The sequence below is a fragment of the Falco peregrinus genome, chromosome 7 (genome assembly GCF_023634155.1).
Source record: "Falco peregrinus isolate bFalPer1 chromosome 7, bFalPer1.pri, whole genome shotgun sequence".
NCBI classification, from domain to species: Eukaryota; Metazoa; Chordata; class Aves; order Falconiformes; family Falconidae; genus Falco; species Falco peregrinus.
Genome location: NC_073727.1, coordinates 66,302,089 through 66,590,446, shown reverse-complemented (window position 1 = coordinate 66,590,446; position 288,358 = coordinate 66,302,089). Strand labels below are relative to the sequence as shown.

Genomic DNA, 288,358 nt, shown 5'->3' with positions numbered 1-288,358 from the left:
CTGCAGACCCCAAGGACAAAAAGGCTTACCTCTACATCAAGGATGAATAGCTTACAGCTCTTGAACTTCACACAGGTTGTAAATGTTTCAGTCTTCATCATATGCACCATGTTCATGTGCTACATCACATGCAGGGCTGGTATCGGGACTGCTGCAGAATATCAGTCCATAGCTGCAGGAGGAAATAGGTCAGCTGCAGCTATTAAGACAACCATCACCAAACCATCTCCAACTCATTTTCACATGACCAGGCCAACAACACACTACAGGAGTCATTCCTTGTGTAGGCAATGAACCAGCCCAGAGGTCATTTGCTCTCCTTGTTCTCTGAGGCAGACTTGGCACCAACCACCTGACCAAATACTGACATGGCCTGAAATTTTGGCCACTACTTGTTACAAAAAAGACACAAACTTTGGTGTGGTCCTGGACTAGGCATGCAACTTAGTTTAGGAAGTCACTGCCAAAGAATCGTTCTATAATACCAGGGTGAACTTCAACATCCTTGTAAAAGTGAAAAAGAAAAAAGAACCACTCTCAGTCTAACAGCACTGAGATTAGAAAAAGGAAATTGCATAGAAATAAAGTCATCCACTGGAGGCCAAAAAAAAAGCAGCTAAAGCATAAAATGCTCGTACACAGTGAGAGTGACTGTTTTAAGACATCACAGGAAAGCACACTACAGGGCAAAAAGATTTCTAAAGTCTTTTTCTCTCAACCCCACAGATGTACACATCAGAGAAGGGTGCTGAGAAGACAGTACAGTGAAAATAGAAGCTTTGTTCAAATAAGAAAAATAGGAAATAAAATAAATTAGAAATGTAAATGTAGAATAGCCATAAAAAAAAAAAAAGCCAAAAAGATTAAGGATGCAACCTGTTAAAGGCACAAAGAGTATGAAAAAACACCTCTTCCCAACACAGAAGTAGAAAGCTTGCCAATGGTCACCAAGTGGTCATCAAAATGTCAAGGTAAGGTAAAGGAAAACAAGACCATAATAGACTAGTGTAGAGGAATGAAGGCAGTGGGTTGATTAGCATTGATAACATGCAGCTGTGGCCTTGCCTGGAAGGCAGTGGGTTGGTTGACATGGACAATGTGCAGGTGTAGCTCGTTCCTGCTAAGTAAATAGCACTGAGGATTGTGGGGTAGATGGTTTGGATGGAGGAGCAGCAGTGTGGTCTGATCTCTGGAGGAAGGAGAAACAGTATGGACAGGGGAATCTGGCTGACCATAAAAGCCTTGTTGCAGCTGACTGGATTGTTTGTGCTGCAACAATTGGTGCCCTGTGTGAGGCTGACTGAGTTGGACTCTGACTACAACAACTGGTGCTCAACATAGCTGAGACAAGCGGGAGAACCTGCAACCCATAACAGACACTATGAGAGGTGAGCTGTTGACAACTAATTGACATGGGTTTATTGCAATACTTGTTGTTTGTTTTAACTCAAACTGCAACTTTTGGTGCTCAGTGTAGATGAGGACTAATTGATATGGGTGCAGAAGAAGAAAATTCTATGTTAACAATGCTTATAGATATATTTGAAGAAAGAAGCATAAAGTATAACAAGAAGGCAATAAGAACCTTGCTAGGATGGTGCAAAGTAAATGATGTGCTAGTTACACCAAAAAATGTCTCCAGCATTCAGACATGGTAAAATGCTGGAAAACTAATTTTTGAGGCTGCCTCAAGGGGGGATAAAATTGCAACAACATCACTAACAACATGGAGATTAGTCTTAGACTTACTAAAACAATTAAAAGTGGACAGAGAGACAAATTCTATATTTGTGATGCCTATGGATATATTTGAAAAAAGAAGTGTAAGATATGGTAAAACAATAAGACTTCTTCTAGTGTGGTGTGAAAAGTATGATTTGCCAGTTATAGTGAAAAAGGTTTTCAGTGTTCCAACATGGCAAAGCATTGGAAAGGTACTTCTTGAGGCTGCCTCAAGGGGAGACAAAACTGCTACGGCCCCGTTAATAACATGGAGATTGATCACAGATTGCCTAGAACAATCAGAAGCAGACAGAGACAAAGCCTATATTAACAATGCTAATAGACATATTTGAAAATAGAGGTATAAAATATGATGAGATGGCAATAAGAACTCTGCTGGGGTGGTGTAAAAGGAATGATTTGCCAGTTACGGTGAAAAATGTCTCCAGCATTCAGATATGGCAAAGCGCTGGAATGTTACTTTTTGGGGCTGCCACGAGAGGGGAAAAAATTGCTACACCATCATTGACAACATGGAGATTGGTCCTAGATTTACTAGAACAATCAGAAGTGGACAGGGAGACAAAGGCTGTAACTGAAATAGCCACATCCCTGGTTGCAGAGATGATGCCCAACAAGGTACCTTTGGCACCATCAGATTCTCCACCATCACCTGATTCATGCAGTCAGAGCTGGCACGAGGAGCAGAGCGGTGCTGGGTCAAGCAGGCAGAATTGGTCATTGATCCAGTCATTGTCCCGTTGCCTGACTGTGATCCCGAGCCATCTGTGGTAGTTATCGGAGGACACCTTGGGTCATGTTCAACAACCAGTCCAAATTACAGCATCGGGACCAGATCCTGCCAAATTCTGGAAAAAGGTGCAGAAAGAAGCACTCGCGGAAGGGGATATTGATGCTGCAACTGCCATGGAGGGCAGGGTGTTAGCCTGCCCAGTGTTTTGAAGTGACGATAATGCTCCCCTCAAATGGGAACCTTTCAACTGGGTTGAAAGATAAGAGTTGAGATCAACCTGTATACAGTACGGAATAGGCTCACCCTATGCTCAGTCGTTGTTACATAGTCTTTTCACAGCAGAGCTGTGATACTGCTCATGATTGCTGTACGATTGTGCAAATTATATTGACTCCTATGCAAATGTTAATGTTTAAGTCAAATTGGAGGTGCTTGCCAAATGAGTAATCGTTGATGAATTTAGAATACCCTCGGGATGACCCACGTTTTGGGGCAGGGATTCCACAGTTGATGGGGGAGGTTTCAGTTAACTCTCAGTTACAAGATCGCTTACATCCTTTAGTCCTGCAGCAAGGAAAAGAGTGAGCTCTCCAAGCTTTATTGCACGTCCCAGATCATGGTGCTTCACAACAATCATGGACCACAATAAAAGAAGGTTTAAATGAGGGCTACGTGTCATTCCTGGATGGGTCGAGAGATGCCTTGGATAAGCAAATACAGAATGGGGCGGCTAAGGAAGAATTGTTACTTCGATTAGCTAAGGACAATGTGAATGAGGATTGTAGAAAGGTGATTGCAGGCATGGCGAATCGTAATCCCACTTTAATAGAATTAATGGATGTATGTGGGAAGGTAGGAACTTCTGCCTTCCAAATGGAGCATCTGGCAAAGACCTTTGCTGATGCAGTCAGGGTCATCCGCCGTTGTTACACATGCGGGCAAAAAGGTCACTTAAAGAAGGACTATCCAAAGAGATTGAGGCCAGGAAGGGCTGATGGCTCTGGTTTGGTATGCCGTCGATGTTGCAAAATGCACTGGCTTGTTACATACTGTAGATCTAACACTTAAGGACAGTTACTTGCAGGTGGCAACAGAAAGCAGGGAAATGGGGGGGAGGAACCGTGTGATGATACAAATGAATCCTCCACAATTCCAGGCTTATGCAGCCAACTCGCTGCCCAAACTTCAGGGAGCACCACTGGATTGGGTGTTACCACAGCAACTGCCATCACAATAGAGGATGATAAAGTACATAGGGTCCCACTGAATGCTGTGGGACCCATCGGCAACAAATTGAGTGCGCTGTTGCTTGGATGTTCTAGTGTAACATTACAAGGTTTGTTTGTCTTGCCTGGAGTCATTGATGCAGATTATATGGGTCAGATTCAAGCAATGGTCTGGACCCTCCCCCCCCATGTCAATTCCTGAAAGTAGCTGGATTGCACAATTAATTTTTTTCTGGGCACAATTTAATTATGCCCATGACAAAGTCCAGGGCAAAGAAGGGTTTGGTTTGACAGGAATACCACAAGTTCTCTGGACTCAGAGCGTACAAAATGCTCGACCAACTCTAACCTGTAAAATCACCTTTGTAAAAGGGACCTCTTCATCAATACAGGTGACCACAATGATTGGCACAGGAGCAGATGTAACTTATATCTGCACACATCTGGCCTCGCTCTTGGCCTGTCTGTTCAGCAGGTTCCGTATTGGTGGGAGTGGGTGGTGTGACACAGTGTCCAAAGTCAGTATATGGTGCAAGTTTGAAACCCTGAGGGCCAGACAGCAACAATCCATCCCTACATGCTTGATGTCCCTCAGACTTCGTGGGGACAGGATGTTTTGGGACAATGGGGAGTTTGGTACTCAGAAGGATTTTTAATAGGGGCCACTGATGGATGGTGTACAAAGACCTAGTCTACCTTTGGCTTGGAAGACAGATACCCCTGTTTGGGTGGAACAGTGGCCCCTTCCTGAGGAAAAATGTGTAGCCCTCCAACAATTAGTTGAACAGTTAGCACAAGGACACATAGAACCTTCCCATAGTCCTTGTAATACCCCTTTGTGGTAAAAAAGAAATCAGGCAAATTACATTTGTTACAAGATGTAAGGAAAGTAAATGATATAATGGAGGGAATGGGAGCCCTGCAATTGGGCGTGCCTTCCCCAGCGATGATCCCGTGAAACTGGGACATCTTAGTAATAAATTTAAAAAGATGTTTTTTTCAGTATTCCTTTACATGAAGCTGATAAATGTAAATTTGCTTTTTCAATACCTAGCAGAAACAATATGACTCCTTGTAAGTGATACCAATGGACGGTGTTGCCCCAGGGTATGAAAAACATTCCTACTATATGTCAATGGTATGTAGCAAAGGCATTGTCACCTGTATGGGAACAATTTCCACAAGTGTATTGCTATCATATGGATGATATTCTTGTATCGGCTGCAAATAAGGCTGAATTTCAACAAGTGTATCCAGTTTTGCAGCAGTCGTTGGCCACCTTTGGGCTACGTACAGCACCAGAGAAGATTCAACAAACCCTGTGGAAATACTTGGGAGTTAAAGTGCTAGATCAGACACTTGAGCCACAGGCTATCCAACTCCGAGTAAATGTCAGAACCCTAAATGATTTGCAGAAATTATTAGCGACCACAAATTGGGTAAGGCCATACTTGGGCCTTACAACAGAACAATTGAAACCACCCTTTGATCTATTGAAGGGTGACACTGATTTAGTCTCCCCGATCACTAGCTAAAGAAGCCACCTTAGCCCTAGAGAGGGTGGCCAATGGTCTGCAACAAAAAAGGGTACACAGTGTAGACTTAGAAACTCCGGTAAGTTTATATGTTGTCATTGCTAACTACCATCCCATGAGATTGTTGGGCCAATGGAATGAGTGCTGGCAGGATCCGCTACGTGTCTTAGAATGGTTACTTTTATCTGTTCAACCACGGAAGACAGTAAGCACTCAGACTGAACTAGTATCAAAAACCTTCAGCAAAGGACGTACATGGTGTGTTCAGCTCAGAGGCCAAGATCCCAGTTACCTGATAATTCCTGTTGAATGCAATTACGTAAGCTGGTGTTTGGCAAACAGTTTACCATTTCAGTTAGCTCTGGGAGGATTTAAGGGACAAATATCCTATCATCTTCCCAGTCATAAATTGTTACAAACTTATACATACAAATACTTCAAAAGCCGCTGGCAGCAGGTAGCCCGGTGCAAGGCCCTGAGGTCATACAGATGGTTCTGGGAAACCTGGAAAGGCAGTGGTCACTTGGTATGATGAGAAGCAATGGCAAGGGCTTATACACTTACCACAGGGATCACCTCAATTGATCAAACTTAGTGCTGCTGTTGCCTTTAAAACATTTTCTCGATGTGCTGTAAACATTGTTACAGACTTATGTTGTGGATGTTGCGCAATGCATTGACTGCGCGCTGCTTAAGGAGGTAAATTCAGAGCGACTATAATTTTTTTATTAAAAACATGATGGGTAATACTGAGACAACATACACATAGATATCACATTCTGCATGTCCTCAGTCACACTGGATTGACGGGAGTTGTCTGTGAAGGAAATGCCCCGTGCTGATGCTCTTGCAGCTCCCGCTTGGACTTCTCCAGTGCCCAATCTGATATGATAGGCCATCATGTCTCATCAATTTTTTAATCAGGGGGCTTGGGCACTGGTCCATCAGTTTAAAATATCTTTTGCAGATGCAAAATTCATCATTGCCACTTGTCCAGAGTGTCAGCGATTGGGTCCTGGACTGACATTTCCACAAGGGGTCAATCCATGCAGGTATCAGTCCTTGGATCTGTGGCAAACTGACGTCACACATGTGCCTTCTTTTGGTAGTTTACAGTATGTTCTTGTCTCCATCGATACCTTCTCAAAAGTTGTGTGGGCATTCTCCCAGGGGAGAAGGCTCTGGATGCCATTTCATATTTTCAACAGGCTTGGGCTGCTCTGGGGTTCCAAAGCATCTCAAGACAGACAATGGACCAGCATATTCATCTGCATGCACAGCCAAGTTCCTTGCCTCTTGGAGGGTGGAACATGTTACTGGCATCCTGCATTCCCTGACTGGCCAAGCCATTGTGGAACTTGTTCATCATACTTTAAAGCTACTTCTTGAAAAACAAAAAGAGGGAATGGATTCTGAGACTGCATGCTCATCTATGGAAAGCTGTGTATACATTGAATTATCTGACTGTGCTAGCCGGGAAAGAATGTCCTGTGATTATCTCACATTTCTTGACTTTGCACAGAGGAGATCCTCCTATCCAAACAAAAGTCTTAATACGAGACCTACAAACAGGAAAATGGACAGGCCCGTGAGATTTAATTACCTGGGGACAAGGGTATGCTTGTGTCTCCACAAATGCAGGGCCACGGTGGCTTTCAGTTAGGTGTGTTAAGCCTGTTTTAGATCCTAGAATTGACAAGAGGACATCAGATACCAGCTGTTCCACAGAACCCTTGAGAGGGGAGTCAGAACATCTGGGTGATCCTGATGCAGAGCCTGAATCGGATGCAGCATTGTGCCTTCTTAACTCGACCTGAGCAGCCTTTCCACATATCCTTCCAAGGGCCCTACAATGGATGATAGACACAGCCTTTCTGGTTAAAAACAAAAAGGGGGAATTGTAGAGGAATGAAGGCAGTGGGGTGATCAGCATTGATATGCAGCTGTGGTCTTGCCTGGAAGGCAGTGGTCGATTGACATGGACAATGTGCAGCTGTAGCTCGTTCCTGCTAAGTAGTTAAATAGCCCTGAGGATGGTGGGGTGGGTGGTTTGGATGAAGGAGGAGCAGTGTGGTCTGATCTCTGGGGGAAGGAGAAACAGCATGGACAGTAGAATCTGACCGACAGTAAATGCCTTGTTGCCGCCTACTAGTTAGCTTGTGCTGCAACAGACTATTTAAATGAATGATTTGTATTACTGTTCATTATCCAAAAGGTTTCCATTTTGGAGCCCTTCCCTGCAGGTGAAATATATGCTAAAGAACTTTTTCAAGGCTTAGGGTCAGAGAGGGAGTGCAGAACAGACTAGCCCAGGCTGTACTCATCCATGCCTTCTTAAAATTCTGGGTATTGTGAGTTGTAAATTAATGTTTACATTAGCTTTTCCACTAAATCATGATAGGTTTTTTTAGAGATCTCAGAGGGACTGGAAACCACAGGTACCAATTTTCATGCTAGGAAAGTGGTTATACTGCAAAGAAAGCACAGAATTAGAACACATACAATACAAGTTCAAATACAATAAAATGTGTAAATGTCCAATTGACTTTTGTACTAGGAGTCATGTCTCACAAATTGATTGAAGTTCTTTGAAGTAGCAAAGATCAGGTGGAGCAAGTTGATACAAAAGGATCTGAAGACATCCATTTGCAGAGACTCTTAAAGAAACTAAACTGTCACACATTACAAGGGAAAGTCCTTGCATACAGAAATTATGTTTCAAATGGCAGGGGAAAACTATCAGGAATGAAAGGCCAGTTACACATTGGAGGAATTTTACTACGGTAGTCTCCCGGGGAGCTACAATAGAGGCTGCACTGCTCAATGCACGTGTAAACAGCCTGTAAAAGACCTTGATAGTGGCAAAGTTTCAGGATGGTGATATATCCACTAACCCTACTGCTAAAGACTGGAGAACTTTTGAAAGCCTCTGCAAGTGGGCTGCCAGCTCAACTACAACACTGACAAATGCAAAATCATCATCATGGGGAAAAAACATTTTTTTTCAGTAATATATTGATGGTCTACATATGCACTACTGCTAAGAATGCCTTTCTGAATCAGGTCCACCTAGCCTAATAGTTTGCCTAACTGAGGCCAATAGCAAGAGTGGAGAGAGAAGTGTGGAAAGGCAGTTTAATGGTCCTTTCCCAGCACACCCTCACATCTTCTGACAATCTGTGATGCATGAATCTCCTGAACCGGCAGCATTGCCTCTGCACTACTTAATAGCCATTGATTTTTTCTTTCATGAAATTCTTTATTTTTTTAATCCATGTAAATTTCTGATACCTGCACTATGCTATGGTAACAATTTCCTCAGTGAAATACTACATTTCATGAGGAAAAAATGAGGACAGGTCTCTGAAAAGGACAGCTTAGTGGCCAGCAGTCATCAAATGAAGTTGCTATTAAAAAAGGGAAATAACTGGAAAGGTGTAGAAAGCGAAACAGGAAACATCATAAAACCACTGTGCTGATGCGTAGTGTGGCCTCATTTTTATCACTGGACCCAGCACTGGTCATACCAAGAAAGATAAGGTGGAGCTTGTAAAAGAAGAGTTAGGGCAACAGGAGAATTGCCATATTTAAAAGACCTTCACCTGAGTCCATTTGAACATTGGCACACAAATTTTACTGGGCAATGTCACTTTTGAGAGTCTGCTGCCTGTCTTTACTTTTGATTGCAGTTTTCCATACTGCCCAGACATGGAACAGCTTCCTTCCCTCACACCCTTACTGCCCCTTGCCCTCTTAGTAAGCTGATTTCTGCTGCAACGAATGTAAGCAGCAACTTTAGGACTACATGGAAGTATTACTAAAATCTAGATTTTTCTCTATGTTCATCCAAAAAGTAGTTCAAGCATAAGCTCTTCAGGGCAGAGCTTAACTTTGTAGGTACTGGACAGATAAAGCACTACTTAGAACAATGACTGCTAGCAGCAGCAGTAGTAGTAAATAATAATAATAACAGTAACAACAACAATAATTAGAATTCCATTAATGTATACCTCTACAGTTCTTATGACAGGAAGCTTTTGAAAATGTTTCACTAGTTTTATCTGGTCTCAGCTTCATACAGTATGTATTTTAAACAACCTAGTTTGCATTTCTCATTTTTGTAAACTAAACCAAGTTCTTCTGAATGTGTTATGCAGTCATGGATCCTGCATTTTCTATGTGACAGATTCTTTCAAAGACTTTGTGCAGGGCTCAATGTTCCAACTGTGTATTTGTCGCCCTGGTTTTCTAGAGGGCACCCTCTTGATCCTTTGGGAAGAGAAAAGAAATTGAGATACTGAAAAAAGAAACACCCATACACAACTGTGCTATGAAATAAGGACTTTCTAAAAGTTCTGTAATCCAGCTGTCCTCTACACAAACAAATATTCAGAGAAGAATTAGCTAAACTGTAGTATAACCATGATGTAGTAAGAGGAAATGTTTATGTATTTAAATAATTTTTTTCAATGTATATTTAGTATTAAAGAGGTTTGTTTCTGATTCATTGCCATACCAAAAGCACAAAGCACTGGGGAAGAGTGCATAACCAAAAACGTTTTTTGCTGTCCTTGCTAATTCAAATTGCAAATGTATTTAGAATCACTCTTTTAAAAAGGTGCAATATGGTCAGGAAAATATTTAAGGAAAAATTTGATTCACGTCAGATCAGGATGTGACTCTGAGAAGATGTGTATGATGTGAATGTGGTGTACCATGTGTGATGTGTATCATGTGAGTGATGGATGATTGTGACTAACAATCCAGTGTATCCTATTTCTCTTCCCCAAAAGCTACTGATAACATACAATGGTGCTCCTTACTCCAGTCTTATGATGCTTTTCAAAATGATAAAAATTTGTATTCCCCAAAGAGTTTTACTCTTCATTAACCAACTACCAATTGGTTGAAGGTCCTTTCTATGTTTGTAAAGGTTAGATTATCCCCATGTGTTTGTTGCAAGCTGCAACCTATTTTTTTGTTGTTGTTTCACTTTTACATTTCCTTTAGCTGTAGTTACTTGGGAACAGAAAGCAAAAAACAAAAACCTACTGCAAATGAGCCACAAATAGCAGCTTTGAACACCAGCTGTCATTGAGCAAGTTATTCATGTGCTAACATTATAGCAAAACAAGTAAGAAGACTACAAAGAGAATTTGTAATGCCCAAATTCCATTAACTAAGTCTTTATACTTTTCTATATGTATGACTAAAGCATGTCCTAAGCCGTAGGGACTCATCATGCCTCCTAACCCTTCGGTGTAGTACTTCATCCTGACTGTGTGTCAGGATGGGGACGGTCACCATCCCCCTGCATGCCTCAACAGTTGTCTAAGTTGGAAGCAATCTGTGGTCTACTGAAGAAAGTTCTACCAATCTAGTAGGATTGCAGGATACACAGGAAAGTGTATCCAATGAGCATGTTAGAGAGGGTCAGAGGTAACCAGCTCCCCAAGTTATTTCTAAGTAACAATAATTATGAAAAAAATACCAGAGTCAAGACTTTGGAAACCAGGAAGTCTGAAGTTCCATCAGATAGTAGTGTATGTCTATGGTGCTTAGCATCAGAACAGATATTGCTGTAAATCTTACTAAATTCTATCAAGTGTTTTAAAAACTAATAAAAAGAGATTAACATTGCCTTCTGAAACTTTTGTGAGTGATGTCTCATGATATAGCAATCTCTGTCTCTCTCTCCCCCCGCTCTAGCCAGCCTATTTCTTTTTAAAGAAATCACTAGTTGTATTTATTGTACTTGTCATATAAAAACACCAGTCAAATTACAATGGTCAAACTGGGTATCAAGATGATATTCCATTAAGTCACCAACAAAGAAACAGATAGAAAAGTAATGATAACCAGAATGGAGTCTACTATTTTTCAAAATAATTACAATGTTCTTCTTTTCAAGCAAAGAAGAGGCAGTCATCTAACATATATGGATTTTTAGTATCATGTGGGAAATTGTTCTTCAAATGGAAATATGTAAGATTGCTGTGAAGTCTGTAAAGTTGGTCAACACAGTGATTTCATTTCATCTGCATTTTCTTCCAGGTTTATTTGAAAGGGATGTTACCAAACCAAAGAGAGAGAAACAGCAGAATTCACTAAGTGTAAATTAATAAGACAGATCCTATTTGATATCACCATTAATGACTTTCAGAGGTGATAAAAAAAAAAGGGGGATAGTGGTCATTAAATTTACTGATTATACAAAAATAACAGTCACCATTGAAGCAAAGAGGACAAGGAGTGATGGATGACCCTGGAGTAATAAAAAAGCAAAACAAATGGTAAAAGACTAATGATGATATTTTTTGCTGTTAGCCCACCGGCTGGATGCAGCGAAGAAAGAGCAGGGTAGAAGATCACAGAAGTGTGAACTATCGGACAATGTGTTTCCATAATTTGCAGTCTACAGGCAGATGTTGTCTAAGGGCTGATGTGCAAGCAGACTGCAGCAGCCCAGTGGAAGTGCATGGAGAGACCACACAGGTACTGCACCGTGCTACATGGCACCCTTCAGAGGCATAAAGAAAGACAGGATATGAATTCTCCCATCCAAATTAAAACTGAAACCAAGACTTCACTCCCCTGACAAGTGCCACAGCTGTAAGGCTACTGCTCATAGAGAGTGAGGAGGACAAAGTATCTGAAAAGCATCTCTGCAGGTATCTGTTCTCAAGCAAGGGCTGTGACCTGTCCATAGCAGCATGACCTGGAGATGTGACCAGGCCTGTCCATCCTATGTTTTGTTGCATTCTACCTTTCACATTATCTTGGATGTTGCATGGGATGAATGTACACAAGCAGTCTCTGTGCTCACCGGTGCCTGAGGCAGCACACCCTCCTAGCACCTACCTCACTGGGACTGTGATACAGGCTTCCAATTAACCATCATGAATCATTGAGTCCAGGAAGAATTATCACCTCAAGCTCAATTCTATCAATGGCAGACCTAAGCTGACAGGATACAGACTTATTTAGAGGTCTCTCTCTGCTATATGCTCCACAGTACCTGCAATATCCAATTTATACCATTTTCCAGGATAACCTCCTCATTACCAGAGATAACGGAGATTGATGGTACTGTTCCAAGGATGTCAAACAGGTTTTGAACTTATTAAAAAGTTGAAAAGAATGAGGACGGCAGAATTTGAGACACTTGATGTTGGGATATTGCATGTTTCTTCAGTATTGCACAGAAGCTTTCCTACCAAATGTAGGAGAGCTTATTTATTCCTGGTTCACAATGTATCAGAAGACAAAATACATCCTTTAGCGTATTTGATGATATTTATTTGACTGATGAACTGATAGCTGGGTCATACTTTTTAATACCAAAATCATTTAAAAAAATCTATAATTTCTAGTTTATCTGAAATGGGAAACATAGAGCTCATTTGTCATTTCCTAATCTAACTTTCTGTTGCTGTCACTGCACAGAAACGGCCTATGTTCCAAAAAAGAACAATGAGCATCCATTTAAAGTCTCTGCAAAGGAAATGCAAAAGGTGTAATTCAAATTGATGTAAACCACTGAGACTGCTTTTCAAGAGGAAACCTCTTGTTGTTCAAGGCTTTGCTTTCAAGCCTAGTTTTTGCAAAGGGGTGGGATTCTTCAGAAGCTAAAGAGAATCCTGGCCTTTCTATCCAAAAATATGTCTTCAGAGGTGACATTCTTCAGAGGCAAAGATGTATAAAACCCCAATGATTATACTTCAAGCTGTCTTAGAATACGTGGATGCCAGATCAAAGGACACACCAACTACTATTCACAAGGTTTCACACCTTACACTGTGGTTTGGTAATAAAAAGAGTGGGTCTCTATGACAGTCTGCCAGATCATTTTACATGCGGATTAAGTGAGGAGGGTAAAGAGAGCCCTCACCTAAGTAACTGGTTTTGAAAATCCCCTGTAGGTTTCCTAACCAGTAACAATACTCCAGCACATTTAACACTTAAATTAACTAATGCTCATGGAAATAATTTCCAATTATTATTTTTTTTTAATGTATAGGGGCCAGGGGAACCAGGTTTGTCAAACCTTGAACATTTTGCATAAACCTTTCATTCTAATAAAAGAGTTCTTGTCCTTGGGATAGACATTCAGTCCTTGTGGCCCAGGACATTCCCTCCTGAATGGCCAGTGGGAGCTCAAACACCACAGCCTCCATGGAGTCCTACATCCAAGTCCCTGTGCTATCAGACCATCTCTGACTGAACTTTTTGAACAACAAATATGTAGTTATTAATTGAAAATGAAACAGCACTGACTGAGAGATTTGGATGTTCTGCCTCAAAAACCCAGAGATGCTTCAGAGGCATGTTCCTCTGTGGAAATATTGTTCTAATTTTATCTCATAGTGAGGTAGCATTATCCAAAACAATTTTTAAATGTGCATTTTATTTCCTTCCAGCACTAGTGATAGAGCAGGTGATTAGATTAGGCCAGATTGTAAACCAGATACATAGTAACTATCTCACTGATAAGATGTCAGTCTAAAGTAAGGGGATTTTTACCCAGTTTTGAAATATACTATTTACTTTGACAGTCAGTCTCAGATGTCACTCAAAATCCTAGACTGGGAGTGGCAGTGGAATTTTAATTTATTTTTGAGGTATGCCACAGCTACCCTTATCAGAGCAAATGAAATCAGAATGACTACAATCACAAGAGAAATGAGATACTGTAATGCACTAATCTGTAATAGAGCGAGAAGAGTTCAGAAGAATGTTAGTTAATGTAAACTGTTTTGTGAAGATGATATTTCATTTTGATTTCCTTAATTAAAGATCATCCTAGAAACTCAGTAACCATTATTTTCCTCCTAGATAACTCCAGCAGAAACGGTAGTAGACTGTTCACAAGAGATCATGATTTCTCCCCTTCTGATCAACTGCAAGTCATACATCTAATTTGTCCTTGTTTTGGTTTAGAGGCAGAGGTCTGTTTAATTCCTTCAGGTTTTAGAAGGAGGAATCACTTCCACTGACACCATTTAGTCTGTTTTTAAACTACAATAGGCTTTCATTGAAACTATTTTACCATCATAACCTTACATTGTAATGGCTTCATAATGGTACCGTTGAAAAGGTCCTTATAGACTTGCTGTGAAATAGTTTTCCTGTAATAACTTCATATCTCTGACTGCATTGAAATGATTTCATCATGAGGTCATGGACTAGCAATGAATCGCTTTTGCCATTGAAATCTTACAGTTCCTCATTATAGCCTCAGTCACCACGGCATTGTTATGGGGGCTCCACTGGATAACAATGAAACCATTTCCTTGTGATATATTAGGCTTAAATAATATTATCACCCTAATGATATAGTCAGGGGTTAGGAGAGAGTAAGCCATCCCCTGGCTCATTTCAGTGTTTCACTTCAGCGTTTGATGCAGAGGGCTGAAGGTGTGCAGTATGGCTACTGAACTACCATCCCCTTCCCTTGTAACGAAAGTGAATGGTGGCTACACACCCTGCAGGAATAGGGAGTTTTGAATGAACAACAAAAAAAGTAAAAGAGCTTCTTTAGTGCTTCTGGGTCCCAATTTAGCAAACACTTAAGTTCATTCCCCTTCAGTCTAAGTATGTGTTTAATTTTAAACCTGAATTCAAATCACCTTAACTCCAGTGAGATCTAAACACATGGGCAGGTGCTTTCTTGTATCAACACAGACTTGGGAACGTTGCAGCACTGAGCTCACGTTCTCACATGTCAGACATCTTGACCTAGCAGGTGCAAAACAAATCCTGAAAAGTGCTGCAGGTTCTAAACTCCTACCAGGTTCAATGGAACTATCAGCCCCTACAGATACAGATTTTCAGGGAGTGCTGTGCAGCAGCCTCAGCTTTCCCATCAAATTCACAGCCCTGCGATCCCACAGCTCTCCACTTCTACAGGAAATTGTATCTACTCTGTTTATTCAGCTTTTCTATGGCAGCATGAATACTCCTGATACAACTCATTTAATCAAGCTGATCTAATGAAGCAGATATTCCCTGAAGCCTCTCACCACAGGCTATGTTCTGCCAAACTCCTAAAATCCTTGCTGTCCCATTTTATATTCCTTGTGGACTTGGAATACTATGGTCTCAAGAGACTTGCACTTTAGGCTACTGAAATCTTGAATTACAACGGTTCTGCATTGTCCCATCACAAGTTCCACACAGACTGATGTTCCTCATGTTGCCACTGCTGTGCACTAAAAACCTTCTACTTTCACATCACTTGCTGACGCTGATTACTCTTAAAGAGGAGGGAAACAAATTCCCAAGTCAAAGCACAAGTTATTTATGCTATGTTATCTGCTGCCTCAGAGAATAAGAAAGTACCCTAGGTGTGCTGCTGCATGTGAAAGCTCCTTGCACATAAGAAGGAAAATTGGAGTGATATTCTTGTCTTAACATAGAATCATAGAACGGTTTGGGTTGGAAGGGACCTTAAAGATCATCCAGTTCCAGAACCTGTTGCCATGGGCAGGGACACCTTCCACTAGACCAGGTTGCTCAAAGCCCGTTCCAGCCTGGCCTTGAACACTTCCAGGGATGGGGCAGCCACAGCTTCTCTAGGCAATCTGTTCCAGTGTCTCACCACCCTCACAGTAAAGAATTTCTTCTAATACCTAATCTAAATCTACCCTCTTTCAGTTTAAAGCCATTCCACCTTGCCCTATCACTTACAAAAAGTCCCTCTCCAGCTTTCTTGCACACCCCTTTAGGCACCAAAGGGCTGCTACAAGGTCTCCACGGAGCCTTCTCGTCTCCAGGCTGAACAGCCCCAACTCCCCTAGCCTGTCTTCACAGGAGAGGTGCTCCAGCCCTCTGATCATCTTGGTGGCCCTCCTCTGGACCCACTCCAACAGGTCCATGTCCTTTTTGTGCTGGGGGCCCCATTGCTGAACCAGTGCTCCAGCTGGGGTCTCAAGTGAGCAGAATAGAGGGGGAGAATCACCTCCCTCGACCTGATGGCCACACTTCTTTTGATGCCACCCAGGATACAGTTGGCTTTCTGGGCTGCAAGCACACATTGTCTTTGACCAGCAGCCCCAAGTTTTTTTCCTCAGGGCGGCTCTCAATCCATTCTCCACCCAGCCTGTACTGATACTAGGGGCTGCCCCAACCCAGGTGCAGGACTCTGCACTTGGCCTTGTTGAACTCCATGAGGTTTGCACAGGCCCACCTCTCAAGCCTGTCATTGGCCCTCTGGATGGCATCCTTTTCCTCCAGCATGCCAACCACAGCACTCAGCTTGGTGTCATCAGCAAACTTGCTATGGGTGCACTCAATCCTATCGCATTCTCACCCCCCATCTATTTGCCGATTGGCTCAGCAGCTTCTGGATGAGAAAAGATTGGTTTGATACTTTCCACCACCTTAAAAGAAAATTTCTACCCAGTTTTACTAACTCCAGTCGGGTTTTCCCTACTTCAATGCCATTTTTTTCCCTTTTTTTCTTCTAAATCTTTCCCAGCACATTTCTAAAAAAAAAGATAAAGTGGATAATTTACCAAACACCCTCATTGCCCCTTCTGCAAGCTGCAAACTTCCTGAAAAAACCATAAATCCATTTACCAAGGACAGTGAGTCACACTTAACAATCTTCCAGAAAAAAAGAAGCAGCAAGAAAACTAATACTTCTTTTGTGGTCTAATATGATCTACTGGCCCACTTACAAAAATATTATTTTTAAGAAATTAGATGTAAATCCATAAAATAAACAAAGCCTCTTTTCATGAGCTCCAGTCAAATAATCTGAAAATAATCCCATGAAGATTTTATTTAGAGAGCTGAGCACTTTCCTGAAAAAACACACATACTGACACAGAAAAATGACATTAGATTCAAAAGTGTATCTACACAGTTTTAATCTTTATATTGACTTCATAGCCAACAAACTTAACTTTGCCCTAATTTTCAATAACAATAGTCAATACTCGTTATCACCGTGAAAATGGTCTTCCTGGGCCAGCCACCTACTTAATACAAGCTCTTACCAAACTCTGTTACATTTGGCTTCATAGCTTAAATACATGTAGTTTAATTGTTTTCCAGTATAATTTATAGTGCACGGCATGCATATCTAAGTCAGAATGGCTATTAGAGAAAATGGTATCAGCAATCAAAATCTCTAAAAAAATGGATAAATGAAGTCTAAAGTCCAAAATCCTTCTGATCTAAGTGCAAAACACTTTCTCTTTTTAACTGTATGCACTTGTATTGACTCAGGTGTTAGCATTCTCCACCCCTGCCATTTTTTGGGGTTCAATATATTTTTAAACAACAAAAATAATATAGCCCCAGCTGAAAAAAACCCCAGAAAACTAAGAGGTAAATAATGCAAGACACCCAAAACCTGGAAGAGGTAAAATGCACTAAAAAAGGGGAGTGGAAATTTTTTAATGCTTCCAAGCATACAGAGCATATAAAGTGCTGCTAGACAACAGCATCAGCCAAAGAATATTACACAAATGACCTTATGGCTAAAGCACCTGTAGTGAGACTTAACACCAGCCTTTTCTGCACACTCCATGGTATTAGGCAAACTGGGGGAAAAAAAAAAAAGAAAAAAGAAAAAAGAAAAACAAACCACAAACCTGTAGGCCAGAGTATGGGAATAATTAGATAAAGAATAGGTAGATAAGCAAGACGTGTTGAAGTAAGCTGCATATTTGCTGCAGGGTTAGGAAATCCCAGTGCCTTCCTCAGAGTGTCTGCAGGGAGTATTACTTGCATGTAATTTTGCTTGAGTGTTTACTATCTCTGAGCAAAGCAGGCAAGACTTATGAGCATCTCCAGGTTACTAATTTCTCAACCAGCGGAAGGTGCCACTGGGAAGCGCCCTTTGATACCACCAACCAATGTTCTGAAAAAGCACAGTCAAGAAACAGGAAATATTTGAGACTGTGTCAGTAGCTGACATTTTAGTCCTGGAGGAATGATATACCAAAGCTCTGCTTCAATTTGAGCTAAGCTACCAGTGAATCCAATAAGAAGAATCCAATAAAAACAGGCATATTAAATATGCTTTAGCAGCCTAGAAGCACAAACTTCTTCGGTTTTCAGGGAGACCGTATATCTTAAATCACATACTGCTTTTAAAAATCTCAACTAAATAGACTTACTAGGGGCTTATTTTGCAGGTAAAATTTATTGTTCTTTTTAAAATTATTTATTCATTTTTAAGCATAGACCAAATAAAGAAGTGTTATCTTAAGTATAAAAACAAATATATCTTATGCCCTTCCACCTTTCTGTCCATGTATGTGTACTTCAAACAGGCTGGGTTTGGTCCCAGACTGCAAAGTCAAATGAACTGAGTCTGAAGTCATACTATAATGAATTAGAAGTGACTTTACTGACATCAGAGCCATGTAAAAGTAGCTTGGGGAAAAAGCTGACACCATTGCAGAGATTTTGAGCTCCATATTGCATAGATGCACAGCCCTTAATTCTGCACCTTTTACCAAGTACCAAAATGAGGATCAGGCATTGAAAACCAATCCCTCTATGTCTTCCTTAAAGCTAAAACAAAGACATTACTTTTCTTGACAAAATTCACATCAAAGCAGCTCCAGTTCTGGCAGATTCTTCCACTCCATGATGCTCAGCTATTCTCTGTTTCCTCACCTCTCATTCCAGCACCCGTTGGGGTGAGATGTAGCAGACGTGAGCAGAGGTTGCAAAGGCAAAGTATGGCATGTATGAGATAGGAAAATATTTTATTTCTTGTCTTTTCCACCTCAACCGACAGCCACTCAGTAACAGCCTCTGCTCTGCTCCAAAAGGTGGCTCAATACATCCCTGCCAGGTGACCTATCTATCTCACACATCTGAGAAGAAGTAATCTGAAGCATCCATACCTTTCCCCCATTTTAGGAAGCAAAAAAGCTGGAGGGGAAAAAAGAAGGGAAAAATCTCCCCAAGGCTCGAAGTGCGGAGCAGATCCCTTACCTTTACTATGTCTACCGCTCCGAATGCAAGTGGTTGCTAGTAAAACAGTGATCACCAAAAACACCCTACTGCAATATCTTGAGGGTGAATATAAATATTAGAGAAAGAAGTCAAATCTGAAGTAGCATGGTGGCCTTTGCAATTTCTGTCAAGTCATGATGCTTACCTCCTGGAAGGTTAAGTGTTAATTACAGTATGTGGACAAAAGCTAATGACTTGTTTTGGAGTTAATGTCCCATTCAAAAAGGATTATTGTTGTTACCAACCACATCAAGCAATTAATGGCACCCATAATGCTGAAAAAATTAACGGTGGCAGCATAGTTGAGTGACTATTTTGAAAAACTGGTCCTTCCTTGGAGATTAATGAGCAATTTTCTGTCAGAGTGCAGGATGCGCTCTGGTAGAAAACTGACGAAAGAAGCACCATCCTCAGGCGATTATTTTTAACAATCCATTTTGTTGTGTATATTTAAAAGGAAATTTAGTAGATATCATTGCCATTGCAGAAGTATATTCTCATTTATTTTTCCCTTTAAACATTATAAGCCAATATATGACAAGTTACACTGGACTGGATATATAGAATCTGAAATGACTAATTACAGAGGAATAACCAACATGGTGTAAAACACTGCATAAGGATTTTTTCCAATTGTTTTCATTTAGGTTTGTTAGACAAATAAGTATCAGCAATGTAGGCAATTAGGTTTCACTTAAATCAGTCACAATTGATTAATGTGAACTGTTTCACTATTTTTGCCTAAGTTTCTCTAAGCAGGTATTCTGTTTTAAAGTAGGAAGTTTCAGAAGAGACCTGTCTGATAAAAGAAATGCAAAAGGGACTGTAATGAATGTGATTCTTACTGGAAACTTGAAGTGTGGTTTTAATAACACCCATATATTCTTCCTATAAAGAATTGCCTTAATTTATAAATTTAATTTTTTTAAAACCAGAACTTAGCCAAGATTCTTTTTATTTCCCCACTTCTCAAACTGATCGTTGACTCACTGCACAGAGTAAGACCAATCAGCTGTGTAACACCTCGTATAGACTTAGCACGGAGTATAGAATGGGCCAGCAGCTCCCAACCATCCCAGCTTACAGTGATATTTCATATAAAAAAATTGGCTCTGTCCCACAGATCGTGGGGTTACAGCTTGGGTCCAGGCCTGAGTGTCTTTTTTTTTTTGCCTGAAGGCTGCTGTTGGTCCTGGTTATTTCTCTCCTGGAGCTCACCATGTTCATTAGCTTCAGCTCTCAAGTCCACCTCTAATAAAATTATACATCACCACCAAGGGCATCCTCTGTGGGCCTGGAACAGACTGGCATATATAATTAGTTTCCAAGAATGAGGGAAAAAAGTTTCAGATTAACATATTGCAGATCGATTTCTGTTGCATAACAGCCTTCATAAACTAAGTTCCTCCTCCAGAGGCTGCAAAATTGTTACAGGTGTTCACAATGCTTGCCTGAGCAGAGCCCCCTCCTGCCATTGAGCCTAGGTCACAGCAGAAACAGTAACAAATCGGCTTCTGCAGAAAGATGAGTAAGGGTGGAAAAGATAACATAAAGAAATTAGTAGCCACTGACCCCCTCAGATAAAATTCTGCAGTGGGCTAGGCTTTCCTGAGAATGGCCAGGCAGGGGAAAAAAGGAAAGCATAAGGGAACTACACAAGTTTTAACAAGGCTGTTCACTTGGGTAAATGACTTTCTTCTGCAAGGACCTTTCTGAAAACAAATAATTTCTTTCTTCTTTTGTTTGGAATTCATACATTGCAGTCCCTAAAAGCAGACCAGTGCAGGGTCCCCTTCCGAGCAGTCGTCCCCCCCCCACTCGCCTTGGCTGCTGTGGCTTTAGCTGCGAGGCTTGGCAGTGGTCCACAGCTTTGTCCCAATATTCTGGCGGCTGCTCCCCAGCATATGGTCTATTCATTTTTCCCCAGCTGTTACTCAGCCAGGGAGACCATGCTCTCTCCTAGCTACAGACCTTTGTTCAGAAACAGGGAATCAATTTTCTCCTTGTTAAAGGGGCACGAGGGGCAGAGGGGAAGTGAGCAGGTATTCACATCGACCTTACGCATCTAAACTGAGTGATGTTAAGGAAGCTTGCTTTCACTGAATAGTCGGTCAAGCCTTCAGAGGGAGATTGAGACTCTTTGGTGTGGAGCACTATTTAGGATTATGCAGCAACCAACCTCCTCCCCACCCCCCACCCCCATCCTGTTTTTCCAACTCATTTATCCTTCACTTCTCCTTCCTCCAAATCTTTGGTTGTTCTGGAAACTCCAACGACTCTTTGGAAATTTAGGGACTGAATTGCATGATGCCTATGCCAAAATGTTTGCTTATATGAACCTAAAGCAGAGGGATCTTCTGCATTTTTCAGCAGTGGGCAAGGTCAAATTACCAGAAATAAAAAATTGGCTCACCTAACCCTGAATTGTAGGGGTGTGATTTCACTAACCAGTTAAGGTAAACTATGCAGCAACAGTGCAGGAATCTTATCCAATCTTACTTAAGAATTGCCTTAAATGCTCTGTGAATAAGGACCAGCTCGTTACAACGTGTAAGACCATTTGACAGGTGGAAAAGGTACATTGAAAGACTCCATACTGGCCCACATCTCACAAAACAAGGGAATAAAACTGCAAGGAAGAGAAGGTTGAGGGTGAGTTGAAGAAGCAGAAAAAGTTGGCACAGCAGGGAAGTCAGATCAGGTCTGCAGTAAGGGTAATTTTTATGAACTCCCATTAGAAAACTGGTTATCTGATTATCCCGAAAATAGGAAAGAGATATTTCATGACTCACGCAGCAGCTTGCCATGAAATGAGCAAGACTAGTAGCTACTGGAGTTGTTGGAAACATCTTTCAACCAAGAACTTTGTTGTTTTCAGTTCCTTCTAAATAAAATAAAACAAAATATTATCAAGCAAATAAAAAGGGAAAATTTGCAAATAGATGAATAAGGTGGTGAATTAAGGAAGAGAGCCACAGAATAAATCTCCTCCTTCTCTCAGCCGTATAGCCAGAAAACAGAAGAATCTGAAGTATAACAAGCATCAAGAGGCATTTTCATTTAGTACAGTATCTGGGATTTTTGCGTTGTCTGGGACATTGCTGTAAGCATAACAGCATAAAAGTTTGCCCAAATAATAGATTTAGGAACAGAAAAATGCAAGGGAAATGGATCACAAGCTTCACATATGAACATACATATGAACAATTAGTTCATGTGTAGCTGGAGTAAACTTTTACTTCCACTCAAATTTTTCACACGTGTAAGTCTGTCTTGGATCATACATGGCAAAGGATATCTGGGAGCTAAAGGAAAAGCCTCTAGTATCAACTTGCAACTCCATGTGCGGTGACCCAGAACATAACTACAATAGTTTTTCTAGCACTTATTATATTGATTGCTATTTGGGGAACGTTCCCACTCTTGCTGCTGTTTCTTCAGTAAGAGTCAAAATGATAGTGGCTGCCATTTACTGGTCTGTGACTTTGACTCTGCTGCTTCTTTTTCCCATAGATTCATCTCCAGTAGGTCTCCAGTATCATGCCCAGCATAACTTCCAGGTCATCCAGTCATGTCAAGTCTGTTTCTTCTTCCTTCCTCCTCCTGCTATGAGATTTGCCAGTGTTGACCCTAGACCTTCGTCTGAGAGAGACCAGCCCCAAAGTTTGTGGATGAGGTTACATGGAACAGTAAGGATAGATTGTACAAACTCTTGGTGGATGGTCAGTCGCCAGACTTGCCCGTTGCTGTGCTTTTCAGAATTTACACCAACCCCTATTTCTTTTGTTCCAAAATAAATTTAAGTCTCTTCACCATCCACCTACATTTGTGTGCTCTTACTATAGCATGCATTAGCATGACACTAGGCTTTGCATTGGGAGTACACAGAGATAAAACAAAAATACCAGGATAAAAGAGCAGGCCAAGTCTACGTGAAGTTACAGTGAATGATGTTGCAGTGAATAAAGGAATAACTCCAGAGTGGAGTGAATGTACTCAAAGGACACTTGCTTTAGTTTTCATTACTACAAAATAGCAATGCCACAAGAGTCAGTGACCAGCAAAAGGTCAGTGGGGAGGAAAGAAATCTTCTCATTGGAGTGGCAGATTAATTTGTGCTGCAAAAAACACATCAGGGTCATGAATCAACAGATAAGGGTTTGCTACTAAAAAGTGTGCTGGCCTTTTCATAGGTGTCTTGAAGCCCTTGGCCTGATGCACAGTGACAAATTTTTTGAGGTCTCTACATCCTTGAGTTAGGAATCTTGGCCTTCTGTACAAGAATCCGTGTAGGATCCAGAGGACAACTCAAAACATTTTGTTATGAAATATTGTGTGGGAGTGAATGGCAACAATTACCTTCAATCATCAAGTCTATTTTTCCCATTCTTCTTTTCACTCCTTGGGTTTTTTTGTTGTTTGGTTTTGGGTTTTTTTTCCCGTCCTCTCCACTGGCTCATTTTCTGCCCATTGCCTTCTGGATGATCCACTTAGGAACTCAGGCTTTCAACTCAGCTTTCTGAATTAGATGGCACAGATAAGATACTTCAAGATGTGCTTATGTGTGCCTAGTGCACTGACCAATTTTGGTCTTTCCTTCAGAGGTGGGCAGAGTCATTCACACGCTCTACCTGTGAGAATCACCGTGACTGACTTAACACTGTTCTGGCCAGCAACCACCAGTCTCAAACAGGGGTGGGATTTTTTGTTTGTTTGGGCTTGGGGTTTTTTTGGCATTTCTGGACTGAGACAGATTCTGCTGGTCAGATGTGAGGCAAAGCATCTGAAATGAGGATTTGAACAGTAACCATACACAAACATATATGCATGAGTTTCTGGTGCAGGAGGAAGGAAAAAGGTCAAAAATTCTCAGATATGGAATAGAACTGGGGAAAAAAAAGTGAGTTTCAGTTGCATACTCATTGCAAAGTAGATGGGCTAGAACTGTTCTTAAAGCACAGTACAGACTTTATTCTATACCTCTGTCTGAGCAAATATGTCAATATTCAATGGACAAGCTGTCAAGGATTTAGAGATGTGAATAGCAGGGGCAGGGAGGGATCTGGGGTAAACCTCAGATAAGAATGTGGATTTCACTTACTATGAAGGCATATCCATAGGAACCACTGAGATTTCTTCCCCCCTGTACTTTGTTTTGGCTCTATTCCTTTTCAAACACAATTAAATCTAACTACCCAAAGTGGATCAGGACTGTAGGAGTCTCACTGAAATTATTCAGCGCTCTTTCAAGTAATTACACTAGTCTCAGGGAATCTGCCTGCAGAAGCAGGTGTTTGTTAGCAAGAGAAGGGATTTCATAATCTGAACTCTATTTATTGAAAATAATAATAATAAATAAAGTAATCTGCTGCCAGGATTATTGGAACCCTGCGCTGAGGACACAGCACAACACTGGACACTAGAAAATCTGTTTCAGTTACAGAAACAACAAATACACAAGTTCACAGGACATATGTGAATCAACACAGACGTTCTTTTCACCTCTTTCAGACCAAACCATTCTATCTTAGATAACAGCCCAAAACATTCAGACTTGTGTATCTACAATTTTGGGGCATATTTTCTAATTTCTTCCTTGTAAGCTAATCAATGAAATCTATTCTTACATCTCTCTAACCTTCTCCCTTTACTATCCAGAAATCCCAATAGTAAATACACAGAAATCACGTGGAATTCAGCTTCATGTCCAGAAGAGTCCATTACTTCTGTGAATCCCATAGTTCTACTGGAGTATTGAAGCACACATTCAGCAATATTGCTTGCTTTCATTATCTACTTACAAGTGGAGTTTGCCATGGCCAGTCTATTTTCTAAGGTTCACTGTTAGAGATATTCTAGATTTGGCATCTCTGACATATACCCTTGTTTTACTGTGCACCATAATAATACGCTACTAAATCAGTTCCCTTCACCAGTTCCACCACCCAAACTCAGTCCCTTGGGCTTTAACACTACTCATTGAAGGCCACCTTGCTCAAGCTGCACTGGAGACACTTCAATTACCAAATTGCTTCTCAGATTTATCAGAATGAGCATAAATACAGACTATCTCAACCTAGCAGCCTATAGCTGTTCCTTAAAGTACTGAATTATCTCCGTTGTTCACTGTGTCAGCAGACTGAGAGATAGCAGCCCTGAGAAAATGAGTCCATCTCAGTATAAGTCTAGTTTTCATGAACTCTTGGTTCCTTGTATTTTGAATTAAATTAAAATACACTGATACTGGCATACTGGAAAAAAAAAAATCAATGTTTGACCCAAATCCCTTCAACAGTGTCATGTTCAAGCGTTACAGTGATTTCCTCTGGAGAGCACAGATTAGATTTCATATTTATTCAGTCCAGAAACTACAATGTTAATGGAATATAAATGTTAAGAGTTGAACCCACAAATCACAGGTAGATCAGAAATAAAGTTGCTTCAGTCTGTGTCCTTGCTTTCTGTCAGATGTTAGGGTCTGAGAGCATGTAACCACAAACCAAAAAGCATGGAGTTCAGTAAACTGAACAAGCACTAATTGGTTTATCAAGTTAACCAGGAGAAGATATAGGAGTACTTCTTGTCCTAAACATGCAAAACAAGTAAACCAGTATAGAAAGGTCCTTCTCTAGTTGCCACATCATGATGAAAATGGAAGAGGAAATAAACACATCACGAGAGGGAGGCACAGGGGACCAGTGTGAAGAAGAGGCAGGGAAAAATCCATCCTTCAGTAAAGCTCTACAAAATTCCTCCACCATCTTTGCCTCACTGTTCATGCTGTTTTGCTTTGCCATTAACAGTTGTCTTCCTTTTCCTGGTGCTATTCTTATTTCTTCTCTCCCTTTCCTTTTCACTGTCACAGTGCACAGCCTGAAAAATTCCACTCCCTAAGGTTTCAAGCATAAGTTTTTCTTCTTTTGTTTTTGAGTATTCAAAAAAGGGGCTCGAGTGTGGGGCTTTGGGTTTTAAGTATTCAGCCCAAGTGGAAGGCATTCACTTAGCACGTGACATATCTACAGCTCACATCCTTTCTCTGCCCGATTCAGTCTTTTTCTGAAGCCTAATATATATTTCTTTACGCAGAACAGAACAGCTTTGATAGAAGATAGTGAGGGAAGCATAGTCTGCAACAGCAGCAGGTGCACTTGTTTTACCTGATGTGCATCACTAACTCAACCTAGACACCAAGTCAGTCCCACTCACCACTGCTCACTCACAAGCTGAAATATTTTTAATTTTGATTTAGATAAAAAGCAACATTTCCATATTTTAAAATAAATTTTAAAATTAATGGCCAGCTCTATTCACAGGAGGAACAGAAAGGTAAATAACATCTCCTATTTAGATTCTTGTCTGTTACAGAAACGACTAGTATAGATACTGCAACTCCAACATTATTTTTTTTTTTGCCCTAAAAATCCTCTAGGATTGGCCTGTGTGCTGGAGAATTAAGAACATCTGCCAATTACAAAGTGCTAAAGTAGTCTTCAAGCAATATTCTGTCACACTGCTTTTGATATCAGAATTACTTAGCTAAATTTAAGTGATTGCTTTACAAGCGGTTAGTAAACTTTTCTAACATAATTAACTAAACCCAAATTTCTCAAAAAAATTTAAGTTCTTCAAATCAGAGGTAGGCATAGACATCTTGTGAACTCCTACCCAGGCTGCCTTACTGAAGTTTTCCACAGAATGGAATCACTATACACACATGATTGTATACAAATAGTAACATATCTGTTACTATATATTGTATACATTACCATATATATATATATATATAGCATGGTAATATATAAGTATGTATATTTATAACCTATAGGTCTTCTAAAACATTAAATTTGGCCAAGTACCTCTGCTTTGCTCAGTAGCATCCTAACTGCAGTACCACTCAACAAACACTCATTAGTTTGGGTCCCCTATAAAATGCATCACTGAAGACTCCTTTCTTTCATAGCATGTTTGTCACACAAGAACTATTATTCACTTACCTTTCTTTAGGATTCAAAGCCCGGCTCTGCTGTGATCTCTTAAGTAAACTGGGTCAAGTCACCTCAGCTCTCTGTGCTGGTGTAAAAGGAGAATGACACCTTCCCATACAAGTCACTTGATTCAACTCAGTAAAGCAGTCTACAACAACAGAAAACTGATAGCCATTAACACTGAAAAATAAATAAGCAAATATCACTTAAATATTCATTGCCTTTCACAAAAGCTATTCCTTACCCTTTCAGATTTCAGACCGCATTGTAGTGCAACCTTCAAAACTACTCTCAGATTGTTTTAAAGAAAACCCTGAAGGTTTCTCTTCCCTGTTGCTGGGGTGATCCTGGGTTCTAACTGCTTCTTCACATTGCTCTGTCACCCTGTCAATCGCATAATTATAGAATATAATTGCATAATGATAGAAAGCTTAGTGCATTGGCATATAAATAACATTAGTGAATAGATTCCACCAATACGTTTAAGTGCGCTGTTAGATCAACACCAAAGTAGTGGCATCCTGTAGGACCTCATTCGGTAGGCTTTGATAATGCAGGAATCCTGGAAGCCCAGGATGCAACTGATAACAGGAATACCTTTGCTGACTTTCCAAAAGGCACTTCTGCACTTGCATAGCAGCTTAAATATGTTCCAACCTGCAAACAAAAGTTTAGCATATATATAAAAAAAAGAAAGGTGAGGCGAGTGCTTCTAGGGTTTTTTGTTTATATTTTTCCTTACACAAAGCAGTAATTGCCTTGGCGCAAAGGACTTTAAGAATAATAATAATAATAAGAGTCCTTTGTTTCAGCTGTTGTAAAGAAGCATGATTTGGGAAAGAGAAATTCCCACTACAGTGTCAGAAAGGCATTCAGATATCATTTGGATGGGCACAAGGTTAGACCTTCCACACAGGCATGCATACACGTTTAGTGAAACAGCGTGAGAACTCAGTTCTGAGAGTAGGCAGAGTGAGTATCAAAAGAAAGTTGAACTAAACAGAGCTGAAACTTGCAGACAGTTGTACAGGGTTGTGGTATTTTTTGGTTTTTGCTTTAACTTAGATGTATTTTTTTGGGGGGGATTTTTTTTTCTTTTCAATATGACATATCCAAATTAGTTGAGGATCACTGCCTTATAGTGCCAATGACCACTTCAGATATTACATAGTTTTCCTATTTGATCAGAGAATGATTCCTTCTACTATGGACTCCTGATCCTGTCAGGAACAGATACAGAAAGGGAGACAGTTCTAAATTATTAATTTGTAGAATAAAACCTCATGTGAGTTTACATCTCTTACAGTCTGGTCCTTAACAAAATTCACACCCATTATATTAAAACCTTTCTGATAATATAGGATTTAGTGGGTGATGTTTTTTTCCTGTGGAAGCAAGTAGCAATAAAACTCCAGCTCCAGGTTTGTTGTGCCTAAAACTCCCCTCTAAGAAGTACATTACCCAGCTCCCTTGTTTTTCTGCAAACCTTCATTCTTTAAGTCACTGCTGTTTCTGATGCATGACAAGCAATGAGTCATCAGGAACTTACCATTAATGTATCTGGGTGAGAAATTACATCCTCTGCCCCTTAACAACTTCAGGATTCCCAGAACTGTTCCACATTTCAGGGATGAAATTGAGATCTTTAATTTTTCTTTATTTTCCTATGTATTTCTCCACAGCTTATAAACCAGTGATTTGAGGGGACCACAAACTGAAAAAAGGAGGGACAACAATACTTTGTGTCTTCGAGGAGACCTGGAACACCTGCTATGAGTGTTGCTCACCATTCACACATGTGCTGCTATTTTGAATTAAAGAGAATACAAAAAAACTACTTGCATGTTTGAAACCTTATGGTATCAATAAAGTGTCAAAATCGCTGCAGTTCTGATGCAGTGATATTGCAAGTACCACTTGCATTATTTTTTTGCAATGCCTGTTTTTATATTCCTATAGTGCTGTTGCACTTGCAGCAACAGACAATATAACTGCCTCTTTAGGAGCTTCTCAGCAAAATCACATACTAATAGCACCAATCTGGCTCAAAAGTACAAGGTCATTCTGATCCTTTGCAAATATATTCTTCACCAAGGGCAACTGCTACTAGAAGCAACCCCCTAGGTTGTTAAAATAGCAGATCATCTCTTATGGTATGTTAGAAGCACAGGCATTTGGGGAAGTAAAAAAAAAGATATCCTTATTACATTTATTTGCACAAAAATCAAAAGTCTTTCATTTGTGCTTCTAACATAAATGCTTAAATTCCTTTAAAGGAATTGCATTAAATATCTCCATATTTATCAGCTCCTATCAGTCCTCCTAGCATATAAAGGCAGAAGATGCAATATGTTTTTATATCAATATCAAATAACATGAGATCTGCAACACCTGTTATGAGCATATCTCAGCATTAACTTCTCAAAAGGAGTTAAACTACGCACAAATCACTTTGAACACCTTGAATAAATGCTTGCCCAAATGAGAAAGGTGCAGTATTTTCACTGACAAGAAAGGGGGTTTACCAAAAATGGTTCAATTTTATAACCTACATAATTAGAGTAAACAAAGAAAAAGGCAAGATATTGGAATTCTTTTCCATTGATGGACTTTTTTATTTAGAGATTTGTATTGAACGTACTTAATGCAACAATCCAGGTATGATCTTTTTAGTCTATTGTATTTCATATCATGAAAATGTGAGCACATGAAAGGCCGTTACATGATATTTTAGGCTGAGCTGATGTGGGATGACACCTGGGGTTTGATTTTAGTGTCGGGGACAGAGCGGCTAAAGAAAGACGAGGGCAGCCTGAAATAACCCATATAGAAGAGTTACAAGCATTATCCTACTTTGCATAAAACAATTCCATGTGAACTATGCTTTTTTACAGACATTTTTTACACAAAAATGTTACAAAACACATATTACATTGGTATACTACAAAGAATTATAAAGAATTTCATGTAAAGAAAGTTTTAATACTTTTTGCCCACCAGTGACACCTCCACTTCATCCAGTGCCAGCCCTCTATCAGTTCAGAGGGCTGTGGGACGAATCAGATCCCCATTCACATCACTCACTGCAGAAGCCAAGATCCGTGTAATGAGCATGACAAGGGACTGCAAAGAAAGAAACATAATTTTGCATGCATTACCTCGAAGAGTTAAATTTTACCTTTACTTCTGCTATGGTGTTTATGTGTCAGAATGTCAGCGCACCATTACAGAGGCCCTTAAATCAGAAATCTCCTAGGTGATTGCGTGCTCCTCGTTTTATGGCCCCCACGTGGTCTGTGGAATCTGTTTTATAGATAAGGTAAGAACTCAGTGTTACTCCTCATAGTCCATGCAGCCTTTGCTACCAGATCACACAAATTATGAAAACAAATTGTGAATATAAATTATGAAAAAACCCTGCCTCTTACCTTGTTTTAAGTGCGTTTGAGAATCTTGTTCTTCCATCTCTAAAACAGGGAAAATGGCATCTTTTAACACAAGAACACATTGAAGTTAAATTAATAAATAGCTAAGGAGCACTATGACACTAGGCAAGAGTACGATAGGAAGTATTTCTATGCTGACAAGGTCAGTATTTCTACATTCAGGATTAAGTTTTAATCTTGCAAGGGAAACATAAGGGAGTCCCACATCTCAAACAAAGAAAACTAAAGTAAATACCTAATTACTACTCATTTTGGGGGTATCACCCATTCAGGGTGTTAAATTAGTCAGGGACTGTGACAAAAATTATATGAGAACGTGTAATTAAAGACACTTTCACATGACATACATTGAAAGGGGTCATAGTAAGATTGCAAAGACTTCTGGCATTTTCCAATATTTGTGTTCTTGATTTTTCATCCTTATTCTCCAAATGAAATCTTTCATAATGCTCTAAGATTGTTTTATTCTATCTTTATAATTTACGTTGGAGTTCAACACATTCAACTTCCTTCCATTGATGGGGATTTCAGCTCTTCACAGGAGGTCTCTGTAATTGAGAGTACTTTGATATTCATTGCCCCATGCTTACTGTGTTTTGGTCGTGGAACAGAAACAGCATTAAATCAATAGGTATAAATATATTCCACCATAACATGAATAACGCCAGCTTAGAGGAAAATTGATAAATTGGACTTTGTAGTCCGTTAAATAGGTAAAATATACTAATGCAAATAGAAGTACAATAGCATAATTCAGTAGAAAATGAAACTCTATAGCCTCAATCCTCAAAAGCACTTTAGTTCCTACTTCTCATTGAAATAATTTTGCAGACATTTTGCACCTGAACAACTTAAAAGATTTATGCCTTTAAATTTTTGTTGCTATTTTGCATTTTATTTTTGAATGAGTAACTCAGGCTGTTAGGCAGTTAGACCACAATTGAGAGGAAGCATACTATTTTTCATATACTGTGAGATCAACACATGTGGCCAAATACCTTGTCATATCAGTCACTGATTTCCTTTTTGTTTACCGTAACCTTTCTGGAAGAGCAGAGGGAAGAGGACAGCAAATGGAACATCCAGGAAAACGACCACCTAGAACACACAACAGTCTAGTAAATAAATGCAAAATACCTTAAGAAGACAGTGGGAAAGGATTAATTCAACCTATGGCAATCAGGTTATATCCTGTATAATGGTATTTCATAGATTGCTAAGAAATAAAAACAGTACCTGTTGTAAAATTACCTATCCCTGTTAGTTTTACTGGTTCTTTTCTTGGCTAGCCATTTCAACAAAATGGGTATAATACATTCAAGTTACTTCTTCACCTTTTTTCTATCTGTCAATGTTTGGTTATTTTAACCATGGCTGTAGTGGGTTTGCACGGCAAGGTTTTGGTAAGGGGAGGGGGCTACAGGGGTGGCTTTTGTGAGAAGATGCCAGAAGCTTCCCCCACATCCAAGAGAGCCAATGCCAGCCGGCTCTGAGACAGACCTGCTGCTGGCCAAGGAAGCACCCATCAGTGATGATGGTAGTGCCTCTGGGATAGCATATTGGGGGGTGGGGGGTGGGGTGGGGGTATGTGTAGGAAATCTGCACCCCTGAGACAGGGGAGTGAGACTGTGTGAGAGCAGCAACTCTGCAGACACCCAGGTCAGTGAAGAAGGAGGGGCAGGGGGACTTCAGGTGCCAGAGCAGAGATTCCCCTGCAGCCTGTGGTGAAAACCATGGTGAGGCAGGCTGTGTCCCTGTAGCCATGGAGGCCCACAGTGGAGCAGATATCCACCTGCAGCCCATGGAGAACCCCACACCGGAGCAGGTGGATGCCCAAAGGAGGCTGTGACCTGAGGGATACCTGGGCTGGAGCAGGTTTGCTGGCAGGGCTTGTGATCCCACGGAGGACCCACGGTGGAGCAATCTGTTCCTCAAGGTCTGCGCCCTGTGGAGGGGACACAGGCTAGAGCACTGTATGAAGAACTGCAGCCTGTGGGAAGGACTCATGTTGGAGAAGTTCATAGAGGACTGTCTACCATGGGAGGGACCCCACACTGGGGCAGAGGAAGAGCGTGAGGAGGAAGGAGCTGCAGAGACATGTGATGAACTGACCATAACCTCCATTCCTCATCCTCCGTGCTGCTCAGGGGGAGGAGGTAGAGAAATAGGGAATTAAGTTAAGACCAGGAAGAAGGGAAAGGTGAGGGGAAGGTGTTTTTTCTGATTTAAATGGTAATAAGTTAAACTAATTTTCCACAAGTCAAGTCTGTTTTGCCTGTGACTGTAACTGCTGAGTGATCTCCCTGTCCTTATCTCAGCCCATGAGCCTTTGTTATATTTTCTCTCCCCTGTCTGGTTGAGGAGCGGAGTGACAGAGCGGCTTTGGTGGGCACCTCGCATCAAGCCAGGGTCAAACCACCACCATAGATCACCTCAATAGTTGAGTGTCTTGCAATCTTCTATTCCCAGCATCCCGAGAGATAAAATTATTTCCATTTTATAGATCGGGCGACAAAATACACTGAGAAGACTAGAGGGGCAAAGGCGTTAGATGCCCTACCACTCATGGAAAGTCATAGACCAACGTTTGGCATTAGGCTCCTAAAAAATGCATTGAAAGAGCCTGCGACCTCCCGCTGGCATTTTTTGTGTTAATGTCCTAGTCAGGAGTCACTTCAAGCTAGCTGATGCAGAGGTGTGCTAAGACCCACTGCTCTCTATGGTGAAGGAATGCTATTCTTTCTCTACATGTCACAGTCCCTTTACCTTCTCCTGCAGTAAAATCAGCCTTTTCTCCAAAATAGTTGAAAGACAGTTGTACTGCAGCTTCTGCCTCCCTTCACCCAATGTCAGTGGTTAAAGCACTCAGCCAGCCTGTAGGAACATAATTCCAGTTCTTTTCTCTAAATGTGAGAAACTTGCAGTTGCCACGGTGAATTCTGCTATGGGGTTGCATAATGTTGTGATATATGATGTTTGTAGCATTATCTGTTGAAGCTGCATAATTTTGATTGGCAAAATATAGAAGGAAATAGTAAGTGTGAGCAGGGCTGGTTAAGTGCACTCATAAGAGGAAAACCTATGAACCAGGTTCTGCTCCTCTGAATACTTAATACAAGAGACTTAAACATTCATTGAATTCAGATAATATTTACTTAAGTCATTAGTCAATATTTTCCTCATTAAGGATAGCAGGATTTGACCCATTCTACAATCAATCCAATGGCACCATGTAAATAATGTAGTTTTTTAAATCACATCTTTCATACAGAAGGATTCCTTAAGCAAATGGAATGAAATTTACAGATGCAGCACACATAATATTTAGATGTAATATTAGCTCCATCAGGAAGAAAACATACTGAAAGTTAACAAAAATTGATTGATGCTCCCCGACTGGAAGTGTCTGTAATATTTTGCACAATAGCAATATGGAATATGTTAACTCCATCAACACCAGTGTCTCCTTTACAACTGCTGTTGCTATTCTAACCACATTATCAACCTCACACATGTTTACCTCAGGGATATTTAGCCAGCCATAATTGACTTTTGCTCAAAAACAAAGCTGCAGGCAAGGTTTAATCCTTTTGGGCTTGCCTTCTCACTAAAATAAATAAGTATCTAAGAGAATTCTAACTAGATCAAATATAAAATCAGAGAATGGAGGGAAACTGCTCAGTCTTTTTCAATTTTATATTTCTTAAAATTTTAATAATTAGAATGTCTAGAAGCTAACAAACTCTTCGCATGTAAGATGTTACAAATAAACAGAGGACTCAGCGTTTCCACTTCCAGTAACAGTATTTATCTGATCATTATTTAACCATCTCAAATCCCTTCATGGAGGCAGAGTTGAAAAAGGCCTCATTGTACTGATATCACACTAAACTTCAGCAGATAAGGTTAATGCCAGTTAGCACTGATTGCCCATAAACTCTAGGTGAGACTAACCTTGCCTGATATGCTGGGTGGTGTCGTGGTTTAACCCTGGCCGGCAGCTCAGCCCCACGTGGCTGCTCACTCGCTCCCCTTTGGTGGGAGAGAAGCAGAAGAGTAAAAGTGAGAAAACTCCTGGGTTGAGATAAAGGCAGTTTAATAAGTAAAGCAAAAGCCACACACACAAGCAAAGCAAAACAAGGAATTCATTCACCACTTTCCATCTGCAGGCAGGTGTTCAGCCATCCCCAGGGAAGCAGGGCTCTGGCACATGTAACAACAGTTACTTGGGAAGACAAACGCCATCACTCCAAATGACGCTACCTCCCCCTTTCATTCTTCTTCCCCCAGATCTATATGCTGAGCATGACGTCATATGGTATTGGGATATCCCTTGGGTCAGTTGGGGTCAGCTGTCCCAGCTGTGTCGCCCAATTTGTTGTGGCTACCTCAGCCCGCTGGCAGTGGGGTGATGTAAGAAGCAGCAAAGTCCTTGGCTCTGTGCAAGCCTGCTCAGCAGTAACAAACGCATCCCTGGGTTATCAACACTGTTTCCAGCACAAATCCAAAACACAGCCCCATACTGCAAAGAAAAATAACTCTGTCCCAGCCAAAACCAGCACAGGTGGATAAGACTAGAGTTTGGTAGATCCTGTAACCTGGTGCTACCCAGCAAAGAAAGCAGTCTTGCACTGCTTTTACTCACAGCCCCTTCTTCCCAGCCCTGCATAGGTTTGTCTCTTGTGCTGATACCAACATCTGTACAACTGTGTGATAAATCATTCCAGAGACCTGAACTGGCTGAAAACTAGCCACTTTTCTCCCCGGTTAGTTTCAACTCAGATGCACTCACCACACGCTGCATCTCACGCTTTGCAATGAATACATGAAGAAGGGGGAAAACTCCAGAACAGCTTCTTCTGACAGCAGGACCAGCTTACACTGATAATTCATCTTTGTCTTCAGATAGGTGGAATGAAGCATATTCTGGAGTTGCAGATCTTTTCTTCACTAGCAACAAAAGAGGCTCAGAGAACTAGTTTATATTTAAATTTCTAATTGCAGGTAGTTGAAGTGAAAGGGACCTCATGCACGAGCACAGCAGTCCATACAAAGACAAAAATTAAAATAAAAATACTATATTAAGAGTGAACACCCTCTGTTGGGCTTAGTGGCTGGCTGGGGTCAATTATCTCAAGTGCAGGTAAATGCAATGAGTGCTAGGCTACGCTGTCCTATAGATAAGAAGGTAGGGCACTTGGGATAAAATCATTGCTCCATAGAAATGAACAGCAAACTTCTTGTTGAAATAAAGCACATAAGAATTTTATCCTAGTGTTCTATATTTGATCCTGCTTTTATCCTTTGCTTAGCTCTTAACAAATCGATTAATATCTCTCTTCTCTCTCTAGCTGTAAAGTGGTCATTACTGTATGGTCTTATTTGTAAAATGCTTTCTAATAGTACATATGCAAGAATTAATTAAGTGTAAAGTATATTATTATCTACTGACAAGTCATCTGCTGTGCTAGGAGAGCAATTACAGAAAATGTTCTGTATATTTATATGCAGATAAATCTAGATTTAAGTTAGAAGATTGGAGGGGGAAAAATAATGCCGAGTGCTTTCCTTCATTCAGTCTTTCATATATGAAACTTTGTATAAAACTTTTGTAAAGTTTTCTGTGACCTATGTTAAGAATTCTATTCCCTGCAGGAAAAAGAAAAAAGAAACACTTAACTCAGGCCATAAACTTACTCAGGTATACAGATAACTTTCATTGCTACAGTCAAGTAACCATGGTTCATATGAATACATATGTAGAAACAAGCTGCAGGTTAACCAAAGAATGATGTTCTGCACTCAAATAAATAGGAAGAAGTTTTATTTTCAAAATATAGCAATATTTCAGGTGCTCCTAGCAGACATATTTTTAAGCAAATATGTGTGTGTAAAGGAGGTGTGTGATGAGTCATGACATTACATTGACATCTTTATAGATTTTCAGGGATAAACGAGCAAAAACAAAATAGAAAAAGTCCACAGCAATAATCATGGTATGAAAGCCTGTGAAGAGTTCATACATACCGTGATCTATGAAACTTAAAGCATTAAAGATAAAGAAATCATGATTCATCACCAATGTTTAATGTCAAGATTTTTCTTATATATTTATGGAGTTGCAGACAACTGAAAATAATTTCTGCTCAGATTCTTAAAAGATGGGTTACTCCTATTTTGCAATATTATATGTCATCACCCGTCTAAAATAATTAATAGGTGGTCACCTCTTCTCTTATAGCGTTTCTATGGCAGGCCCAAAGTACTTGCAAAGCTGAAATTTGTTTTCATGTATATGAAAACACAACTATATTTTCACTGTATTTTAAGTCATATGTGAAGTGGTGTTACATTTTAGGAATATTAAATCAAGTCACTTACACATTGGTTGTACGAGTTGTCATTCGCTGGACTGCTGTTATTTAGGAATGAAAAAGCAGAAGCAGCAATTTAGCTAAGTAGCATGTAGGATGTTCCTGGTGTGTGAACAATACCGCATGTTAGTAGGTTAGCAAATTAGGGCCATTTTCTGTGTAAATTTCTGAACAACATCAGAAGTGCATGCTGGTTGTAGCATGCAGTGTTAACGAGTGTAACGGAGTGGAGTAGATATTCTACTCGGTATCCTTCAGCAGAGTAAGCTAGGACACAACAGCATCTAGAACATTCTCTAGAGCAATCCACTCCTTCCATACTCCTTGCTGAACTCAGTCTGCTATCATGCCTATCAGAAACTGAGAATATGGCATTGTTGGTATTTCATGTGTTATGGACTAGACTTTCTAATGAGCAAATATATGAGAAAGTTACACTTTCTCCACTCTCCAAACCTTTCTACATGAGTTATAACATTTACATTTTGATCTCACTGAGCCTATTTTACATGTAGGTTGTAAAACGTCTAGTCCATTGGGAACTATTCTATGTATGAATAAATAATCGGTTCTCTGTATGCTATAATGCATGTCTGTTAATGACACCACAAATCTATTGATCTCAGCCATCTACTTATCAAAATGGTTTTTTATGTCAACATGGGTGTAAAATATTGCAGTGGACAATGGCTGGCCAACCACTTTAGACAGAGTGAGGAGAAACTTGTGATGAAACACTGTCTTGGAATTTGTGTAGCTACAAATTTCATAAACCGGTAAGTCTCCCATCTCTGATTCTCTTTTAAATATCTGCCACATAACTTGATCAAGAGCTGATGTGTCTGGATCCCAGTTTTCCCATACACCCATATACCAGCCAGAGTTCATCTACTTGTTTCTGGGGTGGCTGCTGGCCTTCCCCTCCCTATATCTTTTATTCCACTTCCAGCTGCCCTGAACAGTGATCAATAAGTTACCAGCCTATTCTGCAATCAGTTTCCTAGCTCATTCCTGCTCCTACAAAAAAAAAAAAAAAAGACCTTTTTCTTATTCTTTTTAAATTTTTTATTACCTAGATCAATACAATCAGAGTTTTGTGTCTGTCTAGCCTCCACTCACCAGAGCCAGCCAGTGCAGGGACCTGCCGGTCTCTCAGTGATGTTCGTGTCAACAGGGTGATTTTTTTCCCCGCACATGGAGTTCATTCTAATTGCTTCCTCTGAGATGCTGGGGGTGGCCTCGCTTCCCCTCTCCACGACTCCCTGTCTCTGTCCTGCCATGTCTGCTCTATAAAATGACGCCTTCCAATTTTAGGCCCATTTTTTTTCCCCACAAGTAGTGAATGCTCTGTTAATCTTTAGGAATGATCCTCCCAAGAAGGCTGTAACTTCTATTTTAAGGAAGATTTCAGTCTGGGTGGATGATTTTTATGACCGCAGCTAGTACTATTTCTAGTCTGCCTTTGTTATCTAAGGTTTGGTAGAAGGTCACAGAAGTTTAAATTCTGGACCGCCTTGTCAGAAATACCTGCCTGCAGAGTTTTGAACTGCCCATCCTGTTACAGAGCTGACTCTGCGTTGCTCTGGGTTTACAGAAGCCCTCCTATCAATAGCAGAATTTTCTGTTAATATTCCGTGTACTTGTCAGACCCTCTATATTTTCCTCCTCTCCACATGTTTGGAAAAGCTGTCTTTCATAATTCCAGTAGAAGATTCTGCCTAATAGACAACAACAATGGAGAAATATAATTCTAGGCATTTAACCAGATGTGTACAGTGCTTTTATCAGAGAAACTGCATAACTGTAAGACCAGCTGAAAAGAAATTATGGTTTTACTATTCAAAATATTCTGGAACAAAATCTCCTCTTCCTCTTTCAAAGTTCTTCAAGTGTTAAAGGCATGGCCTTTATTTACAAGTATTTAGGGAAAGAAAAAGAGAGTGCACTTAGAACATTTAAGGAGGAAGAAAAAAGTGCTTTCATTGCTGTCCCGACAAAGAGTAAACAAATCACCGCAGCTATAATGACTTTCAGTTGTGTTAAAGCACTGTCAAGATTACTTCTAGTAATATGAAAGCCAAACTCTGAAATTAGAGTTGAAATTTAATTGGGAATGGAATATATTTTTCCCTGAAAAAAACCCACAAAAAAACCATTTTCAGTCTACACTAAGGAAGTGAGGAAGTAAAGTTAAAATATCTACAAATTTAAAAGAAACCTATTTGAAGCAACAATCCTGGATTTGTAGAAACACCACAGTTTCTTAAACATGGGGTCTGATTTTTCTAGGCATCAGCTTATTCAGTGAATTATAACTCTTTTCTTATATAGTACATTTAAAAGAGATCCAGTTAATCTAACAAATTCATAAATACATTATTTTTTAAGATTTTGACGTTAATATGCCAATAACACCCCAAATGTATTCTATAAGTTTTTGCCTGTTGTATTCCCAGATTAAATATACAGCTATAAAAAGTAAATAGTTCATTTAATGCTCAGCTTTTCTTGTATAAACTTGGTGAGATTTGAATTATATTTTAAGGAAACTCATTGGAAACCCTATAACTTCCTAAGAAATTTCAGTTCAATGCAATATCTAATAAAAGGCACAGCACTATTTCAAATTTAGGAGATTAAATCTACTGGAAATCTGAATGTAATCCAGTATTTACGTGATTAAAATGGATACGCAGGAAAAAAAAAGGTAATAATTTATGTACATAACTTTAGGCACCAAAGTTTGAAAAATGACCTGAAAATCTATGTAAAAGGATGAAAAAAAACCCCCACCACCCTATCAGCATGCATAAACCTTGGCTACCTCTGATAGATGACTGTGATAAAATAAAGGCACTAGGTCAGGAAAATATTTTTGCCCTGAGCTGTCCGCTACGAAACCAAAAGCCCAGGTGGTAGTTTGAGGACCAGGAAGACAATTTTTTTCCATGTCAAATGCAATTATGCAGTACAGGTATTCTCATATGCATTGATCTTGGATTAACAAGGAATTGATTTAGAGATGAAAAAAGGGAAGTAACTTCCAGACCAGCACCAGACCCACAGTGAGCACAAGTAAACACAATTAAAAAAATTATTCTTCCAAAATCAACTAGAATCAATCTTTAAAATGATGTCATAGGAAAATATTTCTCAGAAGCAACTAGACAGGATTCCCTCTGAGCTTTATGTAATGAAAAGCAGCAACTGTACATAGCTTCACAGAAGTGCATGTCACCATACAAGAGAAACCCATATCTAATTATTCACCAGAAAATGGCCTCTCTGACATAAACAGGGAAAATTGTTTCATAAATCAATTTTGTGCTAACCTTCTGAACAAAAATGCACCACGCATTTGAGATGCAATTACCTTGCCTTGTACATCACAGGATAAGGTGACTTGATATTCAAGGGAAGGCGAGGTGAGAGTTGCTCTTTGTTCTCTGCACTCTACATGACAATCTATTATCAGAGAAATTATAAACATTCGCAATAAATATATCGTCCTCGACCCTCATGCACAGGCTCGCCTGCACCACCCCCACCACCCCCCACCCCCCATGTAGTATTTCTTCACACCAGGGCTAGTGACAAGCTTACCGCTATCCTACAGCAGCAACTGTTGTGTGTACTGTGCTTATCCCCCTCCCACTGATCACACCACATAAATAATTTAGGTCCAGCCTTTTCTGTTGTGTATATGGTTAATGGGCATTTGCATCTGCTTTCCAGAAGCTTCTGGAGTGAGGGCCGCTTAAATCAGAAGTCCTGATTTTTTACTATTTTATTATCTTTATTATGATCTTCTTCAAATAAGCAAACAATCATAAGAATAAATCAGTGCTTGCTTCTATAGAAAGAAGAATGATGCAAGCACTACTATTTATACTGTCTTAACACTACTGTATGATTTTTCCCACTTCCTGAAATTGCATTAGGGAATTTACAGAGAGGTACTTAAATGAAAAGCTCTTGCCTGGACTTCACAGAGCAGTACGGATAGGCAACCAAGGATGAGAGGTGGGAAGTCAAGGTTTTGGCTGGGGTAGAGTTAATTTTCTTCATAGTAGCTGGTCTGGGGCTATGTTTGCATTTATGCTGGAAATGGTGTTGACAATTCAGAGATGTTTTCATTACCGCTGAGCAGCACTTACACAGAGCCAAGGCCTTTGCTGCTTCTTACACCATCCCACCAGTGAGCAGGCTGGGGGTGTGCAAGGAGCTGTGAGGGGACACAGCTGGGACAGCCGACCCCAGCTGACCCAAGGGATATCCCAGACCATATGACATCACACTCAGCATATAAAGCTGGGGGAAGAAGAAGGGGGGGAGGGGGGACAGGGACAGGACACACACATTTGGAGTGATGGCGTTTGTCTTCCCAAGTCACCATTCTGCATGATGCAGCCCTGCTTCCCTGGGGATGGCTGAACACCTGCCGGTGGGAAGTGGAGAATGAATTCCTTGTTTTGCTTTGCTTGTGTGTGTGGCTTTTGCTTTACCTATTAAACTGCCTTTATCTTTGAGATAAAGTTTTCTCCCTTTTACTCTTCTGCTTCTCTCCTCCATCCCTCTGAAAGACAGTGAGTGAGCAGCTGCGTGGGGCTTAGTGGCTGACCAGGGTTAAACCATGACAGTCCTTTTTGGTGCCCAGCTTGAGGCTAGAAGGGTCCAAGACAATGACAGGTTTGATTGGAATGGGCTAGATCAAATTTATGGCTGTTATTGCTGCTTGGCTATTAATTGGCAGGCTCCTGTGCTCGCCATGGGGCTTGCTTGCCTTTCTGTGCGTTAGAGTCTAGTGCTCATTAGTGGCTGCTTCTTGCTTTCGCTGCTTGCTGTACCGCTGCACTGCTTATCATCTTACTCTGATGTGCCTGGCAGCGTTTTGATAACAGTAATGGGGATGCACTGGGCTGGCACACGGACAGGGCATCGCTGCTGTTTCTGTGCTGCTGTACTGGACAGGCTGGAACTCCAGTGTGAACTCAAGTCAAAGGGATTGTGTGACCTGTGGATGAGTCCATGCAGGAGCAGGACACCCTGAAGCATCTGTAGCCATCAATAAGTCCATGCCAGAACAGGTACATCTCAAAGCATCTGTGGCCATGGTTACGTCTGTGCCACAGCAGGTATGCCTCTGAAGGGAATGTGGCCCAAGAGTAAGTCCATGCTGCAGCAGGTACACCTTGAAGCATCAATGGCTGTGCGTGAAGTAATGCTGGAGCACCTCAAAGCATGTGGCCATGGATAAGCCCACAACAGAGCAGGTACACACACCCCTGGAGGGACTGCAGCCATGGCTAAGGCCTTGATGGAGCAGGTACATCTCTAAAGGCATTATGGCCCATGGAGAAGGCCATGCTGGAACAGGTGAACCTCAAAGCTACTGTGGCTGTGGGTAAGTCTATGCCACAGCAGGTATACCCCTGAAGAGACTATGGCTCATAGCTAAGGCTCCAGTTGGAGCAGGCACACCCCTAAGGGACTGCAGTCTGTGGATAAGTCCAAGCTGGAGCAGGAGCAAGCAGAGGAGTTCACCGCAATGTTAAACCCTACGGGCTGGTCCAAAGGGACCATGGGTGGACATTGCAATGGAAGTATCTTTAAATTGTTGTAAGCTGTGATTTGAGTTGAATGTTATAGAAATAACTAGCAGGAACCACCTGAACCAATGGAGGACAAGACTTACAAGAACCAGTGCAAGTGCAGCAGAGACCTGACCTGAGCTGGCTTTGGTGCCCAGGAACTCCAAGAAACATACCACTTGTTTTGTACTGAGTGACCACCATAACAAATGGAGACCAAAGTCATGGACTAAATAAACTCAGTGGACATTGTGGGGACAATTTGGAGACATTTATGGACATTTTAACAGACATTTCACTGGGGTGGTCCATAGACTAAGGGAATGATACCTGTGTATGATATCAAAGGATGGGAAGGGTGGTGGTGGTGGGTAATGAGGATGTATTGGATAGTATGGGACCCGAGCATGATATAAATGGTATGGAATAAAGGGTAGAGACCATGCTGGTTTTGCCTGGGGTAGTTAATTTTCTTCATATCAGCTGGTACTGGGCTATGTTTTGGGGTTGTGCTGGAAACACTGTTGATAACACAGGGATGTGTTCATTACTGCTGAGCAGCGCTTGAACAGCGCCAAGGCCTTTGCTGCTCCTCACCCCACCCCACCAGCGAGTAGGCTGGGGGGTGCGCAAGAAGTTGAGGGGACCCCAACTAACCAAAGGGACATTCCACACCATATGACATCATGCTAAACTCTATAAAACTGAGGGAAGAAGAAGGAAGGGAGGGGATGTTCAGAGTTACAGCATTTTGTCTTCCTAAGTTACCGTTACACGTGCTGGAGCCCTGCTTCCCTGGGGATGGCTGAACACCTGCCTGCCGGTGGGAAGTGGTGAATGAATCCCTCATTTTGCTTTGCTTGCATGTGTGCCACGGCACAGGTTAATAGCTTAGAGCAATCACACTCTGCATCTTCAAAGGAGTCTGGCATGCTTTTGCTTCTTCACATTCAGTTTAAATATTTTTTTTTCTGGGAGTGCGCTCTAGTCATCACTACTACTTTTGCCCCTTTAACGCACCTGTTTCTTTACATTATATGGACATTTTCTTGGCTTGGTCACTGCACATAACAGGGACAGTTTGGCTCAGATTCTTATGAAAGTGAGGTTATTTAAAACCTGTTTTTCTCTCACAGCACTGAGCGCATGCAAGAGCAAGTCTTTTACTCATGCCAAGAGCCAGCCATGAACCCAAGTACAGCAAGTCAAAAGCTGCCTCAGGAAGAGGTTGCTTTTTACCAACACCTTACAGCCAACAGAAAAGAAATGAGCTGTAAGGAAGTATTTTCTTGATGAGACTGCTATAAATCAATAGATAAAGGATTAGAGGGATATTCAAAATGAAGGTGTCAAAATGGGAATGCAGAGACAAGGCAGCACGGATGAAGGAAGCTGGTGGGCTTACCGAAGATGATACTATTTGCATAATACATCAGCTTATACTTTCCTGAGGATAAACATAAACAGGGAAATAAATGACTGTGGCAAGCCTTGTATTTGCTTAAATCTGAGATCATTAAAGAGCAAATATCAAATTACTAAGCATTAGCTTAGGTAATGTTTTTGGGGGAGGGTTTTTAATTCACAACATTGCTTGGCTTTGTCCTGACATATCTGACACCAGCACAGTAACTAACAATTTCTTATTTCACTACTAATTTTGGTTTTAAACCTTCAGGCCATGGCTTCCTTAGTGCAGTGTTGTGATAAACCCACCACTGATTGTGAACACATAATTCTGCATCTGGCTATATTATTTGCAAGTTATAATATTAATCTTTTTAATGCTGAGGATAAATTAATAAATACCATTGCTGGCATGAAATAGGTGAATGACAAGGGTTGAAATATATGGATTGTGGCCACTTCATCATCCAATGTCAAAGCAAAGAGCATTCTGCCTTTCTCCATAACGTCATCCTATTCCACTTTTGTCCTTATATATATTATGTCTTCTTTTTTTGGCACGTGATATGCATTCAGTTAAGTAATAGCACTCCACATGTGGCAAGTGCTCTGCTCTAGTTTTACCTCACAGTACCATGTGCCATGTATTAGCAAACTAGACAATGATCTGATTCACTATGTGTATTACTTTAAATGTGAAAACACTTCTCACAAATTGTATTTTTTGTATCTATCACTTAGTCTTCCACTGCTATTACCTGACTTTAAAAACTGTAGCAATTACACAGTGAAAACAACTTGGAAGTTCACGGCATCCTGCAGGAGACAACGCATTGTAATGCATATCCTCAATTCTCTGCAGGATTCAGCAGACTGCAAATCTGTCAGGGCCGAGTCTGCAGGGAAACTGTACTTTTCAGCTGTCTCTGCTGTATATAATCCACATTATATGATGCAGTAAGATATAAAATTGTCAGAAGAGCCCAGAGTTCTTCCCTCTTTACTTAAAATTATATGTGCAAAGACAAGGAGACTAAAGTAGAGTTTGTATGTTTTTGGAGCCGAAATCATATTGGCAACATGATGCATCATAAATTTGAAACCATCACCTGTCATGGCTGATCTTATGCAGGTGCTGTAGGCATTTGTGCTATAATAGCACCACGTTATATATCAGCCCTGGTAAGTGTTGGTCCACGCTTTTATCTAGTCATAGTAAACAAAAATAAAGAAATAAATAAGCATACAGCACTGTGAATACTCACAAGTAGATACATCTTTAAATAAATACTTGACAATAAAACCTTAATCATACTGACTTTAGTAAATCAGTAAAGAACTTTACAGATCCTGGACAGATGGTATTGTCCTACACTATTTCTTCAGAAGGTACACTGACACAGCAACATCTCCAAATTTTGGCAAGTGCTCATTGTGACAGAATCATCAGCTCTGGCTATAATTCAGATTTTGCTCCTTTCTCAACTTCAGTCCACAGTCTTTAGCTCAAGGTTTTTTTAAGTAGGATCATCTCTCACTCTCCTTGGAAACCTCTTAGGCAAACAGTAAAGCCCACAGAACTGTGACAGCTACCCTTTGGCACCAGAAGAAATGAGCAGCAAAGGGTGGGCTGGATAGGAACTGCTTGGTCCAGCCTTGCTGCAGCTCGAATAGCTGTGTCTGGACATGTCTTCATGCAAAACTTTAAATGTAAACTACTTGGACCAGGTAGGGTGGGGTTGCTGGACCTGTACCAAATAACACTTTGAGAGGTCAACAGTTTCAGTTAAAAAAAACATCAGTAAACCTGTCACTCCCTGTTGTGCACAAATCGCTCCAACTGCCCAATAAAATGCTGTGCAGAAATACCCTAGTTCACTTTTTCAGACCTGCATGGGGTAGCTGAGACAGCAAAAGCACATCACTGTTCATAGGACTCAGTAGCTTAACCAGCATTTTTTGGGTCTGATGCTCCTTCCAGAAGTGCAGGCAGGGCCATGGTGCAACCCCAGGGGGCCACCCTCACCGCGGCATCTCCCAGGCTGGGCCAGCTGCAGCCCAGCGCCATCACAGAGAAGGGGCACCCGGTAGGAAACATTTCATGCTCACGCTGCCAGTTGTCAGAGGAAGAAATCAGAACTTGAAATAATGGGAACCAGATAACTAAACAGATCATTAGAGGTAACCAGCTTGTCAACAGGTGATCAGACTGGGGGAAATGTGTGTAAGTCACACGTGCACGTGCAGACACACATGCAGAGTAATGTAACAGTGTGTTCATTTTAGTGAGGTTAACATATGCTGCTCTTCAAACAGTAAAAGAGGAAAAAATTAAGGTTAAACTGAGGATTTTATTAAAATAAGATTACGCTCTTTAAAAATGTATTCTCATATAATGGCGACCATGCTCCAGTTCAGAGACTTTTCAACTTCTTTTTAACATGACTGAATAACAGACCTTCTCTTCTATGTATTTATAGCTTGACAGATGTAAAACTTTTAATTTGAATGACTTCACATTTTTGGCCATTATTTGAGGGTTAGAGGTGCAGAGGCCAAAAGGTGACAACTTCCATTACATGGTTATTATCTGCAGCTTGTGCTGAAAAAGTGGCTCCAGAAATTAAAACCTCAGGGCCACACCTCATACCTGTCCCTTGGTTTGCTGCTGCTTCCTTGCACAAAAATTTAAGCTCATCCCGTTAGTACAGAAAACAATCTATAATACAACAGCAGTGCAAAACTACAACCCAAGAAATACTGACACCAGAAGAAAATCTTTTTTGTTCAAATATTTAACAGTGAATTCGGTGCTTGTCAAAACTACTGGAACCGCAGCCCTTTCACAGCCAGGTCAGGCATCCTGGCTGCAGGGCTGGCAGAAACCATGAGTGCCCACACCCCATCCCACTCGCTTTATGAGGTGTAAGGAACGTCGACAGGAGCGGCTGTTTATCGGGCTGGTCCAGGACAAGTATTTATATTGGCTGCACTGAGCACTTTCACATTGTTGTAGACCAAAGAATTACAAACTCTCTTGTACGTTAAGAGTCAACCTCTGTTTTCACAGAACACAATGATTATTTGGTTGTTCTTGTAATGAGACTAAGGTTTAGTCTTATTAGGTTAAGCCACAATCATTAACTGACTGGTACCCATAAGAGGTAAATCAAAGGACAATGAGTAAGGCCAAGCGGGTGATTTCTTACTCTGATTCAGTCTCTGGGAATGGGTTTGGAGCTGTCACAAGAGTGAAGAAAGCAGCTTAGTATTTGTAGATCCCCTTCAATCCCCTTTCAGGCGCAGCTGTGCTGGCTGTACAGGTTACTGATCCCAGCCCCATCCTCCTGTCCTGCTGCTGCAGGTCACTGGATCTTCCAGCCTGCTGGCAGGTGGGCTCATATAGCACCTCCCAGGTTCGCCGAGACTAATTATTTCAACTTCTTAAGGTTATTTGGCTCATTTTGACTGAGGTGGTTTTGGAAGCAATTACACCAGCAACTGGGCAGCAGGCTGGTGAGAGGTAGCCCTCACTTCAGCAAAGGGATGGCTACAAGGAGCTTGGGGCTGCCTGGAGGCACCAACCTCTCCAAACAGTTCTGGTGCGCCTGGAATGGGTGTACAAACACCAGATGAGTCTCGCTGGGGGAGCAGGGTTTGAACTACTTACTTCACGGGCAATCAAACAATCATCAGCTGATAACCACTTTTGGATATTGTGGATCTGACTGGTTCAGACAAGAGACCAGAGCTGAAATTCTCTGTGTTTGATAATCAAAGCTCTGAGCCAGCCAATTCCCTTCTGTTAAAACTGCCTACACGTGCTCACACACACACACGTTTTCTCTCTCTCCTTTGTCTCGCACCCTGAGCTGTAGTTGCAGATCTGAGACAGGGCTGGCTCTGTGCTATATTCTCTGCAATTACCCTGACATGTAGAGAAATCTACCTCTAGCTATTAGGACCTGCAACATCAGTGATGGTAGCAAAATAAAAAGGTTGATGCCATATTTGTCTAACTAAGGCAAGGCAAAAGCACTTCTCCAGTAAAAACCTTACAATATATAGCATCGACGAATGTAACATATATTATATTGGTGCGCTTATTCTTTTAAGATGCAAGCATAGGGGCTCTTGTCTGGGTCTGCAAAGCAGAGTACTTAGCATAAAAATATTATGTCCTGTTTGTATAAAAGGAAATGGGCTATTCTTTACTTTCCTGTGGCATTACAATTGCCAGCCCAAATTGTCTATCACTTTCTGGGTAGTAAATTACTGCTTCTGTAGCAAAGATTCAGACCCACTGGCCTTAGCAGTTCCCTTTTAATCTTTCAACAGCACAATGAGCCTAAATCATGTAATAAAATTTACATAGCATGGTAGCACACAAGTATCAATGGCATTACTTCTATACGGTCAGTTTTAGAAAAATTCATTTTTTCAGAAGGATCCAAAATCCAGTCACAAACGTGAGCAGCAGCAAACAGTTGCCATAAGAAAAGAGGGGGCCTGGGTGATGAACTCTGGAACGTCTCAGCTGTGAAACCCTAGGCAACATGTATGAAGCTTTAGCAGCTAGGAAAAATGCAGGCACCTCCCCAAAGAATTTAACAGGGTAATCTGCTCCCCAGTGAAATTAAATTTAAATTTCCACGTGTGAGGAATCCAGGTTCAATACCTCAACAGTGGCAAAATCATTGTTTATTTTTTCCACCTTCAGCTGAAGTTAACCAGAAAACGCTCAGAGCCTGATCCCATGTCTCTTTTGCAGACACAAGCTGGAATGCCAGAAAAGGTTTCAACCAGGAAGTCAGGAAAATAGAGAGCATCTTTTCAGCAATATTAACAGGGCAAGACCTATCACTGGTTTAAACCCAAGGAAAATCAGCTTGTAAGATGGTTGTGGTTGTCTGTGCTAGAAGGGAACACAGAGATCCATGAGGTCACTCCCAGCCCAATGTCGTTGTGTCTGTGCAAGCTTGCATTTACTTTGAGCGACTCACATAAGCATGTGCCTATAGCTTTGCAGGATGAAGGGCAACAGGTCCGATTCTACTCCATTAAAAGCAACCAGCAGATTTACATAGACTTGAACAGGAATAAGATAACCCTAAATTACTAAATCACAGTCATTAAAATACTTACATAAAAGAAAAAAATGCTCACTTTTCAAGGAAGCAACTGAAATAGCCATAAAAATAGATAAAAACTTATCAGCAGCTTTTAAACATTCCTTTGTTTAAATACGGATGCATCAAAGTCTATCAACATTTTCAAAAGCATTTAAGTGACTCGAGAATCTAAGATCATTACATGATTTTGAAAAACTTTTTATTCTAAATCAGATTGCACAAAAATCTGTGAATGTTGCATGGGATGGATGGACAGATGGCCAAATGGGTTTCTTCTCTGCATTACTTGCTTGCGGCTTCTCCCTCTGTTAGCTGCCTTTTTTACTACCACTTTTTTGGGAATTAAAAAAAAAAAAAAAGAAAAGCAGCAGTACTCAGACATGCAGCTTGTTTCAAAGCTCTGGTGGGTAGCAGGGAAATACTTTTGAGATCAGGTGAAATGAATTCAAGACGAGTGAAAATGGTCTTTGGTTCTGCTCTGCTACCTTTTACTGAAGATTCACTGCAGAGACGTGAATCATCTTCATCCACACTGTGCTTCGCTTCTTGCAGGCATTTTTCACAGATCCCTCCTGCTTCTTTTGTCTCCTAGTGTCAGACACAGTGATTTACCATTGGTCACTGTGGCATTAAGGGTTTACTACCAGTTAGAACAAGTGTAAAAGAAAAGGAGCCTGCTGCAAAATAAATAAATAAAATAATGGCGAACACCTTGTAATAAGGAATAACAATTAGGTAATAAAGTCAGGGGGAAAATGGGAAAGCACAGCTTCTGTTCACTTGGCTTACAGCATAAAAACAACATTTTTCACTTTAGATCAACTAAAATCTCTGCTTAAAGTAAACCGAGAATACAATTACATTCAGGCAACTGGGCTCTTTGTCTTTTTAGAAAGAAATCTCCTTCCCAGACAGAACGAACAATGAAACAGAAAATGGGTAAAAAAATGTATTTTTATGAAACCATTAATAATCAAACAGACATAATTGTACATGACACTAATAGAAAACATTCTTCAAGGGATATGACAAACATCAACATGACAAAATGCTGGTTTTATAAAGTGTATGAAACTTCAGCTCACTTCTCCTAGTTACCCCTTAAAAATAAAAATCTTGTTGTTAATACAAATGTGTTTCCATTTAGAAAACCCAAATCACTGTTTGTCATAGAATTTGGAAGTGGTATCTGTATTCTTACATTTGATTCCTTCCTTTGGGGACTGTAGCTAGTTTCTGTGTTTAAGATCAAATAGATCGTAGGGAAACTGAAGAAAATATAGGAGAAACATGCATATTTTGAAGTTACATAGTTTACCTGAAAAGAAGTCTTGTCTTCTTCATTTATGTATAATGGCGCAGAGATCTCCTACATGACACTAAATTTCAATGCTAATAGTATGCTAAGAAGAGCACGAACCACTAACTGTTTAAGCCAGTTTCCAATCATAGACATTACAGTACAGAAGAGAATCAAAATCACATCTAAAGGTCTCCCTTTTCTCCCCCCTACAGTCTGTAGTTGTGTACACACTTTCAAAGTGTCTCTGAAGTCTTTCAGACTCTCCAGAAAGGGTTCAGCCAAACACAGACTGCACAAGGGTCTGAACGGAGCATTGGGTAAAATCTAACAAGACCGAACAAAAACAAGGTAGGTAATTATTTCTGAGACTTTTTTTTATTCTGTTGGACAATAAAACTAGAATTACAGATAATACTGGGTTCTGCTCAAACAAATATCATCACATTATGGGACTTTCTGGTAGTGTTTAAAACATTCTCTGATGTTTCAAGGAAGCAACAGATAAAAAGGGCCAGTGCTGATGTGTCATTAGTAAGATGGTCATTATTTTCAGGGCAATTCATTGTGCTTGTTGATGGTTTTAAAATGTGTTTCCTGAAAGATAGTCTCCATACTGTCATCCAAGAAACTATTCGAAGCAAAGAAATTTTCTGTGCATGAAAGAAGCACTGTTTCCCTAGAGCTTGTATCACTCATGGTTTGGGCTCTTTTAATAAGCATGAATGAAATAAGGATTTAGTTTATTCTGTCCCTAAATCAGACGGGAAAAAACAAGCCTCTTTTTATTATACAGTTCCAAGGGATCTCTGAAAAGAGAGGCTGCACTGGGAGTCAGTAACTTGTGTTGTTGTCAAACCAATCCTTGACATACTTTGGGCACAGACATGACCCAAGATGGCATTGGCCAGAAATAATTTCCAAAGACACTTTTGAGCACCCTCTCTGTTTCAGAGCACAAGAGAGCAGAGAGCTGTTCTTTTTTTTTTTTTTTTTTTTTAATCAAATCAGTATGGACATCAGCTGCTACGTGCCAGATACTCTCATGACCAAAGAACGGTCCTAGGCATGTCCCTTTTGCTAGTGCAGCCATGGCCACAGCCAAGCCCTCCCTTGGGTCTGTGATATCCCCCCTGGGAGGAAGCTGTGCTGTTCCTCCCAATAACCCCTTGTTTGTTGTTTTTTTTTTCCTGTGGACTACAGGAACTACTGCTGAAGGCTACCACTCCCGGCTCTGCTGTGGAGACAGATTTGTGCCTTTTGTTCAGCCATTGAGTATATTGTTCCTATTTTAGGTAATTTTCAAATTATTTCCTAACAGCAGGAAAAGCAGAAGATGGAGGCTGCAACACATGGCACGTGTATATCCACTTTCAGTCCCCAGGACCCCCTTTGCAAATGAGATCTTGTACTTTATAGAGCTTTGTTTTCCCAGTAGTAAACTATTTAAATGAATAACCACATTTAAGCTACTCCTGGGGAAGAGCCAATTTAAGAGAAGCCATCCAGGAATTCACTGCAAATGAGATGCTGCCTCTCCAAAGACTCTGCTCCTTACCATCACGATGACAGGCTTGGGATTGGCTTCTAACAGAGAATACCAGAAAGTTGGGAATTTGCCCGTTATAACTTAAAATTAAGATGGTTGGAATGACATAGACAAAAAGGGGGTTCTCCCCGCCCCCCCCCCCCCCAAATAACTCTGTATGTTTCACATCAAATAAAAACCAGTAACTATGCTATAAACACTGAGTTGTGTCTTACAGAGCCTTTCCTTAGAAAACGGAACCATGTGATGAAGGTGCAATACTTTGGTGCAGTTAGCTGTAAGAGATTCTTATGGATTCTGAATTGCATATTGATCACAGAGAGGTGGTCGATGCCCCAAGCCTGTCGGTGTTTAAAGAGGCATTTGGACAATGCCTTAATGACATGATTTAACTTTTGGTCAGCCCTGAAGTGGTTGGACAGTTGAATTCGATGATGGTTGTAGGTCCCTTCCAACTGAAATATTCTATTCTCTATCTAGCTTTCTTTCAGATTTTTATAATTTTCATTAAAACAGTTGATTTAATACTGCTATTATCATTATGTATTTATACTGCAGTTGATGTCAGCAGCAAAACTGCTATTGATTCAGTATTTGGAGTTCTAGGATATTAGCTTTAAGATGTGGTTTGCATCTATTCACAGGGATTCTACAGGCATTGAAACCTATTAGTCTACCGCATAACAAAAATTAAGCCTAGTGCTCACACAAAATCTTTAAAGGGCACCAAGTAGTCTTGTCAGGATCTGCCCATTCAGCTGTTTGAATTGCTACAATGCAGAGGGAACTGCTGTTTCACAGAATCAAAAAAGTAGTTCCAAGGAGTAACTTGGCCTTTTATCTTGCAGTAACAAATGTAATGCTCATGGTGCACTATCTAGAAACTATCAATCTGTATTCATGTACAGGAAAGTTTATCTCAGTGGTCACACACACTCACAGTTGCAAAAAGTGTTTAGCCTGAAAACTGAACTGATGCATAAATATCTCTTAGGAACTTAAGAAAACCTCTCCGTTAAGCAATGGTTTTCACCACCCCTGTAGGTCATGCCCATTCACTCCAGCTCCCTCTCGCTAAGTGTGTAAAGGCATACATTACGCAAAAAAATGAAAATACTATCTACTGCAGTGATGATGTGCCTCGAATTAGCCCAATAGCTTAACTTTCTGTCCTGGTTGTTCTAAATTCAAAAGTCAGCCACAATGAATATGTTTATTTTTGATGGATTCAGTAGTCATTACCATTGCATTCATCAAGTGGAGGCATATCAAGGGCACTGAAGTGTATTAATTGCAACAGGTTAAATCAGCAGTCATCTCTGGAATTACTCATTTTCATTTTCTTTCTTGAACTAGCTGGCCTTGAAGCCTTCGATTAAATCACTTGAATAGTATTTTATTGGTATTTTTAATTTATGCCACTATTCTGCTAACATCCATCCATAAATGATCAGGGCTAATTTCCATCTGTGGACATTTGAGAAAGACTCATTTATTCTTTACTGTTTGCTCTTCAAAGAGTGAAGGTGCTTCTGCAACGGTTTGCTAACTCTGGAAACTTGCCAGCCTTACTACAATTTTCAACACCGCTCATGTGAAGAAGAGTTGGGTATAGCGAATAAATGCATGCCAAACTGGCTACGAGTCTATGCAGGAGGTCTACTGAGATAAAAAAACCCAAACTCGTAAGTCAAATGTAAGTAATTCCAAAAGTCCTTCATTACTGCACTTTCAAGGTTTTGATCACCACTCCATATCTATCAAACCGAAACCCCACTTGGTATAAGCAGAACTTCAAAAAGTAGAGCTCCTACTTGACATAGGTATAACATCTTTCCTTTCCTGAGCAACTATTGACCTGCTGGCCCTAGTCCCAGGAAGAAATATTAATTATATTCCTACTTAAAATAGCATCAAGGTAGAGGTCAAATCTTAAACAGCACCATAAACAGCTTTACACAAATCAAAGGCTCTGCCTTTTAGAATCTGTTAAAATTTTTAAGTAACATATTTACAAAATCTGTTTTCTGTTTGATTGTGGTGGGAATTCAGGAATGTTGCTATGCCACTGCATATTATTTGAAAATCAAAAGAACATTGTTTTATAACTAAGGTAAAGTGCTTGCCTACTGGTATACCGTGATGATTAGCTAAAGATTCCCCAGCCTGGCCAAAGTCAAGAGCCATCCCTGGAATTTAAGAACCTTTTTGATGTTGCCATTTGACTGACCTTTCTTGTCTTCTTAATGTCACGCGAGCCAGTGAACTGAATAGTAAAGTTCAGCTAAATCCAGAACTCTGCTAAAAGCACTATACACGCACTTCCTTCAGTTTGGTTTTCTTCCTGTCGAGCATGACGAATTACTAGAGCACTCCAAAGTTTACTGATGCACAGCAGTCACTTGGACTCTCTTCCAAATGCAAACGAACAGTATTCTCTAGATCTTGATAACACTACTATGAAATAATGAAATGATTACCCTTCTGGTTTGTCTGAAATAAAGGTGAACCCAATTCAGAAAGACACTTCAGTTCTCTATGCTAGAGCCACTCAGCCTCTGCTGCCAATCATCAAAAGCTTATTTCAAGACCTCCCATGCCACATACATTACAATCACAGCTTATTCTTTGTCAGATACGGCAACCTGCAGATAGCAGACTGGTAGAAGCAACCCTTCTACATGTACCTACCTGGCTGGACGCAAACCAGTGTAACTACAGAAACTGTCAGGCTAACTGCCAGCATCACATTATACCCAGACCAGTAAACCCTGTAGAGTAAACCTTACTTTTTTTCAGGAGCTATGTCTTCTGAAGTATCCTTTCAAAGAATAAAGCCAATACGATTGCGTGAGGCTAGAGAAATTAAATACTCCACTACTATTTATCAGGACATGATAACCAGATACTGGATTAAACTACACAAAACCCTAGAAATTAATTCTTACTTTGAAATATTTTGCTGATATTCTTCTGATTCACGCATTTTAAGAGTTCGGCAGTCTGAAAACTAGTTTGTTTGGCTTTTTCTCCTTTAACAGGGAGGCTCACAGATGTGATATATAGAAAAATGTGATCAAATTTATTGACTATCCCATGGGAATCTGTTCTTTTGACAATTCAGCCCAGGCTTAAGTTTACAGTCACAAAAGCTGCAGAAGGCTTTACTCAAAGCTTCTAGGCCATGTTTTAAAAACATGGTCATCAGCTAGGACTTTCTTTGCATGTTTCTTTTACTGCTGCTGTATATACAAGTGTGCTAAACTTTCAATGGTCCAGCAACACCAAGGGAATCAGTCTTGCAACTATGCTTTCATCCAAGCTTGTTCAGCTTGAGATCCTCCAAGACCCTCACGTCTCTTCACCAGAGCAAATCCCCAGCCTGTGTTGTTACAAGGGGTTCTTGCTTTCCAGGTACAGGGTGTTGCATTTGTCCTGATTGAACTTCAAAAGGTTTACATCTATAATGTCAATGGAAGTTCCACAGAAACTGTAACTGACAAATACCAGTACAAATTTTTTTTCCTTCCTTCTGATTAAGTACTTGCTTAACTTAGTTTTTCTTCTCTTCTACCCTCTAATCCAGTTTAAAAATAAAATAATAATCAAAACCACTTATCCATGAAACATAACCATTTTAACAGGAGTCAGTTAAGATGTTTTATCTTCAACAGAATCTGCTGATAGGGTAGGGATAATCCCTGAGATATCAGACAGGTTTGCAAACCCTCAGGAAGAAGAAAAATAGGAGCTCATGTCTCAGTTGAGGTGGGAGTTGTAAGCGACAGCATACTAGATAGAAAAGGAGACGCAACTATTCTCCCCCTGTTTGAAAGAGGGTATCTGTCACCTTCAAAAAGTGTATACACTACCTACATTTTCAGGAGAGAATTCAAGGCTCAGAATATCAAGAACCCATTTTGGATTTAGGTTTCTGCAGTAACTGTGGTTCTGGGCCAGTATCAGACATTTCAAGTCCAGGTCAGGCAGCGACGAACCTTGCCTCTCCATGTCCTCATTGCTGACCCCAGACACACAGAGAAGCTGTCCAAAGGAAGAGCTGCTCAGAAGTCAGTGGGCTTTAGCAGTATTGTAGTTGACTCAAATACCAAGTTGTAGATACCTCAGATTGGATGTTCAAAATTAGCAAACTATAGTGACAACAGTTTATCTCTGTTCCCCTTTATAGGGAGATAACAGTACCAACCACTCACATGTGAAATACATTCATTCTTATTTGAAAGACACATGAAATACAGCAGTGACAAACACCACTGAAGAGACCCAATGAAATTAATAATTCTCTCTCCATAACAAGATTTGGCTAGTCAGCAATGAGTGAGGCCCGAACATATAATAGGGAGGAAGAGCAGTTTTGAATAGCTGCTTTACACACGTGCTGGACTGGTTGGTGCTCACTAACTGGGAAAGTGCCCTCTGAAAAAAAATGGCCATAACTATGCAATGAAACACTCTTATCAGGATGCATGTACACCCAGAAACTGAGGTAAAAGTGCACAAACAGACTTAATTACAATTTATGCTGACTTTCCAATCTTAAATATGTCCTTTTAATTTAGTTCTGTATTTGTAATTTCAATGACGTTTGGCAGTGGCACTATGAAAAAACAGGCACCACGCTACAAAATGAGTTTGACCTCAGCAGAAAAGAGAAACATAAGACAACACATTTAGGTCATTATTTTTTATTTTTCACAACTATTCATCTAGATAAAGCAACATAAATACAAAAAATAAATAAAAATTGTTAATTTACAATAAAGCTGTTTTTCAACACCTATACACCTGCTTTTTCAGTTAATAGTTTATTTTCAAAATCCATTTTCATTGTTTATCTATTCCACTTAGATATAGTGTCTTCTGGTCTTCTAATTCATCAATCCTTGGCTCCCGTATTAAGTACCTAGGTTTTTGGTGAAGACCACAGCCAACATACACGTTTTTAAAAAACCCTAGTGAAATAAAAATACATTGTTTGATTCATCAAATTATTTACTTCCCAAACCTGACTTAAATTATTTGCAAGCATAACTGTTCTTTCAGTACAATGTAGTCTTAATACTGCTTGAAAGACCCATATACGTGTTAGAGAACATAGATCCTCCCACTCCATACTTGTCCTGGAATAGCTAATGATGGATGGACACTTCTGAAACACCCCTAACCACCCTGAATTCAGTCGGCAGGAGCACCAGCAAAGTAACTACACTCCCTCATATTTAATGATATCTGAAACAACGGAAAGAACAAATCTTCCCATTTGGTTTTGTGAGAATCTGGAGAGGAACGTGGATCTGAACTGACGGCTTCAGGTACCAACAGGCATGGCAAAGTCTGAGCAGAAGCTATGCTACGTGACCATGCAAACAGTCTGCAAATGGAGAGCCAGAAGCATTCCTTACACTACCGCGGTTTGAGCACAGAAGAAGAAATCATGGAGATTAACAAGGCAGTGCTTGAAAAGCAGAGAAGCAAGCACATGAACAGAGGACTGGCAGAAAAGCAGACACAGATGGCAAACCACTACCTGTTTTTTCCTGCTCTGCTCAGGAAGCTGCTATGTATTCTTTGTAGAGAGGACTGAAAAGGCACAGATACCCGTACAGGAGGTAACCCTTAATGGGAACAGGCCAAGGCAATAGTATTGTGGCACGATTTCAAACCTATGTAAGAAAACATCGGAATTTGCAAGCAGTAATTTCCCTGTTTCAGTACGAACTATATACATCTATGAACTTTATGAAGGACTGGGAAATCTGTGATTGGCTTCTAGATGGACAAGAGCTTCTCTAAGAACACGTATAAAACTGAAGGGCACTTTTCTTATCTGTTACAGTTATCTGCTACTGCTGGACCTAGCAACAGCTCTAGAGATTAATTTACTTAGGCTAAAAACTAGTTTTTCTAAAAAAAAATAAATAAAATAAATAAATATTTTTTGGGCAAGAATCCATTCTGAGGCACCATCTGAAACATACTGAAATCGTAAGAAAGGTTTCCAAAGGCCAGTTTTACAACAGGCGAGTTCCTTAGGTTTTTTGCTACTAGCAGTGTCCGGAGAGCAAGTGCAGGACATGCTCAGTGCAGCCCTCAGGCGGGATCCAGTCAAACTAGAATTTCTCTCAAGTCTATTTCTAGATATGTTGTGATCGTGTGCAAAATGTGTGTCCCCCTCTGGCTACTCCTTAATTTGGGCTGTAGCCTCTGGGGAGTAGGATGGAAATTTGAAGCCGAATGGCTGACTTTATAGAGGAATAAATTATTCAAATTAATTAAGCTTTTTATTTTGTTGCTTCCCCATCCCTCCCCCCCCCCCCCCCCCCCCCCCCCAGTTAACCAGGAGCACCTAAAAATTTTTATGTTCTCATATAAAGCACAAACATATTCATCATTCACTGAGAAATTTCTGTAAATCAGATCTGGGCACCTTACAGACCCATCCTAAGCAAATTGAAAAAACTTGTTTACATTTAAAATCTGCACTTCTATTACTTTTCATAGGCTGCAAATATCGGGGTGGGTGGGTGGTTGTTGGGTTTTTTTGGTGGTTTTTTTTGGTGGGGTTTTTTTTTTTTTTTTGTTTGCTTCTGTTGCCTGGATGATTAAACATAATAGGATAATTCTACATTTGAAAGAGATTAAAACCTGATTTCTACAAATACTTACATGTATTTAACATTACTGATTCTATGAAAAATTCTGCCAGCAAAGCTTTTCACAAAAGGGCGGTGAAAGTAGGTGTGGGGGACGGGGGATGACACACATACAAACTTTGAATGCAAGTAAATATCTGAAAGCATTTTTATGCTGTTCACCCACATTCCCTTGTCTGCAAGGGAAGAAGCCATTGTGTCAGCCACCGATCGCAATCAAGCACGATTTGTCACAGATGTCCTGGGAAGTTTTGGTACAATATGAAATCAGTACTAGTTCAATTATTAAACTAATGACTTAGCAAGGCCATGTTTCTTAAAATGCGGATTCACATTTTTAAATGTTTCATTTTAATCAAAGTAAAGTTTGAAAGAAACAAAGAACGAGTAAAGAGCAGTTCAGTGCGCCTGAAACAGCAGCCTAGGGGCTACATCCAGCTTGCAGGCTGCTTCCATTCAAAGAATATGTAGAAAAGATGTTTAGCAGAATGACAGGATGCTGCTGTTGAAAAAATAGCTCTTCATGCATATACAACCTATATACTAAAGCCTATACACTTACCAGCTCAAAGCACCAATACCAAGGGGAGCTGGGGGAGTGGAGTCAGAGGCACAAGCCTTCTGTACCTGCCTGGAGTCCAGCTGACAGTGGTCAGCATAGCTTTTAAGGAGTCCCTATAGGTTGAAAAATGGGGAAAACTAGACCAGCGTGCAGAACATGTACCCAATCTAAGCTTGGTGTGAGCTTTATGATGTACCTTGTTTGGAGTCCAACTACACAGGCCCCTCTGCCACGCTTTCATAACCACACATTAGCAACGTGGATCATGCTTTCCAGATCAAATTCTTTCAACCCATATATTCAGATACTTATTTCAGAATTTCTCTACTTAAAGCATCTAGTGGATATCAGTCATGAAATTGTTTCTACAAAGAATCTGCTATTTTGATATTTTTTTTTAGCTGGGATCCTCCCAAAGCTTTCCTAGCACCTCCTAGAACACAGTACTGCATTACTCCTGGTGACACAGATCCTCCTTGCCTCTCCAAACTCCTGATGCTTTTAGAAACTTTGCTTCTAGATAGTTTATTTTATTACATGGCATTATGAACCTGTGACATTCTTTCCCATGCCAAACTTGATTCTGTATCAGCAAGATTAAACAGCTGTATAAGCACTTCATTTTTTAAAGCTGTTTTATTATATTTTTTTATTCTTACTTGATGTATGAACTGGGATTGCTTCATCCAAGTACTCTGGAGCAGGGTGTCTACCTGCTTCTAGCCAAGCTTCAAATTTGTTCTTGTGGCACACTACACTAAGCTACACTTTAAAGACCTGCACTTTTTACTGGCTTCCCATCTCACAAATTAAGCATTTCACCCAATTTTTTACATCACATAGCCATCCTTGCTCATTATCTAACTAGATGCATTAACCAGAATTTCTTACAGGAAATAAAAAAGATGTTATCCTGACACTGTGGTTACAGTCTCCTAGCAACAGAACTTCTTCTTAATAAGGCACTTGATATTTTCAGGACTCTGTTATGAATACTCCAAATAGCCTTAATTTTCAGGACAGGCTTCCTAATTTAATCAATCCTTTTCTTTATAAGTTTGATAACCTATGAAAATGTTTTATCATTACCATAATACCACAATAACTTGATCTCTACAACACAATACCCTCAAACCTCTATGTACTAATGTTTCATTTCAACATTGCACTTAAATCAAACAGAAGAAAGTTCTTCTCTCACGTGACCAGGGATTCCTGGTCAGCCAGTTTTATGTCCATGAGTACAGGTTCTCATTAGCACCTCTGTAAATTATTACAGTAGATCACAAATAAGCATGTCACGAGAAGAGAGATTCATGTTGCACTTGTTCTTTTCAAATAAAAACAATCACCTTTCTGCCTTTCATCAAAATATAAAAAGTGGATTTTTAAAGGTGACAGTAGAAAAGAAAGGAAAGCACAAATCTGAGAAAATAATGGGAAACCCCGTACTGAAATTACTTTGCAGTTTGTTTTAAACTCACCAGCCATCTAGATAGCAAGTCTAAGGTAACAGAACACAATATAAGTGATATCTGATGGACTATTTATTTCTTATAAAGTTTTTATCTTCTTGTTAACGTTATAAAATTATATGTTCTCAGAGTAATTCTGGAAACCATGCAGAAATAAGTGCAATTTTACTTCTAAGGACAACTTATTCCTTTGTGAGAAATGAGTTTGGAAAAAATAATGAAGGTATTTATTACTTCCATCATTTTTAAAATTGGTCAAGCTGTTCTAAGATTTACATTGTCAGTGACAATGTAAACAGGTAGACAGCATTGCAATTGTAGTCTGCCAAAGACTAGAGATCTGGGCGGAGAGGGACCTCATGGAGTTCAGCAAAGCCAAGTGGAGGGTCCTGCCCCTGGGCAGGAATAACCCCCCGCACCAGTACAGGCTGGGGCTGGCCTGCTGGGAGGCAGCTCTGCGGGGAAGGACTTGGGAGTGCTGGTGGGCAGCAAGGTGCCCATGGGCCAGCAGTGTGCCCTGGTGGCCAAGGCCAGTGGGACCCTGGGGTGCATCAGGAGGATCATGGCCAGCAGGTGGAGGGAGGTGATCCTGCCCCTCTGCTCTGCCCTGGTGAGGCCGCATCTGGGGTGCTGTGTCCAGTGCTGGGCTCCCCAGTTCAAGAGACTGGGAACTACTGAAGACGGCCCAGCAGAGGGCTACAAAGATGATGGAGGGGACTGGAGCATCTCCCTTGTGAAGGAAGGCTGAGAAAGCTGACACTGTTTAGCCTGAAGAGAAGACTGAGAGGAGATCTTATCAATGCCTACAGATACCTTAAGGATGAGTGTCAAGAGGATGGGGCTGGGCTCTTTTCAGTGGTGCCCAGCGACAGGACAAGGGGCAATGGGCACAAACTGCAACACAGGGAGTTCCATCTGAACGTGAGGAAGCACCTCTTTCCTTTGAGGATGGCAGAGCCCTGGCACAGGCTGCCCAAAGAGGCTGTGGGGTCTCCTTCTCTGGAGGCATTCAAAACCTGCCTGGGCACAACTATGCAACCTGCTCTAGGTGACCCTGCTTTAGCAGGGAGTTGGACTAGATGATCTCCAGAGGTGCCTTGCAACCCCGACCATTCTGTCATTCTGTGACCAGGCATCTTGAAGTTATGTATTTCACTAATGTACCCAGTTGCAATGTCAATTTGCAAGCTGACTGAAAGTGTATTCTGTATCTTCACAGATGCACCTAAGGTACATCAATATGCTGAATGAGCCATCTGAAGAGAAGGAAAAAGGAGCTGGAGGAAAGAATTGAACTATCACCCAACTCAAAACACACAGACTTACCACAAGGTTATGAAAACCTGCTCACCAAAAGGGTTGTCAAGCATTGCAACAGGCTGCCCAGGGAAGTGGTTGAGTCACCATCCCTGGAGATATTTAAAAAAATACATGTAGATGCGGCACCTGTAGGGACAGGGTTTAGTGGTCGAATTGGCATTGTTAGGCTTGTGGCTGGACTCGATCTTAAAGGTCTTTTCCAACCTAAATGATTCTGTGATTCTATTCTATGACTGTGGAAAAAGTGTGCACAGAGCATCTGAATGATCAGGACATTTTACAAGCAGGACTATTTTCTTCCTTCCAGAAGCGAAAGAGTAAAGATGATACAGAGCGATTCCTCTGGCAGTAACCTCTGGTTACCTTTGACACCTTACCAACCTGCATTCCACTGATCCTGGAAGACCTTAGGCTGTTGAAGGATGGGAATATCTGGAAAGTTACGTCACAAATGTCCCTTTTGCCTCAAGAACAAGGAATGTGCTAAATCTGTAAGGCTAGCTGTGAGTGAGCTAAAATGTTGGCAGACGACTGAGGGGTAGGTTTTCATTGTGAAGCACTGAAAAGTCTATCATCATAGAGGGAATTGTACACTTCAGTTGGCCCCATCTTTATAAAAATCCGATTCTCCAAAGTAATGAACATGACCAGGTAGCCAGGAAGGTTTTTTCATTCAATAGAATAATTACAACACAAATGGTCTGTTATGTAAGCTGGTCTCATAACAACATAAATAACATAAATCAAATCACACTGAACCTTTCAAAGAACATACTTTACCAAAAAAAGCCCATCAAGGTATACCATCTGCCTAAGTAATAGGCAAGAGGAACTGAAGATATTCATACGTAGGGAAAAACACCCCAAAGTAAAGGAAATTGAACTGAAACCCAGTGGAATAGGATCATAATACTAATATGGAAAAAACACTGATATGGAAGTTTACTAGTGACATGGTACATCACTGTGTCTACATCATCTTTCCAGCAGATAATGTAGAATTTGAAAACTGACTCACAAAACCATAGACGGGATCCTGGAGGTCATCCACCCCACTCTTTCCAAAGAGCAAGTATTACTAGAAAACAGGCAATTTTTTCCTTTAATAGCTGTCCATTATGAGCAAGGAGGGTGAAGAATGTTCTTATATTGAATGTCAGTCCGGTAAACATTTTATATTTATAAATTTTTCAAATAGTATGCAATAATTTGTTGAGTGAGCATACTTAGCACCCAACAGAGGTAATGCAATACTGAGTTTCACTGACAAGAGTTAAAAACTGAGTTAATGGATGAATGGAAAAAAGAGTTGTTATGTTGCATTTACCTCCTTCAAGCAGCATGCAGTACAGCAAACGCTAAAGAATACAACGGGACAGTTTCCAAAAACTTTAAGCAACTATCACCATAACTGTATTTTGGGAGCACAGAAATATCACAGAAGTATTAGTGAAAACTGGGGACAAATTACATATGCATCACTAGTTCCTTCAGAGGGGGCAATGTTTCAGACATGACTAAGAACATGATAGTTAAATAATAATTTTTAAAATTGCTTTGAAAGGACTGATGAAAGCCACAAATATACAAATAATGAGAAAGGAAAACTTACAACCGTAAAATTTATTATTTTTTAAAGGATACAGGACTTTCCCAAATTTTGTTAATTCATAAATCTCTTGAAAAAACAGATGATTTCTACATGATTACAAAAATGTAATTTTGGTTCCACAGTTAGGAGTTCTTTAAAAAGTAATAAAATAAAAGGGGGGTGGGGCTGGGGAAGGTGGTGTTAATAAGGATTTAAAGTCTAAGTAACCTGATACGGCTCCTAAGATTTCTAAATGGATCAGTCAAACAGAGAGTCTATCAACAAAGTAGAAGATAAAAAAAAAACCGAAACAATTTCAGTCAACAAGTCCCATGGTAGCTAGGTCTTGTCAAATGAATTGCTAACCTTTTTTGTCAGGAGATGAGTTTGGATGTTAAAAACATTTCTGTTGATAAAGTACTTGGATTTTTTAAAAAAATAATTACTTAGTATTACGTGACAACCTGATTTTGAAATCTTCCTGTTTTAAAAATGACAATATACAGAAGTAGCAACATCTACTAAAGGTATTAAGAATTACTTTAATGGCACGTCTCAAAATAAAGCATCTTGGAAAATATTAATGAATTGGGCAACTACATAGTGAGGTTCCTCAAAGATAATTTTGGGGCTAATTCTCATCGATATTTTTAATTGATGATCTGAGGATATTTTTGATGAATGAGAACAGAAAATCTTTGGCAGGTAAGGGCTTTAGTTGACAAAGATTCATGGAGCAGTGAGTAATGAGGGAGCTGGTTACTGCTACAAGCAATCTGAATCACTCAGCTAAATGGACACAATGCATGAAAATGCTTTGAATAGATACTAGCACACACCAAAAAACCCCAAGCCTCTGTGAAGGAACAACACAGGTTGCACAAACCAGGTGGGATTTTCTTCATTTACTACTTTTACTGAGCAGAAGACAGAGAGGATCTGGTTTTACAGTTTTTTGCCTCGTTTTAAAAAAACAAGCTGCCTTGAAGGAGATTACATTTAGACAGACAAGGTCAAAACAACCTTCAATGACTTAAATCTGCAGGGAGAGGAAGATAACTTAATAGTCCCTGTTTTACAATGCAGTTGCATCAGCTTCCCATTTCCCTGAGTCTGGTGATATTCTGAGTACTGTGCCTTTTTGTTTTTTTGAGGGGGTAGAGGGGTATTCTCCCACTTGGAGCCTTCCACTAGAACACAGGTTACCTATTCCTGTATTTTTGGCAATTGCAGAAGAGCCAGGAGCTCTTCAACTGAGAACACAGTTCTGCACAGACTTCCCGTTCAATGATTCAGCCCGAGGTAGGGGCTCAAAGCAGTTTGAGCACAAGCACAAAAGAGTGGAGCACCTCTAAAAGCACATGACAGTGATGGCAGGATGGACAATATACAGAGGCCAAACACAAAAGCTCAGTGTCAAAGGCAAAAAAGCCCCCAGTGCACCAGGCCCAGAGGCCTGAAGTACCAAGTGGTTAGGAAATGGCATGCTTAAAATTACTTCGCTGCATTGTCTAGTTAATTGCAAAGACACAAAACAATCATCTTGTGCATGCCAGCATCAGTACTGTTTTTACGATTACACTGGAAAACCAAAGAAGAAATTTAACCATGTTGAAAGATATGAGAAACTGGCTTCCTACATATCTGAGCGAGAAATTTGACTCCTAAGTCAGTTTGCAAGGTCCAATCACGTCCCCAAACTTTTCTGGAAAAACAAAGAATTAGTTTCAACTACAGTAACATCTACCAACTTCTGCAAGCTGTCAACAGCTTAGAGACCTTCAAAATGAGAAAGAAATAGATAGAAACCATATGGCACAACCAAGAAGTTCACCAATAAAACTACTGGAAGGCACGTCTACAAATGTGGGTGGATAGTGCTTAAACATCCAAGCAAGTGCCTGAGAGCACTCATTTACTTACTTTGTTCAGCACAGCATCACACAGGTGAAGTAACCCTGGTCCAAATGTGTTAGTAGCAGCGCTTCACTGGTTCCAATAAACCTCCTCCAGCAGAGCTCAGTAGCTCAGGTGCAGAGCCACACTGGCATGCCTATTCCACTTCCATTCCTGGTACTAACTCAGATGTTGTTACCTTGTGTCTCTCTGCACTGCAAGAGATTTATTGACTTGGCCAAGAGGTGCCAAGACTTACAGTATTAAGCACCAGCTGTGAAGGAGAAGGATGTGCTTCTAGTCCTCAGCCTAAAACCTAAATCTGCTTTCTGGCCCTTTTGTGAGCATTGCAAGAGGAAGCAGAGCTGTGTTACACCCCTGTAACTAACATAACTCACTGGAGAACACAACGTATGCACTGATGGAAGCAGCCACCATTAGCTGAGCCTGAAACATTCTTTTGATTTAACAGTAATATCCAATTTAATTCCTGTATTTAAGTATTTCTTCATCTGCCTCAAAAACAAAACAAAAAACCACTTTGGATGAGAGAAGATGGAGGAAACATGGAAAGTTCTAGTAAAAGTTCATTAAAAAGAACAGAATTTTCCTAATAGGTATGTTATACTACAACTTCTCTATTCTGGATGACAATCAGCAGGGAAATAGTCGCATCATTGAGCCAGTGGAAGCTTTCCTCACCAACAACAGCGGAACCAAGGTTTAACTCAAAATGTCTGTTAATCATATGGACAGAGTAAGATTTATCATGTCTTTAAATTCTCCCTTTTTAAGACTTTGGGATTAGTTGTTGAGGAAGACACTCAACTTAGGGAAGACTGTTACTTAGCAACCATAATCTGTTTTAAAACAAAGCTTTAGCCCGTGCTTTTTTTCAGTAAGGAAATAATAGATCTCTGTCCTTAAGTGTTTCTAACCAAATTAATAGCTAGAGCAAACATCTAGACCGAACATCAATAGAAGGCCATAAGCAAGGCTTGTCAAAGCAGCATCCTTACATAGTTTCACCCTTTCCTCATTTCTGCTTTCATGGCAAAGAAAGTCTCAAATACTTAAAAAAAAAAATCAAAAAAAGCATTTCCTACAGACACTAGCTGCCGGCTGACACAGAGCAGTCATGTCCATGGATATGGGAAAAATGCTGCTTTTGCAAACAAATGGGAAAAATAAATACCTGCTGGGGTTTATTCTCTGCAATAAAGTGCAGAAGATAGCAAGAAAAATCAGGGAATATGAAGTAGTTGACCCTCAAAATGAAATATCAGATCAGAATAGCTTTCTTACTATGCCCATCTAAGACCAAAACACAGAGTCCACAAAGCCGCCAATTATCCCGAAGCTAAGCTGGCCCCAATCGTATACTTTGAGAGATTTTGGTGCTCCTAATCATTGCACATAACATGCTGAGCTACCCAAAGGTTTCAAGAAAAGGACAAGGCAACAACATATGGCCTAAACAGACTGTTCATGTCTTTCCCTAAACAAGGCACAGCTTCACCTTAGACTGACCTTGCAATTACAGGCTACTGGGAGCAGTTACGCACTTGAAAACAGTCAGCACAACAAATGGCAGGGACAGGGAAAGACTCAGAAATACTGAACACAGAGAGCCCTCAATAGGCAAGCTATGTAACCTGGCCACATTACCTGAAACAATCCTGGTCTGCTGTGCTGGTTTTGGCTGGGATGAAGTTAATTTTCTTCATAGTAGCTGGTATGGGGCTGTGTTTTGGATTTGCGCTGAAAACAGTGTGGGTAACCCAGGGATGCGTAAGTTACTGCTGAGCAGGCTTGCACAGAGCCAAGGACTTTGCTGCTTCTTACATCACCCCACTGCCAGCGGGCTGAGGTAGCCACAACAAATTGGGCGACACAGCTGGGACACCTGACCCCAACTGACCCAAGGGATATCCCACACCATATGACATCACACTCAGCATATAAAGCTGGGGGAAGAAGCGGGGGGGAGCACATTTGCAGTGATGGTGTTTGTCTTCCCAAGTCACCATTCTGCATGATGCAGCCCTGCTTCCCTGGGGATGGCTGAACACCTGCCTGCCGGTGGGAAGTGGAGAATTAATTCCTTGCTTTGCTTTGCTTGTGTGTGTGGCTTTTGCTTTACCTATTAAACTGCCTTTATCTCAACCCAAGAGTTTTCTCCCTTTTACTGCTGCAATTCTCTCCCCCAATCCCACTGCGGGGGAGCGAGTGAGTGGCAGCGTGGGGCTGAGCTGCAGCTGGGGTTAAACCACGACACCTGCTCAGGCCATTTGCTCTCTGAATCTTAACATACAACATGGAAGCAGAAGCCGCCTTTATACTACCACTTCCAATACAGATGAAACAATGATAAAAGCTCCCACAGAGATGCGCTTTTAGCAGTTTGAGACCATGGTGCTGAAAAATCCTTCCCAACATAATAAATTTAAAGAACAGCAAAGTAAGCAAAGTGGATTAACATGCCAGCTTCCTCCAGCAGTGAGAGCAGAATCTGAACGGTTTTTCCAGAGCAGGTATTAAGTAGCTAGGGAAAAATTGCAATGCCACCTCAAATAACTCATACCTATTATGACTCAGTTCAGGAATATTAATAAAATCCACAGATCCAGAGCCTGTATTCATTAGTGTTTAAGAGATACGGGATTCTGAGCAATACCCTACCAGATTTACTCTAACTATTCTGTACCTAGCGTCATTTGTGTGGGGCAAAAATAACCCGTCAATTCTTGACAAACCCCTAAATCTTAGAAATTTGCTATTTTTAACTGTGAAGTTGTTTTGGCTTTCTTAACTACCCTTGAGTACAAAAGTTCAAGGATAAGAATGCCTTTATATCACTCTTAAGCCACAAACTGCAGTTGATGTATGGTTTCTTTTAAAAACACGTACATTATTATACATGTATTTGATGTGCATGAAAGATAAACATAATAAATATTTCAAATATGCCAAAATCCAGATGGATCTTGTAACTTAGTGGCGGAATTTTATATAAACTGACCGATCTACAGGACTACAGCTAGCAACAAATATTACAGGTAGTTTGCATTTCTTGTCAAATAAACTCTTATTTTCTCTCTAGTACCCTCCCCTCCCCCACGCCCCCACCCCCAGATCAGAAGTGGCTTGATATCAAGTGTGCAATCTCAGATCTGTTTATTTCTGAGAGAGCTGCCATAGATGACAACATAAGAGAATGGATTTCAGGTTTATTAAAAAAACCAAAACAAAAAACAAAGAAACAAAAATACTCTAGATCTTAAGAGAGCTAAAATACGTTTTCCCCTGTCTTATCCTTGTGGCTCATTCTGATAAAGCTGCTGGCTCTTTTTCCTCCATCATTTCATGACACATTTCTCACTGGAGCTCTCAGCAATTTATTCTTAATGTCTTGCTTCTTTGAGTAAGTTTTTTTTGGACAAGTTCAATGTTGTATACATAAGAATTACGATATGGGGAGGGGAAAAAAATCTCCCTTTAATTTAATGGGTTGTGTGAAATGCCTCTATGCCAAAAGATGCTAAAGCAATGGCTGGGTTTGGGTACAGGGAGGGCATTTATTTATTTCATTTTTAAAGGCACAATATGTGCTAGACTCACTGCTCACATGGAGACTACTGATTTTAAAACTGCTGTTCAGTTTCCACCTCTATCAGATCAGGTCAAGAATCTTGGAGAATTTATCTCAATGAGCCAGGAAAGAGGTCACCCCATGGGGGAAAGAAAGCCCTTAAGAAAGATTGCTACACAACTGCACTGCTGTGTCAGAGCCCATTAGCCAGGCTTTACTTACATTTGTATGGCTAAAAAACAAGGGGATAAAATTCCATCACTGACATAGTGCCCTGATTTAACTTTCATGAGTTGCTGGCTTTAAAAACAAGTGTTTGGGTTTTTACATCCTAAAATTAAAATTACATCAATGAATTACAGCTTCAACTTTGAGGACTCCAAGCTGTCACCCCCAAAGACAAGAAAGGAGCCCCCAGGAGGCCACCTAACCCTTACTTGTTCATTCAGAATGTGAACACTAAATCTCATTGATCTTCTGATCACTACAAATTATTGGTAAGCTCTGCATTAAACCAGTCTGCTGTAAATTGGAGTTGACAGTATTATCACTGAAAGAAATGCATGAGCTCTGTGTTTGCCAAAGTGTGACCTCCTGGGGTACTGGTGTAGCACCGTAGCACTGCAAGGACTGAGATTTCTAATCCAACTGCCATTCTGAAGCAAATGATTTCAATCACACGGAATTAACTTTGCTTAAGAACATTTCTTCACACTAGACATGCACTGTCACTTAACAAACAAAAAAGCCGAAAAGATACCGGTGCAACATTCCCATATCCAGGTGCAAGCTCACAAGACTCAGCTGCATCAGGATATTAATACCCTTCCAGACAGCCTCCCTCAGTGAAACCATCCTCAACAGACATTCTGACACTAGCTTGCATGCAAGCAGGACAAAATTTCAAAAGAATGATCCCAGAAATTAAATGTGGATGTTCAGACCACCAGAGGAACCCTACTAACAAGGTTAGTGACAAGCATTTTTATATTACAGAAAGCAAAGAGATTACAGAATGTAGCCAGCAATCGATTAAGAAAGCTGGTATGACAGCTAGTTTGCCAACCAACTGGAACAAAGACCTTTCTCTGGTTTTGTCTTTTTTTTTTATTTTTTATTTTCTTCCCCTCCCTTTGTATACTTGAAGATGGCACATACATATTGTTCCTCCGTCAGGGTCCTCTGGCATCACCTCAATGGTAAATTACTGAAGGAAAGCAAGCAACAAAGGAGACAGAAGGAAAGTGTTACTTAATCCTTTGAAGGTTATTTGTTGACGTGGGCCAATGGCCCACAATGAATGGTGACATTCAATGTGAGGCAAATTACATGGTTAAAATGATAAACAAGGAAAATTGCTTTGACAACCAAAGCTTTTATGGAAATGTGGGAGCTGGCATACCATCTCTGAAAGGTAGGCAGGTACCTGGGTGGAAACTGAGGACACCTAGAGGAGTTTAAACTGCAGACGTTTGCAATTTTTGTACATCATTTTCCACTTCAAACATCTAATGGAAACGATGTAGCTTATTTACATATAAACATGTTCACATGATTAGTGGCACTTTTATGTTACATTATCTTATAATCACAATAGTTCACTTGAGTTTGGAAAGCCGGAAGAAATTCTCTTGACAAGTAGCCTCAAGAGATATTTACAGATGAACTGAAGAACATCGCCTTTGGTTTGTAATTTAAGGGATAGAGCCAATAAATGGCTTGGAAATCTGAAGGACTGGCACCACAGTCCCTCGTTATTTCAGGTTCCTGTGTTACAAAGCAGAGTCAGGAATCCTGTTCTGGGCATACCTCCCTCCCTTCCTGAAGGACACCCTAAGCAGGGCCTACCAGTCATCCCAAACGATACCCAGTGGCACCTGTGCAAAAATTATTCAGCTCTTTGGGCCACAAACAGAGCAGACAGAAAATAGGCCATGACAGCAAACACGGGGTGAGAGGCAAGGTCCCATCTTCTGGCTCCTGCTGCTTTGGGTTAGGCTAAAAGCCCACCTGGTTTAATAACCTATTTCCTGCTAGGTCCGGTAGGCTGTAATTAGAGGAAAATAGAAGAAATGGGATGAGAATAAAGTGATCCTGGACATGCAGTGTTGGTTGCCTTAAGTTAGAAGGGAAAGGGCTTTCCAAGTCAAAGGGTGCAACTGTGGCAACTTTTAACAGCCGAAGTACTCTTCATGAATTCTTCATGAATCCCATTAGTTTGGCTCTCAGATCATACCATGGCACCAAGTTCCACAATTTCATCTGCGCACAGTAACGTCTTTTTAAATTTGGTTGCCTCTCAATTCTTCTAGTGCGAGTAGTGGAGAATAACCGTTTCGCCCCTTCTGCATTGTTTGTAGGACCCTCATGAGCACAGTGGCAGCTCCTTAACTCCTGATCAACTTTGCAACCCTTCTCTAGTTTGTGTAACATTCCTTTTGAAGCAGGGAGAACAAAGCTGTGTGCAGCATTCTCGATACGATGCGCCACAGACTTACACAGCGGAATAATAAGGTTCTTTGTTTTGCTCTTCATTCGTAGCCTAGTATCTCCTAACATTTGATTTGTCTTTTTAATCTTTCCTGAGCAGTAAGCTGATGTTCTCAGAGGGAGGGGAAATCTAAAATTTCCTTTTTCTTTACCGTGCTCTTTTACACATACACACTTTATGTTCAGAAAACAGTGCTAGGAAGACAAAAAAAGTAAAAATAAAAGGTCAAATATTCCTTTCATCCTCAAGTTCAGAAACTCAATGCTTAAATAATTAGCCCCCACAGCCAGGAAAGCAAATAACTCTGATAATTTCTCTTTGTCAAAGTAAGGAACAATTTATAGTGATAGATATTTTCTGATAAGAGCCCTTTTCTGTAGTAAAATGAAAATTCAACACACAATTTCCTGAGAAAAAAAAAAACAACAAAAACAAACAACCACCACCAAGGGGGAAATTACTCAGCTTCCCACTTTTTCCGCAGCTCCTCCACAGCCTATCCAGCAGAAGACCTAAGGACGAGACACAGGTTGTACCAGGTTTCCAGTGACACCAGGCCAAAAAGCTTCAGAAAACAACCAGTTTAGATGCTTCCCAACCTGATTTAAAAATAACTAAAAATACCACAACAAGCCAACCAACAAACCTCCCTCTCACTGAGATTTTGCACATCAATCTTGGGCTTTTGGGTATTTCTAAAAACTTGTCCTTGTAACCAGATTACATCAGACAGCTTGACTGATCCCTTTGCGGTGCTGCAGGGAAAAGACAAGCCCAGCCCAGACTCAGGCTTGCATCCACCGGCAGGAAGCCATCTGGAACATAACAACAACTTTATTGACTCTGCACATTTCCGGACAATGCCACATATATTCTCCCCGGACACGTCAGTAGATGGCACTCTCTTTATTTACTATCTACATATTTTGCACACTTGCCAAAAAAAAAAAAAAAGTTTCTTATTGAACCGTAGTAGTAGATCACAGGTCCTTAAACAGCTTCCCTTAGTGGGAGCTCTGTGCTTTACCTACTCTTTCGTGCAGATTTCAGTTTCCCCTGGGCACAGAAGCTGGTTAAGTACATTGATCGGGGCCCATAAACCCATGGAAACATGAACTGTACATATGGTCTGTACTTTACGCAATTAATATGCAATCCACTCTCCCATCCACGCTGTGATGAGCCTCAAAACTGGCCCTTTCTACAAAGGCTAAAAAAGGTTCATCATTAACAAAACATCTGTATATGATACCAAAAAGAGGTCTGTGTTAAAACAGAGCACTCTTCATTTACCTGGTCAGCTCACTATCCATTTAGAATCTTATCAACTTCATTTACTTGTTTGTCCTTCATATTTGCATAGCCAGCAGAGTCATGGGAAGGCAGACTGAACAGCTCCTCCATGCCCATCATGAAGTTCCTTTGAAGTAAAATTATTAGTTTTATTCGCAAGAAGAACAATGACTAGTTTGAGGTAAAACCTAACAGTTCCACATGACACACTACAATCCAAAAATACTTGAGAAGAGAAAGCGTACCTAGGGCTGATTGCTTGCCAGGGCACTTGGGGAAGGCAGGCTGGCACGAATTCCTCACACAGCACCACCCTGCTGTGCTGCGCACTATTTTTATGATGTGGTCAGGACTGCAAGTTTCACACCTTTGAAAGAGGCTCACACAGGGGCACTTGGTTTCTATCAAAGGTTGCTTCATACAGCAAGCTAAGAGTCATGAATACTAAGCAAGGCTAAACACTTGCCTGTCCTCACGGATCAGATGAGATCAGAAACAAAGATAAGAAGAAAATAATAAATGTTTCTTTTTTATCGTGCCCTGTTAAAGTAAGTGCCACCCCATCAGCCCAGTAGTATCAACATGTAAAACTAGCATAGTCCTTCACCACTCCCCTTTCTGAAAAGGTTTCTAAACTATAATAGCATATTAAATTTGATAAATACAATTACTACCAACATTTAATTGATTCTTGATTACAATCAATTATATTTCTGAAACAATCAAGGAACCTACAATTAAAAATAATTGATTCATTAGCACACCCCTACTAGACAATTACACAAATGCATTATTTATGAAATTAGATACATTTACAGTTCATTATTCCACTTTTCACTCTACTGTTGTAAAGCCACAGTAGTGCCTTACTTTTTAATCTTCCTTTGCCTTCTATTGACACAGACATCACATTTATTTTATTTACCCAATTTCAAATTAGAAATCAAAACCTGAAAGAGACCCAAGCCCTACAAAAACAGTAATTAAAGCTCATTCATTTGTCATACGGGTGAAAAGTAAGGGCATCAAAGTGTTTTCCAAGGGAAATCTGCTTATTGAATTGAAAAAAGCAGCTGTAAGCAACGAATTTTTGGAAGTTTCAAAACCAGAAAATAAAATATCTATATTCCAAGGTCTTGCTTAAACAAGAATCTAAAGGTGAGCACGAAAGAGAAGCTAGTGAAAAATTGTGATCGGAGATGCTTCCAAGCCCGAAAGTAACTAATGGCTATGTACTTGTTAATTCTATTGTGGCATCAAAATCAGTTCAGAAGTCCTGACAGTCATGACAACAGATTAAGGCTCTGATTTTCAGATGTTCTAGTCCTCAACACATTTTACCAAGTTCACTTACAGCTGTGAATGTCCAGACTTGCTAAGAAAGTGCAATAAAACCCACAAACTAAACGCCACCAAAATCCACTCTCTCCTCCCATCTCCCCCCCCAAAAAACCCCCAACAACAACAAAACAAACCACCCTGTTATCTAGCTATTTAAAGTGCCCTATGTTGATCTGACTCCATGCTTAATAAACAAATGAAGACAACACATACTCTTAAATTCCTTTTAGGAAGTATAATGATACCCATGTGTGCTAGGTTACTAAACTTCATGCTACTGTACCTTCACCATGTAACTCCAGCTGATATTTCAAATGCTTGTAGATGACTGGGGCTGACCAGGCTGCCTCACGCTCTTCTGAAATGAGCAGCCCACCAGAGAACTGAGAATATCCTACAATGAACCTATATGGACAGTTTTCTAGCCCTGTTGATGTTGCACTGTTCTGAAAAGCTACACATTTGACTTACCTGCAGTCAGGGTGTCCACCTTGGGTTTCTATCAGCTTCTTTTCCATCTTCTCCATACTATTCAAAAGTGTTTTTTATTATTTGAGAACAGCCACACCGCCAGACCAAAGATGTGTGAGAACTAGAAGGGCCACCTCTGGTCTGAGAAACAGGAGAGAAGAGCTGGAAAGCTCATGCCGAAAGCTCACTGAGCAAGGCACCATGGCCTGCCTGCTGATTGATGAGAGTACTGCAATAATTCAGGAAAGGAAAGAAGTGAACACAGAGAAATGCAAAGGCGTTTTATCTTCACTGGCATACTACCACCATCCAATGGCCTCAGCAGACTTCAAAAAACAGGTCTGCCAAACTTGTTCCCATGGGGCTCTGGAAGTAACGGCTACTAAAAGCTCCCTTCTGATGCCTCCAGACTGAACATGGGGTGACTGCCACACAGTTTCAACCCCACGATTACTCAAAGAGTGACCAAATGAAAAACCCAAGCAACAAAAGTCTGCAGGCTTCTATACTTAAGTTGCAGCAATCCTCATTTTCCAGCATTATGGCATTACCTTTTACTTCTGCGTATTTCATACCAATGTTTGTATTTATATCATTGCTTGTCATCCATGCATTTGCATTTAATAAAAACCAAAACAAAACACCAGATTAAAAGAGTGAGCTCATCTATCTGCTGCTGGTGTTACCTTTCATAAGGAAAGTATATTGTAAAGATCCCAGGGTTAATGTAGAAAAAGTTACAAAAATTACGTTTTTGGTAGAGTTCCCAGGCAAACTCTTCTCCAGTCTTCCATGGTCTCTATGCATTTCTCAAAGCAGGTCACTAAACTTCCACTCTCTTTGTGAACAAATGAGGACAGAGCAGCAGGGTAAGTAATGCAATAATTGCTCATGCTTGCACTCTTTAAAAATCAGATACTGGGAAGGGTTGGGTGTCAGGAAAATAAGTGCTTGTTGGCTCCATCCACAGATACAGTTAAAGATGTAGCTCCCTTGCAGTTCCTCAGATGCTGTCACAAATGCTTCTTTCCTACTTCTAAGATGCTCTGATGATGATACAGCTTCACTCATTCCTGCAAGCCCAGGAATGGTCTAGACCTTGGGTGTCCTGTGTGTTTCTTATTTTGTGACACAAGCCAGCCAGCCACAGTCAAAAGCAGACACTAAGAGAAAAAAGCAGCAGGAACTCAAGAGAGGAGAAAAGTATGACAGTAATTTATCTCATCATTCTCCAGCAGCCTTGGTGCTAAAAGATACACCCCTATTCAATCTGACAGCCAAGCATGAAAAGTATCACACTAAAAAGAATCCCACCAGCTGTATTTTTCATAACAATAAAGGATGTCCTCTCAGACGCTATGAAATAGATAAGCTACCTGGAAATGATCAAGAACTGGCCAGCTATACACAGCAGAACCTGTCCATATATTACACCCATATCAGGCACTGCAACTCCAAAATAGTTGAGGTCAGGAAGGCAATCAAGAAAACCCCCAGGCAAGACAGAAGGTTTCTTGGAGAATCAGCTGACTATATTACAAAGCGATCATTGACCAACAAAAAAAACCAAACCAGAAATATTTTTAAATGATCATGCATTCAGCCCTGAGTTTTCTGGGTAGAATTTAACAGAAATGGACAGAAGTCATACTGGGTTTATGTTTATATGTATCCAGCTTTTTGGACTTGGTCCTGGTTTCAGCTGGGACAGAGTTAATTTTCCTCTTAGTAGCTGGTGCAGTGCTGTGGTTTGGGTTTGGTGTGAGAACAATGTTGACAGCACACGGACAGGTTTGGTTATTGCTGGGTGATGTTTATACTAAGTCAGGGACTCTTCAGTGTCTCAGGCCCTGCCAGCGAGAGGGCTGGAGGGGCACGGGAAACTGGGAGAGGATGCAGCCAGGACAGCTGACCTGAACTAGACAAAAGGATATTCCATACCATATGATGTCATGCTTAATGTATGTAAGCTGGGGGAAGAAGCAGCAAGAGGGAGACATTTGGCATTATGGCATTTGTCTTCCCAAGTAACGGTTAGGTGTGATGCAGCCCTGCTTTCCTGGGGATGGCTGAACACCTGCCTGTCGGTGGGAAGCAGTGAATGAATTCCTTGTTTTGCTTTGCTTGCATGCGCAGCTTTACCTATTAAGCTGCCTTTATCTCACAAGTTTTCTCACTTTTACTCCCGCAATCCTCTCCCACATCCCACTGTGGGGACACTGAGCGAGCGGCTGCGTGGTGCTTAGTCGCTGAACAGGGTTAAACCACGCAATTTGCCTCACTTTTCACAAATTAAAAGCTTCTCTTCTCTTATGCTTATTAAAGACTATAAAGCTAAGGAAGAAGAGTATCTACCTCACTGCAACCTTTCTTTAAGTCAGGTATTTAGATTAAGTAGGAATTTCTAATCTCCACTGAGGCTCAGAGCTAAGAAACAAAAACATACCGGTCTACCTTACAGCTCAATGTTAACTCCTCATTTTGTCTGGGTGTCACTTCCAAAATACTTCAAACTTCATCTGCAAAGATATATGGCCGCCTCCAAAGTCATTACGTCTTAAAAATCAGAGGAAAGTTCTTCCAAGTGTGTTTATTTAATCCAAAACATTAACATGCTGACAGCTGTTGAGCTGCTTCATTTAGCTGTCACAACAGACCATAGAGCAGCACAGTGAAATGGACACTTCTGTGTATGGCATCTGCCACTCTTCTATTAACTGCTGCTCCACCACAAACATTCTACTGAATAATTAATTTGGCTAGGTGTATGCAGCAGAGTATTTTTTTTTTTAATGCATTAAAACATCTGGGGTTTTGCACTGAAAGGTTCTGCCTAATGTAATGAAATCCAAATAAAAGATTTTAAACTGCCATTTTTTGGCTATGACATAGGAAGGATTCCTGCAGAGAGATAACATGCCTCATCTAGTCAGCAAAGCATACCTTCTGTAACGTAAGTTGAAAAGCCTTACTAAAAATATTAACATTGTAAGCTTTAATCTGAATCAAAATTCTTAGGAAAGCTTCATCTCTATAGGGTTGTTCTTGAATCCAAGGTATCTGCCACTCAGTGGGAAACACAGGTTACATGAAAGCAATTTATAATGTGCTGCAGCAGAGGCAGAATAGGGTAGCCTTAATATCAAAGAAAAAAAAATTGTCACAGTAGAAATCTTTGCAAAATTTAATCCTGAGAAATGTAGAGTACTCATGGCCTGGACCCTCAGAAAAGTCTGTGAGAATGTCTGAGAATCAGCAGTTCTCAAAAACAGGTTGAAAGTCAGGAATTCTCCTACTATCAAAAAACCTAAAGTCTGGGTTTGGAACTGACTGAAGTTCAAGTGACAGAATCTCCTTGAATCAAATCTGTGGAAATTGCACTAAATCACAGAATGCCAAGATACTCACTAGTACCTGCGTACCATAAGACTGCATAGCAAGAAACAACATTTCCCTTTCACCTGGAGACAACAAAGAACTGATTCCAGAATGTGTGTTTTCTCAGATTTGTAGGAAATGTATTTGTCTGCCCAGATTTAGTTGAGTATCTGAAAATACAGTGTTGTCTTCGAAGACTAAAATAAAACAGGCTGAAGGAATACTAAGTGGAAAACCTAAGTTCTCTGCTATTGCCATCTGCCTTATCCAATGGACACACTTGAAGCATTGCTTTTGCTTTTTCCAAATGCCTGTCATTGGTCTCCAAGATAACTACCTTGCTTGAAAACAGAAACTAAACAGAAAGACCTACAGCTCTGCTCTGCACCTTTACACATTTTAAAGAAATGTTTAAATCCAAAATGAAATTAAAAACAGAATGAAAACATTCTTTCCCAAGAAAGCAAAACATACTTGGCTGGCAGTGCCTTTGGAGGGCATCCCTCAAACACCGCTATGTGATACCTCAAAGGTGCACCTGACTACTGGAATTGTGTCCTTTGGGAGTCTGCCATCAGATTAGAGGGCAGTTCCAAAATGGGAACTCAGTGGGAGCTGATTTACTGCCATAGGATGGAAAGAAAAAAGATAAGAAAAATGAAGACTGGGATTGCTGACTTCTACAACCCACAAACAAAGGTTAGGCAAATGACCTCGAGCTCCCTTCTGGGCAACATATCACAACAGGTACCAAAGATGGAGGTCTTCAAGCAGGGAAGTAATTTAGTTACAATAATACCTCAGCCTTATCAAAGTGCTGCTTTAGATGTAGAGTCACACCTCCTTTTGAGAAGTAAGCATAGGAATACTGTGATCGGTGCACTCCTGCATATAGGCAGTGGGAGTCATTTCTTGATTACTAACAGCTTCCTATTAGAGTAAGAACCTTTTCATTCTTTTTTAATAAGCTGAGATCATTGCCTAAGTTTCCTCTAGTATCGCTGGAGAGAAACAAGTACTTTCACAGGGCAATTCATTAACATCCTAAGATAGATGGGATGACTTGCTCTTTCCAGCTGTTCCTTACTTCGTGACTACAGAATGTAGAAATGGCTACTTCGGTCTAGAAGTCTGGCTGTTAGATAGACCAAATTCAATGACAGAAGTCCCATTAGTTACTGGCCGGAGTGGAACCTGTAACTCCTCACTGCAGTACGGTTCTCCATCCCTCCTGTTTACACAGCTCTGAAGGTAGCAGAGAAATGTAAGCCCTGCCTAAGACAACATATAGCCTCTTCATTATTCAGAGGGAGAAGGAAGAAACATGGCTCTTGTGGATTTAATTCCTGATGTGTTAACAGTGAGTATGTTATAAGGCCGAACTATTCATACCTACAACGTGCATATCCTCCTTCCCCGTGTGTCCTGAAAATAGTTTTCAGGGTTACGTTCACCAATGATACAAGTAGAGGCAACCCCAAACACTGCCACAGAATCTCCTTCGATTATCAGTCCTTGGTTTTACATAATTTCCGTTTTCCTCAGCATAATTACAGCAGAGATATATTTGGCACATTATGTTTATCAACTATATTACCACTGAAATGTTTTATCTAAACAATTTAATGGAAAACTGAATTATAGTGACTTAGAATGGACTCTGAAAATGTTCCTAAGCAACGTATAGGATGAAACTCCAAGGAAAAAAGTTATTTTAGTTAAGCTTTTTCCTTAATTCACTTAGGTGCTTTTGGAAAACAACAAAGGCAGTGCAGGTGTTGCACAGATGTCTGCATCTACCAACATAAGTGAAGACCCTCTTATTTTGGTGTAGTTATATCCTCTGCTTTACAACAGTCTTGCTACACTGGTTACTGTCACTCAGGGACAGATACAGCCCCAATTTAAAAGCAGTGTGCCAGGCTGTCTGATGCTAATTGGACAGTTTAGCCTTCTTAGTCCTTCCCTTCCCCATAAATCCATGCCTGTTTCAATGAACAAAACCACTATTTCATTTGCATTGATTAAAAGTCTTCAACAGTCATCACAGAAGCAATTCCAGGTTTATACTGGCATCCATTAGAGTAGAATCTGCTCCAATGATTTTCAAAGATCGACAGCGCTGCATTCATACATTTCAAGGTTCTTGTAGAGCGGGGCTTTTCAGCAGCTGCACAGCGCTGCAAGTTGGCATAAGTTCTTGTTATACTGCCACGGGCTAAATTCAAAATCCTAGTTTAACATTTACGGCAAAGTACAATTAGAACTGTTCCTACACTAAAGAAAATAATCCATGAAATCCATCATTTTCATAGCCACATAAAAATTTACCATGAAAATGTTCAGCTTTGCCAACTTCTGTTCAGTCCTGCTAATTTCTTCCTTTGGATTTCATATGAAATGCTATCTTTTATGAAAGGAAAAAAATAGTCAGAAAACCAAATTTATGTAAAGTTTTAGATTGGGACAAAATTTCTGTAATTTCCAATTCCTCTACACATTTGTGGAAATATCAAACAAAATATACAGATTATCATTCCAGATCACAATTAAAGTTCATCTAATTAAATATTCTGTCTTGGACATAAGCTAGCATTAGACATTCAGAGAAGGACAAAACAAATCTATACATTGTACATAAATGCTTTAGTTGTCTGTGTCCTGACATAAGGAATTTATCCAATGCATGTTCCCATTATTCTTCTAACACACTTTTTGAAGCACTGAAACCCTGCTTCAATATCTTCCTGCAATGGGTTATGCTACTAATATATATATTTTACAATACATCACAGCAGCAGAATATTTTATCTTAGTTTTCCAAGTTTGCCTCAGATTACCTTCAGTACTCTCTAAATCCTTGGTAATCTACCAAATAATCTTGCACTTCATCACAACAATGAAGTCAAATTTATTTTCAACAAGAAAAGAGCTTGCACAGTAAAAGCTTTTAAAGTGTCGCTTGAGTGTCTTGTAATAATTGAGGTAGAGTTCCTTACCACATAAGCAAGTTCTAGGTCCTGGAACCCAGGTCTAAATACATTCTTCTATGCCTGGCAGTTCTCTTCCAAGAATACACATGAACATTCAGAACGTATAGTCTAATTATGTATAATTTAAAATAGAAATCTTCTATGTCCTTCTTCATTGATATAGTCAGATCTTACCTTCTATTCTAGTTTCTTCCTTCTTGAAAATACAAACAGGTAGGGTTCAGTACAACAGGGCTGCATGTTTGCAGGTGGAGAAGATGGGAAATTCATTAGTTTGCAACTAACAGTAACTTAGTAACACTTTCCATAGCCTGATATGTTTGAGCAATAAATAGAAGACATTCCTAAAGGGATATAAAGAACAGTCAATAAATGTTATAATACACAGAAGACCAATGAGGACAAAGAGTAGTACCACCAATAGCCATCTACCTGTAACTGTGAACCATGCCAAGTTAGGAATCTGAATACCTTTGCTATAGTCCTGAGCTGTACTTGAAAAAAGAGACATCAACATTTGTGTTCCAGTGAAGGCTGGGAAGGAGGTGTCTGATGCAACGAGACCTGCCAGTATATACTTTCAGGAAGGAAAGCGAGCTAACTGATAAGGCCAGAGATACACCTGTGATCAGAAGGATGTGAAAGGATACCAGGGCCACTATAAACCACTTGGACAGCTATACAGAACAGGAGCCAGTAGTAAAGAATAACCCGGCAACTGCACAGAGAAGAAGCTGGTTGCTAACAGCATCTGCAGGCAGACAATGTTACAGTCAGAAGCCATGAGTTTAAGAGCAAGTACTCTGTCCTGGAGAAAGCTGGGACTGAACCGTATGGACTTATCTGACCTTTCATCCTTGGAATCAGGCATTACTGCTGTTCTCAATGCACAAAAGAAAATAGTAAGGATAATGTTGGCAGCATGGGAGAGAACTAATAACTGAGGACACAAATTCTGTTCATTTCCATGTAAAAGGACAGAAGTGTTGTATGAGACTAGCCCTGCTAAATCATGAGTTCCTCATTGACCTCAAACACAGAAAAAAATCTTACCAACTAGGTCATACCACTAAAGAGGAGCATAATAGAATAGCACAAGCAGCTGGAGCACAAGCAAAAAGGTCACGACACAAAACATGACTATAAGAAACAAAGGAACCCCTATGATCACAGCTGAGCAGAGACCAGGTCAGGCACACTTCTGAGGTGGATCTGCCCACAGCCTGCCCTTAAAGGGAGTGCTCCAAAACACCAAAGTGCTTGCAATATCTAAACATGAAGTAGAACATCATTTTTAAGTAGGAAACTCTCAAGACTGGTCAAATAAAAAACAAATATTAAAAGTTTTGAAAATTACGCTCCTTTCTCCCTACCAAGTCCTTACAGACTAAGTTTCTCCTCTTCGGTCTTGCTTCAATGGAGCAGCCACTATGCCCCTTCTAGGTGTATAAATACTCCAGCCTCCTCCTGACCCCCGTGTGCCTGTTACCTGCCTGTCTGGTAAGTCTCTTGCTCTCTTCATTTGTTCTGCTTCAAAACCTAGCTGCCATAGTCTACTTTTCAGAAACACGTCCCTCCTGAGCATGATCTCAGGAAGGGAGCAACCTCCCTCTCCAGAGATTTCCATACAATTCCAAATTCAGGCAGCCACAAGAAGGGAACTATGCAAGCTATTAAACACAACATAAAGTATCTATGTAGTAAGCTGTAAACAAATAAAGCAGACATCAGGCCTTATGACAAGAAAGGCTACATTAGCCAACTAGCTATTCAGAGAGAATGCAGAGATGATGAAGAGAAAGCCAGACTGTTTAAAGATAGCCTTCATGAAGGAGATCTGTTGGTGTCAAGCAGAATTAATAACAACAACAGTCAGAGCTCAACTGAGAACAGAGATTATTAATTACATTTTTCAAGTCTAGCTGGCTTGACAAGTATCAGCTAACTTATATAAAAAAAATAGTTGAACTGACATGAGAACCAACAGCAGCTCTGTGACATCTCATAGAAAACAGGTGAAAGGGCACGCGTATTGCCCATGCTTAGAACAGGAGGAAAGGGGCTGAGAAACCAGACAACTCAAGCTGAACTTCAGATTCAAGAACATTTCTGGATAAAGCAAATAATTATTTGCAGCTATATGATAACACAGACATAAGTAGTAATCCATACAGATTTGTTAAGGACAAATGGATAGCACAATCCCATTTCCTCCTGTGTGTGGCTAATAGGCCTTTTCAGTAGAACAGGAGTAATTGTCATACATCTTGACTTCAGTAAGTCACAATTAAATTTGAAAACAATTAGATAACTGTACCCACGGAGGACCAATGTTTCACTGTCAAATATAAAGACATATTGAGTGGTGCTTCAAAGGATCTGTCCAGGGTCAGCATTCCTCTTAACAACCTAGATGACAGATAGAAGGAAATATTCCTGACAGTAAGAGGGATTGCAAGTATGTTGGAGGACTGGAGAAAGATTCAAATAGGTTTTAACAAGGCGGAGAAACAGTGATTACTTGATCACAAATATAAGATAAGGAAAAGCTAGTTATGAACAGTTTTGTTAGGGAAAAAAAAAAGTGGGAGCTATTTCTAATGCATCAGAAGCATAATACTGGACAATGGTGTTGCATATTCATGGCAGATGTGAACAAACAGGGAGCACTGAAAAAGAGGGCAACAAGAGCTATCAGAGCTGGAAAACTTGAGCCACAAAATAGGAAAAAGGGAAGAAAATAGTCTGTTCTGTTCTCCATACCACTGATGGGCAGTGATGGGCAGAACAAGTAGTAATGGGCTCAAATGCCAACCAGAAAGATCCAGGATAGATTTTTAGGAAAACTAGTCCATTGAGAATAACAATGAGGCACTAGAATATACTGTCAAGGGAAGCTATGGGTTTGCCATTACCAATGATCTACAAATTAGAAATGACAATATGACCCTACTTGAGGCACAAGGATAGCTTCTCCAGGTCTCTTCCAAGGCAGTTTTCCAAAACAGTAAAATTTCCCCTCTTAAGGGCATCCTACCTGTCACACATGTACATTTCCTCTGTATAAGCACAGTCTGCTGTACAATGGACAGAAATACAACATTTTTCGTTCTAAAAGAGTGGGTTCATGGATGTAGTAGTTCCAAATATGTGCAAACAATGCTTGCATCTTTGAAAGCAAAAACAGGGGGGAAACTCCATATCCCAAAACCACAAATTATAGAGAATAGAGACACATTGCAGTTTTGCTCTTTTAATAGAATTAAACCTATGCCCCATGCATTTTCCCCTTTCCAATATTGTGTTTTCTAGGAAGGAATTGGTTCTAACTGCTAAGTGTGAACCTCCATTATGATCCAGTTTCTAGCCTTAAGATGGGAAAGTTTAATAGACTTTACCCCAGAATTTTCCCTGATGACCTGTGCTATAGAAGTCAACCTCCAGAGCAGAAGTGGGAGGAAGAATTACTATAGCACTAATCACATCATTAATACAGCCCTAATAAGCTGAGGTTCGCAACCTTTGGATGCTGATGAATTGGAGTCAGATAAACCTGCTCTGCCCAATGTTTTAATCAACTGCAATGTTTGCTGAAGGCCATGATAGCATAGCTTCTAAGTATCTATATATTTTGTTCATTTTACAAGTGAAAACACAAACTAAAAACTGAACAGACTGAACAGACAAACTGTTAACTTCAATCCTTGGAATGTATCAAAGCCAAAAGAGTTTGTAGACAAAGATAAGGAAGCTTTCCTGGAGCATTTTATTTCATTAAAATTGTTATTTCCAAGCATCAAGGAGATACAATACCATTCCTTCTTAAGCCTCCTCTCCCCAAAAATTTCATGGTAGATGTGAAATTAAATTAATTTGGTTGAGGGTTAGCACACTTGTTCTGTATTGTGGCATCCATACCGAGTACATCGCAAGCAAGCAATACCATGGCAGCTCAAAAATAATGTGACATAAGAATAGAAAGGAAGGAAAAAATTGCAAAATGAGTAACAGGGAAGGCAGGACACATGGCGTCAAACCTCCAGACAGAGATTCTGGAATTAATCACACTCCAGTATTCACCCATCACCAAAACTGCTCTCTGAAGAGCCAGAAAGTCCTAAGTTAAAAGAGTTGCTGCTCAACATTTTCCTTATGTATCAGACTAGAACATGCTCTGTCACAAATGCACAAATATTCTCATACTAGTTTTTCCTCCCACCACTGGTCTCGGCAGCAAGCTGCCTTCTGAAAATCATATCATTAGGCAACAAGTTTTTTGCTTTATGTTTTGCTGATGACAATCGAATTCTCTCTGGTTATTCTCTATTTTGGTTTAGAACAGAAGACAATTGGATTTTTGTATATAGTCAAAATAATAATTAAAAAAAAAAAAAACTCATTCAAATTATTTCAATAGAGGAGTGGTTATAACACACCTTTGGTCCCAAAAAACTTTTCACTCACATTAACTCTCAACTTCAGTGACTGTTATGTATTACTGGCGATAAGATAAGAGTTTTGCTCCAGCAAACAACTACAAAAAGACCTCCAAACCCCTCATCCAACAGGCTATGTTTTTATATTGCAAGGTTTCTTTCTCAATTATCCCTAGTGCCACAAAGTAATCTGGAAATCAGCCTTTGATCCAGATGTGTTAGAAATAACAAAGATGATGTGATAATAGAGTGGTTTATAACCAGTCAATAAATGACTAGGAAACTATTTCTCCTAGTCATTATCCAGAGTAAATTTGCCATTTAACTGCTACCAGTATTGTAAGGAAACAAAAATGTAACACTAGAAAGAGTCCAGCTCTTTCCCATAGGTATATAAATCTGGCACTATTGAAAGTGGAAAAAAAAAAAAATTACCTATTGAGTTAAACAAGTATAAACCTAAATACACACAAACAAAAGGAACAAGCCTAGAAACTGTGCTACACGATGCCTTTTTAAAGAAGAGGGATACTCTAAAATGTTGAGTAATTCTAAAACTTAGCCATACAGCTCTTCCAGAATATTTTTTATTAAGCATGTCTGCTTAAAGAACTAGAGCTTTTCTTTTAAATCCCTGTCTCCTATTTAAATCTATTTTTGGACTTACATGACAATATAATGGAGGTCTTCTGTGAGCTTCCCTCTGAGGCCAAGGAATGGATGTCTTTAAGGTCAGTTCATTTACTGGATTCTGATCATAGGACAGAGGTAACCTCAGTTCCTCAACCATCCTTTGTCTGGTGAAAAACAGCACCGAGTTGGAAAAATGTTACACATTCACAGTGGGATAACAGGAAAGAAGCCAGCATGCAAATTTCCCCACATTTACTCCTCCTAAAATCCCCGGCTGCATTTAGGGTCAGAAGGAGGAAGCAAACTAAAGGCGTCAAGCAATGTAGCTCTAACTCCCAAGCACCCAAGGAGAATTTTGCTTGGCTGAACACACTCTCTCCAGGTCTCACAGCAATATTAAGCTGATCAAACAGCATAAGCAGTCTAACTATTCAACTTGTTTTGTATTCGGTGTACACTCTCCTAATTGTTTCCAATTACTGCACCTTTTTTTTTTTTGAAACAGATAGACCTTGTCTGTTCTTGGAACCTATTAACATTGCTGCTTCAGTCGCTGGAAGGGTAGTGGCTACATTTCTGTGCGTGTATCTGTGGATGCAAGACCTGATTGCATTGAAAATATGCTCAACTTGCCTGAAACTTGCAGTTTCGCTCTCCTCAATGAACAAACCTAGCTCACTCTCCCAAGCAACTAAGAATCACCTTCTCTCATTTTCCAACAGCATCACAGAGCTTTTCTCAAAAGAAGGTGGTAGATGTTTTGAGTTTGTTAATCAAGTCTTTTATGTCTAGCCAGATATTTTAATGTGCTCATGACAGTGGCATCTAAGTGCATTTTCCAGATGTTAGTTATTTACACATTCATCATTCTCCTAAAAATGTCATTCCTAATCTGCGTGTTAAAACATTCCTATGGAATAAGGGAAGTAACTTAAACACAGTATCAAAAGAGTATTGGTTCAGTCTTCAAACTACTATCTATAAACTCACTCAACATCACATTTAGAGATGTGATATTACACTTACGTTTATATCTTATTTATATCCTATTTATATGTGGTATAACTTCTCTCAGTTATATATACATAAAAAAATTCAGCAGAGCAAGTTTGTTTATACAGTTAGAAGATAATCTGGTTGATGTTAAAGCAGGTGTTAGAGAGACCTGGTTATAAAAAGTCTCCCTCTTATTATTTATTATTTTCTGTTGGATAAAATCAGTCATATTCCAGTCATGGTCTACTTGGGATTTCTGGAAAAACCTTTCCTTCCACATATGAATTTGATTCACTCAAATACATCCTTATAAACAACATAAATTTGCTAAGCAAAAGAGGCTTGCACAATTCTGACAACAAATAACGGGTTTATTTTTTCTACACTTAAATTTTAACAATGTATTATCTCCTTGAAAAAACTGTATTTCAACTGACAAACAGCATTGCCTCATAGGCAAATTTTAATATATTTGCATAAACAAGAGACCACCAATAATAGATAAGCCTTCAGGAGAGAATGAAATTACTTTACGGAGTACTTTAAGAACCCCTATGAGGAAAAGTATCACTTACATGAAGATTACTAGAAACTTAAATACACACTTGATTTTGTGCATATGTACATTTATCAAAATCTTTCCTCTGCTGTGAAAAGAGGAATCTACTGAATTCTTTTCTGACAGATTTCCAAAGCATTTCCGAGGGCTAATGTAACACAACACAGTTAATTTATGTACGGAAAAAAAGCGTAATTTCAGAAATTTAAAACTGTTGGCCATCTTCAAAGCAGGAGGACAGCAGTTCAAGTAGACTGTTTTAATGCTGTTAGTTGTGAATACTGCAGATTTCTGTAAGACATTAGCCTAGAAATACTTGTGTACAAGTAACTGAAATCCATTTTTCCCAAGACTGGGAATCACATTCAGAGGACTGGCTTATAACTAGAGTCAGGCAACTGAATTTGACTTTTGATTAATACTACTCACTGTTAGTACCAAACACTTAGATGTACTATTTTGTTCCACTTTCTCCAATTAGTACATTTTAAGAAATAAAGTTACCTTTTATTAGTGGCTTCTGGTGAGCACTTCAGGTACATACCTTCCTATGAAAAGCTGTAGTCTTTAGCAAAGCGTACTGCTTGCTAAGAGATCTGGATGTAATAATGAAGAATTGTGAACAGGGAATAGTGCCTTGTTTTCCCGTCTAAAACTGATGCTTCTATACAACTCATCAGGATTGATTTATGGTGATTTAAAACAAAAGTTAAAAGGTTTTAAAAATTAATTTCAAGACATTTAGAATAATAATGAAAAAAGAATGCCACACCAATATTCCTGGTTTAACATGCCTTGAATTATTAAGTACAGGGACTAAACTCACTGTACAGAAGACATAAAAAAATGCTACCTGTAAACCACAAGACTTTTGGCTGCTCCTGCACTGTCAGACACGCCAGGTAGCTTTCATATACACATACTACAGCAAGGCTGAAAAACAGATTACAATGACAGAGTAGTACAAATCACGATACAGCAGCAGTGGTCAGAGCAGTAATAAACGTGCAATTGTTTTCACTGTAACTTTGATAGCCAAGAGAGTACAGGTTTGGAAGGAAAAGGGGGAAAATCTCTATTATCTGGCTGAAGACTGCCTCAGCTTGCTTATCAAGGAAATGTTACTTCTTTGTCTTGCTTTGCTCAGTGTGGTACCTCAATATACTATTACACCTTCACTAAAAAAAAAAAAACCAACAACACAACCCAAAAAAACCCAAAACCAAACAACAAAAAAAACCCTACAATGAAGCCAGAATGCCTTCTTAGACTATTAGTATCAAGGGAGATCGTTCCTAATTCCCACGCTTTATAATGTAAATTCAGTATCCACTCATTTAATACTGAGAATTACATACTGACAAACAAGCAACCAGTGCTCTGAAGCCTAAGTGCCATCTAGTAGGCAGGGAGCTCTGTGCCTCTCAGTAACGCAGCATGTACCAATATACCACGCAATCCATTCTTTACTATTGACATGGTTTAACCCTGGCCAGCAACCAAGCACCAGGCAGCCACTCGCTCACTCCCCCTCACCCAGAGGGATGGGGAGGAGGATTGGAAAGGAATGTAAAACTCAAGGGTTGAGATAAGAACAATTTAATAGGTAAAGCAAAAGCCATGCACACAAGCGAAGCAAAACAAGGAATTCATTCACCACTTCCCATGGGCAGGCAGGTGTTTGCCCATCCCCAGGGAAGCTGGGCTCCATCACGCATAACGGTTACTCAGGAAGACAAACGCTGTGATGCCAGATGTCCCCCCCCTTCCTTCTTCTTCCCCCAGTTCATATACGCAGCATGACTTCCCGTGGTATGGAATACCCCTTTGGCTAGTTTGGGTCACCTGTCCCGGCCGTATCCCCTCCCCATTCCCCGTGCCCCTCCAGCCCTCTTGCTGGCAGGACCCAAGGAACTTAAAAGTCCTTGACTTAGTATAAATATTACCCCACAACAACCAAAACCATCATTGTTCTCACACCAAACCCAAACCACAGCACTGCACCAGCTACTAAGAAGAATATTAGCTCTATCCCAGCTGAAACCAGGACGCTAAGAAGATGCTGCTCTTTCTCTACCTGTGGTACACATCCTAGTTCAGAGGATGCTCAGGCCGGTACTGCAGGAGGCTTTCTGAAAAATAGATGCTCAGACACTCAATCTGACTGCAATCTTCAACCCCTTGACATGAAGAATGAATATGTAAGACACTGTAAGCCCTTAAACAAAGGTTATATATTTTAATAGTTACAATGTGCAGAAAAGTATAAGCCAAATTGTTTTTACACACTGGCATGATAAAAAAAAAAATGTGTAAATTTCTAACAAATTAATTCTAAGTTTTGATTTCAACTCTTTCATTTAATTTTGCAAGTTCTAAATTTTAGGTTTTACAGAAAACCTGAAAAAAGATGAAAACTTTTCATTTACTAAATTTTTTCAGTTCAGCACAGTATTATGGAAAAAATATCAGAATGATGATATTGATCAGAATTTTTCACGTGCTCCTTTTGCAAAGCAGAGGCAAGATTGAAACAACCTTACAAAGACGTCAAAAGTAAACAGCCCTTTTTTAAGGGAAAACTTCCCTATGCATTGTCTCATAAGCAAATTCACAACTTATGAGCAAGCCTCTCTTTTAGACCAACAGCTGTGGAATCGGTGTATCCCAGTGCGATCTGGATGATTTGGGCTTCAGCTTGTTTGCTAGCTATTAGAATAAAAATCTACTCATCATTAAAAGTTCAGGCATGCCTCTTTCTCAACAGGTATAGTATAACTCACAAAACAAGCTGACGTGTCGCACCTTAGATGTATTTCCATCCCTAGCTGGTGTCCTTTTGAACCAGTCAGGGAAACTGTATCCCCTGCTGCAGACTTGGCTCTGCCTCCCACAGCAACACCTTCATGGCTGGAGCAGAACGGGCTACAATGAGACCAAAGCTACAATGGGACCAAGATGATGCTGCAAACGCAGGGCAGTAAGTACACAGATCAGGGTAGACCAGTAACATGCAGAGTTCAGCTCCAAAACGAGTTTTGCTTCCCGAGCCTACTGGTTACTGACAGCTCCTGCTGTGAGAAGGACAAGAGAACAAAGAGCTAATCGGAAAGAGGATCAGAAGTCCTAGAGGGTCAGGCTTTTTGCTCTGCTCCCCACTAGAAGCACGAGGGGTGTGGGCCAATGATTCTATTTCGGGTAATACCAGCTTCCCTCCTCTTAGTAGTAACAGCCTTGCCTCAGCTCAGCTCCCACTACAGAAAGGAGATGAAGCAAGCCGTTTTTTTTTCTGGGGCCCTGGACTACACAAAGCTAGAAGCCCCCCTAAGCTGTCTTGCCCCCCTAAGCTGTCTTGCCACCCTGATGCCCCAGATACTGCCTCAACACCTGACGTGCCTAAAGCAAGGCTTGGGTCAGGGCCACAGGGAAGCGCCAGAGTTCAGATTTCAGCAGCCACAGGCTCGAAGAGGAAACAAAAGGATTACATCTGTAAGGATTACATCCCAAGTGAGCTACAGCCTCCACAAACTTCTAATCCTGGAACTGGAGGAGAGCCTAATGTGAGCTAGTGTGCACCCTCCATCCCAGCTAGGGTATAATTACATCATTCTGCTTGACAATGTGACATAGAGGGGGCAATAAAATAGCCATTTCACAGTGAGGCCAGTATGACACTGCTACTATGGATGGTTAGGCTACTTAATTTTTGTTTCAGAACTCATCTGAATTCATTAAGCATTTCCTACTGTATTCAGCCTTGCTACAGATAACAGCTTATAAAAGTTATAAGAAATAAACACTTTAGGCATGGGCAATTTATTTCTTCCTTCAACCTATCTTTTGTGAAATTGCATGCTATAGACCAATAACTACAATATCCAATTTATAAAAAGCCTGAAAATCAAAGACTTCAAACTGTTGCAGAATATCAGAGAGTTGTAAATATGTTGAAGGAAGAATAAAAACAAACAAATAAAAAGAAAATGCTTAAAGCACTGAAGGTGCCCCAAACATTGAAAATTAACACTATACACTGTGTATTTTTCAGGAATACTTTCAAGAAAGCCACATAACAATTTCTGTCCTTTTTAAATTTGAAAAATAATTAACCATGGGGTAGGATTTTTAAAGATGACAAGGCGGCAAACATTTCCTGAATTCTTACAAAGTGAGAAGGTAAATATGTGAAGACTTGACTGAACAGAATAGAATCCTGAATCCCTCAACTTTGAGCGTATTGTTTGCTGTCCTTTAAAAACAGGCTAACCCAGTGTGCAGTTCATTAGTATTCTAATTGCCAAGTAGTGCTCAGTGGTTGTCTCAGGCTGTCTGATTGAAAATTAAACAAAATTAATTTTTTTCCATTGCCAGATGCACTGAAGTCTTTTTTTTTTTTTAATTAAACTTCCTTCCCAACACTTAAGATCACATGCCATCATAGCAGAGGAGTAGCTGACCACACTTTATAAGAGTAGGTCATGAAAGAGTATTTGATTTTGAATTACAGGGCAAAGATTTTTATTTTTACAATGCATGGTTGTTCTTCCGTTCATTTCAGCTGATCTTTGTGTTCTTTTGTGTTCTCCAAGGGTGAAAGAAAAACCGATGGGACTGTGATCACAGAGCACGGTAAACAGCTCCATGACCTACAACCATCTATGGAGCACACGAGACAGCTTGTGCTTTGGTAAGGATGTACTTGTAGACACAATCTTGGCTGCTGAACTGACTCAGACATTTGAAAGTAACATCTGGGCAGCAACCACCTAACTACTGTGTTCCAATTATACATTCATCTAACATAAAACTGTACCAACAGGTGTTTCCCTGAATCATGATGTTATTAATAATAACACTGAAAAGGATAACCTAAAACCTGAACAGAATCTCAAGACCGTGGGGTACATTTTCAGGTGCATCCACAGACATCCTCTGTTCAATTTACCTGAGTAAATAACTTAAACCACCTTATGTCTTTCTTTCCTGTTATTACAACAGGGATCCTTCTTTCCCTCCGCTACAGTTAGATATTATGCAAACGAACTTAACTGAGTTATGTGTACAGACAGTGCAGTTGTAGAGGACAAAACATTCTATATTCAGAATATTGAGATTAACAAGACCCACAGCATTCCCAAGATATAAGAGCAATACATAGTTATTTTAAGCTACGGCCAACTAGAATAACATGCCAATCAGTTTGATCAAGGACAAGAGAGGAATCATGTTAGATTTAGGGTTTACTGAAGATGAGACCATGCCCTCCTGTTTTATTCATGTTAAGTATGCTGTCAGTGACACTAACCATGGCATTTATAAAACCATTTTAAAGACAGCAGCAAAAGGGAAAGTAATGAACATCCTAAAAAGCTGTAGTGAACATGCTAAGGTGGAATTAACAAATGCATCGGACACTTCAGGAAAAAAACGCAGGGAACGAACCTATGCCAGTCTGTGGCAAGCCAGAACTACTTTTCCCTTTGTTACCAGGCTCTCTTATGCTGGGAGCAACGTACAAAGTCAAATACAAAAAATGTGATCAAATTACTTCTTTTTACATTTTGGAATTGTAATGGTTAAAAATGATGGGTGGCAACAAATCAGAGCTAAAGAATCACAGAAATTTTTTAATACAAATCAATTTATGCTCTCCTCCGAGAATTTCTGAGAGTTGTCAAGTACTGCTATGAAATTCAACCTTCTTGAAATATTTCCACATGGCTTCTGCCCTCCCTTAAGCAGTTGCAGGTACACAGCCAGAGACACTAGAGTTGGGTTCACTATCATTCTTGGTGTAACTCAGCTGAGTTCTTCTTGCTCCATGGAAATGCTGGTCTCGTGCACCAGAATATGCATTAAAAAAAAATCAAAGACAAAGACTAGGAAATTAAATTAAACCCCAGATTTGGTCCCTTGCAACAATCTGCAGTGGCGGCCTGGAGCAGATGAAGGGGAAGGCAAGAGAAAGAATTAAAAGGAACAGCAACTCATTCAAAGTCATTACATCAATATAAACTTACACCAGATGGGGCCATGAATCTGGATTAGGACGTATTTTCTTAAAATCAATTTATTTTCATTTTAAAGTTGATCTGAAAATTGTCAGACCTTTTATATTTTATATTTGTCAGAATCCTTCCTGTTTGAACACAGAAAGTGCTCAATGCCCAAAAGCTTCAACTATAGCCCATACAATTTAGAAAAAACCCAGGATAACATGATATAATGTGGTAATAAAAGTTTCTCCCACATTAGACTAGAAAAGAGTAACACTAATAATGCTGCTGCTCCTCAGTATAAAAAGCTTCTTCCCTCTTCCCCCACTCTCATCTCAAGTGTGAACAACCTTGGTTGAGCTGGAACCTCATGACTCTGCACCAAATGCTGTAGAAGTTTCTGCTTTATACTAAAAAAAAAATAAAAAAGTAATTAAACAAAATCTTAAACCAAGTTCAGATATTTTATCTTTTTATTTTTTAAACTGAAGTCAACAAAGAAATGGAATGCTGATTAAGTATTTTACTGTGTCCAGTTCTGGGCTCCCCAGTTCAACAGAGACAGAGAAATGCTGGAGAGGGCCCAGTGGAGGGCTACAAAGACGATGAGGGGACTGGAGCATCTCCCTTGTGAGGGAAGGCTGAGAGAGCTGGGCCTGTTTAGCCTGGGGAAGGGAAGACTGAGAAGGAACCTTACCAATGCCTGCAGATGTCTCAAGGGTGTTTGCCAAGAGGATGGGGCCGGGCTCTTTTCAGTGGTGCCCAGCGACAGGAGAAGCGGCAACAGCCACAAACTGCAACACAGGAGGTTCCTTCTGAGTACGAGGAAGAACTCTTTCCTTTGAGGGTGCCAGAGCCCTGGCACAGGCTGCCCAGAAACGCTGTGGAGTCCCCTTCTGTGGAGATACTCAAAACCTGCCTGGATGTGATCCTGTGCAACCTGCTGTGCGTGACCCTGCTTTAGCAGGGGGTTGGACTAGATAGTCTCCAGCGGTACCTTCAAAACCTGATCATTCTGTGATTCTGCAAAAGATTACCTTTTGGTGTATAGGATATTTAAGAATAATTTTCTAAATTTTGGTGAGACACAACATTAACATTTTTTAAATGAAACATAGATAAGTACAGGAAAAGATTAAGCACTCTCTTTCTTGCTATTAATATTTTGTTAGGTACTTTTTTATCTTTAAGCAGACAGTGTTAATGATGATACTCCAAAGACTTACACACAAATCTACCTAGATTCATGGATCCATTGACTCACAAGCGCAAACCTCAGCTCGTACACCTTGGTAGAAGAGACATAAATATTTTACAAATACTGAAACTAAACTAACAACTACCACAGCCACAGCAATGGTTTCGTCATCATCAATGAGCTTTGTATCAGGCTCTCCTTCTGCTGGTTGTACTTATATTGTGATGGTAGTTTTCATACATACCCCAGAAAAGGTTATATAGTTTTCACTATCCAAATACAGACATACACACACATTTAGTAAGTCTCTCAAAAATCATTATTTGAAGTATGGAGAAAAGCATAGCTCTAAGTAACAAAACAGTTATTTACAGAGGTCAGATCGCACTCCTAGGAAAGGCAGAAAATCGCTGCACTACATCATATCAAAGACATCTAACATCTAATCCATACGCTACCTCCATGCAGGCCAGCAGAAATGCTTCAAGACTATGAAAGGACATGGCCAGGTCAGCAGTATCACCTCTTCAGTTCCCATCAATCCAGAGCAAAGACCAAGGAGGTAAAAGTTGTGTGGGGACTATGACAGCCACCCTGGAATCTACTGTCCATGAACATGCCTTTTTAAATTCCTTTCTCCCTTTAGTTTCACTCCATCAGTGCCAATTTCCACCATGAAAATTATCTGCTATGACAAAAAGGGTGTGGGTTTTATTTTGTTTTGAATTTGCTACCTTGTATTTTCACTGGACGCATTTTGAGAAAGAAAGGTAGGTTCCTCACTGCTCATTTTCCTCCTCAGCATTTATTTCTCTTCAAATAATTCCGTTTTATGAGCTGTATCTCGTAGTTCCAGAAATAGTTAATATACATGCAGGGATATTGCTAAGACTGAAAGAGGTTTTTGTACGTGCGCAGAGAGGATTGAAGTTTGTCTTACCTGTTCTATTTACCCACCCTCTCCCAAACTCTTCAAATCAAATTACTCTAAAAAATTACAATAATTTGGAAACAAGGGTTTACAAACACAACCAACCTGCAACCTAAATTACAATTTTTAGCAATTAATGAAAGCTAAGTTAAATGCTTTGCCTCTTGTTGAGGTGTGGGTGCCTTAGGCAGGCAGTGGTAGGAATAGAAACCACGAAGCAGCTGTGTTCTTCAGAAGTGACCGGTACCCGTGGACACTTGCGGAGCAGGTGATTACAAAGCCTATGGGTAAAGTGCCCACATATTTTTAAAGACTGCCACCTAAGACCCTTCGGTAGAGTTTATATAGGTGATATATCAGGCTGAAAGTTGATACATTATTCAAAGGTAATTGAAAGGGGCTCATTACAGAACTATAAACAGCCATGCACACAGGATATTTAGTGGCAGTTAATGCTTGTCCTCTTACAAAATGCCTTAGGTACAAATAGCTGTACTAAGGTAAACGGCTTGGCATTCGGAGTTAAACTTAGCTCTGTGAGCTTTCATGTCTAAATGTAAAGTATCTACTTTGACCAAAGTTCTGCAGGTTTTAAACTAAAAGCATTATTTTCTGCAATGAAATAGTCTTGGCACCTTAAAAAAAAAAAAAAAAAGTAATTCAGCTGCTTTAGACTTCCCAATGTCACCTACTATGCTTAAACATTCTAGAATCAACAGCTGAACAATTCAAAACAGCAGAATTCAGCCACGCTAAAACTTAAACTTCACCCACCTGTGACTTCATTCCCCAGGCAGTGACTTTGCAAATTCTTTTTCAGGAGGTGAACTAAAGCAAACGGTGCTGGATTTGTAGTAAAGGGCACCTCTCTAGCATTACCATTTTTCACCAGCGACACCTACAGCTTCCCATTCCACCTATAAAGGAAACTGCCTACACTGCGGAGGAAGAACCAAGAAATATTGGCCTGCCCTGACATTAAATCATTATGGTTATGACAGGCATTCCTACACATGATGCATGTGCAGCTGCAAATAAGGTCACTCTGTTGTTCTCCTTGGCAGTTAACACTACGTGCTGAACATCTTGACTTCCATTTTAAATTTACACTAGCTTCACTCCCTTAAAAAAATTAGATGAAAAATTTGCAAAGTAATTAGATTTCTATGTCTTATTAGTGAAGACTTAATTCACTACAATATATTTCACCTTTCTGTGAGCTACTTTAGCAATGACTTTCACATATTCAGAGCTCTCCATACCACCGAGCTCCAAACTGATTTACAAACTTTGGATATTATTATGTACTGTGACAGTAAATAAGAGTCCTTGGATTCAGAGGTATGTTAGATCCAGACTTCCCTTTAAACACCCACATTTTCAGATAAAAATGAGAGCTGCTGGGCTCACCACAGTCACAGTGTATGCACAAACCAGGTCAACATCACGCGCGCGGTCGGTCCTATGCTTTTAACAGCACACCACAGGCTTCATCAACAGCCTGGCACAGACATTGCCCACGTGCTTCCTAATCATTACAATTACTGTGAAAGCACAGAAAACCTGGCAGTGTATACACACGCATTGCTGTCATCAGTTAGAGCAAATCAGTATGGCACTGATAAAACTCAATGGCAACAAGCTTTTTTAAAACAGAGAGGGACTTGGGTCTTGTAGAACCTGCCTCTGCCAATTACATGAATTCATTTTAGCAAGCAGTGCTGTACTTTCTAAAAGAATCTCATTAGGTATAGCTTAGCATTAGCTTGGCTACATTTGGAAAATTAGGATTCAATTCACTTGCCTATTTGCAGTAGTATAGCCTAGCAAGGACAGGGTTCACTAAGAACTACCGTTGGAGACAGTTTAGTGAGAATGTGCTGATAAAAAATTATTATTTAAATAATCTCACTACAAGACAGCATTCTCTCATCATGGATGCTGGCCAAGTGCTTCCAATATTTTGTGAGTTAGTGCAGCCAGAGGCAAAAACAAACCCAACAGTTACCAGGAGGATTTGTGGGGCTTCCCCTGGTAGCTTCCTATCCAAGTTTGATGCATGCTTTGTGAGATCTGATACTACATGTGGCAGGGCTGCTGCTAAGAGGGTCACCATGGGATTATTATAATGTTCACTGAAATGGAAGCAATTTATTACATACTGCAGTAGCATCGCTTTCATTCAAATTATAAGAGGTTGCAACTACCCTTTTAAATCTGCTTTGCTGTTCCCTCTGGTACCAGCTTACCTTTAAGCTTCTTGGAAAGATGCTGCCCTGCGAAGCAGGCTTTGGAGGTTATACTAAGAACAGAGCATTCAGCGAGTACCCTGTTGACCTCCCAGAGCATGCAGGGTTAGAAACATACATCTGCATGTGTAAATTGGATTTCCCCAATGACCTAAGAATGGGATGCATCTGCAGAACAAGTTTTGCACTTACTTGAATATTATCATAAAACATTTACATGACTTAATTAGATTATGCAAATGCTTTACTCCAATTTGAAGCTTTGAAAATCATAATGTCATGCTCTAAATTATGCAAGTACTGAAAATGCTTTTCACAGCAGTAGAAGCAAAACCACAAGTGAGACAGTCTTGCCACATCACATGTCCTTTTGCTGTTCTCTACTCAAAGACCACACAGAACGCATTACTGTAATCCTGACTTTTTCTATTAACATTTTCTGCACAGAATGTAGTTATTTTGTGCCCTGATTTTGTGCTAAGCCCCAAATCCAAATTTGATTTGGAAAATGTTCTGTGGTTTATATCCATCATCCTGACTAAGCAGCAAATTTTGCACAATGTCCTCCCCACCCTTCCCTGACACAGCATGCACTTCACGCCGAGGGGACCTCAGCAAGGAGATTCGGTAGGAGTTATTCACTGATGCGCCTTCCTAACTGCTGAGCAGTGAAAAAGGGAAGTAAATGAAGCCTTAGCAAATGTTTTTCACTTGAGTTAACTTACTTCTACTATACTCCAGGATAGAATAGTGCTGCCGCAATACTAAGCACATCACTAATAGATTCTGCACCCCACAGGATATTCTTTAAGCTATATAAAACAGGCATTTATATGATCTACAGAAATAAGTTACAGGAGGTAGGGATGGCACCAAACTATATTGAGACAAAAGGAACCACCACCAGAGACAAAAGAGCCATTGTGAATTCATTCCAGGAATTAACACATAGTTACAGAAAAGTCACCGAACTTGGGTAGCTAAATTTTAGCAGGACTTCATTATTCAGAATATCACTTATTTTTCAATACAAAGTGAGTGCACCAGGTGCTCAATATGTCTGAAACAGTTAAGTCTGATCTACCCCACCACACAGATTGGCATAATGGTCTCTAAAGCGTGTACCTTTTACATTAGGGTCACCAGTCCTTCTATGCTGTCAAAATGCCTCACCCACAAATCCTACCGATTCCCCTATATTCTGACACAGCCCCCAAACTGAAGATCATGGACAGGATAAAAAATAAAATAAAATAAACTTTATGATAAATCCTAAAATGTTTGAGTTCCAAGGCAAGGGTACTTTGAGAATAACAGCTCAGTGAGAGATGTATTTCTTCCTGTGCAAGCGTAGGGCCGTTCTCCACCACGTGGTGAAAGGACCCATCCCATAGCTCTTCAGCCACAGGTGACCAGAGAATAGTTCACATGCAGGCCAGGTTATGTCATATGATCGTCAGTATATCCATACTGATACAAACTATCTGGGGTAACAGACATCCCCAGTGGCAGCCCACATAAACCTGCCCATTTTTATGTTGCACAGATTAGGACTCTTGGGAAAGCTGCTCTCTCAGCAACGCTTTGTCATCAATGGCACGCTGCCCAGCTACGGTTTCGACTTTTGAGAAAGCTGATGAGTTGTGAGCAAAGGCTGTATGAAAGTCTATGGGGAGAAGCCACACACGATAAACATAAAATTGCAGACAGAGATAATACTGTTGCAGTAGAAAACATTAGCAGCTCAAGGATTCAAGAGGGAAAAGACACCAAAATGCAAAGGTATAAAATTCTAATGGGATAAACAGAGCTGGAAGATGGCAACTTTACAACTCTGTTCCAAGCAGCACAGAGGACAACCCTTCCGCAGTTTACTGACGCCTTCCTGGCCAGCAAAGTTCACTTCGGGTGTCTTACCAGACATGGAGAATACACTAGTGCTAGACCCAGTGGACTGTTAAATTTTTGCCTGTATCCTGCTTGCAGAGTCTCCCTTCACATTTCAAAAGATACCTGAAAGTGACTAACACAGCGACAGATGCAAGCCACTGGCTTTTCCCACATACCTCCCCTGCTTGCAGCTCTCAGATTACTATAAGTATCTTGTTCGTGACAACAGGAAGATACCTGTCTGCAACACCCTAGCTCTACTTGCTGGGCTTTCCCATTCTCTACCGACCTCAGCCAGCCATCACAACACTGTAACTGCTCACCTTCCTGTTTTACAGTGCCCTTTACATTCGGTACTCTTTCTAGGACAATCCACCCAGAATGTCAATCCTTTCTCAGCTATGTGGGAAAGTTACAGCAGACAAATGATAAACTTGTAGGGAAAAATTTATTTCTGAAGTTTTCATATAAAACTCTTCAGGGATGTGCGGGCACTCCCTTCACTGTAAGGACAGAACTGATGCTAACCACCACTCCAGGAAAAAAAAAATAAAATAAAATAAAAAATAATAATCACAAAACCCAGAAGCAAACCATTCATAAAACTTGTCACCTGAAAATAATTTGCTACAAACAGGTGTAAAGAACAACGCTCTCCCTACTGAATGGTAAAGTGATATTCAAACACTAAATAATAAAAGTCTCATTATCCTTCCCAGCAGACATCCCACCATGCATATACCAGAACTGACTCAGCCTCTGTTATGGGCAATACCAGAAGAGCTCACAATACTTACTCTCCAGTTCTGATGGGTCTTAAGTCAGCTCATGAGGCTGTCATACAGGCTTGGCAGCAAAAGTTCCACAATGTCTTTCCTGCAGTAGGAATCCTTGAGATGAAGTTCCCAATCCAAAACTGCACCCTCCTATGGTTATCAGAGAAAATAAACTGAGCACAGCTGACTGGAATTATTCTGATTCAATTATTTCATGAACACTTCAACTAACCACATTTATCAGCCTCCTAAACTCATAAATCACAGCAATCTCTGTTGGGAAATTCGAAATTGATGTGGCCCCGCCTGAATCAGAGAAGGCAGTAGGCATCTGACAGCCTTGAGGAGCAGCCTTGTGTGAGTTGATTGGAATTTCTAGCAGTATTAATCTTAATAACCTCAGGTAGCTTCCTCCCCGCAGCCTATGTCTTTCTGCACAAGCAGCGAGGGAGGGGAGCACTGCAACAATTACTCTCTCGTTCTTTCCAGCTGACTCTGTTTTCTGATGAATATGAACATGTCAGTCATGCTCAGCCTTCATCCGGAGCTCTTCTCAGCCCTCAGCAATGACCAGTTCAAAACCTGTAGAATTTGAATTGTGATTTGAGCCTTGAGGTATAGGACACAGGAAGAGAAATCAGAATACCTCCAATACAGCAGCACGAAAACTTAAAAAGCAAAAGCGCTTTTCCCGCTGTCTTACAGGAAGTGGCTGTGAACTACAACAGAAAATAGTACAGCATTTATTTGTCATTCAAACAATAGATTGAAGATATTCAAACAGTATTAACACTGAATACAGACGATTAAAACACAGATCAGAAATCCACATCCATCTAGGAAACTGAATCCAAGTAACTGTCACTTAGAACTGCCAGGATGGTCAGAACAGTTGTTGAAGCTCTCTGGCTTCACTTTGCAAAGGATTAAACAGCTCCCATTGTGATGAAGCTTTCATCCTAACAGACTTTCCAATAATAATATAAGTACCAGATCTCTCTCATTTTACCCAGACTGACTTACAGAAAAGAAGTACCAAAGTACCTATGGCTCCATCTACCTACTAGCTGTTATCAGCAGACATGTATGCACCCAAGCCTAACTCTTTTGTAGTTGCAAATAAATGTGTTACATAGCCACCCTCCTGACAATAAGGAAACAATCCTAATTTTAAGAAGATACTTACCTGTTTGTGCTGGTATATCATTATCCTGAGTAGCCTAATCCTTTTTTGGAAGCAGTTTTAGATGGGTAACTTCTGCTAAAAATATCAATATGTGTACACTGAGACACAGCCAAAAGTACTTGTGGGTGTTTCACCCCACAAACTGCATGCTGGAAAATAGATCATTCTTGTTCACAATCTCTGCAACATCAAGTTCCAGGTACTCTCTCCAACCCCTGCTTTCCAAACATAAGAGTCAAAAGATGGTTCATTACGCTCTTTAACCTAAACTCTTTCCCATGATGAAAAACTAAGGGAATGGGGGTGTCTGTGTGTCTGTGTGTCGGGCATCTTCATGAGTGTTTGAAGACAAGTTAAATTTACCATTATGTACTACATTCCACCCATCCACTTTGGAAAACAGCGAGGTGTAAAGGAAATAATACAAACATTCAGATTACAATTCTGGCTATTCTGTGCAACACAATAAATAATCCGTACTTCGTTGCATGTATACTATCACATCATTTCTGGTATTTGCTAGTATTTTGACTGGTGTTTACAACAAAAAACCTTCAAATAAAACATTCATAGTCTGGCTAAAATTTCCTTGCTCTGCAACATATTTCCTTATCCAGCTCTGTGCACTGCTGTTCCAAATAGCTCCAAATATCAATACCATTTCTGCTATTTTCCAGTCTGTGTTGTCTTCTCAGTCCTCTGCAAAGTTTTAGAAACTGGCAGTGGTTCAGAGAATTTGTCTGCCAAGTCTACTACCACCCAGGATTCAGCTCATCTAGACTTGCCGATTAGTATGTGATATCTTTGGGTTTTCCAAGGTTTCCCATACTCTTCTAAATTCATTCCATTTAAAAGCTTTTCTATAGTTCCTCCTGCCAAAATCCCGAACTCGGGGCAGCATCAGAATAAATGGACAATTTGCTGAGAAGGTACATTAGAGGTCTTCCCTGCTCAGCCCAGCTGCTTGGCATCTGTTGCTATAGCTCCAGGGCAACAGCAACCCACATATTTGCCATGCATCTCCACACTGGGAGCTTGGCTCCTGGATTTAGTAAGACTCGTCCATCTCTTTCTCCCCAAAGCTATCTCTGCGCTGGAGCACTAAGAACCCCTTTATGAAGTTGGGGCTGCTGTAGCACCAAAAGCTGTGGCATCAAACAGGGGATGATTTTCTCAAGAACAGCTCAAAATTCTTTTGCTGTAAGGTAAGTCAGTGTGGAAGGGAGGATGTGCTTCAGATACTTTATTAATCATACCTAATATCTTGAGTTGTTGTCACTAGAACACTCCCCTGAAATTATAAACAGAGAGATAAACAGTGTCTGTCATAAACAGATGCTTTTACAGATCTAACTAGTGTGACTCAAGAAACAGCCCGCCTGAAGTTTTCCTCCTGCCTCTCAGGATACTGCTCCCTTGGGTTGCTTACCCAACCTAACTTCGCACTGAAACGGACTACAATTGCTCACACATGCAGTTACAACCTGACCTCTGAAAAGAAAAATGACTAGCTAAAAATCCTAACCCCTTAAAACCTACAAGTCTGGACTAATAACTCATGGATCAACAAGAACCTGGCAGCAACTATCCCACATGAACCACCTCCAATATCAGAACTAAAATGCTGCAATATAAAATGATAATTCTCTAGCATTTAAATCAGTTAACACAGGTAGAGTAACACGGAAGAATTTTAAGGACCTTCACTATCATAGCCAAAACAAGCAAACAAATATCCTTTTCTTTTTTTACTCCTTACCCCTGTATCTTTCTCTTCATTTACTGCCAATTTCTTCTGTCTTTCCTGTTTCTGTTTTCCAAACTGATCTTTCCCTGATCTTGTCTTTTTCAATTCACTTTTCACTCTGTATTTGTCAGTCTTCCTTTTACCTTTTCTCTTCCTTTGTCTTTTTCTCCAAATCTCTGTGTGTCATTTTCTTCTCACTTCACTAGCTCCTCACTGCCCAAAGTGGCAGGTAGAACAAGCAAGAGCAATGTGAAAATTGTTCTGGAGAGTATCCACAGCTTCACACCCAGCAGCTACCTTTATGGGAGGGCCAGGCTTCTCTAAAAACTGATTTGCACTTTTCTCTCAGTCATTTCACTTGCTATTCCAGAAATCACAGGCTTTCTGCAGCCTGAGAATCAGGTTACCACAACAGAGTGTTAAGCACTTCCCCCATATCCCCTAGAAAAAAGCAAAAAAACCCTCAACATCCTCTGTGAATCCAAATGACAGTTCTATAGCACTATCAACTTGTATCCAAACACTGAACTTAACAATTATCGTTACCTAGTTCTCACTGCTTCATTTATGTCAAAGGCGTATCTACCTCATGGTGTTTTACCATGTCAGACTATAGTGAGATGATACTATTAAAGGCCATCTTTAAGCTGCAGAATTTCAGCCTCCAATACTGCAAGAGGTAGCAGGTTGTAAGATTTGTGAATTCCAAATGATGAGGCAAATATAGAACTAATGCTTTCTGTTGTCAGTTGGGAAGTACAATGGTCAAGCAGCTTAATTCTTTACAAAGCATTGTTTTCAACTAATTTTAGTGTTGAGCATAATCCAGATCATACGGCTTCTTATTTCCACCAATTTATCATCATCTTTCCACTCATATTGCTTCTTATTTCCACTCACCTTTATGAAACGAAAAGGTACGATGTAAAGAGAATTGGTCTAGAGCAAGCTTCAAGTCTACTCATGCCATCTAATACATGTTCTTCATTAATTCTAACGTTGACAAGCAGCTCATTAACTGCACGGGCCTCAGTACAGGTCAGGCTAATTTTAGCACTAACACCACAGGCAAAGTCCAGATCAGTACTGAGAGGTTTTGCTTTTTGGTGTTCAGTGGTGGGGGTTTTTTGTTGTTTGGGTGGTGGTGTTTTGTTTTGTTTTGGCTGGTTTTTGCTTTGGTTTCTTTTTTAATTTGATGTTAGCACTATTTCTGGTTCAACTGAAACAGATTGTTACTTCAAGCTTCACATTAAATGGCCAGGACTTCTATGAACTTCGGTCAGTTTCATCTAGATCGTGCTCAAAATCTTTTTAAAAATATTATAAATCCCTTTCTCCTTCAATAACTCACTTTCTGTGAAATCAAAATACCACATCTCAAGCATTTTTGTAATTCCATACCAGACACACATATTACATTGTGATAAAGAAAAGATTTGCAGCACCAAATATGGAATAAGACAAATTTTTAAATTGCAACATTGACAATCTGACATTTTCAAGGAATACCATAACTCAACTCTTTCAAATCCAAAACCTATTAAAGCTTCTTACCTGAACACAGTCTGCAAAGAAAAAAAAAAATCCCAACATTTATGAGGTATTTGTTTGAAAATACAACAATTACTTGCTTACCAATGCTGACAAGCGTCTCCATAAACAGCATTCTCTATGAGACAGTGAAACAACCCAAGTGCTGTGAGAAGTTAGACCATGATTTGAATTTCCACAGCAGTGATGGACTCGTTGCTGTACTGCTTGCCTCCACAGTCTTCCTTCCTGCCAAGGAGTGTTTTACAAGAAGAGTTTCCAGAAATAATACTGGGATCCTGTAAGAAATTTGTCTGAGACATGAGCGTTTTCTGAAATCTCCTAAAACACAACTTACAACCAAAGTAATCAGTTGGGAGAGAGAAACACGCAGGAGCAACCTGCTGTCTCAGCACTAGAGACAAAGCTTTAGAGAATAAATTATTTTTAGCTTCTATTTTCTACCTTTACTGGCAAATAGCACATGTCCAGGGAGGTAAAGTAAAGATTGGACCAACACACAGGGATTTTTTGCCAGTATTCTTTGCAGTGTTCAGCAATTCATGATTCAAGAGGATTTTCTAAGCCGAAGATGCTGCCTTTACATTTAGCAACCTTTAATGGATCCAGCTTTCAACTCCTGGTTCAGTTAGTTCCAAGCCATATAAACTTTAACATTAATGAGATTATTTTTTTGGTTCTTTGTTTGTTGTTTTTTTTTTTTTTTTATTGTGGGAAGGGATCGTTAAAGAGGAGTGCCATAGCTCACCTTCACACCTGTGGATACCACCTCACTTTGAGCCACCACATGCAGATTCCATTTAATAACATCTAGTTCTTGTATCAGGAAAAACAGTGAACAGTCAGTCCCTATTCCTTCTCTCCCTCCACCTCTTGTGATTTTACAGACTTTTATCATTCCGTCTCAACCATCTGCCTTTCAGCCTATTTATCCTCATACAGGTGTTGCATGCTACTCATCATTCCTGTCATCCTGCTCTAAAATCTTTCCCTGTTTTACTACACTAGGTTTGAGATGGAAGAAACCAGAACTACACACAGTATTCAAGATACACATACACCACAGACTTATGAATATGTATTATTTAATGGATTAACATTGCTTTATTTTCTTCTCTATTTGCTTTCTAGTAATTCCCATTATTTTAATTAAAAACTTAACCTCTGTTAAGCTGCCTCTTTTAAAGACCTATGAAAATCCTAAGATCTTACTTCCAAGTAGTAAGACATACACCGGAGGTCCCCAGTAGTTAAATAAAATGACTGTTTTCTCCCATATCCATTACTTCACAGTTCCTGCACTGAATTTCATCTACCATGTTATAATCCAGCTACAGCATGTGACAAGGCCCTTCCATAATTCTTCAGTCAGCTTACTACTCTTAACAGTGTCTGCAAACTTTGCCGTATTTCTATGCAGCCCTTTTTCCAAAAAGGTCATGAGTATACTGTGAAGCACAGGCCTAGGCACAGATCCTTGCAGACCTCATTGGTAATTTCTTTTTGCCATGAAATGTGATGATTTATTCCTGCTTCCTATTTCCTATCTTTTAATCAGTTATTTAGCCATCTTCGAACCCTTCCTCTTATCCTACAGCAGCCTGCTTTCTCTAACAGCCTGGGATGAAACCTTGTTAAAAGCCTTCCCTTTCTGAAGGTCATTTCCATATCGCTGCCAGTGCTGTACATATAGCGCAGATCCTGCTTTACAGACAGCTGAAAATGATTAAAACTTGGCCCTTCCTGCTCTCTGGATTCTGCTGTAATGCGTTTCATTCAGATTTGACCTGCTATTGCCTTCCTTCCCAGTGTTCATCCTCTCTGTTCTTCCCTATTGAGTGATACAGAGATTTAACAGAACTAAAACAAAATGGTTTTTGATATTATTTGCTTATAGACCCTTCCAGCTTCTACAAGCTTACAATATTAAAGGACATACAGCCACATAAAAATTAGTCTGAAATCTGTCCTGCATTTATTACACATTAAAAACCAAATCAAATCCCACACAGTTGCATAATTTCCCATCACCTTCACACTGCAAGCCATATACATTAACAGACAATAACATTTCATTAGACCTTTATTGCTAATATGAATAAAGTTTTTTAAAGTGCTCTTCTGCATACTAAAGATATACTGCAGGGTTGTCTGGGGTTTTTTGTTTGTTTGTTTGTTTTGCTTTTGCTTTTGTTTGGGAGTGGGGTAGGAACCCAACAACGTTTTGTGTCTGAAGACTGAAAGCTCCACATATAAGCTGTAGCCCAACCAAGGATTTTGATATTCAGACAACTGAAGCACTACTGATTTGGAAATATAATTTTTCTTACACTATACAGGTGAATAACTTGCGCCTAATTACAGATTGAGACAATTTGAAATAGCACAACTTCAAAATCTTAACGCAAAATATCAGATGATCAGAATTTCCAATGAAGCATTTATTCTGGAGCAGACAGGCAGCATCGCAAAACAAACAATAGTACAGATGATTTAATTGTATTACTTCACTCCTATGAATTCTTCCAAACATGCTCGTTAAGAAAGCCAGAAATAGAATTCAAATTTCATCTTTTCTGGATGTTTTGGCCTATAGCAGTCAGTCACGCTCTCAAAGCCTGATCTCACAGAAGCAGCTGTGTATACACAACAAATCACATTTGGACATGTTTCGATCCAAGAGTGGGTAAGGACAAACAGAGGTGAGCAGCAGGCTGTCCCTCAACACTAACAGCAACAGTTGCCATAGCAACGGGAGGAATCGCGGGAAGAGGCTGGTATTGATCTTTCCATCCGTTTGTTGCCATTTCTTCAGAGCGGTCTCACACAATTCTACCACAACCAACACTGTTGCACATACCCAGCTTCTGAAGTTTAAGGGAAATCTAATAGTGATGAAAAGGCAACAGGGAATAATTATGGCTGCAGTTACTCTGAGTACACAAAGAACAAGCAGCAGAATTTTCATCTTAATGCAAAAGGAAGGGGAGTGTCAGTATACACAGGCACGTTTCACCATGCCTTCCATCTACATCGCAAGTTTTCTGTGCATTCTCCTGCAGGGCAGCATCTGCCTCTTCTCAGCATTTGTAACAAGACAGTCACCAATACCTAGGTCAGATATTGGAAGGAATAGGATACAGCAAAGGATATTTTGTGCTTAGTTGAAAGCCTGCTGCATCATGTCAGCGTACTGCAGAATGGCACAGAGCCAAAAGGATAAGAAAGAGACTACTTACAAATATTGAAGAGATTTTGCAGATTAACAATGGCATAGCTCCAGAGTCCCTCAAAATATATTACAGCACAACTACGTTCTAGAAACATGTGATATTACATGAGTATATAAGAGATTTCAGTAAAGACTAATACTGTTTCTAATAACAACACATACCTCAAAATTGCATTTAGTTTGCAAATTACAGGATGGTACTTGGTTGATACTACCATAAGGCTTAAATGAAAAATGTATTTTGAAGGCTTCACCTTCACAATTAACATTTCTTCTTAGGATATGCAAAATGGGAGAAAAAGTATTTAAAATATTAGACTTAATTAAGAAAGCCTTTTAAGACCATTCCCAGCTATATTTATAAACATTGAAAAATGACCAGAACAGCAGAAAGTGGCCCTATCTAAGAGCAGGCAGCTGCTTATATCTGATAGATAAAATATTCTTGTAAATGAATACATCACTTCTGCTACATGCACCTTACTTTGTCCAAGTTTTATATCAGCACAATAACACCCCTGTAATTCACTGTATTAGCATAAAACTGAAGTAATAAAGCAATAGTATGGGAAGTACCCAATATTTCCAAAACTTTATAGTTCAGTGATTAGCCCCTCAAAAAAAAAAAAAAAAAAAGGAAATCATCTGACTAGCACAGCCTTCAGAAAATGCATCACACGTTTCCAAGGCAAATACAAAAGACAAATCTAAATTGTCTATATTACTACAGATGTTCTCAACAAAATTTTAACATTTATACTTAATAAAAATAGATCCTGAAAAAAATCAAACCCCTAAACAATACCTACCAGCTGCATACATCAAGATAACAACTCCACCATAATCCAAACAAATTATAAGAGTATGTGATATTTAAGAGCTCTGGGAACCCTGTTAATAACAAGTCTCCCATCATAACTTAAAGAGGCAAATAGCCATGGGTCTGCTGAGGACCATTCAACTGCATATACGCTATCTTCATGTTCTTCATAGGTAGCTATTACACTGTCCTGAAGGGGCTCTTTAATCCTAAAGTTGAAAAAAGAGAAAAAAAAAGAAAATTGTAAGGATCTGTGAACACGGTTGATTTTAAAAGGCAATATTAAGTGTCACTAACGTCTACATACGCAGCCTCCCATTTAAAGTTTTAGAATGCAGTAGTAGGCTCTAAGGAAATATTTTATACCAGATGTCTGCATGTACCTATGGTTTAGATAACACAGCAGAGTCAAGTCAATGTTAAAGACCCCATTTGCAGGGACAAAGTACCTCTTATTCTCAACTCCAGCGCATTTCCAAGTCTCTCGGAGCCTACGCTAAGTACCTTTCTCTCTCTGTTTAAAGCAAGTTAAACTAAAGCGTATGATCTAAATGCACTTAAACACATATGTTTATCAACATATTTTCTCTCACCATGCTCTATCCCTTCCTTTCCCCCTTTGTTTTGAACTGAATTCTTAAAATTTATATATAATCTTATTAAAGAGTTAAGAAGTTGCAGTCCTTCACATCAGAGCCTCTCCTGTGCTGCCATCCTGGACTTGTTCCCTCCAGGGTAATGGAGGGGAGATGGAGGCACCAGTCTGAATCCTTTTTATCTCCCATTGCTAGAGATATAGCAACATTGGATTCTCATCTATTATTGTGTACCTCACCTCCCACTGCAGCACCCAAGCTCCTGGTTACCTAGATCATGAGAGACAGGCAGATTCTTTTTTGCATTGCAAATATGTAAGAACGGATACAGGCAATTCTCTGAAGTCCAAACCATCCAAGACTCATTCATTGATTGCGTTCTGCTAGCTAAGAACAGCCCTTCTTCCCTCCACTTACGGAGCCAGTCACTCCTCTCAGAGCAACAGCACAGCACATTATTCTGTAGCTACAGGGTAGGTGAGTTTTCAGAGGATGACCTTAGAGCTCCTTTACCCACAGAGGATCACCTCTGTCTGACAGGAATCAGTCAGCCTTTCAGAAGCATCCCCCTGCCTCCCAGAAACAGCCTTGTATCACCGCTGCAACCCTCCTAACAGAAAGCAAAGCCGAAGAGGGTTGTGATTGCCTCTCAATCATTTAAATGGATGCTGCTACTACAGAAATGAAGTGTTGTTACTGGCCATTTTTGCCCTTTACCACTGGTTCTCTGAAAGCACACATCTCTACAGTTGCAAGGCGTACATGGTATCGTACTTGAATCACAGGCTATCTCCGCTCCACCTAGCCAGCCTAACCAGCTGTAAATCTAGCATCGCAATTAAATTCCAACTGAATTTAATTAATAAACCAAAAGCAGTCTGAGAGTGCAGAATAGCTTCAAGGATTTTTATCATTTACTTATACTACATTTAAGGTCAACTAACAAAAAAAGGTCACAGCACAAACAATGAGCATCCCCTGGTTAATTGCAAAGAGTAGGCTTGTTTTGCAGTTCTCCTGAATATGTACTTTGATATAAACCATCTAACAGCAGAGAGCTAATAAACACACACATACATAGACACTTCATCTCCTGCAATGTGTTTTTCTAACTTCCTGTTAACTGACGTGCCTGGTTAAGTGAAAGTTGGTCATGTCCCCAGACAGCAATGTGCTTCACGCAGTGCTCACCCACTTACCCACAACTCCATTATTCTGAAGGTTTCAGATGTCTCTCCGGGTAAGCAGGGGAGTAATGCACGGTTCACATGGCTGTCAGGGGACACGACCGACTTTTCAGTTAACCAGGAATCTCAGTTAACCAAAGGTTGGATAAACAAGGACAAACAAGCTTCTGGATTATACTATTTTCTGTATGCTCAGGGTGGTTTCAGTGTCGCATTTAAATAACAGAGATCATCTCATTTTATTTACAGAAGTCATAGGGGAATGACTTTTCAGTAAAGAAGCCTGTAGATGAACTTCTGTTTGACATTTCCATTTATAACTACAATTTTAACTGTTATTTATTATTGTCCTTACACTGAATTTCTGCGTGGGTATGAAAGTAATTCTGTGCCTTCCCAGAAAAAGAAAGCATGTTATTCCATGTGGTTCTTCAGGCTACATGAGTTCAATTTTCAGTGTTTTTAAGATAATATTATGTATAAGACTACTTGTATATAAGAATTGCATAGACAGTTACTGAGAACCTGAGCAAATCCTTATGGAAGTGATCACTTAGTTCTTTTCCATCCTGATTATCTTGTATAGTATCTAGCTCTTTATACTATCTCAGAATGACCTGTGTCTCAGGAACAATACAGAAGACCCAAAATAACCTGTCTGTGAGCATCTTTTGCAAACACTATGAATGAAAACAGATTAGCCTTTAAATTATGTAATAGTTAATGAGCCCAGAAGGATTCAGCTAGTGGAACAGAAAGAAGAATTTATTTCATGTATAGGAAAGACTGTTCAAAATACTTAAAATATTTAAAGAAACAGAAAGAGGAAGACTGTTTGTGGTGGGGTTTTCCCCTCATAACAGGAATCTTTTGGAGACCGACCACCTTACCCCATGCGAAGAGATTTCCAAGAAAACATCTCAGATTTGCCTGCATTTTTGGCTGTTGGTGTGCTTTCTTTTTGTAACCCGAGAATAGGCAAAGGATAATATTTTTGAATCTATATCAATCTAAGAAGCTGAATGATTCTAAGTATCCAAGTCACACAACAGACTATTTAATCTCAATGAGATTTTCCACAGCTTTTCCACATTATTTATTAAAGAATCAGCTCAGACTCTCCTAACTCCCAAATATTAAATAGAATTTGGTTAATGCAAGAAGTTACCAGACAACAGCTATGACAATGACATTTATTTAACCATTTTAAATATATATATATATATAAACAAAGTCTATAAAAAAATTATTTTGGTCACAATACGTACTAGTTGAACACATAAAAACTTGTATTTATCTTAAGATGGTTTTGTCTATTTTCATTATCCTTGGTTTTACCAGTTGCTACAATTTTATTTATCCTTAACATACAGTAGGCAACTTCAGAGCCTAACATGTCATAGCACTGATGAATATATTTTTTTCTAATATTTTATTCATAATGCAGCAATGATTAAAAGACTACCACTATACTTTCATGTGCTTTGTCCTTATCTCAGAAGCTTTCCATTTCATGGTTTAGCAATTCCTGGTGACAATGCCCAGGTTATTTGCCTTCTTAAGTCAGATGCATAACACCAGGCACAGAAAAGGAGAGCATTTCAAGTGGACTGGATACTGGGATAATCAGCAGATCTTTGGCAGGTTTTGAAGAGGAATGAGAGTTCAGGACCTTAAATTTCTTTCCAGTTAGAGAAGTTCAGAAACAGGAAGAGTACCTCTGCAGACTGATATGAAGTAGCTATCTTCTATGCTACTTTAATATGTATCATTCATGTTGTTGCCAAAACACAGATATTTCTGTTTTTATGTAAAATTTGCAGGTTATGAGTGTAAAAACGTAGCTGCTATGCTATAGCTAGTTTAATGCACCACATACATAGGCCCTCAGCCTATTCAGCCCTTGGCAGAGCAGTCTGACTAGACTATATTTGATAAGCATACTTGGTAATCACGTCTGGCAAGCTTAGTAAGCCATTTTCTTCCTTATCCTAAATCTCCCTATCCCTTAAGAAGTTCTTGTAGTTTCTCATTTTCCTGTACTATTTTGACAACTTTTCCTGGCCAGACTAATACCTTTTTCTCTCCATATATATATGTTCTTGCATTGCATCAACTGACAAGGCCAACGGTTACATCACCAAGAACTTACAGTAAGAAATGTGTAATCTCTACCTACATTCTGCATAAATTTAAGACCTGTGCCACAAAGAGCTGAAACTGGACTGCTTTCTCTTTGTAGTCTTATTCACATAGCACAACCCCGACCAGCCTCTCCTACAAAAGGAGAAAAGCTTTCATTTTACTAGATAACTTTGAGGTTAATTGTGTTACAGACTTGAGAGAGAAGCCTGTTAAGCCATGGATAATTGTTTTCATGTAGAGAGCTGTTATTTCCAATTACTTCTCATGCTAAGAACCACTTAAGTTTGTAGTACTTGCGATTCTGTTTTGTCATAGAATCATAGACTCATTTTGGTTGGAAAAAGACCTTTAAGATCATGGAGTCCACCCATTAACCCAACACTGCCAAGTCCAACACTATCAATAAAATACATATTTCAGAGTCACCAAAAATCATTAATTCCTTATCACTGTAAAAATTAAATCCCCTTTAATCTAAAGATTGCTATGAAATAGATGTGATTAAATAGAGCAAAAACATGTACTGAAGCATCCAAAAGCAAATCCTGAAAAGCATGCAACTGTGTCACAGCCCTCTCCAAAATACCAAGTTGCAACAAAGTCTTTTACCATCTCATACCCCCACACTCTTCATGCCAGTCCCTCTGCTGCCTTCTCCTACTCTCACCTCATCCAGGGCATGTGTTCTCTCTTCTCTTGTTTCTTCCTTGGCTGATCTCTCTTCATTGGCTCTCAACCACTTACCAGAACCAGCCACAACTGCACCTTATCTATGCCAGCCAACCCACCACCCCAGAAGCCAACCCACAGTTGTACATTATCAATGCTAATTAACCCAGCTTCATTCCAATACACAACTGGATTCCAGAATAAGCCCTGTGGATGCCCATTCCCTTTAACTGCAGGAGAAAATTTAGCAACTCTAAGGTTTTGCTTTTACTAAGCTTAGACAACACTTTTTCACTCTCTTAAGGAAAAGAGAATTCAAGGATGGTTATACTGGAACAGAATTTTTATATGTAATAATTGTCCATTTGTACTACTGTAAGCGTTTTTTTATTTAAACTCAAAACCCAGCCATCTAAACTGTTTCTACAAGAAAATGCCATCTTCAAAAACAGGAAATGCATATTTTAATATAAGAGGTTTCATTGCTGTCCTAATGTGCAAAATAAAGGAGGGTATATATGATAAGGGTTAAAGAAAGAAATGGTACAAAACCTCCGTATGTTTCTACAGCAAAACAGTCTAGGAATTTGAAAGTGCTGCTGCACCAGATTTGGTCCAGCTTCTTACTCATCCAACAAAGTCCTGAGTACCACTGTTCCCCAAAACAGAAACTATTTAAGCTGTTTAATTAACTGAGTCTCTTGGTTGATTCCATAGCATAATCATATGTTTTCTAGATTTCTCCAAGACAAATACCACAAGCAAAGTATCAAAACTAACACTACTGGCAGCTGTGTGAAAACACCCTGAAAGCCTGCTTTATCATGAATGTTTGGCAAATACTTTTTAAAATATCAATGCTGACAATTCACCCTCCTGAAGTAATGGAGATATATACAACGGTGTTACATCAGATCACACAGTTCATATGCATTATCATGAAACCATGTGATTTACTATTCAAAAGGCTCCAAACCACATTTCTATCACAAAAAGCAAAAACCACCACCTCCTTTAGATGGGATTTTGAAGGAAATCTCTTTCTACAGAGAGACCACCCACCATTTTCTTTCTGGTCCATTCCGATTCCTGATGATGTTCCTACACCTAAAATCTCACTTAAAATTTCACACAATTGAGAATGAGACACTCTGTACTGGGGAGACTAATTCTTTATATCTCAGCTTTAAATGCAAAATGGTGAGAAGTAGTTGTGTTAGATCTGTTCTGTTTGTATCAAAGGACACGTGGCTAACATCTATGGTAAAAAGATGGAAACACAAGACTTGAGGAAAAACATTAAAAAAATCTATTTCCTAATGTGAATTTCTGGTACCAACTTCAACAGTAAGAAGATAAGAATAAGCTTCAAACATATTGTCAAAAGATGTAGCACAAGGGAGAAGACAGAATACTGACCTTAGTAATCAGTTCTTCCAGTGAGAAAACAGCAGACATCTTAAGCCTGTAAATTCCAAAGAGAGCTAAGCGAGCTGGTAGCTTATTCTGCAAAACTAAAGTTTAAGGATGGCTTCATTTTCAGGACTGATGTATAAGCTCAAAATGCTATTGACCACCTAAATTCTTTCATTGGTATGGATACAGAAGAGGCTTTTTCTCTTAAAAAGCAAGTCCTCCATTATCATTTGAGCCTTGTCACAACAAAGTTCTGGCCATAGAAGTCATGAAGAATAGAAACACAGCTGTACATGCAGTGTGTACCATGCTATTGGTGCTCCTAAGATAACTAATTGTCTTCTCATACCAAACAGACTTACAGAGTTTAAAACGCAGATCTATAAGGCAAATAAATACATTGCATTAACTAAAGAAAAGGAATCCTGATTGGTGAGTAAAGATGGTCACAGCAAACTGCAAGAACCTAGTAGTGTTAGAAATAGCAAAGTAGAATGACTGTCAGACTAGTTTAATGCAACCAAATATAGATTCACAGACTAACGTAACAATTTTGGATGACCAAAGAATGAAGAAAGGATATAAAGAGAGTCACCTCCCCCCTTTGCAGGAAGACTGTTCTCAGTGCTCTGCAGGTATCTAAAAGGGAACCGACAGACACCTTCAGGAGCTTTGGAATTAAGGCAAGTTCAGTGTTGCAGGGAGGAAGTCTTTACAATACCAGAGTGCAAAGACTTTTAAAGGGGGGCGGGGAAAGCAGGCCAAGGAGAAGCCTGCCTTAATCAGTTGCATCCATAGATGTGGAATGATCGCATGTTTTCAACATTTTTTTCCAAAGTGAGCCATCAGAAACATGAATATAGCACTGTCTATGTTCTTCAGGCACACCAGCTTTGTTTTGCTGATGAAAGATAAATGGACCCCAAATACTCATCTGTTCTGCTTTCATTTGTTTTGCAGACTTTTTTCAACATCTGTATCAAGGTGCTAGAAATTAAGCTAAGAGTACAGCATTTCGTTTCTCAGCTGATTTTTTTTTTTTCATATTTGAATTGTGCATTAGATTATCCAGACTAGGAACTTGACCAGAATACACCATAGCTCTCCTCTGGCCACATCCTTATATCTCCTCTCTGCAGGCAGCTCGATCCTCTTTTTAGACTACCCACTTTCGACAGAGGCTTTGGGCTTTGCAGACAGAAAGCACTGAAGCCTTTCCTCATTCAGTGCAAGAAAACAAATGCAGTTGGCATATTTCTCCTAGACGTATTTCACAAAGGCAGTGCATGCACAGCTAACATGTTTTGGAACAAATGAAATCACAGTTAGTGAGAAGAGATAAACTCAAGAACACGGCTGATGGCACAAGAAAATCCTAAAGGAAAGAATGAGAAGCCTCCAAAGATGATTCAGAAGGCAGTAAAGGTCCCTGAACTGTAAACATTCAGGGGCTAGAAGCGTACCCAGGGGAAGTATCATCTCCTTTTCCTGGTTTTATAATCTTTCCTCTTGGCCACTATCAGAGACATGATACAGGCTAGGGAGACCTTTGATATGATACAGGGAGGCTGCTCTTACATTTTTATGATTGATGAGAGAAATAACAGCAGCAGTTAAAAAGTAGGGAAGAGACAACAAAGTAGTTACTCTGATGTGAATCAGCAGTTAAGAGGAACTGAAGGTTGCTTGCGGCGAGAGACAGATCCTCATGCAATGTTCCTAGTTATACTGCTTATGCAAGCATCTTCTAGTCTCCAAGATGGGAGCATTTGAAGTCCCAAGACACCAACACATACATGGACAAACACTAAAAGAAGAAACCTCAAAGAATAATTCCTTAGTAAGAACAGAATACATCAACTTTTAGTTTGTTGTCTTTTCATTACTCAGTGAACATGTACTCTTTTCATTAAAAAAAAAGTTATCTCCCAATATTTTTCAGTGTGAACCTTAAAAAGTACACAGTTACTAGAGAAAATCTGGCAAGAATAAATGAGTGAGTAGACTCATGCACAGTTCTACATGGTTGAACCATGAAGGGTTAAACTAACACATTACTTGCTTTTGTCTCCAGCCAAGAAATACAATACAAATTAGAAAGCTTGCTCCAAAATATAAACAATTAACACAAGTCTTAAATATCTCAGTATTACAAGTCAATTTTTTTAAAATATGGGCATCTTTTCTAAGTAGAAAAAAACCCAACAGCTTTGAAGATATAAAAATGAAGAGTACCAGTTATATTTAATCCAAGGAGTATTTTTACAAGTTATTTTATTCAGAACATGAAAAATATGTAGCCCGTGACAAAAAGAGCCTTTCTACTTCTTTCCACTTGATACTTCCAACATTCTTTTGAGAGAGATTTGGTCACTCGGTCTGAAGGTGACTGGCTGGAGATACTAGTTGTACAGACACCTGTTCTTCCTGGTATATGTCAAGATACACCCAAAAAAGACATCTTTTTCAAGATTTTTGTGCTATTTAAAAGCAAACCAGACGTACTCCAGAAAAGGATAAAAATGAAGCCCATAAGAATACAACACTTTCTTGAAAGTCTAGAACATACCCAAGCAAAAAAATAAAAACACATACACACCCTGCCACACCCCACCAAACCGTACAATAAAACCCTGTGTTTTTACAGAAGAGACAGTACCCATGGGACAGTGCAACAAACTCTTCAAAGAGGTCTTGAGGAGGGAAACAGGCACTAAAGCCTAAATATTTGGCACTACTGGTTGACTGGCAAGAGGTATTCCCAACAGCTGTTATGCCCTGCTTCATTAGTGCACTCAGAACTAAACAGACATTCATCTGGCAACAGTTCAAGGCTGGTGAGCACCTTGCAAACATCCTTCCAGCTTGATTCATAACAAGGTGGGTGAAAAAAAAACCAGACCAAAACAAGACTTTCACAGTACCAAGCAAATGTTATAAAAGCTAATGTGCTTTCCCAGGTTTTATAGAAAACTGTTTAGTAGCTGAAAAATATGCATTTAAAAGGCAAGTGCAGTACTGATACTCTCGTAGCCTCTGGGAACAGGTAAGGGCTCTACATCATTACTATACAAGTCATTCATGATGTGGTTTACATTCATCCCATAGCCAAAGGGAAAGACGTGCTATATTTGTTGTGTTACTTTACATATTCTTGGTTTCAAAAATTCCTATTCTACAATCATTTGTGTTTTAATGAGGCAACGTGAACAGTCTACAATCAACAGAAATCCAGATAACATACTATACAACATCTGCAAGAACACTATTTACTTTTGATGTTATTTATATTACTACATTCCCACCATATATATATAAAAAATAGTCTCCTAGGTCCATTAATGCTATTTATCTTCCATCCAGAACAGAACAGATTGAAATCCTCAGCCAAAGGTAAAGGAATTAAAAGACACATCATACGTAATATGCTGTAGTCCAGATACGTTCTAGAAAGTAATTATGTACTGTTGATGTGAGCAACTTTCTAGGTAATTAATTTGATGCACCTTGATTTTCCAGGCACTTACATTACCTATTGCTTCTAAAGACATCTTGTAATTTTAAAATTAACATTTCTATATATGGAATAGATTCCTTATTGAATATTTAAAAACATGGTTTTCAAGTTTGTTATATAAAGCCAAAATGTCAAAACTATTTGCAGCAAAACTACAACTTTATTAACGAAATAAAGGTGGAAGAGCCACCTTCAAAATGCAAATAGAAAAATAACCTAAACTTTATTCAGAATTTTAACTGAAATATCTAGCAAACACAGCTGACTAACTGGGAGATCTGACTAGTCTTCATTTAAAAAGATAGTTCAGGAGGTAATCATCTGCCAATTTCACTGCAAACAGCTTTGCATATTAAATTAACAGAAGTAACCAAACAATTGCTCAGTGCAAACATGTAGAATATGGATTTTCGTAGTTGCAAAGACTAGAAAAATATAGACTGAAACCTGTTGGTCTCAGAAATATTTTACATGAGTTTCAATCTCACTATCTTCACTTTGTAAAGCAAGAAGTTGCTGAAGATCACCATCTAAGCTACTCGCAAAACTGGAAATCTTCAGTCCACGCTAGATACCTACATATATTCATAAAGAAGTACAGAGGCGAAAACAAGCATCATATACTGCACAATGAAAAAGTTGAAAGCAGACAATAATGGAGGATCAAAAATTACTATTTTGGCATTTCAGTTAACTCTTTACTAAAAACCTCATCCCTCCAAAATTCACCTGCAAAATACATGATTCCTCACACATTCAAGTGGATGGTGTTTACAAATGCTTGCAGTAATATGCATTATTCTCTAAAAATGTCAAACCGAACCTCTGTTCTGCTTGAAGTAGAGGTCTGATGAGTTATTGGTTTCTAGAGCAGTCAGCAACATTAAGAGTAAAATTTACAAAAATCAGTGTGTTTATACTTCCTTTATTGTGCCTGTGCAGAAGCTCACCTTAGGAGATAATATCTCCTGAAGGTTCTGACACATACACAGAAAATGCAAAAAGCAGATTTTCAACTCTCACTTAACACAGATTATTGTATGTGCTTGACTTGATCCAGTGGTCCCTTAAAGTGCATCTTTTCACTGATCCAGTGGACTTTAGGATCACCAACCCCTTCCTACCAGTGAACATACACTGGCTGTGCCAATCAGATTTAAAGAGCATATTCCACCCGTGACTGAGTAAAGAAGAATGAAGTAGGAATTAAAACTACTTACCTGAAAGGCCTGTATACAAAAATCCTAGTCAGCAAAAAAACAGCACGTTAACCATTACAACGAAAAGACAAATTATAAGCATCTGCATAAAACTCAGGAAACTTCATACTTCTCTTCTTGATGCTGGTCCTCTTGGTCACTTAGTTCATCGTCATCTACCATATGCCCAAATGGTTCAGAAGAAATTGATACCATATTAGACAAGATAACTCTGCTATCACTGCTTCCTGTAAGGATCAGCTGATCATGAGAATGATTGTATCTGACATTCCAGACCCTAAAAAATTAAATCAGAAAGAACGAGAAGCTATTCTTGGCAGGTACTGCACCAGTGTTAAATGATTGTTTTTAAAATTTGATCTTTGACTTAAATGTTGTAAGTATACAGAAAAGTGACGTGTCGCATTCCAAAGACTGTTTTTTGCCAACTTCATTTGGCTTTTTAGCTTCCACATCACCTGTTTTCTATGAGGCATCTTAAAAAATCAACAAATAAGTTTTGAAAAAAAAATCCAAGGAAAAAAGCACCATTCAGCGGTATCATTCCTTGAGGGTATGTGCCAATTCATTGTTTAGTAAGTCAGAAACATTTAAGTTCAAAATATAATAATTCCCCCTAAACAAGATACAGATTAGAAATAACCTGTTAAACACAAATCTCACAACATAAAGTTTAAAAAAGACCCTAAAACAAAAGTAGGATTACATAAAAATTAAAGAGAAATATATCAAGTTAATACCAAATACGTTATGGCTCTTGTTTTATTCTTTTTCTTTTAATCTTCTGGGGAAAAAAAAAAAAGAATGCTGCTTCTGTTAATTCACATCTTCATTCCCCTCAATGTAGCTTCAGGGTCCAGATTTATTTTGCAAGAATTACTCCAACCCACATTTTCAAAACTATGAACTGCTCGTCTTTTCTTAACCACTGAGGTCTGCAAATGTCAGACAAGACTGCCTCCTTGCTCCAGCCACAGGCCAGAGCAGTAGATAGAGGCTCTAAATATTATCTCAAAGAATAAAATTACTCACTTGCATATTCTGGCTTAAGGGCTGTGAAGAGCATGAAAAAAGCAGGGCTGAAATTACTGAGCATTTCAACTATTTGACAACAGAAGGATAGCAGGCAGGTGCTTTTCTGCACATCAGGTGCAGGAGATCAGGATCAATCTGGGAAGGCACACCTGTGTCCCAGCTGGCCCCCACAAGCCAAGTTCGGTGCTGTCCTTCTAAAAGGTGTACCCTACTTCCAGTAACGTTAACGGCAGTTTCTTGTAAATTAGACTAACATTGTCTAAACCCTTCTTAATTTACAATCACAAAAGGAACACTGAAATGTTGAAACCTTTCCTCTGTGCAGAAAAATGATTATTCACAATAGCACATAGTTAGCTTGCATTGTTCCTAAACAGTAAAATAATTAGCTGAATAAATTACATAAGCCATCCACCCACAAAACAGCATGCAGATAATTTGTTCTACCAGTGGGAATGCTCCTCTAGTGTCTTCACTGGTTCAGTGACATTTCTTGTGTCCCAGAATTTCACCTTGCAGTCATCTCCACAGCTAGCCAGGTAGTACTGTTTATTGGGATTAAAGTCTAGGTCTCGTACCAGCTGTCCGTGTGCATTTTCTATGCAATAGATCTGTCTGTAAAACACATTAAAAAAATTAAATGGTCTATAAAAAGCTAACTGCACTCCACTGACAGGAATCCGTTTCCCTGGAAACTTGCATAATCCCCTTACCACCCACAGACCTAGAGTTCCCATTGCTAGTGCATAGTTTAGGGAAATCCCAGCTGTTAACAACAGTGACTTATATAGATTTCTCAGCTTGCTTTGAAGCTTTGCTCTTTCCTTGTTTGCTTTAGGTTCATCTGGAGCTAAAAGGAAACAGTAGTTCCAGACGATTCTAGCACAGCTCTCTAACAACTGTTACGAAATGTCTGCTACTATATCACAATATTTTCAGGTAAGAGCGTCTTCACCTCAAAGTAGTTATAACAATTCTGTATTTATGACATCTAGTTCTCCCTATATGAAAAGCTGAGATGCAAGGGATGCAACAGATACGAACAACAGCTTTTTACTATTGCTCTATTTTGAACCTGCCTTCTGAGCTCTGGCTTTTATCTCTAATTTACCTGTGACCCTTAAACTACTCAGCACATAGTCATCCATCTGACCACTTCAGAAAACATTTGTAGTACTGCTAACAGGTACCTAGCATCCTTATTCAAAACATCATGTTCCATCAGTTTGTCTCCCTACCGCACCTCATAAACTTGGCTGGGGTTTGCTTTGTTTCCACTATTACATCACTAGTCTTCTTAGAGCCACCACCTACCAAAGTTCTGCTTAGATTTGACAGTATCCTACAGCCTTCACTAGAAATTGTCAACACTTTGTGAGCTTTTTTCTTTTTTAAATGAAAAATGTTTCTCTTCAGAAAACGTAAGCTGACCAAAACTTTGTATTTCTTGCACTGTACATATAGTCTCCTGTCAAGACCAGATAGAGAAGGCTCTTGATGTTAACACCTAACTACTAATACAAAGCAAAGTAGCTCCATAAACAGAGATTCAGCCTATTCCAGGCCTATACTAAGCCCTATTCTGACAGCTATGGCAATCATTCTGGATAGAGAATATTACTTTGATATCCAATGTCAACACTCTTCTCAGAATTTGAGAGGTTAAGGATATTCACTCAGGTATGCCTTTCTACCAGGTATTCTGGCAGCAGAATTCAACATTTCTTCTTAATTTTTTGAAATATCTTTATGGGAAAATTTTTAAATCTCAAGCATGCTTGCAGCAATAAAACACTTCCTTCTTCCTCTATTGCACCTTCCACTTCTTTCCTGCATTTCTTGCATTGTTCACGGAGATGTGTGTAAGGGCTTAAAAAGAAATACCACTGTCCACTGTGTATTCAGCAGTTCTTACCATGAAAGCCTTTATCCCAACTTTATTATTCTGACCACTTTATCTCTTTCCTTCCCAAGTATGAATATTCTTTTCTTTCACTCTATCATCCTACCTACAGCAATAATATCTACATTAAATCTTCCACTTACATCGTGAGATTAAGGCCAGAACACATGAACATCTTCTCCAGCTAAGGGATCCATTTTCTCATCATCATCATCTTCCATATTTTGTAGAATTTATTCTTGGATTTTCAATATTCCTGATACAATTCTCCATCCATTCAGCCTAGGGTCTGTCTCTTCTGCTTCACAAGCTCTTCTCCGATTACGACTGCTTCCTAGTCTAGTCTAGGATTCTTCCCACCAACCTGTTCTTTCCCTCCTCTCCTTTGTTTGTTATGTCCAAAATAATTTACTTCCTCTATCTTACAGCTACCATAATCACACTCTGTGGAAATAGCTATTCTAACTATTTCTTTAATATCTGTCCTCTCTTATTCTTTCCAAAGATAGCAGTTTTCTGTGCTTGATTTTTCTTTTCCCCTCTCATTTTCTGCTTCTTACACTGCCACAGTTTATACTGCCCTGACTTTAAACTCCAAGTTCTAGTCTAACTAGTCATTATCAAATATTCACATCATTCTATACATATTACAGTCTAATTGCAGATGAGACTTATTCTTGTATTTTTCAAGTACACTGCAAACAGCTCTTTGGCATAGCCTAGTACTCATAAATTGGTTCAAGGACTATCTAAACCTGAGCTTCACTTAAAGTAATTAGATTTGTATGGTTTGCTTCTGTTAACCAAGCTATCCTTTCATCGAGGATCTTGTTGATATCTGGGCTACCTATCTTTCATAAAATTTACTCAGTATTTATTTAATGCGAGACAGAGATGCTTCTTCTAATGAAACAGAGCATGAAGCAGACTTCACAATATTTAACATTTTCTACTTAGAAACATAGGCTTTAACATTAAGGTCTGCATGTTACATGGATGATTACAAAAACATCACAAAAAAGCAACTTTTAAAAAAACTTTATCCTTTGACCTTTCTTTCCTCTCTTGTACAGTTCATTTAAAAGTCTTCATAAATGACAGTACACACATGTATATATGTGAAGTAAGATTCTTATGTATCCTTTTACAAGGCAAAAAACAGGGCTTTCAAACCTGATGACAAGTGTACAGAAAGCGACTTAATTATTATATTTCTATTTTTAGCTTTTGTTTCTTACATTAAATAAACCTTTCTGGCAAAAACACACAAGGCTGGCAAACAAAGGGATTTATTGCTACATCCCTGAGCTGGCAGGAACCACAGAACTAAATTTAAAGTCATCCCCCTTTAAGGCAACAAAAGTTATTACAAGACATCAGTCTTCTCAGTTTAGTGATAAATTACTGTGTGCTAAGGGGGTAAAGCATATCTTAAAAAAGCTTGCACAGGCTTTAGTAGTCATGGCAACAGATGTGTACAACATCACTCCTTTGCTTATCAAAATCACAGCTGAGCAGGAGGGAAAACACATTATTAGGTATATTCAAAGCTTTGATTTGGTTATGATTTTGACAAATTCAATAGTTTCACGTAACTAGTATGCTACAGTCTTTAATATAGTACAGTAGGCTATTTGTTAAAATCAGAGAAGTGAAGAGTGAACTTAACCTGTGAACTACCTTCAGCGATTAAAGTTACCTTTAGATAGTACGCTATGAAGACATTTCATAGGATAGTCAGGACTGTTAAACCATTTTCAGGCTGAATTACAGAACAGCTTCGTTCAGGTAATGCCTATGTGTTGAACAAATCATCTTGAGAGTAGTACATAGTTCAGTAAAAATCAATATACAAATCAGAATCAAAGCTGAGGGGGGACAAAACCAGACAAAATCCTTTACTAAATTATAAATATAGCAGCTATGCCTGCCCAACCATTCCTTTTATAAGTTATAGCTTTTCCATATTTCTAATCTGTAACAAAAAATACCCAAAACAGCAACAACAAAATGTTAGGAGCAACGGGTGGTGGCAGTGGTGGAAATTCTGTCTCCAAAGGAGATTGTCTGTTTTAGAGAACAAGACTGCAATTTCTCATTACCTCATGCTTCGTGTATCCCATCCTCGAATGATGGTATCATTGGCTGTTGCAATCTGTGTACAATTGTGGTGTGGACTCCATCTTCCAGAAGTAAATTTTAATTGTCCTTTCCCTTCCAAGGCTACAGAACTAGAAAGCTAAAATAATGAAACAAAGCTGGCAATGTTTCTAAATGTAACACTAAAATGAAATTAGTTCCACTGAAGACCAAAACTGCATAAAGAGCCTGTTGTTCCGAGTGTAACAGACTACCAAAGTTCTAAAACAGCAAACAGAAAAAATTAAAAGCTAGAACTGGTTTTGTGTCTCACAAAGTAATCTTTTAAAAGGCTTCTGTAGTGTAATGCATTCAGAAATACTAGAAGTACTGTACTACTATATAAGCTAAAACAGTTTCAGGTAATTTGTTGAAACAGTGGATATACAATATGGGCACACTGCACAAATTTGTAGCTGCCTCAGACAAATAAACACAAGCATTTAGTTTCATGAACAGTCTTACAACACTTTTCCATGTCAAAATGCCACTTTTATCTGTAGGAGCAGGATTCAAGTGTATAGCTGCTTTTAAAAATAAAAAAATCAAGGCCCAGGTGCCCATGTCATCACATACATGCCTATTAAAATAACAAAAGGTACTAGATCACAAATCTACAATCCATGAGAATTAAAGATTTCAGTTGCAAAATCAGGCTTGCATGTCTTTGAGCAGAGAGCTCTCCACACTTAATGAAAAGAAGGTACAAAGTAATCAACTTTCTCTTTGAAGTTGGTACAGGATATTATCCTCCAGTTCCACATGAACGTTTGGAAAAATGAAGCTGTAGACACTGCAAGTTACTTCTAATGACTTACTCAAACTGACCGTTTAATATCTAAAGGAGGTGGGGAAGCAAAAAAATCACATTTTGATCATAAAATTTATACAAATTGCAAGCAACCAGGCAGACAGCAGACTTGTTTGGTCATCTTTCACACAATGTTCACATTTCAAAATGTTTCATTAAGAGGTATTTCACAGAAGCAGATTACTGTGCTGGGTCTCATTGGATCACTTTTCTACTTTACCTGAATCCTAGCATACCATAAATATTCTATTAAATACAAGATTTCACAGCAGAAATATTACACTTTGATGGATGAAGAAGACTAAAACATATGTACTGCTTACATAAACTTTAACTGACATCACTAGAAAAACATACTCAATACAATACTGCTTAAATCTATTTTCATATGGTACCAATGTTGATTTCTATATTTCGCTAACTTTTTGCTATTATAGTTCCACCAAGAATATAATATTTATTTAGAATTAACAATCTAGAAATTACAACTCTTCTATCACTGAAGTCTATGCTACTGAAGATGTGTTTTTTCCAATTTTTTTCTGATTATAATATTTAAAAGAATGTTGCATCCCCTGTATGCAAGGCCACATACTGTTCATGTGTTAATGAGTGATATAACACTGTGGCCAAACCTACTCCTCTAGCATTCCTCCTCAAGTACAAACACCATTCAAAAGCCTTTCTACAACTTGCAGATTATTAATATAAAGAAAAATATTGAACACAATAATAAAATAAACTGCAATTTTTATTTTTTGACACATACGAGACTCCAGACACAAAAGCATATGCAGAGCTTAAGCGGGTCATTTCAAAAATTAAACTCTCTAGTAAAAGGTCTTGGCCATACACAGCTCAGACTGGAGGGGGAGAGGAAGGCAGCAAATGTTAACGCTGACAGTAAGGTAATGCCAACAAAAAGAGGATCTCTTTTCAGGCATTTCAAAATCTCTTATTGAGACAGAAAGTATCACATATCCAAAATATGACTCAGAGCAGAAGGTCTTTGTCAACAGTAAACAACACTGTCTCCAACACCCCAGCCATGTTTTATTCTTTTTAAGTCTTCATTTGAACTATTATAAAAAGATCAGAATTTTTTTTCTTTTCAGCCAAAAGTTTAGGGGCAAGGCCAGCACAGGCATCCTGCACTATTTCTTAATAACACACATGAAAACACACATGAAAACATACATACATGTTAGATTGGCCAAGTCATGCTTGCCTTCCCAAGTGATTTTTAAGTACCTGCAGGAATTAAATTACATCTTTCCTCATATGGATATCCAGCTACGTATACAGACAAGTTTCCAATCAACTCATGGTACACTTCTGTTAATAAAATGAAATCCCAGAAGTTACTGAGTATTTTTTTGTTCAATATCCTTTTGCATGTCTTCAGTGAGCCTGAAAGGAAGTGCATGGACTTAAAAGGACAGCAAGGGGTAAGGAAGGGAAATTTTCTTACAGAAGGAGGAAACACTATGTAACAGAAGGAAGTCTGCAAGGCTTCTTCCTGGTAATCCAAGAAATAAGCTTAAAGGAAACAAAGCTGGTAGTTCAGAATCCTAAGTACAGGTTCAAAAAAACCCTAGCTTCAGTTTTAATTCATACCGAAATTCATGGATAGGTAAGAAAGTTTTCTTTTTATCTTGAACTCTTTCTCCACTTCATTAAAGGCAGAAAAGTTGACTAGAGAAGGAAAGGGAAACAGGACAAAGGCATATTTTAGACATTAATCTCACATGAGGATTTGGATTTGTGCTGCCCAGAAGGTGAACATGTGCAGCTCTGAGGGCCTCACTGGATACTGAAGGAAAACAATTCACAGTAATATTTTATAAACACAAAATGTGACTTACAGTAAGGAAAAACAAAAAAGGAAGTGAATAAGACCCAGTGTCTGCTTTTAGACAACAGAATTAGCTATCGTTCAGGGATCACACATTGACTTTAGAAAAAAAGTCCCGACAAAATGTAATCTTGAAGTGTAAAACTGTTATCAGAATATGGATAGATGTAACACTGTTCATAAGTGCTTAACTGAATCAGCCTAAAGCTGATGACATCAGAACAATAATAAAAAAGCAGTGTGATATTATACTACAGTTGCATGAAAGCTGTAATTTGTAATAAAGATTTTCTGAAAAATATTAAGCAATGTAATACAACTGGAATAGAACTACATACATTATCCTCAGTGAAAGAAGGGGTTTTACAAAAGCAAAGTATCTGAACATGAAAAAGTCTATCCTAGCTTTGAAGGACTGATTTCTGTGTATTTAAATAAAAATGTCAATTATTCCAACTTATTTTTACTAGAACTTCAGTAAGGACTGAGATGCCTCTTTCTGCTTCAAATTTTGACCTCATATGGACTAATTCGGAAAGAGGAAAAAGATCACAGTATCCTTAAAAAAACAAGAAACAGCATATATTAACGGCTAGAGGGTACAGAAATTATCTAGAAAAAAACACAAGCATGATGGAGACAGTGAACCAGTCGCTGTCTTTTAAGAAAAGAGCTATGGGGCATCAAATGAAGCCTGCAGAAATTAGATTCAAGAGCAAACAAAAGAAAGTGGTTCTCCACTCAATGGACTCCTTGAGAAAAACACACTTGAATGCATACAGCTTACTTATGTCCAAGAACAAAATAGGAAAGTACTTGGAAGAAAGATCTATTGAGGGTTATACTAAGTAGACAAACCCAACCAAGCTCAGAAAAACCCTTGGATTGAAAAGAGTAGAAGACTGAGTGAACATTAAGGGCAAACTATCCAATACATTTGCTCCACTGAACTGTTCGTTGGTGCCTGCTACGGCCACAGTTTCAAGCACAATACCAGGGCTGGACGGACTCAGGTATGGACCAGCACAACCATTCTGAGCACTGAGCAGCATGAAGCAGACAAATGGCAGAATTTATCAACTTTACTTCTGAGGCTGGATGAGGGGGCTGTACTTTCTTTCTTTGGTCACAACACTGAAAAACAGCCCTAGAGGACCAGTTTTAAAGTTCTAGAAACTTCTGGATAAAATGGTAACTGGAAACATATAGTTCTGTTCCCTCACTATGCTACCTTCACCTAATAAATAAGTTTTTCATACACACAACTTGGGGTTTGGTGTTTTGTTGTTTTTGGTGGGGTTTTTTTTGTTAACGTATGAACTAATTCTAAAGGAGAATGACTAGAATTAATAATTGTCATGCATTTGGAAGGTCAGTTGTTTCCCAGACAGACTTTGACACAAACCATTAAAAAACATCTCCCAAGCAATGTTCTTATAAGAAAATAAAGGCTAGCATAAAAATATTTAAAATATGAGTTTTTCTTTTCTGTTAATTAAAATCAATCCACTTGGTAAAGTGTGCAATATTAGCACACAGAAGAGTATCTTGGTTTCAGAATTTTCTCATCTGAAAAAATGGGATTATCAATCATTATATAGGGAGAGAAAAAAATGCAAATTTTGTTGTAAAGGCTTAAGAACTGCAGCCATCTACTAAATATTTATCAATAGATTGATATCCTTGAATTATTCAAGCAAATTACTCAGTTTTGATTTCTTGATGAAAATGACCATTAATGATTTGAAGTACATGAAATAAATTGTTGGAGTTTTTTAAACAGTTTGAAATTATTTGAAGATAAAAACCCAGACATCTTTTACCTGAGAAGTAAACGAGAAGACATCATGCCTTTTGATTTCCTAACGCCTTTTTTTAAAAAAAGAAATGTTTATTAAATTAAACTAGTTTTCTTACCCCTGCAGCAGCAGCTGTGTTTTAAACAGACTAAATTAAAAAAAAAAAAAAAACCAACCCAAAACACAAAAAAAGGGAACACTAAACAACTCTCACATCTAACCTGAGAGGTCATAAGACTAAAAATCTGATCGATATTCAAGTGCATTCCAGATTAGACTTCTAAGTCATTATTTCATTTATTAAATATTCATAGGCTTATGCTGCACATGCTTATTTGATCTTGACTCCCTCCTCAGTAAAGACAGGGTAGTAAAGACATCTTAAAGAATTAAGTCCATAAATATTTAGAATTTCTAATGAGTATCAACTTGAAGAAGTTGGCTTATGGTAGTGATTACTAAACTCACTGAGAAAAATCACACACATTATTTTTTTGCTTTTTAACCATACCCTCATCAATTGGAAATAGGCCACAATTCTGTTCATGCTTGAGGTTGTGTGAAGATCTCAAGACAGCCTCAAGGAGATGTCCTTGTAACAACTACAGTAACAATCCATGTATAAGACTATTTTGAGATTCACATCAAGAAAGGCTGAGTGTTGTTCTGGCTTGTTATTGACAGAAACTGAAATATTGATGAGAATTTTAAATTCTTTGAGTTCAGTTCCTCCCATTGCAGACAACCACACCATGTAGTCCCTTCATAACGCTTGTTACAATAATTTTCCTTTTCCACATCATAGTGGCAGCTCAGAGTCACTCTCAGAATAGCTATGTAACAGAATCTACATATTTTTAAGTGCTGAGTTTCCACACCACAGCAAGAAAATATTTATGTTCCTTAAACAAAAGTTTTCTGCTTTATACTACGAAAATAAAACATTAAGTTCATCCTCTGTATTGTTACTCCTACATATTGATGATGAGTTCCAAGTTTCTGTCACCAACAATTCTCATCATTTCACTCCTACTTCTACGCTATCATTAAGGAGACCATTAAACAAAACTAATCCCAACACAAACTCTTTAAGAACTGGCTTTCTATCCTCTTTCTGATCCAGTAATTTCTCTTTTATTTCTTCAGACAGTGTTTGCCCTGCTTTAATTAATCTATGTTTATTCTACTTGCAGTAATTACGGGGCACTCTACAAAGCTCTCTGCTGAAGTCCACAATGTAACTCCTGCCTTGAGGAAAAGCAGCCATCTTCCCAAGAAAGCACCTCGTGCTTGTTCCTAATATCCAATACCTTACTTTTATCCAGATAGACCGAAATCTTTCCCACAGGATCTTCCATCTCACCTGGAATGCCACTGCCAGATATCTTCTTTTGTTCTGAATTAAGAACACCCTATACGTTAAACACTACAAAAGAATCCAGAAGGGACTAGAAATCTAAAAGGAATCTAATTCATCTTTTGGATAAAAATGATTAAACCCACACATCTACTCCTCCTCTCTGTGAAAAGAGGCGCAAACAGAAAAATACTTACATTTTAACATCTCCATTTCATTCTGTTGCACCCATCTGCTGTTCCAAACATACTGCATTTACCCAAGGAAGAGTTCTAGCGATTTGGTGACATCTGACCTGAAGTCTGTATACAGAAATATTAACTGTCATCTTTTCAGCAGAACCTACTCAGACCTTGTGGATTTGTTGGGCTTCTCTCTGGTTCAGCTAATGATTATAAATGGCAAAGAATAGCTAATTTAATTGCAAAGGGTAATGATGCAGTGAGCATAAGATTAGTTTCACCCCAGAAGGTAATGTCCTCAAAACAATAATAAAGGGAGTGCTCAAAAGGACAGGAAAAGATTGTCTTAATGCAAATACAGGCAAATATTCCTGTATTAAATATCGTAATGAAGAAACAAGTTTGCAGAAAATGTTGAAAGAGGAGAAAAAAGCAAACCCACAGAACTGTGTAGTAAGTTCTGGTTAATAAATGTCTCCTATGATGGGCTGACCAGATGATTCAGAGGATGAATACACCCGTAATTTTCTTACAAAGAACCTCTGAAAATATTTGGAACCCTAAAATTCTTCAGGCTAATTCATATTAAACAGTGTGACTTGTAACTCCCTGGCAGATTGAGGAGATGCATGCAATAAAAAACTTTGAAATTATGGATCAGAGCAGGCAAACAGAAATTTTGGCCCATGCAAAATTTTAAAGATGCATATATTTTCAGTTCTTCACCAATACTGCACCTGAGTTTTAGATTAACTTTTTCACAAACATGGAAAATTTCATAAAGAGTAGCAGTGGGTTTACCTCTTGCCATTAAAAGTAATATTGCCTACAAAGCATATCTATCCAAAAAGGAAGCAATTGAAAGGCGTTCTTAAAACAGGAAGATCAGTGTTGCACCAGTGTAATGAATACCTTCTTAGTTCTATTACCTGATACAGATCCAGTGGTCCAGATCCTACTTCTAGTTAATGATGATGTTCTCATTCAATTTGAACACCATCATGTTTTTGAGAAAAAGGAAAAAAAAAAAAAAAAAAAAAAAGAAACACACTGACATTTTTATTATCCTAATCCTATGTTATTGATTTATTCAGTTAACGTATACACACACACAGGTACACAGTTATTTCACTTGTAAGTCTATAACAACGGGAACATTTTGTAAAGACTTCCTCCCCACAACAGTCCCTACAGAACATACAAGTTTACTAGCTTCTTACTGCTTTGTCACCCATCTATCAGAACCAAACAACATGTTAGGTGGTAAGACATGCCAAAAATGGATAACCTTTTAACCTAGTGAACAATAAACACAGTGTTTCTTATGTGTATCTGCATATTAAGCAAATGTGAACTTCCTGGCAAGAATTTTCTATATAGTACTAACTGATGCCTTCTATAACAAGCTACAACCTCCAAATCAGCTGTGGACAGTTTCCATGGTCTGTCTTCCGAAAACTTTTTTTTTAAAAAAAAAAATAAAAATACACACCCCATTTTTAATACTGGTAAGGGTTGATTTTTTTCTGTAGGATTTTCTATGCCTGTTTTCCAGGCCAAAAAAGCTCTTTTAATTAATATCCCAGAAAAAGGTGTTTTAACACTCTGACCAAAAAGCATTAAAATACAAACCATGTGCTTTTTAGGGTTACAACATATTTTGCATACAACCCTCCCTTATACTGGGTATACACAGAAAGAAATCACTATTTCACCAACAGCTTATTGCTCTACAAAGACTCCTTGTACATGGCGATAACCAAATGGAAAATACATTTATTACTTACCCCTACCAATGCTGTTTTCTAAACAACCTTTTTTCACAGTTTTCTCTTCACATTCTAAATACTACAGCAACAAAGGATGGGGTAGAATGTTAACTTTGTCTTTGTTTTGCCTTTTTTTTTCTTTAAGCAGAAAACCATCTCAGTAATGAAGCATTTATATTTTTCCTCATTGCTCCCTGTAACTGTCAGTCCTACACAGGTTTTTGTAAATATAAAATTGCTACAGTGTAACCATTATTGCTTTACAGCCTTCTATGGATTCTAACAGAAAGTTAATGTTTAAGGAAGGAGGCAATCTTCAAATATTTCAGAAATACACAGCAGTTGATTCTAGGCCTGAAAAAGCCTATGATACCGGACTTCAGGTTGTCATCATTTTAATTACTAGGAAGTCTACAGCAGGCATTTTAAAGAGATGTTCATGCTTTCCTCAGCCTGTTCAGCAAGACTCTGGTTAACTCCGGAACCCACAGACATGTTTGAGACATTTGTTGCAGATAAAAATTTGACAGGAATGCAACAATACCACTCATCTTAGAAGAGATTCACCTAGCAAAAGGTTTAGACGCGTGAAGATATGTTTTCCGAGATTCAGGTTTCCATGGACTTTTACTATTAAACTCACTTTCAAAGCAGTCACTGACTCAGCGATGAAGCAAATACCATCTAAGATTAACTCAAAATTGCCAGAGCAGAAGACTGATAAAAGTAAACAGTTATTTCCAAGTAAAATTTTAAATCACAAGCAATTCTAATTTAGAGGGCACTCACATGAGATGGTAGCTTATTTTAGACAAAAATAGAGAGAATCAATCAAATTCTTTATCAGGTCTCCTGAGAGCCTGACTGCAAAATCCAAGTGACACTCCAAACTTGTGCAAACTAGAATTTTTAACAAACATTTCAAAATGCTCCTATCTGAAGATGTCAGTCAAGGGTTAATATATCGACTGTCATCATCTTAGCTTCATTAGATGAAGCAGGTTTTTTGATGCAGAATTTCACTTTTGTTTTTTTCTTCTTTCCTTTTATCAAATATAAGCATGTAACAAGTGTCAGAGGTTAAATCCCCCTAATTCCTTTATCTCTTACTTTGCCACCAGTATTTGATGCAATACAGGCATATTTTAAAGGTAACCGAATAAAATTTATTCTATGTAAGGAACACTAAGTGAAATACTGAAGTGATCAGCAAGCTGAATATCGCTTTGAGGACAGAAATACTGATTTCCAAAATCATGCTGAAATTCCAGTTAGGTGAAGAGTCTAGTCCTCTCCAAAATCATGCAGATCCCAATTCTAGCCATGGAAGGTAAAAAGAAATGGAAATCATAGTTGCATTCAAAACTATTTGTGTGACAGAGTGAGGAGTTCAGAAGAATAGTAAAAGGAAGACACAGAATAGAAACTTCTAGTAAATAAATCCCAAGCAAAATAAAATGGGTGTCGGTGGTGAGAGACAGAATTTGGCATTAATTGTAAGACTACCACACAGAGAGGCTGGTAATACACTAGACAGCATCCCAAAGGCAATCATATTTCAGAAAGATTAGGATTAGGAATAACTTTGACAGTTATGAGAAAGTGGTTGAGACAGTGAAAAAACTGTGAAATTCACATTCAAAAGAACTTTATCAAGAGAGGACACAGAGTTGCCCAAAGAGAGAATGGAGGAGAAAGGGAAAAGAAGTCTAGCAGTCCCAGCACTTAGAGACATGAGGAGTTCTAGTATGAAAGCAGCAGCACCATCCCCAAAAGTATTTTTTCAACAGGTTTAAAGAAAGTATTCCAAAAAAGTCTGTGTGTTATGCAGGCATTAGAAAAGAAATACTGGCTAATGTAGAAGTAATGCACATCCAGTGGGTACAATGCTACATACAACCTCCTGAAGGCTAGTCTTCAGAAACTAACATCCATTCAATAAAAACAAACACTACTTTGAAGAAGCCTTAGAAGGTAACATCACACATACTGATGTTTCAGGTGAAGAAAAAGCTGAAGTTGTCTCATCTAGTGAAGGAACCCAAAGGACCTGATTATGAACATAAACAATTACACTGTATTACGTTACATTGATACTATGCAAAATCTAGCAAAATAGTAACAATGCAAGACTTCATATATTTGCACACAGTCAGATGGAACCACAGGGAAGAGCTTATGGACATAACATCTTGGCTCTTTAAGCAACTGCCGGTTGAAAAAAACTGATTCTCCAGCATCCAAGAAAAGAAACTAACCCTGAACTGCGAAGTTAATTCAGGAAGTGACAACAGATCAACTGAATAATAATGACTTGACACAATCAGTCTCCATTTTTAAGGACAGACACTGACCTAAATGACTCTATACAGATAGATTGTATATGGAAAACTGAATGTATGTCATCATACAGAAAACAGTAAACTTTTTTGTTTATCCATAAGAGGTGGCATAGACAGACAGAAATCTATGCCAATGACACCCTTTTATATATGTTCCTGAATAAGAAGTTTTCAGCCATGAGCAAAATAATCTGAACAGACAGTATAGTACTAAGTTAAAATAATAATGAAAACTCAAAGCAGCACATAGCAAATAGATAAATTTACATTATGCTTATACATACAAGGGTTGTAAATTAGATAGAGGGCTGCATGGTATTAACCAACATGAGTTAACACACTATTATCTGAATTCAATAACCTTTGGCTTTCCCAATCACCAATTTTTCCCGCATACACATTTATCAAATTAGTATTACTTTATTTTAGATATTATTCGCTGTAAAACCAGCAGGAAAGTAAGGGAAACTCTAGAAAAAGGAAGATATTTAACTACTAGCAACAGACACAAAAATACTACTCTTAAACACTTCTATACCAGACAACTGAGTATTCATTTCCCCCAAGCACGTTAAAGGCAAGATATTTCTGAAGGAGTAATTAAAAGATTAGCAAATTCTAGGCTACTGAATGTTGCCGTTTGTACTATATTCAAGTATACGATGTTTTATTAAAAAAAAAAAATTCTTACCACAGCTTTTGCTGAACTTTCCTGCAAGTCCCACAATAATATGTTATTATCAGCCAGCGAAATAATCTTTTTACCGTCTCCCATTGGTTCCCACATAACACTGTAAAACAGAAAATGAAAAACACACAACCTAACATTAAAACCAATCAGAATTTGCACTAGAAAGCCATTTTAACTCTGTGGATCTAATCTATTCCAAAACATATTAAACCATATTCCTTATGGTTTCCTTCAGCTGAAACTCGTCCCATATTTTAAGTGCAAAATCTGCCGTTAACTAGCAATTTAGCAATTTTTATACATACTAGATAAACATTATTGTTTTTAAGTAACTGATTCTACAATGTGATACCAAACTTAGGCTTTCTTATAGAATCTTTTAGGTAGTGCTAATTTACACATCCTTTTCTTTGTCAAGTGCCCTCTGACATCCTGTCCAAATCTGTCAGGAAAACATGCCACCCAGCTTCTGTAGGTGCTAGCCTAACTGTAAAAAGAGAGCTTCTCAAAATCCATACTTCATTTGTTGTCCATTCTGCATATTGAATCATACAGCAATCACGCAAAACAAACAGTGATTATGTCATTGTAGCGGTCATTCTGCACACATACACAGAAAAACCCCAGACCTTGACGTACACGCACTTTTGAGTGCTTTAGCTTGAAACCTCAAAGGTTTTCATACATAGTGTTGTGCATCCTTTCTGAAGACACACCAAAAGTAAGCCTCAGAGCTCTGAGGAAAACCTCTTCCAGTTCAGCAGCTGTCATCATGATTCAATTAACATACACTGTTAACCTTTGATTCACCGGTTTCATGCTATATATGAAGGGATGAAAAAAAAAAATCAGTCCTCATCCCTAGTTCTACGAGAAGCAGCATATTCAAGCCAGTCAGTATGGGCAGCACAGCTAAGTGTAAGTACTATAACCCTAATAAATTTGCTAGAGATAACAGTAAGGTTAAAAGATTAAAACTTGTCTTGTCATTTGAAGAGAATAGATTTCCATACCCAACGCAGTTAAAGTTGCGCCACCTCCCAATCATCTTAGAGTGGCACAATACAGCTAAAGGCAGAGATAACTTTAGTATCAACAGCTACATAGAGAAACTTCTTCCCATATCTAGATAAAAACTTAAGTTATTCAGAGGCATTTGATATGCTGTTCTCATCCTCAGTATATAAGTATGAAAAAATACCTCTTGCAGTTTGCCCACAGTCCATCACTAGACATAAGTTTTCTAGCACGTTTAGCTTTTCACATGAATCAGTTCAGAATCCGGACTGAAGAGATGAAAGAAGGCTGCATGAGTAGACAACTCAGGCAACTGTGCCCACCATTAGGCGCCTTCCTAACTCTGTGCTGCACGTTATGCATGCTCCTATTTTATCCCCAGTTTCACACTACTCCTACCTTCCCAAGACAGTGGGCATGACCTGGCTGGCCCCAGATCTAAGCCAAGGAACTCCATCTAATCTTACAGTATAAAACACAAGGAAAAGAAAATAGGAAGTTGCAGGTAACAGAAAAAAGTGACACAGTGTCATTTTTCACACCGTAAGTGAAACACCACCTCAGTGAATTCTCAGCAGATACCTTCCTCTCAAAATCCTCTTGCTTCTTCTGTGAGGAATTTCATTGCTTTTTACCTACACGCTTAGCAAAACAAGCATTAGATATACGGGCAAATGACTGCACCAGTTTGCTTTAATAGGGAAGCCAGGCTATGCAGAGAAAATAAATTATGCCAAAAAAAAAAAATAACGCCAAGTAGATGAGAAAGATGGAACTATAACTAAAATGGTGTGTTGGCTGACTCTTCAACCACTGCACTTTTCCCTTGGGCAACAGCACAGATCAAAGAACGAACTAGCCCCTGCATCCATCTTCTGCTAAAACCATGACCCATATCCTTATTACATTGTCAATCCATGGAAATTAACTACTTAGAAAAGTTTGTTTGTAAAGAGCTCCCTTGTATTAGGACAAAATCACTTTATTCAGCCCATTAAGCTACCATCATGTTTTTAAGTGTGTTTTAACACCAATATGGAACTAAAATGTTTCTATAATTTGCTCTAAACTGAGCTGTTCTGTCTGTAGTATTGCCAATCTTATTTTCAGAAGTGTTTCTTGTTAAAGTCGTACGGTACAACTTGGAAAAAACATAGGCAACTGAAAATGAGTGTTGATACTAAAAATGATGAAGCAGTTGTGATTACACATTCAACCAACATTTTTCCCATAATCTTGAGAAGCAACCAACTGGCACAGGCATGGTTACTTCAAAATTTCATATGGTCCTACTGCACAGATATATCAATTAGATCCTTGTAAAAGATGAAAACATTTTATGAACACATAAAAATAAAAAAATTAATGCACTATAAACTGCATGTGATCACAGCTGACCTTCCACAATCCAGTTTTCCAAAGTAAAATTTAAAGAGAGCAGGATCATTGCACAACTGGATGGGTAACCAAGAAATCTTTAAGCCGATTCTGATCACATTTATTTATTTTAAGTCCATCCCTTTTCTTACATATTGCTGAAAACGTAAGTGGCATTTAGCGTTGATATATATATAGATATATTTTTAATTATAGACAATGAAATCTGGTTTGACCAATTAACTCTTAAAGAGCTCTTCCAGCCAGAGATCAATGTTCTTTTATGCCTGTTGATGTATTTGCACCTTTCCTGCACTGATAATTGAACTTGTAGTTGTAAAAGCTAGATTGGAAGCACTTTCTTTGATGTTTTCAAAGTTAGGAAGAAATTCCCCATCTTTAAGTGTCACTGAGCTTCAAGGTAAAGAATTTTTACAGCTGAATACGGTGTGCTAATTAGAGCCAATTATAACCCAGCCGACATACCTTGAAATGAAAAGGTCTCTCCACATTCACTCTGTCCTTGTGAGTTGCCCATTTTGCTTCTATTTAATCTGTCTTTCATAAAAGTTCATTGTTTTATGGGTGTGGTTGTAGCAATCATTCAGATTTTATAATCTATGTGAAGGTTACTCAAATCACTCCTTGTAACATGTTCAGTTGTATTCTGTATTCATGACAATGCTGAACATGGAAAACCATAGAGAAGTGGGCAGGGGGGAAATACTAGTGAGTGAAAAGCAAGTGTTTTCAAGCAAGATACAAATTTTAGAAAAACTGAAGTTTTCATTTAGAACAACTTTCAGACACAGCAGAGGTGGTGATAATCTTTAAAAAGGGAGACAGATAAACCAGGCAATACCATTTTCCTGAGTGTACCAACAGTTGCTGATGCTTACGGTTTTCCAAAATGGGCAAGATAATTGTCAAATTCACAGCTGCCACTCAGAAACTGAGTGTCAACTTCACCACTGCTCTTTAGATAATCTATAAACAGCAGACAAGCAATTATATTTGTTGCCTTTTACCCTATTTTGTTATCATCTGTCTCCCGATGCTTTAAATTAGCTTCTAGCCAGCAGGTTTTGGTAAAATAAATAAATAAATAAATCCTACAGAGAACGTTTTCCTAGTAGAGAAAAAAAAAAAAAAAGAGTTTAAAATACTCAGTCAAATGCACACAGGAAAGGCCTCTATTATCTGTGTTTTATGCTGAAAGGATAGTTAACACCATCATTTATTAACATACTGAGCTTTTACAAATGAACAATTCAAGAGTTCTCCATTGTAGACTAAAGAAGAACAAAGCAACATGCAAACGCTTTCATTGATGTGAAATGCAGTCAGCCACAATGTGTTGGACAAAGCAAGCATTAACTAATACTTAACCATAATTATAGAACTGACAACCATTTATTTCTATAAAGTGGAAAATGTTGCTAGACTGAAAATTCTCATGCACTGCAAAATGGAAATTACACCCAAACATTTGGTAACTGAGCAGCACACCCTGCAGTCTCAATGTAGCCCATCAGAAAAAGTCACATTATGGACTCAAATATCCTGCCCTCTTTGCAGTACAGTTATTCAAATTTAAAGATGACTCCGCTAATCAGGTGATTAGGACATTATAGGAGATCAGACTGAGGACAGCCTAGAACCCACAATCCTTACTCTTTACTTAAGTGCTCTACAGAGTGGCTACATTTCTGGAAAAAACCAGTTCTGGCTATTTTGCAGTGTATTGAAGTCTATTCTGCAGGTAAGACATGCAAGTTATGCTTTGTCTCAAACTTCTCAGCCACTGAGATATATTTTGGTGTCTAGCTCCTCAAGACACAGTAAACCAAGAACCACAGCTACTTTTCACAAAAAAAGTGAAAGATAAAAGGTGAACGTATTTTAGTTGCTGTTTTAGCTAAGAGGTAAGAGGCTACTGAGAGGCATGAGAAAGGAAGTTAAACATTATTTTGGACAAAAACCTCAAAGACAGCTGTGCTTTATTCTGATTCTTAAATTATTTTTACATTCAGAAAAATAAAACTGCTGGACAAATGAATACAAGAGTACCCTAACAAGGAGGTGACAGAAAAAGCACCTGCCTTTAAAATTGTTTTTAAGGCTTTTTTCATTAAATTATCATACTACAGTGCTGGCAACCCCACAAAGTCTTTTGAAAAAATCATAAAGCAGAATGCAAAATAATAAAGGCTCCTTGATATTTTTATTTACTTCACTGCATCTCCTTGCCTACTAGAGCTGTGACTAAACATGTTTATAGTGAGAAAAGGAATTGTGATTCTTGCTTTGTGGGTCTAATTAGTTTCATCATTGAAAAGGTATTTACGTACATGTAAACATAATAAAGACAGCCTGAATTTTAGGAGATCACAATCCAACAGAAAACATGGTAGTGAATTTGTTACAAGAAACCAAGATATAGGACTCTGATGTTAAGCAGCAGCTCCTAAATATCCATTCTGTAGAAGCAGCTATTAAGATGCTGTTGAGCTACTCATGATTTAAAGGGATGACCAACAGGTGAACACCTCTGTGGTACATTACAATCTCAAACTTCTGTCTGGCTGGCCATGGGTTTACATATTAATAAAGCATGAAACAGCAAAGCAAAATTGTGCAAATTGATTATACAGACTGTACATATGAACTGACAAAAGCTGTCACTGGTAACATTTCAAGTCACAAAACATCACAGACGTGAGTTAACATCTGTAGCTTGTAGTTTAGCCAACTTACCTACATTCTTTATATACTTGTGGCACAATAAGAGTAATCACTGGCGGATGCAAAGCAAATCAAGCTACGTAAGCAAATGGGTGAAACAGTAAATAGTAAGACCTGTTTTATACAAAGGAACCTGCAACTAACCGTATTCAGACTTAATACTATCAACCACATTCTACAGCATTTATTTTTGAAGTAATACAACACACAAGTTCTACACGTGGACAGTTCTTGTAGAGTGTGTAGTGAGAGTTTTTACAAGCGTAACCTACAGTTCTTCAGAGGGTAGTAACCCAAGAAATCCTCAATTCCTTCCCATTGAGTTGTGGGTGAAGCAGATTATTCCTTCTGCATTCAGAGAGATAGTCCATATGAAAATCCCACAGAGTAAGGAAGCCGTGGACAGCACTAACTGAAATCCATGCTACAAAGTAGTTTTGTAGCAAGGCCTTAGTAAGGTCATGAGGCTTCTCCATGTTTATTTGGTATTGCAGACAAGTCCTTAGAGTTTACTAACAATATTATGAGGCTTATTTTGCCTGCTTGTTGTCACAGGTATTTGTTCCAGACAAATGAAGAATATTAATTCACTTTTCCAGAAAAATTTCTGCTTTCAAAGATATAAAAGGTATACTAGATTTTTTGGGATGCTGCCTTCTCCAAGGTCTGCCTCTTACTGGCATATGCAGCACATTACGAGAGATCCTGGATTTTTGCTCAACTTCACGCATGTTGGGATTGACTGCTCTTGAACTTGGGAGAAAGTAATCCTTGCATATTAAACATTTTCTTTAGACCCCTCTTCCCCCTAGGGCCCTATCACATGGGACTTATTCAAGCAGATCCCTGAAGAGGCCAAAATCTGCTCTTCTGAAGTCAAGGGTTGCGAGCTTGGTTTTTACCCTGTTCCCTCCTCTCGGGATCCTTAACTACACCATCAGTCTCATCAGTCAATGCTGCCTTTGTCTTTCCCATCCACAACCAGCTCTTCCTTCAAGTATGAGGTCCAGCAGAGCATCTCTCCTCCTTGGCTCCTCTGTCACTCACATCACGAAGTTATCTATACTCTCCAAGAACTCCCTGGGCTGCCTGTGCTCTGCTGTGCTGTCCCTCCAGCAGATACCAGGGTGGTTAAAGTGGCCCACAAGGACCAGGACCTCCAAACATAAGGCTACTTCTCCCTGTCTGTAGAAGGCCTCATCTAGCTGTTCTTCCTGATGAGGCAACCTACTACAGACACCCATTACTTGTGTCACTCGTAATTGTCTGCTCTTCAATCCTTACTCACAAGTTCCATTTGGCTCATCATCCATCCCCATGAACTGCAGCAGCTCTCTCTGAGAGAAGACAACTGTATTCATCATCATCCCAGCCTGTCCTTCCTAAAAAGCCTCAGTACTCCTTTCAGTTTTGTCTGCAGCTATTTTGTCTATTCAAACTTAGTAACTGGAAAACATAATATCACATGCAGACAACACATTTCCTAGTCTTTTTAGTGTTGTTAAATAGTTATAATAATATCAGCGTACAAGAAGAGACCATAACCCCTGGCTTCCCTTGGTTTTGGTTTGACCAGAGGAATACTGTTATACTACTGTGTCTTCAATTAAGACAAAAACACACCATCACAGGGTATTTTCAAAACATCTCCACTATATAAAAGACAGTTTACCAACAGATCTTCCAGTATTTTTTTTGTTTGTTTCTTTCTGGGTGTTTTTTTGGTTTTGAGGGTTTTTAGAGGGGTTTTTGTTTGGTTTTGTTGTTTGGTTGTTGTTTTTTTTTAATGAAACCTGGGGAGCTGTTTTATTCTCCTTTATTCTCTTTTGGAAGGGAGAGAAGAGCTTTTTTGGGGGTGGGTGGGTGATAATTAAAAAGGTTACGCATTGTTTCTGACATTCCATGAAACATTCAATACAGTCTAAAGAATACATAGATTAAGAAAGTTAGTATTTCCTCAAAGTAATGAAAATTGGATTCTTCACAAGAATATTTAAATATTAGCGCAGAAACACTCGCAAATAAAATAATTATCCAAGGCAAATATGCAAAACCTTTTTAACTTCATTATGTTTCACCCATGCCTTTCCATATTGCTGAAGTGCTAAATACATGTCTACACACAGGACAGTTCTTGCAAAAGTTTTAAGTTTATCACATTACCACAGTGAATATTTTACAGTAGTCCATTAATTATCCTACTGTTACTGATGGCTGAAATATCCAAGCAGTCAATGGTTATTTCAAAACATTTTGGAAGTTCTTTTTTCTTTTTGCAAGTGTTTTAGAACAAGCCCATGTGAGACATGTGCTGAGATCGCAGAACATATTATAGCTGTAGTGGGTTTTTGGTGACATGTCCACAATAACAAAAGGTCTAGAGTATATGCAGCTAAATTACTATAGGAATGCAGTGTTTGGCAGTATAGTTTATGGTACCTGTTGAACTCTGTATCCCATACCAGAAAAAGCACTTTACTAAGCACAGAGTTGTGTATCTGCTTGGAAGATTTGCAGATACTATTACACAGACTGATCTTTTTAACAGTTTTAGGAACAACTCACTAAGGAGCTGAAACCTATTTATTAATACGAAGAAGAATCAATTGACAAGATGCTTTGGCCAAGAAACATGACCAGAGTCAAGTAAGAACTGTTCAAAAAAGTATGTACAGTTTAAAGATCTACATGAGTATTAAAAGCTGTTTTCACTTCCTTTCTTAACACTAACAGGAAAAAAGCTTCGAAGTAAGGAGCAACACATTTCACATAAGCAGAGACTGATGACAGGTAACTCCAGGTGATGGTAAACCGCTATTTACAATAAACAGTACATGTAGAAAAATAGAACCTCCCAGCATATATACGAGTTTCTTCTATGAAATTTGAAGGGGCGGGCAGGAAAACAGTGTGTAAAGATAGGATTCATTTCCAAAGCAGATGGACAAAAGTCATGTAACCTCTACCATTCCACAACATACTGCTCATGGAACAGCTGCTGCCACAGACACCATTTCCATTCTGTTGCTTGAACAGGGCTTAAAAAAAAAAAAAAAAAAAAAAAAAAGAGTGAATATTATGGATATGTGACATGCCATGAAAGAAACATCTAACTGGCTTGTCTATTGAAGATCAGTAAAGTGCTCAACCTCAGAAAAACATTATTGGTATGAACGCTTGGCAGGAAAGCACACAGGGAGCTGCCATGTGAAAGTCGTGCCCAGCCTCTGGAGGACACACAAATGCCATTTGTTTTTTCCATGTACTAATATGAAGATTAAGCGCTGAAACCACCTTATTTGTGAAACAGCTGGAGTGGACAAAAGCAGTCTCTGCAGACTCATTTCAGAGGAAATGGGTATCCACTGGGGGGGGTGGGTGTGTGTGTGACAATTTGAGTATTTTCATACGGGATTTTTCGAGAGATGGCAACACAGATAGATCACATCCTCATTAATTTATTGTTGTTGGTAGCAAATAGGGCATCTGCATGGTTGGAGGTGGGGGGAAAACCCCAGTAAAACAGAATACTCCTAAGTATGTTTCTCCAATGATTTGAAACACGTATATAAGAAGAAAATTATTATTGCCTAGGATCTGCATTGATAGCTGAGGAAAATCACCAGTCCTTTCAAAAGAACAGCAAAAGCAACAATGCTAAAGGTTTACATGGACCTGGCACAGATGTACCTTCTAACACCCCTAATCTACTGACTGTGGATACTGGGGAAATTTGAGTTGAATAGACTGTAAGAAGCGGTTGGGACTCTAGGTGATGTGGTCTCCCTAAATAACCTCTCCATCACACTGCCTAAGACTGAGCACCGGGCACCCCTTATGTTCTCACACACATTTTATCAAATAGATGCCCTTAATTACAAAGGTACAAGGATCATTTTTTTTCATCCAACAGACATCCAAAAAGACATTTAAAGCCCTGAATTTTTAACTACTGTGTAAGAAAATGTCAGCAATATTACTTTATCTATAATCATCCCAGAATACCGTGCTAAGAAAGAATTCTACTCTAAGGAATAAATATTCAAATAGTAAATGCTTAATGCGGTTTCGAAGAGCAAGTAAAAGTCCAGGACAAAGAAAACAGGGATACCTGTTCAAAGCTCGTTCCTTGTGAACATTTAAAAATCTCCTGCATAACTCACCTTTTCCACCGTACTGCAACGTTATTTTTTTTTAATGTTTCCCACTGACCTTTTAAGCAATTTTATAAAAAAATTTAAATAAACTCAGCTAGTATCTATTTAACCTGCAAAATCAGCTAAGGCAGACTGCAACCTTAGTTCTTTTAGTGGTAAAAAATAGCTGAAGTAGCATTATAAATAGGAAAAAAAACCTTCCAGAAATAGCTCAGTTTGCTTTCAACAGGGAAAAATCTCAACTAATTTGGCAGTAAAACTAGGGAATATGACAGCACGGTGAGAACCGAAGCCAAAAACTACTTTCAAGTTTGGAAGAAGTGAAATAGTACTCTACAAACCCATTAGTTTTTAATTTTAGCATAACACAATTTCTGTACTTTTTTCTGTATCACGGTTAATAAATCCAAGGTAAACAAAAAACCTGCAAAAACTTCAACAAAATGAATTATCATTTCAAGCATATGAAGTCTATTGAAATTAATCAAAGTGGTCATAAATTAACTCAATACATGCAGCAAGTTCACATACATGAAACACAGCATAATTTTCCCTTAGTATTTTCTTCAATGTCAGATTTTACTTTCATTAAGATTCCCTTTGCTTTACAAGATAGAGTCTAATAAATTCTGATCAAAAATTAACATAATAACTTGGGGACATAATATTTTATTATTTTACTACCCAATTAATGAATCACAGTTGTTCCCTAGTATATGCAATTACATTGAATACCTTAAAGTTTTAAATTTGCAAAATACTAACCACTCAAGACTACCAAAAGCATTCAAGGGAATGAAAAAGTTACTGGTTCCAGACACGTTAAGAGTATGATAAAGGGGAAAAAGACAGAGAAAATGTGAGAAACAGAAAACAAATAGTTGAACATTTGGATTTATATATAACACATGGATTTATTTACAATAAAGCATAATCAAAGATTCAAGAGAGAAAAATCCTGTAAAGAACTCAGGATATCCCACAGAATTAAGGTAGCAGAGGAGAGAGAAGTAGAACGTAAGATACAGTTAAGAATTTTACTATTCTAGAAAGGATCAGAATACGAAGGGGAGAGTGTCAATACTGATAAGCAGCTAAAAATTACATGCCTAGTAAAAACACTTGTCATAGCAGGCTTTTGCTAAAAAATTTCTCTATACTTCGTCTTTGTAAAGTCAGAAGTGGCTGATGGAGAACGTAAATGTGTGGAATGAACCAGTTGTGCTATTCCTAAGTGCTGATAATTTTTGAATCCATCTGTAATTAATCAGCTTGACCGACATGTTTCTCTTGATAGCTCGGAAATTTTGTGCATTATGTGAAGAATTTAAAGGCGTACAACACAGTATCAGTTGGGTGGCTGTTACAAAAAAACCTTAAAACCCCCTGGAGTTTAGTTTATACCCCTACCCATATAACTGGCACTCCTGACACTCTCCAAGAAAACACTATGCAAATAGAGTTATCTCCTTCTTCACAATGATATTTCTGGTACTGGGACATATGAAGTGTTAAAATAAGATAAGGTCTTCATATCAAAAGACTTCTGACTGTATGTGTTACATGCCTTTGCTAGAAAACACATACAACAGTTAATATACTATATATTCAAGACCATACGATCCTCCTACAAGTAGTACTACTTTCCTGTTTAAATTCATTAGACATTGATCATTAAATTGTTTTGGACTTTTTTTTTAAAAAAAAGTGAAACACTACGGCAGAATTTTAACATATGTATCCTGATGCCTGACAGTGGTGTACTATAGAAGAATTAATGTTACCAACATCATGACAGGAAACAGACGTGTTACACAAATACAATGTGCAAGTGTTAGAGCTATTAAAAAAATACCAATTTTCTTTTAAGTTTCAGATTCTTCCGCTTCTAGGCTTTTTTACTTGAGACAACGTCTTGAGGTGTTTGGGGGGTTTTGTTTGTGGGGTTTTTTTTGTTGTTGTTGTTGTTCTTTTTAAATACTATTTTAAAGACCAAAAAGACTAAGTAAAACACTTCTGGAACACACTTACCTGTCTTCCAGGCACTGATTACAAATATGCTTAACTTTCAACAATTAATGGAATGAACATGATGAAAACAAAGCAATAATACATTATGTATGGCATCTTATGTATCTTAAATAAAGTAAACATTCATTCAAGTTGAAAGGACTGTTACAGAAAATTTGTACTTTTGTTAAAAGCCGACCTTAATGAGGTTGCTTCATACTGTGCAATCACACAGCCAAGAGATGGTACTTCTCAGAACTCTGTTTGGCAACCTTAGATGAAATACCAAATAAATTGTAAGTACTTAAAAAGTCTGTGGGAATAGCTTATTTATAGTAACTTTCTCCTTTGTGACTTCAAAGTTTAGTTTAATATTTTAGAGATAAACATTCCGGAGTTCTTGAAACATCTGTGACTTCTTAAAAAAATAATTTGTCTTCCTCTCCAATTTCTCTTAGATGTGATATTTGCAAGTCCATATTTAGTATGAGTTGAGGAGGCTACACTACTACTTCAGCATGTAGAGAAGCTTAACGAAGTAATCTGTCGTTATTCCCAACATATTTACCCTTTTCCAACTTTTTTAGCAACTGACTTGCTTTCCATATAAAATGTGAATTCTTCATTCCTTACTTTTCAGGCCTCCCACAACCGAGCTCCCACTTTTCTGAACTTTGTAATCTCCATTTGTTTTCTCTTTACACCTGTACCTACACTGTCTAACGTTTTCCCCATATTTATATTGCTTTTACTTTCTTACAAATTTACTCCATGGACCACCATCCAACTCAGTCCATTTGTTCCCCCTCTCTTTTGAAGCACATACCTTCCTACTGAGTAACACCTTCCTAGTATTATACCTGCCAAATCTGGAATTCAAGAAGTAGGATGTTAGGCAGAGACAAGCAAGCCTGATTCCAGCAGATGCAAGAGGAGAAACTCCAGCTTTGCACCTTTACTTCTGACAACAAAAGTCCCTGCTGAGATCCTGTCAGGATGGTTTCAGCTAGGACAGAGTTAATTTTCTTCTCAGTAGCTGCTGCACCAGTGCTGTGTTTTGGATTTGGTATGAGAATAATGTTGATAAACACTACTTAGCAACAATTAAACCATCAATGTGTTATATTAAGTCAAAGACTTTCCAGTTTCTTAGGCCCTGCCAGCGAGAAAGCTGGAGGGGCACAAGGAACTGGGAGGCAACACAGCCAGGACAGCTGACCCAAATAGCCAAAGGGATGTTCCACACCATGAACGTCACGCTTAGTATATAAACTGGGGGGAGTTGGCCAGGGTCTGCTTGGAGACTGACTGGCCATCGGTCAGGAGCTGGTCAGCAACTGTACTGTGCATCACTGTTTTATTTTCCTTTCCCTTTGGATTTTATCCCTCTCCCATCCTCTCTCCTTTTTGTTACAATTGTTGTTATTATTTCAATTATTAAATTGTTCTTATCTCAACCCTCAACTTTTACCTTTTTCTCTATTTTCTACTCTACCCCACTGGCAGAGTGGGGTGGGAAAGTGAGTGAGCAGCTGCGTGGTACTTGGCTGGCAGCTGGCGTTAAACCACGACAGTTCTTAATTTAAGATCTCACAGATTACACTTCCTCTCATGGCCTGTGGTACCCTCCTCCGAGGACCATCCTGTCAAGTCCATCATCAATAAAGTCTGTAGGAAAACTGAGGATGAAGTAGAACAGTAGGTCACCACTAAAACCTAAGTCTTCAGTATTTTAACAGACACAGTTTCAGGGATTCCTCCAAGCTACACTCAAAGGAGTAATCAAAATCTAATTAAATGCAGGCTTGTTTCCTTGGCCTCTTGTATCCAGGCTGTACCCTGGACTGCTTCTTGCAAGATACCCAATGGCAAGTTCCTTCAATTACTGAATCTTAAAACATTGCATAGACCAACATACCTATGGTTATATATGTGTAACACTGTAAATACATACATTTACAAAAAAAAAAATCATTTATAGAAAATTCTTTTCTTTTTTAACATGTAAATCCCCATGGATCTCTGCAGTTTTTCACTCTGGAAGTAATTCACTTGGGAATTTTGCACTTAAAATCTTTGCGCTTTGGCTCACATGAGGAACAGTAGATTGAGAATGAAGAAAAAAAAGTCTTAGGCTTGAACCAAACAGCGCAATTAACAGGCCTATTTGTTTGCCTAATTTAAGTATCTGCTTCATTTTCTGAACTCTGTGCCATACAAGGGTTTGCGTAAAAATTCTCACAGGTACCAGATTCAAAGCTTAGATGCAGTAAACAATCCCAGTAACTGAAAGTGAATAGTGATGCTTAATTTTTAAACACAGTAACTCATGCAATCCAGATAAAATAGAATTATAGAAAAGTACATTTCTTTTTCACTTGCCTGTAATGTCTTGGAGATCAGATTTTTGTCAAAGGTTTTGCCAAGACTAGAAAATAATTTCAAAAGATCCTGAGCAAGAGGAGCATAGCGTCAGACATGTGCAAGGAAAGTTCAGGATTTTAGTCACAATCGATTGGAAATGCTCTTTTGGTCTTAATTCACAGAAGAGAACTGGTATTAAATAAGGCCCTACACGTTTTATAAGAAATTTCAGAGACATTTGAGCACAGCATTCTATAAAAGAGATGAAGATAAAGATAAGGAAACACAGGATCAGTTCTTCTTAACACCAGTAAACAATTGGGCAAAACCAATACCTGATGTACCAGACCTGAAAAAAAAAAAATCCCCCTTTGAGTTCCCTAGTACATGAACCTAGAAACACAAAATCTGTGAGATAGCTGAAAAACTATCAGACCTCCTTAATGAAAGAGAAAAAGAATGCAAGAAAATAAACCTTAAAGAAAAGAAGAAATAAAGCAGAGCAGGAAAAACGTGAACAAAAGTACAAGGAAATACAAACAAAGCCTTGAGAGAGGCAGTGGATGACACAGTACATAACCAGCTGCATTTCCAAAAATTATAGTCAAATCTCAATTACTTATGACCTGCAACCCAGGTCCACAAATACTGTGAAGCATCTGTGCTATGGATGCCGAGACAGACAAAATACCTTCCCATGAGCTACTGCCTGGAATCACAGAAGTTCACACTAGATGTCACAAAAGCAGAGATGAGCATTACACCCTGCATCTCTAAACTGTACTGTCAACTATGGCACTCTTTACTGCCCAGCATATAAAGATGTGATAAAAGCCCAGTTTATGTTTTCACTTTTTTTTTAAGCACATTCTGACTAATCATTTTCAAAGTTAAGCCTTTATTAAATTTAAAATGTATAATTTCAAAACTTATCATGACATAAAAACTTTTCCACCCTTAACAAGGGTAGTGGTTGTGGTACACGGCTCTACTGCACCCTGTGGATTAAACAACCTCCTTAAAGTGCATGTGGTCACACTGAACCCCTCGGTTCAGTGTCCATTCTGTGTTCTGTGAGTAAAATGTACAAAACTATGTTCTAATGGCAAGGCAAATGACCGAACCAGCATAAGTGTTGCCCTTCTTACTGTGAGTGTATGATGCCAGACCGCTGATCTTGTACAAAGCAATTGTATACACCAGAATGTTGGTCTTACACTGAAGTTTGAAGAGTACTTACACTTAGCCTTGAGAAAAACTGATTTTCTAATTTATGGTTGGTTCTAACAACCGTTGTATTGTAAGTGTCTAGATCCATATTTTTCTAAACATCTGAAATGTGTAATAGAAAATAATATTTAAGTTGCTATTCATAGTCAACACACCACTCAGTGGGGCACAGCCTGTTTAATCACACACATTTGGCACAAAATGTTTGTTTCACTCATTTATGTGAGTGCTTCCACTATGAGTGAGGCAGGAATAGAAAAGCCTGCTCTAGAAAAGATCCCCTTACTCAGCTGTGCTCGTCTGAGATGATATAAGGGCTACTAATGCCAAGTATTGCATTTATTGTTGCATCTCTGTAACACAGGACACTTCCAAATCTTTATGCGTATATATACACACATACATAGATAATGGGTATTAAATGGTAGCAGATATTTGTGAGCACTAGTACTGAACAAAGTCAGACGACAGGAGACAGAAAATTGTACATTAACTTGCTACAAGCTATATCAGGGGAAAACCCTGATTTTTGTCATTCATATAAATTTACATCCTGATATGGAGTGATATGCCCCCTATTCCTCCTCTGGTGATCAGGGTACCATGCAGAGTTCTGGCATCCCAGCATCAGAGGTTAGGAAAATTAAAAGACAAAATGTACAAGTCTTAAGGAATAAAAGATAAAGATTTAAAAACCCCCAAAAATAACATTCCCAACTATATTAGAAACCAATAATCTAAAGGTTTCAACAATAAAAAGGGGGTTGGTTTAATATAATAAAAGAGATATAAAGAGAAGTATTCATATGAAAATGAGTAACCACAAATTAAAGGATACTACCATGCAGAAATTCAACATTCTGGGAAACAAACCGCTGTAATACCCTCTGCAGTACTGCAGCTCTCCTTGTCTTTTCTTAGGCAACAGAAAGGAGTATTTAAACAGGCATCATATAATATAATGAATTCACATCCTTAACAAACAATAAATTACTTGCACTTGTGCCAAACCAGTTGAGTGAAGAGTGAAAAACAAAGACCAATTTGCAACATCAAATTTATATTCCATAAAAAGATTGAAAAGCTAAGTATTATACCTTTGTGCAACACAGGTTTTAGATGGGGGCAGGTGGGGAGAAACACATTAAAACTGTACACAGGCTGTTACTCCATATGTGTTTGCAGGACTATAATAGATGTTTTTAATCTATGAAACATCTGGGAGTAAAAATCCAATTTGTATTTTTTTTTTTTTTTTTAAGATGGAATAGTTTTAAAGTGTATAGCATAGCTTCTACAATATAAATCTGCACAAAACTAATAGCACAGGTCTATCCGTTAGGCTTTTTCTAGGAGTATAAAATATGCAGAATCCTACCAGGCCATATTGCCATGGGCTGTGTTGTCAAGGTGACAGAGTAGCTCCAGGGTTTGAGTGTTGCTTGATGAATCATCAGGGGATTCATGACTGCCTGATTCCAATTCCTTCGGCATCCTCCAAACAGCAGCACATGTCATGACTTTACTGTCTGAAGCTAAGCAACAGAGAATAATGTCAACAGTTCATTGTATGGAAGACATAGTTTGTATGCAGTGCACCAACATTTACACAAACCTATAAGCAATGCACATCTGCTGTTTAATATATTTAAAAATACTACACCAAGATGAATGCAAAGAATGCAGAATGTGGATACAGGCACAGACTTGAGTTAGCAGTCAAGTTGCTGCAAAACTCATAATTAGCATGCATTTAATGTGCCTCTCCCTGTTTAAAGGCAAAATTCAGTGCTCATGAAAACATAACTCTTCAGGAGACAAGTTTTTCAAGCTTCATTCCCCATACCGATGTTAATGAAAATGACCCACAAGTTACATTGCTCAATTCCTTAACAGTAAGGATTTAGAGATCGTTTTAACATTTGTCTTTTAAGGGCTATCTTCAGTTGAATCTACAGCATTACATTATATCCTTTACTACTAACTGTTTATTGCAAAATTAAGTTTTCCACGTAAGCATACTCCTCTAATCCTAGCAAATAGGACAAACCAGATAAAAACAGCTTCCAAGAGACAAACTGAACTTACAGGCATATAGCAAAATATTACAATTTACGATGAACAAGCCAACTGTAGATTGCGCAGAAAATACCATATGGTCTATGCACACATGGCACTACCCATCACCCCATATAGCAATTTGTAGCAGTGCAGAACGGGAGGGGACCAGAGCAGCACTGCATATGTTCATGTTGTTCCAGCCACTGGTCCACGGTTTGCAGAAGACGAATCAGTATTATCCACTACAGCAGGAACAAAGCAAGCAGCCAGCCGCAGCTACATTAAGCAAAAGCAAGGGGAGCAACTATCTGCTGGAGGATGTGTTCAATGAAAAGTCCAGGGGATAAGCTGCAATGAACGACATGTTTTCCATTCTGAGGTCATTTCGAATGCCACTTTTTCACAGTTCTGCCTTCAAGTGCATTGTAGCTCATTTTAGTGCAGAGTGCCTGATTACAGGGCCATGAGCAGATGTGAGCAACTTACACCAGTGGAAACTAAAACGGGAACAATTGTAATGAGAGTGTTTTCAAGAGGAAGGACAGTAAACCTGAAAAAGGCCTTCTTAGGCTAAAATGACATTAATAAAGGGGTAAAAAAGTTTCCATTATAAAGGTCACCGATCTGGACGTTCTATATGCAAAAAAGGCACCCAAACAACAGAGCATCGGACAAAAAGCAGTTTAGACATAGTAAACAAGCCCAAAAAGCAAGAATGCAGACGTATTTTAAAAGTAGACATATGAAATACAAGCCACAGTTAATTAGGTCAAGCCACTAATAGAAAAAGGCCAGTGCCATGAGAAGGAAACAGGGGTAGGAGGAGGACTTTAAATTCAAGCACTGAATGCAGAACACACAAATGCTGGGTATTTGATAGATTGTACTAAATATAAAAAATACGTATGATGCACATACATGTTCTACAGTAATTTGGCATACACAGGTTGAACACAGTATCAGGAGAGCATACATCTAGAAGTAATGGATAATCCCTTACTTACTAACACTCAATGGAACTTCTACTAACGGTAGTGCATGCCAACTTAGCAGCTATTTCCAAATCATCTGCAGCAAATCCTTTACTCTAAATCCATGTAGCACTGAACGAAGAGGAGGAAGCAGCAGCAGATGGCTACCTTTCTTTAGCAAAGGGCAAATCAATGCCCAGCATGCATCACATGCCATACAAATAATAATAAATGAAACTGGAAGTGCAATATAGTTCTAGAAGGTGAGATCTATTGAATGTTTCACCTCAATACTCAATATGTGACAGAACATTAAAGAACACAACAGTTTCTAGTAGATTGTAATTACTGAAAGGTCTGTACCATCCATGTGAAGTGTTAGCTTTTCCACTATAATCAAGATCTATGCAGAGAACCACAAAAGCAAATGATGGAAAACAAACTACATGTTTCTCAAGCCACCTTTTTTCTCAGCACAGCACCACAACTCTTTAAGACATCATTGAAATGTCACGAAGAAATCTGACATTCAGGATTTTAGAGAACAGTAGCCTAGACCACACACTTTTGAATACACTGGTATGTCCAATCTCGTTGAAGTACTACCAATAAATATTACCTTCTACTTTTTTTTAGTCGGAATTTAATCAACAAGGCTCAAGCTAGAAATCAGTGGCTAAAAATAAATGCTTAAAATTTCAATGTGTGACATAATTAAAAACCAACTGAATTAACATCTACTTTTTGTTTTTACAGCTAGCTAATGAACACAAGTTTTTATGTGGCTAGATGTTGAAAACAAACTGAGACTGGTTTTACGTATTGTTCTCTTTTGATAAAATGTAAAATTATTCCTACTAGAATATGAGTGTAATGAGATTATGATACACAAAACATTTTTGTATTAACAGTTGTTATTGTGTAGTATCTTATGCAATTTTTAAAATTTTTTTATCATTAAAAAAATTGCTCCCAGTCTTGTATATTCGCATTTATCTTTAAAGTACAATTCTAAAATTAAGGATACCTATCAAACATACTAGGGTTCCCAGCAGCACAGTAGTCATCCACTCCTTCTCAAATAGTGTAATTAGTTGTTAGTTTTTTCTATCCATGTTTACAAAGTAGAAATTTAAAAAAATAAAAATATTTTTAGTTTACAGTAAGAAAGGTTCAGTGAGACAGGTATCACACCTTTTTTCACTATAAATAGAAACCTTTTCTTTCTCATTACTACATTAATTACATTTTGTTGTTTACTAAAAGTTTCTTCTCATGTTACCATCATACATGTAAATAAGCTTATTACCTTCACTTCCACTTATAACATAGATATTCTTGTACACAACTGGTAACAGTATCTTAAGTACAGGTTGGCGCAGAATTTCACATGCAGAATCTTGTGCCATTCCATGCCTATTTCACTTCATCAGGACTGGTGAAGGACAAAATTTGTTGCGAATCAGCAAAAAAGAGACAACAGGCACAAAATTCCTCAATACTTAGGACATTATCCTCCACTTTCAGCTGGGTTTGAAGATGCTCATGGAAAATGACAGCTGTCGAATGACCATCCATCATGAACAACTGTATATGCATCACAAATCTTCAGATCCTAATTTTAAACTTTGGATGAATTCTAGAATTAAGTATGTGGCTGAAATCTGTAGAGCAGAGACTTGATTCAGAGCACTATCAATTTCTCCTTGCACTTTTTATGTAGTCTTCTACAGTTCTAACATTTTATTAATTCCCAGATGCATGAAACCAAAATGGGATTGCTACCACCTCCCACAAAAGTAGTTTTAGATATGCCTAGCCTTAAGGAAGGCTTAATTTTCTTTTCTGCAAGGAACTTTTTAAAAGAAACCATTTTTTACCTGGTAAAAGAGAGGGCAAACACTAGTGCTTAGTGAAAGCATCACTTTGTTATATCAGATGAAGTGGAGCTGTTCTGTGGGTCGCAATTCCTCTTAATCAAATAACCACTAACAACAAGCTTACAGTAATCCACAGACACAAGGTAACACTCATTGCATAGAAATCAAATTCCCAGAAAAAGCCCCTCATGGCTGTGTGACAAGCTTGCTAACGGCATACAGCATTTGTGGAATTACCAATATAGCCTTATTTCCCAAGTGATCATATTAAAATTTAAAAATCCAGTATTACTAAGTAATTTCACTACCGCTACCCATTGCTTACCTAGAATATCTACAGGCAGAGAGAAACTCCAGATTTTCCCTTCTTTTACTATTTTCACATCACCCTACTGCATACACACATACAAAACAACGTTGTTTTTATCTACCACCTCTTTGTATTATTTCTTAAGAGACCAATATGAACGTAATATGTAAATGACAATGACAGTTATTCTACAAAAGAAAAACAAGCAAAGCACATGGTGCCTATTTAAGTCATGCTTCTATGCCTGCCTTAAAGCTGTTCATGTAACTGGAAACCACTTTTCCATCCCTACCTCATATTGAAACCAGAATTCTTATTTATGTCACAGCACCAACACAGAAGAGGGTGGATAAGGTTAAGCCAGTTTTCGTTACCAGTGCATTAAGAAAAAAGTTACCGGGTTCAACTAAGCATTACTGAACCCATCTTGAGAAAGTGAAAGTTAAACTTTTATAAAGAACAAGTGAAAGGCTTGCAGAAGGGAGTCCCACTGTATTACTAACTCGTTGCTCATGTGAAGCAATCCAGGAATGATAATGAACTGCTTAATCTTTGTCACATTTGTTCCTCCTCATTCAAGAGAAATCCCTTGTTTAATGCATTGTGCATCTTCAGTATACCTTTTGCTAGGTATAGCTAAGGATGGAGCTAGATGTTTTGTTCCAAGTCCAACAACCCCTGTTAAGCACTGTTTCCCCAGGTTCATCAATACTATCTCCTGGGCAGAGGATACCATCTGCTAGAGTGATTGTACACAGTTTCATCTACCTAGTTCTGTTGACATGATCCAGGCTTACAAACAAGCAAGCCAGAATTCAAGGAATAAGCAATAATCCCACATTCTGACAGCACTAGGTTAGGAAGTAACTACACATGATTCTGACAGCAATGAGTGTGCAATAACCAACCACAGAAAACAAAATTTGGTGAGTTTAGCGAAAACCTGATAACTGCAGTGATAACTGCAGCTAAAGAGCACAAGACCATCTTTAGATGCCTACTTTACAAGTCTAGCAAGTGAGAAAACTCTCCGCATGCAGAGCGTGCAACTTGCAAAAGGTCACAACTTGGTCAAATCGATACCAATTTTCACTGCGGCACTCAAAAGGACTTCTCAATGAGGGCTATTTCCATGACAATTTTCAGCCTTCCACTACCAGCTGTTTCAACACACACACAAAAAAAGTAAAAATTGTAGACAGGTGAAACATCCTGCTTATCTTCCTCTAAACATTGTCCCCCTTGTAGAAGTAGTCACCTCTGAGAAAGAAATAAGCCTGGGGGAAAAACAATAAATCTGCCTGAAATGTAAACAGAACAGGAAGTTATTAATGAGAGTTTGAAAAGTAACACATATGTAAAGTTAACCACAAGTACTCATTACTCCTTTGCAGAGTTACATCACACTCAACAGATCAATTCACTGTATTGTTGCTGCTGCAACGCAGTAGCCAGCGGACGTTCCTTAGTACTATACAATCATTTTAGGACTACATACAAAAAGAAATATGGATTTAAGGACATGGACTGCTGATTCAAGATGTAATTTATTTGCTCAGGACACAGAGTCATTCCTGGTCTTGTGGCAAATTATAGTCTTTTATGAATTTACAGATTTTTAAGCTAGAAGAAATTGTCTTCACACTTTACACAATGTTTGATTTTGCTTCAGCAATTCCTACAGTTAAAGGCTCAATGAAAGAAGTGAGCTCTGTCACATCTCCAAATTTAGAGAGAACATAAAATTTTAATTTGTTCAGAATTATTACAAAGAATCCTCCAGAAAACGCCACAGACTGCAAAACTACAAAGAATTCAACTGAACATCAGGTGTCATAAAAATCTGTTTATACAGACTTCTTGAAAGATACAGTTTATTCTCTTTAATAAATAACAGCTTTAAAAAGGACATAACATGCAGTCCCAGTAAACATACTAAGAAACCAATTGATATCTGGACAACTGATGCAATAAATCAGAGTAGTTGCACAAGAAAGATGCAGTCTAGTTTGTCACTGTAGACAGTAAGCGTTCTCATGTAGACCTCTATTTGGTTTTCTTTTATTGACAACAAAAAGCTATACTTGTTATGTTGGAGCTATGAGGATTTTCCAATTTAAAACAACCCAGTAATTTCATTGTTTTCCCACACTGAATCCCATTACTGAAATTCTCCGTCCCAAATATGTTTTTTGTAAGGAAGCTACAAAAGAAACTATTCTACTTAAGAGCTTGATGGTTTGAGTTTTAACAAAAAAGAAAGGGAGGGTAGTAAAAAACCCCACCTTAAACTACTTTGGAGAAACTTCCATCGGTCAAATATCAGTGAAACAAGCATGAAACAGAAAACCAAAAAGAATATATGGAATATAAAAAACAAATCCTCATCAGAAGTGTGGATGCTAATCGACACTCTGCAGTTTCAGCAGAGGTCTAAGTACACACAGAAAGCCAGAAGCTCCATTTGCCTTCCTCTTTCAGGTGCAGGCTGAGGCACACCCAGAACTTGATAGAAGTCACAAAGTACTACTGCTTATCCATGTTCTGCCTGCCACCAGTTCACCCACTGAAGGCTTTCTCCAAAAGTGATGTTAGTATCTTTTACCAGCAGTAAGTAGAGACATTAGAAAAAACTGAAGGAGAAACTTACTTTAAGAGTGATTAAAAACAACAGCAGTCATTATTATTCAAACAGGGTTTTAAGAAGTTAACATTTTGCTTAAGTAAGTGTTGCCATAGTAGAAACGGAAAAGTGTAATACAGTGAAATGGACATACAAGAAATACTACCACCTGCCCCTCCCACCCCCCCCCCTTCAACAGACCGAAGTGTATTTTGATCCAAATTATACAGGTCCACATCAGCCAACATTACAGTTCATTGCTGTTCAGTCATTTACCTTTCATTCTTCTGGCGCCACTTGCTGAATAAAACCTACCATGCCACTAAGGTATGCCGATACATTGAACAGCTGCAGTCCTGACCTGTCAGAAGCTTACAGCAGTCACCCAAAGCAGACCAGATCCAGCTCTGGTCAGTCCTCCCTAATTATTCCATTTTACAAAGCATTTTAACCTTTGTGTTCAATCAGTCTTTATGGTCTTTCTTAACTAAACACGTATGATTAATCAGCCTTGATTGTTTTTCTTTCTCCCAAAACTGAAGCCAGTTATTGTTAGTCTCCTATTCTCTTTTTGAATAATTTCAAAACACATTTTATATGTACGTTAATAAACCAGTATTTAAAAACTAATTTTCTATAACCAATAGCTACACACATCAAATGGTAGTATCTACAGGAACGATGTTTTCGTTTTACATTCTGCTGTCATTCTACTCCATTCCCCTGTGTTTAACCTTGAAACCCAAATGACAACGCTCCCGACATCACTGCCTGCCGACATTCACACTGAAGCTAGAGGAGCTGAAGTATCAGTGCCTGACAGGGTTTGCTCTTTGATCAGCTCAGGTGGTGCAAAGCCAGCTGGCTGCAGTTACTCTGTTGCCCAGGGAACAACAACTGAAGTGTATACTTCCTAAATCTGCACGGGAGGCCCTTCTGCAGCATTGCCACAGCAGCTCTAAGTGGTGAAGCTGCTATAGCTACAGCCCAGCTGGTGCCCATTAATGCTCACAGTATGACAGGAACAAGCAGCTAGTGTTCAGAAGCCTCCTTCTTTCCATTGACAGAGTTATCACTCTTCCTTATAAATCAATGTAAACATCCTTCTCCTAGTTTAATAAAATGAAGAAATAAACCCCAAAGGATTCAAGTATGTATCTTTTTGTTAAAAGAATAACCTTGTGGCCTTTTCAGTCAATTCATAAAACAATAAACATATTTATTTATTCAACAACATGTCCTTCACAGGCAAAAGAAGAGGGGGAAACACAACATACCATTCTTTTTCTAGGCTAAGAATTTCATCTTTTGTGCTAAAAGCCTGTGTAGTCTTTTATTTAACATTTTTCTGAAATACATGGGCTGAAATATATGTAGGAATAAAGAGCTGTAGACAGATTAATTTTTCTTTCCATCACTTACAAGCACTTTACAGTTACCAAAAACAGTCTTTGATTTTTGAAAAACATAAACATGGAAACAGGGCAGAAACAACACAGCAGGTCACTCTGTATCCTAATGGAAGTATGTTTTCAAGTGGAGTTGAAAGTAGAAACGATTAATAGGAAAACAGTGACATACAACAATCCAGACATATTCATACACAGGACATCTTCCATACTTAGCTGTTGTCTCATTACTCCAACCTGCAGAAAGCACTGCATAAACAGCAACCCTCTTGTTAGCATGCAGATCACAGGTGGCCATAAATTCACATTTACTGCACACCAATACAACACAGATACAGACTTTGATCTCTAGAGAAAAGGCTTCCATATTTGCATTGTATATACAGATGTCTAAGGAGGCTTTAAAAACCTCACAGGCTGGACAGTAACACCGAGAGAATGACCTAAGAGTGTGAGAAGGCATGAGGTATGACATGGAGAGACAGATAAACCCACCACGTTGTATGGGAACAGGAGACAAAGCCTGCAGAAACCTAGTAGTCAGACAGCTGCAAGTTTGGAGAAGGCATGTATTTGTGCTTTTTTATAGCCTGCTGTTTCTTATGCTGTTCCAGAGGTGATCTGAGACAATGTTCCAGCACATACCTTTTTGGGGGATATGCTCTGCACATACACATCTATTTGACGGAGCTCAAAATTTACTGACTGCATTTCTGGAACTCTGCCATGTGGAGACAGCCCAAATGAAGAACAGCAACCATTGCTACACTGATGAGCTGAACTTTGCTCTTCAGGCAGAATTTGTCTGCAACACTCTAAAAGCTGCTCAGCAGCACAAATAGGTATGCTCTTTCTGACACTTCACATGATCAGATCTCACCCGTCACAACAATGACTTACGGTTTATTTGATATGTCAGATATATCTGTCCAGGTATTTTAACACAGTAGAAAAGAATTAAGAAACTAGCGCTAACTACATGCTCTTTTTTTGTTTGTCTGCAATAATCTTCCTACTATTGTTAGCACCAGCACACCACAACAGTGGGAGCCATACGAGAAGCAAGGTATCAGCTGGCCATACAAAAAGCATTGTGAGATTTAACCCTGTGCTCAGAGCTGCACCATACACCAGTAGAAGTTAATGAACCACATGTACACGTTGGCTTCCATCATCAATAAGGCTAGTCAAGCTGAACCATTATCAACATTGATACTTTAACACACACAACGTATGGCAAAGAGAAAGCAGGTGTCTCATGAAGGAACTCGCTTTTATCACCAGCAAGGCCACGGCAGCTGTCAGGTATGTTGAGCTAGGTGACAGCAATGCACTAAGGTTCCCACTTGATGTTTCACAAGGTATTAAACCACTATATACTCCTTAACAAGTTAATGGGAACTGCAAAGCACTTGCCCCCCATCGAATCGAGCACCTTACTAGACAACTGCATATTCAATGGTCTGTCCAAACAACCAACATCTAGCATGCCTACTCTACTCCATAGGCATTCCAAAGACAAATAAAACAACTTCATAGTTCATGGAAACCTACTTCAAACAGGACTAATGTCACTATATCCTACATGAGCAGTTTATGTGGCTGCCTCAAGCTTGCTACACCAAGTTCTAACCACTAGCTTGATTTGAAAAGGTAGGTTCACTACCCCTTATATCAGCCTTTAGGAGTTTCCACTTTGTACTTTCCCTCAACAGAAGCCCAGATGTGTGGTCATTATTGACACAAAACAACCCCACTTTATTCCAGCAGTAACTTGTGATTCAGAACTTAGATCTCAGAGTCATAAGTTGCTTATATCTTCACATTATTTGTCCAATTTGGGTAGCTAACTTCCAGATGTGCTCATACATCAAGCACCTGTAATCATGGAAGAAAATAATTATAAACAATTAGTGGCTAGATGCAATATCATTTGATTTTCTGTTCGTGAAGTTACAAGTGCTACAATAAGAAAGCTAGTTTTACTAATATAAGAAGTGTTACTCGTGTTTGGATTTTTTTTAGTTGAACTCCACTCACCTGATATCAAGGTATCAACAGCAAACAAATCCAGAAAGTCCAGAGAAAAAAAAAAAAGAATAATTAGTACCCTACAGTAATCAGCAGTGTTCTCAACCTGAGGCATTCAAACAATACATGTTGTTGTTTCTTGGCTGCTAATTACTGTAGAGTTCTCATTTATTTACAGCTCAGAAGTACTCACAGGAGAAAACCCCACCATTGGTTTTTGTATGGAACTCAAGTGGAGAAAGACATAGAGCTCTTCCCTAAAAAAGCTTCTCATTTAAGAAGAAAAAACATGAAAATAGAACCAAATAAAAACAAGCCCAAAAAAGCCACGGTCGGTTTTTTTATAAGCCCTGTGCCAACCTACAGTCAAATCTTCAGCTCAGAGATACGATACAATTTCTTTGCTAGTACTGACCAAATAGGCTTTATTTTTACTCCAAATGCAGAATCTTACTGGGGTGTACAATCTCACCACGATCAGAGAGGCATGGTTCTTTAGGAGGGACAGATCAAGAAAGCAAGAAGGGAGAATCATCTTTTATGAACAACAGCAACTCAAGTGCATGGAGCTCTGTGGAGGGATGAGGGCCTGCTGCAAGCTTTTGGTTTAGGATTGAAGGTAGACAATGTGGAACATCACAGTTGTCTGCTGCAGGAAGGATGAAGGCAAACAGTAACACAGCCTTCAGACAATAAGAAGGAGCTTCATATTCACAGGTCCTGGTCCTTATGGGGGACTTCAACCACCTCAGTGTCGGCTGGAAAGGAAATGCAGGAGGATACAGGAAGTTTCTGCTTCTACTTCTACAGGAAGTACATTGATGATCACTAACACCAGAAATCAACGAGGCAATGGGGAGGCATTCTGCTGGACCTCACAGTTGCAAATATCAAAAGCTGGTCAGAGATGTGAAGGCTGGGGAAAGCCTGGGCTACAAAGAACGTAAGAGGAAGGAGTTCATCTTGTTCCCTGACATGAAGGAACAAGGCAGACAGCAAAATCCCCTATCACCCTGGGCTTCAAGAGATCAGACTTTGGCCTGGTCTTCAAAGAAACCCACAGAAGTCAGTCCTGGAGAGAAAAGGGATACATGACAGCAAGTTGATTTTCAAGGTTTACCTCCTCCAAGCTCAAGAATGGTCCACCCAGATGAGCAAGAAGTGAAACAAGTGGCAGGAGGCTTGCCTAGGTGAACAAGGAGTTCCTAACTAAATTCAAACACAGAAAGAAAGCATACAAGATGTGGAAGAAGGGACAGGTGACTTAGGAGGAATATAGAAACAATATCTCACCGCACAAGAACGTGGTGAGGAAGCCAGAGCTCACCTGGAGTTGAATACAGAATGAGGGCTATACAGATATAGCATCAGCAAAGGGATGACTTGAGAAAATGTGGGCTCACTGCTGAACAAGAAAGAGGACCTGATGACAGAGAGAAGTCCAGAGTACTAAATATTTTCTTTACCCTGATTTTATTACCCTTAGGACTCAGGGATCCCAAGACCAGTGGGAAAGTCTGGAGTAATAAAGACTTACCCTCCATAGAGAAGCATAGAGTTAGGGAATATTTAAACAAATAAGACCTGAGTAGATGCACCCATTAGAGCTGAAGAAGCTGGCCAATGTCACTATGAGACCAGTTGCAATTACCTTTGAAAGGTCATGATGATGGGGAGAGGCTCTTGAGGACTTCAAAACAATAACTATCATTCCCCCCTTTAAGATAGGTAAGGCGGATCTACACACTAATCATCCTCCCCTCAGTCCCTACGAAGGTGACGGATTAAGTGAACCTGGAAAACATTTCCAAACATAAAGCAACTGGGAGCACTCACAGTACACACATACAAGATTTACGAAGACGACATCATACCTGATGAATATGATTGCATTCTGCAATGAAAATTAAGCTGAAAATGCAGGCTCACTAAACACAGGGACAGTAGTTGATGTTGTTTATCTTTACTTTAACAAGCCTTTGATGCACCCTCTCATAACATCCTCACAGTCAAGCTGAAGAAGTGCAGGTGGACAATGCAGTGGGTTGAAAATTGGCTGAACTGCCATTCTCAAAGGGTTGCGATCAATGGCATGAAATCCACCTGGAGGCCAGTCACTACTGGTGTATCCTAGGGACTGACAATGAGGCCAATACTGTTTGGCATCTTCATTAATGACCTCAGGGAACCTCAGACAGACCACAGTAGGCTGGAAAAATGGACCAACAGGAACCTCATGAAAACCTTGTGAAACACAAGGCCCTGCACCTGGGGAGGAATAACCCCATGCTCCAGTACACACTCAGGGCTGACCAGCTGGAAAACAGCTCTGCAGAGAAGGCCCTGAGGGTCTGGGTGGCAACAATTTGAGCATAAGCCAGCCATGCATTTATGGCAAAGAAAGCAAACAGCCTCCTGTGCTGCATCGGACAGATCATTCCCAGCAGGTCAAGGGATGTGATCCTTCCCATCTGCTCAGTCCTGGGCAGACCCCTTATGGAGTACTGCATGCAATTCTTGGCTCCCCAGTACAAAAGAAACATGGAGATTCTGGAGCAAGTGCAGGTAAGGGCTACAGAGATCATGATGGGACTGGAGACTCAAAAAGAGAAGCACAGGGTGAGTCTTATCGATGAAAATAAATTAGGATGTTAGGAACTAAAGAAAACTGAGACAAACTCTCTCAGTGACAGGGTAAGAGGCAATAGGCACAAACTGAAATAAAAAAAGATCCACTAAAGCATAAGGAAAAAATCAGAAAAAAAACATATAAGGCCCTGAAAAACCTGGTCTGATATCATTGCTGATTCTGCTTCAGGTAGGAGGTTCAATATCCTTTAAAACCCTCTGACATTCCTTACACTCTGAATTCTCAGGATTCTTAAGCACTGGAGAAGTGCTGTTAGTCTACCAGATGGCACATACACTCACAACGGACATCATAAAACTATGCTGAGCTGCAAAATAGTCTTCACAATGCCAGAAAAGGCACATAAATATTAACCACAAATTCTCATACTCCCTGTAGTGATCTGTCACTCCAGCAGCTACAGTAGCAGAAATGTCTGCAATGGTTCTTCAGTTTTGTCATATGTCTAATGGCCAGAAACAATGATGTTTGTTTGATGGCACATGAAGTCAATGTAATCGCAGTTTCCTTTTTAAAAAAGAAAACCTCACACAAAAGAACTAATGTTGCAAACTTTCACCTAAATATTAGGAAAAAACCCTCAAATTACACGTCTTCAAAACATTTTAACACATTTTCACATAAACACTGTAGAGAATAGAATAAACTACAGATTTAATGTTATCAGATGACTATATCAAACTCTACAGATTTCCTACTTGAAGTTATCAATTAGCTAAATATTTAAGATATGACTAGGACTTGAAATGTGGTGTTGATAAGTCAGCAAGGGAGAGAAAAAAAAAAAAAAGAAAGAAAAAGTCCTTAGCATTCTCTTAAGAGTCTATCAAGCAAGTGATGCTCCTTCAGCCTCTCCAGCATTCCAAGAAAGATGGGATATGGGGAAGCTAAAACAGGCTATCTTTCCACGGTAGAAAGATGGCCATATAAAATGAAATGCAAAAAAGGTGAAATCACAAGATGTTTTAACATTTACTTGAAGGAACTTGCACAGCATACTTGGTTACACTTGCATGATTCAGGAACAATTCTGAAGTTTAATACAAACCAGAGAAAAGCAAGTTTCTAAGTTTCACTGATTTAACAAGCTAGTTGGACAAGGATCTCTAAACACATAGTATAGGGCCTTGTGCGTATCTGCAAAGCGTTATTTACTGCGGCAATAACATTGACTAGAGATGGAGAAAGAACATATTTTCTTTCAGTTTATTATACTAGTTCAGTTCAAATATTTGAAAATTGAGTTAAAAAGCTATTTGAAATTAAAGAAGGAAAACAGTTTTTCTTGCTCCAAGATAAAAAAAAGGGGGGTGTAGAATGAAACCTTCTAATGCTGAAGGATAAAGCAGCACATTTCAATAGCTTCTCTCCCAGTGAGAGTTTTAATTCAGAAGCATTTTATCCACTTTCTGTATTTTAGAAGCACTCTTTTCAATATCATGACCATCCTGTAATACTTCAATTTCAGTCATTTTCTCTCCTCCCTTTTCTTTCTGATACTAGTTCTATTTTGCTTCACAGCACAAACATCACAATTATCCTGGTAACAGCTGTCAAATAAAGATGAAATCGTAAATCAAGGGATAACAAGCATCTGTGCTTCAAGTTATAAGAACTGGGGGCTCAGATATAACTACTTTTCCCTACGTACTTGCTCTTACACACTGGCTGAGACAATACCGAGCTTGACTCCTGCAGCAGTCTTACATGTGAATATTATAGCACAGATTAAGATAATAGAGCTACATTACCTGTATACTGAGTTCAGTCCAAATCACATCTATGCAAAGAGGCCAGCAAACTTGAACAGCTATTAACATGGAACATTTTCTCAAGCCATTCAACACTTCTGTAGTAGTCTTCCATCATATGGATCAGATAGTCAATCATTTCCCTTAAAATCTTACTGAAGAGTACTTGTAAAGAACCACTAAAAATTATATATAACAACTAGAATCCCTACAAAAACAACAGGTACAAGCTACAAAGAACATTAAAAGAACACCAAGCACATTTATTTTTTCCCCTCAAACTATGCGAATAAACTTTCTTCTGTACATCCTGCCACTACTGCTGAGAATAGGAATATAGAGATGTGTTCAACTTCCCCCCATTTTAATGACTGTAGCATATCACATGGCAGTACCAATGGTATCCCTAGATCAAGAGATTTCACTACAGTAAAGTGAAACCGGTAAAGTCCGTGTCACCTGCCATCTTCAATACTAAACAGTTGAAAGCACCACCAGCAGCCTTATCTCTAATACCCTTACTGATGAATTTTCTCTGCAGGAAGTTTAATACATAAGTTTACTGTTTGGCAAGTGCTATGCACCAGACAGTCATAACTCATAGCAGATTTAGTGTTTTCAATTAATGGATTTTAAATGCAAACTATTTTCCTTTTCATCAAAATTAAACAGCAGTTTTATGTTTGCATGTGTCTGTGTTCTGGATCCCAAGCCACTTGAGTCTTCATAACAGCTGCACAGTGGCACCATTCATGTTTGGAAAAAAGAAAACAAAATGTGTGTTTTGCACACTTGCCTGCCTGCATGTGTGAAGTTGCAGATAACAGCCTTCTCCAGTCCCACTTTCTTTTGCCCTCTGGTGGCTTTGTATGTCCCTACATGTAATGGAAGCACCTAACCTATTTTTGTAGGAGTTTAAAAACACATGTGCACTGGGAAAATAAATCAGTGTCTACATTACAACTCAGAAAAAAGGTCTTTGTGTCAAGACTGACAGTCCTCTGAACCTAATGTGCAGCAGTAGCTACAGAACCCAGCAAAACACTGGGCACCAAGAATAAAATAGAAAGGGTTGTTTCACAGCCCCATAAAAGCTTGATATGTCCATATCTCAAATGGAGAGTGCAATTCCAGTGTTTGCATCTAAAGAAGTGCATAGCAGGCTTAAGCAAGGGCAACACAAATGCAGACAATAAAACAACTGTCTTATAAGATGTTCAACAGGTTAGGGTATTTCATTTGGAAGGAAAACAACTTGAAAAAAACATGGCCTATGTTTACAGAAACAGAAAAGCAGCAGCAAAGTGAAAGAATTGCTACTACAGGCCAAATCTTGCAGTCTTAGAATTAAGTAGCACTCATCAAAACAGTACAAGTTAAGTTTAAAAAGAAAGTGTGGGGAGTCTGGCCCATGAATAGAGGGCTGACAATTGATGTTACAAAAGTTTGTGGCAGAATGTAGTCTCAACTAGTTCAAAAAGGGATTAGAGACCTGTCTACAAACCTGTCTAGGCTGTTCTACATCGAATCTCCTGTGGCTGCTGTAGAAGTCACAATACTGGTACAGATGAACCAATCACTGGTCTGAGCAACAGGTTGGTATTAAACCATTTGGAAGGAAAAGGTAAGCGTACGTCTTACATACTTAAGGTAAACTCTCACAGAAACAGCAGTATTAATGTGAAATACCTTGCTACATCTTACCCACCCACACCACACCAAAACCAGTTCACACTAACAAGAGATCATTGTCATTCCTTGTTTTTCCCTGCCTCTACAGGTCTTCCACTAGAACTGACAGTTACGTCCAAGAAAATTTTTAATTCTATACCAGCAAAACTTACCCTGATAATTAATCAAGATAACTAGATTCCCTTGCGTCCTGACCTATTTTAGAGATAAATAGGTATGATACCTCAGCAGCTCTTCCTCTGTCCCCCTCAGCCTCCAAAACAGAAATGGATGGGAAGTTGTATTTGACTTAGTGATAACGAATCATTAAAGAAGTCATATTTCAAAACAAAGGATGACACAGACAAGGAAAGAAACACACGGATTAATTTGCAGCACTAAAGACATTCTTCTCCCAGCAGTTCAAGCAATCTTCTTAGTAAATTCAGGTGAACTGCGAATAATCCCAACATTATGGAGGAGCATGAGATGGAGAATCTACATTGTGGACTGTAAACTCTGAATTTGTATGGAAAAGGGTACCGTACTTAAAATTCCTCCAAGTTTTTGTTAAGTCATTGAAGCCAAGTAGCTGCTCAATAAAACTAAAGTCTGAAAACAGATCAGTTTCACTGGTTAGCAGGACAAGTAGACCTGATTTGAAGGGGGAAAACATTGAAAGTAGATGAGCAAAAAATCATATATGGTCTGCTTCCTTTTATGAAAGGGATAAAAGAAAATGACCACCGTCTTTCTGCTTTCGCAAATGATTTTCAAATTTTTTGCATTTATAAATATATGAGAGACGTTTACCAATAGCTGTTTTCAATTTTAACTGCAATTGATACGCTGCAATCCTATTTCCCTCTTTTGAAAGAAATCTCTAGTTTCATCAGCAACAAATACAAATTCCAACAGATATGGTGGCATACACCAATGCCATCAGTACAATAGATGCTTCTTAACGTAACAAGTCTGCCTAAGAATCTGCGATAGTACACATTTAATTTACATCAGCATGCAAGTATACTGCTCCAAGTACAAATTAATTAGAAATTATCATATTGCTTGCCTACTTCATATTTTCTAAATATTTCAAAATAGCTGAGGCTATTTGCTTCACATCTGTGAAACGGATATAACAAAGAGGCACTGAGTTTGAAGGAACTCTTATTTGCAGAATTTATCAAATCTCCAGGTCTTAGAGCATCCAGGCCTTCTTTGAATGACATTTTCTTGGTTGTAAGCAATTTTATTTTACAAGTCAGAAAATAGAATTTAAAATCACCAGTGCTTTTTCATTGTTTAAACTGTTAAAATTGGTAGTAAAAGTTTAACAAATAAAAGTAATACATTTCTAGAGCTCCATAGGAATAGAGTTATGCAAATTCAGAAATAAAAATGTTTCAATGGTATTACATTTTAATCAGTAAATTTTAACAAATACAGTTAGAACATGTATTACAAATGCAAGGTGGGGAAAGCTAAGAATAAAAATTTTAAGTCAAATGCTTGGTAAGGTATGTCTGTACATTGCCATTAGACAGTTACATCAGTTATGTTAGTACAGCAATAAAAGTAGTTTCAGGTAAAGCATACATGTTAGAACATTTACATTTTCATTTTGCCTTCACCTGAAGGTGCATTTCTGGCAGCAGTTCAAAGTAATCAGATATCAGTGGGCACTTAACCATTTTAGGGCTGATTTTCCTGCTAATACTTCTCTTTAAACATTGTTTAAGTATTTCCTTCATTAACTACTACACAAGACACCCAAAAAACAAGGTGACAAGTATTCTTCTTAATGTTTTTAAGATCTGTAATTGTCAGTTTAACTAAATAAATAAAATAATTCTATGAAGAGTACACATTCACATCTTTCTTTTCAGCCTTACGTTTCCACATGTCTTTGTATATGTCTTTCATCTTCTGTTCCCACAGGAATTTTTAAGAAAATCCTAAAAGAAATAACCAACACATGTTCTTCTCCAAGCAGCACAGGATAAAGCATTCTCTGAAAAACTTCCTTCAAAATAACTGTTAGTTTTTAATTGTACTTGATGAGACTGAATTTACACATTTTAAGGATGACTGAAGTACCAGACAGCAGACAACACCAGCATCTTTGCTCAGGACTGCCTATGGTCTCAATGTCATCAAGAACAAAAGATGTCAACTGTTTGGGGTTTTTTTCTTTTTTAAAAACAAACAAAAAACCCACAAAAACCAAACAAAAACAAAACCCAAACCAAACCATCTCTCTCAAAGTTTTGCTGATGATAATTGAATTATGAAAAGTACTGGTGAAAGATTCACATACAAGTCCTAAAAAAATTCTTCAGTATATTCTTTATAATTTATTGACATTATTTAAGAGTTTGAATTACTCCCTTTTAATTTGTCAAGGCATGAACACTTGTTAAACCTCAGATTACTTGGAACCTTTGTATAAGCTCAGAAGTTACCATACTGGCAAAGCGCTCTGGTCCACAATCTAATTCAGAATTTAGTATCTGAAAGTAGCTAGGAAAAAAAAAAAAAAAAGTACCCTTTTCAGAAGCAAAAGGTAGGATAAATTAGACACTTATCATTGTAAGGCATGTTTTGCCTCAGTGAATGTGTGCACCTAATACCCAGTAATTAAACATTCACTTCAAATTGAGAAGTGTGAAGCTTTCTCAGACATACCTGCACAATACCCAGCAATCCTGATCACAATATGGACCACTCCACAGCACTAGAATCTGTACAAATGCTATACAAAAAGGATAGCTATATTCCAAAATATCCTCTTCTCTAGAAGGACCAAATTATCTCTAAAATTATTTATCTTGATTTTGTGGAATAAACTGCACAACAGAACCATCATGCCACTGAGATCAGCAGAACAGTAGTTCTTGACCATATCTTCATGCTTGAATTTTTTTCATATACATCTTTACATGTCTTTTGTCTAATTTCTGAAGTACTTGCATGTTGCCCTGCAATACATTCTCCAAAACAAGTAATCTCTGTCTTTTATAGGAATCTGCAATAGAGAACCATGACAGGTATTTTCTTCTTTAGCAACTCAATTAAAATAGTCAGGTACAGTTCTCCTGCCCTGAGGACAGCTAGAACAGTTACCCTGTAAAAAAATTTGAATTTAAGCTGAAAGAAGGAAGCTGCACTTCAGCTACTCATGTTTTTGGACTACCTCTGGGCATTGTTGCCTGAAATTTCTAGGTGGCCTACATCAAAACTGCTCAGGGAGCATTCTAACAGTTTAACAGTAGATACTACTGCAAGTCAGCCCCCTAGGTCAACGCCATGGCTCTGTTCAAGTTACTGGAATATACATATAACATTAACATATTAGTCTAATATACTGAGACTATTTATTTTTGTCTACAGGTTACAGTTACCAGCAAAAATTATCATTATAGAAACACTGATGCAAAAACCCAAAAGCAGCCAGCTGTTTGATACCAAAACCTGATTATTCAATGTTAAGGTTTCTACAGTCAGCAGGTTTTATCCCTCACAAGCTAACAGGTACAGGTTGTTTTATTCTTAAATCATTTTAACTGTTGATATAGCTCACACACACACTTTCCACACCCTCTCTCACCCTGCTTGACATCATTAAAGTAAATCATTCCAAACATCAGACTTTAATGCTGTTATTTTTGTAGCCCATTATGTCACATTTTAATTTTCAAGTTTTCAATTACATAAAGGTACTCATGTGGCTGTGAAAATATCCTTGCAACCCAATTCACAACTGCATAAATATTTTGTTTAGTTTGCCAGCACAGTTTGAAACAATAAAAAGAAGGCGAAGTCTCCAGACTACTGTTCATCCTACAGCAGCATCAAGAGTTAGACTCAGCAACTTAAGAATCAAATTACTTCGGTGATCATTTCACTAAATGGCACAGAAAGGAAGAACATCGTAAGGTCTCAGGAAAATAGGGGGAGTTGCCACAGATAAAGAAATAAAATGCAAAACAAACCACTAACCAGAAAAGAGGCATTTAGTCACAATAATAGATTTTTCTACTGATGGATACTAAATGGTACAGGAAATGCCTACAAAATGCTACAAATTGTACTATCTCCTTCATTTCATCACCTTGCCTTTCAGTAAGCATTTCCCCTACCACATCTATGACAGTTAACAGTATATCTCCTGATGACCCCCTCGAGAGAGGGTCATTTACTCCCCCCCCCAAGCATATCCTTCACCTGCATGCAGGAGATAAGCCAAAGTAGCTGCTTACAATCACTTCCTGAAAACACACCTTTACTGTAATGTAGACAGCTACCTAGATCCAATTAGAGGTTCAGCAGGCAAACTATATTTTCCACCAATGCAGAATTTTTAGTCTGGATCATTTCTCCATTTCCTCCTCTATATCTCCCCATCACTTCATGTGAACCCACCAGTCTGCCTTACTCCTTGACTTCTCAAACAATTTTATCATTTCTTCCAAGCATCTATAGAACATTCACCAGAATGGAGTAACTACCCAAGTAGCTAGCCATTACATAGTATCAGAATTTAACAAACTGGCACAGCTGCAAAACTCTTCAAATCACCCACAGAAAAATTCCTCTGCATTCCCTTTTCCTTTAATGACATTGCTGAAATTTACTTTCTAAGACCTTAGGAAATAGTCCACCTCCAATTTAACAGTATCCTAAGACGGCAGGTGAGAGAAGGGAAGGGATTTATAAAACAGGACAGGAGATTAAAATAAAGTTCTATAGGAAACAAAGCACATGCAAGACACACGCGGCCAACAAAAAAAAAAAAATATATTACCTGTACCTACCACTGCACATCCACCTAACTAGTGAATTTTTCAGACGCCTGGTGAATGTGTATTATAAACTGGACCGACGAAAAGGGCATCATTCAGAAATAGACATACTTCCAAGTATTCCCCAACATCATCTTAACCCACAGATCCCACTTTTTTTTCAGGCAACATAGAGCTGAGGCTCCCATCAACTACTTTACATAAAAAAAATCTATTAGAGACACTCTGTTCTGTTGTCTGTTGGTATTTCTCCCTGCCTCAGAAGTCTATTAAAAGTCCATTCAAATGCTTTTCCCATTTCCCATCCTGTAGCCTGAAGCCTGAGCAATATGGATCATATTCCAATGGGGTCTAGCACACTATCAGGTATTCACTGTTTCAGTTCAAGTGGCTCTGCTCTAGCATGATCTACAGGGTTTTGGCATTTCACCTCATTACAATGAAAAAGTTACCCTTGTGTAGGCTAGGATGCTCTTTGGACTAGCAAAGCAAGGCTTCTTTCAAATTTGTAGTAGTAAGAGACATGTGAAATGATGTTCCTCTTCGTGGGCGAGTAAAGCTCTTGGATGGCTACCAACTTCTTGCACATCTGAAGACTAATTTATCTTCATTTTTAAACTTAATATTATATTTTGTGTACCATTATTCTCATTATTTTATATCATTATTTGAAGGATATACTCTTGACCATCACCCCACCCCATAATTATTCTTTTCTGATATTTAAAAGTGCATTTTCTACTAAGATACTATAACCTCCATAATTCCTTTGTCACTTTTCTTATTCACTTTTTTAAAGTATCACTCCTGTTACATTTTAATTAAAAGACAGTAAGAACTGAATAGTCAGCCGTCTACAGCTAGTTAGAAGGGGGGGGGGGGGGGTAGGGGGGGAGAAAAAAAAGGTGTGAAGTTCCTAGAACTGTTCTGACAGGGATTTTCCACGAAATACAGCATCCTCCATTTTAATTCTGCGTCACTGCGAAGCAAATTATTTGATTTCTGCTTTGCTGAACATTATTAATAAATACCAGAGGCAAGAAAGCATGTGTAACATTTCAGAGATTAAGCATTAACCAATTAAAATGCAACTGTAGCACTCCAGCTTATTGACATTTTAACACCATCCAAAAACCCCTGCATACTGTACCCTTCTCTCAACAATCTATCCTTTAAGCTTTCTTTAAAATATGATCTGTATCATACTGAACTTTAATAAATCTAACTTCTAAAGCTAGAAGACTAAACTAATTTTTTCCCCTTAATTTCTACCTACTTTAAAGCTGTCAGTAGCAATCTTACCCTTTTCAAGAAAAAACCTACCCCTTATTTTTATTCAGTTGACTTGCCACAGTAGAGGGGGAAAATACCGCATCAACATGTCACAAGACTGACTAACAGTGCCTAAGTTCATCTAGATATCTTAAGTATTAATTTTACAAAGCCTTCTTCCCCCTTCCCCCATTCAGATTTTAATCCTTTCTTTTCCCTCTTATACCTAGCTTCTTTCACATATTTATGCACCCTTCTTCCCTCAGTTCAGGAATCTGGGATAAAATAGAACATTCGTAATTCTTACAGCGTTCACAATACCAAAGAGCTACCAAACACATTTACAAAAAGAAGTTACTTCTTAGTGTAATGACTACCTGAAATAGGTAGTTCACATATCAGGGATTTTTATTTATTTATTTTAAACCACGGATCTGAAGGATCCAATTATTTTTCTAAAATACTGGAAAGCCACTAGGTTCATAGGTTGCTGTGCTGGTATTTCCCCCCCTACCACCATGAAGTTTAAAAAACCTAGGAAATAATTTTTATTTATTAAAATAGACATGCAAAATTAATCTTGCAGAATGTTACTTGTTACTAAATCTGTTTCAATGTTTTATCAAAAAATAGTTAATGCTTTATTGTGCTTTGGCTACATCGACGCTACCATTTGAATGCAAGACAAAATTTCTAATGGCAAAGGCAGCAAATGACAAAAAAAACAGAAAAACAACATCAGCTCCAATTTCTTACTCGATCTACCAACTACACATCTTATCTGTTAGTAATGTAACTTAGACAGGAATGGTCTTAAGTTTCTAGCATACAATATCACTGAGTACGTTAGAAATGTGCAGTATAGGCAAATATACTGTGCCTTCAGCATCATATATTTCTAATCTTTGCTGAAAGTTAGGCAAGATTACACATAAATGATAAGCCTATCACTTGATACTAAAGTCATCTTCCTATAATATTAGTAGTAATGGTATAAAATTCTGTAAGTGACATACCCATCATTGGTGGGAGGGGGGGACCACTATAATCAAGACAGGAACTGAATAGAGTAAGTTTTCCCTTTGCAATTACACAATTTCTCTAAATCAGTATTTTTAATGTGTGTGCATGGGGAGGGTTGGAGAGAGAACTGCACTGTTTTGTCTTTATATTAAGACAAAATGGCCTAGAAAATGGAATTTCTGGTTAATACCTAAAGATCTATTTGTTCCAATACTACTGGAACCAGTATTATTCTAGTTTATATCACCATCCAGAATGAAAAGATACAAGGCTTTATTTATGACGCAATGTCAAAATTAGTAATCAAAGTAGTAAATACTGATGCTAACAAGAAAAAGGGGTTCCTGGTTTTTGAGAGAAAGGAAGATATTTTTTTTTTTGGTTTTAAAACCTACTTATATAACCACACCCTAAACAAAAGAATACAGAGACATATTTAAATCAACTTAAAGTGTTTAGAAAACATAGCTCCCAAACTGCATATTCAGCAAGAATTTAAATTTCTCTGTGACTTCTTGAGAACAAGGAAGTTACCTAAGCCACTTTTTAGAGAAGTTACTTTTCTTGAAAGCATAATCATTTTAAAAGGTTACAGAATCAATATACCAGTAAATAGGAAATATTTTGACAGGCTTTATGTAAAAGGGCAGTGACTCTTATTTGACCTGTCTGCCAAAATTAAGCATGAAAAGTCTGCCTCCAACTGCTGAAATACTCTGTACATGGCACTCGTTAGACCTTGCCTGGAGTGGCTCAAAAATGAAAATTCATCTCAAAATGACAACTGAATTGTAGTAAGCTTAGCCATTTTGGGGGCAAAAAAAGCCCTGAATTTATCAAAAGTCAAACTTCATAAAAAATATCTAGTGGACAACAAGAACACTAATTTTTACTGACATGGAAGCCTAGCTATTATGGCTCATGAGCACATAACTTTGCTCTTCAGTAGGTGCATCAATAATAATCTGTATTTGAAGTTGTACCTCCTTATGCCTCTTTCACTTACATGGCAAGGACAAGTAAAAAAAAAAAAAAAAAAAATCATATCCATGAAGCAGGAAGAAAAATAAAAAGATATTTGTAAATCTTCCAGAGAGTGATGGGGCAGATTACATTAGCATCACTCCTTACAAAGAAGTATTCCTACCTGTACAAATCAAGGGTAAAAAAGCCCATAACTAGAACTTTGGAAGCAGATGCTAGTACACTAGGGGGAAAAGACACCATACACCTATACATATCCACAGACACGAAAGAAGCTTCAGATCTGTAAAATCCCACACCATCATGCTTAGAAGCAGCTAAAATGCCTTCTTTGAAGAAAAAAACCCCACAAAACCAAAAAAAAAAAAAAACAAATACAGAAATTTCCCCATCCAAGAAGATCATTCAACTTCTGATTAAGAGCCTTGTTACATCAATTCAAGGCCTCTCTCAACAGTAACAGATCTGAACATTACTCCATCAGCACCCTTCCCAAACACCCACAGAGAGCTTACAACTTTCCATTTGAATCTTGATCCCATAAATATCCTGGTGTTACCAGCTGAATACAAGTATCCATATCCATTTCCCTCATTCAATTCTTAGCACTCAGCAAAATTAACAAAAAGCTTTGCATATTACATTATTTTGCTAATTTTTATCCCTACAAGAGGGGTGAAGCAAACATCAGATTTCAAAACATACAGAAAGACCACTAGCACTATTTTTTGATTTTGAGGCAGTAGTGTTAATTGTCAAGTATTAAATAAAAAAAGTTTTAACGTCTTGTATCACAGGGGATAACAATAACTGGTTACTACAGAAAAGATTTTTCCCTGCATTTTAAATATGGTATGATTGAAAAAAAGGTACCTAAAATCTGGGAAAAGTAGGTTTAAAAAGAAATATTTTATCTTGCATAAGTCAGTTTTACAAAAAGAATTCATCTGCAGTCTGAGGAACAACAAGTCCAGATGACTGAAACACTACAACAAACAAATTAATCAAGAATCAATGGTTTTCTGTATCACTAGCTGCAAAATATCTTTAAGTTAATCAAGACTCTAAATCTCTCTTCAAAGTAGGCACACAGTATTATTCTTTCAGTTTAAGCATTATTATCTTCCCCAAACTTCCTATACGAAAGGCATACTTCTCCTTTTAGACAAAAAACAAAGAGCAGGAGAGCTGTGAAAAATGTGCTATTCTGTTCGCACCTATTACATCTGTTCTTTGTGAAGTAATGTCAGACCTTATTCATACCTTGGTTATGCTGATTATCTGTAAATGTGAGAAAGTAAAAGAAAACTCAGTATCTCTCCCAGTACGTGAGGAAATTTCCAAGTGTTTTAATGAGTGCTTCACCCTATTCCACTAGCTTACTTCAACAAGCTATGAAATGCAAAATGTACATGATTCCACTTTCCTTCAGTGCCACATTCCACCGCTTATTTAAGAAAGTTCAAAAAATAGCTATTAATAATGGACACACATCACATTTGTTCAATCTCCCAGTCAACACCTGCCAGAAGTACTGGGTTCAGACACAAGAAATGGTCACAGTACCTAAAACTGTTCCTGACAACATCATCTCATTTGACTGGTACTTCAATGAGCAAAACAGTTAAAGAGTCTCTCTAAAGCAACAAAACAAATGCAATACATAAAAGTGTTTTTAAAGAATTCAAGCAGTAATGCAACTGAAACAAGTGGTCTGCTAAATTCAGCATGCGTTATTATTAGAACCCCACGCTATGTGCTTGCTGTTCTATATGTTGCTATTTAGAGTCATCAATAATCATTTAAGAATCAGATGTTCTTTTCTGCAAAAAGTTCATGGCTTATGATCCTAAACGAAGATGCATGTAGCACAAACAGTAAAGCTTAATGTTCGAAAACTAAACTAAATCTAGAACACAAAGAAGGTAGAATAGAGAACGTGCATATAAATTAACAGGTTCAATAATGGAAATCTGAGATCTCACAGAAATGTAGCATTTGCTAGAATTGAGCTTCTATCCAGTCTCAGTAAGCTCTCTCCCAAAGCCAATTTTCAATTAATATGCATATTTCTATAAAAAATTACGATAACATATTACAAAGAACAAATAATTTTTTACTCTTTTCTCAAGAAGGCCTATATTTTTGTTCTCACCATGCTTTCTAGAACAATCCTTGAGCTCAAAAATAGATACAAATGGAATAAATTAAGACTGGTTAATATTAAATGGTACCTTACATACATAAAATACTGGACTTGATAAGCTATCTCATATCATCTTGCTGTTCAGTTATGCAGGGAAAGAGAGGCATAAATTCCCTAAAATGCTTTACACTATTCCATGCGGCACCATATTCTTCAAGAAAGAAAAAAAAAAAAAAAGGCAATCAACTCAGAAAGGCTAAAGAGAGAAACTTAGAAACTTGTTTTTGTTTTCTTTAAAGGAGACTTCAAACAACTTTCTCTCATTCTCCTCTGAAACTAGCCAGAAAATTACAAAGATGGCTATAGAATTTCAGGCCTGATTACTGCTTTCTCATGTTCTCCACGCATCACTGGCAAGTGAGGAAGTTATGGCCATTACGTCAACCAGACAGTAAGAAGTAATCCAAAAACTAGTCCAGTACCATTTCAGTGCTCTCTTAGTCAAAATGCCCACAATGATTTGCAGTTTAGAAAACAAAAAGAACTCTTTATTACTCTACTTATCTTCTATAATTGCCTTTAAAAGATTCACATAAGATTTGTGGAAGAAATTCAAATGTTAGCACTTTTATTTTAATCCAAAAGAACTAGGAGAACCAAGAAATCCTGGAACCTTCTCTCCAATATAGCCACAAGGTTCAACAGTGGGAATTCACACCTCTACAGCCATCCACAAATGCACAAAGCCCGAAACTCACTATTTTTATATTCTTAGATTGTATTTCCATGAAAGAATGGACTATTTACTAGAAGAAATAGTAGTAGTTCCAATTGACAGCACAGATTTCTTGCTTGTCAGAGAGAAAACTTTCTCCCTTCCCCAAGTGATATAAGTGGATTTTTCAAGCATCACGACAGAAAATCTTCACACCTGCATCAACCAGGAAATGCAGAGAGATCCTTAATCTCAACAGCTGTGCACTAAGTGTTAGGTTACACAATGAGCATTCCTACTATTTCTGATGAGATATTTAGATAAGAACTTAGTTCTCTGTGACCAAATCTCCATTTAACACATGACAAATAACATTATGCACAAACTTCACCAGCAATAGAACTTGATGCTGCCATGATGCTTTTCTGAAGGATATTTACTTCCACTTTCAAAAGCAGATATGTAAAACAATAAAAAGAATGATGCCTAAAATAACAGGAATATATTTTATTTGCCATGTTTTGCAGTAATCAGGCAAGAAATACTTTTATTTTGCTGCTTTCCTTGACATGAATGCAAAAGTAGACTTCTAACCAAGATGACCTAATGATATAAGACAAATGAGGTATAGGCAAAAGTACAGCAGTTGTTTTTTGAAAAATGCCTGTGTTGATAATTCCAGTTTGAAGTGTTTACACATAGCTAGATATTCAATCTTTGCACATTCAAAAATATCAAAACACTTAAGTTTAATGTTGTTAGAAAGGACTTACTTTTATTGTAGCAGGTTGCTAGTACACCTTTATCTGCAGGACTGGTACTAATGTGCCAAATTTCACCCACTTGATGAAGGAGAACGTTTTTGTTTATAATGTTATTTTCATCATCAAAATCTATGATGTGAATCTGCAAATACAATAAAAGAGAACATTAGGGTTTCAAATGTTTTCCTGTGGGTCTTAATTATACGCAATGACTGCACAGAACAACTTAATGAGAATTTTATAACCGATATCACTTTAATTAATTGTTATACTAACAATTTAGTATATCATTGATTTCATACAGGATACACTTTTCCAGAAAAACAGAAGCAATTTCCCTGTTTTGAGCAAATAATGTGTTTATTCTTCTCAATTTTGCAACTTAAAGCTTGAAGATGATTTTTCATTTTAGGGCTAATAGTAAATAAGCCACTCATTGTAATTCAACACTTCTTATAGCAATAAACAGAAATAACAACATTACAATCCTTGTCTAAATGTCTGCACCAATTCTGTATCCAAATCACTGAATTCAAACATCCTATGAAGTAAGAAGGGGAGAGAGGGAAAGGATTCTCATTTGAAACAAATACTGTAAACTCAGTATGAAACTTCAATCACATACCGGTACCAATATATAAACAGGTAATAGTTTTTATACTACATGGAAAAATGAAAACTAAAAGATGAAGAAAAACAACATTTAAATATATAGATAAGATATTTAAAACACAGCGAAGTTTGAGTTTTGTGATTTTGATTTTTGTTGAAGGTTTTTTGTTTGGGTGTTGCTGTTGGGTTGGGGTTTTTTTCAAATAGGTCTGTGTTACTCTCATTTTTCCTCTCTGTTTTTAGTTAGGTATTTTCTATAAATGCCTCAAATAGAAGAACTGCAAAAGATTCTAGTCTGGCACAATATACAGAAGTAACTTGACTCACGGGAATAATTTCACTAAGCTTAACAGTGAACAAATAAATTCTTGTAAACTTACAAATTTTCCAGAACTGTATGCTCATTAAAAATTCATTAGCAAAGTTGGGTGAACAATGAAGATGAGAAAAAAAAAAAAGACATCCAATGATAATTAAATAAATAATAGTTAAAAATAATTAAGTGTACTGAATTAACTACTGAATCACTGTAAAAATCTTAGCTACACATTATATACAGAAAATGTTCTTAAAATACAGAAGCTGCTAAATAGGTCTCAGTCTAAATTGTTAATATTACATTTTTTTAATTATTTTTTTTTTTAAGAGCTAAGTTTACAGGTTACTTTTTTCTTTCTGGTCCAAACACTGCCATCAGCAACTTCTCCTTCAGATATAATGCTGGACACTCATCACCTGTATTGTTCTTCCATCCTGTCATCTGAGGCATCTAAACACCCCTGCATTTAATTAGCAAGTTGTCTTATCAGACTTAATTTGTTGCCCTTAACCTAGAAATCTACCCAGAGATCAGGACACTATCCATCTACCCCAACAACTGCAGATCCGTCTTGCTGCCCAACTTAAAAACTGACCCTCCTGCCTTTCAAAAGTCTCCAGAGTAACAAATCTATCTATAGTTTCACTTCAATTTTGCCTTCTGTACATCCCCTCTTTGATCAAGTCCCTGTATCCCAATTCAAGAACTTCTCTCTATGCAGAAAGCCCTTGTTCATCATTAAATATCAGTTTAACCCCATCCCTTGCTCTCTGTTGTTTTAACATGTTTTTAAAATAAAAACTGAAAGACATCATCTATTCAGCCTTCTGTGCTGCTCTTATCAGATACATTTTGGTCTTCTGAATAAACTTACATCTCCATCTGACAATTCAAACAGCTACTTTGCTATTCTTTACCTTTCAGTTCCGTGCTTGTAATTTATTCGCAACTCTAAGGTAAAATATTTTCGACAGACCCATGGCAGGAAGATTAACTCCTGTTGTTATTTTTACACAGCAAAATAGTGATAATTGGCTTTAGCGTAACAGAATGAAGGGGATCTCTCAATTTACTGCATCAGGTACATTGGGTATTTCACAGAGAAACAGTGTTAAATATGTGACTATCTGACATAGTTTAAAAATTAAAAGTTATTTTAGTTTACCATGTAAGGCACAATCAAACCTGCTCAATGTGCTCGTTTTCACCTAGCGAGCAGGGGGAAGGCAACCTTCCATTGCAGTCACTGGAGTTTCTCCTTTAGCAGCTCAACCCAGGTTCATGAAGGCAAACTACATAACCTGGTTAGTGTGGGTAGAGAATGTATGTGACTAGTAAATGGGATTTAGTTAAGAGGGTCACTCAACACATAAGCCAAGGAAGTGCTCTTTACCCCTCCTGAAGCCCTTTGAAGGCACAGATAACCCATTTATCGTCTGCTGTTACGTTTCCGCTTCAGCTGACACCATGGATAGCTGGGAACTGCTTAAACACAGTTAACTGATTAAAGATCCAGACTGATACTTTTAAGAAATACGAAACTTAATTCTTATGCAAGGGTATTGTTTATACCCTTTTGAGTTGAAAAATGACAACTTTTACAACTACACTAAACACCACACTACCAGAAAAAAGCTGATCAGCTTAACGAAGAACTGCAGAAGTTCCCCCAGTGTTTCTCTATTAAGGATCTTAATCATGTTGATTTGAATACATGATAAATTGTATTCATCATATGGAATAGTGAAAAATATACTAGTACCAAGTACTGTACCAGCATGATGCCATGAAGACAGATATTTGCAGAAAAAAATACATACCTATAACAATTGTCTGACAGAACTGGACAAACTTCAGTTCTGCAGTGTGTTATCTTTCAGTTCTTGAATCTTTTTAATTTTTCCTGCTTTAGTGTAGAAATGAGCTTATCATGGATGGGTTAGCGCAGCACATGGACACCACAGGCAGGGATATAGAAAACGGTAAGTTTAAGTAAACAAAGTCCACACAGAGAACTTTTCCAGCATGTCTGTAGTGTCATAGTTAATAATACATGTAATCCTAACTCTTGCAGAACACAATCCTTGTGGAAAACACCTCCTAGAAGTGACTGGGTTTATTACCAGTAATGGAATGAATGAGTTACTGATCTGCTGTAACTACACTGGGAAGAGTTTGTGCTGAACAGAAGTCTAAGTATTCAGTGGTAAGCAGGGAGATTCAAGTAAGAACAAATAACTATTTAGTTCTCCTCAAAATCTGGAGGAATTACTAATTGCTAAGGAAATTACTAAGGGAGACTAACCAATTTCAACACAAAATATCTCTTTTTCTTCAATTATGCAATGTCCATAATTTATTTTCTTTCATCAGGCACTCTCAGACAGCAGAGACTGGAAAATTGTTTTAGTTCAGCCAATGCCCTGCTTTGTGCCTATATAATGTTATGCATTAAGGTAAACCATGGAAGTATTTTATGTTCCAAAACACAAGACTGAAAATAACTTGGAGAGTTCTGAGAATGAGAGAGATGAGAAATGAGTAAGCAACATATACTTCCTTTATGTTTCCAAAGCAAACAGTAAATGCATCAAAGTAAGAACAGTAAAAAAACCCATAGTTTAGCAACAACGAAAGTACCGAGGACAAAAGTTCCAGAACTATACTGTGTAGAACAGCACAAAGAGAAACCACTTAATTTCCAGCAAGTTATGAGGACCAAATGCCAAGTACTACACAATGTTAACATCTCAAATACTGACAGAATATAAAAATCTTATAAACATTTTCCTTTGCATTGAAATACCAGTGTAAATAGAAAAATATTTTCACCAGATCTACAAATGCCTGAACTGCGTCATACAGCAGTAAGTCTCAATGAGGCAGACTCTACCATGCCAGCTGTACAACTGCTGTAGCTCTTTCATTGGCACTACACCTGTCCATGACCAGAAGGGAAGGAATATTCTGTACATTATGGCATTGCATAAGAAACCTCTCACTGTGCAGTACTCTAAATCACTACAGGCTTGTAAGTTAAGTTTTTCATCAAATCTAGAAAATCTAGTGCTGAATTAAGCAATAATGACTTGAGGCCTAGGGCACTTCTTGGGGATTAGCAACTAGCTGAGAGGAGCCGATGGCCTGAGGCACAGCTAAAGGCCAGTAACCCCCAAACATTTGTTAATGCACTAGGAAGTGTTCTGCATTTCTATTAATGTTATTCTGGAACATAATACAATGTTCTAACTGGAAAAAGAAAAGCATACTCAATGAAGCTGAAATGTGCAAATATTCCTGAAATATATAGTACATGCCCAATCAACTTACCTAAATCAGAACATTTAAATTATTGAAGATCTGCAGGATATCAATTCGTGAGAATTCTTTTCCAACTTTTCCAACTACAATTTTGCACCAGGATTTAATCAGTTGAACCAAGTAGTAAAACCACCATAGAAATCACAGCAGAACACCACACTATAACCAAATGTCTGAAGAACATTTGAGACAGCACAATCAAAACCATAATCATGTGTATTTATTTTTAACTAAGTTTGTCTGCCACTTTCTTTTGTTACTGGTCTCACAAATATTACCTGAAACGTAAAGAAACTGAATACTCACCCCCCTTATGTCTTTGAAGATTTTTTTTTTCCTTCAGTGTCATCCAGTATTATCGTTGAGTAAGAAACTCAAGACCTCACTGAGAATTGACAGCTCACAACTCCCAGAGCTATGGTTCCAAGTTTCTTTTGTGCAGTCCATTACAGAACAGTTTCAGAAAAGTCAGTGACTGTATTTCTAGATGCTTCTGCGGTAGTTGTTAGCTTTGGCCAACAGCCAGACTCTCACCCAGCCACTTCCCCCAGGCAGGACAGGGGGGGACAATGAGAATAGGATTGAGAAAACTCTTTGGCCAACCTAAAGACAGGGAGATCACTTACCAACTACTGTTGCGGGCAAAACAGTCTTCACTTGGGTAAATTAAGTAATTGCCAATTAAAATTTCATTAGTAATTTGGATAGTGGGAAAGAAAAAGACAAACCTTAAATGAGAACCTTCTCCCCTGCCTTTCCCAGGCCTAACTTCACTCCAGACTCCTCTACCCCCTTCAAGCAGCACAGGGGGGTGCAAGGCAGTGGTGGTTATGGTCACTAGATAGCGTTTTCTCTCTGATGCTCTTTCCATCTCACTTGTCCTCTGCTCCAGCACGGGGTCTTTGTGGGCCACAGTTCATTCAGCAACATCTACCTGCTCAGGTGCAGATGCTCCACAGGTTGCCATGGATTATTTGCTGCACCATGGATCATCTCCTTTTCCTCTTGACCTTGGTCTTACTGCTGTCTGTGTCTTTTTGTTCCCTCCTCCACCTTCCAGCCAGCATTTTCTCCCCTTTTTTAATCACAGAGGTGCCACCAGGCTACTGGCTCAGCTGTGCCTTGCGCCAGGTTCACTGGAAACAGCAGTGTCTGGCACAGGCAGCCCCTGGCCCCTTCTCACAAAAGCCACCACTGCAGCCCCCTGCTACCAAAGCCTTGCCACCTGCACTTGGTGCAGCTTGCTAATTCCTCTGGCCTAAATATCTTCTTTCAGTATGAAAGTATTTACTAGAATTTAGTCACTAAAATTAGAAGTATTGTACTCTCAACTGCAGGAGAAACAGCCCAATACAAGACAAGCCACAAAAGTCACTCAAACTTTAGTTTGTTGTTAAATCCATGATCAGAAAGACATAACTGATTGCCAATAATTATAATGAAAAATCCAGTTTATGAAGCTTCACATACACAGAGCTGTGCAAGTACCATGAGTCCCATTTGAAGCAATCATGGCTTAAAGACTTTTGGTTTACTCTGCATCTCTTCTGTGGTTTAAATGTAGCTCCAGAGAATCTATAGATTTAAATTAACACAAGTATGGCAGTTCCTTTTCTAAACTAACATGATTTAGTCATACAATTTAAAGAGTAATTTAATTTTCAGAAAATACACACAGCTTGCTTTCACCAACACCTTAGCAATATCTTCACATTCTACTCACAGAAGTCTTCAACTTGACTATCACTTAAAAATTCAAATTCAACACAAGGAAGAAGGCAAAGAAATGATATCGGAACAATGTTTAAAAAAAAGGAAAAAATTGCAAATGACATTTGACAGAAAAATTACCTGATTATCATATCTAAGAGACTGTGTTCCAACCAAAAATCTTATTGCATCTGTTTCTGCTGTCTGAGGTGTTAAAGCTCGTGCCTATGGAAGAAGAAAGCCATTAGAAAAGTCCAATTAATACAATCCATTAATTTCAGCAAAAATCTTGAAGTTTACATATCGATTATAATTTTAAGCATTATACTCTTACAATCTGCAGACTTTCCAGTTCTTTCTGTTTATTTCATTTAATACATTTTTTTGTATGCAGTTTCTCACATTTGTGATGTGTGTGTAACATACAGGTGCTAAGTACATCATCTGGCCTTCATTGTGACAGTGATAATGTTCAATATTATAAAAAAAATATATCAATAAAACTCCATAGGACAGTGGACAATTCTTAAATACATTAGCTACAAGATCCAATAAAGAGGCTGCTCTTGCAGGAGTTTTCACACCATTCAGACTGATGATACCTGTATAAAAATTAATTCTTTTTCTCGCCATTAACCACCACGTTTAGAAGAAAGTTAAAAAACAAATCCCTTCTTTTCTACTTCAGGCCACTAGGGATAAGAATTGTCTGAATAATCGGGTAAATAACAAATTATTTCTCCATCAAAATTTTGTCATAATCTTATTGTTTTGTTGTATTATTGTTATGAGAATGCTAGACTCTGCCTTGCTTCTTCAACTTGCACCAACTACAGCCTTGGAAGAAGCAAAACAAACCAGTTAAGGGCCATGGGAGACACTGAGAAAAAGTATAGCTTGAACTAAAACCACAATTGCTAGTTTGCACTAGTCATTAGTAGAGACTACCTAAGCAAATTTTCCGTGAGAGGTAAACTAACACTCAGGGGCACTTCTGGCAGCTCTAAGTAAACTGTGAGGAGTATCCACCAATTCCCCATGCAAAAGATAACCTAATGTTATTGTTCAATATTAATTTTTTGTCAAAACAGAAAACAAGCCTTTGCAATTTATACCCTATTTAACATAAAATAGTTCAGATCTCTTCAGACACTACTGCCTGTATTACAAGCAAACGGTTTAGAGATTTTCAGTTAACTGCTGAATTGCCCTTTTACTGCCATCCCATTTTGCAGGTAGCTAATGATTACTTTCTGGATTCAGGAACATTTAACTTATAAATATAGTTCTGATTGAAACTTACTTTTCAATTAATATCAGAAAGAAGCCTAGAAGCTTGGAAGGGAATATTTGAAATGCATTATACCACAATACATACATTTAGAACAATTTCATTACAGAATAGCAATTTGAAAATATATGATTTTTCTTAAATAAGGCAAAGGAATCCAAGCCCTTGTCTGGTAGTAACAATAAAAACAAACTCATTTTTCAGAATAAGCTCTGAATTCCTACAGAGCAGACATTTCTTACCTTGCATCTGAAATGTGTGATTTAGGCAATGTATTACTTTGCTTAAGATTGAGCATAAGAGTTTAAAAATGCAATGAGCTTAGTAAGTACGGGCTAGTAGCGTAACATTTATATAGAAAAAAGCACTACAGAACACAATTCAGTGAGTAGTTTGTGTTCAAAGTATACTCAAAAGCAGATCAGATCAGTATGAATCCGTGCCAATTTGTTTGTACTCCCTATTTATGCAGCACTTAACTACAACAAGCCTAGATAGCGTTTCTGATTGACAGAAACAACTTAAGTTCTCCAAGAAGACTGCAGAAAAGCTTTTATTTTGTCTTGAACAGGATTTACATTTGCAGATCTTCGGCGCGAGCTCCTTTTCTTTTCAGATCTACTTTCAATTATTTTGAAGAGAACACTAGAAATAAGCAAACAGCTATGTATCTCTTTCAATCAAGCAAGTGTCTGTTGTTTCTCCTTCTCTGACTTTCAGAAAACTCCAAGATATTCAATAAAATAAAGAAATAAAGGGGTATTGACACCTTTTAAAACCTTTCAAGTAGGCCTTATCATGCTGCTTTCAAAAAAAAAAAAATAATATGCATCAGGTAAGACACAAAGCGCCCAAAATAAAATTATGTCAATACACGTTAACATTTTTGTCATCAGCTTCTATCTCTTCTTTAAAATATTTTTCTATTATTTCCTGTTTGGCAGGGGGACAAAACATAAAATCAAAAGCCTGAGAAAAATATTTAAATACATTTCACAACAAGAAACACAAATTGTTTATCCTCTGTCATAAAAAGACTACAATACCCATAGAATGCAAGGTTCAAACTCATGAAGCATTCATAAATCAGGAATATCTGATTCATAACAAATAACAGTACGATGGACTTTCAGTTGTCTCTGGCACAAATTTTGCTTACTTTGAGTTACTTTTATAGAAACAGAAATTATTTCAGCAGATGAAGATGCTGAATAACCGTTATGATAAACAACATAACTGAATTTGGAGCGCTGTGAATATCAAGAGTGCCTTTAGTTTGTCACCTTGTACTGTAACCTGTCACAGCAGGTTGCAAACAACATCTTTCACAAAAGCATCCTGCTTCATGACTGCAGCTACTAGATAGAAAATAAATAAAAAGGTTATTATAATGCATAATCTAAACCAATAGGACTTACTATTTTTGTAAAAAGTCAGCACCCACAGAACACTGAAGTGCATATAGCCCCAAATAGAGTTTGCTACACAAGGTATTAAAGTATTATTTACTAAAAAAATTGCCATGATTCACAGAAAATACCTAGAACACACATCTATAAGATGCAGTAAGAAAACAAGTCATCCTTAAACACACTGTCACAGCAAAGCCCCACATAACTGACGCTTCTAGACAAAGCAACAACGTATGTAATCAGATCATTTCATTCTTAAAGGAGTCCTAAAGCTAGGAAAAAATTATTAGCAAGCAAAGATAAAACATCATGAACGGCAAAGCACCTTTTGGTTACACTGCTAAATTTCATATTCACCAACAGTTCTATGAGGAAATGTGCATGATTTAGTGATACTGGAGGAATTTTACCAGTGTGGTTAACTAACTGTAAACGTTGCAACTAACATATCCATGACATTGTCGAGCTGTACAACACTGTATTATGTAGTTTAGTTACTAGTAGAACACTGTATTGTATAGTTTAGCTACTAATAAAATAAGAACTGGTCCAAAACAGAGACATAAGCCAAAAGTGCTGAAACAGGGACAGAGGAAGAGAAGGTCATGAAAAGGATGAGAAGAAGAGAAAGATGACAAAGATGATGAAGAAAGGATGAAGATGTCCCAAACTACCACCAGAGGATCCCCAACCTGTTCGGCCACACATGTGTAGTAAGAGTTATTTATGATAAATAGTTCTTGGAACAGTAATGAATACACTTGTAGTTTTTGTAGTCATAAATATGTATAGATTGGCCATATAAACAGTGAACAAAGTTGGTATGCACGTTGGGCAGAACTTATCCCCTGTGCATCTGGCGCCAAAAACAAACAATGTCTGCTTTCTAACAGTCCAAACCAGGTATTAGAGAGTTCTGTCTCTGTTTTTTTGGTATCAAAAGTAGGTAGTTTTATAGAATGTGACAACAAAGCCTTAACTATAAGTCCACTGTAAAAATAGCCATTTTTTATGCAATGCAAAGGGCATGCAAAACCCTAGAATATAACCATGACAAACAGCAGCATAAAGCAGAAGAAACAGCAATCACTGTGCCAGAATGCAGGGAAGACGTCATGTGCACGCCTACACCAAGCTCAGTGGGATGTTGGGCAAAAATCACCTTCAACCTTCCCCTGACAATTTAGACCACCTGCAGAATAATGAAACCTCTGAGAGAAATAAATAGAACAGAGCCTGCAGAGAGAAAGGCCCTTGACAACAGCAAGAGACGATCCAGCGGAACATGATGACAAACCTCAATAAGATAAAGAAGGTTGGTTTAAAGCAAGTGCATCATGGAACTGTGATGCACTGAATCTCTACCCTTTGTTCATAAGTTCTCCTGAAACTTTCCTTTATTGAATTCTTTTGAAATACCAGCCAAATGCACAAAATTACTTTTTTAGACTGTTGCCATTTAGGGCATTAATAGGCAAAGGAAAAAGGATCATTACTTCTTCAAAACATATTTTGTCTTGCTGATGCATTGCACTGCTTTGGCATCAGCAAACGGGAAAACATGCACTGACACAAACATCTGAATATTTGTATTACATTTAATATAATCAAAAGAATTTCTGCAACCCATACATCATTTAAAATTAATGCAATCAGTCTGTACTAACCAGCAGTAAACTTGCCATACAAAATGTAAAGGACACAGTATTCTGCTCATGGTCCCCAAATCTGACGTATTTGACCATCTGCTTCTGCCGAAACCCAGAAATAACATACTGCTACTTTGGGGGTGGTGTGGGGGCAGAAAGAAAGGGCTGGCTTTGCCAGTGCCTCATTCTAGAGAAAAAATACAAGTTCCCTGTCCCCCCAGAGAAGCCCCTGTCTGCTAATGTCATGAATATTATTTTTGCCTTCTGGCATAATTTCAAGTAGGTATACTTTGATAATTACTTACGTAGGACAGCCTTGTTTCTCTCACCACAGTAGGAGACCCTCTGTCACTGACTGTAGTAAGACGCAGTGGCTCTATCAGTGGAAAGGCTGGCAGCGCACATGCTCAGGTGACCTTCAGTGCTCTCAGACAGCTGTTTTCAAGTCTTGCACAGCACAAGAATTCCCACCACTCATGTGTTCAGTGCACTGACCCTATTTCAAAGGCTGACAAATTCCGTAAGCCCTCACAGCAACAGAAACAACCCTCACACAAAACCTTGTGTAGCACAATTATCCTTAAAGATCCCATTCATTTATCATGAATCACAATGGTAACAATCATCTTTAATAGTTCCTTCAAGTTCACATAACTGTATCTTGATACTGTCATTAGTCTGTACTGCACCTAACATTACCAAGATCCTGCTAATTGCACTTGAGGGTCCTAGAAGAAATAGTTTCCACCCGATCCACATCATGCATTGTGAAGATCTTTGGGGGATTAGTTAGGAGAGTTTTGTCAATTACCTACTTTTGTTCCCCTAGGAAAACTTTAAACCAAACAGTATGTTAGATTCAAGTTCCCTAAGAAGTCCTCCCACTACAACGCTGCCCTCAAGAGGGGTCCTGAAGAGAGTCAGACAGGAAAATAATTGAGAGAATAGACACTCCGCTTGGATTAAAATATACAGGATTGGCACTCATGAGGCAAGCAATCTTAGAAAAGAAAGAGGACAGAGACAAAAACTGGGAATTTCACTAAGACACTATCATGCAGCTTCTTGAACTGATTCGATTTTCAAAAGAAATCCTCCAAAGACATAAAATCATCTAGGTGTGCTGACCACACTATTTCTCGTTCAAGCCAGGATGCTGTTGGCCTTCTTGGCCACCTGGGCACACCGCTGGCTCATGTTCAGCTGGCCATCAACCAGCACCCCCAGGTCCTTTCCCACCTGGCAGCTTTCCAGCCGCTCTTCCCCAAGCCTGTAGCATTGCCTGGGGTTGCTGACTGCAGGACCCGGCACTTCTCCGTGTTGAACCTCGTACAACTGGCCTCGGCCCATCAGTCCATCCTGTCCAGACCCCTCTGCAGAGCCTTCCTGCCATCAAGAAGATCAACACTCCCCCCCAACTTAGTGTCCTCTGCAAACTTACTGAGGGTGCACTTGATCCCCTCATCCAGATAACTTAAAATTTTAAAGAGCACTGGCCCCAATACTGACCCATGTGGAACACCACTTGTGACCAGACACCAGCTGGATGTAATTCCATTCACAGCCACTCTTTGGGTGATCTGAAGCTGTAGATAGGAATTTTGATAAATTCTGTTTATGCCATTCTCTCTTGTCCTACAGAAGACCACAAAAGCTCTCCCAGGGAAGAGAACACCACTGCCCAACAGGAGCCATATGCTCCACACCTGCTCTACTCCCATACTGGGAACTCAGCTAAGACAGAGGCAGCACAGGTTTCCCTGGGTACTGTGCAAGTGACACACACCCTCCTAAAAAGTCCCCTTTGTCTCCTCCTTCTAATAAATCTACGGCTGCTTTCTACTCCATCAAACGTAGGACAACTGAGCTATTCTCAATACATACTAATATTACACATATACACACATTGTATGAGACCTGTAACCAACTTATTTCAGTTGGTATACTGCACTGCTTTAAGATAAGAAGTCACATTTGACTCTAGGGAAATTAAGTTTCACCTTACTCTAACTAACAGGCAAGTCCTAAAAGTCAATAGTCTCTGTTGAAATTCACAAGACCTGTTAACCACTAACTGACAATACAATATGGGCCAAGTATTTCTTATTCAAGAAGCACGACAGGACCATAACACAGTACACAAACTCTGACAAAGCATTACTGTACTTTTTTTAAGCCTGCTTCAGCCAGCCCCTGCCTCAGGGTGCAGCTGCAGTTGCCCTTGTGTAGTACAGCTCTGTGGTCAGCCAGCAGGCTTTCTGCTGTCCTTCCCTGCTGCTCATTAAGCTTCTCTCTTGCAAGTCTGTGTACTTTTGACATGTAACATCCAGTAGGAGTACCTGGCATAATGAAATTCATCTCAGTATTGTGGTATCCCCAAAACCCATTAAATGTGCCAAATACATGCTCCATAACTATCACTCACTGGCACAAGTAATGTTCTTACTCCCACCCCCCATGACGCTGTCTAGCTTCTGCACACTTTTAAACAAGCAAGATTTAGGCTTTCCCCACAAGAACCACAGCTGGCATTGCAACTGAGCCAAAATATCTCTCCTGGAAAGCACCCCTTCACACAGCAAATTTCCAGGGGTATAAGCATCATCCACTCATTGTTAAACTAAGACAAATATAGTATTTTGAGACATTCAGTAGTGCTTACAGACCTACTCAAAACATCACTGCTTAAATACTCAAAGAATAGGACAGGGAAAATCTTGAATCCCTGAAAATGAAAGCCTATTCAACACAAGGTAAATACCCCAGGTTATATAGTAAACATAGGTCAACCTATGGACAAGAAGCACATAATTTCACTGACAAAAAAAGCACTTGTCGACATCCCTAGGACCCTATTTAGCACATTCTCATAATTCAGGGTACTGGTAAAGTCTACCAAGGTTCATTTCAGAAGAACAACCTTTGAGTACTTAAGTGTTCTGCAGCTACTGCTGCTGCCCTGTATTCATCATCATGAGCTGCAGTCACATCACTCAGGCCTCACTTCAAGCTGCATCTCACATTTTTCACTCACCACTGACTCTAATTTTCTCTTTTTCACCTCAGTTGGATGATCAGAGCAACCACGGTGGCATATCAGGGCGTTTTGGTTTGGTTTTTTGGGGTTTTTTTTGTGTTTTTTTTTTTAAAAAAAAAGGCCACAGAAAGAATAACACCCTCTAAAATTCACAGAGATGTTACATATCTGTACAAAGTTCCTATAGCTCACAGACATGCTGAAGAGATAAAAACCCACTCCAGGAAACATTTTTGGGGTATTGTGAATGTTACAAACAGCACACAAAAAAAATTGCCACCATCCAGTAAAACAGTGGGAACTAACCAAGTCAAAAGTTTAAGTACTCATGCAGAAAACTGAATTAATCCCTAGTTTTAATCTTGTTTTGCTTTAGCTTCCCCTTCCACCATGAAAAAAGAACCCAAAAAACACAACAAAACCCAAACTGCTTCTCACTGTTACTTGGTAAGTTTTTGAACAGTAGTTGCGCATGCTAAGTAATTATACAGAGTTGTGTAAGGGCTCAGGATTTCCATTCTCATGTGTCAAAACTGCAAGTGATGTGGTTTTCCTACATAACAATTTCCTGTTCTATTAAGCCTTTTTTTGATGAAAGCTGGATTAAAAGAAGAGATATTTATATTTGTTCGTTATTCTAAGTTATTTTACTTATGCCAATATATCAAAACACATTTTGGGCATAAAAATTAACGGAAAACCTGCAGAAATAATTTCACATTAGTTGGTGGGCAGCAGCCTAGGAGAAAACAGCTTCATGTTATTATAAACCTGGCCACACTGGATCTGACAAAAGGCATATTTGCACTGCTACATTTTCTTTGGCAACGGCCAAAGACAGATCCTTATTGACTGCTGGAGGCACACGTAGCTTCTTAGCCTACAATCCCTCATGTAGCTTCTAGATGCCATGGTTTTGTGACATACAATTTTTATCTGTAACAAGACTACTAAGATCCCTCCCTCTTTTAAAATATTTTATAATTGCAAATCTCAGTTTTCAATAGGCTTTCATAGAGCTGAAGTAAATATCAGAAACAATAAAACAAACAAAAAAACCCAAACATAAGAAACAACAAAATTCTTCAAACAGAGCTGAAAAATGAGTGTAAAGAGATGCTTTCAGTCACAGTGCTTCTGACACACTGGATGATGCAGTAATGATGCAGCTAGCTATTATTGTCTAGAAACACAGAAGAAAGCAGGCTTACAAAGAATAATATTCTGTCTTACTAGACCTAGAGATGTAAGTTGGAAAAACCAAGCCACTTTTAAGTTAAAGTCTCTCAATCACAGCCTTTTTCAGAAAGCACAGAAATGCAATTTATTTTAAAGCCACACTGGCAGTTAACAGAGATCAAAAATAGTACCTTCATGTCTAAATTCCTTTTCCAACTTAGCCATAAATCATCTTTTCTTTCCTCACCTTCTCCTTAAATGATCTGCATTAATTGAAATTTCCTTTTATTACAGCCACTTTCTTAGTCCTTTTGCTTTATCCTCCCACCAGGCAGCCCTGTTCCATACTTGGCAGAAGAGATAAGTAGGAGTTGTATGATTTGGGGCAATGGGGGGTACAGGTCCATGTAGGCCCCAACACACTGGATAGCCTTCCAAAATTTCGAGAACACTTATTATCTATGACCTACTAGAAAGAAGCCATGAATCTTATTAATTACAGGATAAATATTCTATTCTGCATAAGTTTAAGTTTTGTTAATTTTGAAGTGTGAGTTACAGCCGCCTCTAGCCAATCACAAAATGACAGCATATTATCAGACTTCCGTAGGTTCAACATTTGGTACAGGTGACTATTACACACTAGCTCCTACACAAGAAGAAAACCAAGTATTTGCTAAGGAGACCTATTGGTATATTCAAGAGTACACAAGTCAGTAATGAGGACACCCAAACCTGTTACAAAGAAGCTTCGTATTTTACTTTGTACAAGCATTTTTATAAATGTGCATGTGTACATATTTATTTTACTACACCTACTGAATGAACACATTGCTCTCTGAGGCTGCAGAAGAAACACAGCGCCTCCTATTATTGCTATAATGGCAACAACGACAAGCCAGCTGTTGCCAAAGAGAACACGTAACCACCGAGTAAAAACCCTGTTGGGGGAAAGAACCATGAATTAGGGTCCCTCTCACCCATCCAACTACCAAGCTCTTTATTTTCCCAGAACCTGTAGAAACTTTATTAAATGCGAGACCTGTGTTCTTGTATGAAGCTTAAGCTAAGTTAGACAGCCCCATTTCCTCATAGCCATAAACACAAATATAACGGACAAATTTGTCCCATGCGACAAATGCACAGACATGGAACCCTCAGCAAGAGATCCCACAAACATCAAGTAGCTTTATAATGGGGTAAGCTCTACCAACTAAAATTTGCAATTCACTGAAAACAGTTTCATGTTCTTGCCTTACAAGAGCTGTTTTGGGGATGGATGGGTGGTGTGTGTTCCTAATTTCTGGAAAGAAAAAAACACCCTCTAGAATCTCTTGAGACTGCCGATATTTTCCCATCACCCCAGAGCCAAAGGCTTCTGCAGAGGCGGGCCAGGGCCGGGGCCGGGGCCGGAGCAGGGGCTCTCTCCAGCCAAGCTGCACACAACCATGATGAAAACAGCCCCTGCCCCAGCCCCTGCCCCCACACCGACGCACCTGCCCTGGAAACTGCAAGTTTCAGCGCAGGGACCAACTCCCGCTCCCCGCTCAGGTACCTTTAAAATCCCCAACGCGACAGGCAAGTGCCAAGAATCACGAAAATCCAGCGGTGTCACCAGCACGGGCCCAGGGGGCGAGGGGACGCCCGTCTCCCCTGAGAGGGCTCCACAGCCCGCCCCAGCAGCCCCGCACCTCACCACACACCCAGCCCCGCAGCAACCGCCTTCCCGGAGATACGGCCGACAACCGCCAGCCCTCCGTGAGTCTCACCCCGCACCCACCTGGAACTCCAGCCCATAAATCACCGGCGCATCGTCCTCCATCGTGGTCTCGCAGCACGGCACACCCCGCTGCCCGCCGGCTTTCTGGCCCTCGGCGCTCCCCGTCGCTCGCCGCTTCCGGGAGGTGCCTTCGCGCATGCGCACTCCCGCCCGCCCAGCCCGCGGCGCAGGCGCGGTGGGGAGCGGCGCCCTGCGCGGTGGCGGAGCCGGGGTGTCGCCGCCGCGGCGCGGAGGTGAAGGCAGGGCAGGGAGGGCGGGAGCGGCCTGAGCGGCCCTTGAGCTGGCAGAGGGGCGCCCAGGCGTATGGGTATTGAGGCGGCCTTGGGACCCCGGCCCTGAGGGAGGGCGGCGGCGCCCCCTGGGGCGGTGCTGGCGGAGGCGGTTGGGGGAGGCCGCGCCCACCCCCGCCGCAGGGCCGGCCGGGCCGCGGGGCGGGCAGGGCTGGGGGGCCCCGCGGCGGCGCTGGAGGTAGGCCCGGACCGCGGGGCGGGCAGTGGCGGGACCCGCGGGGCCATGGGAGCAGCGCGGCCGGTCCGCACCCTGCGCCGCCGGGCGCATCTCCGGCGCGGCCAGCTGGTTCAGCTGCCTGCCCTAGTGACAGCCGTGAACTCTCCCCTTCCTTGTTTTAAATAGAGACCAAGCTAGTCGTTACGAGCAGAAAAGCGAATATTGTTTTTTCTGTGTTCAGTGGGAGGCATTTACTTTTCAATCCAAATACATGTGCGACTTGCAAAAAGGGTAAAGAGTAAACCTCTTTCAGAATTAATTTATGTTGTGGGTAAACGTTAATGAAAGATGTCAAATAGTTTTATTTTAGTTTATATTACTAAATTTTAAAAGCAGGGATTTAAGTATTTGTTTGGCACTCAGGAGTTTCAGGGTGGCACCTGAACAATACCCAAGCAATAAAACTAATACTCATTTTGTTGGGGATTTTTCCCTCTTCAGGTACCATGGCAAATAGTGAAAGTAATGCTAAGGATGTGAAGAGCGCCTCAGATGAAAATGACAGCAGAGACCTAGTTCAACAGAAAACTCAGGAAGAAATTCTCTTTCATGAGGAAACCATTGATCTTGGTGGAGGTGAATTTGAGTCTGAAGGGAATGAAACTGTATCAGAAGACTCTAATAATTTTGTAGATAAACTTAATGAACAAATGATGGAGAGCGTCATTATTTCAGATTCTCCAAACAACAGTGAAGATGACACAGGTGAACTTGGTTGTCTCCAGGAGATCGTAGAACAAATGGAAGCTAAAGATAGTCAAAAAACACAAGCAGAAGTGGATAAAGAAGAATTTTTAAGTAATGAGAGTGAAACTGAGCATGAAGAAACGCCCAAAGACATTTCTGAGATTGGAACGGATGATCAGGCATCTTTAAAGGAAGAATCAGTTCAGGAAGCAGTGAAGGAAGAACCAAAGCTGGGAGACAATGTTCCTGTTGAAACAAAACCAAGTAATATCGATGAAAACAAACCTGAGGACCAGATATCATCGCCTTATACTAGCAAACCATCTTCTGAGGTTGAGCCTATTCCCGTGTGTACCATCTTCAGCCAAGCAAACAATGTTAATACCCAGCCACAGTTGTTCCTACCAGATGGTTTTGAGCCTCAGATGGTAAAATCTCCCAGTTTTAGTAGTATAATTGAGACTCCAGTGAAGTCTAATCCACAGGTGGTTCAGCCAAGTCCTAGTCTAAGCAAGTTCTTTGGTGATACCGTTAGCACTAATACTTTAGCTTCCGATTTTTTTGATTCATTTACCACGTCCAGTTTTATTTCTGTTAGTAATCCCAATGCAAGCTCTTCAGTTCCAGAGCAAATGTCATCTCTTTCTAATGGTGGAGACAGTTCTTGTTCTTCACCTAACCCTACTTTCTCTGTGCAAAATGGGAGACCTGAAGCAGGTGGTCCTTCATCGTCCCTAGAAATAGCTCAATCTCCCAAGCCGTTCTCACAAATCCAGGCTGTCTTTGCTGGGAGTGACGATCCATTTGCCACAGCCTTAAATATGAGTGAACTAGACAGAAGAAATGATGCTTGGCTACCTAGTGAGGAAACTAGAAATGTTCTTGTATCAGTTGCCACGCAACAATACAGCACTGTGTTTATAGATAAAGAGAATCTCACCATGCCTGGATTAAAATTTGATAATATCCAGGTAAGAGCCTATTGTATCTTAGGGTATGCTTGTATTTTAGAAATGCTGTGAAAGAGCTGTCTGATAATCTGTATATCCTAGTGCTTCATATTGTTGCTGATGGTCACCTTGTGCATATTACTTCAATCCTTACTAGAAAACTTAATGTCACTGCCTACACGTACATGAAGGGGCTAAAATGGGTTCTGATCTATTCGTAGTGAAATTTGTTGGGTATGATGAAAATAGTGTTAACAGTTTCCATAGAATCCAAAACTGTGGTTTTAAGTAGTTTGTTTCTGGTCCTCCTAGTTAGTAGATAATGCTCGTATTTGGAGTATATACAAAATCAGTATGCTGTACTGCAAAGTTTGGTTGGGGAATTCGCTCTTGCAACGAAGTCGGAGATAATATTTTTCAGTGGTGTTCACAGTGTTCTCAGTAATGTTAATACTGACCGAAATCGCATCATTTGTATCTTCCCTAAGCAGCAGAAAGGTATAACCTGTAAGAAAGGTTGAGTGCTAGAGTAAGCTCCTGGGAAGGGATAACCCCACAATTAAAGGGAAAACTCTAGATGAGATCATGAAGGAAAAAACACAGCGGTGGAAAGTAATTTCTTTCTCTTCTGTCAGTCCCCAATTGGTGAGAAGGCATAAAGTGTTTTTTCACAATCTGAGAAATTCACTTGGATCTGTTCAGTATTTCTCATGAAGCAATTTTATCCTGACTGCTCAGCCAAAGGCTAACTGTCTTAATGGAATATTTTTCTTGAAATAGGCTAATCCTACTCTTTCATATCTGTGTCTCTGGATAATAGAATTGTTGTCTAGAGAGGTGGTGTTGAGGGTTTGGATACTTCAGTCCTTAGTTGTAGCATAACAAAGATTATCAGTCAGTAGTTAAGCAGAGGGCAGGCTGCAGTAACTTCTGAATTTGCAGGAACTATCAGAAAAGTTTCTGGAGGGAATCAGTTCTTAATTTGTAGCTGAACTATCTGACAAATCTTGGATTTCTGTCACGAACAACGAGTTGTACCAGTTTTAGACGTACGCCGTGCTGCTACTACTTCTTGGGTTACCTTTATCTTAAAATATTTATTTGTCATCACAGCCCGGTAATTAGCATGAAAAAAACCACTGTAGTAGGAAAATACTCCTTCCCACCTCCCTAAAAAAGTCCCTTAGACCCTGATGAGTAGTTCAAGAGTGTCTATATTTCTCTTCTGACAGCTAATGAGATGGACAGAAGGAATGATCCCTTCCTTCTGCAGGCCCCAAGGATGAGGGCCTCCTTTTTTTTTTTTCTATTTTTTTTTTTACAGTAGTTCTCTTTCACCTTCCCTAGTCCAGTCAAGGATTAAAGGCTTCTTTGTGCTGATGATTCCCTGAAACTGGGCACATGCATATATGTAGATCTACCAATTGGTACAGTAAGTGAAAAGAAGACATTATGGCAATGTATGTGTGATGTATTTGTATGGTAAGACCTGATGTAAAATCATCAATGGAATTAAAGGGCATTCCTGCTGCTTTCTTCAGTGATCATAGTTTATAAGCAGTCATATTGACATGTCAGGCAGGGAGAAGTTTTGAAGTGCTTTATGTTTATTCAGCTGTCCTCACTTACAGTTACTGCTTTTCAGTGGCCCGAGTGTGGGCCTTGACTGACCTGACATCCCTTAGTTGGGTATCATTGTTCTGTAGGTTTCTAATACTGCAAATTGTGTATTTAACTGAAACTATAATTGTAGAGTACTCTAAATGTCAACGGAAACATTGTGGGAGGCATGTTTTCAATGTTAAATCAGCTTCCAACAATGGGCTTTAAAGCTTTGGTGTGAATAGTTTGCTAATGCTAAATCTTAATGCAGGATGTTAAACCAGGCTGCATGCAGTTGACAAAGTTGTTAGTTGAAAATAGCATTTACAATGAGCTGTGAGTGTGCTTCAGGAACGACTGAAATTTTGTATGACATATACTGAAGAGCTGGTACTCTATTTTTTTTTCCCCTCCTCACTTGGGAAGTGTTTCTTACTGCAGGTGCATTGTCTTAAAAGTTAAGTGGATAAATCATACCAAGAAAATTACTAAATGTTCTCAATTTCAGGTGTATGCTACTTTTTGCTGATCATTCAAGAAACATTTTTTTAAACTTACCTTGATAGTGTGTGGTATTGATTGCCTGTACCTGTGCTCTGAGTGTGGGAACAGGTTGGAGTACTGCTTTTTGTGCTCCTTCCATTGTCTGCTGTCATTATGTCCTTTGTTTCATTACATTAATTTCCAGTTTTCTTCCTCCAGAGTACTGTAGGGAGGGATTAAAAATTATTTTGTATTTATGTCTTTTGCATATACTGTCTTTTCTTAATCCTTCAAACTTCTGTCCAAAAGATGGAAATCTTTTTTATTTATAGGATTAGTGACACATTAGAGGTAAAAACATTCCATGTAGTGAAACAGTAGTTGCAGTCTCATTCCTCAAGAAACTAGACAGAAAACACAGACCTGTTTCCCATCACTGTCCATGGGGAAAGTGCAAACTTTAATGGCAATTATCTTTATCATAGCTAAGCTTTATTGTATTTTATGCAGTTCACCTTTTTTTAGGCAAAAGGCTTTGTGGCTTGCTTCTTGCTCTCTGTGCTAACAGGTTCCTAACACAGTTCTTTAAGTGAGTGTTTTCCTTTAAAGGGATTTTTGCAAGTATTCCTTTGTATGCTTATATTTTTGCATAGTCACTTTCTGCTTTAGCATCTTAAATATTGCATGCTGTTCTAGTTACTACAGATCTGAAACAATAAAATGGAATTAAAGCGAGTTGCAGAGGAGGGATGTGAGGAGTGAACAGGTTCTCTGTTGTGAGTGGTAGCTAAAAGGAAGCAGACCCTTTGGCTTATAAGAGCAATAATGATCTAAAATTCATCAAAGAATTAAATAGAGGATTATGACTTGCTGTTTTTTAAGACAAAAGAACTGTTGAGTAATAAGCATAAAATGAGTTACTGTTCTGCAGCCCATGTAACTGTTTTTAAATTGTATAATTCATTGCCCTCAGATGTACTTTTGTTTAGGAAAACAGACTGAAAATCGAGCAAGACAAATGTCATGGGAGGTGTGTCTATTGGTGGGTGTTTAAAAACTGTAGGCAAGTATGTCCCCTGGCACAAGTGCACCATGAAGTTCTGGCTGTTTTAAGCTGGCAAAGACCAGTATGAGCTTATGCTCTTTCTTACACTGTTTCCATAGACATTTGCTATTCCCCAAAAGGATGGTGAAACAGATAGATCTTTACTCTGGCTAAATGTGGGCTATAAATTGCTTTCTGTTTAAAAACAAAAATATAAGTATATTGTTTTAAAAATGCATAAAAATGTAAGATTGGCAAAAATCTTACAGAAGTCATTTGTTACTTGCTCCTGGCATGTGGTGACTTGTGACACCATAGGGAATTCTCTTGTGTATAGCAATTTGCACAGTCCCAGCAAGACTAGGCCCTGCTCCCCTGCACCCTGTCCTACACTCTTTGGCAGACTTGGTACTTGAAGAGCGTGTAAACAGTAGTTAACACCATTTTCAATATCTGTCGGTGTGTGGTCCACAGTTTTTCAGTGGCTGCTTGATGTTAAGGTTGAATTTCTTACTACCTGTTGAAAATCTCCAGTACACAGAACCACAAGCATGTCGGCCGCCAGACAGGAAGGCACAGAAACTGGTAGTTGAACAAAGATAAGAGGCACAGAGAGTGCAATATACAGAATTATTCAGTTTATTGACAGCAGAGCTGGAAATAGAACCTAATTTGGACACACTTCCTTTTAGCTGCTCCATGTTGTAAAATATAGAATTAATGCTGTCTTAACTTCAGAAATCTGTATGTCTCCACTAGTCTCAAGTTTTCAAATTACTGAGCTCAGGTAACTCGCTTTCCCTAACTGATTCCTGCAGTTAATTATTTTGAAATTAAGAATACTTCCAAGTTCATTTTCTGTGGATACTTAAGGCTGTCTGATCATGTGCATGTTTATGTTTGATTAGTTTCAATATTATTATCCATATATTTGGATAATATATCCTTTCAACATGAATATCCATTATGAAAACCTGTAAAACTTACTATGTTTTGTAAGATCTTCTGAAAAGTATTTTGTAAGATCTTTGAAGAATAATAAAATGAGAAGCAAATAAGCCTGAATGTTTCTATGGTAACTGAAACCTAAATATTGGGGAAAAAAAGAATATAGCGAATAACGTAGAGTAAATCTAGAAGTTTTCATTAAAATGCTGTGAATATATATGCATTTATATTCATTTCACTCAAAAAGTACTGGAAAATAAACAATTCTCAAGGGAAAACAACTGTGTTGCTCAGCTTTAATTCAACATTTATTTTGCTAAAGTAATGTTTAAAAGTGTCTTGTTATGTTTCTTTTTTTTTGTTCCATGAACACCAAGGGAGATGCAGTGAAAGACTTAATGCTTCGTTTCTTGGGGGAGCAAGCTGCAGTGAAGAGACAAGTTTTAAATGCCAACTCTGTAGAACAGTCATTTGTAGGCTTGAAACAGCTAATTGTAAGTAACAATCTTCATAATTGAATATATATTAAGTACCATGCTTCCCTCAAGATAATTGGGAGCTATTGACTGTGAGGAGAAACTCAAAAAAAGTAAAATAAAATCTACATATCAGTCTATTCATGATACTGTAAAAGTACTAGCCAAAATGTAGTTTTTAGTGGGAATGACACTGGGATTTAGCTATTCTGTTTTAGATGATGTAGTAAACATACTTTTTTTAATGTGCAAAACTTAGAAAAAAGGTAATTTTACTGTGAATTTTATCAGCTGATAAGCTTTAGGTAATGTAAATGGTGGCAAAACATTTTAATTGCTTTTTTTTTATCTGCATGTATATTTCTCATGTTTTCACCTCGGTATTTTACAAAAGTTAAGACATACCATTTGTAAATGGTAAGCAAAGCTGATGACGTCATATCAACTGCTTTTTTATTTCAGTACAGGATAATTAAACTAAATTACTTCCAAATGAAAGCTTAATTTTCTCCGAGTTAAAATCCCTTCCTTAGTGTAAATATTTTGGACATGGACATAGTTGCATCTAGCAGCCTTCTCAATCTTGCCTTGTTCTTTCAAACATTGTATTCCTGTATGAAGTTCATTGCTATTATATGACTGAGCCTTACTTAATCAGTTGAAATGTCAAAATATATTAAGCTTATTTTATTTTTTGAAAAATGGGTGAAAAATTACCGAATAGAGGCAGTGAAGAATTATAAGCGTTAGGACAGTCTGCGTTTAGTACTTAACATCTTTTCATTCGTTTGTGTTGCATTACATGTAAAGCTCCAGAAGAGACTTTCTTGTTGCGTTAGGAAAGCTCTATGTGGTCTCTGCAAGCACTGTTAAGGAATTGAGAGGTAATTTTTGAAACGAGACCTGAAAAAAAAGATTGTGATCTCCATCCTGGAGATAGATGTTTTTCTTAGTCTCAATGTTTTGATTAACTTGAGAGTTTAGAGGGGAAAAGATATCTTAATAAGAAATCTTGTCTCCAGCGGTGTCTAAGTGGGAAAAGCCTTTTTCTGCACTTCCTTTCCCTCTTCCAGAAGAGGAATTTTGACCTATGGAAAATGTTTTTCTATTTGGCCTGGTGGCTGTGTCCATGCAAAATGTTCTTCTATGATACAGACCCTTGTACTTTAAATATAGTGCTGCCACCGATACTGTTTTGGCTTTGGGTATGGTCTTTAAGCTCCAGATCAGTGTTAAGGCTTTTACGATCAAAGCAGAGAAGATAGGAGGCAATCTGCAGCTGTCAGATTTTTTGCTACCTGTAGCAGATTTGATTATTTTTTTTTTTTTTTACAACTTGTCTTAATAGAGGGGAGGTTTAGGTAAAAATGCAGTCATTCAGCTAGAAGTCAGGATGTTTTTCGGTTTTCAAGGTTTCTAGTCATTAGCTATGGGTTGCTCTTGAGCAATATCACTATTCCTCAGGTTTTTTGCAGAACTCTTTCTTTTTGTGATAATTAGTTTTGGTTTGGGGTTTTGGGGTGATTTTTTTTTTTCTTGCAGCCATTGCTGGTTTTTCTGCAATTCTTAATGTAGAAAATTTGTTTCTGATTAGCAACAGTCTTAAAGGTAAAATGTATTTCAGACTTGGAAATGTTAAAATCCCATGCTATATAATATTAATTAGTAATGATGTATGCTTTTACATACACAGTAGGCCAAGATGACACGTAATGTGCTCTGTTGGCAACCACCAAATTTACTTTTTTTGTAAATGAACTCCTGACAAAATATATTCAGTGAATATATCTTTTCATGCAAAGGACCACTTGCAGGGAATATTTTCATTAACATCTGGATAAAAACTGGTGAAAGTTGGGAATATGGCTATGCAGTTTCCATAAGGGTAAGGTGTTTTTTTCATGAGTTGTTTGTTTGATATCCATGTAAACTACACATGACATATGAGAATTAATGAGATTGTTTCAGTCATCCAGTTCAATCCCTTGCAGTAATGGACAGCAACAAAACAGTCTACTTCAAAGGGGTCTGTAGTACAGAAGAGACAAGCATAGAATTAGGATAGACTTCAGCTTCAAACTGATAGCTGTTATTTAGGTGTTTGCATATGAGCTCATACCTGAACTCTTTAGTCAAAAGAGATCTATCTAATCAGCACAGTTGCTGATCGCACCTGAATTTAGATGTGTAAAACTGGGATCCCATCTAAAAATCTCAAACTGTCACGTGCTGTAGGAAGGCACTGGTGGCAGGTGAAACCACAAGTGAATGTGAAGTCCTGTTATGAAGAAATTTGTTAGGTTAAAATTCTCAGATAGTCTTGGGTGAACCTGATCTTACTATGGGAAGGAAAGGAAAAAAATAAAATGCAAAGCCTGTCTGCTCCAGAGGAAAACGTTTCATTTGTCTCTCGTTGCTGTTTTAATTCTGTGTGGATGGGGAAAGCATGCTAAATAGCTCATCGGTATCCCAAATCTTCATAACACATGTCTTCATCTGCAACTCTGGAGCTCCTCTCTTCCATCATACAGTTGCTTCTGTTAGCTTATTTGACTGTGTTAACAAATACAGATACATTGCTGCTACTTTCAAAAGCTATTCCAGAACTTCATTCCTTTGGTTGAAAATCAAAGGAATTCTAATCAGCCCTCTCTCAAAACGCAACATGAGATCAAAACGCTTAAATTGTTGTAAACAACTTTATCTTTGATTAGAAAAAAGATTAAGTCATTTTTTCTTCTTAGTATTTGCTTCCTCTCCTCTGCTACTTTGTATGGGTAGACAGCAGTGACACTTCAACTTCCACTTCCTTTTTTACTTCCTTTTTTTTTTTTTTTTTTTTTTTTTTTTAAGGCGAAAATAACTTCTCTAGTCATCTTATTATGGGCATCTTCATAATCATCCTAGGAGCTCTTAGAATCTCCTTCAATTCAAGCTAACATCTTTTTATTATCACTGTCCAGAACTCAGCACATTATATTGTAAGTTACATGACTTTGCATGTTAATGATTGTGTTTTACCTTTTCTGTTATTCTGATACTGTAAATCATCTGATTCTTGTTTAGTGGTATGGTCCTTATATTTTGACAGTAATTCCTAGATTACATCTTCAAATGCATATTCTAGCTCCATTCAGCAGGGTCACAAAATAATATGTTAAATTGGGTTGATTCCAGTGTACATCCTTGCATCAGTAACTTGTCACCTTCCTTCTAAAAGTTCCAGTAATAAATATTTACTTACACAAGTTAAAACCCAATTCTGTTGGTAAGATTAAGTTAGTGCTTGTAGCAAAGAGTGTTGGAGACTGAAGTCCTTTTGGGGGGATCATAGTGCAAACAGTCTGCAGAAGTTTTCTCAAGTACAATTAGTTGTCAGGGAAGAAAAAGGGTTATCAAGAAGGTAGTAAGCTGAACTTGCAAAGGAGCGCCTTTTCTGATGAGTCTGCTGGCAGCAATATCATTCTTAAGACAAATAGTTGCTCACTAGGAACTGAACTCAGCTAACAAAATTGTTTGTTCAGCATGAATTTGGTCTCCGTTTTGCGTGAGATTTATACCAGTAACCCAAAGATGCATAGTTGGTTTATTGAACAACTGTATTTTCACATTTTAAATTTCTGCTATGGATAACAGTGTGTTGGAAATGCTTTACTGGTAGGGTAATGCTACAGAGGTGGTGCACTGGAAGTAGTTTACAACTTTGAGGCTTTTAAGAGCTGTAGGAGTGCTGGAGTGGTTCAGCAAAGTAACTCTGTAAATCTAGGTGCTTATCGTTGAGGTGATAACTTGTAAATAACCTCTACAGATGTGTAACTCTTAAGTGTTTATGTATTTCAATAGAAAATAAAATATGAGTTTTCAGTTTGAGAAGTTTCATTAATCTGGTGTAGGAACATGCATTTACCTCTAGAGCAAATAAATGTAAGCTAAAGCTTGTCTTCACAGTGGTACTTCATTTTATAGCAGCAAAAACATTATACATACAAGGTGCAAGCTGCAATTATGTTAGTTCCTGTTATTCCATATTTTAGATTGTTTACCCTCATTTGAACAAACAGCATAATATTTCTTCCTAGAGACCTTTGTGGTGTTTTGAGTTGTGAGGTGTTTGCAGCCATAGGGAGATAGTCTTTGATAGTTATCATACCTAATTAAAAAAAAAAAAACAAACAAAAAAAAAACCTACTGTATCTTGCCACTATAAATACGCAAGTTTTGCTTTTAAGTATGCAATCATTTCTTCAAGCTACTAGACTAGGAAAGGGTTACTAACTACATTTTCTTAACTGACGTGGAAATGCTCTACCAATGTAATTTACAGGGGAGAAGAATGTCATAGCTAGTGGAGGAGGACATTTTAATCACTTTAATGGTGTTACATGTAGAGTTAATGGCTCCCTTTGAGTCTATTTAAAAAAAAAATCATATACAGTTACTTTTGCACGTGATTAATGCTTGATCTTACATATATTTTCAAGTGTAACAAATTTGGATATAGTGGTATGGCATACATATTCACTTTAAGTTAGAAATGATCCTTAAAGATATAGGTGGACATTCCTTTATTTCGAAATCAGTAAGCAATTTCTAACATTTTTGTAGCTGATTTGAGCTGAGAGATGCAAGTAGCACAAGCAGTAACTGGGGTCTTGTGGGAGAGGTTGCATTTTTCCACTAAGAAGCGTCAATTTATTGGATAAAATATGAGTGACTTACCTTCAAGTGAAAATTGTTTTCCTGAGAGACTTAATACCTTAATACTGTTATAAATTGTCTTCATGTATCAGGTGAGTTTCCTTTGCATTGAACACATTTTTCTGTAGATGTCCAGTCTGTGTGATTCTTTTTGCTTGACAGAAGAATTCCACCTGGGTATTAGGCATATTTGTTGCATATTCTGAGCTTCACTGCTTTCATTCAAGAAGACAATGTACAGCATTGTATACAAAGAAGAAACATGAACACTTATGCAATCATATGTCTGAGATCTTTGTTCAACAGTAATTAAAAAAATAAAGCAAAACTGGCCTGCATAAGACTTCCAAGGAACTGTTATGTATGTGAAAAAATGGTATTCAGCTATTCAGTAGTAATTTTTTTCAGTCCAAATCAGTGAATATCTTCATAATAGAATAAAACCAGAGTGTTTCAGATATAGTGAAAACTCTGATAACTGAAGTTCTTATGACATTTTGTTAGAAAAGGAAGAAGTGTAAAAAATGGTTTTCCAGACAGACTACAACTTTGTCTTGTATTGGGTCATTTTACTTCATTAGAAGTTTTCTTCATTTCTGAATCTAAAAAATATAACATCTTCAGTGCTATTCTTGTATTTGAACTAGAAACATTCTAGTTTTAGTAACTGGAATTCTCTTCTACCCTAGTATTCCTACATCCCATTTCTTCATCCCTCTTTGTAGAAGACTGGCATATCGAAGGCACTGGGATGTACAGAATATCACAGTTACTTTTAACTTTGACCAAGTGGACCAGAAGCATTACTAGACCTTTAGATTTTAATTTATCAGAATTTAGAACTCATATTGTTGACTCCATTTCAGGTGGTTTTTAGGCTGTTTCCTTTTATTGCTTTTATTAAAAGGGGATCATGATAGCCTTAGTCAGGTTCTTATTTTGAAAATAGTGGAGCGTAAGTCAGTAAAATGAGGAGGTGAGAGTTGATTGCATGTTGTGGTTTAACCCCAGATGGCAACTAAGTACCAAGCAGCTGCTCGCTCATATACCACTACCCCCTGCAGCAGGATGGGGAAAATCAGGGGAAAAGGTAAAACTTGAGGTTTGAGATAAGAACAATTCAATAATTGAAATAAAATAAAAATAATAATAGGCACAACAATTATTACAAAAAGGAGAAAGAAGGGGAGAAGAATAATATCCAGAGGGAAGGAGGGAAAATAACCAAGTGATGCATAATACAGTTGCTTGTCACCCACTGACCAATGCCCAGCCAGTCCCTGAGCAGCGATTGGCAGGCCCTGGCCAACTCCCCCCAGTTTATATACTCGGCATGATTTTCTGTGTTAGGGAGTATCTCTGTGGCTAGTTTGGGTCAGCTGCCCTGGCTATGCTCCCTCCCAGCTTTTTGTGTCCCTCTCCTCTGGACCTTCTCACTGACAGGACCCAAGAAACTGAAAAGTCCTTGACTTAACATAAATGTTACTTAACACAGTGATGTTTTCAGTTGTGGCTATCAACATTATTCTGGCACCAAATCCAAAACACAGCACTCCCCCAGGTTCTAAGAAAATTAATTCTATCCTAGCTAAAACCAGGGCATCACCTTACACCGTAATCTTTTATTTCTTAAAGCTGCAATCAAAAGAAGCAGTAAGTTAATGTACTCTTATTTTTGTTCCAAAAAAGTCACATTGGGTTTGTGTGCAAGATAAGCTGTCATGGAAGAGGAGGGGGAAGGCAGTGGGGCTCTATAACGTGCAAGTTTTACCACCTCAAGCTACATAAAGCCTTTAGTGCCTACCTCTATAGGGTAATAGTCTGACAAAATCCAGGCACTACCATCTGCTTTTTTTGATTTAAACCTAAAGTCCTTGTATTAAAATCTCAGGCAGTTTAAGAACTTCAATGAAAAGATAAAAAATAACTGGACTGGTTCTGTCTGTCTTAAAGAAAAATATATTTTTTTTTTATTTGAAACCTGTTTTACCAGTTTCGCCATCTGTATATAAACCTCACTGAGGACCTCTTTTGATTTTGTGGGTAACAGAGAAGTTCTGCAAGGAATAATGCAGTTGGATTGTCTATTGGGTGTCTAGTCTGCTTATCCTAGCTTTGGGGTGTGTACAGCAGTCAGTACTGAAATGTTTTGGGATGTTTTCTTTTTTTTTTTTAGTTTTGGGGGTTTTTTTGTTCATGTTGTTAGAGACCAGAAAAATCCCTTCACATGGTAAACATCTGTACCAGTAGTGTGTAGGATTCACAGAAGCCATACCAGCTGGTGGCTTTCATTTAAGGAAGAATAGTTCCATACTTTCTGTGAAAAAAAGATTTGCTAATGTCATGTGTGGAGGGAAGTTCTCTTCTGCTAGGCTGATACTGTGTTAGCGAACAATTTGGTAATAATATTTGGTTGATAGTATTTTCTGTAGGAGAAAATAGTTTTTTCACACAACTGTTGCTGGATGACCATGCCCTGATCATCATAGAATAATAATTTTATTCTTTGAGAATATTGTTCCGTTTTTTTGATGCTGTATCTGAAGCAGTAGTATCCATATTTGCTTTGAGCCTCTACATATGACTTAAAACGGAATTTATCCCTATTGCTTTTAGGAACAATGGACCCAGGTTGTTAGAACTGTGTGGCTGTAGACTACAGGAAATGTGAAAGTGACTGACTTCCGAGGTTTTGAGGGGTGTTTGAAATAACAGGACAAAGATTTCTGGTGGACTGGCAACTCAGGCAACTGTAAGTCTAGTACAATTTGCCAGAGACATCAATGTGTCCTGCTAATTTCAAATTAAGTTATACTGCTAGCAGCCTTCTAGTAAGCTTCCACAGAGAATTACGCTCCATGACCAGCAGGCAGCTCTGATTTTGAAGTCATGATGAATATTGTTTCATTTTCCGGCAAAGACTGCTTTCACAATGTTTGTCAGATTTGCTTCTCCTGGCTATCTTGTTCTGTAAAGAAGTATTTTTTTTCTATGCCTGAAATAGAATTTCAAGAATTGTAGCACCTAAGTTTGTCATAAATGTTCCATTATTACTTTTGGATCCTAACTCTCATTTGAAAAGAAAAGTTGAGTGGTTTTAGAGTCTGTGTCCATTTCCTTTCTAAGGATAATAAGAAACTAATTTGTCCCTGCAGAAGAGCAATAAATTTTAGGTAACTCACGTCCGTGTCTTTCTGCTTTTCTAAGTTGATACACAAATGCATTATCAATACCTGCACTTCCATAAGAGTGTAGATGTCTCAGAAGGTGCTATGCTGCTTCGTGGTCTTGCTGTCAGCCAACTTCTGCATTTCCAGAGGAACTCAATTTTTTGCCTGGGATTTGACAGTGCAGTGGAGAGAGATGAGGTGATTAGTGCATGATGATCTCTATAGTGACCCTTTGAACTATATGGCTGCAAAATGGGTGCTAAAGAGTATGAAAACCTTTCAGCTGTTCCTAGTAGTTGTTCTGTATAACTGTTTGCCTGTATTGACATGTTTTCTAAACTCTAAACATTGGCGAGAATTTAATAAAATCCCAGTTCAAGGTCAGTACCTTTTCACTGGCAAGCACCAATGTAAATATGTTGTATTCCTTTACATTTCATCAGACAGCATGACAGTTTTGTGTTACATTTATCATTATTTTTTTATGGTTTTAAGAAACAATTGAAAAAACATTACTTTCAGGAGCAAGATGTATTTGTTTTATACCAACCTGCTGAATATACGTTTCTTGAAAAACCTTTCTGTATGATAGAAAGGTATGATGGCTTAAAACCTGTGAAGCATTAGTCTGTGTTTTAAATTTTTGGTAGTGTTACCTGTTTAAATGGTTCCATTAGCACATACAAGGCAGAAACACTAATGGGATGACAGTGTGACAAGACAGTTTGACTTGTCTAACTAGGAATTAGTTTGTTTTGTGACTAAAAAATAAATTTAAGAATATTTTGAAGTTAGCTGTGAGATGAAAATTCGGATGTTTACTTTTTATAGGTGAAACAATTATTCTGAATTTATCATTTTATGCATTGCATTTTTTCTTGTCCTTTTTTCTTAATTGATAAGAATTCTCTGCTTTGGGCATTGTTAGGGCAGTCTGTTTTTATTAAATGAACTGCACTAGGGGTTATAATCTGAAAGACTGAAGCCAGGGGGGTAGGAACAAGCAAATACTTGTTTCAGTAGAGTAACTTGTATCAGTAGAGTAACTTGGATGTGATTATTGAAATATGGTTGGCAATGTTTTTCCCCTTTTGAGGAGAAAAAAAAATTGTGAATATTCTAGTATGTTCAAATATATTAGCAAACCCAGTATAGCTAGAAGTTTAGAATACTGTATCGTGTTGTATATTCATCTGTTTTAGTGATCTTGTAATAGTAATGCTTGATTTCAGTTTTTGCCTAATTAAACGTGCAGCTTTGACAAATGGCATTCTGCTGCTCATCGGCCAGCTCTCTGACCTTGTCATTATTACTGATGGGTATATGTAGCTGCTTCAGGCAAAATAAGCAGTTGTGCATTTTAGAGACTTTATGATTTTTCTACTTACTCTTTTCTTCTTCCCAGAGCAGTAAAAACTGGAGGGCAGCAGTTGACTTGTGTGGGCGGCTTCTAACTGCACATGGTCAAGGCTATAAAAAAAGTGGACTACCTACTAGCCATACAACAGATTCTTTACAGGTACGTTTAAAGAAAGATACATACACCCTTGTCGTTTTTTCCAACAATATTCCCAGTGGCATGTTTTTTTAACATGCCAAACTTCTTTTCCTATGTTGCCTAAAAAGTGATCTTATTAAAGAATTGTAGCAAGTCACTTTTTCTGTTTACTTATATAAAATAGAATTTTACTTAGGTTTTCATTTAAAACAATACTGTTTTCTATCTTGATTGTATTTTTTTAAAGGTAATCACACTAGTGAAAAGGAATATGTTTTGCTGTCTTGGAAGACTCACTGTGCTAAAGTTCATGGACACTATCTAAATGGTGAACTTTATAGTAAGATTTCAGATGTTAGAACTATGTTTCATGGTAAGAAAATAAGAACCCAAATTAATAAAGTTTCATGAAACATTACAAGTGTTCTACTGAATAAAATGTGACCAGATGACAGTGTATGCTTCTGGCCCTAGTAACTATAAAGCTCATGGCATTTCACCAAAATCGTAACAGATTTTAAGAATTGCATAAAATTGGGGAAAAAAGTAAAAATCAGTTTGATAATTCTTACATGCTAACTCAATTAAAGAGAGATGTTCTAATTTTGAAGCAGGCCAGTTTTTAAACTTCATGTTCAGAATCTCAGTACCTTTACAAACAATTAAAACATCAGTCCTCTGTGTTTTGTTGTAATGATCTTATGAAAAGTATTTTGTGAAAGAGCATGTAAACATAAATCCTGATTCTTATCAGTAAGTAACACAGAAACTCTTCACTCAACTTTATCATAAAAACTTAGAAAGCTGAAATTGAATGTGGCTTGTGACTGAAGCTGCTAACATTCCTTGTCTTTTCCTTTTTTTTTGCATATGTTAATTTTTAGCTGTGGTTTGTGAGACTAGCACTGCTGGTAAAACTGAATCTATTCCAAAATGCAGAAATGGAATTTGAACCATTTGGAAATTTAGACCAGCCTGATCTTTATTACGAATATTACCCTCATGTATACCCTGGACGAAAAGGTACGATATTTGATTTACAAAATTTTTGCCTGTTTAACCAAAATAATAAAAAATAACCATCATTGAAAAAAAGGTAACCAAAAAAATTTATCCAAAATAATGGATTCGGTTATTTTTTTCAATTCTAAAGCACTGGTGAACTTTGCATTTTTATTTTCTTTTTCCCATGAAGAATATGATTGACTACTATGTTAAAGTATTTGCGTTATGGAGGTAGCAATAAGTAGTAACAGGGGGTAAGACTATTCCATCGTGATATAGATAGGCAATGTATTTCATGATGCTGATTTGAAAAGATAGCACTGATTTGAAAGAGGAATGTTTTTAACAATTAAATATAATAAAGTAGTTCTAGGGTATTGAAGTAAAAAAAAACCCCAAACTTTAATGGTTCATTTTATGCAGAAATAGACTGAAAGGTGATGAGTTTGTGGTAACAAAATCTGTAAGCTTTTCCTCTTAAATCTATCCATCAACCACTATGCTATTTTTAACACTCGCATGTTCCTGGCACACATGCTAATGCAGGTTTTATTTTCTTGGGTTTCCTGGCTTCTAGGATTAAAAAAAAAATTAACCAAATTTAGAGCCAATTTGATAATTTCCTTAATTAAAAAAACCTGTTAAATGTAATATTATTTGCTAAGTAATTGAAATTAAATAAAAATCAGTAATTCACAATGTATCCCATTGTTGAAGAGGAAAAAAGACACCACCAGCCTCAATTATTTGTAAGAGATTTATCTCAAGTTACAAATGCACTGATTCCTACTGCTCCCAGTAGCCCATAGATTAACCAAATAGTTCCACTACCCAGGGTATCCTAGTACTCCAGGAGCCTGGATTTGAAAAATTGCTATTTTTAAGAGCAATTTCACTCCTCTTCAGGCTATTTTGAATTTTTATTTTTTCTAAATCTGTTATTTAACAATAAATAACTCTGATGCAAGTACACTGTTAAATGATCTTGCTGTTTGTTGGCTGTCATATTTGAACCACAATGTATAATGGCACGGTTATAAGTAACAGTGGTAATAGGCAGCGCCCCTCTGAAAAAAAATGTAGTCCGTGTTACATAAGATGCTGGTAGTCTCAGTAGGGTAGCCTAGAAAGATACTGAAATTTTGAGGTTGCTGAGGAAGGGAAGTTGGTGTCAAGAAAGTTCAGGATCTTTTGCAGAAGATTGTTTGATTTATTCAGTGATGCAAAGGATCGTCCTTGAATTATGCTTGTAGCCCAGCAAGGCCAGTGTGGACTGCCTGGAACAAGTACCTCTGACCTTACTCATCATTTTCCAGGCAATCACAGGTAAAAATTTCCTGGTTTGCCTTGAATATATTCAGTCTGCTGAGAAGGAGATCTGTTATTTGTAAGTGAGAGAGGTTCTGGTCATCAGGTTGGACAACTCTTTGAACTGTTTTTTATTTTGCGGCTTTGCATATGATGCAGTGGTGCACAGAAGTAGTCTTCCCCAGTCTGTATGTATGCTTCCCATCTTTATCGGTATTAAAAATAAGTTATTTTGCCTAAGAAAAGAATCCTTGCAGGTCATGTCAATATTTGAGACATTTCAGTCTTTGTGCCAGAGTATACAGGTAGCAACAGTTCCAGCCAGCTGTTGCAGGCATCCATCCTGTCACTGAACTTTGGATCCAAACCATCTTTGCAGTAACCACTGAATGACTGCAGCTGTTTCATACACATTATTGAGGGTATCTATGGTAAAAAGGTGAGCATAAGGAAAGAAAATACTCGTATTTCATAATTATACACCTCAGTTCATTTTTAACAGTTGAACCTACCAACCAGTACCATATTCTGATCATCTGTAAGGAAAGTAAGATCAAGGTTGGATGGAGCACACTGGCTGGTTGTAGATACCTCTTATAAATACAATGTGATTAAGATGTGGGAACAGCTATCAAACCTTCCTTACGTAGTCTTGAGGAGAGAGAGAGAGATGCTGTTTGCAGGGAAGTAGTAGAGAACAAGCAGTTCTCTTCTGGCTAACATTAAACTACGCAGCGCTGGATTATGGATAAAGCAATTTAGTATACATGCATCATTAACCATCTAATTTAAATAATAAAATAGATATTAATCATTCATGTAGTTTGGTTGAAATGTATTAGTATGAAACCACAATCCACTGCTGTTTGGTAATTTTACATATCATTTTGTGGTGTAACAAGCATAAACGGAAGAGGTTTGCTTCAACATTTTAATTTTGATTCATGGTATATAAATGGAGTAAGCACTTAAAAACCAATTTAAGAAATGAGAGTATAAATATAAGTAATGTATACATTAATTGTAACACATACAATATTTTGCATAAATTCTTTGTAGTCAAAGTAGTCATAATAAGAAATGTAATAAATTAGAAAGTTTTCTGTTTCCTGTGCTTGAAGTAAGGAAAGTTTATATACCTGAGCTTCTTATAGCAGTGAGGATAATCCCTCATCCATTAATCTCTGAGAAATATACCTCAAAGAATTTAAATTCCAAGTAAATGTAGGAGGACTTGACAATGGTTTTTCCATTAGTTTAGCTTAACATGGCAGGCAGTATCCTCTTAATTTTCCTCTGGAGTTCTTCCAAAGCTCTTTCCTTTTCAGCAGCACCACTAATAAGTTTTGTCCTGAGATTTTGTATGGCATTTGCAGCCATGCTGTGCGTGGATCCCATTACTGTTGTCTTTATCATGGCTGCAAGGTCTAATCTTTCTGAAGTCTTCCTTTCCCGATCTCCACAATCTCTATTTCTTCAGTCATCTCTATTGCCTGTAGGTGTGCACCGTCTGGGAAGGTGGAATCTGCAGGCATCCTTGTATCAGCCAGTGAAATTAGGTCACTCTTTGATCATTCCTGTTTGATATGGGGCAGACAGCAAACCATTCTCATTTTCTAGTAAAATCTTAATCTGTTATAAATTTATTTCTTCTAAATTCATCTGTGGAGAGAAGCCAAGAAGTCTGCAGTCTGATTATATGTAAAATTTTTTTTGTTTTGTAATAGGTAGGTACTTGGGTCAGGAGCTCTCTTCCAGATTACTTCCTCTCCATTGTACTGTGTGGGGTATATAAAGCTGAATTTTTGTCATTGTTCTCATGACTAATGGATGTCAGGAACCTCTTTTACCTTTTTTTTTTTTTTTTTTTTTTTTTAGGGTTTTGTCTTTACGTTTACAGACTGACCCACTTCATAGTGTTTGTTTCTATGTTCCTCATGCTACTTCATAAATTTTGCATATGATAGATTGACTAACCTGAGATATCCTTTCCATTAATAATGCCTGTGTGTTTCTGAAAGATTGAGGGCCAACAATTAAAATAGAGCTTTAAAATGCTGATACTTGATTATGATATTGTTATCATGATAATTTTGTCTTGTTTCTGGTTAATAGACCAGTAAATTACAGAAAAGTTCATGCTACCAAAATCAGTGGTCTAAAGCTATAATAATTCAAAATAATTTTATTTGGAATTACAGAGGGGGAAAAAATAAGCCTGTACACAAGTAAAAATAGGACTTTTATTCCCCTGACCAGAAATTTATATGTATAGGGGTGGTTTTTATCCCTTTCCCTTTTTCATTCTCCTTGTGGTGATACAGCATCATCTGTATTCATAGAATAATTTAGCTTGCAAAAGACCTTTGAAATCATACGATCTGACCGTTAACCCAGGACTGCCAAGTCCATCACTGAACCATGTCCCAAGGCACCACACTTACATGTCTTCTAAATACCTCCAAGGATGGTGATTCCACCACCTCCCTGGGCAGCCTGTTCGAATGCTTCACCACCCTTTTGGTGAAAAATGTTTTCCTCATATCCAATCTAAACTTCCCCTGGTATAACTTGAGGCCGTTTCCTCTTGTCCTGTCACTTGTTACATGGGAGAAGAGACCGACCCCCACCTGCCCACAGCCTCCTGTCAGGTAGTTGTAGAGAGCAATAAGATCCCCCCTGAGGCTCTTTTTCTTCAGCCTAAACCCCAGTTCCCTCAGCCTCTTCATGTACTCTAGTCCCTTCACCAGCTTTGTTGCCCTTCTCTGGACACACTCCAGCACCTCAACATCTCTTGAAGTGAGGGGCCCAAAACTGTGAACACATGATTTGAGATGCGGCCTCACCAATGCTGAGTAAGGGGGATGATCTCTTCCTTAGTCCTGCTGAATGCACACTTTTGCATACAAGCCAGGATGCTGTTGGCCTTCTTGACCACCTGGGCACACCGCTGGCTCACGTTCAGCCGGCCATCAGCCAGCACCCCCAGGTCCTTTCCCACCAGGCACTTTCCAGCCGCTCTTCCCCAAGCCTGTAGCATTGCCTGGGGTTGTTGTGACCCAGGGGCAGGACCCGGCACTTCTCCTTGTTGAACCTCATACAACTGGCCTCGGCCCATTGGTCCATCCTGTCCAGACCCCTCTGCAGAGCCTTCCTGCCATCAAGCAGATCAACACTCCCACCCCACTCGGTGTCATCTGCAAACTTGCTGAGGGTGCACTCAATCCCCTCATCCAGATAGTTGATAGATAGAAATTTTAAAGAGCACTGGCCCCAGTACTGAGCCCTGGGGAACACCACGTGTGACCAGCTCCATTCACCACCACTCTTTGGGCTCAGCCATCCAGCCAGCTTTTAACCTGGCATAGAGCACACCTGTCTGAGCCATGAGCAGCCAGTTTCCCCAGGAGAATGGTGGGGGAGATGGTGCCAGAGGCTTTACTAGAGTCCAGGTAGACAACATCCACAGCCTTTCTCTCATCCTCAAGGTGGGTCATCTTGTCGTAGAAGGAGATCAGGTTCATCAAGCAGGACCTGCCTTTCATAAACCCATGCTGGCTGGGCCTGATCCCCTGCTGTCCTGCATGTGCCATGTGATGGTGCTCAGGATGATCTGCCTTCCCTGGCACTGAGATCAGGCTGACAGGCCTGTAGTTCCCCAGATCCACCTTCCTGCCCTTCTTGTAGATGGGTGTCATGTTGGCTAACCTCCAGTTTTCTGGGACCTCCCCAGTTTACCAGATCTGTTGATAAATGATGGAGTGTCTTGGTGAGCTCCTCCACCAGCTCCCTCAGTAGCCTCGGGTGGATCCCATCTGGCCCCATAGACAAGTGGAGCAGCAGGTCACTGACGGTTTCCTCCTGGACTGTGGGGACTGCGTTCTGCTCCTCCTCATCCCCGTCTTCCAGCTCAGGGGGCTGAGTACCCAGAGGGAAGCTGGTCTGGCTACTAAAGACTGAGGCAAAGAAAGCATTGAGTACCTCAGCCTTTTCCTTATCCCTTGTGGCCTGAGTTCTAGCTGGGCTTTTGCCTCTCTAATCTTCACCCTGCATAACCTCGTGACATCCTTACAGAGGTGCCTGCCCCTTCTTCCAAAGCTGGTAAACTCTGCTTTTTCCCCTGAGCTCCAGCCAAAGCTCTCTGCTCAGCCAAGCCAGTCTGCTTCCCCATCAGCTCATCTTTTGGCATGCGTGGACAGCCTGCTGCTGCGCCTTTAAGATTTTCTTCCTGAAGAATGTCCAGCCTTCCTGGACCCCTTGGCCCTTCAGGACTGTCTCCCAGAGGACTCTGTCAACCAGGCTCTTAAACAGGCCAAAGTCGGCCCTCTGGAAGTCCAAGGCAGTGGTTCTGCTGACCCCCTTCCTTACTTCTCTGAGAATTAAAAACTCTGTCATCTGATGATTGTTGTGCCGGAGACTGCCTCTGACCACCACATCACCTACCAGTCCTTCCCAGTTTGTAAACAGCAGGTCCAGTGGGGCATCTCCCCTGGCTGCCTCACTGACCAGCTGTGTCAGCAAGTTGTCTTCCAGACACTGCAGGAACCTCCTACACTGTTTCCTCTCTGCTGTGTTCTGTTTCCAGCAGACATCTGCTAAGTTGAAGTCCCTTGCAAGAGAATGGCTAGTGATCTTATGACTCCGATCTTGTGACTCCTCCAAGTTGCCTGTAGAATATTTCATCTGTCTCTTCATCCTGTTTGGGCTGTCTATAACAGACTTCCACCAGGATATCTGCCTTGTTGGCCCTCCCGCTGATTCTTACCCATAAACACTCAACCCTGTTGTCACCATCATTCAGCTCTAGGCAGTCAAAACACTCCCTGACGTTAAGGGTTACCCCACCACCTCTCCTTCGTAGCCTATCTCTTCGGAAGGGTTTGTAGCCATCCGTTGCAGCACTTCAGTCATACGAATTATCCCACCATTTCCGTGATAGCATTCATGCCATAGTCTTCCTGCTGCACGATGGCTTCCAGCTCCTCCCGTTTGTTGCCTGCGCTTTGGGCACTGGCAAGACACACCTCAGCTGTGCTGTTGATCTCTCCTCCAACCCTGGCATGCTGCCCCCAAGGCTCATCTCTAACAAGCTTGGGTTTATTCTCTTTCCCCTTTGGATCTCATTTAAAGCTCTCTCGATGAGCACTGCTAACCCCTGGCCTAGGATCCTTTTCCCACCTTTGGCACAGGTGAACCCCATCTGTAGCCAGCAGGCCTGCTGCCTTGTAAATTGAACTGTGATCAAGAAAAACTAAATTTAGCCATTGACACCAGACCTGGAGCCAGATACTGATCTGTGTAACTTTCTGAGTAAGCGTCCTGTCGTTCCCTGCAACTGGCAGGACAGAAGAAAACTTCTGCGTGTGCTCCTGATCCCTTAACCAGTTGCCCCAAGCCTCTGAGGTCTCTTGAGTGCCCTCAGATTTCTTGTCATGTGGATTTCATCATTGCCCACTTGGAAGACCAGTAATGGATGGTGATCAGAGGGCTGTACCAGGCAGGGGAGTTCTCTAGTGACATCCCTTACCCGAGCCCCAGGAGGCAGCAGCCTTCCCTGTGGGTTGGGGCCGCTCAGCATATTGGGCCCTCTGTTCCTCTTGGAGCGGAGTTGCCAGTGACGTCCCCTTTCTTTACTTCCTAGCAAAGTTGGGTCTGTTTGATTTCATGTTAGAGAAGGTCTGTCTCCTGTTGTCTGGTGGAAAGTGCCTAAATAAGGAACGTACTGCTAAGTATTTAGTTATTTGTGCTCTAGAAACTGATCTCGTACTGCACACCTTCTCATGAACTCTGTTACTAATTCTAGCACAAGGATTTTTGTACATGTGGCTGTGCTGCAACCGTAGGGATACACTAGTATGTGCTGCAATAGGCCAATGCTTTCAGATGGAGAGTGACAGTTAAAAAAAACACACATATTTTATGTAATTTTATATATATAAAAATATATATATATTTCTCTCAAAGTAGTATGAGTCTAGACATCACAACTATTATTTTAGCATATTTCATTAGGTGTATACTGCTTTTATGACTTCACTAATACCCGCTATAGTTGAAGTTTTAACAGAAATAAATGAAGGAATTGATACAAAAAATGCTGAGGGTTCATTTTTATGTGTCCTTATTTACTCAAGCAGTGCTCTTGATTGGTTTCTTTTATTCTGTTTTGAAATTCAGATCACCATAAAGGAATCCTATCATACATGGTCTAGAACTGTCATTCCAATCCATGTTGTAAACCACTTTTCAGTGCTGATGTCTAAGGTTAAATGTAATAAATCAATAATATTATTATTACATTTAATAAGCTTATAAAGTAGCAAAAGATGTAATAGAAAATTTGTCATATGTCTGTTGATGCAGAGACACTGTGTACTCATCCATAATTTTTCTCTAATACCTGGAAGAGGCATTTTACAGACATCTGGACTGTTGTGCAGTAGGGAGGACTATGTACAGTTCCAAGATCTACTGCTGTCTTAAGCTTGGTCCTGCTTCTGAGTGTCGGCCTGTGCCATAAGGAAGGACAGGCGTGGATTGGGGAAATTATCCTCTATGTGCTTTCCCAGTAAACATAGTGATGCCTCAACAGTGACGTTTGGCGACGTTGAGTTTATTGTCTTCCTTTCTTCTCTCTGACTTGGCTGTGCTAGTAGCAGGCAGCCTTGCTGAAGATTCCTTTCCTTTTTCCTCAGCACAATTTTAGATGATGCTATAAATACTCCCTTTTTTTTTTTTTTTCATCCTCATCAGCTTTTGGTTAGTGGGAGAACTGTAGCAGATTGGGAAGTGGTGTGGGGGGAAAAAAGAAAAATAATTGTGGTGCGTGGGGAGGCAGAAGTTATTAATCAAGGTAAAAACAAGAGATAAAAGAAGAAATGCACAAACTAATGAAATTGTAGTGTGTATAGTACTCTTATCTATTAATAAATTTTGCAGGAAAACAGAAGATAAAAAAGATTCCAGTCATTGTTACATGTGGTACTGGCTTTCTCAGCTGCTGTGCCTGAACTTATACTCTCATGTCAGACTGCTTCAGTCTTGGCAGGTGCTCAGAAGAGTTCTTCGTGCAAGCTCATGTTGACAGTAACAAACATACTAAAGCCTCTAAAGAAACTGGTTTTCCAGTTATTTTATTTCAGTACTGTGTACATCTCTGTTGACTCTTACATTCACTATTTGTTCTTCTGTTGCTTCAGAGATACCTTCTACCTATGAAATCAGCTAGTACGACTTGAATGGATATCACTCAAGTGTTGTGGTTCCAGCTGGCTATTCAGAACAGTCAGACATGCATATACATTTTTTCTGAAGTAATACAGATATTTTAGTTAAGAAATGTATGTATACTTTTCCGGGGGTAGAGTGCTGCTAAAATATTTAATTTCTTTCTTTCCCAAGGCTGTGTAGTCTCAATGTAAACAGTACCAGCTTTATATAGTATTTCTTAAAAGTGAATGAGTAACTAATTTCTAAATTCTGCCGTACTACAGTTATCAGTAAGATTTACAGTGATCTCTTTGTGGTAGGGAAATTGTTGCAAGGTTTTTCTGCATTCTTTTCTTTTATGTTTTTATGTTTTCCTTGCTTCAGTGCAAATAACTTATTGAAAAAGTATTTTTGAAACCTTTCCAAACCAGATCTTAATTAAGAATATTCTTAAGTCATGTCCAATTAAATTGTAAGGAGGATGGAAACATGCAATTTCAGATAAAATTTTCAACATTTTTTTTCAGTGGTTACAAACATTTAGTTTCCTACCTCTTCTTCAGTGTCTCCTGAATGAAAGTAATAAACAAAAGCTTGGAAACTTTTTAAGTGTACTTTTAATTGACAGTCAGTGAGACTATGATTCAAAGTTACAACATCATTATTCCTAAAAATCTCCTTATAAATTATTCAAATATGCTGGATTAGAAGTATGTAAAAGAGTGTGTGTCCATATAAATGAAAGGATATGCATCTCTGTGTATAGGTATGTGTGAAGCAGAGTATCTTTCTGAAACTGGATTTTCAGTATTTCCCTTTTACCCAATGAAGGAAGGGCTTGTTTCTTTGTTGGTTTTTTTGTTTGGTTGGTTGGTTTGTTTTTTTTTTTTACTGTTAGAAGATCCCACTTTATACTTTCAGTAATTTCTAATTTGCCGTACTGATGTTTTTTGGTATTTAAGATTTGTTGAATAAGCTGTAGAAGGCAGATGAGAAAGCATTTCTGCTTACTGATTTTGCAATAAGAAAATCCAAAGATAAAATGGCTAGCCATTGGAATCCTCTTTTTACTGATCTAAAAGGGCTGCAGATGAGGGCTGCAGTTTGAATTTGATTGACATGAGGTGATGTTTATGTTATGACAGTTATGAAAATGTGCAGCTGTTCATAAAGAAATAGAAATGGAAATCTGTGGTCTTGGAAAATTCTACCTGATCTTACTATTTATTCCATCTGTTACCATGATTTTGGTGTATCCATTTTCCTTTCAGCAGGCCTTTTTTCACTTTTTTGTTTTGCCTTTTGTATGCTGATAATATATACATGAATAAGATTAGTTCATCCCAAAGTGACAATCAAAAAACATACTCTTTGAAAAAATTCCCTCACTGTATTTAAAAGTGATAGCTCTGAAAAGAATAGTCTTAAAATTAAACCATTTTTCCATTATGAAGTTTTTATAGATAAATTATGAAGCCTCTAAAAAGAAGCAGCAGAGGTCAACTGTAAATCATCAAGCTAGAATAAGACTTAAAAATTAAATTTCAATACATAGTAGTAATTGTAGGGTATCGCCTTTTGTTGAAATCATCTAAGCTTAGTTGACATGGTTTTGCTGTGTAAGAGGGCATTACTTCTTTAGAAATCTGAACCATGGAGAGCAAAATCCGTTCTCCTGTGCTTTTAAGTAAACATTTTAATTACAGGATGTGCTGGCTTGTTTTGAATATTCCTTGACCTGTTGCCTTGTTAAATTCAGTAGTGAGTGAAATACAATAGAGGATATGGGTTTGATTCCAAATAGTTTTGTCAAAAGGCAGCGCATGTCAAAATCCAGTGTTTATATAAAATTATTCCTAGTGGGATTTCACAGGAATAAAAATGCCTACTTGTATAGGAACCTATTAAAAAGTAATGTGTTACATGTGTGCCTTAAATATGTGGCCTAACAGTAAACAAGTAGGTGAAACCTTTCAGACAATATAATATTCTTAATCTAACAAGCACATGTATTTCTGTTACAGTTATAGTATTAATGTAGTCAATCTTACTTTCTTGGGGTTTTTTTTCCCCGTAATGTAACTGTTTTTATTGAGGAAGGTATAGGGGTTTTTTTCCCTTGCTGTCAATCTGTTTTTTAATAAAATTTTTTATTCTGAATTCTACAACCTGCCTTTCAGAGCTTCATAACTCTATTAGTATTGATCGGCTAGTGTCATCAACAAATATAATTTACCTCTTCCCAACTGCTTTCTTGCTAACCTAGACAATGTAAAATGAAAATTCCAGTATTTTCTAAAATCTGACCCTTTTTTAACTCTTCACTCCTTTTTATTTGTCACCAGCTTCATATTAAAATGTTAAGGAATACTTATCAGAAAGCTAAACTTCCGTGTCTTGCAAGATAGAGTGGAAGCTGTGTTTTTGTAGATTTGTGTGCAGTTTCTTTTTCTGTCATGTATTTTTGAGCAACAGGAATTAACTTCTCTGCACTGTTGTTTTTTCAGCAGAAAAAGGCTGGATTACAAGCCTTTGATGCAACATGATATGGTGATGTCATAGAACAGCAAATCCACAGGCTGTTGTTTAGACCAAAATTCGTAGCTCAGAATTAACTATTCCATGACATCACTTTCTGTGATTCTCTTTATTTTTTTGCTCTGATGTGGCTTTGATGAAGATTCATGGGACTCATATGACGGACTGCCTTTGCCTTTTTCATCTCCTGTTCACTCCATGGAGCTCTGCTGGGCTGTGTTTCAAACCCATTATGCTCACAATGTTCTCTTCCACCATGGTATGCACACAGGTCACCTTGCTGAGTCCTGTGAGAACAAAGGTTCATAACCATCCACCCTGTGAAAGGATTTTTAGTAACTTGTTGCTTCTTTCAGGCTCTTTCCTGATATTTTTGTTTCAGACAAGTTCAGAGTTCAAAGGTTCCATTTTCTTAGGTGGAGAAAATTAAAGATTTTGGATGCTGGTGACAATGCAGTAATAGAGGACTCAGTGGAGGTGGTAGTGTCAGTTTTTACACAACTGTTAACCAGTAGTTAAAGGGTTATTTTGGCAATTAAATATCTTCACATGCATTTTCTACTGCCATGTGTTTCTTCCTGAGAAGTGTGTATAAGTTGTATTAGCACTTTATATAAGCTGAACTAATAGAAAGCTTTACTAAATCTAAAGTAAATTTACGGTCATTTTTTTAAACCAGAAAAAGAGTTTATCAATGTAGGAACTGAATTAGATATATTATTTATACCTCATATCATTTAACTAAAAAGAAGCTTACCTGGGGACAGGAACACACCTTGGAAATGTACTTAACTAGAAATCTTCGAGTCTCTTTTTTATAAACACGAGTATTTACAGAATACATGTGAATGAGTGGCTTGCATAAATGCTGTGGGTTTTATCATGAGCAATTTGCTTGTCTGATTTGACTTGAAGTTACAAAGTACTGTTTACATGGAGTGGTAAGATAACCTTACCAGTGGTAAAAGCTTATTTCTTTTCTGTTTTCCCCAGTTAACACGCTTATGTGAGAGCATACATACAGTTTTGTCTGTCTGAAAAAAAATAAAAATTAAGTCTGCTATTTAGAAGGATTACAAGTAAGCTGAGGAAGAAGGCAGAAACAGTTGGTGTTTCTCAGATTTTAAATGAAGTTCGCAGTCTGTTTAATAAGCAGTAAGTAATAGAAATTCACTGGATGAGTTTGCTGGGTGCTTACAGTAAAATTTCTTGCAGGGTACTAGTTATGTCAGGAGTTTCAAAAAGAAAGAGAAGAAAGAGATGATAGAGTTTTAGCTCCTGTGTGAAATAGTAATATACATCATGGTTTGAAAAGTCATTACACTGACTGTACCATGGGCCAGCTTCCTTCTGATTTTGTTTGAGAGATCTGTCATCACCCTTGATGTACCTACTAAGGATCCCACTGGAATGCTTTTTGGTCACATGCTATGAACGAAGTACTAAGTGGTTGAGAAATAATACATTAATAAAGTACATTTTGAAGTAATATAGTTTTGAATGCCTATTACTGCTGAGTCCTTAGTTGTGATAGGAAATAAATCAGATTCTTATGGAGTCTCAGTTGGCCTGGAGTCACATTCATCATTCTGACATACTCTGACACCACTTCTGATAATGTAGATTGGTAATGGGTTATTCCTTCCCCTTGCATGAATCATAATAGTGTGGCTTCACTCACCAATATGTAAGATCAATACTTTACCAAGTATGCAATCCTAAAAAGTTTTACAAAAAATTATATACATTCTATAAAAATTGATAATGTGAAACATTTCCACTGCACTCCATTAACTACCCATCTATCTGTATGTTGAGCTGTTCTGTTACCATTTCAGATTTTCTGTATAAGTATTTATTGAGTTGACCTTTTGCTGCATTTGACAAGAGAATGTAATGATACAAACTTGTTCAGAGTTGAAAATGCTAGAACACAGTCATTAACGAAAAATGTTGTGAAAACTTTAGATTCCTTTCATTTTGTATCTGAGATTTTCCCAAAGCTTGACTGATGATCAGGACTTTTCCCTTTTTTACCTTTGCCTCAGAAATCCTGTTGAGCGCAGTAGTAGGTGCATAGTTCGTGTATTAGTAGTGAATTAAGACTCATGGTTTAACCCAGCCAGTAACTAAGTGCCATGCAGCTGCTTGCTTGATCCCACCCTGGTAGGATGGGGAGGAGAATCGGAAAAAGGTAAAACCTCTGGGTTGAGATGAGAACATTTTAGTAATTGAAATAAAGTAATAATAATAATAATAATTGTAATGAAGAGAGGGAGAGAGGAATAAAACCCAAGGGGAAAAAAGCAAAGTGATGCGCAACACAGCTGCTCACCACCCACTGACCCAGTCAGTCCCTGACCAGCGATCAGCCAGCCCCAGCCAACTTCCCCCAGTTTATATACTGAGAATGATGGAATATCCCTTTGGCTAGTTCGGGTCAGCTGTCCTGGCTCTTCTTTCTCCCTGCTTCTTGTGTGTCTGCTCGGAGCATGGGGAGCTGAAAAGTCCTTGATTTAGAGTAAGCACTGCTTAGCAACAGCTAAAACATCAATGTGTTATCAACATTATTTTCATGCTAAATTCAAAGTGCAGCACTGTACCAGCTGCTAAGAAGAAAATTGATTCTATCCCATTCAGAACCAGGACAACTACTTTCTCTGAAAGAACAGTACCAAACTAGCTGGTTTTAGGCACTCCTTTTTTTGGCAGGAGTGCTGTTGGATGGTGGGGTTAGAACTTGGTCACCAGAGGGGTGGTAGAGATGAAGCCACTTGTAGGTCACATTTGCTTCAGAAGTTTGCGGTGCAGGTTCTTAAGTTTGCAGTGTCTACAAAGCAATTTTTCTGTGGTGCTCTGGCACAGAATTTATGACTAAATTATTTTTGCCTGCTTTTGCGTTATTGTTCACCCCCCACGCTTTGTGTATCTTCACTTGCCTCGTGCTAGGTACTAGTCAGGATATATACATAAAGTATTTCACATCTTTTGTTACTGGTTGAATAACCTTTTACACTTAATAGAATTTCAAAGGCATTTTTGTTTTCTTAATCTTTATTCCACATATGATGATGCATGAAACTCATGTACATCCATTACGGGAACACAGCATTCCATAGGGAATAGTTAGCATCAGCAAAAGAGAATTTATGTAAATGTAAGTGGGTTACTCTGAAGGTCATAATTAGTGAATTTTGTGATTAAAATTTTGTCAACCTTTAAAAAAATGTCTAGAGGCAGTGACTCATTGTATATAGCATTTACCTTTTTGACATACAACAGGTGCAAAAATCTTTCTGAAAAGCTCCCGAGTCCTATTTTTTGAGAAAAGATGAGGCAAGAGGTGACTTGAGCAGGAAATCCCCTTAGAATATATCTAAAGTAAGCAAATATATTAAAATACTGGAACTGTAGCACAGTATTTTGCAAGGCCTGTTTCCCATTATGCTAGCTCTGATTTGTTTTTAATAGTAGCATTTAGTTTATGTTCAGTATTATTGTCTGTGTATCAGGATATGCAGTTATCTGAAAGCAAGATGTTGCAGACGTTGGGCTTCCCTAAAGCTCCTGAATCTGCCCTTGAAGTCAGCCAGGATGCTTATAAAGTTAGAGGTTTGGGTCTTTGGTAAATAAGGTAGCAACAACAACAACAATAATAATAATAGTAAACTAATGTGAAAAGGAAGGCTTTTTTCTCCACAAATACTGCGTAAATTTCTTCCTCTATTCTTTGATGTTTTTAATAAACCAGAAAATACACAAAATACACCATCTTTATGAAGAGTCAGTCTCATGGAATAGTCTTATTTAGTAACTCTTCTGTGGGAGATCTGGCATTAATGAACTAAAACTTGGACCAAGTGTCATCTTTAGAGCAATGGAATGGTCTGTGCTCAGCATAATGGACTCAGACCTTTACACAAACCTATAGATATTAACAGAAAAAAGAAACAAAACATTTTGTAATATACTTTAATTTCCCGGAGGAATTGATATATTTTTAGGTTTAATGTGTCTTATTTGTAAGTATTATTACTTTTGTTCTTCATTATGCTGTTTTTTATTTTTTACTCCTTTTGACTCAGTTTGGTTTCTTTTCTTACTTTTTGGTAATGTAGGGGCCCTTCATATCAGCTTTATTTGGAAAAGAATTACAGAGAAGTGGTTTTGCATGCCCTGGTCATACAACTTTTTCACAAGCATACTTTTAAGGCCAATAGTTTCATGTTATTTTATCTGCACTGATTGTAAAATATGCATAGTTACGAAACATTAGGAACAGTCTTGTAGCTGCAACTTCAGTAAATACCATTTTTTCAATCCTTCATTTTAATTAGTTTATTAAAATCTTCAGTGAAACATTGTACTTCCATGCACAAATTGTTTTTGAAAATTTGGGTAAGGTGCACTTTTTTCGTGCCTTCCAGGTTATGGTTCCATATGTGTTTATCTTTTTAAAACATTTTGCAATGTGTTTTAGCTGAGTAGTTTGCCGTTTTCTCATCTTTCACACGTTTCCTCAGGAGAAGAAATAGATAGTAACATAAAATGGACTTTGTGTCATGCACTCTAGTGAGAAATACCTTGTGTAATGTAGGCAAATCACAAACTGATCATTATCGCAAACACATCTAATACAATTAATTATGTTTCTAGGTTCTATGGTTCCTTTTTCCATGCGGATTTTATACGCCGAACTTCCTCAGTACCTAGGTAATCCTCAGGAATCACTTGACAGACTGCATAGTATGAAGATGATCTGCGCCAAGGTAACAGCTTCTCTATGCACTAACGTTTCTTAATGTTTTAAGAAATACATTGTATTATCCTATAATAACACTATGATAATGATATGAAAAATAAAATAAACAATAAACATTGTTTCAACGATTGTATTTTTTACTCGATCTTGATACAAATAAAGAACTCACTAATAGAAATAATTAAGCACCTCTTCCATTTTAAGTTTTATCCGTTTCTCTTCTCCTCTGTGGTAGCTCTGATAAAATGAGTAGAACGGTGGACAGTCTAGTTCTCTCACTTTCGTGCATTTGCCAGGGGACGCTAAGGACAGTAAGCAGATGTGTTTGAGGGCAAGTAGGTGAGCTTTCTTCCCTCACTCAGCTGTGTCCAGCTAGCTCAGAACATAGTTGTTGATGCTCTTGATCCTTCAGAAATAATTTGAAGAGCTCAGTTTGGGAACAACAGTCATTTGCGAATATAAATACAACCTGCTGAGTCTGTTTTGGGGGTTTTGTTTTCTTTTGTCAAGTGCTATAATACAAAATCATGGCCAGAATTACAAGATGGGATTTGTCAGTGCTGAAATTGGAGTGATGGTGTTGTGAGCACTAACCTTATCCACTAAACCCAACACCCTAACTGTTAAGCATTCATCCTCAAATGTTTTTTACAGAAATCTTTCCCAAGTAGTCTAATGCAACAGTGATTATGAAGAAATACAGCATTGTTGTTTTATCTGTGACATTTCAAAGTTCAAAGCCTATATAGGATAAATATATGTGATTAATTTTTATTTTCAGTATTCCTTAGAAGTTTCCTATTTACTCCTGAAAATAACTTGGATAACTGAAGGGATTTGATAATTGCCAATTGTATAGCTGTAATGACCTTACCTATATAAAATCAGCTTGCTTCTAGCACAGTAACAGTAAACAACCAAATGTTTAAAGTAAAAAAAAATAGTTATTTGTATTATGATGGAAAAAGGTGAAAGAGTTAGGTAATAAGAGATGAATGTGGCATTTGTTATGGAGTTGGAAAGAATTGGACACTGTTTCCAAACAGTTGAGAGACATACTTAGTTTGGCCAAGAAGTGCTGCTTTTTAGCACCTCACAAATGATGTCACCTGTTCATGATCATGTCATCTAATAATATTACTGGCAGGCTGTTCTCTCCAGCCTTGTCCTTTATGAGCAGTCATCCTCAATTGGAAATAATCTTTTTCTTCCAGGAACTGCCATACTCCTCTGTTGCAGGATTTCACAGTACTTCTGCTGGTATTTGCCTGCCCTGGTCTGCAGCAGATCATCTGTTTCATACCTTGTTCTTATGTGATCTGGTATTAAGTGCTGCATCGTCTCCCCTTAGTCATGAAGGTGCCGCTAGATTCCGTGAACTTAACTCGTTTCTAAGATCCTTTATCCTGTAATGGAGAGAGAAAATTGTATGAATTTGAATGAGGAAGTGACTTCTGAGCAGGGCATTCATCAGCCATCTGGCTAACTTTATTGAAATGGCCATAATCTCAGTTATAGTGTGATCAGCTATGGTTCTCCACAGATTAGAGTTATTGGTCAATAGAGGACTGAGAGAAGAGGAAATTTACTCCCCCCGCCCCTTCTTTACAAGGTCTTTAATACAAGACCTTTAACTCACCTACAACCTTGAGGTAGCTCTGTCTGCTCTCTTTTCCATGAAGTGCGTATCCTTAGAGCATATAGAGTCTGCCAAGAAAGCTTTTAAACTATAATAGAAGATTTTGTTTGAACGTGAACTAGGCTGATTATTTGTTTAAATAAGAGAAACTGGGTGTGCTGGAGAACATGAAATAGAAATAAAGGAGATTTAAAAATTAATATATTCATGTCTGCCTGCCCGCTAAGTTCTTGAAGAACAGGTTCGTTTATTCATGTTCTTACTCCATCAATTGCTCATAGCCTAGGTCGCTACAAATTCTGTATGATCTTCCCCTTGGGGAAAGCTGCTTTGTGGCTGGCTGCACATCTTCCACTAGCTTTTCAGAGGAGTCCCCTGTTCTCACTTGCTGTTGGTTCGTGGATTGCCATCTCTTTTCTCTGCCTTCCTGTGCCTGAGTTTGCAAAGTTTCTCCCAGGTTAGTGTGTTCAGCTGCAGTCAGAAAGAGAACGATCTCCCTTTGCTTCTGAAAGCTTCCATTAGAGCCAGGATACCATAGCCAGGACAAGCCATTGTCTGTGCTGATGGATGCTCCTTTTTAGAGTACACAGAAAACTACAAACCAACAAGTAAAACATACCGTCCTTCTCAAGGGAATATTTCTGATCCGTTATTCTAGACACCTCATTGCAGATTACTTCATTTATTTGCATTCAATTAAATACCTTGTCTTTTGGAGAAATTCAAAGACAACTATAGAAACAAGAGTGTGAAAAAGAGCAGCTTGTAAAGATAAATATGTTTTTGAAAGACAGTTTTAAATTGGTGATAATTTAACCATTTGAAGTCAGGGTTGGCTGACAAAAACCATTGTTCGAATATATGTTTTGATTTTTGTATAAAATGCTGTTAGTGTAATACTCTCTATCTCACCTGGAATGTACAAGAATAAAGTTCATAACACTTTTAAAAACCCATGGCATAGCCAAGAAAATAATATAAAGGATGTACACTCATTAGTCTTAATATTTGTATATGACTCTTGGGAACCGTTTGGGTTATAACAGAATTAATTGGGGAGCTTTCAGCCAAAACCCTCTAGTGTTTTACTTCCCTGTTTTAAAAAGTGGAAAAATAATCTTTGGTCATCCATATTTACAGAAGGGCATACGAATAGTCATTATGTAAATGAGATGATCTTGGAGTCATAGAAGCTAGAAGAGAGAAAAGACCTATTAGCTCACCTAGTCTGTCTCTCTGCAGTGCAAGGTTGTTTTCTAGTTTTTAATGAGTGAACCTATGGAGCTGAGGCCACATCCCCTGGGAGGCTGTTCCAGGCTAATGCTAATGCATTCTTATCATAAGAAAATTTGTCTTTCTGTTTTGTTTCTCTTCCTTAATGTTATTCTAGTGGGGTTTTTTTTTTCCTATCTCATGCTTCCTTTTAACCTGCTAAATTCCCTCTTGCTTTTTGTTGTACGCATTCTGCAGACACTTTTCAACTTTGAATTAGCCATTTGACTTAAAGTTCTAACCATGTTTATTTTGTCACTGTTTTGGTAACTCGGTCTCTTCAGGCCCCATCTGCTTACATATTTCTGGTACCTGAAGCAGGATTGGAGGTTGAGTGCAAAAATATAGTTTTCATTTTCTCTGTAGAGGCAATAACATTTTAACATTTTCCAGTATTCCTGCATATTTGTAATCAAGATGTGGTTGGGTATTTTACATCTCTGTCTATAGGAACAGCTTTTGGGAAAGAAATAATCTGTAATGCCAAATGGGTATTATACCCTGCTGGAGGAATCCACTGAAATTGTTACTGTCTCTGTTATTGCTGGTCTTCCCAACATGAATTGCCTAAGTGAGTTGTTGCCCTAGTAAGTCCACCTTGAAATAAATCGTTGCCAAGAAATAGCTAAGCAGTAACAATAGTCATTTAAATCACAAAAGGGTTTGCTCTTTTCAAGCATTCATTTAAAAACACAGACATGATCACTTTAGTGCTAGTAATGCTGAGGACATGCTAATAAATGCTTACCTGGAGACCAAAATGTGAAAAGAATGACAGTCAGGCTTAATCTAAACTCCTCCCTTGTTTGTGCATAAGTATCCTAGCTGACTGACAGAGAGCTTCTGGCAATGCACACATCTCATAGCACAGCCTATTTCACTTTTTAACCCTAATCCCTCAAATGGCAGAGCTGTTCTGGGCTCTTCTACCAGGTGGGTGGAGCAGTAGCAAGTGGGTTAACAGTCTTGCTTCCTAAAAAAGCCTCTGCAAAAGTGTTTGTTAGCTCTGCACAACTTTTCAAAAATACTTCATGCCATTTGTCCATCAGCCGCTCCCTCTGAGTTCCATCACTCTCCTTCATGAGTAGTTACGTTCCTCCCTGGCCCTTCCCATACACATTCTTCGTATCTCCTGGTCTTCTGTTTTACTTCCAAAGTGATGAACTTTTGTCTCTTTTTTTTGTTTAGGTTTGGTTAGATTTGGTTTTATTTTCATTTTCATTCAACTTCCAGTTCTGGCTCAGTTACTAGGGTCACATAAATATTCTGTTTCTCAAATGTTACTTCAGTCTAGAGGGTATTCGTCTTGACGCCTTGTTTGATGAATTTGCAGAAATGATGATGATCCTGCACCAGACCGAGTACCTAAAAAGCCACAATTACAGAATCACCAAAAAAAAGTTTATTTTGAGTAAGAAGCCAATGCTGGTGAAAAGCTGTGGAAGAAGAAATAAAATATTAAAAAGGGATGTGTAAGAAACTAGGAATGCAAGTGGTCATGTGCATAGGTTAGTAATTACAGTATACAGGCAATTGATAAAGAATGAAACAGAAGGCTCTGAAGCAATATTAGCCAGTGAAACTGCATTTATAAATATTCAAAGCAAGAAAAATCATGGGTCATGTGTAAAACCGGTGTTTTAAGTAAATGGCAGAAGTGTTCAATCATATTTCTCTTTATAATAGAAACAAGGATGTTTAGAGCTATCCCATGTGATATTGCTAGAATAAGCAGTTTACCATCTGTAGAGAAGTGGGCTGAGGGGATTTGCTAAAATTAAACATTTCATGTCAACTAACCCAGATAGCTTACACTGAGGAACTACCTGAATCATTAATGTTACTATTAAACAATTCTTGGAAAACTGCAGACATGACCAAATACTGAAAAACTGCAGATGATATTCTTATACTTAAGAAGGGCAAAAGGAGATAAACCTAGGGAATAAAACAATTAGCCTTAAATCAGCACAGAGTTCTGCTTTAATTACGTTGAGCTTGAGGTGATGGCTAGATATCCCCAAGTAATGTCACAGAATAGTTAATGTAATACTCTATTTGTATGCTAATATCTAATTTTTTTTCTTTTTTCGTGATGTTATTGACCATGTTTTCAGAGAAACCTGTTGTATTTTTAAATAGGACATCATGTCTCATTGATGAAGATACCTGGTTATGTTTAGACCATTTCAAGAGTAAGAACTTAGAGCCTTATTGTGAATGAGAAATGATCACTAGATATTTTCCAGGGAAAGAGAAAAATCATGGGTTTAGACTGGACAGAAAACAGTAAGGTGGTTTTGGTTTGTGTGAGAGAAGAATTTTTTTTCTCTGACAAGGTGCCTCATTATACGCTAGGCATTTAACACTGAAATGTGGTGCTTTGGTTTCTAAGCGATTTCTAAGTGGCTACACTGCTTTTGAAAGTGGGAGTGAGATGCAGTCTTGCAGGTGTGCCACTGCCATCTCATAAATTGGCACCTATCAACTAAGCTGCAGTATCTACTGGCGTATGATTATAGCCTCTCAGAATCTGAGGTAAGGCAACTTAGCCTAGCCCTCTGTGAACGAGGTTTACACTAAATCATATTACTTTATATTTGTCACGGGCTAGCAATTTTATCAGGAAAATTACCCTGGCTCAGCTGGCATGTGGTAACTGCTGTCATTTCATTGTGTGTCTCTCCTTGCTCTTCGGTTCTTTTGCAGCTAAATTTATGGCATCTAACTTCAAGCTTTCAATCTACTCTGAAATGAGCTTGGTGTCTCACAGGGCAGTTCCTTCCACCTCAAGATGTCTAAAACAGGTGGCATGAACTGGCCTCCTGGAAGTACCAATTTCACTTCATTGACTGTAGAAGACACCAACATGCTGTCTGAGGCCAGATTAAATCTACCTGTCTTTGCTTTGGAGGATTTCCTGTGTTGTTTTCAAGTGTTTGCTGAGAAAGCATTGAGCACAATTGGAATGCTTTGCTGGTGTAGGATTCTTATACTGATGGAAACTTGGAGCTGTGTGTTCAGCAGTGCACTCAGTCCCCGCAAGAGGCAACGCTTGTATTTCCCCAGTAGGCTAACCACAGCGGCTGATTACATACAGCAAGTGGGCTTTATTAATAGTTTTTTGAAGGAAATCTCAAGCATTGTTCTACAACCAAAGTTATGCATCTATAACAGGAGAAATGGGGTGATCTGTGGGAATCGGAAAACAAATTTGGAGGAACCATAATGGGATTAGAAAAGAGAAAGTTGACATGCATTTCAAACGGAACCTTACATACATATTTTAAAAGTGCTTAAGACAGAAGCTTCATTAGGTTTACGTTTTCATTCTTCCAATAAAACAACAAATGTTTCATTCACTCAACCATTTACATGATTTAAAATCTATAATAAATAAAAAGAAGCAATAAAACCCAAACTTTGAGAAGGAAATTGCAGGAAGAACTAAAAGGACTACTTCATAAAGGACAAAAGGATGAAAGCGGAGCCCATACTTAGGGTGGGGGAGTCAAGAGGCAGTGGCTTTCTATGAAAAATCAGTTTGACTGGCTCTGTGGTCATTAATATTAATTCTCTGGTGAAGCATTTCATGTTTTGCTTAACAAAATATGTCCCTAGTGTGTTGACATTTCGTGGTCTGTAGGTATCAGAAACCTGAACTCTTAATAATCTTCTACCATACAATGTCTTTCTGACTTTGTGCAGTTGATCTGGCTATGGTAATAATCAGTAGTTTTGAACTGTACCTAGGTGGGGCATTCCTGCCTGAATTGGTTTACCTATGGAATGTCAATTGTAGATAATTTGCATTAAATATATAGTGCTGTTTAAACTCATGTTGGTTACTTCAAAAATTTACTACAGATACTAGAAAATTTGGAACAAGGCTTAGCTGAAGATGGAAGCATGACTAACATTACACAGGAGAACAGACAAGGTAGGTATTCTTTAAAACATTTTTTTCACAGGCGGTGTGTTTTTATCACTTGCCTAAGTATGCCAGAAGTTTTCACAAGACTGCCCTAGAGTTGTTAAAACAGTATTCTTGTAATCTCGTAGCCTACTCAGCCTCTGAAATGATACACCTAGTACTTTATTTGCTGGAATTAATTTCACAGTTTTGCCCTTGATCAAACTGATGTACTAAATTCTTTTTTCCTACTTAGAAGAAATAAAGAACATGGCTGCGGTCCTTTATTGATGAATATATAAGTGCATTGCTGTCACAGCTAGATGGATGTTTCATCTTAAGCCTTGGCAGACTGGCTTCTCTTGATCCTCATGTCTGAAATCCACCATATTTTTTTAGATCGAACTGCCATTATACAAGGGCTGTAGTGGCCTAGGATGCTGCTACATAGGTGGCTGAGTCTCAGCGTAGCTGCATGGTACTTAGAGTCCTGAAATAACTAAGTAACTTTTAGGAATAAGATTTAGATGATATCTGCATCATAATTTTGTTTATTTTATTTACAATTATGTTTGTTTCCCAGTTCCTTCTATCTTAGTTGTTTAGCTTCAATAGTGTAGGACACATTACTGCCTAAAGAAGGGTCATCAGGACAAATTAGTTGTCCAAGCATCTTTTTTTTTCCTAAAAGAATTTATACTAATGAAGTAATTTGAGTACACTTAAGAATTGGACAAGAGGTGACATTTTAGGGATTGTTACGGATTATATGAATGACTCATGGTGCTTAGCAAGTTGAAAACACCAAGCCAAGAAAACCGTTCAGCTTCAGCTAACAGTCTAAGGAGTCTTACCATCTTCTTTCTAGGATTACATTCACCTACAGTCTGTGGGAAGTAAAAGTCTGCCTCTGAGACAGGAAGAGGTCAAGCAGAGTTGTTAGCGGAGTTAAAAAATTAGTATAAACATCTCCCTAAAACAGTGTCTGTATGGAAGGGTGCAGAGCTGTCTGAACTCTTCTGCCTGGTCTTCAAATCGACTGGACGTAAAAGCAGCCTTAATGTGTTATTTACTTGACTTCATACACCATCTAGATATGTCCTGAAAAAGTGAATGCACATGGGAGCAGCATATTTCATAAAGGCATTTGCAAATATAGTCAAATGAATACACTTCCTACTCTTCTCAAAAGGGTTAGGAAGAAGAGAATCTAATATTGAAGATTTATCCACAGAGATCCAGGAGTTTCTGTTCTTCTCTCCTTGCATCTACTATTCTTCCTTCTGTTCTCCTACTTACTTTTCCCTGTTATCCTCTTTCTGTTGCCATTTTTTTCCTTATTTATCCCCACATTCTTTTTCTTTTTAGCCCTTTAAAACTAAGACACTGATCCCCCTTTAAGGTACAAGGACTTTTTCCTAGCAGTGTCATAGTCCTGTGTCCTGCTGTCTGCCTCACTCATGACTTTCTGGCTCCTTGGTTTTTCCTCTCTGCTGCTGCTTTAGAGCTGAGATGAGCCCAGGAGGAGTCATAGTTAGGAAAGCAGCAGCTAGTAGTTACCAAGGGACAAGGCTGCTGAAATTTGGAAACATCTTTGTATGTCTACTGTGCAGCTGCCTGTAGGTTTAAGACTGCCAAAAAGCCCATGGGACCTTTGCGGAGGCTGTTGACGGCTATTGTCTGTGGAGGTCAGCCAGGTCTGTTCCCCGTACGTTTCTTTGCTGCATTTGGAGCTCCAGGAGGCAGATAATAGGTTTGGGGTTTTTCATGTGAGACTAGCTGAAGCAACCCTTATTAACTTTATGTGAAGACAGCCTTAATTCATTATAAGGATTATGCTTAGCCTGTAATTTCGTTATTGTTGGTGTATGGAGGTGCCACACCAGTCAATTTACCATGTACATCTCTAGTCTGGAACCGAGTACCTCATTTGCCAGTTTTTCAACAGGCAGAGAGAGTTAGCATTGCACCACCTGCCTGGTAATGCGTTCTGTAAGATGCCAATTTTGCAACTTTTTAGTGCACAGAGCTCCTATTGAAATGAATGGCAGTGTGGAGTATAGAGTCCTTGATAAATAAGAAGGAAAAACGAATGCTTAGAGTGAAAGCCTGGCTGCATGGACCTGCAGAGTGGGTTTCAGGCATCACAGTAGTATACAATGATCTGTTGTTTGGGTTTCGATTTTGTTTACTGCTTTGCAGGTTTTCTTTAACCCTCTTCTGCCAGTGCTAAGAAGCCTCATCCCACAGCACTACAGAATTTCCAGACCAGGTTCCTGCTCAGTTTATAGCACAGACTAAAGACATCCAGTCTGTCTATTTTGCAGTCCTTTCTGAGAACCGTAGCTGGTGCTGTTCGGTTGTTAACAGGATACCTAGATGTCTCCACTGCAGGAATCGGCATATAATTTGTTGTTACCTAAGTCCTAAAAGGCTGAATGTGGTTACCAAACTGTGAAGGCATGCAAAAAGGAGAGATTAACAGAAGTGAAATAACAAAGGAGAGTTATTTAATTATGTTGAGGTTTTACAGACACTTGTAAGGAGAAAAAAACCCCAGAAGTATATTGTAAAATATTTGCTCATGGTTTACAGCATCCTCTCCATTAATAGCAGTAGTGATGTGTGGTTGGGGTGAATTTCTAAAACAAAAGCTAGGAGTAATGAACGATTTGGGTGGGTGAAATGCTGTATTCAGACTTGGGCCCCACCTTATGCCCCTCTTTTGACAGTGATAATTTGGGAAATGGGTTGGGGGTTATTTTGTTTGTTTGTTTTTTGTTGGAGAGGATTGAAGGAGTGCTTTTCTTTTTAGGGAGGGGAGTAGACATTTCACTAAGCTCTCTTCTGGTTTGTAATGGCATTTATGTGTGCTGAAAGAATTATTTATGTGACCTGCCATTCTTTCATCAGAGACTACATTATTGATACAAATGAGTGGTCTCAGTTATCACAGTCTCTGGAATAGCCTCTTCTCCTTTTCCTCCCCCCCTTTCAAATCATTACAGTGACCTTGACAGCTGATTGACTGAGATACATTTATTTTCCAAATGTACTCAATTAATACTCCTAATGCTTATTTTTGAGGATTAGAAGAATATTTCGAGCATTGATGTATGGTACTGTAACACAAGAGAAAATAAGGATCTGCGTGAACTGTTCTTTTAAAACATCAGGAGTCTGTCTGCAAAGCAAAAGAGAGAAGTCTGCTGCTACAGCTTTTAATGCCTGCAAGCTCCAAGAGCATGGGGAAAGCAGACAGGCTTGGCAGATTTTTTCCAGTATATCTCTAAGCCAGAGGCAAGCACAAACAGTTCCAGACTCAGCCAGTTCTCACCCTGCGTGTTTTGGCTCTGAAATGACATTTCAGCTGTGTTTGATTTTTGAATTTATCACATTTAATGCTGTAGATTTAAACTGATGCTCATTATCACTTGAATCTTTTTATGCACCTTTTGTTCTGGTATTGGAAATTGCGTGGCTGCTTTTGGTGTTTAATATTTGGCCTGAGCTCAAAGCTGCGTGGCCGTCTGTGTTTTGTGTTGTTACATCATATATGGTACCCAGAGCTGCTTGAGCAGTTCCCTCTGAGAGATGCAGAATTTTCTGTCTGATGGTGCAGCATGGCCGAGAATTAAAAATCGTAGGCTAAACCCCAGTGGTGTTAATGAGGAGATCTTTCAAAATTGTAATTCATAGGACCAATAATTGATGGCAAGAAAGAACCTCTAATTTATTTGTGCAAATTCACAAGCTGCTCTTATTTTGCAGCCTCTGTTCAGCTGTGGAGGTCACGTCTGGGCAGAGTGATGTACTCCATGGCAAACTGTCTGCTAATGATGAAGGTACGTGGGTGGCAGCAACTGCAGAGGTACCGTATTTTCTGGAATAGAATGTCAGAGAAAGTGCAAGAGAATTACTGGTGCATAGATAAGGGAAGACTACCTGACTGTACTTGAAGGTTTTGCTTAGTGAAGAAATAATTAGACTTAATAATGTCTTATTTAATAGATAACTATTTGCATTAATGTTTTTTGTGAACGTATCTGTACTTACTTCTCCCCAAATCATCCTAGAGAACATGCTGTAACAATACAAAATTTGCATTTTTAAATTGAATTTTTCAAACACTTAACTAAATGCTGTAATTAAAAGCAATTATGTGCTCTGTCTTTTTCAAACTGCGCTGTAGGACTGTTGCTCTGTTTGTGAGAGTTAATAGTGCTGTAGCCTTTGTGTATGATGAAGATCCAGAACATCTAAATGCATCCTCCCTTGTCAACCTATGTCAATTGCAAGATATCTTCTTTCAAGCTTAAATCCTCACAAGTGGGTAGGGGCAGAAGAGAAAGGAATAAAAGCAAAAGTAACTAGCTTGCAGTGTTTGGGTTTTTTCCCTTGATTCCTGCTTGCTTTTTTAACCGATCTCTAGTTAATTTAAACTTCTCCTTGTATTCAGGAAGTAGAAATAAAACTTATTTTGCTGTCCACCTCACGGTCAGGGAAACATGAATATCACCATTCTTGCAGCAAACTGCTGTTATCCTGAGCTTAACTGTACTTCACAAATCAATTAGCAGCGACAGCCTTGGAGTAGAGCCGTCAGCAGTATAATCTTCACAGACCAAGATTTGCACTCTTTGTTCCTTGCTCTTTGATTGCCCAAGGTCATGCCAGACCTGACCCTCTGATGTTAACTAAGCTACTTCCCAAATGGGGCTCCATTCTTAATAGTACCATACCTCAAAAAGCATGTATTTTTTAGATAAGATCTAGTTACCCCAATACTGCTTTACATGAAATGGAGTATCCTTTTTAAGAGAATTAGGGAAAACAGAAATTTCTATTCATAATGATACTGCAATCAGAAAATTTCTGTCTTGAATAGAAATAATTTTCCAATAAAGCATGAGGTATTTTTAAGATTTAGTAAGCATTTGTGTTTTGAAGTAGGTACTTGACATAGGTTCATTTCTTAAGGAACTTTCTTTTTCAGAAAGCAAATGGAGAATAGTTGAGTTGTCATCCCAAACAAAATAGAATATATAAATAAGAAAGTGATGGTAATATATTTTTCAAGAAGTTCACTTTACTTTGGCTGTGAATTGTTTTTAACACTTTCAGTGTTTTTCTTGTGTACACACAAATCCACAGGCATGCACAGTTCTCACCTTTCTTCTGGTTTGGTCCTGTTAGTGCTGTTTTCTTCTAATAATAGAAATATATTTGTAATTACTGATTATCACTTTTTTGGAAGTGGTACTTTAGAAATACTGCAGCTCAGATACTTCTTAAGACCAATTGTATTTAGGACCTGTCTCACAGCTGTTAAGTTAAAAATTTATGGTTCCATAATAACTTCCAGATTACCCACAAATGCATGTCAGTGCATAATTACTTCCATCTGAAATTTGCATTTCAGTACATTGGCTATGGAGTAGTTTTAAGTCTCTTAGTTTTCAGAAGTATCCCTATATGGAGTAGTAGAGAGTAAGATTTTTCGAACAGTCATGTTGCAGTTACAATCAGAGTACTGCATTAAGTTAATTTTTCCACTTATGTGACAGATCTTCTCTGAGATAATCATATTGGTTATTTATAAGCTTAATAATTTTAAGACCATTTAGACCATTTTAACATGCAGCAATGCTATAATCATCTTCACCACCTTCTAGAATATTAAGTATGAAACTTATTTTCTTCAAATAATTTTTAAGCACACTTTTGTTAATTCTCTTATGAACAGTTATAACAGTGGCATTTAACGTTAACAGTGAAGAGTTCCACTTGTTTATGATGTTTTTGCTGTTGTGTAATACACTTTAAAAACTGCATTTGTTTTTATTCAAGTATTTCAAGTGTATGTACTTTAAAAAAAACCCGATTTCTTTCCCCGAGTCAGTGCCATCTATTGCCATCTAGTGAACGTTTATAATATTGCAATATGCTGATATTTGATCCCCAAGTACTATTAGGTGAATGGAATAACTTGTGCTATTAGTAGATTAATAATAATAATAATAAAGTAACTCTATGTGAGATTGGTATAAAGAAAGAAAAACTGATTATCTTTTCCTAACATCTTTCTTTGGCTGAAAACCTTCAGTAACATTTAATAGGGAACAATCTTGTCAGGATTGATGCTTGAAAATATATTAAAAAAAATACTTTGATTAGATTTTGGGCCTATAACTATTCAAATCTATTTTCATTATCCTCAAGTTTAATTAGGTTTATTTCATGTCATATCGCTTCTGCATTATTTATCTGACTCAAGGAATTCTGTTTATGTAGCACGATGATTTTTGTCTTTTTAAATATGGCCTCATTAGTTTCATAGCTAAACATCTAATTAAGTTATTGAGGTGTAGAGATACATTGTTTTGGAGGTAGTGAGTGAGATGCAAAGAAGTGGTTTGCCCACACTTGTGCAGGAAACCTGTCCTGTCACAAGTCCCCTTTAACCTGGGAAAATCTTCCCTAGGTACTGAATTCTGTCTGCTGTGTCCCTTCATCAGTGTGACCAATGATACAGTTCAGTAGCAGTGTAAGGCAGGTTTACTATATTTTTTTCCTGTTCCTCCACTTCTCTTTGTATACTCTTTCTCAAAGGTATTCTACCTTCCTTCTGTGCACCACTATTGGACTTAACCAACTGAAAAAACCAAAGAAATGGTGGATCTCAGGGATATCGACTGAATTGGATTTTCCCATTTCATGTAAACAAGGGGGAACTTAAGGTGGGAGGTAGAAATACAGCAGCAAGGGAAAGGGAGACCATGTAACGTGTCATTGTAGAATTCCATTTACAAGAATTGTGGGCTTAAGTCGCTATGAAAGTGTACCCTGAATATAGCAGCATGAGGGAATATTCATTTAAAATGCAACTGATTATGTGCATTGCTTCATTTCAACAGTCTTAGTAGCAAAATGCCTGTCATTTTACTAAATCACCATGGAAGTGTCTCGAAAACTTTTTAAGTTCTTTTCATCTGAGCTAAAATCGCTTTTGACATTATCTTACCAGACTTTTACCTCTGAGGAATAAACACTTAAGTACTTTCCATATATATTATAATTGCAGTCTAATTAAAGGCGCATTTTGCACTTTTTAGATTTCTGTTTCAGTGTTGTCTTAGCTTTTGTAGAACTTGTAAAACTTGCTCTTCGTTTAAAAAAAAAAAAAAAGCATTAGAGTTTATTTTAATTTGGGTCTAATACAATTAAAACTGTACCAAGAAGGAGCTAACAGCCTGTACTAGTGACGTAAGGGACTGATGCCTAAGGACTTCGGTTCTGCTATGATTTAAAGGAGAAGGACGGCATGAATCGTTGTCTTTTGCCTAACTGTGCTGCAGTACTGCTCTTTGGATTCATAACACTCTGTATCGCTGCTTTCATAACCCTTCCACAAGTGCACTAGACAAGAGGAAGGGTAAGTTACCCATGTCCTCTCTTCCCAAAATACAGTATTTATAAACTATACACTTTGTATAACTAAAGCTGATTTTTAGTGTAGGGTTTATTGAACTTACTCTTAGTGTTTTATAGATAGTGGTGATTTATGCTTATTTATAAATATCTCATAATTAATATTTTAAGTACTTAAGGTGGTGGTGAGTGAAACATGAAAATGTGTAACGCAGTGACCATGAAGGGAAATACAATTATACTGCAGTGCATTAAAGGAAAAACAAACCCCATTTTTTATTTTTGTGCAGGTAGATCCAATGGCTTACTAGAACTATTTTGGCTGAGTATATTTTACATTAACTCCAAATTTTCAAAATAAAAGAGGTACTGAATTATAAAACAATAGGCCAGCTCTCATTCATACCCTGAATTGTGTAACTGAAGTCCTTCTTTGGGGATTTTTTTATGAAGGTGTGGAAAATCTGAAGGCTTGTGATCTTCAGGAATTAAAGACCATGACCGTAGATCAACCCCACCTTGAAGTCTTATGATCTCAAGCTGTAGTCACTGGGGTTTTTTACTGGCAGTACTTAATATGTTTTGCTCCTCACAACTGCAACTTGTATCAACCAAGACTTTGTTCCTTTGGGAGAGTGTCTATTTATCATTCTCTCAGACAATTTTGCTTGTATCATGTCACATTAGTAAAGCTGGGAGTGAAAGCCAAGTCTTTAGTAAGTAAGACCAAATCTCCTCTACTTTACAATGTGCTCCTTCAGAAGGAACTTTCAGAGAAGATGCTTTTAACTTGCCACAGAATAGTATTAGTCTGTAATCACAGGTAGGATACTCTAGAAATCTATTCCTGCTTCCGTGATGAGGGGGTGAAGGCTAAGTGTGTGTGAAACTCACTGTGGGATCCTGGAGTAACTACAAAATTAGGTTGTATTTAGAAGCAAGCCTGGATATTTTGATAATGTTTTACAGTTTCTTCCTGGGGCCATCCTTGCCTATGCTTAGTGGTGTCTTTGGACATAAGTACCTTAGTCTCTTGTCATCTCCTGGGTAGGAGTGGGGTAGATAAGCCCAGATGCTGTGTGCTATGCCATTGTATGGAGACAGGGTGCCATATCCACATATACAGTGCATAGACTTCTAACGCTTCACCTCTACTCTCACATTTTAGGAGGTGTGAATGTTTACGTACTCCTAGTAATAATGCATATGCTGCTGTACAGTCACGTGATGAGGAATGCAAAAGGAGAGGAGGGTTTCTTTGCCTGAGTAGGCCCTAGTTCTAGGCCAAGTCCATGAAGCCCCTGCAGCATGGGCATCCAGAACATTACTTGGCTGCTTGTTGCTACCAAGTCTGGTTGCTACCTACAGTCTGGTTACTACCTATGGTAGGGAGCTTGTGGTGCTACAGTTGTGCAAACAGTGGCCTCTCGTGCAGCTGCTTCTGGGCGAGACTTTTCTGCAATTGAAATTGCTAAACTGTAAACTAAGCTACAGAAGAACTTTTCTGTTTCTGTCAGATAACTGCATGATCTTTTGGGAGTTGGTTTCTGTGTCAGTTTGGGGGTGTAACTGTAAAGCTTCCAACAGTCACAGTCGTGTTATGCATCTTTGTTGTGTAGCCTAAGCCTTAGAGTGTGCGTGAGACTGAGTGCTGGGTAAGGGGCAGCTGTAGACCATAGAATGGAAGACAGTGCAAAACCTCAAATTTCATACAAAAAAATCATTTTTCCAGTAAGCACATTTTTTGCTTAAAGGGATAGAATTCACAGTCATAGACGATCCTTCGGATTTTATAAATGACGCTCTTGCAGGTATTAATACTTTGTACAAGTGTGGATGGGTTTCTTGTAAGGAGCCAGATCAGAGGGTCCCTATTCCAAGTTTTTTATGCCTGCCTAACACAGTGGGACTCCATGATCAATGACATCCTTTAGTGAGAGCTGTTACAGTGAAAATTGTGTTTGTCCTAAGTCATAAATTCATGAAAAATTTTGGTAGCATACATTTCATCACATTTGAATTCTGAATGCTAAATAAGTCAATTTAAATAAATATATATTTTTATGTGTGTGGTGTGTTGTCTTTGCTCTGAACTCTTTCCTTTACCAATAATAAGCATGAACATGGCGTGGCACACTAGAAGTGGAATCAGCTTTACACGTTAATAATTAACTGTTCAGAATTAATTATTATACCCACAATAAAAACATTGTTTGCAAAAGAAACATCCTGCAGAGTGCCTCCTGGGCTGTTTAAGTCAGCCTCTGCTATTATAGGACATATAATTTCTCTCACATACAGATCAGGCTCCAGAGACTTCTCTTGATTTTTTTGTGTGTATGAAACAAATAGTATGTTCAAATGGTGACCTGGTACACAGGTCAAGTAGAATCATAGTATAGTTTGGGTTGGCAGACATATTTGAAGGTCATTAGTCCAACACACACTCCCTGCAATGAGCAGGGACGTTTTCAACTAGCAGTTTGCTCAGAGCCCCATCCAATTGACTTTGTATGTTTCCAGGGATGGGGCATCTACTACCTATTTGGGCTACCTGTTCCAGTATTTCACCACCTTCACCATAAAAAATTTCTTCTTTGTATCTAATCTAAATTTACCCTCTTTGAGTTTAAACCTATTGTCCCTTGTCCTATCAGAGCAGACCCTGCTAAAAAAGTTTGGACCCATCTTTCTTATACGCCCCCTTTAAAAACTGGAAGGCTGCACTAAGGTCTCCCCAGAGCCTTGCCTTCTCTTCTCCAGGCTGAACAACCCCAACCCTGTTCAGCCTTTCTGCATAGGACAGATGCTCCAGCCCTCTAACTGTTTTTCGTGGCCCTCCTCCGAACCTGCCCCAACAGGTCCATGTCTTTCCTGCGCTGAAGACTCCAGAGCTGGATGCAGAGTTCGATCCTTTTAAGTGTGACCTGAAGAAAAAAAAATCATTACACCTGGAGCACATTGCCTCCTCAGACTAAGCAGGAGATGAAGTACCTTTACCAGTAGCTGTGACCACATTAGGGACAAGTTAAATGAGTACTATAATTTGACCAAGAAAAATGGTAGGGTAGGGAGTATCCCAGGTTGTCTGTGCGGTTTTGAAAGATGTCTTCTGTGTCCTAACACCCACCACAAATTCTTACATTAAGTTGAAGGGCAAGACTGTCGGGAAGCACCCAATTACTGTATCACAGAGCCCTGTATCTTTGCATATACTTCACTTTTATAAGCAAAGGCAGGCTTTCTCCGTCTCTGCTTGGGATTTCTCAAAGAAGCTATAGCTGAGGCTTGTGCAGCCCCATGCCCCGTGAATGTACCTTCTGTAGCTCTTCCAATCAGCCTAGAGCACGTGCAGAGTTTCTCATGTGTGCCTGCCAAAGACCATGCAGCCAGGCTCTAAAGGTCATTTACTGCCCAGATCACTGAATTACTGTGGTTTAACCATGAAACAGCTGGACTGCAGTAAGCAGTCACATGGGCATTTCTTTCCTGTGGGAAATGGGACCATGATTTTGTTTAATCTTCTGTCACTGGTCATTATCTGGAGGGTACAGTTGTACTGCAGCTTGAGCAGGCAGAACTCAGAGCTGCCACTTCTTTGTTGCCGGCATGGGGGGTTTACTTGCAAAGCTGTCTGGAGTTCAGAACCAGCCCGCAGCTCACTTAGTTTTAGCCCAGGTCGGTTTTCTGTTTAGATTACCTGGTCATTTTCCTTTTACACAGTATGGTAGAAGGGAGCAAGGGTTTGGGTGGAGGGGTAGAAAAGTCTTGTTTCCTTTGGCAGTAGTGCTAGTTTATCATCTGAAAATGTGCATGAGTTGCAGCTTCTGTCACAGTGTATTTTTCACAAGTGAAGAACATGTACACAAGGAGTTCCCAAAGCTTCAGAACATAGTTTGTTAAACCACGTAAGTTATACGTATATTTGAAACTTGAGACACCGTATAACCCAGTCACACACAAGGCTTTTGATTTTCATCTTAAATCAATGAAAAGTAGCAGTTCAGATTTTTTGCTCTTGACATCTAGCTACCAACAATATGATTCAGTTGCGGGGGGGAACACAACAGGAAGATCCCCGGTGTATGCAGTTCCAGTATAACTGAGAAAAGATCAGCTACTAGTACCTGCAGTGATAGGTAAAAATTCTGTCCCGCTGACACGTTGCAATTACTTTAATTCTATTTTAATATGTTGTTAAAAAGAAGAGGACATAAAGGCTGAGGAATGCTGAACTTAAATATCTGGTTGTGTGCTTTTCACCCCTTAGGACTATGTGCTTGCTGTAGATGCTTATCACACCATCATCAAATATTACCCACAGCAAGAGCCTCAGCTGTTGAGTGGAATTGGAAGGATTTTCCTTCAGGTATGCATTTTATTCTAAATCTACCAAGTAATACTGCTGTTGACAGCTATGTAGTGAATAACTGTTGCATTTAAAACTATAGCTATTTCTATAGGGCATATATCAAATTGTAGAGGCAGTGGTCAAAACAAAAAATCTACCACATGGTAGTCCGTAAAGATAGGCAATATAAAGTATATAAAATATACTTTATATATATATAATATATATAAATAATATATAATATAAAATATAATATTAAATGTACATTAGGAAACAAAGAACATGGTGTAGAAAATTATGCTACTACTTTGATTAAATAGCAACATTCTGCTTTCCCTAAAATTAATGGTAAAGCTCCCATTGACTTGAGTGATCCAGGGTTTCACTAAAAATCTCATTTCTCACTGCCTCAGACTGCATGCAGCTCTCAGCCCCACTGTATAACTGCCATCTTCATCTAGAAAAAAATTAAGTTTCTTTCTTCTGTCTGGGTTATATCACTGAGAAGACAGGGGAGGGCACATTAAAAAAAAAAACAGAACTGCACAAGTATAAGTTTCCATGTAGCTATGTACTTACATAATAAGTAAAAAAAAAGATGTAAGTACAGTAGCACATTTTTGTTTACCAGAAAATTATGCATTTGAATAATTAGTACTTGATTGTTTTATTTTTTAGTATATCACAAGTTCTTTGCAGTTCTTTCATATTTGTGATACTGATATTTCAAACTGTTTGGTTTTTATCTACTTTCTGTTATTGTTTATTATAAATCTAATTTTGAGCTGTCAAATATTTGCAAACAACCTTATTTGTGGCATTCATGTCATTAAATTGTATAGAAATGGAGTAATTTCCTCAATAGATGATTAAATCATTAATATTGTTTCCAGGAAATCATAGAATGTCATTCAAACTCAGTTATGGATTTTTGGTTCTCAGCAGGAGTATGTTTTGACAGTGTAGTAGACATGTTTGTCTTTAAAAGTCTCTGGTTTAAAGTGGATCTCCATCACTGTAGAACAATTTTATGATATTGGCTGTGTGCATTAATTATTACCTAACTAGGCAACCTCATAAGTATGCTTATTAACAGAATCACAGAATGGTTGGGGTTGGAAGGCACCTCTGGAATCATCTAGTCCAACCCCCTGGTAAAACAGGGTCACCCAGAGCAGGTTGCACAGGATTGTGTCCAGGCGGGTTTTGAATGTCTCCAGAGAAGGAGACTCCACAGCTTCTGTGGGCAGCCTGTGCCAGGGCTCTGGCACCCTCAAAGTAAAGAAGTTCTTCCTGATACTCAGAAGGAACCTCCTGTGTTGCAGTTTGTGACTGTGGCCGCTTCTCCTGTCGCTGGGCGCCACTGAAAAGAGCCCGGCCCCATCCTCTTGGCACCTGCCCTTAAGGTACCTGCAGGCATTGATAAGGTCCCCTCTCAGCCTTGTCTTCCCCAGGCTAAACAGGCCCAGCTCTCTCAGCCTTCCCTCACAAGGGAGATGCTCCAGTCCCCTCATTGTCTTGTTATCTCTCTGCTGGGCCCTCTTCAGCAGTTCCCAGTCAGTCTTGAACTGGGGATCCCAGCACTGGACACAGCACCCCAGATGCGGCCTCACCAGGGCAGAGCAGAGGGGACAATGACCTCCCTCCACCTGCTGGCCATGATCCTCCTGATGCACCCCAGGGTCCCACTGGCCTTCTTGGCCACCAGGGCACACTGCTGGCCCATGGGCACCTTGCTGCCCACCAGAGCTCCCAGGCCCTTCCCCGCAGAGCTGCCTCCCAGCAGGCCAGCCCCAGCCTGTACTGGTGCGGGGGGTTATTCCTGCCCAGGGGCAGGACCCTACACTTGCCTTTGCTGAACTCCATGAGGTCCCTCTCCGCCCAGCTCCCCAGCCTGCCCAGGTCTCGCTGAATGGCAGCGCAGCCTGCTGGGGTCTCAGCCACTCCTCCCAGTGCTGTGTCACCAGCAAACATGCTGAGGGGACACTGTCCCTTCACCCAGGGCACCGATGAATCAGTTGGACAGGACTGGACCCAGTACTGACCCCTGGGAACACCACGAGCCACAGGCCTCCAGCAGGACTCTGCACTGTTGATCACAACCCCCTGAGCTCTGCCACTCAGCCGGTTCTCGGCCCACCCCCCTGTCCACCCATCTCACCCACACTGCCTGAGCTTGGCTATGAGGGTGTTATGGGAGACAGTGTCAGAAGCCTCGCTGAAGTCAAGGTAGACAACATCCACTGCTCTCCCCTCATCTACCCAGCCAGTCACTCCATCAGAGAAGGCTATTAGATTGTTCAGGCATGATTTCCCCTTGGTGAATCTATGTTGACTACTCCCAATAACCTTCTTTTCCTCCTTATGCTCAGAGATGATGTTGTAGTTTAAGCTGGGTCAGCAACCAAGCACCATGCAGCCACTCTCTCACTCCCCCCTCACCCAGAGGGATAGGGAAGAGAATTGGAATGGAATGTAAAACTCAAGGGTTGAGATAAGAACAATTTAATAGGTAAAGCAAAAGCTGCACACGTAAGCAAACAAAAGCAAGGAATTCATTCACCACTCCCCACCAGCAGGCAGGTGTTCCCCCATCCCCAGGGAAGCCGGGCTCCATCACACATAACGGTTACTTGGGAAGAGAAATGCCATAATGTCAGGTGTGTGTCCCCTTCCTTCTTCTTCCCCCAGTTTATATACTCAGCATGATGTCATACGGTATGGAATATCCCTTTGGCTAGCTTGGGTCACCTGTCCCGGCCATGCCCCCTCCCCATTCCCTGTGCCCCCACAGCCCTCTTGCTGGCAGGACCCAAGATACTGAAAAGTCCTTGATTTACTATAAATGTCACCCAGCAACAACTAAAAACATCAGTGTGCTGTCAACATTGTTCTCACACCAAATCCAAAACACAGCACTGCACCAGCTACTATGAAAATTAACTCTATCCCAGCTGAAACCAGGACAGATGACCTCCTGGGTGAGCTGTTCCATCACCTTTCCAGGGATGGAGGTGAAGCCGACCAGCCCGTAGTTTCCTGGGTCCTCCTTCTTGCCCTTATTGAAGACTGCAGTGACATTGCCTTTCCTCCAGCCCTCAGGCACCTCTCCTGTCCACCGTGACCTTTCAAAGATGATACACAGTCGCTCACCAATAACATCTGCCAGCTCCCTCAGCACTCAGGGGTGCAGCCCATCAGGGCCCATGGATTTGTGGGTGTCAGGTTTGCTTAAATGACCTCTAACCCAATCCTCCTGAAGCAAGGGAAAGTCTTCCTTTCTCCAGACTTCCTCTCTTGCCCGCAGAGGTGCTGTAAAAAATGGTACTGTGCATGATACTGTTGGAAATACAGGTTATTAATAGTTGTGGTCTTACTGGGAAAATGACTGGGTACATTACTGGTACTGCCTTGCTGACAAGAGTGTCTGCCCTGGTGTCACACTCTGCAGTCTGTTAGTAGCTTGGTTTGCTATAGAAAAATGTTCACTCAGGAGGAAAGCATCTCCTAACTTTGGAAAGTATTACATCCATCCGATTTCAGAAGTGGTGTTCACAGGCTCCGTACAGAGTCACTTGAAGTCACTGATCTCTGGGATGTTGGCTGTGACAACAGGCCTTTAGTATTCAGTGGGTTTACTGTCAGAACCGAGCATAGCAAAAAGGGAGTATGAGGAGTCCTTGTTATTTTTTCATGTGATTCTAGATAGTAGTTAATAAAAAGCATCACTTCTAAACACAAATGTTTTCCTTTATTCTGGCACCTTAAGGGATGAATTCTTATTGTTGGGCACATTGTCGTCTTTTTGACAAAATCTTCGGCTCTATCTGGAGGGTGCTGTTGTAACAGATGCAAGATTTTGACGTATTAAGAGAAATAAGGAGTGCACAGGGAAACAAAACCAAGACATTAAAATTGAAGAAAGATAAACATTTTGCAGGCCTGGGCACCATCATTTTGGTAAGATTACTGTGCAGTATGTGTGTACTGTTGACGAGACACTCTGTGAAAAAAAAAATCAACAAAACGTCTTGCAGGTAAAGTGGGAAAGCAGTTTTTCTCATATTCAAATGTCACAGCTTCTCAAAAACAGGTAGCAGTTCCCAAATAACCTCAGACTGTTCTGGTAACTTTGAACATTATCCAAGAGAGGCATAAGGGAGCCAGATTTCAGCTGCTTATCAGTGCCAGGTACCGTTTGATAATAGATACCACACATACGAAACAAAGCAATAATGTAGAATGAAGTGTAAGCCGGGAGTTAAATAGAAGAAAAGGTAACCTTTTTTCAACATATAAAACCTTGCTTTGTGTGTGATATTTTTTTTTTCTTAATTAAATAGAGTTTACTAGTTTAAGGCACCACGTGTTCTTTATCTTAGGATGTAGTGGGGCGTAAAGAGGCCTCGGTCTGATGTACAGCCTTTAGCTGCTACCTGAACTTCAGTGGGAAGTGAGGATGGGAGAAGTGAAGAATGCAGGAAAAGACAGAGGCTATGGCAGAGAAATTATCAGAAGCACTGTAACTCTGTCAGTGATCACTTGACCTGTAAAATAGAAATTCACATGAAATGGGGAAACAGCGAATACATTTTAGTCTCTAGGATTATATTGTATGTTGACTCTGCTTGCTGGCTGACCTATCCAAAATTGCCATTTAAGTAACGACATTAAAGAATTTACAAAGTGGAAAGCTGCCTGCCCTTACCCTCTGTAACAGATTGCTGCAAAACAGGGTTAAAAGCAATAAATAAATCCTAGGAGTACTTAAGAAAAATAATCTTGGTTTCCAGACAAACAACAAACTTAAGAATGTTGGAGGCTTCTTGTTAGAGGATATGATTATTAGAGGTTAATGGAGGAATTTTCATTTTTATTCAAAGTGCTAATTATTATTAGGTACTGAAGTCATGTTTTCTGAACAAAGTTAAGTAAAATTAAATTATGAAGACCACTTTAACATTTTAATGATTAATTAAAACTAATTCTTTCTTTTAAATCTTCTGCCAAAAAAGGGGAAAAAAAAAAAGAGTAAAATGTTTCCCCTCAGTGGGAAAAATGAGAATTAAAAGTTTGTAATGTTTGCTGAGAAGATAGAAGATGCGGCTAAGAAATGAGAATTCTTCACAATCACAAATAAGGTGTGATTAGCCTCAAGGCGTATTAGATTTGGACTCATCAAGCTCCCAATGGAGCAAACCAGTAGCTTCCTTTAGAAATTGATGGTTAATTGATGGTCTTGTGGTTAGGAGCTTCCTAATTTTCAGGCTACAAATATTCAAGGACAGACTCATTTACATTTGTGCCTTTAGTTAAATGTAATTATTTTCTTGGTTGTTTAGACCTTTAGTGGTATTTATAGAGAGAAATTGTATCCTTTGCCATTATAATTCAATGTATAAATTTTTAGAATTAATGTTTGTTTTGCTTGAGTCCAGTTATGTAACGTCTGGGAGAAGTGCGTGTGTTTCATTAGGTAAGCTGTTAATGGGCATTCCATAAATGCTGGTAGATGGACAGTTGCATCTTTTGAGTGCAGTGTTCAATTGGATCACCCCCTAAACATAAAGAGTAATCATTTCTTTGTGCTGTCAAGGGAGAAGTCTTACGGTTAGAGGTAAAGCGGTATCTGTTATATTAGTGATATTAGTAGGGCTTTGGATACTGCCACTGTGATACTCCCATGAGCAAATGGGGAAGAAATCTAGATGAGATCTTAAGATGGGTGTCTGAGAAGTGTACTTGGAAAGTCATTTGCTGGTAGACAAGAAGGACTTGCTGGATGATCTTTTCCACAAGGATCCCTTTGGGGTTTGCAGTGCTTGTATTCTTTGGTTAGGTGCTTATATGATGGAATCAGACGCATGCTCGTAAAATGTACAGATGATCCCAAGCTGGGAGTGGTACAGACACTGTGAAGGGCAGGATCAGAATGCAAAATAATCTTGACAAGTTGAGAAACTGAAATGTGACATTGGCTGTGATTCTAACAGCAAAGGCAAACTGCTACCAACAACCGGGAGTAATGCACAAATACAAAACGGGAAACAGCAACAAGGCATTGTTCTGTAGAAAGGAATTAGGCTAAGGGTAAGCGAACTACGCATGGGTAAACAAATGGGACTTCCAAAATACTGTGGCATAAAACCAGACAATATTCACATGGGAAACATAAAGTAATTGTTCCATTCTCACTGCTGGTGAGAGATCAGTTGGAGTGTTGTGACCTCTTACGTGAGCACTTGGGGAGGATGTGAAGTAATGGGAGAGTTCAGAGAAGAACAGCAAGAATGAGCAGAGAATCCTGGAAGCATTATCTATGAGAAAGGGGTGGACACTGATTTGCTTGAAAACTGATTCTCATTCTAGAATAAAAAACATAGGGGAAAGTTCAATAAAAAATTTCAAGTATAGAAAAGGCTGTTGAAAAAGAGGACTTGTACTATTCTCCCTGACCACTATGGATAGAGAAAAAAATTGAGGTAAAAAGTGCAGCAAGATAGACTTAGAGTGTATTTTGTAATACTAAGGGTATTTAAGAATTCTGGAACAAGTTTCCTAGGGAGGCTGTGTACTATTCACCATCTGAGAGCTTTAAGTAGACTTCAGTGCATTTGTCACAAATTTCTGGTGATGTGGTCCTGTTTTTGAACAAACAGGTGATCTCTTGAGGGCACCTTGAATCTTCCCTGAGCGCCTGAGGGCTGCCTGGTTTCCGTGGCTTTATGCTCCTGGACGAGTTTAGTTTTACTCCTTTCGATAGATTTATTTTACCCAGTATGAAGTTTTCCATCTCTCCAGCCTTAAATTAGAAACTCTATTGTGAAACCTTACCAAAAGTGTGGGTGGCCTTCATGAAACATATGTTGTTAACTTACTTCCCAAAGGGGTCGTCTTCAATTTTATTTTTTTTTTTTCATTTCAAATAGCAATGTATGTGACATATCCTTAGGTGAAATACGCCCTCCTTTCTAGGAATCCTCTTCCTCGTCCTCCCCTCCCATAAAATCTGTTCCTCTTTATGCCACCTTTCAAGTCCCTCATTCCTTCAGTCTGCGCGATCCACTTGCCAGTATTTTTTAGTCTGCAAATGGACTGTCTTCCCCAACACCCTCAGTGGCCCATTGCACTGAGGTTTTCTGACATGTTTTGGTGTGACGTGCTGAACTCATCCTGTGGTCCCTGGCTATGCCCTGTAAGCTGTGCGTTAATCGAGTATGGGTCCTACGCTGCGGTATTCCCGTTCTCTTGCCTTATTGACAGCCTCTGCCTGTGGGCAGTGTCTGTCTTCACCTCCTGCAGAGCCAGCGCCCAGCCTTACTGGAAGTAATTGTGACCTTTTCTCATTTTCAGCTAATTTTACGAACTCTGAAGTCAGTCACAACCAAAGAGCCAAATGAGGAGTGGGGCATCCCTGCCATGCAGTCCATGAATGCTGCACAACCCACAGCTGAGAAACGCTGCCTTAGATAAAACTGGGAAAATTTTTGGTGTTCTTTTCATGACCTTAATGTGGCTCCTCCAACACCTTGTTTGATAGCAGATACTACCCAGTCATCTTGGTGCCAATTAGATAATGGACTTTGATTTCGTGTTCTTATCCTTTATAAAAGATATAATCAGATTGGATCTCTTTTGTTCTTATTGTGGTAACTTTCCTCTGATTTTACTGTCTAGATTGGAGACATAAAAACTGCAGAAAAATATTTTCAAGACGCTGAGAAAGTGACTTACAAATTGGATGGACTACAGAGCCAAATTATGGTTTTAATGAACAGGTATATAATTTAATAACTAAATGCAGTTTTAAAATACAGTTTTGCAAAGTATGCATTGTGAGCATTAAACTACCCTTGAGACAATCCCATTCTCTTTCTTTTTTATGTAACTACATCTGTCATGAGACTGAATGGCATATAGACCCAGGAGATCTGTACTACTTGGTACAGTCATATTATCCTGGATTGGAATTGTGATCCTTCAGTTGATTTTACAAAGCTTTTTCTCATTCTTCCAGGCATTGCATATTTTCTCTCTGCTTTTTCAATATACATTTGCATAAATAACTTAGGAGAGGAGAAGCTATTCTGAGCCCTTATGCTGCAGTCAGCTCTGCTAGTAAAGTTACCGCCTGGTAGTTTCAAACACTGAGCATACGTAGTAGTAAATCAAGCTGCATGATGGGGAACTCAGTTTGTAATGGTTAGCACATTGGCTTAATACATTTAGAAAGTACTATTCAAAAGTGCTCTGAAAATTATATAGCATGGCTAATTTCACAAGGAGAAATAATTCCAGGAACAGAGTATCTGCATTTAAATTAATAAAAACACAATGAAGACTGTTGCTTTGGTAGGCAGAATATATAATAGCCAAATGATCCAAGTTGTCATTCCATTTGTCTGTAAATCAGTGTCTCCTTGCTGGTTGTAATTACACCATGAAGAACAAATGTCAGAAACTCTCACATCTATAACAGGAAAAATAAAAATTATGTCCATTGTTTTTAAAATATATTATCACCTTGGGTTTTTGAGGAGAACTCATTCATGTCACTTACTTTCTAGAGCATTTCTCCACCTCGGTCAGAATAATTTTGCAGAAGCTCATCGATTTTTCACAGAAATTTTAAGGATCGACTCATCAAATGCTGTGGTAAATCTCAAAATTGCTACATTTATAAAAACCACCTAAATTGTTCTCATAATGTTTCATTTTTGGAGTTAATTAGTACCCAGAGTATGCTCAGAGCTTTATAGGAAAATTGGGTGTGGCATGTGTGCCAAAGGACTTTTACTATACAGAAGGATAAGAAACAAGATGGGATGGGAAACGAAGAACCATTCTGTATGAAGGGCATAAATACTTAGGCGTGTAGAAATTCCGAGGTATTATGTTTTACGGGATCTTTGCAAAAGCTTTTTTTTTTTCGCATTCACTGTTTTTAGCGTAGACATGCATGTCAGAAGAAGAAACGTCAGCTGCCAGCGTATATAAGATTGTTTTCACACAACATTGAAGAGATACTGTAATTTTAAACATGGCATTTTTAACACATTGCATATCAGAGCCTTGGATTCCCATCACGAGGGCAGATCAGAGAAGAGCTGTTTATTTAGTTTTGGGTTTTCTACATTTGGCAGCTTTCAGTGCATGGTCATATAAGAGTGTGCCTAAGAACTGGGGCAGCCTTTACCCCCAGTAGTCCGCTCCAAGGCCATTTATAGACTGAGTTGAAGAAGCACATGAATTGCATTATTTTGCAGGCTGTAAAACAGTATGTATTATAATCACAGTAATGTTTCCTGAAGGGAGAGAAAAAGAGGGTTTTTTAAAAAAACCTGTGTTCTTCCTTTATCTGTGGCTTTCAGAAGGTTTTTGCTGCTAAACATGTTCTATGACTTTGTACTGTTGGTGTCTTTCGTAAAGACCTGTTCTGTGTGCAAAAGAAAATGGAACCTGACTTGATCATTTATGATATATTACCTGACTTGATCATACATGATGTATTTAGACTGCCCTATCGGCTGAATTTATTTAAAGTCAGTTGTAGATGCCTTTGTGATAAGGTAATTTCTTCCTGTTGCTTATGTGGATCTTTTATATGTAAGCCAGAGAGGAAAACACTTCTGAAGATATAGCGAAGTCATTAAAAAAAAACCCCTATGAAAATGACAGCATGCAAAGGCTTGTGTAGTTTCTGAAATGTGTTTCTATTGACTCAAAATTGAGTGACTATGTCCTGTACTATTTATATTTCAGTTTAGACTGTCTTTTAGAGTTTCGGCTCTTAGAAGTCAGCAGGTCCTACTGGCACAGAATAAATCCTGAGAATAACAAAAAAGAAAAGGATTGGATTGTATGACTGATAATGTATTTTAGTTACTTGCCTGCATGCGTACACACAAAATAGTAATTCTTAGCATATAGTAAATCTCTTGTAACTAGATGCTGGGCTTCTTTTTTTCCTTTTCTCTCATCACTTGTAAATACATGCATATTTATATATATATACATACACACACATTTATTTTATTTACTTACAATATATTTTTCTCTAGGCTAATAACAATGCTGCTGTTTGTCTTCTTTATCTGGGAAAACTGAAGGATTCCCTTCGGCAGTTGGAAGGAATGGTTCAGCAGGACCCTAAACACTACCTACATGAGAGTGTTCTCTTTAACTTGACAACTATGTATGAACTGGAGTCGTCTCGCAGCATGCAGAAAAAGCAAGCGCTTTTAGAGGCTGTAGCTATCAAGGAGGGTGACAGCTTTAATACTCAGTGTCTCAAGCTAGGATAGATCATTTCCAACTAATTTCTCCAACAAGGCTGATTTTTTAAATGGTATATACTCTTGCTAATGTGTAAATGTGAAATAAAATCTATTCAATTATGAATATTCAGTGGCATTACTAAGAATCTGTTGTCTGTCACTGTCCTGTTATTGTGAGGACTTTGTGCTGACCTAGAGCCAGCTTCATCCCTGCAAGTCTGTTACTGTTTATTCTTCATTACAGTGTACTCTCTCTGTATATATATATATATGTATACAGTCAACTACTCTGATTCTTTTTATAAGAAAAACTGAGTTTGACCTTATATTGTCTTGATGGTTGTTACAGTTTTTTCAGTAACTAGTGAGCAAATCACGTGAGCTAATTTCATCAGCTAAGAGTTACTGGCAGAATATCAGTATGTATATTACAGAAATGGAATTCTGAACACTCTTCACTTGCTTCTACTATGTCTCATTTTGCCCCCATCAAACTATTACTGTACCTTTATATGTCCACTGCTCTTGAAGGAGGTTGCTTGATCACCGCCACACAGAATCACAGCATGGTCGGTTGGAAGGGACAGCTGGAGGTCATCTGGTCCAACCCCTCCATCAAGCAGGACCACCTACAGCAGGCTGCCCAAGACCGTGTCCGGACAGTGTGTGAGGGGATCACACAGTCTCCCACAGTGGATTTCCCACAGTATGAGGAATTGTATAATCTGAATGATACTGAATGGTCTCCCTATACTTTCTTGCTTTTGTGATCCCATTAAATCTTTCAGATTGAAGCGTTTGGATTCTGGAAAGCTGTGGGTGCGACTGGAGGATTTCTCTATTCCCAAACTACTACTTGCTTCAATACTTTTTCCCTCCCTCCCTCCCGCTCTCCAGCATCTCTACTTGGAGATGAGTGCATGTGTATTTCAGCTCTTACCACACTACAGCTGTCTTCCCCACGCCTACCCTAGAGCCTGTGGATTCCTCTCCCCGTAGACAGGCATAGCTGCTCCACTCTGGCGTTCTGCTGGGTGGAGAAACGAGCCCTGCGTGTTAGGCAGAGTGGAAGCACAAGCCATTTCAGCTCAGTTCCTCTCCTTTCCCATTACTAAGTGAAAACACTGCACAGAAAGTATTTCCCGGGGAAAAAGGATGGAGAGTGAGACAGAAGTATCTAAGGGTTAGGGTACACAAAGTGGAAGCAGCACAAAGGGTGGTGCAGAGCAGGACACAAGGCAGTTACCACTGATGCGACACTATCAGCATACAATGATTTTGGCATCCCTTGGAACACAGATTTTTGGAATCGCAGTGCTACTGTGGTATCAGTGTATTTCACATCTCTGCCCACATTCCCCCTTTGATCTGTATTGTAAAGATTCAATCCAGATACTCCCGTTCCCTGTACATGAATACAGTATATACATCTGTTCATTGTTTTTTTATTGGTTTGAAATTTAATGTTTAGCTGTCATAAATCACTGCCATGGGACAAGTCTGTAACTGTACTTGTTATATTTTTATACCACATCCATCAATTAGTTCTCACCATCTTTAAATACTCCCAGCTGTATTTTTAAGTGACTAATAATTCATTTTTATGCTTGTCCAACTGGAGATAACTGTACAGGGACCAAATAGTTGTCCTCAAAAATCATGTCTGAAAACTCCTGCAAGCTGGACATGCAAAAAACCAAGAATGCCTAAAAATCATGAGCATCTCAAAAGACAAGCTTGTAGCTTATACAGAGACAGTATTTGTTCCATTTTTACAGGATATATATGTTTTACAGGTCATACCTGTACACTGAAAAAATGGCTAGTTATGTTTCACTCAACTGAAAAAAATAAAATCAGTTGGTATTTCTGTCTCTGGCTTGGCCTCTAGGTTCCACAGCTGGAACTGAATTAAAACTTGTGCAGCACCTGGGTAGTCTTGTCCTAAAGTATCACTACTAAACTACAAAAATTATTCAGCACCATCTGCTTCAGCTGGGTTTAAACACCATTTATGTATCTTTAGTGAGTATTAAAATGCAGTGAAATAAAAGTAGTTACTTTTGCATTACTCTTTATTAGGTTTTACATTTGTTTTAAATATTGTCATGGTTTTTGACAAGGTTTAACAGTTTACATTGTCACAATTGAGTTGAAATCTGTGTAGTTTTCAGTTTGCCACAACTATTAATCTGAACCAGTATGTTAGTCTGCTGTGCTTATTGTAAGGAATTTCAGTAGTATGTTTTCTCCATCATGGCTCACTCTTCTTGGGCATGGGGTTTCTTAGGAGACAGAAAGAAACCCTGCTATGTGACCAGCATTATTCTCACAGACTTTGAGAGCACTGAACAATTTACCAGGGCGGTCGTGACAGAACAAGGGGCAACGGTTTTAAACTGAAAGAGGGTCAATTTAGATTGGACATAAGATACTTATGACGAGGGTGGTGAGACACTGGAACAGGCTGCCCAGAGAAGCTGTGGCTGCCCCATCCCTGGAAGTGTCCAAGGCCAGGCTGGATGGGGCTCTGAGCAACCTGGTCTAGTGGAAGGCGTCCCTGCCTATGGCAGGGGGTTTGGACAAGATGATCTTGAAAGGTCCCTTCCAACCCAAACCATTCTGTGATTTCAGTTAAAAAATCTTACAATTATATGTAAATTAGTGTCTTATAACAGAGGTTCCCATGCATTTAACTGAAGGTTAGGTGTCGTGTTACAGTGTTAACACTATCACCTACACCTTCAGGGAGCTTGATTTGTCTTTTCCAGTGCTAAGTAGCATGATCCATCATTACCCAGCATGCTGAAGCCACTTACCTCTATACAATCGAGGAGTAAAATGCTTCCTTTTTTTTATTCAGCGGTGCCTTATACTCACTGCACATGTAAATGACAGCCTGTGTTCTGATTGGCAGAAAATAAAAATATATGATCGCAGTAAGAGTCAAACAACCATTAAAAAAGAAACACTCTGAAAACATAATCCCCTGTTCTCCAAGTTTCTCTAAATTCTAATTCTTATGTATTACTATATAAGTCTCACTTCAGTATGTTTGCTGTGTTCTTACTAGTAGAGGCTTTTACTCAGATAAAAACGCCAGTAGAGGAGACTTGGACTGGGTGACCTCTAAGCTCAGTGAGCCATTAAACAAGTGACATCCTGGTAGACTTGCAGAATAATTAAAATTTAAATGCAAAGGCGTATTATCACTGCTGGGTGTATGCAAATTGTTAACTGTTTATAAAATGCAAGAAAGAGTATCAATGTCACTTTATGGTTTGGATTTAACATATATACAAGTTAAGTGTTTGACTTTCCTATAATCAGCCAGTTACACATCTGAATGCTGTATATGGTGTTAAAGCATTAAACCTAAGGACAAAATTTGTCCTCAAAACATTAATTACACCAGGCAATCCTGTTAAATTCAATGGATTCAGCTGAATTTAATGAGGGTTCCTGGTGTAAATGAGGGCAGAGCTCAGTTCTAAAACACAGCATGCATGTGTCATCTGGCTAAGTGAGAAAAGCTGTGGAAAGTATAGCCTGAATGAGCTGATTGTTGTATTCAAGTCTTAAAGCTTAATGTGCCTTAACAGAAGTTTTGCATTTAAATTTCCTCTTTTATTAAAAGAGGAGCAAAGAAGCTGTACTTCAGACATTCAGATAATTACATTATGCGCAGAGACCCTGATCCTCAAAAGGACTTGCACATCTATCTGCCATTTCTAGTACCTAATTGCAGTTCAGGTGATGATGGCAGCCCCTAACCAGCTGGTCATTTACATTTTCCTGGTCCCTCAGTTGAACGGGACTGGACCTGTTAAATATTCCCCAAAAGGCATGTGCAGACATGCCTGAGACTCCACAACGGATTTCAGCTAGTGGAAAGGATGATCATTCCTCCACCTACCTCATCCTTCATGTCAGCAAAAGCATTTGTGCAGCCATGTGCAAGCTGGATGAGCTCACTGACCCCGCGGAAAAGCTCACCAAGCCAGCAAACACCCTCTCCAGATTCATCTTCATCCTGAGGCTTTCAACGCAAGCACATGCTGGGAAATACCACCCTGCCTGCGTAAACTGCCAGGTTTGCTGCACTACAGCGGCCTAAGGAGCGGCAGACAGGCAATCCTCTGAGGTTTTGCTGCAGGCGTTTGCAAATCAAATTGCAGAGGGGCATAAATGGGGTATAGTGTGCGTGCATATCTAAGTTATGTCTGTGTTACTTGTATGTCAGCTGATGTGCTTAATCAACCACATGCACTGTAGCTGCCCAGAAGAAGATTGCAGGATGTGTGGTGTTCCCATGTCCAGTTGTATTTAGCTCTAGTGAGAAACACGCATTTCCTCTCCATGTCAACTCGCAATCAAGAAAAGTATGAAAACGGGACTGAAAACTCAAATATAGATGTAAATTTATCCCAAATAGGTAGAACCACAGCAGCCAGAGTCATCCTGTCCGAGGTTGCACAGGTAGCAACCTAGATTGCTGCAGTCCTGAGCAGAGGCCAGAGAAAACTGCAGATGTTGGAACAAGGTGAGGTTTACCCATTAGCTTGTACCTTTAGCACGAGTTCAAAGGAAGATGCCATCCACCCCTTCCAGCCTGCTTTTTACCCACTGAATAAACACTGGGGAAAAAATCTATCTACCATTGAGGTACTTTGCAATGTAGGAACCTGCACAGTTTTTAGCATTTGAACAACGGTTCGAACGCGAACAAGGTCTAGCATAACTTTCAGGCAATACTGCAATGCTATTTCTCCCAGTTCTCCCAGTCAGCTCAGAAATTACGAATTTAAAGATTATCGTCTTCAAGGGTGTATGAGATGGTCACAGTCCTGGTGTTAGGGAGGAACAGAAAGGTTTGGGTGGGGAAGAGGATCCAGGTGCCACCTTTCCAAGCTGTTCTGGGTCAATACCTGGTCCCATCCTAGATTTGGACAGTCATTTGCAGATGTTTATTATGTATGAGAGTCATTAAAATGAATCCATCCAAAACCCAGCAACAATGAGTTGCAGTTTGCCCACAAAGAGGGAAAAAAATTAGATGTTACTTGTTTGAGGCACAGGGAAGGAAGGAGGGGGAAGGTGCCTCTCTGGCTTTGAAAAACTGACAAAACCGTCAGTGCTAAACTGAAAATACTGAATTAAGAAGCTACAGAATAAAATTGCTACTGCTGTTTATAAAAAAATCCACGATTTGCAGTGCAAAGTGTGAGCAAGTCCTTCAGATGCAGGCACACATTCCAGTGGCAGGCAGCAGGACTGGGGCTGCAGCAGCAGCGTGTGCGAACCCAGCCACCACTCTGCACCCCCGTTATCACAGTATCGCCAGGATCAGCTTCCCTCTCTCCCATGAACAGTGGGTCAGCTCTAAGTGGCCTGAATCCTTGGGGGGGGGCGGGGGGAAGCCTGAAGGTGGACCCAAATTGAATTCTCCAGGCTCAAATGCCTGTGATCACAGGGGAAACGAGCCCAGAGCCTGGCTTGCCTGCTCAGGGCCGTGTCCATGGCCAAAGGCAATCCTGGTGCCACCCAGCCCGATTTTCCACCAGCTGATGCGGCTCATTGACAGGCACAACAGTTACTAATCGGCACCCTGAGCAGCAGCATAGAAGGCAACGAAATGGAGGGGCGCTTTCAAAATTAGCACAGGTATCACAGACAGAACTGTAGCGAGGGAAGCCAGCACTGAAAGAGATTCACAGCCCTTTAACTGCTGAATCTTTTCCTCAAGTGTTTTGCGTTCTGAAATTTTGCTTCTTTGTCTTATCTGGATATTCATATAGTTAATAAAAAACGAGAGCTCAGTCGCATAAAAGAAAGGTTTTTCAAATTGCAGGTATAGTAGAATACCTTTTTGCAAACACACAAGATGTTTTGGGAATTAAGCTGTAAAATCATTAGTGCAGCAAATCAGATCAAATCTGGATCTTTGGACCAGGAATATTTAAATTGTAACACTACTTCATCCCCCAATGAGTTGATAGGTTTATTTGGCTTCAGGAAACAGATGACAACCGGCAGTGACCCTATTTTGGGAAGAGGGAAGGAAATCTGAGAATTTCTATCATTTTCACTCGGGAGACTCTCAAACAGATGACGTAATTTTTGAGCATAGCGCAGGTCAGTCCCACAGCCTCTGCCTGGCCAAATATCTAAATCCACGATTCGGCTGCTAGGGATATTCTCAAAGCAGTGTTCAGCTGCCACCTCGGTCTTTATGTGCACTGGTGTCTGCCAGCTGATGTTAAATGATTGCCTCTGTCAGGAAACTGTCCCTTCTCCTAAGTTCCTAGCTCAAGCTAAATCCTGGAGTCAGAAACCAGGCAGGAGAGTGCCTGTTCTGCCAGTAGGACCCGTGCTCTGACTGCATGAAGATTTTATACTTGTCGAGTTCAGCAGCCGGGCCAGACAGGTACCAGCTCCTGCAGCTGCTGGGAAGCAGCACAGCCCCTGCTCTTGGCAGCCCCCGCCAGCAGCGTTTCCCTTCACCCATCTGTAGGCACCCCGAAGTGCCTGATGTGGAAGTTACTACTTAACTGGCTGTGAAATGTCTTTGCATTAGGATTTCCAGCCAAAGACATTTGCCATTTAACAAGGGAGGGCATTATCACAGATTTTGCAGCCACCTGTTTGCCCACCTAATTTTTTATTAAAAACCCCACTGGCCATCCACAGTTCGCTTTGAGTCCGCTCACAGAGCAGCTCTTTCAAGGTGCTCATGAGAAAATGGGGTATATGCCATTTGGGAAAAGTTTGGATTGAAGTGGAAAATAATACACAGGTACCAAAAAAGCTATCTTCAAACCCCTCAGTTCAAGTACCATTTCTTCTACCTTTTTTTTTTTTTTTAAACTCTAATCCTGGAGGATTTGAAATATTCCCCTTGCTGAGGTAATGCTGCCAATGTGATGTTGCTGGAACCACTTACATAAATTTTCATACTACATCAATGCACCGAGATTTTCCACTAGCTGCAGTGAAACAGACTCACGTTTTTGGACCAAAAATCAATTTCACTTTGCACTTTTAGATATGTGCAGGGGCGGGGGAGAAAAGAAAAAAACAAACACAAAAAATTGCCATGAAAAGAAACTGCATTTTTCTTCTGAAAGAACGGCATGTTCTCCCTCCCTTCTCTCCACTCTCTGGAGTGTTTCCTATTAATATTAACGTTTTTTTCTGCCCAGCTGTTTCCTCACAGTGTAATCTCCCATGTAATCTCTTCACAGGTGTGGAATCTTTATACCAGCTCCAAATGCTTTTTTTTTTCTATCTGACAAAAAACACTTCCAGAGAGCAAAGCTTTCACCCTTTCAAAGACACCTATAGCACTAAAGGGCACGGTCTCAGAAGTATTGACAGTAAGACCCCCACAGCCCCCACCACCTCTCAGCAGCAGAATGCATTGTGCTATGAAAATGATGAACGATCTTTAGCGGGGTGATCATGTGTTATTCGTGACAGCCAGGAGATGGGAGCTGTACTGGGTGTATATATTCCTCCAGAGAGGCAACAAAACAAGGTGGTTCAGTCCTGCTTCCCAGGTCACATCCTACATCAGCAAGCTGTTGAAAGCAATTGCCGCGGGCAGGCATTTTACTGTCCATCCCTCATTACTGCCTCCAAACTCTAAATCTCTCTAAATCTCTCCCAATAAGAGTGCATTCATTACCTGCTCTCGCTTCCCAGTTGCTCCCCCAGTCTGTTATGGGATGCCTGTGCTGTAAATGGGAGTTCCTGAGAGCCCACGCTGCTGCCTCTACCCCTCCTTTTGCAAAGAGAGAGATCAAAATGGAAAGGCCCATCAGGGGTATGAACGATCTCCTGTTGACTTTGTTAAAACAAACGAGAAAACAAAAGCAGGAAGAGGATTAATTAGCCTGGATATCAGGGACTGATACCAGCACTAGGAGAAAGCAGTCATTTTAATTTACATTTGGAAACACAATTTTCTGTATCATGTAAGTCAAAGGAATAAAACGTGCCAAAGGCTGTAACTGTTACTTATTCCTGCAGCTGTACCTTAAAAAATCCCCCAAGTTTCTCCTGGGACCAGGATGCCCCAGCACAGCACGCTGTGCCGGAGGACACTCAAGTGCTCCTTCCAGACAAGGGGCACACAAATCCCTGAACTGAAGAGGCACATGGCACGGCACAGCACAGCATCCGTGCAAGCCTGGCCGATGTGTGCCGTGTGCCTGGCTATAGTTAAGCTCCATTTGCCAGTAGCACTGATTTTCCAGGAGGTACAAAAGCCAGTACAGGCTGAACGGAGCGCTGGGTGGGCCTGCTTTTGCAAGGGTAAGTTGTGTCTGTACCCCCTCCCACAAACTCAGCCCCCACTGGCAGAACTGGCAGAAGGGTCAGCTGTGTCCCTGCATCTCACCTAGCTTGCAACCCAAGACCCTACGGCAGGAAACGCTTGCCTTTTTACTCACTCTTTCCGACTTTTAAGATAAAAGCCAGCACAATCTCGCGTCAAAATGGCAACTTTGTTTTCAGAAACACTTAAAAAAATAAAGCACCTAGAAATAGTTAAAAGTAATGCTGCTGCAAAGTGAGGAAAACATTGCCTGCTGAAGAAGGGCTGCTAGGGAAGAACAGTGGGAAAGTTCAATTATCTACCGTCTGCTACATCAGGAAAATTCATGCAAGCCCAAGTTGCTACTCCTTTCTAGAGCTGCGTTTATTTGGGAAACTGCAAGGCAGGAGCTTGTATTGTATGTGGCTGAAATCAGCGCGCAGGCTGCAGCCAGCAGAGCCCGTGCTCTCATCATCCACTGACAGCTGGAGCAAGCAGTAAGTGTATCTGCCCAGCTGACACAATTTGCCATTGTAAAGAGCAAATTCCTACCAAAACGCTTCGGAGCCCATTGCTGAGGGGCTACATCTCCTGCATATCCTCAAGGCATTTACTGAAAACTGGATCAGAGCGTCTAAGTCTGCTCTTCTCCATCTCATAGCTAAAGAAACTGAGGCACACAGTTAATTATTTGTCCCACGTTACAGAACAAACCAGTAGCAGCACAAGGAACAAAAGCTGACTGACAACTACAGTAACACTGCTGTTCAATGTGTCCTTAATGTCAGCACAAGGGAAAAAACCACACAAGTCAAAGTAATTTTATTAATAAATCACAAGAGCAAATTGCTGTATTTTACTGAGAGAAACCCACAGCTTTATGTACCAGGGCAGAACTTGGGAAGCTGCATACTAAAATGCCGATTATGCAAATTTATCTTATGAACATTTTTAGACAAGACTGAAGCAGGGTTTATTTTCTTGAATTAAAAACAGAATCCTACATAGTTCATTAGCATGGATTCAGAGCAGAATGAATATTCATGTAGCCCACCTCTCCCAATTCTACCTGCCAGAAATATCAAGGAAATAAAGGTTAGAAAATGGATTCCTGAGCAACTGTAAATGCAACTAGCTAATGTCGCTGCAAGGCTGTTGGCATCTTTGAAAGGTCACAGAGATCAAGAAAACCTTTTTGAGCAGAAAAAGGCAAATGATACTGCCACCTTCAAAAAGGCAGGAAGATCTGGGAAACTACAGGCTGGTCAGCCTCACTTCAGTCCCCAGGAGAAGTACAGAGTAAGCTGTTACGGAAGCTGTTCCAGGCACATGAAACACCAGGTGATGGGGAGCAACCAGTCAACACTGATTTACCAAAGGCACGTTCTCCCTGACCATCCTGACTGCCAACCAAGTGACAATGACTGGCACTGGCAGAAGGGAAACAGCAGATGTTTTTCACCTTGACCGCAGCGAGGCTTTCAATAGTGTGTCCCACAGTAAGTAGCCTTGTAGCCGAACTGAGTATGTGAACTACAAGATGGGCAAAAAACTTCTGGACCATTGGGCTCAGAACAGTCAATGGTTCAAGTCTAGCTGTCAGGTGGTTATAAGTAACACTCCTCAGTTCAACACCAGGACAAAATGTGCTGAACATCTTGCTTAACAGAACAGAGCCCAGCTAAGGGCACTGGTTTGTCTAGCCTGGAGAACAGAAGGCTGAGAGGAGACGTACTAGGTTCCCACTAGAGAAGGGACTGTGGAGAAGACAGAGCCAGACACAAATGCTTGCCCATGACATCAGCTAAGTGCTGGAACAGGTGCCCAGTGGAACCTCCACCAGCGGAGTTTCCAAACCTCAAGGCAAGGACTTGAGCAACTTGGCCTGGCTTTAAAGTTGTCCTGGTACTTTGCAGGGGGTTGGACTACATGACCTTCAAATGAGCTTTCAACTTAAATTTTCCTATGACTCTGTGATTCCAATTGCATATGTAAAAAGAAGTCGTCTATCGGTGAAAAGCCACCCATCACATTTATTTTGACAGGCCTTCAGGGTGTTCCACTTGTCAGGTCTTAGGACACCATTACTGTGCTTCTTCAGCTAAAAACTTCATATACTGTTTCCGAGCAGGAAAGTCATCAGCTGGCCTGTTGTATGCTGTCCAGACGGGTTCTCCAACGAATAGTCTCATTGCCTTCACGTAATTCTGCCAAAGAACAAGAAGTGACAAGTAATTTAGAGATCCTTTCCACGGAATCTTGATTCTGAAGTTAATGTTTCATTTGTATTTCTGCAGAAATTTTTCAAACCATTTCAAGATGGACTGAAAGCCTCATGTGTTGCAGAAAACTACACTGCTGTGCTGTTGTTCCTACTTCCCAGCCACTGCAGTGGGATATTTTGCACCTACGCAGTGACATATTGTGCCATAACCAGTGCCTCCAGGTCAGGCAGAGACAGTATTTTTCCCTTTTTCAAAGAAACAAAAAAAATCCTGTCTCATGCAAATCTTTTGTACTGGATCCCCAGTGCCATACTGAGCAATGCAGCATCTAAATCCTACTTGCTTAGTTAAACAACAGCAATCAGAATACCCAAGGTGGCTACATAATGCTTTTGAGGAAGAACAGAAGCTTCAAAGTGAAAGCCATAAAAACTGAATGGAGGGTGGATAAACTAGCCAAGAATTAATGCTACAGGAAGTGAAAAGTCTCCAGATTCCAACGGGAAAAGCAACAGTCCCTGCCACCAGCTAACCAAAAGTATACCAGGTATGAGGTACAGCTGTGGCAGCAGAAAATGGGATTTTATGTCCTGCGGAAGTGCTCCAGCCACCGAATTACGGGGAACTCTCCACTCCTGTCCACTGCGCTAGAGATTTAGACCCTACCTATTTTGTAAACAATGCTAAGTGCTTATCTTGCACCCAGGCGCTCAGCAACGTCAAGAATTGAGTTAGGTACCCAAAGAACTTAGCTGCAAAATGCAAGGGTCTAGAAGCAGCTCAAGAATTTACTTTTGAAGATTTACTTCTAGACTAAAATTCCTGAAGTGGATGAACATTTAAGACTTCTTGTGGATTCAGCCTACAACCCCTGACGTTTTTGTCTGTGTAAAGACAATGCCTTAAACTAATAATTGTAGATGATTCACTGTGGATCTCAAAATGCAGACGTGAGAAGTCAGGTTTTTCACCAAAGCAGTATCTCCCTTTTTTACATATATGATAACTGTTATCTAGACAGCTGATTCAAAATTATACCGTTCTCATGTCTACGTCAGAGATGGGATTTTGCCACACAGGAGGCAGCACACATTTCCCCATTTTCCAGGGGTAATGCTGAGGTTACAAATGTATTTATAAAAGCCCACAAGGAAAGACACAGATCAGGACCACATGTGCCAACCTCACAGTCCCTTTGCCAAGAACCCCCTCTGAAAGCAGGTCAGCTCCTGTGAAGCCAGCATCCAGCCTAGCACACACTAGCTGCAAGTAGTGGCTCTGGACCCCTAAATCCTTCTTTCCCTGAAGGTGAATTTAGCACTTACGAAAAATGCCACTGCTGGACACAGGTATGCTCTGTCTGTGCCACAACATACACAAGATACACAACAAGGCAACACAGAAGGATCTGTCTGCACCATCTCTACCTCAACTAACAGCAGGGGCCATTGTGGGAGGGACAGCCGCAGGGCTTGGCTCTCATGCCGCTGTCACATAAGATATGCTACAGCTATCACGTGGTAATGACTTGCAGTTACAGCTGACGAGAGGAATATGGATTTGTGACCTGGAGATGAAAGGTTCAGATGCTGTGAATTATTTAGTATTTTTCATATTCCTGCTTCATATTTAATATATTTTGCTAATGAACTGCAAGTCTCTGGGCATGTAGTTAGTAGTGTGCTATACACTCACATGGATTTGTCATCAAAATTTACGGTAATCTGTAACAACATACGTTCTCATCCAGTGTAAATCGGTGATAGATGCCAGCAGGGAGGGTTATCATGTCTCCTTTTTCCATGAAAATCCGGATCCATTTGTCATCCTTATCTCGAACATCAAAATAGCCAGATCCATCTAAGATGTAGCGAATTTCATCGTCTAGGTGTAAATGTTCTTCATAAAATGTTTTTATCTAGGAATAGCAAGCATATCTTAAAACTACTGAACACAGAAAAACTGCAAAGAGGTCTGGTAGAAATACGTGGTAAAGCAGACAAAGGTTTTCACAGGGTAGCTGCGCAGCGATTTAACTAACAGATGAGACCAATACGGTTAAAACGGCCAATCCAGCCAGCCAGACCCTGTCTCAGGACACTTCGAAGCAGGCTGCCACATTGCCTTTGGAAGACAAGAATTTCACTGACAAGAAACAGCAGCTATAGCTGCACATAACCAGTCTCTGAATAACAGTAATGCTTACATCCGTTTGAGAGAGAGGTGGATAAAGCTTTCCACCGCAGGATTTGGTCCTTGCCGTTGTTCAGTTTGACCATTTTGTGCCTGTTATTTTCCTGACATGAAAAAAAAATGCAAACAGAGCTACAGATTATCCCCCCTCTTTTACACTGTTGTAAGGCTGAATTAGCTGCACAGGCGACTACAACTGTATGAGAAAATGCAGTTATTGACAAACACGGCCCATCTACGGCAATCTGATGTAAGCAGGATGTCACGCCTGCCCCCAGAGTGAGCCCCAGCTCCAGACTCTCTCCCAGGGCAGCAGCAGCAACATTCTCATTTTTCCTGGAATGGTGAATGCTTTGTTCATTTCACAGCACAGAACAAAACATGCTTTAAAGGTTCAGTTAACAGAGAGCTGACCATGTTAGCGCACAGAGAGCAGTGCAATGCCAGGTACCATTACCTGCTCAGGTCTGGATGCTGTTCAGCCACACCAGCGCTGGTGTCCCTCAGCCTGTACTGATCCAGCATGGCAAGGCGAGCACAAGTCCATATGCCCTCTCTGTAACGGCCTGCCTTTGCATCAGGTAGAGCCTACCCAGGCAACCTGAGTCACTACCTAATTCACCTTCTCATCAATTTAAAACTGGTATTAACACCCTGAGCTTAAAACAAGCTGATGCATGCAAATTTAATGAAAATACGGCAGTGTCACTGGGTTGTTGTTGTCAGGTCAGAGCAGCATGCCAGCACTTGGAGGCCGGAAGGAGAAAGTTCCTTCTAGGAGGTTCATCTGACAGCCTGGCACCACTCACATTCGGCTCTTACGAAACAGCCAAAGCACCAGCTTCCCAAGGTAAAAAAAGTCTTCTTGCACAGGGAACGTATCCCTCTGATTCCACCAGGTTAACATTCATTTCGAAAAGACGTATTTTGCAAACAGCCATTAGGATGTTTCAGCCTTCAAAGCCCATGCCCAGCTGGCAGCCACCTGCCTTCACCCCAGGAGGCTCTCCAAGGACAGGTCAGTACTGGCAGGGCTCTGCTGGTAAGAAACTCAGTTTTGAAATGACGCAGGGATGGAAGCTATTCTTAAAACCTTTGAAGGCAATCTAACAGAAGCAAAAGGCCTCTGCTATTTTTAAAATAATACCAAAACTGCTTTCTTTATGTAAAGGACTTCAGTACAGGCTGTATTTTACCCCTGGAAATCCCACGCCTGCACCCTGCCCAGGGCGTGCAGGTGTGAGGAAGCCGGCCGCACACTCTAGCGGCAAGCTCCAGCACACAAATCCTCGGGGAAAGCGAAAGCTCACATACCTTTTCCTCATAATTGGGAAGCCTGTCTTTATGTATGGTTATTATATCCATCCAAGAGTAATTTTCTGCTCTCCGAATCTCTTTCAGACAGGGATCACTCTCATAGTTATCAGCGTCCAACTGAAACACAGGCGGGGCGGAAGGTGGGGGTGGTGAAAAAATTTTTAAAAAAGCGTTCGGCCACAACCGCTTCAGGCGCATTCGGGAGGCGAAGGGGGCGAACCCCAGCTGCCAGGCCCGTCGGAGGGCAGGCGGCCGCGGGGACAGCCGAGCCGGCCGCCCTAGGGGCCCCGGCCCACCAGCGGCAGCACCCGAGCGTGCGCCCGGCCCTCCCCAGCCGGCACCGCTCCTGCGGCCGGCCCCGCCGCGGGCACCGACCGGCCGGCCCCGCCGCCCTGCTAAAGGCTCTCCCGGTCCCGCCGGCTGTCGGGGCCGGCCTGAGGCGCCACCGCCCGCGGGCCCCGCACGGCCCCCCGCCAGCGCCGGGCCGCCTTCCCGCCCCCTCTCACGCACTTTGCGGTAGACGACGCCGAGGCGGCGCAGCTGCTCCAGGCTGACGGCGCGGTTGGGCCGCAGCCGGTGAGGCGCCCGCTGGTCCTCCGGGGACTCGTCCATGTACCAGGCCTGCACCATGGCGGGCCGGGCGGGAGGGAGCGGCCCGCCCCGGCGGGCGGAGGGGCCGGGGCAGGGAGCGAGGCGGCCCCGCACCGCCACCCCACGGCGAGCCTTGAAGGGGCGCGACCGGCAACCGGCAGCGGGCCCCGCTCGCGCTCGGGGCCCCGCGGCTCCCCGCCCCCCCAGCCCGGTTACCGCAGGCCAGGGGCAGCCGCCTGCCCGCCCCGCGCGCCCCGCCCGGGCTGCTTCAGCTTGTCCGAGCCCCAGCGCCGCACCGCCACCCCAGCGCCCGTACAAACAAAGAGGAACTGGGCCGGGGGGGACACGAAAGCAGTAAGGCACCCTGTCCTGAGCGCGCGTGTTGTCTCCATACAGAGATCCTCGCATCCCGAGCTGGGGTGGAGAAGATGCACTCCAGCATTCCCTCCAGCCTCCGCAGTTCTGAGATTCTACAGTTTTACTGTTCTATATGGTAAATAAACCATTGGCTTATCAGCTAAACGTGATGTAATGACTGAGAAACAACCAAGAAAAAACCCAACAACCTCTCTTTCAATATTTTTCTTCCTGAACAGTTTTACACGTACCAAAATCCTTAACCACTCTATCCCAGATTCTCAGAAATGGTACCAGATCCCTTTAATGCACAGTACTCATGTATAAGCACTACTGGTTACAATTCCGGGCAGCATGTAATTGCAAGTCCTGTAACATTACAGGTAAGCTGGTCTAATGCTGGTATTTGTCCACATTTTTAGAAGCACATCCAAATCCAGCCAGAAGTTCAATGCCTACCCAGTGAGTGTCACGGCTGCTGAACGCCAATAGCCTCCTGAAGTTTCAGTTCCCTGAAAAGAATGACTTGAACCGCCAACACCCTCTGTGGGTCCTCAAGCCCCTGCTAAGTCCCATTGAGAAACAGTACTTGCTTTCCACCCTTTAATCAGCCTTAACCTCACAACTTTCCTCTTTTATCCTGAATTTCCAGAGTAAGAATGTTAAACATTGGTATCAAATGAAAATAAAACTCTTCCCTATTAAGACTCCCTATTACAATCTACCTAGTAGTTTCAGGTAGTAAATCTACTTAAATTCACTGATGTTATGATTTACTCACCATTATCCACGCCTTTTTCCAAAGCTGCTGCTTCAAAAAAATACAGATTTCCATACAATTAGTAGGATCTACATGTTTAACTGGACACATACAATAGGTAACATTATTAGATGTCACCTCTTCAGTACATTATTTGCCACACTGTTCTGCCTCAACTAGAGATCTGATCAGGGATGGGATGTTTTCCTTCAAGGTAAACTTCTAAAATAAACAAAATGGGTGACACTGTGCACATATACAAACGAAGCAGAAGGGAAACTGATCAGTGCACTACCTCACCCCAGACAAGCTTCACTGTGCAGTTTTGGATGACTGAAAATAAAAAAACCTCACTTGTCTATTAACCAATAGCTCGCTAGTTTCCTCATTCCATCGCTATTCACGTGACTCTAAATACATTAAAAACCTCTTACTTCGCCACAGTAAAGAGGTTATAACGCATGAGAACTGTTAAGGACTCAAGCTTCAGCCGCTCTATCATGCTGCATACTCCTTTGCACAAATTTTAAAAAAAAAAAAAAAAAATCAGTGCCTTCTAGCTTAAGTTCTACTATCCAGTGGTGAGGGTACCTTACAAAAGTTGACAATGTACCAAACCCGTTTGCTCCTCCCGTATACATACATAGAAAATAAAACTATGTTGATTACTGGTAATTGCTCTCTAACTCAAGTGCACATTAGTCATTCTGTTAATCTCATCATTGACTGGAAAAAATGAAGTCATACACTTGACATCCAGAAGATCTGGAGATCTTGTTCCATTTCAGATAAAACTACCTTTGGGACAACACTGAAGAGGAACTAACAATGCTAATGAGAACCAGTATGCATAAAAACATGTTACTTAATGGAAACAGGAAGCCACAAACAAAAAGCTTGGACATTAAGCAGATAGAGAGGAGATCAGTAAAAATTAATTGTTCAAGATTTCTTGTGATCTGGATTTTTAGTTTGTTTATGCTACCTTATAAAGTAAGCAACATTACAAAGAAATCTCTGGATGTTGTAACCGATGATACTGTGAGGCACAGGTGAGTGTCACAAGCCCATCTGTACAGCAGTTATTGCTAGTACCAGAACACAAAGCATATTAATGAACACCTCCGTGTCAGGTCACCGACCTCTTGCCAAACCAACCACCCCAAAGTCCCCCTGCCTCCACCCACTCTGGGCTGCTAATATATACCTCTGTACAAAAAAAAAAATATATATAATTTATTTCACTAAAAGTAAGATACAGAACACTCAGGATAAAGATTTAATATTACTTCTTCAGATGTCTGTCTTTATGCTGAATCTAGAAGACAGCTAAAAACACTGACTGCAGCCCTTCAGCAAGATGAGAAAAACCAAACACTTGATACCATCAACTAAATATTGACTCGACTGTAAAACTATAGAAAAAAATGTGGGGTTTTTTTCTCCCAGAATTTGGTATATTTAACACTTCAGGCCAGAAAGAAGTATAGTTCAAAGTCCAACTTTGTGATATTAGTTCTTTTCCTCCTGCTGCAACAATCTCTAGTCCCAGTATGTCAGGACTTTATTTACTAGCTCCTTCTCTTGCTAGTCTATCAGCTTCTTCATTTCCGTGGAAGCCAGCATGACCAGGAACATGCATCTGTTAGGACAAAGGTATAGCAGTATTAGAGATGAAAAAAATAGTAATAATAAAAAACGTCAAGAAAAAAGTACACACATTAAATTTGATCACACAATACCCTTTCATTCACAGTAGTGCAGCACCCCCTCCCTTGGAGGCCCCCTCCTCACATTTAGTCCTTACCTGTTCCTTCCAGGAACGTTCACAGACTCCCTTACTCTAGGAAAGTCTTGCCAAATTGTGAAAATCATCTTTATGGGAAGCAGTAAACTGGATAAGGTCCACCTAACCTAGGCTAGCCTTTAAGACATGCAGACAACAGCTCCAACTCAAGATTCCCACTTTCAGAAAAGAGGGAAAAAACTATCTGCATTCAGTGCTCAAATGAAGTTAATCTTTTCCCAGAAAGCCAGAGACCTCTATGCCATTAACAGCCTTGGTGATTACAGCACTCACTTAGGATACAGAAACTGAAAAGAACCTCTCTATTTTCAGCCCTGTCCATCCTCCAGTTAGGAACTGAAAACACCTTCAATCCTAAGCCCATCCTTGTCAGAAGTAATGGTGGACGAGTGTGTGGGAGGAAGGAGAGAAAGAAAATGAAGCTTGCTATCTGACAACATCTGAGGGGGACAAGTGTGAGATGTGTGCGAGACTATTAGGTTTACCCAGCAAGATTTTAGTACCAGGTGGGGGGCTGTAGGGATAGCCTCTGTAAGAGAACACCAGGGGCTGCCCCCACATCAGAGACAGCCAGCTCCAGCCAGCTCCAGTGTACCTGCTGCAGGACACAGCTGAGCCTATCAGCAAAGCTCTGTGGTATTGTATTTAAGAAAGGGTAAAAATGCTGCACAGCAGGAGTGAATTTGAGCATGTGAGAGCAACAGCCCTGCAGCCCCCCAGGTCAGTGCAGGAGGGCAGGAGGTGCTCCAGGCACCAGAGCAGAGATTCCCCTGCAGCCTGGAGCAGATAGCCATCCACCTGCAGCCCTTGGAGGATGCCACACCTCAGCAGGAGGATTACCATACTAAAAGCATACGCATACATTGCTCCTCCTGAAATAAAAATCTTCCGAAGTTTAAGAGATCCAGGTGTAAGAAGTGTGTATAAAGCAACATTTTTTTATTATTATGTAAAATACTCTAAGGACAGCTGAACTTTGGTCTTAGTTTTCAGTTTTTACACTTTCTGCTCCTTAAAAAAAAAAGGAATAGTTATGTAAGATCTAGTCAGCCTTCAAATTGGAGTCGCCAACTCTGAAAACACAAAGGAACACGAATGGAAGAATACCTGCAATAGATTTACCATAGAAAAAGCGCGTATTAAAGAGCTACATCATCCTGTCTTCTGTGTTGTAAAGACAGAAGCCCAGTAAACATGCTATTAGCACCCACAAAGCCAATGGTACAGAGATTTATTTCTATAATCAGAAGTCTTATACCACAATTAAAGTAAAATTTAGAAGGAGGGGAGGAGGGAAGATATCCCCTACAATGTTTAGCACTGATGTTCAAGTTTACAGAAAACTAAATTTTCCCAGGAATACCTGTACAGAAGCTGTTTTACTTCTTTGCTGGACAGCAAAACAATTTAACACTTACAAACGGGTACTTTAAAGACTTTTCTGTGCCCAGTATTCTTGGAAAAAACACAGTTAAGGTACAGAAAACTAGAGTTAGTTTATTTGGGGTTATGCTCCCTTAGTTTTCCCAGTTTAAAGACACTTATATGATTAAGTTACACCAACAAACCAGCACCTAAGGAATTCTGAAAAGCAAATCCAGAAATTCACCTATGACTCAAAAAGACAGGTTAGATTTCCAAGAACAGAAACTTCACCTACTAACAGTACTCATGAACTAAAAATAATTATGGCAGGCATTTTTTAAGTAGTAACGAGAGACAGAAAACGAATATAAACATGCATTTTAATAAATAAAACACTGGTTCCAAGAGGCCAGGTTATGCTGCTTACTTGCTTTAAATAAAACAAGCAACTTCTCTGTACTTACAGTTTTACTTGGGGATAGGCAATACTATGCTTTATTGAATTCTTAATTATGGTCATACATGGAAGTTTTTACAAGAAGCATGTTTTAGATGTCATTAAGAATAGAAATGCGGTGCTTACCCACTGAATTTCTATGTCTTTTGATAGATTATCAAGTCTTTCAAAGTCTTCTTTATTTATTACACTTCCACCTGAACTTGTTCTCCAGCCATTTGTTTTCCAGTTGTCAACCCAGCTCGTAATACCTACACAAAGGGAGCATCATCATAAAAATGCTATTAGAGAAGCCAGTACGGATCAAGATGCAGCAAACAGCCTTTTAACAAGACATTAACTCTATACAAAGTCTCAGGGAAAGAACCAGAGACACAAGATATTCTTGTTTGGTTCTCCCCTACTGTCTTTAAGAACTGTATTTTTCCATTGTTACTTGAATTACCCAACCATGTTTTCCTGAACAGGTATTTAAAGTCTACAATCTTATATAAGCATTACACACAAAATACAGACATAAACTTCAATAAACGGAAGCTAAGGATTTGCCTGATGGTACAGTAAGCTAGAAACAAATCTACAGCTTTATTTGTCTTGAGAAACTGAGGAGACACACATACTACAGGAAAAACGGATGGCCACCTGTCTTACAGCCTCTGCACACTGAACAGAATCCTTCTGAGAAGGACCACATAAGCAAATTTCTACAGAACAAGATTTAATATTCTGGCCATCCTTTGCTGGCCAAAAAATTTACTACATTACTCCTTAAATAAGGATTTATTATTTTTTTAATATCTTTGCCAGTGTCAACAATGTAAGACATCCTTAATGCTTTCATAACAAACAGACCCAAACCAAGTAGAGAATCATTGATCTTGCACACAAAACTTCCTAAAAACCAAACCACATCCATTTATGCTTAACTGCAATCCTTCTCTGGTATTTAAAAAAATAACTCCTAGACACATTCACAAAATAACTTCCATTAAGCAAGAGTGGATCCTGCACCTCAGTGACCCAAAATGCAAGAGCAAACTGCAAGCAAAAGCAAAGACTAAGACATTGCACCTACAGATTTTTCTTTTCCTTCCTCATACTTAAGTCTTAGGTTTAACAGGAATTTTATCTCACACAGCAACTTTCTCTCCTTCATAACAGACAAGATGGTATACATTTTTCTCCCACAAAGCAAAAAGAATAGAATAGAAAAGATAGAATGCTTCTATCAAAAACTAAAATAAAAAAACAACAAGAAAAATAACACAAAAAACCACACACATTCTGCACCTATAGGAAGTGCTATATCTAAATCTTTTGGGGAAAATAAGCTACTCAAACGAGAGATTTAGGAGATAATCCTTAGGGAGAAGCAATGGAGAATTCCTTTAGGTTGTTTCATAACATTTACTGTCCCTTCCTCAACTTACGAGCTAGAATCAGGAGGACAGAGCACAAGTCCTTGATACTTTTCCCATCTGGACAGAACATCTCTCACGCACATGCAAGCTAACAATTTGAAACAAGCAGCAAATGACAGCTCATACTCCTTCCTTGACTAGCAGTCACTCGCCCCTACTCAGTAGCCTTCTGTCCTTTCTACGGTATTGCTACTCAAGGTGACATCAGTTTTTCCAGGTAAGTTTTGCTTAACTCAAGTCTTAAACATGAGCCACCTGAAGAAGTTAAAAAGAAATTATGCTCTTTCTTTCATACTTCTGCACTTTCAGAAATCAGGGGGCTTCTGGAATGCAGAATGACTTATTTGGAGGAAAAGATATACAGATTTGTAACATACAAAGCATTTATTTGCTTTATTAATAACAAGCAACAAAACAGATAATTACTACCAATGTTAGCACTCAAGTATTACAAGTTATGCTAAGAACACAATACTCACATTCCACCCCTACCCCCAAACAAAAAAAGCATGAAAGCACTCATCTAATTTTCAATCAAGAGTTGCACTAAGTTTTTGTCTAATATTATTTTTAAAAAAATTATCTGGAAACAGCAAACACATGCACTCCCTTTCTAAAAATGTGGAATACAAAGAAAAAACATACTTCTGTAGTTCCAAATTATCATGGGAATAAAACCTGAAGATCTTGGGGAAAGAGGAAGAAGTTTTATTCAGAAATTAAGTCTTAATAAGGAATAAAATTAATTTTCCAAATCTTCGGATGAAGGTGAAACTTTAAATACATACTCTGCGCACGTGAAAGCTTCAAGTGTAGTCTACACGTAAAAAGTAAGGAAACTTGAATGTACTTCATGTGTACATTCAAAACACCTACAGGGTTACTACACCAACTTCCAAGTACCTTCCCGAGTACATCCTTAACAAAGTATATATGAACATTTTATATAGACTTTGTGTCTTACTGAATGCCTTAAGACAAAAATCCTGTAGCTACTTCTGTCGGCCTTTACTGTAACAGGCACTCTGTCTCTACTTCTATTTCATGCAGTTAGCAGGTGATCCCTGTAATATTCTGAAGTTTTTCCCCAAGCAGTCACAAGTATTGAAGTTAGATGTTCTCTTTCCTATATTCCTCTCTCCAGGACTCAGTGTGTTCTGCAGGTCTTCTGTATTGAAACAGCATACAGTGTGTCTTTAAGAATCAGGAAAACAAAAAGCATGAACTTACCATTAATAGTGAACTTGCTATCAGTGTAGATAATTAGTTTCCTGATGTTTTGACTCTTAGCTTGCTCTATCGCTTTGCAGGCTGCCTTAAGAACAGTTCAGAACAGGATTTTGAACACAAACAATTAAAATACCAGCAAAGTACCTGATACTAACAAAGAATATTAGTATAATCTTGACATCAATGAATATCAATGTGCTTTAGAAGAGAGGTTCCCAAAATTATGCATGCAGATGACCCCTTAATGAAACAAGCAAACAACTAGCCGCTTCAGCTTCACCAGCAAAAAACCCCAAACCATTCTGCTACTCAACCCTGTACTGAAGGAGTAGCTCTCTGCCCCATTTTCTAACAAAGCCTTTTGTCAACTGCACACCAAATTTCAGGCATTTTCTCCGTAACTCTGAGCAAGAAAGATTCATACTAGTTCCAAGGGCTTGGAAAGCCTAAAAGGTTTTTGCTTTTTTTGGTGTTATGATACATAGTAAGAGGGAGAAGTGGCTGGGTCTGGATGTAGAGCTGAAAAGCTCTTCAGTTTGACTCTGGCACACCACCATCACTCTGCCTGTATGCCTCACAAAAATGAACTACTTGTACTTTTTAAGCAGATCAATTCCCATTTCAGTTCATCTCCGAACACACAGTGTAAGACAGCAGCAATACCTGAACTAAATGAGGCAAGAAGGGAAGACTAAAGCTGCTGCTGCCAACAGAAGTTTAATTCAGAAGTAACAGAAGTTACTCCTGAGAGCCTAGAATTGTTTGTTATAGTTCTCTAAGGAGTATGATACTCTGACCCCACTCACAAATGGAAGCCTCTTAACTGCTACTCAGCAGCCCTCACCCCAAGGTCTGAGACACATATATCAACGCAAAGGATACCATATAGGTTTGAGAACCATGCTTTCCTAACACAAGGCTGTTTTAAACAGCTGTACTTGGCCTGATGATATTTGGAAATCCTCAAGGTGAACTACCTTGTTCAAACCCCATAAAGGTCAATAAACGTGAAGAGAACGATTTGTTTCAAGTCATAACCCCTGATGCTTTGTGCACTTCCCTCACAGCTCCGTAACTGGTTTCTGAAGGCCACAGCTGAAAGAGTCAGGAGTGTGCTACTACAGTCTAACATGCAGAAGCATTCTAGAACATTAACTACTCACATGTATTTCTGCTCTTTGATTAGTCTGCCGTCCAGGAAGTCTTTCACTGGTATTTCTGTGTCCAAGGAATGAATACTAGATTAGCTACCCCAGATATTCAGGATGGCGTATAATGACTACATATCAGAAAAACAAGTGCAAGGGAGCTACTTTTCTTTTCATACAGGAGGATGAATAGATACTCTAGCTCTAACTTCCACCAGTATAGTGCAACCTGCAAATTTGGACATGCCATCAGTATGCAATTTTATTTGTCTTCTGTGCAGACCTACACCTATTTTAAAGCTCTCTGCGTCACTTGAATTATAGCTTGAGCCCCTAAAAATATTATTTCCAGTTGATTTTCCCCACATTTTTACCTCCCAGAGAAGCTGATTTATCTTTTCCCCTCAGTAACTCATTAGTCTCATAGCACTGTCTTTATGAGTCTCAACAGCAGGGTTTCATATTCAAAAGGAGGCTGGTATTACAAGTCACACACGAAATAAACAATAATGTATTAAAGAAAAAAACCAAACCTTTCAGCTACTTACAAAGGGTGTCCTGGTCCCCAGTAGACACCTATTCCAGCACGTGCCCTATTACGTCCATTACCCGAGCAACAACCATCTGTATAAACAACTGCAAAGTCACCTACAAAAGAATTACCAAAAGTAGCTGTTCAACCACTCTTTCAAGGATGTACACTCTTTAAGCAAAAAAAAAAAAAGTTTGCCAGCAGATTAATCCCCCAAAATGGGAAAAATCCCCAGAGAGCCCTTCAAGAAGTTAACTACAGAAGCCATGTAAAGTAGTAGTGAAGAACACCTGAAGTTCCACTGCAGGTTCACACTCTCACTGGTGTCAAATTAGTCAGCCTCAAGAAGCACCTCTACCCCAAGTTCCATATTCTCATTACGGTTCCTGTCTTCTTCTACCAGCTTTAAAGCTTCCCAGCTACATCTCTGTATTTAAATATGGTCTGTAATCCAGACCCACATAAAATCACAGAAATTACACAGAAAGACAATGGGAACAAATACATTATGGTGCAGACGTCCATTTTAAGAAGATGCTACGTTATGCTGGGCCTGATGCTGCCATACACAAACCTCCTGAAAAGCTTTCTAATAACTACACGTTTTTACTTATGGAAAGAGGGCAAAGAATTGAGCAGAATTACAGGAATAATGGAAGACCTCACCCATATATGAAAATTTATCTTCACTGACTGTTGGTGCTGGGCATATTTCCTCATGTTTTACACGCTTTGCAGCGTGTTCTTCGTTTGTAGACTGTTCATACGGCCTTTTGCATGTATTGCAGCACAAGGTATTTATTTCTGGTTCCTCTCTTTGGCTACCACTTTCCTGCCCTACAGCTGGAGAACCGTGTGCCCCTTCCAAACAAACAAACAAACAAAAGATTAAGATAAAAAGATAAAAAAGTTCAACTGCATACAAGATCTATTTGGACTGACTGCTTCTGAAGACACTTCTTACCACCTACTAGCAATACTAACCTGTTAACTGACACCACCCCAAGCTACTCTGCGAGAAATATTATAGCATAGAGCAGTCATTTGTGATCCCAGATCACACTGAAGGAGACACACATGTGTAACAGCCCTTGAAACGGGCAGGGCACAAGGCACGTTCTCCGAGCCCCTACAGAAGCACCCCCGTCCCCCCCGCAGGCCGCTCCTCCCTCCCGCCCCGGCGGCGCGGGCAGGCAGGAGGCGGCGGGTGAGGCCGACACGGCCCAGCTACCTGCCGGCTCAGGCTGCTGCTGCCCCGGGAGGCCGGCGCGTACGAAGGCCCAGGCGTCCTTCTCGGTGGCGAACTTCTTGAAGCTGGCGGAGGGGAACTTGTTCACCTGCTCCTGGCACTCCGCCCTGCAATACAGGGGCGGGGGTGAGCCTGGCCCGGGGCCGGCCCGGCGGCGGCTCCCCGCGCTGCCCCGGCCGCGGCCCTCACCAAGTGCGGTACACGCCCGTCTGCCGCCCCTTGCGCACCGCGTAGAACATGCTGTCGCCCTTAGGGACAAAACAGGAGTGACTGAGCACCGTCACCAGCCACCGCAACATGGCGCGGCGCAACCCCGCCGCCACCCGCGCCCTCGGCCCACCCCCGGCCGCCGCCGCCGCCCGGACACCCCCGCCGCAGGCCCCCCCCGCGCATGCGTGGTGCCGCCGCGGGAGGCGGGGCGCGCTGGGGCTTCCCTACGGGCCGCGGGAGAGGCCAAAGCACCACAAAAGCCATCCGAATCAGATTGCGCTTGGGTGGGCACGAAATGGATGGGGTCTCAGCAGTTTAAGGCCTCAGTGAAGAGGTGAATGAGGCCCCACGGGTGGCCTGGGCCGAAGCTGCCCCCGCCGGCCCGGGTACTGGCCCCTGCCCTGCGGCAGCACCCGCTGCCGCCTGGTCCTCAACTGGTGTGAAAACGGAGGGTGTACACCACCTGCACCGTCCTGCATGACCTTCTCGGCTTGACAAGCACTCGAGGAGGGACTGTCACTGGAAGATGGCACCAAGACAACGTGTTTGGTACATCCAAAAGTCTAGAGCTGAAGAAGGTCGTTGAGCTCATTCTCATCCCACTGTTTAAATCAAGGGCTCCTGGTAAGCAGGTTCCAGCTGAGCCTTGTACCGCAACAGCCTGTGAAGTCATGAGAACCACCTTGTCCGAGCAGATTAAGGTTCAAACTGTTGCCAGCTGCAAGCTGCTGTGGCACACCCTCATATCAGAACTGTCATGTACCTGGAGACCAAAGCCAGGACGTCTGGGTGCCTTCACTGAGCTTCCGATGAGGTCGACCTACAGCAGATGGGGGCACAGGCACGACTGCTACCAGAAACAGCCCAATGTATACATGCTACAGCATTTTCAGTTGCTGGGTTCTCCTTGTAGCTCTAATATGGGCATTATTGCGACAAAGCCAGCCTCAAGATGCCAAGAGCCATAGTGTGTTGCATTCAGATTTACAAGGGTGGCCTAGTAAAATGCCAAGAATGCAGAACACTGACGTTAATTTTGCCTTCCATTGCAAAAACAGCAAATGGTTGCAATGATACTGTTCATATCGGTTGGATGACACCTCTAAAAAGCAAAACAAAACAGAAAGAGCTTATGCATTTGACAGGCCTTGGTAGAATGCAGAAACAGTTTGGTCAGGGTTATATCAGAATATAATTGCTGTGTTTTTCTTGCTTCTTCCAATATATTAATGAGACTTCATATTACTCTTACTTACAAAATGCTTATGCCTGATTTTCTCAGATCAAGATTATTTACATTAATTATCTCTGTAAAGGTTTCCACTGAGACTCTTGGGCTTTTCACTACTTCCTGCCTGTGATATTTTTATTTTATTGCTCTTGGTTAGCTTTTCATTTAATTATCTTTTTCTGTAGCAGATGGATTTCTTGTTCCTTACAGGTTTACAAATCCGTGTTAGACTTAGTCTTCTTTGGGCAACGCATACTAAAGAACCAGCAAGCAGTAAGTGATGGGGAAAGAAAAGACTTTTTTGTTACACTCATTAATTCTCTGGTTGAACAGATTCATACATCCAATTTACATGCAAGGACTAAACAGTAACTCCTGCTGTCATGATCAACATGCAGAGCTCAGATTCAAATTAAAAAAAATATTTTTTTTTAAGTCCACTGAGTACTATACACATCACTTTGATTGCTTTTTCTCTCAGTTGATAAAATTGAGGCTGCGTATAATCAGCCAGCCCTGCCTACCTTTACTGCTGCATCTCCGTTGTTGATTTTTCCTTGCTGTTGTGGTGCAGTGGGAGGAGAGATGGATCCCTTTCCTCATGTGACTGCTGGTGTTTTTACTATTGTGGCATTTAGCACCACTAGGCTAAGTGATACCTGTGTGCTTGCTTCATGGTACTGGCTCTCTGGTTGCTGTAGCACTAGTGGATTTGTGGAGTTTTTCAGTCAGCCTGGGGCAGAGAAGGGGTTTCAGGCTTTGTAACTCACAGTTCCACAAAATGAGTGCAAAGGCTTACCAACAAGTGAGCCATTTAGTTCTCACCTGCAAAGCTGAAGAGTCCAGTCACAAAAGCTCTCCTCATCTGAACAGAGATAAACGTAAATATATACATGGATAGGACTTTAAGTGGGTTTCTTAAATGATTTAGCACTGGTAATCAATGCCGCAGTTGCACATGGTAACCCTGCATAGCCACCGTAGAATAAGCTGATCAGACATACAAATTAGTCAGGTTTTGCCAAACCAAAGCTTGCACAAGCGTTTTTGCTACCACAGCTGACGTATTGGGAATGAGCAGCTAAGGAAAAAGAGAGGAGAGCAAGTCCTCCTGTTGTGGTGGAAACATGGTGGCACCATGTTGAATGAGAGAGGTCACTGAGCCATGCATGGCCTGATGGTGATCATTCCTCTCAACACACTGCACTATAAATTCAGCCGTGTTTCACTGTCCCCATATTCAGCTTATAAAGAGTCCTGTGTCATTACCCGCACCCCACCCCTCAACTAAAAATTGTTTATTAATTTATTAACATATTTTCTTGGTAGTCTTTCTGTATTTATAACAGACAGTCTGTAGAAAAAATAGGGCTTAATATATGTAGACAAAAAAATACACTCATCATTTTAGTAAGGGCATGTGTCTGTAGGACCTTTTCACTTAAACTCACTGTAAATGTTAGCTGATTACTTTGTCCCACATTAATGCGTGTATACATTAGGTAAGCATTTCAATCTTCTTTGATTTAGCTTGAAACATGTTTAACCATAATGTGGTTCCCTACATAAGCTTTTAAAGCAAAATCTGATGTGACCTGAACCAAGAGTTTCCTATTTAAAACGGACTTTTTAGGTAGGTAGGTCACTAGGCAGTCCCTTTATCTACAATCCACTGCAGGTGTGGGTATCCAAACTTTGGTGTGGTTATGCAAGCCTCTTTCAGAGAACTGAACTAGTAATAGACTCATTTTTGCTTCCTATTCTAATTACCTATGACCCTGACAAGTCTTGCCTTCTGTCTCTGTTTCTTCCACTTATTATATTAAATCATGTTATTCATAGCATCATGAGGCCTTGTCCTGCTGCTGTTGGGATACTCTTGCAACACACCTGACTAACATATTCTTTCCACTTCTTCACACTGCCCATTCTGAGTCTGCATGGCTTAAGAACCATATCAATTATATGATTTCGTAATTACATAACTTCTTTTAAGAAGTTATCTTCCACAGTGATTCTTGAAAACATGTCAGCTTCTTTGGATACCAGACGTTATTGATTGGGTGAAGCCCACACAGATCTTAACACTCCGTGTCCTTTCCCTAATGCACAGTTGCATGTCAGAAAGGAAATATGTCTCTACACCTTCTCTCATTGCTCTTACGTAGCATCCTGGTCTATTCAGTAGCACTAACAGCATGGAGATGGGAAGCTGCAGGTAGTCACATTGCATTTTTATTTCTTCCTTAGCACTCTGACCAGTCTGATATTGATCCATTTGCACACCACCTATTCTTTCTCTCTCTTCTAAAGGATTTCACAGTACAAACTCAATGCGGACTACTGGCCTGCTGAGATGATTACTTATCTTTCTTTATTTCACTCTTCAATCAGATTCTCACTGCTGTTGTTTAGTTAATTTCAAATCTCTATAAATACTAATCCTGGCCATCAGTATGAGCTGGGCAGTTTTTCCCATTCTTTGAATTCATGCAAGGGAAGAACAGTGACTTTGGAGAAAAATGGGAACTAAGCAATCTGCTTCTCTAGCTATCATAAATTTAGGGAAAAGTCCATAAACATTAGAAAACATGATGGGCTGCCTTCTGCAGATGCTAAGGTGGTTTAGATTGTCCGGGTTTTGTTCACAAGAGGAATTTTATTACTCCATTACTGTTTTTTTAAGTAACAAACTTTACACACACTGTTACATAGTTATAGTGACTGTGGTATTACAAACCGAAGTTACTGGATTTTTTTTAAGTAGCAAACTTTACACACACTGTTACATAGTAATAGTGAATGTGGTACTACAACCTGAAGTTGACAGCTCTTAGGGTTATTTAGGAATCTCAGTGCAGAACCTGCACTTCTGCGTCTAACCTCTCTGGACAGTGTCTGCGAAGAGCTGAGCGCCTGCCTCTGAGTGGGACTCCCTCAAGCATGGAACCTTTCTAAATTAGCCAACAAGGAAATGTCAAGGTGGGGATTTTTTTGTCAAGGCAAGGTTTTACTTTCACTTCACAGGCACAACCAGGCACTATCACTGGAACCAATATGCAAGTCACTTCTTTCAAAACTAGAGTACATCTTGTTCTTTTATCAGCGTTCAGCTGAAGTGCTATCAATGCCTTCTTTGTTAGATAATAACACAATATATAATATAAAGTGCTTCCAGTTATACAGAGAATACATGGAGCCCAGCATTATCATATCTTGTGTTATTACCCGAACACAGCTGAAGACTCGTGTATTATTTCTAGTCTAATGACAGTTTAGTAACTCTGATGGCTGTGACATCGTCTCAGCAGAAGCAACCGAGAGGTCATGTTTGTAGAGGTACACAAAACAAAGCTGAGGCATGGATCTGAGCTGGCACACAACTGCCCATCCTCTCTTGCTGTCAGCATGCTCCCTGGTGTAGTTTCACCTCATCTTTCCAGCACAACGCCTTGCCGCAGAACAGGCGCAGCCCTGGGCCAAGACTGCCCCAGCAGGTCTCTTCTACCTTGAAAGGGCTGAACATCACAGCTGAACTCCTGGCCCACTAAATTAACATGGCGAGATGAAACGGAGAGGGGAGAAAAAAGACCATCCAGTATCCTACTGTATTTAAAGCTGGTGGCTGCTGCTGCTGTTTTGCACAGCACTCCGTGTGGGTGCAGGGAGGCTGACACGCTCCGTGTACGGGCCCTGCCATCGCTGGAGCCACGCGAGCCGTGCCGCACTGCCAAGACCGAGATCCTGGTGACTACACAAGCAGCACGTCGACATCAGAAGCCGAGACCTGCAGCCTGCGAGGGGCCTGGCCGGCAGCCACTGAGGCGAGCGGGGCGGAGGGGGCCGCCTCACGCCGCCCGCGCCCACGGAGATGCAAATGACGGTGAAGACTTGGCACAACAGCCAGGGGCGGAGCGGCGCGGCCTCCTCCTTCTCCCTCTCCTCTCGGCGTCACAGGGCGAGCCCCTGGCAGAGGGAGGGAGGCGGGAAGG

At 39.3% G+C, this 288,358-nt stretch overlaps 4 protein-coding genes and 3 long non-coding RNA genes across 21 annotated transcripts; 1 reads left to right on the top strand and 6 right to left on the bottom strand.

The window, feature by feature from the left end:
• Window positions 1-16,753: 16,753 nt before the first annotated feature.
• On the bottom strand, window positions 16,754-27,566 carry LOC114012383 (uncharacterized). The gene is made up of 3 exons (XR_003554785.2): window positions 27,447-27,566; window positions 27,212-27,350; window positions 16,754-16,792 (listed from the first exon to the last, which is right to left on the bottom strand). It is a non-coding gene; the product is annotated as an uncharacterized LOC114012383 (long non-coding RNA).
• A 2,142-nt stretch (window positions 27,567-29,708) lies between these two features.
• On the bottom strand, window positions 29,709-38,018 carry LOC114012380 (uncharacterized). 9 transcript variants are annotated; one of them, XR_008748256.1, is made up of 4 exons: window positions 32,441-38,018; window positions 31,647-31,746; window positions 30,631-30,690; window positions 29,709-30,325 (listed from the first exon to the last, which is right to left on the bottom strand). It is a non-coding gene; the product is annotated as an uncharacterized LOC114012380 (long non-coding RNA). The 9 variants fall into 9 exon arrangements; XR_008748251.1 differs by lacking the exon at window positions 29,709-30,325 and adding an exon at window positions 30,336-30,505; XR_008748249.1 differs by lacking the exon at window positions 29,709-30,325 and adding an exon at window positions 30,336-30,505 and having other exon boundaries at window positions 30,631-30,669.
• An 8,333-nt stretch (window positions 38,019-46,351) lies between these two features.
• Window positions 46,352-83,003, bottom strand: LOC129784895 (uncharacterized). Its single transcript, XR_008748101.1, has 2 exons — window positions 74,708-83,003; window positions 46,352-73,022 (listed from the first exon to the last, which is right to left on the bottom strand). It is a non-coding gene; the product is annotated as an uncharacterized LOC129784895 (long non-coding RNA).
• A 24,175-nt stretch (window positions 83,004-107,178) lies between these two features.
• On the bottom strand, window positions 107,179-196,340 carry EIPR1 (EARP complex and GARP complex interacting protein 1). 2 transcript variants are annotated; one of them, XM_055810252.1, is made up of 10 exons: window positions 196,188-196,340; window positions 185,981-186,064; window positions 179,887-180,019; window positions 152,190-152,346; window positions 135,912-136,011; window positions 125,069-125,205; window positions 121,511-121,678; window positions 120,138-120,305; window positions 120,029-120,052; window positions 107,179-109,487 (listed from the first exon to the last, which is right to left on the bottom strand). In XM_055810252.1, exons 1-10 carry the CDS (start codon window positions 196,323-196,325, stop codon window positions 109,313-109,315), a joined length of 1,284 nt encoding a protein of 427 aa, XP_055666227.1. In that variant the 5' UTR covers window positions 196,326-196,340; the 3' UTR covers window positions 107,179-109,312. The 2 variants fall into 2 exon arrangements, with proteins under 2 accessions (XP_055666227.1, XP_005238257.3); XM_005238200.4 differs by lacking the exon at window positions 120,029-120,052.
• TRAPPC12 (trafficking protein particle complex subunit 12) lies at window positions 196,309-258,080 on the top strand. Of its 5 annotated transcripts, none has more exons than XM_005238143.4 (12): window positions 196,309-196,420; window positions 197,136-198,352; window positions 202,787-202,903; window positions 212,159-212,272; window positions 213,136-213,274; window positions 228,968-229,080; window positions 235,852-235,924; window positions 239,669-239,742; window positions 247,599-247,697; window positions 255,357-255,457; window positions 256,247-256,334; window positions 257,741-258,080. In XM_005238143.4, exons 1-12 carry the CDS (start codon window positions 196,324-196,326, stop codon window positions 257,981-257,983), a joined length of 2,475 nt encoding a protein of 824 aa, XP_005238200.3. In that variant the 5' UTR covers window positions 196,309-196,323; the 3' UTR covers window positions 257,984-258,080. The 5 variants fall into 5 exon arrangements, with proteins under 5 accessions (XP_005238200.3, XP_055666224.1, XP_055666226.1 ...); XM_055810248.1 differs by lacking the exon at window positions 196,309-196,420 and adding an exon at window positions 196,771-196,925; XM_055810249.1 differs by lacking the exons at window positions 255,357-255,457; window positions 256,247-256,334; window positions 257,741-258,080 and adding an exon at window positions 255,033-255,350.
• Window positions 258,081-267,079: 8,999 nt separating this feature from the next.
• On the bottom strand, window positions 267,080-272,649 carry ADI1 (acireductone dioxygenase 1). Its single transcript, XM_055810253.1, has 4 exons — window positions 272,519-272,649; window positions 272,006-272,125; window positions 270,237-270,416; window positions 267,080-268,480 (listed from the first exon to the last, which is right to left on the bottom strand). Exons 1-4 carry the CDS (start codon window positions 272,636-272,638, stop codon window positions 268,358-268,360), a joined length of 543 nt encoding a protein of 180 aa, XP_055666228.1. The 5' UTR covers window positions 272,639-272,649; the 3' UTR covers window positions 267,080-268,357.
• On the bottom strand, window positions 268,287-283,808 carry RNASEH1 (ribonuclease H1). 2 transcript variants are annotated; one of them, XM_055809406.1, is made up of 10 exons: window positions 283,115-283,296; window positions 282,908-283,032; window positions 282,343-282,537; window positions 281,693-281,792; window positions 281,160-281,214; window positions 279,997-280,081; window positions 277,472-277,596; window positions 272,519-275,358; window positions 272,006-272,125; window positions 268,287-268,480 (listed from the first exon to the last, which is right to left on the bottom strand). In XM_055809406.1, exons 1-8 carry the CDS (start codon window positions 283,222-283,224, stop codon window positions 275,281-275,283), a joined length of 873 nt encoding a protein of 290 aa, XP_055665381.1. In that variant the 5' UTR covers window positions 283,225-283,296; the 3' UTR covers window positions 268,287-268,480; window positions 272,006-272,125; window positions 272,519-275,280.
• Between the last annotated feature and the right edge of the window lie 4,550 nt (window positions 283,809-288,358).

Coding starts and splice junctions, on each gene's coding strand:
- EIPR1 (XM_055810252.1), bottom strand. CDS start 196,325: ATGCGCGAAGGCACCTCCCGGAAGCGGCGAGCGACGGGGAGCGCCGAG. Junction 136,012..152,189: donor GCCCATGGCAATATGGCCTG/GTAGGATTCTGC, acceptor TCTGTTTTACAG/TGTTATGTGGGAACCAATGG. Junction 120,306..121,510: donor CTAGAGGAGCATTCCCACTG/GTAGAACAAATT, acceptor TTAATTTTTTAG/GGTCTGGAATGTCAGATACA.
- TRAPPC12 (XM_005238143.4), top strand. CDS start 196,324: ATGCGCACTCCCGCCCGCCCAGCCCGCGGCGCAGGCGCGGTGGGGAGC. Junction 202,904..212,158: donor TAGGCTTGAAACAGCTAATT/GTAAGTAACAAT, acceptor TCTTCTTCCCAG/AGCAGTAAAAACTGGAGGGC. Junction 229,081..235,851: donor TGAAGATGATCTGCGCCAAG/GTAACAGCTTCT, acceptor AATTTACTACAG/ATACTAGAAAATTTGGAACA.
- RNASEH1 (XM_055809406.1), bottom strand. CDS start 283,224: ATGTTGCGGTGGCTGGTGACGGTGCTCAGTCACTCCTGTTTTGTCCCT. Junction 281,793..282,342: donor AGATAAATTTTCATATATGG/GTGAGGTCTTCC, acceptor ATTCTTTTGTAG/GTGACTTTGCAGTTGTTTAT. Junction 275,359..277,471: donor AAGACATAGAAATTCAGTGG/GTAAGCACCGCA, acceptor TTGTCCTAACAG/ATGCATGTTCCTGGTCATGC.
- ADI1 (XM_055810253.1), bottom strand. CDS start 272,638: ATGGTGCAGGCCTGGTACATGGACGAGTCCCCGGAGGACCAGCGGGCG. Junction 272,126..272,518: donor TCGGCGTCGTCTACCGCAAA/GTGCGTGAGAGG, acceptor CCTGTGTTTCAG/TTGGACGCTGATAACTATGA. Junction 268,481..270,236: donor GATTTACACTGGATGAGAAC/GTATGTTGTTAC, acceptor GTTCTTTGGCAG/AATTACGTGAAGGCAATGAG.